At 41.9% G+C, this 288358-nt stretch overlaps 1 protein-coding gene across 2 annotated transcripts; it reads left to right on the top strand.

The window, feature by feature from the left end:
• Positions 1-57356: 57356 nt before the first annotated feature.
• MYO10 (myosin X) lies at positions 57357-271833 on the top strand. 2 transcript variants are annotated; one of them, XM_004422691.3, is made up of 41 exons: positions 57357-57827; positions 103330-103428; positions 149667-149825; positions 166493-166680; positions 177736-177870; positions 179322-179446; positions 180186-180199; positions 180319-180403; positions 181460-181563; positions 189588-189717; positions 191088-191206; positions 192153-192299; positions 192504-192604; positions 192716-192782; positions 193320-193412; positions 194071-194139; positions 194568-194650; positions 197147-197255; positions 199547-199627; positions 235617-235741; positions 235837-235951; positions 241605-241711; positions 242563-242799; positions 243390-243435; positions 244170-245036; positions 245927-246050; positions 249462-249705; positions 252789-252884; positions 255967-256060; positions 256914-256969; positions 258813-258955; positions 259217-259411; positions 260456-260613; positions 262647-262770; positions 263334-263631; positions 264242-264449; positions 265481-265617; positions 266421-266541; positions 266960-267412; positions 268401-268592; positions 270367-271833. In XM_004422691.3, exons 1-41 carry the CDS (start codon positions 57807-57809, stop codon positions 270466-270468), a joined length of 6171 nt encoding a protein of 2056 aa, XP_004422748.1. In that variant the 5' UTR covers positions 57357-57806; the 3' UTR covers positions 270469-271833. The 2 variants fall into 2 exon arrangements, with proteins under 2 accessions (XP_004422748.1, XP_087299283.1); XM_087443157.1 differs by lacking the exons at positions 57357-57827; positions 103330-103428 and adding an exon at positions 143254-143331.
• The last annotated feature ends 16525 nt before the right edge of the window (positions 271834-288358 follow it).

Here is a 288358-nt window from a genome sequence, read left to right as displayed (position 1 = left end):
GAATGCTGGTCTTTCACCCCATCATCATTATCCACATCTATCCTTCCAATCATAAATGCTGAGCTTACAGCTTATCCCAATGGCTATTTTACTAAATGTTAAGGACATAAGTATAAGAATGAGATACTCAAAACCGTGAACCACAGGTCTTTAAAAAGGAAAGAGAGTTGTGATATATAAGCAGGATGAAACAGTATTGGAGAAATGCCTCTATTCCCTTTCACCACCTCTCTCTTTCTGCAACACAGCGGGGGAGTGTTTTTTCCAGATGATCACAAGTTGAGAGTTCTTTCTTGACTCCCGTTCCCATGTGGGAAAGACATTTGACTCAGAGTCACAGGCCTGCTCTCTTTCTGGAAATAGACCTGGAGGCCCATGCCTATAGCTCACTCTCTCCAGTGCTCAACATGGTGTGGAGCAGCTATTGCCCTCTATGGAATCAGCTTACTTCAAATGGGTCTGAGGTCTAGACTCATGGGACGGTGTTTATGCAGGTTTGGGGTAGAGGTAGTAGAGTTTAGTGAATAATTTTCTGAGTCAAGGTGGATCTCACCTGCGCGCCCCAACAAAGCGTACCAGAAGTCTTGTAAGTGGAGGTGGAAAGGATACACCAGTCTCTGATTCTCATCTGAGTCCCTGTTTGATCAGGACCCCAAGAACAAAGAAGGACAAAGTACAAAACAGAGACCCTGACCTGAATATGTAGCTTCTGAGGAGACACAGCTGTGAATCAACGGTTATGTTAGCACATGTGTATGTGTGTGTGTGTGTTAGATATGATAATAGCAAATGTATTAATTGCTACGTAAACAAAGAAAAAGAGAACAGATGAGGAGATAAAACTCCCTTTGCTCAGAGGTGAGTGGAAAATAGGAAAGAAGAAAAGATCAAGAATGTTTTCCAAGATATACAACGCCTGTGCTGAATCTGCGGGACACGAAAAAGTTAGCAGGCAGAACAGTGATGAGGACTTAATCAGACAAAGGATCAGCATGTGCAAAGTATGGAGTCAAGGGAAATCACAGCACTTCCAAGAATTTTAAGTAGTTTGAATACAACAAGGGTGTTTAATAGGGAGTGGTACAAAAAAAAATCCAAACGGAGAAACAGTTAGAGGCCAACTCACAGAGGCCTTTGTTTCCTTTCTTTTCCTCGTTTTTTTTTTGTGAGGAAGATCAGCCCTGAGCTAACATCTGATGCCAATCCTCCTCTTTTTTTGCTGAGGAAGGTTGGCCCTGAGGTAACATCCGTGCCCATCTTCTACTTTATATGGGACACCACCACAGCGTGGCTTTGACAAGCGGTCTGTCAGTGCGCGCCCAGGATCCAAATCTGCGAACCACGGGCCACCAAAGCAGAGCACGCACGCTTAATTGCTTGCGCCATGGGGCCAGCCCCTCACAGAGGCCTTTAGGGGTAAACTTTTTCAAGTTTTGGTCTTGAATCATTACTGGATTGTGGAATCTATTTAGTGAGTCAAGACTATGGAAATGAAAAATTTTTAAATGGAAAATATCAGAGTATTTTGCACTTAGTAAACTTAAATATTGTTTCTTGAAACTTGGGTAGAGAGGTTGGTACTCGTGTGTGTTTACTGGCTCATTACGTAAAATGTAGTTGTTACTGTAAAGTGGGTGTTCTCCTCTGGGGCACCCCATGAAAATGCTGGCTCTCCACCTTGAAGACGCCTACCAGTCAACAAGTCCTGCTCCAAGACACACAGCTGCCCATCAGCTTGTTTGGTGCCTCACTCTGTTTCTAGCTAGCTATTTATTGCGTAAAAGTAGTAATCACTATAATCTCCAGGGTGTTTTGTATTTTAAAAATAAGTCTCTGTCTCTAATGCTGACATAACTCAGGGGGTATCACAAATAGCTGAACATCTCATCAATAATAATATCCTTTGTTTCTCTTCATAATTACAACTCATCAGTCAGTAGGTTAGCACAGGAAATTATTTAGATAGTGTTTTATTTAGGCACTATAATTTCTAAATTATTGTGCCTCACAATTGGACATATTTAAATAACCAACATCATCAGATATTTGAAGAAAGCCTCCAAGACAAAGGCCAATACTGTACTAACAAAAAAAAAAAACTGAAGGAGAAACAGAGACAATCCTGAGAACAGAATGAATTTTGTAGACTGTGGTTAATATCCTAAGGAAGAGAAGAGAAGCTGTCAATCCATAAAAAAATGGAACCATTAGAGAAAGAAAAAGATGTTGGAAATTAAAAAGGCGATTGGAAAAAAAACTCAGGAGATGGGTTGGAAGATAAAATTGAAAAATATCGCCACATCAGAGTAATAATTCTGAAACCATTAGGCATGTATAACTGGAATTGAACAATTAAATAAATGGATGGCAGATGGTGGGAGCCAGGTTTCTTTCTGTTGGAGGGGGAGGTTACAGACAAACATGGGAAAGAGGCTAGAACAATCCATGTGATACTGAATTAGAGTTGGAGACATCAGTAAGAACTCATGATTAGCTTAATATAAAAATGGATACACATAGAAATAATTATAGATGTGTATATATACAATGATTGGTAAATACACATATATTTCCTTGCTCTGTTGGCTGAGAGGACCACTTGAAGCAATGACAGCCCAGTAGGAACAAGCACACCTCACACCCAGATCTTGGTTTCTACTACCATTCTTCAATAAAAGAAATCAGGGCCCTTAGAGAAATGGCTGATGGACTGGTGCAGGGAACTACAAGAAGAAAGTGGAGCATCTTATAGCATCAGAAAGTAGTAAGTGCTTAAAAAACAACATGATAGGGGCTGGCCCCATGGTCTAGTGGTTGGGTTTGCACACTCCGCTTCGGCAGCACTGGTTTGTGAGTTCAGATCCCAGGCATGGACCTACACCACTCATCAGCCATACTGTGGTGGTGACCCACATACAAAATAGAGGAAGATGGGCACAGATGTTAGCTCAGGGCAAATCTTCCTCAAGCAAAAAGAGGAAGATCGGTAACAGACATTAGCTCAGGGTGAATCTTCCTCAGCAAAAAAAAAAAAAAGAAGAAGAAGAACACGATACAGGTTTGTCAAAAGGACACAGTAGCCAGCTGAAAGAGGTCTTAATGGCCAATGCTGAAACAATTTAAAGAACAAAATTAAGTAATACTGGATTATAATCCAAAGTATAAAACAAATATCCACGAGAACATACTGTTATAGATAGATGATGATGATGAAGATAGATAGATAGATAGATAGATAGACAGATAGATAGATAGATAGATAGATAGATAGATAGATATAGAGAGATGATAGCAGACAAATCTCTGGTGCAGAATTCCAAATAATTTATGTACATATTCCACCCTTAAGAAGGTGGAGGGGCATAACCATCCCTTAAGTTTAGGTAGCACATAATGACTTTCTTCCAGGTTAAAATATGGAAGGCAGTAACTTTTCTATGTAGAAATCACACATGAAAACCCCTCTGTCCTCCCTGTCTTGTCACCTATGGGTTTCCAGAACATTCTGCTGTACTCTTAATCTGGCAAACACTACCTCAGCCAGATGATTAAGGTTAATCCCAACAGTGATAAGTCATATTGACAGTATCTACCCTTGACGCAGTGTGATAAGAATGGCACGACCTTGTGGTCTCCCTCCCAAGAACCCCTAGCTCCAGTCTAATCATGAGAAAAACATCAAATGGCCCCAACTGAGGGACCTTCTACAAAATACTTGACCATACTCCTTGAAACTGCCAAGGACATCAAAACAAAATAAGGAAAGTCTGAGAAACTGTCATAGCCGAGAGGAGCTTAAGGAGACATGACTAAATGTAATGTGGTGTCCTGGATGGGATCCTGGTACAAAAAGGGGCATTAGGTAAAAGCTAGGGAAATGTGTATGACCTTTAGTTAATAATACGGTATCAACATTGGTTAATTAATGTAGACAAAGGTACCATACTAACTAATGTAAGACGTTATTGACACGGCAAACTGAGGATGGAGTATATGTAAACTCACAGTAATACCTTCAAGATTTTGTGTAAATCTAAAACCTCTTTAAAACTAAAAGTTTATTTTTAAAAAATTCTAGAATGTAGCACAAAAAGGGGGAAAAAAATCAAAGAAAAATATTTCATGTTGTTTTAAAAATTAACACACTGAATAAAACAAAAGGGAAGATCTGTCATTGGGTGTCTTACCCAATGCCAAGATATAATTTAATATTTCCAATATAGTAAAAGATGGGGTCTTTATTTCAGAACTCATATAAAATCCTGCAATATATACAGACTTAGAAGATTATGGGGAAATGACATACAAAATTCATGAGGTTTTGAAAAACCAGACCTTTAATGCCATTCTGCAGAGAAAGCACTGTAATCAAAAGCCCGGGGAAATATGAGCCAACACCAAACCCTCTGAGCTAAATCAGGTGAAGTGCACTAGACAAAGCTCAGGGTGTGGATTCTGGTTCATGTGATCATCGCTAAAGCACTAGACAACTCCAGGCCTTAAGCTTCTCCATCTAAATAATGAGTAAGATTATCCTAAATAATCCCTAATGTCCCTTGACGTTCTGATTGCCCACCATTCCTTCAAGTGTAATGTGGAGAACAAAGAAATACCTTGATCTAGTGTGTGAAGTATTTAGGTTAGAAAGTGGAAGAATAATCTACCAACAGTAAGAGTTGATTGGTTTGAATATGGCAATTTTTAAGTATCTTCAGCAATAATCTAGACATTTTATGACTTTTCATCTGAATGTTTTTTCAGAAACAGAGAGGACTGGCTGATTGCATACATTGTTTTGCCCCTAAAAACTCAAAGAGGAAATACATAGCAGAATTTTAGAAGCTTTCCAAAGAATACCAAAAAAACCTTCACTTCTCAAGCAGCATTTGGTATTAGTCCAAAAATATTTACCATTTTTCAGAGTGCCTTTGGTCTTCAATAACAAGAGAGCTGTAATATGGAGTCTGACCCCATTTTGATGATTGGCCGCTGACAGCATTCCAGCCCCACCACTGCCCCTTTCCCTTCTGCCCCACATCTCAGCAAGCTGATAAGAAAGCCGCCATGACACCAGTGGGAAGATCAAACCACACAAGCTCTGGGACATGTGGAAATCCTTATCTCTGACTACCTCCTAGTCATAGTACAAGCCAATCTGGCCTCCTTTCCCTGCTCCCTCAAGCCAATTTCGGACCTGTTTGAGCCTGTCCTGCTCTCCCCAGGAAGCTTCACTGTGTGAGTGATAAAACTTTTCATGCCCTCTTGGTGCTTGTGTGGTGTCATCAACAGTCTTGACATCAAAACTAAATTTTGGGTGGAATTCCATCATTATGCCTCCACAGGATGACCACAAGAGAGGGAGACTTTTCTCTCTCTTTTTTTTTTTTTTAAGATTTTATTTATTTATTCCCCCCACCCCGCAAAGCCCCAGTAGATAGTTGTATGTCATAGCAGCACATCCTTCTAGTTGTTGTACGTGGGACGCAGCCTCAGCATGATCGGAGAAGCGGTGCGTGCCCAGGATCCGAACCCGGGCTGCCAGCAGCGGAGCGCGCACACTTAACCGCTAAGCCACGGGGCCGGCCCTTTTGTTTTTGTGAAATGAACAAGAAAAACTCATTTGCCAGGTGACTCCCACTTATAAGGACTCTGCCAACTCACAATTGTGCCTAAAGATAAAATAGATAAAGTCATGTCCTTTAGAAAGAAGAGACCCATCTGCTTTAAACGCCCATTTGGGTTTTGGCACAGGTTTACTTAGTTAGGACAAGAGGAAGATGACAAGTCCATTTCTGTCTGTTAGTAAACAAACACTAGAAGGTTTAGAGGCTTATGGACAGCCTGTTAATAACATAGGCTACATTCAAGACAACCCATCAGTCCTGAACGAAAACATGTCCAAGGATCTGATCATTTGACAGAAATTCTGACAAAGAAAGGATTAGATCAGCTTTAACCCTCAGGATTTTTAAAATAGAAAAGAGCACAGCTGCATTTCAAATCATCAGCGAGTGTACATTATTTAGCAACTCCTTTTATAACTGTTTGCACTATAGGTACAATAAGAGAATGTTAACTTTATCTGCCAGGCATTTCCATTTTGTATATGTGTGTGTCATATGATTCTTTCTTGAAAGCCTCAGGTAAGATGTTTCTGTTGAGGTAAAACTGGGGCAAAATACTTGTATTCTAGTCCATCATGAGGGGGGTACTCTGCTACGGAAAGCAGAGAATTTTCTCATTAATATTTCTAAGCTCTGTAATGCTTCCATTTTCAACTGGATTAAAAATAAAAGACATCATAGCAGCCCCCACAAAGTATTTTTATCAAGGTGGGAGTAATAAGTGACTGGGGTGGCTCCACAGGGATGATCGTATTACCATGGAAAACCACCAAGGCAACCCAGGCAACATTCAAGTTTGCCGTCAAAAGTAATATATAGTCGCCTTGTGCTGAGGTCAGACTAATCTGGATAAGAAAGATAAATGCTCTAAAAAAATAAAAGAAAGAATGAAAAGAAAGACAATATTCCCCTTGTTGGCTTGTTCCTCAAACTGGGGCCTGTCCAATCCGCACACCCGGCGGCTTCCTGCTCGCGTATTCCTGCTCGCGTATTCCGAGGGTGGGAATCAATCCGCTCTTTGTAGATATTAAGAAATTGTGGAGGCATTAGAAAGGGAAACACTGAATAGATCTAATGTAGTTGGAGACAAAGGATTTAAGTGATCTGGAGGGAGAGGGCAAGAGGATAATGGGTCAGGATCTGGGGCAACCGGTCTCCCATCAGAGGGAGTGGGGGACTTGAGGTCACCCAGGGGTTCACCTAGCAGCTCAGAGGTCACTCCTGTTCCCACTCCTGTTAATGTTTTATGTCACCAACCAAAGGCAAACAGCTGATTTCACTTGGGCCTACATTTACAAGGCAATTTTACAAAATAGCTAAAATGCAATGGTTCTTAAATGTTCTATTTTTAATTAGCCTGTGTGTGTGTGTGTGTGTGTGTGTGTGTATAGCTTATTCATCCTGCAGACAGTGGTGGGAATACATTTTTCCTTCACCTTTTAGGAAACATAAGCTCTGGTTACATGGATGCTAACTTGCACATCTCTGTTAGGTCTGAAGTACAAAACTGTTTTAATGATGCCTTAACCTCGAGCCAATTTTGACTGTGAAAGCTTTCATTCCATACCAGAGAATAAAACAGAGGGTTTTTTTTTCTTTTTAAGTGAATGATCAAGGCATTATTTTGCTAAAACAATAAACCTCAACTGTAAATCATGCCACCAAGTAAGTAGGTCACTGAAAACTAAAATGATATCAGATGTAGTCTAGGATTTCAGTTCAGTAAGATTATCTTTTTCGTAATCGCTGTAAAAAAAAAAAACAAAACTATTTTTACTAAAAGCTTGAGGGAAAGTGTTTTCAAAACTATGTTACAAGCAGAAAATTCTTCTTCCCATGCCAAGTATTTATGAAAACCCCCACCTTCCTGCTTTACTTACAGTTGTATGCTGAACAGACTTATACTGACTTGAAAATTTGAGGATCCTGTGGTGCCATGGGGCCACCATTAATATTGATTTTTCAATCAGGAACTCATCTTTCCTTTCCTAGACCAACTATACCACTGAGAAAGCAAATAATAAAGGAGGGGAAATTACTCTTTATAGAATTCTAGCTAAAGAAGGAATGAATGAGAAAGTTATAATAGGACAACTTTACAACCCCTGTGCATGAATGGAAATTACCATTGAGCATCAGCAGCTGGGAACATCTCAAAAAGAAGAAAACAAGACAGTATGTGCCTCCTGATGGAAATGCACCACACTGTGAGGTAGTCTTGGCCTATCCCTCCCACAAAAAATTGAACCTGAATCTGAACAAGCCTTTAAATCTAACTAGATATTTATAGGAAATATAAGGAATAGAGGAAACTGTTATACGACACCCTGGAGATGCAATCAGCAAAATCCATCTATGGAAAACTCTACAAGATAAAAAACCCAGTTTCCTCAGCAAAAAAATTACAAGGACTGGAAAAAAAGAGAGAGAGAGAGAGATGAGGGGAACCTAACATAGATTAAGGGACAGAGACATATGCCTATTACAAGGTATGCCCTTATTTACATCCTGATTCATACAGACCAACTAAAAAATAATACAACATATATGAGACTATTGATAATTGACCAGATACTTTATTATAGTTAAGCAACCATTGTTATTTCTTTAAGGGGTAATAATAGTATTTTGATCATGAGAGAGAGAGAACCCTTACCTTGTAGAGACACGGAAACATATACAGATTTTCTTAAAAATCAATTTTTATTTGACAAAGTGGGTATTTTCTGAGATTACTTCCTTCAGGAATTTTCTGACTATTCCTCCCCATCTTTTCCCCAACTCCTCCACTATATCTCAGTGACAGCTCATACATATCTCTATCTTTGCACCTACATATTGCATAATAATCTCTTTCTGTGAGTGTCTCTCCCACTAGACTGAGCACAATAAATCATGCCATAATTGACTTGGTATCCCCAGTGTCTGGCACATGGTGAGTGAATAAATGAGTGAATGCAGGAAGGATTCATTAAAACCGGTATTGTATTTTCAGCTATCCATGTGTACAGCAGCCATGGAGGGTTTTATCCTTTTTTTCCCCAGCTTCATTGAGGTGTAATTGACAAATAAAATCATAATATATTTAAAGTGCACAAAGTGATGACTTGATGTAGCCCTTGAGTTGTGAACTCTCCAATGCAAATGCTAACGCATCTCTGATTCATAAGCTACAGAACCAGCACGCCATCCTTCTCCCTCACTATTTTAGTCAGGTCTTCCTCCAAAGAGGCAATGATAAATGGTAATAATAGCTAACTTTTACAGCCCAATTCCTACTCCCCGGGCAATGTTCTGAGCACTTTATATGGTTTAAATCATATTCTCACAACAACCTATGATGTAAGACCTATTGCAATCATCCTCCTTTTAGAGATGAGAAATGTGGGCAAATGCCCAAGGTCTCATATTGTAAGGGGCAGACCCGGGATTCATGCCCAGGAAGTCTGGCTCCAGAATATCCTTGCTTGACCACGTTCAACAGCATCCCTAAGATGACCCGATTCCTGCTAACCTAGTACTATGGACTTCACAGAAAATAGCAACTCTAGGCCGTGGCAGTTCCAAGCACTGGATTCATAAATGATCACTTTATCACAGCCAGAAAACACTTAGAAATAAACGCAACCTCAGGAAGATATGTAATCAATACACCATATCAGAATACTTTAAGACTTTCTTCAGGTGCTTTGTTGAGTCAATCAGGTTGCTTCACACTTAAGTCCAGACATTTTGCCATGCTGGATAAAGAGTTCCTTTGCTCATGATGCTTGGAAGTGGCCTTGAACCCATCCGTAAGACATCTGTCATCTGGGAACAAAAACAGATTCCTGATTTAGCTCTTTCCTTCCCACCTCTTGTCCCCATATCGGGACTCCTTCTCGTCTGGAATAATATCAGAGTTAATCAAGGTTGTAAAAACACTGAGCATTCCTCCCTCACTTGAGGAATTGGGCTTTGGTCAAAATCGTTGAACAAAATATCCAAGATAGAGTGGGATAGAATTTACTTGACCCTTCCTTTTACTTTTTCCAAGGAAGAAAGAGTCTAACTGACTCCAGGATTCTTGGCTTGACTATTACTCAAGCCACAAATACTTCAGTTATCCAATGAGTCAGCGGCCTTCAACCACACTTTAAATAAAGGCCTTCTATCATGATGTTTTTCACATGTGTTTTACTCCAATAGTGTTATAAATGCTAAGCTGTTGAGATTTCTTTCCTCATTTCTTTCTATAGAGATAGACCCCAACGGTAATTTCAGGAAGATTATGGCCTTTTCTCTAAGAAGGCTCAAACAACAAACGTTCTAGTTAATTCAACTGGTGACTTCTTGTAGCCAATCTTAGCATTACTCGTTTTTTTTCTTTCTTTTTTCGCACTTATTTATTGTGGTAAAATATACGTACATAAAATGTGCCATTTTAGCCTTTTTTTTTTTTTGTGAGGAAGGTTAGCCCTGAGCTAACATCCGTTGCCAATCCTCCTCTTTTTGCTGAGGAAGATTGGCCCTGGGCTAACATCCATGCCCATCTTCCTCTACTTTATATGTGGGACGCCTGCCACAGAATGGCTTGATAAGCAGTGCATAGGTCTGTGCCCAGGATCCAAACCTGCAAACTCTGGGCCGCCAAAGGGTGGACTTAACCACTGTGCCACCAGGCCAGCCTCCCTTTTTAGCCATTTTTAACTTTACAGTGCAGTGGCATTAAGTACTTTCACATTGTTGTGCAACCATCACTACTATCCATCTTTAGAACGTCTTTCATCTTCCCAAACTGAAACTCTGTCCCCATTAAACACTAACTCCTCATCCCCCTACCTAATCCCTAGCAATCATCATTCTACTTCCTGTCTCTAATAAATTTGTCCTTTGTTTTTTTGATGGTTTCAATAAATGTGATAATCATTAAAAGGGCAATGGGTTACCAAAACAAGGAAGTCCGTATCTCTTTATACTTAATTTTCAATTTTTCAACGTTTGATTATTAAATCTGTAAATGACCGTTGGTTCTGATTCTCTATTTCCGTCCGTGTGCCCACCAGACTGCCTTAGGCGCATTTTTGTGGTTCTTAATATAATCAAATATTGGACAGGAAAAGGAAAAGGGCTTTGCTTAAAAATTAAAGTATGCTAGAGAAATAAGTTGTACAAGCGGTTTACTAAAGGTTTTTAATTATATGTATTTCAGTGTCATCTCTCTCCATGGACACTGTTAACCGTGGATAATTAAGAATGTTCTAAGTTTGAGGCAGTTGATTGATTTCTCATAAAAAGCTTTTATCCACTTATTTATCAAGTTCTTAAATAAAGAACTTTTTCCCTTTCTCAGATGTCTCTGAGCCGACACATCAGAAAACAGGCAAAATGGTGAACCTCAGAAGAAAATAATCAGGGAGAACTAAATACGTCAAGAATGAAGAACCAGTAAAGCAACTTCTCAGCACCTGAGGGCAAATAGTGAGCCAGAAAAAGACTGTTCTGCTGGAAAAGCCAAGTGGGCATAATGTAAAGTACAGCAGGATAATGCCTAACTACTAAGGACGCATCAGCACCGGTCCGGGAGTCCCAGCAGGTGGGTGAAGAGAGAGCCGAGTTTAACATGCGTGACTTTGGGCTAGATGATCAAATTGCATAATAAAGAGTCATTTTTTGTTCTCATACAATTAGGGAAAAAATAGTTTGGATAGTAAAATCTTTCCCTATCCCCAGGCCCTCAAATCTCTAAGGAAGTAGAAATTTAAAAAAAAAAAGGGGGGGGGTGGTTAATAATGAAAGGGAATGTGGCTCTTTAATGGGTTTTCAAGAGTCTAAGTTAATAAAATACCTTTTGTTATCATTAGTGTCTTGTTTGAGAAAACTCCTCTCACCCCCAAATCTCATTGGAGTGATACTACACATGCTTTTAAGATCTTTAAACAACATTTCTATGCATTTTGTTTTATTAAACATATATAGTACATTGGGTATAATTTATACATGGTGTGTGTGGGTGTAAGCATAGAGAAAGACAGACCTAAAAAGTGGATTAACAAATGAACCACTGCTTTTTGGATATTACTGTCTTGATTGGGAATATTTCAAGAAAGAGGACTTTTGCCTTGGTGAAATTCTTAGGATAAAAAGCCACACATTGATCATTCATTGGTCCTACAACCCCTTTAATAATGTCCTGAGAACATTCCTGGTGGAGTAATTACAAGGGACTTTCTATGGGAACAATCTCTGCTCACCATTCTACACACTAATTATCCTTCTAGGGAGTGGGGTTTTGCCTGGAGGTCCCTCCGTCTAGACCCCCAATCACATCCCTCGGGAAAGCATTCATCTTTTCCTTCCAGCCCAGGCTTAAACTATTTTGAATTGTATTGCTAGAGGCTCTTGACGAGTCTAGAAAAATCGCCTTTGTGGTGAGACTTTTTATTCCTTGAAGGCAGAGAGTAGAAGAGATTTTATGGAGCTTTCAAACTTCTTCCCCGTGACTACGCAAAAAAGCCATTGGTCTTGAAAAGTGATCAAAATCCAAAACGGTTTTATAATAAATCTATCATCCAGAACCATCAACACTTGCTGAAATAAAACAGAATCTGGAGAAAAAACTCACCAACCAAACCCAAAGTGTAAAAGGATGTGATGATGAGGTAGACGAAGCCTAGAGCCCTTCATCTTTTTAGACAAAACAACCTTAAAGCTCACTTCAAACATTTCCATTTTTCTTACGTGGACTGGACACAGCTAAGCTGTTTCTGTCTTCTGGAAGTGTTTTTTCCCATCTTATCCTAACATCTAAATGCAACCTCAAAGAGAAGACAACATCTCAAATCCCAAATGTTGTTTCTCTGTTAGATCCAGTTCTCTCTCCAGCTGAGAAATTCATCATATCCCAATTTAGTAGCTATTCTTTTTCAAGTTGCAGTAAACATCGTGTTAGACACAAACACACAGTGCAGGTAGTGAGAACATCACTGCCAAAAATATCACAAGCACCCTACGGGCAAACTTCCTTTCTCTGACTTCCTTCAATACTTCAAGGACGTGTGCACATTTGCCGTCCACACGACAAAGCACACTGCAGCCTTTTATGGAGTAACGTCCCTCTCGCTTTCCTGCTCAAACTACTGTGTGTGTTGCTGGAGGCTGCGAGCCCGCGACCTGGGCCAACAACAAGCTCTTGTGGTTCAGGGATGACTGTCCATGAAGAGAAGAGAAGAGGCCGTTTGTAAAGGAATTCTGCTTGGTTAAGTGTCTTGTTCAGCAAGATGTAATAAGTATCCGATTCACCACACAGAGATCAATTGTTAGAATAGTTTAGTGAAGAACAGAACATTAACAGCTTTGAAAGGGAGGAGAAAATATGTCCTTTCTCCCTCCCTGCTCTTTGGCAGCAAATGTTCTGACTTCTGGTTGGAGAGGATGGGGCACAGCCCAGTGATGGTCCCCCCCGCCCTGATGTCCACAAAGCCCCCAGCCTGGGCTGCAAGACAGGAAAGGGATTTACAAGCAACAAAGTAAAAATTTTAAAGCTTTTAGATTTTAAATTATTCCATGCACTTGAAGCTCTTTAATAGAGAAGTGAAGTATGTTAACTAATTTTAAAAACTCTCTTCATATATATCTCAGGAAACAATCACAGCCAGAAAAATATGTCTTCCCATATTTTTAAAGCTGATTTCTGCTCTTAATTGAAAAATCTTGAAGGATAGAGACTAATTGATCTGCATGGTCCCCAGCGTCCTGGCAGAATCATCTGCACATAGTTGGTTCTGAATTAATCTTTCTTTTGTTCTTTAAAAAAAAAGACTTATTTAAGCCTTTTCCCTTTCTTTCTCATTTTGTTCTCATTTCCTTTTCCTTCAATTCCATAGCTCTCTCCTATCTCTGTTTTCTATGTTTCTTTCTTCCTCTTTGCTCACATCAACCCATTTCTCCTCTTTTCTTCGAATTTTTATTTCACAAAGTTCCTGCCTTCTAGAATCTACTCAGGTTTCCAGAATAGGTCTTGCTAGTTATGACAGAATTAGCAGGTGCTTATTGAAGAAATTGATTAATGAATGAATTGCCATTCATTCAGATAATCTGGGCCTGCTCTGGAGACTCAGCACAGAAGAGTGAGAGCGAAAGGTAGCGAAAAAGTGAAAGAGAAATGGAATTCTGTTGGAGGAGAAATGGAATGCAGTTGGGAGAGAAGACTGGCCACTTCCCCCCTATCTTGTTCTTCTTGACTAATGGGAAAAAGAGGAGACTGGCTTGTGAAATAATTAACAAATCACGCCCGGCTGCAGGAAATGAGCAAGCACATAAGAAAAGTCCCTAAAGGAATAATGACAGAAAAAAGTAGTCATATGCCAAACAAAAGTTATCAGCTCTCCAGGAAAAACTCATTCATAAATTGGAACAAATGGGTGTTCATCTACTTAACAGAAGAGAAACAGCCTTCAGTGTGTAGCCTGTGCTACAAAGACCACAAGCACTGCTGTCAGACAAAAGACAAGGGAGGGAACATCTGTGAAATACGACAGCTGAGAATAAAATCACTTCACACAGCCAAAATGCCACCACCATACAGTTGCCTCCCGTACACATCCAACTATCAGGACAGATATCACAATAGTCTATAATAAGAAATGTGAAAGGGTCACCAAGGCAACAGCATCATATGCTGTCCAAGGAAGAACATCTATTTCCCTTTTCTTTAGTTATCTCATTTTAACACAACTAATTTAATTTCGTCATCATGTCTTCACATCCTGGGCAATTCCGCATGTGGGTGTCATTCAAAGTATCAAGGTATCAAGGGTTATTTCTGCCAGTCTTCCTGTGTGTTTCAGCACCACACCCCACATTAGTCAGAAAGCTCAACAGAACACCAGTCTATGCAGAAGCTGACGGGCAAAATTCATTCCGGGAGGCATCGTCTTCCCTCTCACCAGTGGTTGGAGTCATTGTGGTTCAACTGGCAGTAAGATCATTCCCTTCATCCACATTTAAAACAAGGCCCATGTAGGATACAGTGGGGTTGAGGTTAAGGCAAGAGATGGAAAAAGGAAGAGGGAAGAGAAATAAACATCATGTATCTACATGTCTTCTTTTTTTAAAGACGAAACAAATGAGAAAACAAAATAACATAGGGTCCTTTTTTGAAATTCATTAATATACATTTTTTTTTGGTAAAATAAAAATTAAAAATCAGTAACCATATGGCATTATCCCTCAACTTTTTTTCTTTTTACAACTTACTCTTCCGTCATATCCAAAAGACTTTGGACCAGGAGCTCCATGCAATTCCTCAAATGTTTTTCTTGCAGGTGGAACATGAAATTGATTGCTGCCTTTTTTTTTTTTTTTTTTTAAATTTCTTAACCTAACTCAAATCATGTCAGCTTCACAGGTTTTCAAATGATGACAATAATTGCCAAGAAACAAACTTTCAGCGAAGGAATATACTTTTTATCCATTACATTTGTACGCCAGATAGCCGTTTTACTGCTCTTCTGTTTCCTAAAGAGTTTACTTTAAAATAAATCTTAAGAGAAAGTTAAATATTCTCCAGGGTGAACCCTACTCTGTAGTTGGCGGTGAACTTATACTTTCTAAAAAGCAGGTCTCCAAAGAGAAACAAAAAGTATTAACTCTAAACTACTGTGGCTTTCTTTTAAATAATTTCATTTTTGGCCAGAGTAAGCCCGCTCATTGATGATTTTCCCTTCACAAAATATCAAAGCACTTTATAGAGAGGTACTAATTAAGTCTCATAAATCTTCTTTTTGAAGGTGAAAAAGAAATCACAATTGTTTACAGAAGGACAAAATTTTAGTTTTCTCTTGTTTTTCTTTTTTTGCTTTCTAGTGGTAAAAGCAGAGGTGACAGATAGCCCCGGAACTGTGCGATGTGGTGGAAAGAGGGGGTAGATAAGACCACTCTGTTCTTTTGCTAAGAAAAAAGCCACGCTAGACCACACCTTCTCTACGTGAAGAAGAATGATCCAGGAGGTTTCCCATGAAAACCATTCTGGTGGGCAGTGGGAGTCCCAAAGACGCTGGATTCCCAGACTAGAGCTCAGTCCATTGAGTTCCCGCAGGACTTTCTTCTTTAATTGCCCCAACCTCAGTCTGCATTTGGCAGATCCTATATTTCCTTGTAATCGCTAAGTTCAAAGGCTTCCTATGTCCTCCAGTTAAATGTAACGTATCTGTGACAGGGAGAGAGTGAATCTTTTAGAAAATAGATCAATTCTCCTCTTATACTTTCTCTCTCTTTCCTCTACCCCCATCCAAAATAACCCCATTTATTCTCTCAATGTTTTAGTGTCATTAAATAAAACTGCCTTAATGAGGGGAGGGGGAAATGGGGAGTTACTGTTCAACAGGTACAAAGCTTCAGTTTGCAGGATGAAGAAGTTCTGCAGATCTGCTGTACAACATTGTGCTTACAGTTAATAATTTTGTACTGTGCACTTAAAAATTTGTTAAGAGGGTAGATCTCATGCTATCTGTTCTTACCACAATTTAAAAAAAGAAAAAAGAGAGAAATTAACATGAAACGACAAAAAAAGTTTTGAACCAAAAAAAAATCCTCTAAGAAGACTTGATATGGTTAAACACTTAAACATGTAAGATGCTTAAACCTTGGATAAAGGATCTAAGAGAAACAAAAAAAGAGGAAACATAAGCACATCCCATAAATTGTTTCAACATCCATGCTGAGAGATTATGAGCAGGCAGAAAACAAAAGGTCCCTATGAAGGATGTAAGAGAGAAATTGTATTTGGATCTACAGCTGTAGTGTTGTTACAAAGGGCTCTTTAAACATGTCTGATGGGAATGAAATGAATTATGGCTGACAAGAGAGGGAAGGAGGACCTGAAAGGGCAGGATGTCAGGTAAATGAAAATGGTGAATTTCCCAGTCAACCATGCATACCTGCCTCCCTTCATCGAGTTCTTTTTTCCTTTTTATTTAAGACTTGGAAGTTAATTACCCTTTGCATAATTTGTTTCTTACCTCAATATGATCTAACTCAGAATCATTCTGTTTTGATCACCCCCAAATTCCATGCATTGTATTTTTAAATATATGAAAATCAGATTCTGAATGAATTATAATTCATTAAACAACATTTCTATCTCCTGAAATTTATAAAAAGCTCTCACCACTTATCATTCATTGATCCAATCATTAGACAAGCTTTTATTCAGAACCAAATACGTGCCAGGCGCTGTGCTGTGGCCTGGATTTCCTGAACATCACTGAATTGTGTTGGAAACGGAGTCCTTTTTTCTTTTTTTCTGCAGGGAAGGATTTGCCCTGAGCTAACACCTGTTGCATGTAATCTTTCCTCCTTTTTTTTCCTTCTCTCCAAAGCTCCAAGCATGGTTGTATATCTAGTCATAAGTTCTTCTAGTTCTTCTATGTGAGCCCCCACCACAGCATGGCTACTGACAGACAAGTGGCGTGGTTCTGTGACCAGGAACCGAACCTGGCCCACCAAAGTGGAGAGCGTGGAACATTAACCACTAGGTCATCAGGGCTGGCTCAATGGAGTCCTTTTTATGGAGATGTAGGCCACATAATATCCATGCTAGGAATAAAAGGTATTAGACACCAGCGTTCATGACTTCTTTCAGACATCAGTATTGCTGGTAATTAATATTTCGTGAGAACTGTCTGCCAAGCCTGCATTATATCATTTAATCTGCACAAAAACACTGGGAAAAATGAGCATCTGTCATACCACGCTACAAAAAGAGAAGCTGAGGCACTGAACAGCTAAATAATTTACACAGGGTCACAGAGGAGGCTCGCCTGCTGTGCTTTCCTGCACTGTCACCTCCTTTTTCATGGAAAATAGTGGAGAAAGCCTGGATCCTAGATACTTAGTCTTCCAATCCAACTTGCAGCAACCCATTTAAAATATTCAAATACTTTTATATTTCTAGCTTTGAAAATTTTAGCTGATCATGCCACTGTTCAACGCTAGACTTTTCTGGGTTCTATTGGTTTGTTTTATTCTTAATTTATTTATTTTCCTGGAAAGGAAAAAGCAGTTTAAAATGTATAAAATCCTTGGGCTCGCCCAGTGGTGTAGCAGTTAATTGTGTGCACTACGCTACGGTGGCCCAGGGTTTGCGGGTTTGGATCCCAGGTGCACACTGACGCACTGCTTGTCAAGCCATGCTGTGGTGGCGTCCCATATAAAGTGGAGGAAGATGGGCACAGATGTTAGCCCAGAGCCAATTTCCTCAGCAAAAAGAGGAGGATTGGCATCGGATGTTAGTTCAGGGTTGATCTTCCTGACCAAAAAAAAAAAAAAATGTATAAAATCCTTTTTTTAAGAAAGATACCAACAGGAGAATACATATGTAGAAAACCCACTGGACCCAAATATGTGAGGAGCCTCCTCCCTGGTCATCCTCCTACACGTTCATCCAGGAATCAGCAAGCGTTATCTATAAAGAGCCAGTTTGGATCATTTTGGGCTTTCCAGGCTATAAGGTCTCTGCCACAACTATTCAACTATGTCTTCATAGCTCCAAAGCAGCCACAGACAAAACGTAAATGAATGGGCATGTTTGTGTTCCAATAACTTTATTTTAAAAATAGCCCATGGGCCTGATTTAATCCATCCTCTTCTGCCAATGGTTCCTCTTCCTACAGGATCTCCTTTAATGTCAAAGTTCTTAACCTGGGGTCCTTAGTCTTCAGGCTTCTAAAGTCCCTGAAATCCTTTGCAAAATTTTGTTTATATGTCTTTTGGCTTGTATGGGGGTTTTGGGGGGGGGGGTCCATAGCTCTCATCAGACTCTCAAAGGTTCCATGACTCAAAGATTAAACCTGAGATCCTCAGTTTCCATACCCTCAGCTGCCTGCAGATCCAGCTCTGTGGACCATAAAGGGCTCTCAGGCCCAGCTGTATTTTTACAGTCACTTTTCCCTGTGACTTATGAGCACTAATCACACTAAACTATTACTCCAGAAAGCATCTCGCACAACTTTCAAATCTCTGAGCCTTTGCAAATGCTTTTCAATCTGTTTGATGTGAACCTCCAATTTAATTATATTCAATTCATGAACATCTATTTATGAAGCAACTCCTCACAGCCAGGCTGTGTGTCCTGGGAATAGAGACACAGATCATATGGTTGTGAGTTAGTCAGACAAGCAAACATGCAATTACCAATTCTGTGTGGCAGGGAGAATAAGGGTTCTGTCAGAACACTCAGGAGGGTTGCTTAGCCCAGATTTGGGGGCATCAGGTGATCTTTCCTGAAAGAAATGCTGGTTAAGCTGGGACCTAAAGAATGCATAGGATCCTAAATCAGGAACCAGAAGTTTGTTGAACAAAAAGAAAGATGGTGGGTAGAAGAGAAGATATGTACAAATGTCTGTACACAAAACACAGTTGAGTTTGTCAGAATAGAATTCAGGATGGGAAGACCAAAAGATTAGACTGGAGGGGTGAAAGAGTTTGGGTCACAAAGGATTCTGTATGCTGGTTGTTTGTACTTTATTATAAAGACAATGAAAAGTCCTCTGTGGTTGGCTGACTAGCAGCTTTGGCATAACGGGGAGCTGGTTGGAAATGGAATCATGGGTCAACCAAAAACATTCTATCCAGCAAAGTTACCTTTCAAATATGAAGGAGAAATAAAGGCTTTCCCACACAAACAAAAGCTGAGGGAGTTCATCGCCACTAGACCTGTCTTATAAGAAATCTTGAAAAGAGCTTTCCTACTTGAAACAAAAAGGTAAAGGTATACAAAGCTTTATACAAGGTGATAAATAGACAGAATAAAAAAATTGCAGCTCTATACCAGAATAGGTTAGTAAACACTATTATAACATAAAGGCTAAAGGAAAAGAAAGTGTTAAAGATAACTATAGGGGCCTGTCCAGTGGCATAGTGGTTAAGTTCATGCACTCCACTTCTGGTGGCCCAGGGTTCATGGGTTCGGATCCCAGGTGCAGACCTACACACTCATTAAGCCACACTGTGGCAGGCATCCTACATAAAGTAGAGGAAGATAGGCACAGATGTTAGCCCAGGGCCAATCTTCCTCAGCAACAAAGAGGAGGATTGGCAACAGGTGTTAGCTCAGGGCGAGTCTTCCTCACAAAAAAATAAAAAATAAAAAAATAAAAAGATAACTATAACCACTTCAATTTGATAACAAACTCAATACAAAAAGGGATAATTTGTGACAACAAATACATAGAAGGGGAGGAGGAAAAGGATGGAACCTGCATAGGCTAATGGAGATAAGATGCTATCAGTAGAAAAAAAGACTATCTCATCTATGAGATCTTTTACACAAACCTCAAGGTAATCACAAGACAAAAATTCAGAGCAGAGTCACAAGACATAAAAATAGAGGAAACTGAGAAACACATCACAGAAAACTTAAATGACTAAACTTAAATGACAGACAGAAACACAAGGAAAAAGAAACAGTAGAAATATAGAACAACCAGAAAACAAAAGATAAAATGGCAGTAATAAGCTCTCATATATCAATAATCACTCTAAATGTAAATGGATTGAATTCACAAATCAAAAGACACAGAGTAGCTGCTTGGATTAAAAAATAAGACCCAATAATATGCTGCCTCCAGGAGACCCATCTCAGCTCTAAAAAAAAAAACTCATAGGCTCAAAATGAAGGGATGGAAGATAATACTCCAAACAAATGGCAATCAAAAGAAAGTGGGGTAGTCATACCAAATAGACTTCAAGCCACAAAAAGATAACAAAAGATAAAGATGGACATTACATAATGATAAAGAGGACAATCTACCAAGAAGACACATTATTTATTGATATATATGCACCTAACATAGGACCACCAAAGTATATAAAACAACTATTAACAGACTTAAAGGGAGAAATTGACAGCAACACAATAATAGTAGGGGAATTTAACACCCCACTTACATCAATAGATAGATCATCTAGACATAGAGTAAACAAGGAAACATTGGCCTTAAATGAAACAATAGGCCAGATGGACTTAACAGATGTATATAGAATATTCCATCCAAAAGCAGCAGAATATACACTCTTCTCAAGTACGCATGGAACATTCTCAAAGATAGACTATATATTGGGAAACAAAACAAACTTCAATAAATTTAAGAAGATTGAAATCATATCAAGCATCTTTTCTGATCACAGTGGTATAAAGCTGGAATCAATTACAAGAAGAAAGCTGGAATAGTCACAAATATGTGGAGACTAAAAAATGGAGACTAAAAAATGTGCTACTGAACAACTATTGGATCAATTAAGAAATCAAAGGAGAAATCAAAAAATATCTGGAGACAAATGAAAATGAAAACACAACGTACCAAAATCTATGAGATGCAGCAAAAGCAGTACTAAGAGGGAATTTTGTAGCAATACAGGTCTACTCCAAAAAACAAGAAGAATCTCAGATAAAGAATCTAACATTACACCTAAAGGAGCTAGGAAAAGAGGAACAAACAAAGCCCAAAACTCAGAGGAAATAAATGAAATAAAGACTAAAAAGACAATAGAAAAGATCAGTGAAACTAAGAGATGAATCTTTGAGAATAAAAACAAAATTGACAAACTTTAGTTAGACTCACTAAGAAAAAAAGAGAGAAGCATCAAATAAACAAATTAGACATGAAAGAGGAGAAATTACAATAGATATCACAGAAACACAAAAGATTATAAGAGAATACTATGAAAAGCTATATACCAACAAATTGGATAACCTAGAATAAATGGATAAATTCTTAGAATCATATACTTAGAACCTCCCAAAACTGAATCAAGAAGAAATAGAGAATCTGAATAGACCAATCACTAGTAAAGAGATTGAAACAGTAGTCAAAAACCTCCCAAAAAAACAAAAGTCCAGGATCAGATGGCTTCTCTGGTGAATTCTACCAAATATTCAAAGAAGATTTAGTACCTATCCCTCTCAAATTCTTCCAAAATAGTGAAGAAGATGAGATGCTTCCTAACTCATTCAATGAGGCCAACATTACCCTGATACCAAAACCAGACAAGGACAACACAAAAAAGGAAAATTACAGGCTAATATTGCTGATGAACAAAGATGCAAAAATCCAAAATATTGGCAAATTGAATACAATACATTAAAAGTATCATACACCATGAATAAGTGGGATTTATTCCAGGAATGCAGGAATGGTTCAACACTGGCAAATCAATCATGTGATACGCCACATTAACAAAATGAAGAATAAAAATCACATGATCATCTCAGTAGATGCAGAGAAAGCATTTGACAGGATCCAACATCCATTTATGATAAAAACTCTCAATAAAATGGGTATAGAAGGAAAGGACCTCAACATAATAAAGGCTATATACAACAAACCCACAGCCAACATCATACTCAACAGCGAAAACCTGAAAGCTATCCCTCTAAAAACAGGAACAAGACAAGGATGCCCACTTTCACCACTCATGTTCAACACAGTATTGGAAGTCTTGGCCAGAGCAATTAGGCCAGAAAAAGAAATAAAAAGATCCAAACTGGAAAGGAAGAAGTAAAACTGTTACTATTTGTAGATGACATGATTTTATATATAGAAAACCCAAAAGAATCCACCAAAAAACTATTAGAAATCATTAACGAATACACTAAAGTTGCAGGGTACAAAACCATCATACAAAAATCAGTCGTGTTTCTATACACTAACAATGAACTAGTGGAAACAGAAATCAAGACTACAATCCCTTTTACAGTGGTAACAAAAAGAATGAAATACCTAGGAATAAATTTAACCAAGGAGTGAAAGACCTGTACACTGAAAACTAGAAGAAATTGAAGAAGACATAAAGAAGTGGAAAGATATTCCATGCTCGTGGATTGGAAGAATTAACCTAGTTAAAATATCCATATTACTTAAGGCAATCTACAGATTCAATGCAATCCCAATTAGAATCCCAACATTTTTCACATAGAACAAAGAATCCTAAAGAAATCCAAAGAAATAGAACAAAGAATCCTAAAACCTATGTGGAACAACATAAGACCCAAATAGCTAAAGCAATCCTGAGAAAAAAGAACAAAGCTAGAGGTATCACACTCTCTGATTTCAAAATATACTACAAAGCTATAGTAATTAAAACAGCATGGTACAGGCAGAAAAACAGACACACAGATCAATGGAACAGAATCGAGATCCCAGAAATAAACCTACACATCTATGGACAGCTAATTTTTGACAAGGGAGCCAAGAACATGCAATGGAAAAAGGAAAGTCTCTTCAGTAAATGGTGCTGGGAAAACTGGACAGCCACATGGAAAAGAATGAAAGTAGACCATTATCTTACACCATAGACAAAAATTAACTCAAAATGGATTAAAGACTTGAATGTAAGACCAAAACCATAAAACTCCTAGAAGAACATATAGGCAGTACACTCTTTGACATTGGTCTTAGTGGTATGTTTTTGAATACCATGTCTACTCAGGCAAGGGAAACAAAAGAAAAATTAAACAAATGGGACTACATCAAATTAAGAAGCTTTTGCACAGCAAAGGAAACCTCAACAAAACAAAAAGACAACCTATCAATTGGGAAAAAATATTTGCAAATCATATATCTGATAAGGGGTTAATATCCAAAATATATAAAGAACTCATACAACTCAACAAAAACAAAAAAAACAACTGGATTAAAAAATGGGCAGAGGATCTGAACAGACATTTTTCCAAAGAAGATCTACACAGATGGTCAACAGGCACATGAAAAGATGTTCAGCAACACTAATTATTAGAGAAATGCAAATCAAAACTACAATGAGATGTCAGCTCGCACCCATCAGAATGGACATTATTAAAAAGAGAAGAAATAACAAGTGTTGGAGAGGATGCAGAGAAAAGGAAGAACTGCTGGTGGAAAGACACTGACGGTGGAAGTGTAAATTGGTGCAGCCACTGTGGAAAACAATATGGAGATTCCTCAAAAATTAAAAATAGAAATACCACATGATCCAGCTTTTCCACTTCTGGGTATTTATCCAAAGAACACAAAAACACTAATTTGAAAAGATCTATGCACCCCTGCGTTCATTGCAGCATTACTTACAATAGCCCAGATTTGGAAACAACCTAAGCATCCATAAACAGATGAATGGATAAAGAAGATGTGGTATATATATATACAACATAATACTATTCGGCCATAAACAAAGATGAAATCTTGACATTCAACAACACAGATGGACCTTGAGGATATTACGCTAAGTGAAATAAGTCAGAGAAAGACAATTACCGTATGATTTCACTCATGTATAGAAGATAAACGAACAAACACATAGATAGGGAGAACAGATAGGTGGTTATCAGGGGGAAAAGGGGTCCGGGGAGGGTGAAAAGGCTAAAGAGACACGTATATATGGTGACTGATAGCAACTAGACTTTTGGTGGTGAATATGATGTAGGCTATAGAGAAGTCGAAATATAATGATGTACATCTGAAATTTATATAATACTATAAACCAATATCACCTCAATAAAAAAAAAAGAAAGAAAACAAAATTCAGGTGGAAATGTGAGAAGCTGAGCTGACTACAAACTTTTCAAGCTGGGTATCAGAGCGTCACTGTAGATATTCAATAAGCAATTTGTTGTTTTCCTGTTTAACTTAAGGGGTGACTCAGGGGTCTCAAGGATCTGTGAGCTTGTTTTGCAGAAGAAAGAGAATGCCCTCCTGTTGATATCCAGAAGTCAGATTGCCCAGGGGTTTATCGGGAGTGACCCCTTTGTTTCTCTGAAGCTCCTCCTGCCAAGCCCCTTAGCTATGTAAAACACCCTGTCTTCTGCTCCTGTGAAAGGATTTGAGGGGATTTGAGTGAACTCATGTTCCCACCTTCTAGTCTTGGCCAACTCGAATGGAGCCTTTCTCCATCTCCAAGCCCCGATGTCTCAGTATTTGGCTTGCTGCACATCGGGCACACGAATTTGAGATTAAGAGGTTCAGTATTACTTTCATTAAAGTAATGAAAGTTTATCAAAAAAACACTCCCACACAAACACGAAACTGTTGAAGGAAGCACAATCTTTGCATAACATATAAAATATTTGAAAGAGAGAAAAAAAAAAGAAATGGAATCAAGGGCCCAACCCAAACCTACTGAATCAAAATCTGCATTTTAACACAGCCCTGGGCGATTCATTTGCACACAGAAGTACTTTATCCTGGGTAAATCCTATTTCCCATTTCTCCTGACAAGCTCCTACCCACCCAGGTTTCCCGAAGGGCCCTCAGGTAACAATCCCCCAGGGCACTTCTTAATCAAACAGAGTCCCAGCCTCTCCCTTAGACCTTCTCATTCAGTAAGTCTGGGTTGCAGTCAAGAAATCTGTCTTTCCAACAAATGTTCAAGGATGATTCTTACTTTAGGAAAGTTTAGGAAAACACGTGTCCTGATCCCCAACTCAGCAAAATTAATTCCCTCTAGGTCCCCATGGCACTTTGTCCTCACTTGTATCTCAGTGTTAATGGGTTGTTTTATAATTATTTTTTTACATATCTGTTTTTCTTGCTGAACTCTGAGCCCTTCTCTTCTGATTTGCTTTTGTGTTGCCAAGGCCTTCAACTCAGTCAATACCCACGTGCATCCACGAATAACGGGCACCACGCGGCCCAGTAACAGGAGTCCACTGCGCAGACAAAAGGTCAAAGGTGGCATTAAAACAAAAGCAGCTTCAGGGGTTTTTTTTGTGAGGAAGATCGGCCCTGAGCTAACATCTGCCAATCCTCTTCTTTTTGTTGAGGAAGACCGGCCCTGGGCTAACATCCACGCCCATCTTCCTCCACTTTATATGGGATGCCGCCAGAGCATAGTTTGACAAGCGATGCATCGGTGCTCGCCAGGGACCTGAACCGGTAAACCCTGGGCCGCGGGGAGTGTGCACTTAACCGCTTGCGCCACAGGGCCGGCCCCAAGCAGCTTCAGTTTTAATGAGCAATTTGGCAGTTGGATCTTGTTCTGAATTTTCAAATCAGGGTCAGGAGAATGCTCCTGTTAGCAGTTGAAGCTGAAACTCTTCTTCACCCTAAAACTGGACATCTCATTTCCTCTTACCAGCTGATGATTAGGGCAGGCCCCTCCTGCCTTCCTCCAGATCCCTTCCCTTCCTCCAGCCATGGCACCCTGAAAACGCCTTCGTTTCGCTGACCTGTAAACTGCATGTGACCATTTGACCTTCTGTGAGAGCACATTCCTCTAGCTGACCACAAGCTGCATGAAGAAGTTATTTCCTTTTATTTGTTCTAAATTTCCTTATTAATCAGTTGGCTTCATTTAAGGAATAACTTTTAAAGGAGAAATTAAATTTGATTGTCATTTTGTTATGTGTGTAGGGGAAAGGTCAGGGGATACAAATATTTTTAAAAATCCCCTTTAGAAACTCTTATTTAGTTTCAAATTATATATTTTTTTTCTGGATATATAAATAATATGCATCCATATTGCAAATTTGGGAGAAAAAAGAAAAATGTAAAGATATAAATCTGTCAATGCAAATAATCCATAATCAATCTATAAATCAAAAATGGGGGTGAGTTTATTATGAGCCAAATTTGAGGACTATATCGCCCGGGGCCTTCCTTCCCCAAGGAAGGAAGGACACCAAAGAAGTGGGGTGTACAGAGTGGTTATATACCATCAAAGAGCATGTATCACATATGATTGCAATGTCCCTTTTACAATAGTCACAAGATTGCCCTGCCAGCACAGAGATTGATGGACACGGCAGGTATCAGCTCTGCTATCTCCATGGGCACAGCCAGTAGCAGGTCTGTTGTCTCAAGTTGGGTGGTCACAGAATAAGCACAGCAATCAAATCCTAGCCCAGGGAGAAATGCTTATCCTTAAGGAAATGCCAATGTGGGGGAAGTTGCATCCTCATCTTAAGGGCATTTGTTGTTGTCTTTGGGACATGTTAATTGCTTAAAGCAGATATCCAATGCATGTTCAAAGGCCACAGGCCCTTTTGGAAAAACAAGCTCAGGCCAAATTAGTTTTACACCAAATGGCTTCCTCATATGCTCCAATATATCCTATTGCTTGCTATTTATTTTTCAAATCCTACCAGCCAGAATGTTATAGCTATATTATCTATTAATAGGATTTAGGTTTTTTTGTTTTTTGTTTTTTTGGTGAGGAGATCAGCCCTGTGCTAACATCTGCCATTCCTCCTCTTTTTTTGCTGAGGAAGACTGGCCCTGGGCAAACATCTGTGCCCATCTTCCTCCACTTTTTATGGGATGCCGCCACAGCATGGCTTGCCAAGCAGTTCTTTGGTGTGCGCCCAGGATCCAAACCAGTGAACCCCTGGCGGCTGCAGCAGAGCGTGAGCACTTAACCACTTGTGCCACCGGGCTGGCCCCTAGGATTTAGTTTTAAATAGTCACATTAGCATTTTCTCATATGTAATTGATTTTGTCATTGAAGCCTCCTGTAGCTAGAATCAAACACAGGCCTGTGCAATGCTTTTGACGCCTGAAATATTACTGCCTCCCAGGCAGAAAAGTGATTTGAGAGATGCATGGAGCCAAGACTACCTGAGGCTCCGAGGGAAGGGAAAAAATGGAGGCTAAACTCCCATGAGGAATTCTGACTTTCGCAATGAAACTGGTAGGGGTATTTGTCACTCCAGCTTTGTCTGGGGTTAAGGAAGAAGGGGAAACACCACTAGGACAGGACAAGATGAAAACTCGAGCTCCCTTCCCAAATGTCCTTGTCCTTAAACAAATTTGTGTAAGTACTTCACTGGAGCCTTTCCAACCATTTCCCTCATTAACCAATTCTAACAACTCCCAACTTCTCAGGTCTCTGAAAGGTACTGGGTTAGTTAGACAAGTGATGGCATACTCGCTGTTTTTGACAGGAAAGAAAGCTCACAAAGTGATGAGTCACTTTAATTAGTCCATGGAGAGTTGGCTTTTGATTGACAAGCTAGGATTCTTTCCCTAAGGGATCCTAGGGAAAAACTAAAAAGGGCTTTCTCGAGATTGGGTTTTTTATGGGCCTCTTTCTTTTTCATAAACGAGTGTGACTTTATTGTTCTGTTTTTCAAAGGCATACACTCATTAAAAAACATTTAAGTGATGAAGAATACAAAGATGAAAACATAAAATCATCTAACACCCAACACCTGGGCTCTGCTCTCCTGTCTGAGTTTAAGGTAAAGGTTTACTCCGAGGTTCACTCCACCTGGTTGGGGATGTAGCCTATGTTCATGGAGGTCCCTGCAGGACCTAGCTTGGCTCCACAGGTCAGTGATGAGCCCTAGACAATGGGAAAGCTTGACATATCTTTTGCTGGCTGCAAAGTTCTGGAGTGGTAAGGTAGGGCCTTGGCCTCTGCTCCATCTCCTTTGTCTTTTCCCTGGACCTACCCCCTCAGACCCCTTCTCTCCAAATTGGGGAATCTTGATGAGCATTCTTAAGAGACTGAACAGAACCACACCAGAATCTTCTGTTCCTCTTCTTGGTATACACCCCATTTTGAAGGTAATGGCATGATAATGGCATGAGGCTGTACCTCCTTCCTTGTTTGGGTCCTGAAAGTAAATTTTTTTCCTGGTTTTTGTTATGTTTTATCCATTTCTTGAGGAAATCGATAAGAGAGTGATTCTGTGCTTTGAATTCCTACTCTGTCTTTCCCAAGACCAGATTTTTAAGTTGCCACTGGACTGAAGGCAGTATTCTGTAACTCCAAGCAGAAGGGTCTCTTTCTTTGATTCCTGTCATCAACAGTCATGATCTCCCAATGGGCACAGAGATAGTTATGAAGGAATGGAGTGAAAATTTTAGGAAAGGTCTTTCGGAATAGGGAGGAAGTTCAGGCAGTTGCGACCCCCATGGAAAATTGGCAGTCTCAATTCATATTCAATTTAGTCATGTTTAACTGTTAACTGTGCTCAATAAGCACTTTCATCAACCATTGTCATAATTCATAGCTTGGCCTGCTGTTGCTATATACTAAACTCTAAGGATAAGATTTGATTTAAAAATTTTTCTTATAGCTTGGAGCAATAATCAGATATAGAAAGTTCTATGAAAGGCTGTCTTCAAATAAGATTAAAAAAAAAGTTATCCAATAATTTTCATCTATCCCGAGTATGGAAAGAGAAATGGAATAAATTTATGATTCCAGAGACCTGGTGGGAATATCCAAAGGCAGCATTATTTGACACTTGGTGCTGGGCAGTCTCCATAATGCTTTCCAAAATAGAACCATTCTAGGCGTTTCCTTGAAATCGGCTCCGATATTGATTGGTTAATTCTGTAGAAAAAACTTTATTTATTTATTTATTATTTTTTCTCCTGAGGAAGATTCACCCTGAGCTAACATCTGCTGCCCATCCTCCTCTTTTGGTGTGTGAGCCACCACCACAGCATGACCACTGACTGACGAGTGGTATAAGTCTGCGCCTGGGAACTGAACCTAGGTTGTCAAAGTGGAGCATGCCGAACTTAACCACTAGGCCACTGGGGCTGGCCTAACAAACATTTATTTAGCAACTACTATGTAACAGGCTCTATGCCAGACACTGGAAATGCAAAGATGAAAAAGACATGCCTCTTTTTCTAGAATATCATAGCCTATTGGGGTTGGAAGCAGTTACATAACTAATGTCTATTCACTGCAATACTATGATATAATAGAGGCATGAACAGATGCTGAAGGGCACAAAAAGCTATGGATAAGTATGCATATCCTCACTTAAAAACTTATTCAGGGGAGATGTTGTTTGAACTGGTCTTAAAGTGTCAGAGAAGGAGATGGGCAATCAAGACAAAGGACCCATTGTGTTAAAGGCATGCGGGTGTCAAGAGTCTGGCTCAGTCCAGAACCATGAGATGCTCAATGTGACTGGGCCATAAGATGCATGGACGATTGGAGGAGGAGGGGAGACAGAATTCAATAGCCTGGAAAGAGATGGTGAAGGTGTTGCTCACCATCCTAGAGAACCTGGAAGTCATCCTATCAAAAAGGAGATGGAGCTGATGGGATCAGATGTGCTTTTAGGCCACTAAACCTTGTGACAGTGATGAAAATGGCTGGGGTGGGAAGGATTAATCATGAGGCTTTTGCAGTTTTCCTAGCAACAAAAGATACAAATTTGCACTAAGTTAATTGCAGTGGGGACTGAAGGATAAGGGACAGAATCAGGAGATATTGCAATAACAGGATCTGGATTGACAAATACCCCACCAGGAATGGAGTTGAGTAAAGGAAGATTTCAAACTGTATTCCTTGAAACACAGGGTCAGTGGTGACCATGCTAACAAAGGGAAAACTGAAGAAGAAATGCATTTGCAAGGGAGAAGGGGATTACAGAAAGAAAATATGAAAGATTATAGAGAAAGGCTCAGTTCTGCAAAATGTTGTTAGGTTTGGGGTACTTGTTGACAGTTGGGAGTTTGATCTAGGACTCAGGAGAGATGTGGCCTGGCGATCTGATTTCAGGAGTCCTCATCAACACGCAAGCAGTGGTTGAAGCTGTGGCTTTGGATGATATTATTCATTAATTTCACGAATATTTTCTCTATCTACTACATGCCAGATGATGAGCTGGCAAGAGCATAAAAGAAGGAGGAAGAGATTATAGAATTTCAGAGAGTGTTAATATTTAAGGCATTGGATATTAAACTTTAAGGAGCAAAAGAATCAACTAGGGAGCTGGCTAAGAACTGAGATTTTCAGGCCCCACCTCCATGACCCTGGCTTTATTAACCAACACTGCAGGTGATTATGATGCAATTGGTGCTCAAAGAAATATGATCTCAAAGAGTGGGTGGAAGAGGTGGAGCCAGTAAAAGAGATTGAGAAGGGATAGAGGGAAAAGGAAAGCCAGATTACGGGGCCCCTTTAAGACCTAGCCCTGACCCTTAAGCTACACAGTTGACCATGGGATTTAAAAATATATGGGAGTGGGGCTGGCCCTGTGGCCTAGTGGTTAAATTTGGTGTGCTCTGCTTCAGTGGCTCAGATTTGGTTCCCAAGCATGGACCTATACCACTTGTCGGCGGCTGTGCTATGGCAGTGACCCACATACAAAATAGAGGAATATTGGCACAGGTGTTAGCTCAGGGCAAATCTTCCTCACAAAAAAACATATATGTGTATACATATATACGTATATATGTATACACATACATATATGTGTATATATATATACGTATATATGTATACACATACATATATGTGTATATATATATGGGAGTATTCACAGAGTTCATTCTAGAACTCACCTTTCTCTTCTTTTGACCCATTTGAACCTCAGTTTACCTGTGGGCAAAGCCTTATTCATGCTAACCATTCTCTATGTCTTCTGCCTAGCCACTCCTTCTAGGTGCTCTGACTGGGCACCTTCCTGCCTCCAGACATTTGGATTCACTTCTTATCTGAACTACACATGTTGCCTCTGACCAGCACCTTTACCAACCAGGGGACCAATAATAAGCTTCCTTTTAGCGTAGCCCCAGGACCTCCCACACCTGTGAACCACCCTATGGGTTGCTCATCCAGCTAACTATCAGGATATGAGATTCAGGAGAAAAAAAAAATCATGGAAGGAACTGGAGAGGTTATTTATCCAAATCTCCTACCCAATGCAGGATTCTCTCTGGCAGTATCCTTGCCCAGTAGTCATCCAGCATCTTTGTGCCTACATCCAGTGGCACCAAGATAGTGCGTTCTAATGTTGAACAAGCTGCATTCTTGTTATGAGCCAAACCCTATAACAACGCCACTCACCGATCAGGTGCTGGCTTCTAGGTCCACACAGAGCAGCCTCACCCACGTCTACAAGAGACAGCCCTCACATGTGAAAGCCTCCAAGGGGCCAACCCCTTGAGCCTCTTTATTAGGCTGATTGTGGGCTGGCCCCGCAGCTTAGCGGTTAAGTGCACGCGCTCCGCTACTGGTGGCCCGGGTTTGGATCCTGGGCTCACACTGATGTACCGCTTCTCCACTGTGCTGAGGCCGCGTCCCACATACAGCAACTAGAAGGATGTGCAACTATGACATACAACTATCTACTGGGGCTTTGGGGGAAAAAAAGGAGGAGGATTGGCAATGGATGTTAGCTCAGGGCCGGTCTTCCTCAGCAAAAAGAGGAGGATTAGCATGGATGTTAGCTCAGGGCTGATCGTCCTCACAAAAATAAATAAATAAATAAAAATTACTCTGATTGTTCATCTGGAGACAAAAGAAATTTGCTTTAGATACTGTATTAGTTTCCTTTGCTGCTGTAACAAGTTACCACAAATTTAGTGGCTTAAAACAACAGAAATTTATTATATTACATTTCTGGAGGTTAGAAATGTAAAATGAATCTTATACAACCAAAATCAAGGGCATCGACAGGGCTAGTTCCTTCCTTCATCTGCACAGTTCATTGTTCCAGTCTCCCTCTTATGTAACGACACTTGTGATTACATTTAAAGCCCACCCAGATAATCCAGGATAATCTCCCCATCTCAAAATCCTTAGTGTAATCACAGGTGCAAAGTCCCTTGTGCCATAAAGGTAAAAGTCACAGGTTCTGGGGATTAGGACTTGGATGTCTTTGGGGGTGATTATTCAGCCTACCACAGATCCCTGAGGCAATGCACTCTAGGACTGCATTAACTTTTTCATCAACCAAGCTTTGCAATCAGCTAAAACCCTCACACTGCTTTTCACATCAACAGCTGTTGTGCTGGGTCTAACCTGTGATGGTAGTTAGGACTTTTCTCTTTCCTTCTGGGCACACAGTAGGAGTGTACCTCCTTCCCCGTCTAGAGTGAGGTGTGCTCATGTGACTTCGTTGGCCAAGGTTGTGTGAACTGACGTGTGTTACTTTGCTGGGAGCATTAGAGCTAATTAGAGATTTTTCTCTGTCCCTGTGACCCGCGATGTTCAGATGATAGATAACTTCTCCACCAGCCTGGATCCCAGAATGAGGAAAATGTAGAGTAAAGCTCCCAGATGACCCACTGTGGATGAGTAAGGTGAATGAGAAATAAAACCTTGTTGCTAAATCACTGGAATTTTGGTGGATAATTTGTTACTACTGCATAATCTAGCCTATCCTGACTGACTCAAACTCTTTCTATTGATGAGTCTATTTTTAAAATCCAAACAGAGAATTTCTTATTTGTTACCATTCAATTTCATCTTTTCCGTAGTGACTAAGTCCTCAAGGCTTTCACAATGTCTGGGAATCTTGATCTAATCATGCGATACAATGGGAACTTGATCATTTTAAAATGTGATAAACAATTTCTTCTGTATTTTTATCAAAATTACTGATCTGAGAAAAGTTTATTAGGACAAACTCAAGTGCATCAACCTATGGCATGCTATTTGAAAATTCTCCCCAGATTGACGCTGATCCAACAATAAAATTGTGACAATATAGTACATGTAGATGCATTACTATTCAGCCATTGTGTCTTCATCTTAGCCATAAGCCATAGGATTTTCAAAGTACTTAGTCAAGGCTGGCAGAATATTTCCATTATACAACTTTGCACTTAGAAAATCCAAACCAACTCATAGTGAGCAATACTTTGTTTACTAAGTACTCCTGGATCATCTGGTTAAATAAAGATTCTAAAATTATATAGGGGTCCATGTAAATATTACTAATTCATATTTTCTGAGGCTACCTAAAACATCAGGTATTAGACCGTTTCTTGATACTTGGAACAGCAAAGGGAAATTATATTCCATTCTAGTTCTTTCCAATGGTTTTAGCTTGAATACAAAATTCCTGAGCAGAGACAAATGACATTGGGCTTGTTATGTCTTACAATATCTCCCTTCTGCTATATTGCCTTTCAAAATTCAAGTGTAGCGGGTACCCGTGTATCTAGTCATCTCTGTGAGGAGCAGGAGGAGAGATTCATGCAGAAGCCTCTTTTCCTAATCTTAATCTCTATATATTAGCTAAGCTAATTGTGGTACCTTAGGAGACTCCTGGAGGAGCAAGGGTGGCATAGTTCAATGGGCTCTAGAATCAAAGGTCCAGGGTTTGAAGTCTGTCTTTATCACTTACAAGTTTTGTGAGTTTGGACAAATTGCTCAATCTCTAATCCTTGATTTCCTCATCTGTAAAATGGGATAATCATAGGTGCCACCTCATAGTGTTATTGGAAGGTTTAATTAGATAATCCAGGTAAATTGCACAGAATAAAGTAAGGGCTTAATAAATATTTTTAATACTGTGTAAGATTTCCCCTTGTACTGCAGGGCATAGAGATAAATAATCAATAAATTAATTTTCTGGTCAATAGTACATAAAAAAGGAGTACCTATTTCTTGCTAAACTGTTATGTGAGATAAGAGAAATCATGAGGAGTTAAGTATAGTTCAGATGTTGCCTAGTTCTTGGGGAATTTGGCTGCAGCTTCCGTTAAAATGTGAGGTTGCATGCCTTTGCAATTCTTTCTCCCTGACAGGCGGCTCTGACTCAACTTAACTTAGGTTGCAAAGCCTAGACACATTTTGATTACTTCCTGTAGTGTCACTTGTCTACTTTAATTGATAGGAGATTAAAAGCAGCAGATCATCAAAGAAACCCAGGAAATATCACCATTTCTTTTGGTTTTCTCTCTCATGAGAACACAACTTTTCCATATAAGGACATATTCAGGATCTCCAAAAGAAGAAAAGGAAAAAAATCTTCAGAGTCACTAATCCAAAATATTTGATGTTATTTTTAGAGTACCTTTTATGGAAAATAAACTTTTAAAATATGCCAAAGAGCAGGAATATTATTTCTGATACTGGTATAATTTCTGATCCTTGTCGGCTTACTTGAATTTCCAGAAAATACTTATGTTAAAAAAATCTAGGGGCTGGCCCCATGGCGTAGTGGTTAAGTTAGGCACGCTCCACCTTGGTGGCCTAGGTTTGTGGGTTCAGATCCCCGGTGCAGACCTACACCACTCATCAGCCACGCTGAGGTGGCAACCCACATATAAAGTGGAGGAAGATTGGCACAGACATTAGCTCAGGGCTAATCTTCCTCAAGCAAAAAAAAAGAAATCTAAAAGGATGAGGCATAATAATTGAGTTTATTTTTATTTTATTGATCAATTAATCAAAATAAAGGCTTCTTAAATATCCATCAGACCATCAGACTGAAGTTTATACTGATATTTGGACGAAAATATATTTATTATCTTTCATATACGTTTCATAATAATATCAACGATATAGAGCCTACTCTTATTATTATTTTCATTTATAATTCTTTATTTGTATGATGTGTTGTATTTACTGAAAAAGGAACCTCATCTGACTCGGCCCTCCTGTGTGTGTGCGTGTCTCTCTCTCTTTCTTTAAAATAGGGTATCTGTCATTTGAGTATGAGAATGCTGAGACAGAATATAATGAGAGCCTGAGTCTCCAAGATCTTTCATCTGTGTACTTAGTTTCCGAAGTGCATTCCTTCACGAAATCATGGTCAGCTCCACCCTTCCTAAAATAACAGCATGGCACTTCAAGATCTACCTCAACCCTCCCCCACTACCCTAATTGCACATAAAACTACGTTGTCGTATCTGAGAATAGCGGTTGTCAGAGCTGGCTGCATAATTTACAAGGCCCAGTGCAAAATGAAAATGCATGACCTTTTGTTCAAAAAGCAAGAAAAAAGTGCCACTAAAAGCTCAAAAATAAAAAGCTTTTTCCTTTCTTCTGTATTCTCTCTCCTGACTTGTCATGGTGTCTCTTATTTGCTATTTAATGTCATTTAAGAAAAGAAAAACTTAAATCGTTAGCAAGAATTTTACTGTCTATCTTTATATTGTGCAATGCCAATTTTAAATGAAAATATTAGAGCATTTGACTCATAGGCGGAATCACTGAAATTACACAATTCATATTTCATGGCTGTACATCCATCAGATGTGTTTTATTCTTACAAGAACCTTGGAAATGTTGCATAAAGCTCACTGAACCACTTCATTTTCACTTCTTGCTGCATGTGCATTTTACCATCACTCTGTACCTTTGAATTAATGATGAGTGTGGAAGGATTGAAAGGGAAAGTCACTATGCACAGCATTATCTTTCCCTTTCCTTCTAAATCATCACTTTCAGTGTAAGTTGTTGGTGAATACAGGGAAGTGACATAAATAGGAAAGGACGTGATAGGATTTCTTGGTGGTTTGTGCTTCTTAAAACACCATTGCTTGCTTTCTGAGTTCAAAGCAAGTTTTGATTTGAACAGAAGCGAGGCCACTTGGGGCTATCAGCACCCCCCTCAACCATTTTACTCAGTCATAGACATAACACACTTACCTTGTACTCACTTTGAGTCTCAATGAACTCCCATGCATCCTGGGTCAGGCAGAATTCTGCACTCAGGGGGCCTTATGAACACTATATCCAAATGGGGCAGCAAGGAACAGCTGAGAATACACATGTTGTGGCATTTCTTCTCTGCTCACAGGCTCCATTGTCCTGCTGGACTTCACTTGCAAACACAAGTTCAAAGATAAGATTATTAAGAACTTTAAGATGGTGGCAGTAGAGAATTAAACCAAGCACAGGGCCTTTCTGAGCACGAGGCCCTTCTGAACATGGGCTCTTCTGAGCCTGAGGCCCTGCACAGTGGCCCAGGTCACATGCCCTAGAAGCTGGCCCTAGTGCTGTTATGTCAGAGCTCAGTGGCTGTTCATGTCTAACAGGTAGGCTGTAAACACTGAGCAGGGAGTTTGGCAGATCTTCAAAAACCTAAACATAGAATTACCATATGATCCAGCAATTCCACTTCTAGGTATATATCCAAAAGAATTAAAAGCATCAACTCAAACAGATAGTTGTACTCCAATGTTCATTGCAGCATAATTCACGTTAGCCAAAAGGTAGAAACAACCCAAGGTCCACTGACAAATGAATGGATAAACAAATGTGGTGTATCCAGACAATGGAATATTCTTCAGCCATAAAAAGGAATGAAGTTCTGATATATATTATGACATGGATGAAACCTTGAAAACATTATCCTAAGTGAAATAAGCCAGTCACAAAAGGACAAATAACATATGATTCCATTTATATGAAATATCTATAATAGGCAAATTCATAGAGACAGAAAGTAGAATAGAGTTACCCGAGTCTGGGGGGAGGAGGAATAGGAGTTATTGCTTAATAGTTATGGAGTTTCTGTTTGGAGAGATGAAAATATTTTGGAAATAGACAATGGTGATGGTTGCATAACATCGTGAGTGTACTTAATGCCACTGAATTATACACTTAAAAATGGTTAAAATGGCAAATGTTATGTTATATATATTTTACCACAATAAAAAAAGTTTTTTTAATGAGTAGGAGCAAAAAAACAAACAATCTGATTAAAAAATGGGCAGAGGAACTGAATAGACATTTTTTCAAAGCAGACATCCAAGTGGCAAACTAGTATATGAAAAGGTGCTAACATCACTAATCATCAGGGGAATACAAATCAAAACCACAGTGAGATATCACCTCACCCTTTTTAGAACGGCTATTATCAAAAAGACAAGGGGCCGGCCCCGCGGCCTAGTGGTTAAGGGCTGAACCTTCCCAGCAGGTTCAGCACGCTTCTCTTCAGCTGCCCAGGTTTTGATTCCAGGTGCGGACCTACACCACTCATTAGTGGTCATGCTGTGGCGGCAACCCACATACAAAAAATAGAGAAAGATTGGTACAGATGTTAGCTCAGGGCGAATTTTCCTCAGCAAAAAAAAAAAAAAAAAAAAAGACAAGTGATAAATGTTGGTGAGGATGTGGAGAAAAGCAAATCGTCATGCACTGTTGGTGGGAATGTAAATTGGTTCAGCCACTATGGAAAATAGTATGGAGGTTCCTCAAAAAATTAAAAAGAGAACTACGGCATGGTCCAGCAATTCTCCTTCTGGATATTTGTCAGAAGCAAATGAAAACACTACTGTGAAGAGACATCAGCACCCCTATGTTCACTGTGGTGTTATTTATAATAGCCAAGACATAGAAACAACCTAAGTGTCCATTAAAGGATGAATGGATAAAGAAGATGTGGTATATATGTATAAGAATATTATTCAGCGACGAGAAAGAAGAAAATCCTGCCATTTGCAACAACATGGATGAATCTGGAGGGCATTATGCTGAGTGAAATAAGCCAGACAGAGAAAGACAGATACTGCATGGTATCACTTATATGTGGAACCTTTTAAAAAAAAAAAAAAAGGTCCAATTCTTAGAAACAGAGAGTAGAAAAGTGGTTGCCAGGGTCTGGGAGGTGGGGGAAATAGGGAGAGGATAAATATGCGAGGTGATGGATGTGTTAATTAACTAGATGGTCTGAATCCTTTCACAATGTGTATATATATATCAGATCACCACAATGTGTACTTTCAATATCTCAAAATTTTATTTGTCAGTTATACCTCAATAAAGTTGAAAAAAAATTTTAAGAACAAAAAGAAAATAAATAAAAATGAGTAGAAATGGGAGAAGGGGGTCAAAAGGTACAAACTCCCAGCAAAAAAAAAGAATGAGTAGGAAATGAGGCCCCCAACATCTAAGCCGTCTGGTCAATGCCTTTTGGTCACAAACGCTTTACTTCAGAGCCTAACCTGCAACTCTATTACTACCACCTCACTCGCTTGGCAGGCAAAAGGATTCGTGAGTTATGCATTTCATCATCTCAATTATAAAGTGTATGAGACAAATTTGCAGACATGGATTGGAAATAAGTTTGGAGAGATCGACTTTGATGGTTCACAGGATTCTTTCTGAACAGTGGCATCAGTGCCTAAAATAATACTTTCTTAAGTCTAGAGCAAGTTCACCTACTTCAAGGTACATACGAGTCACCCGAGTAACCTGCTTAAACATATTGTTAAGATGCTACCCAGGTAGTGTTGCTAGATAAGACACCAATTTTGCATGGGACATTATTCATGCTAAAACATTATTCATTGTCTGAAATTCATATTTAACAGGACGTTCTATATTTTTATTTGCTAAATCTGGCAACTCTATCCCTCGGCGATTCTGAGGCAGATGGGACATTTACAAATGCCCAAGTTTTCCTATGATGTAGCAGTTTTTAATCCCTGAATTGATGAGCAGGAGTGAGATTTTTGACAGTCCCAGAACATTCTGTACAGCCAGACACTCCCTCCTCGAAATGGTCCTCTCTCTCGCTTCCATGAGTCTTCCTGGTTACTTTCCTTCCTCAATGGCTCCTTCTCCTCAGCCCTACCCAGGAGTGGATCCCCGTTTTCTTGGGCCCAGAGCTTATGCAATTTGGGGGCCTCTCTTTATAAAAAATAATACACAGTATAAGTACAACATTAGGTCAAAAGTATTATGTAGAACGAATAAAGAAATCACCACAAATTGCAAATTTTAGAAAGCTTATTATTAATGAACACTCATCTCTAGTAATGTTCTCCTACATTTTTTTGGCTGTGTATTCCTTAATCGCTTCTTTTGTAATAACATTTTCTATAGAGAGGATAAGAATGATAATTCAGTCTTTCTCTAGCATGATGAATAGAAGTTGCCTTTTATTATTGATAGTGTAGAAGAGTTTCCTTCCACTTTGCAAAGAATAAATGGCAACGTCATGTACATTTCTAGGATTGTCGGCAAGTTTGGACAGACTTCATTCAAATTTCTTTTATATATGAGCTGTCAGATTTGGAAGAACTTTCAGCAGACTTGCTTTGTTTATTTCAAACCCAGTTTTTCCTCTGCTTCTAGTGCTAGGCAGCACGTTTCACGTCCCCTGGTTTCCATCCCAGTGGAGTCAGCAGTGTACAAGGCAGGAATATTCACTGAAGCAATTCCTACCCTTGGAAAGCTAGCATTCACTTAATTACAAACAGAAAACATTCCCAAACACAGAGAAATATAACCCACTTATGACAGTCAATTTTATGTGTCAACTCAGCTGGGCCATGGAACCCAGATATTTGGTCAAACAGTGTTCTGGATGTTTCTGTGAAGGTGGATTTTTTTGTGTGTGTGTGAGGAGGATCGGCCCTGAGCTAACATCTGCCAATCCTCCTCTTTTTTTGCTGAGGAAGACTGGCCCTGGGCTAACATCCACGCCCATCTTCCTCTACTTTACATAGGATGCCGCCACAGCATGGCTTGACAAGTGGTGCATCGGTGCACACCCAGGATCTGAACCGGTGAACCCCAGGCCACTGCAGCGGAGCACATGCACTCAACCGCTTGCGCCACCAGGCCGGCCCCTGTGAAGGTGTTTTTTGGGTCAGATTAACATCTGAATTGATAGACTTTGAGTAAAGTAGTTTACCCTCCATAATGTGGGTGGGCCACATGCAATCAGTTGAAGGGCTTACTAGAATAAACACTGACCTCTCCCGAGCATGAAGGAATTCTGCCAGTAGACTGCCTTGCACTCAAACTGCAACTCTTCCCTGAGTCTCCAGCCTGCTAGCCCAGCCTGCAGATTTGGGACTTGCCAAGCCTCCACAACTGTGTGAGCAAATTCCTTAAAATAAATCTCTCCATATACATATATATGTGTGTGTGTGTGTGTGTGTGTGTGTGTGTGTGGTTGGTTCTGTTTCCCCAGGGAATACTGACTAATACACCACTAAACTCCCGCTTACACAAATCCCCAAAATGCTTCCACCCACACCAACGCCCCAGAATGTACAGAAGTGTGACAGGGTAGACTCAGAGTGGAAAGATACAGCAGTCCTGAGATGAATCGATTACAATGAAAACATCTCATAAAAGATTTACAAAACCATGGGACCATAGGAAGACATCGCCAAGGTCTCTCCCAGGCCCTGGAAGATGCTGTACCAGGGAGAGGCCCTCAAACTTAAGTTATGTCAGCTCCTTGTTCAATTCCCACCTGGTCCCACCTCCCAAGCTGAAGCCCTCCTTCCTAGTCAGCTCACTCACTCTACAGTCTGGGTACTAAATCTCCTCCCCTCTCACCAATTCAAAAACATCTCTCCAGCAATGCTCCCCTCTCCATTATTTCTCTCCTTTTCCCTTCCAACCTGGCTATTCCCACCAACATCCAAACATGGATGGTTTCTCCTTTATTTTGTCTCCCCAAAGCCCCAGTGCATGGCTTTGTGTATCCTAGTTGTAAGTCTAGGACTGACTTACACTAGAACTTCTAGTAAGAACTAGAAGTTCTTCTATGTGAGCCACCGCCATCGCATGGCAACTGGCAGATGGGCGATGTGGTTCCACGACTGGGAAAATAACCTGGGCCACCGAAGCGGTGAGAGCACCAAACTTTAGCCACTAGACCATCAGGCTTGGTTTCTCCATTTTAAAATAAAACTTCTCTTGTATTTACTCTACTCTCTAGGTACCTCTCCATTTCTCTGCTTCTCCTTATCACAAAACTCTCAGCAAGTCTATACTCAACACCATCCCATCTTCTTTCACCATCTCTTATACCCATTCCAATCAGCTTGATGGAAAATAAAGGACCTAAAGAGCACTTAAGGGCCTTGGAGCCCCTGCACCAGCCCCAGACAGCTTACCTCCTTAGTTTGATGAGAGAAAAAATAAGGATCTGTCTTATCGAAGCCCCAATTATTTGGATTTTCTGTTTTCTTGTGTGTTCATGTATGGCTCCTCTTCATCAGCAAGAATTCTTCCCTGGAGGATTTGCCTAAAAGAGCTCTACCTACTATATGGGCTTAAAATTAATTTTTTGCCTGGGTTTTGCTGGGCCTATTGGGTAATCTAGTAGTTTGCTAGGGCTGGCATAACAAAGTACCACAGACTGGGGGCTTAAACAAGAGCATTTATTGTCTCAGCATTCTGGAGGATTCAAGTCCAAGATCAAGATGTCAGCAGGGTTGGCTTCTCCTGAGGCCTCTCTCCTTGGCTTGCAGATGGCTGCCTTCTTGGCATGTCTTCACATGGTCTTTCCTCTGTCTGCACCCGTGCTATTGGTGTCTCTCTATATGTCTAAATTTTCTCTTCTTATAAGAACACCAGTCATATCGAATTAGGCCAACTCTAATGCCTCATTCTAACCCAATCACCTCTTTAGAGCCTTATCTCTAAATACAGTCACATTCCAAGGTACTGGGGGTTAGGACTTCAACACATGAATTTTGAGAGGACATAATTCTGCCCATAACAGGTAGTACAAATTGAAACTCTAAACCAGAATAAGGGCTTCTTGTGTTTACGAGTTCTCAGGGGAGATCCTATTTTTCACCCCACATGGAGACCCCAATTGACAAGTTTTCTTGTCAGTACTTTTGACAAGAGTTTGGAATTTTCAATGTTGTGTGTTTCTGAGGGGGAAGCCCTTTGAGGGTCCCTGCTTTATGCAGAATCTCAGCTGTGACTCGTGGGGGCTTCGTCTCCCATTCCTCTTTGCCACGGGGAATCACTTGCTATCGTGGTTTTTGCCTTGTCTTCCTTCGGGCATTTGTAGATTCCCTTTACCTTCTTGTGGGCAGATTTATGAACTTTTTTAAAAACGCACTTTCGGGGGGAATAATTTTAGGTTTACAAAATGTTGCAAAGAGAGTACAGAGAGCTCCTTTTATTGTGTTGACATCCCACCTTGGTACGTTTGTCAAAAAGAAGAAACCAATATTGGTACAAAACTATTAACTAAACTTCAGACTTTATTCAAATTTCACTAGTTTTTCCACGAATGTCCCTTTTCTGCTCAGGATCCCACATTACATTTAGTTGCCATGTCTCCTTGGTCTGTGACAGTTTCTCAGTCTTTCCTTGTTTTCTATGCCTTTGACAGCTTGAAGAGTACTAGTCAGGTATTTTTGTAGAATGTCCCTCAGTTTGGATATACGTGAATTTTAAAGGCTGCCTATTGTATCACACCCTGCACATCCAGGTGTTTGTGGTCCGAGGTGCTACCTACTCAACATTGTGCTGGGCAAGGAGGCCTCTGCTCTCTGATGCCACCCTCTGATTCTACAAGCTCCCCAGTATACTGCAAATGAATTCATTTCTCCTGAAATTTGCCAGAGTTGGTTTTCTTGCTTAATTCGAAGAGCCCCATGACTAATTCACAACCCATAATGTATCTCCCTGTCATTCTTCCTGCCACTCTTCAAAATGCTCTTTTCTGGCAACACCAAATTTATTCTCTTCTTAGCAGATCGAGATTGCTGCAGAACTCATTGTGACTTCCCCCGCTTGCCTCGTCCTGCACTCATTCGGATGCCAGTGCTGCAACCACAGGTAATTGTGTTTCTCTCTGGGTGCTGCTTTCTGTTTCAGCGTCTCTGTTTGTTCTGGGGCCGTGATCAGAACAAGGGCTTGATATGAGACGGCGGAGGCAGAAGGAGTGTAAACAGAACTTCATGTCCCAGAGGGAAAGCAATTGAAGAGGCGATGGGGTTGTTTCCAATCAAGGTGAATGGCCAAGGTCAAGGAGAAAGCAGTGAGGGAAAAGGGCTCTCAAATGTTCCAGCCCAGGTGGGTGCCGTTCCACCTGTGAGAACACAGGCACAACTAATTCAACACACTCTGCCCCACCGCCAGCTGTAAGACAAACGATGGACTGAAAGAAACTCGTCCCACTCATTGTCTTAAAGAGAGCAAGGGGGCCGGCCTGGTGGAGTAGTGGTTAAGTTTATGTGCTCCACTTTGGCGGCCTGGTGCTCCGGGTTTGGATCCCTGGCATGAACCTACCCACCGCTCATCAAGCCATGCTCTGGCGGCGTCCCACGTACAAAAAAGAGGAAGATGGGCACAGATGTTAGCTCAGGGCCAATCTTCCTCACCAAAAAAAAAAAGAGAGAGAGAGAGAAGGGAACTCACATTTTTGAACACCCACTAAATGTCAGGCTCTGCGTTAAGTGCTTTCCTTATCTTATTCAATCCTTACAACACTGAGAAATAGGTGGTAATTTCCCAGCCTCACACTGAACACATTGCCAAGGACAACTTTGTAGAACAGTGGAGTCCAATTTTGAACCCGGTCCTGTCTTTCTCTCAAGTCCATGGCCTTTCTAGGGGAGGACAGAAGAAAGAGCATAAGCTCGAGAGACCTCACGCAGCTGTGCGCCACTGACCAACAGGGGGAAGAGGGGTAATTGTTTGAATTCTGAGTGTCGGTTTCCACCTGTATAAAATGAGTGGCGGGAAACCCCCTTGCTGAGTTGATAATGCAAACAAAGCATGGGGAGCAGCGCCCAGCACAACGCCAGCTCTTGTTAACACACCTTCGCCCTAGTTAATAGCAGTAGTGCAAGCAGTGTGGTGGTTATTATCAGGCTGGGCCGGTGTTAACACGCAAGTATTTTAGTTAAGACTCTCGCTCCTTCATTATCACCCCTTCATTGTCACTGTCTCGTCTACGCAACGGTGACAGACATTCTTCCAGGTGCTGGGACGCAGCAGGAAATAAAACAGACAAAGCCTCCTGCTCTCAAGGAGCTGGCCTTCTGCTAGAAGAAGGCAGACAATAAACACATAAGCACAGTAAACAAGTAAACCAGAGATTAGCAAATCCTCTCTAAAAGGGACAGAGAGTAAGTATTTTAGACTCTGTGGGCCATAAGGTCTCTTGCAGCTACTAACTCTGCAGTGCAAAAGCAGCCCTGGACACTCTGTAAATGAGCTGACGGGGCTGGTCCAGTAAAAGTGCATTTCAAAAACAGGCTTTGGGCCACATTTGGCCCATGGAGCACAGGGTGCTGACCCCTGAGGAAAATGAAGAGTGTGTAAGATCATTTCAAAGAGTGATAAACTCTATGAGGAAAATCAGTGGAGCAATGCGCTACAATATGACAGGCGTGTCAGAGCAGAGTTAGCTGGGCTGATCAGAGGACATCTGAGCTGAGCCCTGAGCAAGGAGACAAGGCAGCCAGGCAGAATGAATGGAGGTGAGCTTAAGGCGAGGAAACGTTACAGGTAAAGGAAACACGTGTGCAAAGGCCCTGGGGCAGGATTAAGCTCTGTGGTTAGTGTGCTCCAGAAAAAGTGTGGTCTCAGGGCAGGGGGTTAGAAGCAGGAGGCAAGTCCTGCAGGCCTTTAGCAGCCTGAAAGGAGCTGATGTTTGATGCTAAGTGGAAAGGAGTCCTTCGTGGAGTTAAAATTCAGGTAAAGTGTTGCTGATTTACATTTTAGGATATCACTCTAGCTGCTGTGGAGCAGAGAAATCATTGGTGGCGTTGACAGTGGAGAGGAAAGATAGTTGAGGAAGGAGCAATAAGGCATTGGAGACGCCCAGAAAAGGAAATGCTTTTCATATGTTTTGTCGTGAACCCCATGGGGTGGTAGCTGGAGGATGGTGCGCCCTCATTGAGAGATTTAAAGATGGGGCTGCTAGAGCATGTTGTCTGATGATCAGAAAGATCTGGTAGGGAAGAAGATGATGCTGGAGTGAGAAAGGACGAGGGTAGGGAGAGATGGGACTCAGGCAGAACGAGGAGGAGGTGATGCCGTCTGGCGGGAGCAGGACGTAAAGCTGCAGGGAGGATAGTGGTTTTGAGAAAGAAGATGGAGGAGCCCCATCTGGTTGTGTCTTTGATCTCAGCGAGTGTGGGGTCCCCAGTCTAGTGTTTCTGCGTCTTCTTCTCTTGATGCCTTCCCACTGGTACCTGACCTGGTCCGGATCCTGCATCACTGTGGATACACTGCCTTTCCTCTCCCCAACCCTCTCAGGCGATGGTTTGTACTTGCCAGAATCTCTTCATCTCTTAAGGCCGCAATACTCTGGCTTTCAAGAGAATAATGAGTTAACGTAATATATTTATCAGAGCAAATGTGCAAATCACCTGATCTCCTGGTTTACTAAGGAGCTGAGCCCGCGGAGGGCATCCGATTTGAAAACTCCCTCATCCATCCTCCTCTCCATCTCACGATCTCCTCTTTCCCCGCCATCTTTCTTTATCTTCCTCCTTCATTCCAAAAATCACCATTACCCCACTTCCTGATGGCTCCTGTTAATTCCACTTCCTCTGTGATGGTTTAACTACTACTACAGCCATGGAGATTCCTCCTCCTTCCTGCCACAATCCTCTACCTTCCCTCAAGTTCCCTCAAGTTCCTTTTGAACGCATGTGTGTGCCATCTCCTCAAACAGATGATAAAATTTGCTATGTATTACTTTATTTTTTGAGTCCTAGCCCATCGAGGGCAAGCATGATAATTTACGACATAGTTGATCTAAACAGGAGTGTACTCACACTGACTTATGGGAAGAGATTGTTAAATTTTCAGGAATTTTGTGAGCCATTGTTAAAGACAGCCATTATTCAAACTTAAGTTACATAAACTTACAATTAAATAAAACCAAAAATAGTAAAAACTCAACACTCACTCTTTACAGATTATTCTAGTACATTTTTACTATTATCCATGCACTCGAGGTTAGTTATGTCAATTGTATCTATATGGTGGAAATACTAAATAATGATATGCTTCTATGCGTCTCTTATCAACTGCATGTTCAGTGAATCATGGTGATAGCTTGAAATCAGCCCTGGTGAGAGCATTGACACCACAGAGACTGGCAAATGCTGTGATGTAATTCACGGCTATCCTCCCCCGAGAGTCAGTTGTCAAACATTTACCAGTAAACTAACTTAATGGAAGCTTAAAACAAACTTTCTGAGTTTGTCTCCTATATCACCACACACACACACACACACACACACACACACACAATCTACCCTAACCATTCTTGGTAACTTTTCTGAAAATGCTTTCCATACCTCTGGGTCTTTCCATCTGACCTTTATCTAGAATGTGCTTTCTTTCCTCTCTCCTCTACCTGGTGGACTCCTACTCATCCATTAAACCCTGGTTCAAGTGTAGATCTTGGGGGAATTTCTTCCTTACTCCCTGTATTCGTTTGCTACAGCTGCCATGACAAAATACCACAGACTGGGTGACTTAACAGAAATCGATTTTCTCACAATTCTGGAGGCTAGAAATCCAAGATCAAGGTGTCAGCAGGTTTGGTTTCTCCTGAGGCCTCTGTCCTTGGCTTGCAGATGGCTGCCTTCTTGCTGTGTCCTCACATGGCCTTTCCTCTGTGCCTGCATCCCTGGTGTCTCTTTGTGTGTCTGAATTTCCTCTTCTTTCTGTTTATTCGTATCATAATAGTTGATAACATTGTGAAATTTCAATTGTACATTATTATTTGTCAGTCACCATATATATGTGCCCCTTTAACCCTTATGCTCACTCCCCAACCCCCTTCCCCTCTGGTAACCACTAATCTGTTCTTTTTGTACATATATTTATCTTCCATATATGAGTGAAATCATACGGTGTTTGTCTTTCTCTGTCTGGCTTACCTCACTTAACATCATACCCTCAAGTGCCATCCATGTTGTTGCAAATGGGACAATTTCGTGTTTTTTTATGGCTGAGTAGTATTCCATTGTGTCTATATATATATATATATATATGTGAATATATATGTACACACACCACATCTTCTTTATCCATTCATCAGTCAATGGGACTGGGGTTGCTTCCACGTCTTGGCTACTGTGAATAATGCTGCAATGAACTTAGGGGTGCATAAGTCTCTCTGAATTGTTGATTTCAAGTTCTTTGGATAAATACCCTGTAGTCAAATTTCCTCTCCTTATAAGGACACCATTCACATTGGATTAAGGCCCATCCTAACGGCCTCATTTTAAATTAATCACGTTTTTAAAGGCCCTGTCTCCAAATACAGTCATATTCTAGGGTACAGGGAGTTAGGACTGCAACATATGAATTTTGGGGAACACTGTTAAACCCATAACACTCCCCCAGACTTCACTTTTTATTTTAATGTTTCCCTTAAAACTTTGTGTATGCTTCTACTACAGAAATTTCCATAGTCATTTTAAAAATATCTTTTAGGTCTCTCTCTCTGCAACGGGTCTATTGATTTCCTTAGAGACCTTGTCTTACTCATCTTTATATCTCCTAATATCTGACATCATAGATACACAATAAACATTTTTTTAAATCATCAAAAGAGAGGAAGACTAAATAAGTTCTGCTCTTTCAGAGGAAATATGTATTTTATTATTCAAAATAAGAATAACTTTATGATTTCATAAGTATCACAAAAAATTCAGAAAATATAGAAAAGGGTCCAGAATAATTTTTTAATTGTCCTTGGTACCTAGAGATAACATCTGTTAAACACTTTTTCTTTCAAAGCTCTCTACACAATTAATTTTATCAGATGGGAAGAGACAGGCAGCTGTTCCCTGGTATCTATCCTTTTCTTCTTTCAAGTAATAGTTTTTAGCTGGGTAAATATATATGACATTTCTCAGCATTCCTCGTAGCTGATGACTAAGTTCTGGTCAATAGAATACAAGTAGGTGTGCTCTGTGACAACTCCCGGGAATCTGCCTTAAGAGTCAGTGGTGTCCTCTTCGTCCCCTCCACTGGTCATCATCCCTCACTGCCTTCTCGAACTGTGAGGCCGAGAGCCACAGTGGCACAGATTTGGAGAGAGAGCAGGAAGGAGTCCATGTCCCTGAAGACTTCATGGAACATCCCAGCCCACCAGGCTTCATTTATGAGAGAAAAATAAACATGTCTGCTTTAAGCCACTACTTGTTTGTTTTTCATTTCTCTAACATACAGATGAAACATATCATTTTGTAACTTTTACTTATTCATATCTCCACATCAATAAATATGGATAGTATGGTGGATTAAAAATGGGCACCCTGGGGCCAGCCCAGCGGCATAGCGGTTAAGTTTGCATGCTCCGCTTCTGCGGCCCGGGGTGTTCGCAGGGTCGGATCCCGGACGCAGACCTACACACTGCTCAGCAAGCCACACTGTGGCAATATCCCATATACAAAATTGAGGAAGATGGGCACAGATGTTAGCTCAGGGCTAATCTTCCTCAGCGAAAAGAGGAAGATTGGCAGTGGATGTTAGCTCAGGGCCGATCTTCCTCACCAAAAAAAAAAAAAAAAATGGCCACAAAGCAGTACAGTTTGGCAGTTCCCCAAAAAGATAAACATAGAATAACCATATGACCCAGCAATTCTACTCTAAGGTATATATCCGAGAATTAAAAAGAGGTACACAGTGTTCATAGAAACACTGTTCACAATAGACAAAACTTGGAAACAATCCAAATGTGCATCAACTGACAAATGAATAAACAAAATATGGTCTATCCATACAATGGAATATTATCCAGCCATAAAAAGGAATGAAGTACTAATACAGGCTACGGTATAGATGAACATTGTAAACATCATTCTGAGTGAAAGAAGCCAGTCACAAAATGTATGTATGATACCATTTATATGAAATATCCATAATGGACAAATTCATAGAGACAGAGAACAAATTAGTGGTTGCTAAAGGCAGGGGGTAGGCAGGAATCTGAGTGACTGCTTAACGGGTATGAGGGTTCCTTTTGGGGTGATGAAAATATTCTGGAACTGGATAGATGGTTGCACAACATTGCATATATACTAAATGCCATTGTACACTTTAATGGTGAGTTTGGTGTCATGTGAATGTAACATATACACACACGCACCCTCCAAAAAAACAATGGTCACAGATTCTTGGCAGCTCTTTCCATCAAGAGAGTCTGGAATCCGGGCTGGACTTACGGCAGGCTTTGACCAATAAAATGTGGCTGACGCAGCATCCTGTAACGTCTGCGCAAGTTCTCAAAAGGTCTTACAGCTTCTGCTCTCTCTCTAATGGAATCCTGAGACCTCCACAGTGTGCAGAAGGACCACGTGGAGAGGGCTGCCCAGCTGTCCCACTGCCCCAGCGAGGCTCTTGCCGCTCGAGGAAGGGTGTGTTTGATCACCAGCCACAGCTGAGATCCCATCTGCCCGCAGCTTCCTGAGAGCCCTGTTGACATCAGCAGCAGTTAAGCCCAAAATCAAGCCACAGAATTCTGGAAATAATAAGTCATTGTTGTCTGAAGCCACTTAGTTTTAGGTGGCTTGTTACACAGAAAGATAACACAGAGAGGACACTGCTAGGCACATTTACCATAATTTACTCCACCAATCTCCTGCTGAGGCATCTAGGTTGTGTCCAGGTTTCTAAACAGCTCTGCCCTGGACATTCTTCTATAAACAACTCTGCACTTATCTGATTTTTTCCTAATACTCTCAGCAGCAACACACTTGCATTTCATGGAAACTTTAGGGAAAAAACATTCCAAACATATTCTTAACTCATTAAAGAAGCAAAAGCAATAGTGGTGATTTCAGGCAATTTCAGGTGGAGAAAACAAGGCCTTGCTAGGTTGCTAAAGAGAGTTTGGATAGAACTGGCCCTGTGCTGTCTCTCATGAATCAGAACCCCCAAGTTTCTCACTCGAATGTCAGCCTCAGGCTATGTTTTGTACTGTTCTTCAGGGCTTCCCTTAGGGTGTGTGGGGCCCCTCTCTACATAAATAATTTAATTAAAAAATATATTACAGGGGCTGGCCCTGTGGTGTAATGGTTAAGTCTGGTGCCTTCCGCTTTGGTGGCCCGGGTTCACGGATTCGGATCCTGGGGGTGCACATACACCACTCATCAGTCACGCTGTGGTGGTAACCCACATGTAAAGTAGAGGAAGACTGGCACAGATGTTAGCTCAGGGCTAAACTTCCTCAAGCAAAAAGAAACGAGGAGGATTGGCAACAGATGTTAGCTCAGGGCTGATCTTCCTAAGCAAAAAAAAAAATATATATATATATATATATATGTATATATATGAAATATTACAAAATTCATGGGCCCCTGTGAGGTATAGTGATTTCTCCATGAAGAGTTGGAATCATGAGTCCTTTAATATTTGTTTCTTCCAGTGAGTGTACATAAAGATTCTTCTTAAGGTCCGGGCACCAGCTCTTTCTGTTCATGTCCAGAAAACATCTCTTCACGTTCTTGTTGTCAAATGCACCATTTGTGGCTAATTTCTTATCTCTCACCATGAAAAGAGGGTAGAGAAACTGTTATTATTTACAATGTCATGGCTCTTTAGAAACTGTTCGTATTAAAACAATATAGAAATTCTTACCTCTGCAGTTTCTTAAGGCCATTTATTTAATGCTGGTTGCATCATTGTTTACGACACTGCATCGTACATCGCGTGCCAGCGATACCCTCAAAGGTTATCACAGTGCTTTGTTAATGATGGCCACCAATGCAAGCCCAACCCAGAGTATGCAGGAAAATGTGAACGATAATTCATTTTTGGGTCATGTTAAATTGACCATTGAGGATTTTATAGCATAGCCATTGAACAACACATCTTCCAATTATATCTCCTCTTGAAGTCATCAGGCTGCCATCAAGACTTTCTGAGCTTATGATCAATTCCAACGTTGACTGCACTTTGCTTTCCACACACCACCACCAATGGGGAGGCCCAGGGAGCGGGGCATGAGTGTAGTGGGAAGAGCAGTCCCATTCGTGCAAGAAATGTTCATCTCTTGTCTGGCCCAGCTGAAGATCCACCCACAAGAACATAACACCACCACATTGTTAGGAGGCAAGAGAGGACCTTGATCAGAAGGGCTGATTGACAATGCAGGGCAACTGTCTGGAAAACCAAGGAGGATGGGTGCAGCTAACCCGGGAAGACTGCAAGACATGAGGTGCAGAGCCAGTGGAGGGAAGATGACCATCCTGTGTGCCAGAGTTGGGGGGCACACAGGGCAAAGACACCTGTCACCTTCCTACTGCCCAAGCGTGCTGTAGGCCCAGGCAGTACCACTGTCAGTTGGAACACATAGGTGAGACCTGATACGGGAGTCTACATACATGGCTAAGCCCAAGCTCACTGGGGGACTGTTGGTGGCAAAGAGTACCACAGTCTTCCTGTGTCTGAGGTGAGTGAAAGTCACTCAGAGTCAGCTTGTCAGCATCATTCGGTGGCCCAAACTCTCACAATCCTATGAAAAACACACTGCATTGGCCAGCAGGAAAATCTAGGTGGCCCACCTCCTGGGACTGAGGTCCAGCCATAAGCTCCACGAGGACCCTGAAAAATGCCAGCTCTGGATTTCTGGATGACACCATGTGTGTGGTAGAGGGCTAATGAGCGCCCCAAAGGGGAAAGACAGAGCCTGAGGCCCACGTGGGACCTGATCTGAGTCCAGGGTGGCCTCTTTAGATGGCACTACTGGCCCCTGCCAGTCTCAGGCACCAAATGGGACTTAGACCATTTTGAGGAGAGCCCCCTCAAGCACAGGGCCCCACTTTCCTGGCTCTAAGTGTGTCAGTGCTCCTAAGGTATTGGCATGTTGCGAGCAACAAAATCCGCTTCAGTGAATTTAAGCAAGAGGAGATTTACCAAAGAGTATTACAGAGTTTACCATATCATGGAAGGGCTGGAGGAATGGGCTTTAGGCTAAACTTCCTGAGACAATTCTTAGAACCATAACACAGAGAAGGCTTGGTTAATCATTGGTTGCTTCAACTACCAACCTAAGAAACCTACTGCTCCCACGGCTGACCTCTAAAACATACTGCCTCTGCCACCACCTGTGCCACCAACGTTGACGCTCTCAGCCTCCCCTGTTTACTCATGTACTTTGTCCACCAGATTAAACCTTGAGTGGATGCATTCGATGAGTAGAACTGAAGTCACGTGTTTGGAGCAAAGGAAGCTTGAAGATTCTCTGTTGGGTGGGAGAGATTCACAGTGTGAGGACTCTCTCAGCATGTGGATAGGATCATCAGAAGATATGGGCAGCTCTGAATGCCAGATACCCCCTCATCAAGGTGACTGAATTATGATTATTCCATTAATAAATATAGAGAAGTTGATGAGGAGAGTGAAGAAAGTTTAGTTTGGGAGTGGGAAGGATAAGATGAATCTCACTAGGAAAAATCCAACAGATGGTTGGAAATATGCAGCTGAGACTTCCTAAAGCTCGAGTTCTGGATTTGAGAATCACTGATGAAGAGACGGCAGCTGAAGCACTGAGAATTAACGGTGAGAAGGTAAGAGTAGGGAAGAGAAGGCATGCTTAGGATCGAACATATTTTGGAGCAGGGAGAGGAGGAGCCTATAAAAGTGACAGAGAAATAGGTCAAAGAGATGGGAAAGCCAGACAAATGCTGTGTGATGAAAACTAGCCAGGACTGGCTACATAATTTTCAGGGCCCAGTGCAAAATGGAAAAGCAAGGCCCCTTGTTCAGAAATCATTAGGAATTTTAAGACAACACAACAGAGTACTCACCATGGGGACCCTTCTGAGCTTGGGGCCCTGTGCCACTAACTCTATGGGCTGCATACCCATGAAGGTGGCCCAGAAGCTAAGAAGTTGGAAAGTTTCAAAGAGGGGCAATGTCAAGGAGGATGAAGTTTGAGAACAGGCTTTGAATTTGATTATTTCGATGTCATGGTGATCTTCAAGAGAGCGGGGTGAGGGGCAAAAGTCCGATCAGAAGAGGTTGAAGAGTTGATTCCTTGGGGATGAAGTGCAGACAGTGAAAACTTAGGGGTTTGAAGAGAGATGGCTGGCCCAGTGGTTCAGGGAGCAATTGGGTTAAGAAATAGCCACTTCCAAGTAGAATAGACACAATCACATCTATTGGCTTAGACTACGTGAGCAGGAAAGATTGAAGATGGAAGAAGGGGGGAATGAGTGAGGGCATAAAGGTTGGAAGTGGTGAACATGTTGGGATTAACAACAGAGGTGGAGAGACGGTAAACTGGAAAGTCAGCCTCGGAGCCAATCCGCAGTAATAGAAGAGAGGGAGCATGAAGATACAAAGAAATCAAGTCAAACGTTCTCTAAGTGGGCAGAATGTATCATCACAGAGGGTTTCAAGGATTTTTATACCATTTATTTATCACAGTCAACAGGACCAGTACCAAGCCCTTTAAATGGAAATAGATTAATTTATGAAAACAGCTCTCCGTGTTTGTGGGGGACATCAACTTAGAAAGCATTCTTGCTTGTAGTTTGAAATGATGGAGATTTAGTTAGAATCGACTGCCCTCTGATGAGGTCAGTTTCATCCTAGTCCTAAATCATCTTGTTTAGAAAAATGCTAGCAAATTAAGTTTTTGAGTGTCTTATTTCTCCGTTTATTCTTTTGTATTTGTTTAATCCTATTACAGTGTGAAGAATTTCAGGTATCCCCCCTCCCCCAAATTTTATTCTTTCTATAGAAATCTTTCACTATCCTTATCAGTTTCATATGAAAAAAATTCCCTTCAGGATTTTTGAATTGCAAGTTATGAGAAGTAAAAGGAACACAACAATTTAAAGAACATTAAAAAATCCCCTTAATTTTTGTTTGTTCAAAAAGGCAAAAACATTTGAATTTTTAAACATCCAAGACTATAAGTGAACCGAAAGGATGAACTGTTGTTCAGTTAAGCATGAAAAACAGGATTTTAGAGTTGTGTCGGTTATTAACTTCTAATTTGTGTGAAACAACCTTCCTGAACTTTCCCTTTCCGTAACTAGTAATTAAACCATTACTCTGACTGGAGCAATTAGAGGTGAGTATTTTATAAACACAAAGGTAATGGAAAAGACTCTAGACATTAAATCACATCCAGATTAGGAAATGCCAGCAACAACAGAACAACAACAACAAAGAAACTCAATTGGAAATCACAAAGGAAGACAACCCATTTCAACTAAAAACCAACCCTGGTGGAAAACAAAAACAGAGGGAGATTGTATTACTTCACTCACGTATACATAATTCTCCCTTAAAACAGAGAAATGGTCGCACCTGTATAAAAATAAATTTTTGTCAATTGTGGATTAATTTTTGCAACTAAATAAGAGAACGTAGCTTGAGCTTTTTTGGTGTTTTCTTTTGAAAATGTAACACTTCCTTAGCATGGTGTCTTTGAAAAATAAGTAACATAATGGAGAAGGAAATTTGCTTCAGAGAAATGTGCCCATTCCGGCATTAACATTCTGGAGCCTCTAACGGTCACTTCTTAGAGGGCAGGGTTTAACCATTTTAGACCAAACTGCTTTGACCAATGGGAACACAGCTCCTTGAAAGGAAGCACTTAACTTTTTAAAAATGGTAACAAGACTGGATATTCTTAGAAATCTATTGATTTAAAATGCTTTCTCTTCTCTGTCCAATTTTGTCAAAGCCCTTGTAAATTTAACACAGTCCTTTTAAATGAGTGATTCAACCCCAAATACTTGAAAGTTAGAGACCCTATCTAGAATGCTTAAAATACATGCACTTGGCTGTTTGTGCAGCAAAGAGTCTTACTGCTACAGTTTATCTTGACACTTTTTTGAGAATGTGCATTTATAAGGAAAATCTGATGAATTCTGACAACCTCAGGCAATGTTTCTCAAACTCAGAATTGCCTACTTGGCTGCTCACTAAAATGCAGATTCTTAGGCACCCAGCCCACCTCTGAGATTCAGTTATGTTTTGTTTCTTTTTGCTCCTTTACTCTTTAACAACTGTTCCAGGGGATTTTGATAAGATGGGATAAACTTTTTAAGTAAATATAATAATTCTATAAAATTCAACCCTGATGTATTGGATCTGGCTCACAGTTCTTCATATGAGTGAAGCTGGGGGTAATTAGTAACCATATCTTCTTAATCAACAGGGAAGTGACTTTTAAAAAATTAATAGACAATTTTTGGGGGCAGTTTTAGGTTTACAGAAAAATTGAAGGGAAAGTGTTCACTCACCCCCACACTGCCGCCCTCTCCCGTTTCCTCTATTATTAACATGTTGTATTAGTGTGGTACATTTGTTACACCTGATGAGCCAATATTGCAAAGTGACTTTGAAATGACATGGCCAAGGCTGCCCAATACCTCAGTGGCTGGGCTGCTGCTGGGAACCAAGCCACACCCACACACTCATTTGAACAGGCAGCCTGGTAATTTCTCTTGAGAGATGTTCTGTACAGATTAACATCATAATGACTGTAATTGTTCTACCCCAGTATGTGAACACAGGCGGCAGCAGGACTCATTTGACTGAATACTTTGGCTGGTGCCTGGGATTGTTGGTACTTATCCTGGCGCCATCTTAACTTTCCTTGCAACCTGGGACACAGTCTTTAATGGCTTAAATGTGTCAACTTGTCAGACAGGGCAATAGCATAGCAAGTATCACTAATTAACTTATACCTTGACTCCAAAGGGAAGTGGGGTGGGTACAACGATATTAATGCTGAAGAACTGCTCCGAGATGGATTACAAATATGCTTAAACTTTCACACAAGGATTACAGAAATATGCTTCATTCAGTCATTCATTCTCTGAGACAGGCTGGGGATACAAATTTTAAAGCAGTTAAATTTTGTTTTCATAAATTAATCCATTTCCATTTAAAGGGCTTGGTCCTGGTCCTGTTGACTGAGATAAATAAATGGTATAAAAACACTTGATGATATCTTCTGCCCACTTGGAGTACGATTGACTTGATTTCTTTGTATCTTCATGCACCCTCTCGTCTCAGTTCCCTCTCTTCAGGAGCTTTGATTCTCCTAACTGAAGATGGATAGGACATCAATAAAAGACCCTTACAACATGTTTCCTCAACAGTCTTAGGAATAAGCCACACCCTGTGGGTGGGTGGAGCGGGAAGCAGGATGAGTGCCTTGGCATCTCTGGGGAGGATTCCCCTGGAAGACGTGACTTTCTGACTTGAGTTTTAAAGGATGAGTAGCGCTTGGCAAATCCCCTAGAGAGAGCTTCTCATACCATTTGCGGTGAAGAATCAGTCGTTTTTGTTTCCAATCTGCCAGGTACCAATGCGAGAACCCTGCTGTGCCAGGTCTGACTCACCACCGAGTCTGACGACACCCATACTGGTTTACTACACCCTGTTCAGAGAGTCCACCGATCACGTGCTTGGATTCGTGGCATTTTTAAATTGCTACAAAAGTTTGTAAACTTTTGCTCTCAACTTCTCTACCTGTTACAGCCAGCCTGCAAACAGTTTGCAGACCAGCCTAGGGCCAGGTGCCAACCCTCTGAGGGCACCTGACGCTTGTTATACATGCAGAGTGTCAGCGCTCACGACACTGAATTCCAACCCGCATTTTAACAAGATTCCCTGGTGATTCCTGTACACGCTAAGGTTTGACGACCCGCCCTGGAGGAAACCAGGACTCAACGCCAGGTAGGTTTTATCCACCGTCCATCTCACTTCCATTTGCCTATCTCTGTTTCCTTTAGGTCCAGGAGAAGGGTCACATTTTTTAAGCTGCAATTGGCCACGTCCTCTTCCAGTTTACAGAACCACATTTCCCCCCTTTCTTGAACACGTCTTTTAACCTGACTGCAGGAAACGCACTCAACACGGAAGACAGCTTCCAGAAATTCTGATCAGCCTCCGTTCTCCGCTTTGATCTGGCCCAACAGCCGCGTAGCTCGGCGGACCGCGCTTCCTTCCCCGGGGTCGCTCATCTGCCGAGCTGCATTAACGAGAGCCGCGCTGAGGCCTTCCTGGGTCGGCGAAAGATCAAAGGCACAGAAGAATCCCTCCACCCCGCCTCCCCAGGGACTACTATTTGGTCTCTATCACCGGAGGGAAGAGGCACCTCCCCGGCCCGCGCCTAGGTGGGGAGGCGGGGACAGGAGCGGTGCCGCACCCGCCGGGACCTCCCCGCCCGCCGCCGAGCGTGCGGCCGCCCGGGGCGCAGAGTGGGCGGGGCCTGGGTGGTAGGTGGGGGAGGGGCGGGCTGAGGGCAGGGCCCCCAGTGGGCGGGGCGAGGCGGGTGAGTGGGCGGGGCGAGAGGGCGGGGCGGGGCGTGTGCTCCTGTCTGCGAGTCTGTGCGGCGGGGAGCCGGCTGAGCCGTGGCGCCCGGGTGCTCACCGCCGCGGCTCTCGGACGCGGGGCTCGCTTTGTGGTCGCAGTCCCCCTGCCCGCGCCGAGCGCCTCCGGCCCAAGCGCACAGGGAGGGGGCGCGCCCCCAGCCCCCCGCCGCCCTCCCCCAGCCGGGGGGAAGAATGTGCCACCAGCTGTTCTCCGCTCGCGAGCGCGGCGCCCAGAAGTGAGCAACTTGGAGGAAGAGGAGACAAAGGCTGCGTTTGGGACGGATGAGTTAGAGACCTGGGTTTGGGCAAACAAAAGGTGCGAAAGACGAAGAGGGGATCGGGAGATGGCAGCGGGAGAGCCCCGTGGGCTCGAGTTCCTGGGAGTCGCGCCGTGACACGCATGGTTTCCCCGGATCTTCTGCTGGGCTGACTTCCGCAGCTGGAAGCCGGGCTCGGGCAAGTTGGGGAGCGCACTGGAACAATGGACAACTTCTTCCCCGAGGTGAGTGCGCTCGCGGCCGGGAGGGGCGGGCGCCGGGTCCCTGCCGGCTCGGGCTGCCTTCTTGCCCGGACCCGGCCTCCGATGCCCGGGACGGAGGATCTGCCCACCGCGCGGCGCGCGCACTGGGTACCTTTCCCTAAGCCCGAGAGGGCGAAACTTTCTGGGAGTCGCCTGAAATCACCCCCCGGGGCTCTCCGCATGAGTAAGCCGAGGCAGGTTTTGTTTTGTCCCGCGCTCCCACTTTGCTCCGGGATGCAGCGAAGGTGAGCTTCCTTTTGCGTGGGTGGCTGGCTCCCCGGGTGTCCCCGCGGCGCCCCGCGCGAGGTGGGGCGGCGGGCGGCTGGCCCGGGCCGGGAGATCTGCATGCCCGACTGCCGGGGTGCAGGAAGTCCAATAAAATGTTCACCGGGGACCTGCCTTTCTCCAAGAAAGGTCTGGTCTGGTATTTCCTTTGCAAAACGTGCCGGCTTCCTGTGAGAGGGGTGCAAACACTTCCAGTGGAGACGGCTTAATGAAGTGTGAGAAGGGGGAGGCGAGGGTTTAACCGTTCCCTGTGTTCTCTGCCTGCCGGACGTTTGGAGTCTAGGTTCTAGTTCTCACCCAGCAGTGCACTTTTAGGGTTTGGGATCATTCCAGAGGGCGAGATCAAAAGATCATGTATTTGTACTGGCTGTCCTTGGCAGATTTTGAATTCGAATTTCAAGAAAATCGTTTAGGGCAAACAATGGTTATTTTTAAAGATTAAACTGATGCCCCTTTTAGGGTCATTGAGGGCGGGACACTACAGTGACTTGAAACCCTTGACTTGAGAACCCTTTTTTTTTTCTGGGATCGAGAGTTACTGTAGTTTCTTGGCTCCCTTTCCTTTCTTGGTTGTGTTTATTTAATAGATTTTGTTTAAGTTTGAGGTTTGAAGTGGCTCAAAGTAAACTTAGTTGACTTAAGGGAGTCTGATGTGACTTTCATTGAAAGCCAGGGCAAGTTTTGTGAATCCAGGACAGTTTTGGAATCTTCCAGCAAATTAGATTAGTGAGGGTTTGCCTTCTGTGTTGGCTAACTTGCTTTATCAGACTTAATTGGATATAATATTTCAAGTCATTGTGCTTTCTAGACGTCCACTTACTGTCTTCTCAGACAACTAGTTATATGGCCAAGGTGATAAATATATTCTTGTGTAATAGTAATATCCAGTTTTTTCCAAGTGGTGTCTCAGATGTCGTACCCACATGCACTATGAGAAGTGGACTGGAAAGGAATTAATCATCCACTAATACATATTTTTACTTAAAAGAAACGCAATATATAATTGTGAGACCGTAGCATTTTCTGATCCATACATCTTTGTTTTGATGCCTGTAAGAAGGTACCAGAACTTTTTTTGCACGAGTTGCAGGTTAACCAATGATGAAAGAATGGTGGGGTGGGGCGTGGGGGGGGGGTGGAGTGGGGCTCGTGTTCAATTGCTTTCATCTGTAAAAAATCTAGGCTCTGCCTGCAAGACACTAATTCTTAACTTTTTTTTGTGGCTTTATTTTGTTTTTGTTTTCTCGGTCCTTTAGGAAATCTGATGAGAACATAGAATTTGTATTCAGTTTGTTGGGGTCTCAGTCCCCATGAAGCATGTCTGCACCGCGGGGGGTCCGTGGCCTCCCCTTGGGATGAACTCTGCCCCCTAGTGCAAGTTGGGGGAACTGCAGGATAACGTGGGATGGCAACAACCTCCTGCCCTCACATTCTCTGGTTGAAGTATGCTAAGTACTTTCTCCTTGCGCTGTATATCTTAGTGTAAGGAGACCTGGTTGTTGGATTTTATTTCCATGATTAATGTGCTATAGAAGTTGGCCTTTAGGAGTTATCTACTCCATCCTCTTCATTTTCTAGGTGAAGAATCTTAACCCAAAGATGTTGTCATTTGCCCAAGGTTGAAGAGTTCATTCCTTTTCCTCTGTTGGAAAAGCCTTTCCCTCTGTTGTGGTGACTTGAGCATTTTGGGGAAACTTTTATGTATTTAAAGTTATGCTTTTAATCTTGTGATGTATTTGTATTACAACATGAATTTCTAATCAGCCTTCAAAGTTCTGCCCCTGAATGTAATCACTTGAGTGGGAAGCCAGCAGGGCCCATCAGAGAGGCCACACAGTGTTGTGTTAATTGGAGACAAACTCCTAACATAGCTCCTGTCTCTCTCTGTTTGGTGTTGTATACCAGAGCATCCTTTTTGTTAAATTGTCCGGTGAAGAAAATCTTATAATGTCCCATTAGAGTAGAAACAGTAATGTGAAAGTGATCTATTTCCAAGGACAGCAGAATTGTGGGCCCTCCGTATCACTAAGTGGTGTCCTGTTCTTTGGTAACTTTTGCCATTATGATTTGTGGATAATGACTTGTTGCTTGTGGAACAATTTGAAGCTAATGCTAATGATGGAAAAAAATTAAATGAGATGTTGCACGTATTAGCTTAATTAGTGGCCAAATAATAAGGAAATGAGAGCTACTTGTGACTAGCAGCTGCTCTTTAGAGCTAGACCAGGGTGTCTCAGACTGGGTACCATTGACATTCTGGGCTGGTTAATTGTTGTGGAGGGACTGTCCTATGCACTGTAGGATGTTGGGCAGCATCCCTGGCCTCTACTCACTAGATGCTAATAGCGCCCCCAAGTTGTGACATCTACAATGTCTGCAGACGTTGCCAAATGAGCCACAGGGAGCAGAATCACTTCCAGTTGAGAACTACTGAGCTAGACCCATGGGTGCCTCTTGGAATTAATTCCTGTGCGTGTTTGCAGGCACTGCTCTCTTGCCTGCTTTAAATAGCATCAGGCACCTTACTGCCCGCCAGCAGGAAGCCTGTGAGGCTTGTGCTCCTCAGCTGATGGCTACTGATGTCACAGTGTACCCCAGGAATGGAGAACTGAGCGCCCCACACTCCCCAATGGAGTTTCAGTTTCTTCATGGCCTTCCTTAGATTTTTATGGCTTCTCTAGAATAAATTGTGTGTGCACTTCTGGGAAACTTGTTTTTTCAGCATTTGGAGGTAAATCGTTAAAAAGTTTACTTCAGGCAAAAACTAAGTTTAGGTATGTCCGTAACCAGAAGCAATTAAAAAAAAAAAACCAAACAGACAGAAAAGGCTCAACCAGTAAAGTGGTGAGACTGCTATGTAAAAGTGTTGTTGATCTTTGAAGTGGACTGTGTTTCCATGTCCCCAGGGCCGAGTACAGTGCCTCCAGTACTGGAGGGGCCGGTCACGACCAGTTGAACACATAAATGACTTTTCTGTTTTAGGAATGGCTGTTCAAGCAAAAGATCTTTTGAGGATTATTAATGGGACAACTATGAATGCTTTGATTTTCAGAATAAATATGTAAAATATACACAAGTATGATACTCAAATACAAATATAGAGAGCAGGTGTTGTTTGAGGGATAAATTGTTAGTGGAAAACATTCCAGCTGTGCCTGTTTCTGACAGCCTGGTTCACGCTGGGTTGGAACATACCCAACTTACAACATGTTAAGTGGAAACACCTTCCTTGTTCCCACTTAATTTGGGAAGGTGTCTTGGTTTTGGCTGTTGCCTGGAGTTGTTCGAATAGCTTTTAAGCTGGAAATAGAGTTCTTGAGACTATTTTTCTCCCTTTTTCGTAGTATATATATTTTTTCGTTTGGGATCTTATTGATATTTCTTTTCTTGTTAAAAAAATTAAGATTGTGGGGGCCGGCCCCGTGGCTTAGCGGTTAAGTGCATGTGCTCCACTACTGGCGGCCCAGGTTCGGATCCCGGGCGCGCACCGACGCACCGCTTGTCTGACCATGCTGAGGCCACGTCCCACATACAGCAACTAGAAGGATGTGCAACTATGACATACAACTATCTACTGGGGCTTTGGGGGGAAAAAAAAAGGAGGAGGATTGGCAGTAGATGTTAGCTCAGGGCCGGTCTTCCTCAGCAAAAAGAGGAGGATTGGCATGGATGTTAGCTCAGGGCTGATCTTCCTCACAAAAAAAAAAAAATTAAGATTGTTACTTTAGGCAGCTCCTTCCCTCTCCCCAATCCCCAAATCATTTCTCGAGGACAAGAGGGAAGAGCTGAGGGCTTCCTTGTCCCATCAGATCCTAAAGGTGACCCCTTTGATGACTATAAAATAGAATCAGGACATTCACTGCTGGCCCCTTTCCTCACGATGGAGTTATTATTGTGCCTCGCCCCTTCTGCGCACTGCGAGGATTTGTATGTCAAGTACTCTTTTTTTGGCCCCTGCCGCGTTGGGGACAGCAAAGCCCAGGGAGCAGCTGTGAGCGGGACAGTTGCTAGCAGGGGGCCCCGGTCTCCCTGGCCAGGGTGGGGAGGGAAGGGCCGCTCCCACCATATCATGTGGCCTGCTGTTCTCTCTCTCTCCCCAAATCAGGCACAAACCAGCGTGGGCAGGGCCTTCGCTATTTAACCAGAGTGGTGGAGGGAGAGAACAGTGTTTGCTTTTTCAGCTCCTCTGGCTTTAAGTGGGGTCACCTTTAAGGACACGAGCCTTGAATATGCTCTTCTGTTGAGATTGGAAGAACATAGGGTACCTTATTATTAATAGGTTTCAAAAGTTTGCATTCAGAGTAACTACTGTGTAACATTTTCATGTCATTAATTTGCTGAGAACATTCAAGAATGAGCAACCAGTGAAGTCTACCTTAAGCTTGGCAATACTTCCCCTTGCCTAAATGCCCCTAGGTGGAGGGAAAGCACCCCTTCCTTAAAAGTAGAAAAGCTGGAGCCTTTAGGAGCCCAGCGGCACCCCTCCCCACCTGTAGGATCTCAGCCCAGTTATCTGCCCTTCCTGGGCTTTATTTCTCTGGTCCGTAAGTGGACATAATAGTGTCAGCCTTGCATGGTTACTGGGGAATTTGAGATAAGATTTACAGAGCCCTTGGCATATGGTAGGGGAGTACTAATAAAAGGTTAGTGATAGTAACTTAGAAATTAAGAACCAGTGGCCCTTAATGGTGACTGACGTCCCGGTACTCAACGATGTGGGGAACCTCAGCCTTAGAGCTGTTCCCCAGGATCATTTCTTGTGCTAAATTTCATGTATTAATTTTCTCCTGTTCAACCTGTACATTTCTGGCAGATTTTGTATTTCCAGAATTCTGTCTAAAGCACGTCCATACTGCTTATAGAAGCAAGTTCACATTCCTTGGTCTGGTTTTCGAGGCCTTCTGATCTTGCAACTCTCTAGTCTCTTCCCCCACGTGCATTCTCCTCCTTCGGAGGATCCGTTTGCCATCCTGCTCCAGCCACACCTTTGAGCCTGCCTTCCTCTGTGCTGGTGATGTCCTGCCTGTCGGCTCCTTTTTGAAACCATCCCTGACAGGTCTAGTTCACAGTGAGCCCTCCCACCCCTTTCCTCTGAATGTGGCTCTGCCTCCTCCTGTCCTGGTCGTGTTAGGAATTTACCCCCGTTAGCTGGAGGCTTTACATATCTTTTTCTTTTTCCCTTCTCAAATGAGTCAACAGAGCCTTGTGAGGTTAAATATCCCATTTATAAGTTTTATCACTTCGTTTGCACTGAAAGGTCCTTAAAGATGGGATTCTATCTTTGTATAGCCGTTATGGTTCCCTCAAGTACAGATTTTTTTTATAGTGGAAGAGGGGAGATGCTTATAACTTTTTTCCTCGATGATGAAGCATTTTACCATTCTTTGAATAATAAATGTGGCTGATGTTTATTGAGTGCAAACTAAGTGCCAGGCATGTTTCTGAGCACTTGACATTCAGTAATTCATTTAATCCATTTAACAGCCCTATGAGTAAGGCTCTATAGATGAAGTAAGGCACAGAGAGGTTAAGTAAGTGGCCCAAGGTCACACAGCTAGAAAGTGATAGTCAGGCTTTAAACTAGACAAGCTCTCTCCAGAGCCTCAGTGCTCTTCACTGCCATCCTTTTCTCTCCTCTTGGTGTCATTTGCCTTATGCTATGCTTGCATCATCATTTCTAGGCTCTTTGATGAAGTGCCATATACAGTAGGCAGTTAGTAAATGATTTTTTGAGTTGAAAACTGCATGGGAGTTTGGGGAAGCAAGTGGTCCACATCCCAGAAACGTTGCAAACCCAGCAGGAAAATGTTAATCCGCTTTTGAACATGCCACTAATTTTTATTTGGTTTGCTTTTTACTTAGACAAGTACCTTCTGTTTCCTTGTAAAATGTGGTTTCTAAAGCTGCCGGCCCCAACTTCATGAGGATGGTAAGAAGATTTATAGAATAAGGCACTCAGAAAACTAGATTTTTGAGACGTGTTTATTCTATTAAAAGAAAGGGTAGGACTCATTTGCCTCCCCAAATCTCACTGTCAATTATGGCAGTATGCCTCTTTGAGGTTTGCTGACGACATCTTCTCTTTCGATGAAAGATTCTGGCTACTTTCCCAGAGTTTCTCCATATCAGTTGTTTTACTGGTTAGCTTATTAATGCCCGTGGAGTGATCATCGACAGCAGAGCGGAACAGTTCTCCAAGAGCATTCCTTGAATAAAACATTTTCTGCCTTGCTAAGAGCTTTTCAGAAAATGTGTCCGCCAGGCCTGAATTAAGAAACTTGAGTCCCCAGTGTAAATCCAGCGTCTCTTGTCACATGACGTCACATCATCTGACTCTGCCACTTACAGGAAAAGGTGTTAGAGTTCTTGTGGCAAAGCCATGACACATCTGTTGAAATACAGCCAGAGCAAGGGAGACCATGTGGGAGTTGTACACTTAATAGTAATGCCTTCACTCAAGCTTCAGTGTCTGCTGTTCAGGGTTCAAATTACCTTCGTATAAAAATTCGTAAAGGTTTTACATTGTGGTAATTGAAAAAAATGAGATATTTATATTAGAAAAGAAAAGATGGGCAAGGATGGATTTTTACACTTTGCAGTCAAGATGCTTATCTTTACTTCCTGTTGGTGATTCAAAGGCCAGGAGAAAAGGAGATTTGAGGATGTTGGAAAAAATGTAGCTTTTTTACATGGTCTCCTACCCAACCTTGGATCACCAAAAACTCCCAAAATTCTTTTAAATGTCATTTTGTTTTTTCCGGTCAGTTAATAGCATGCCAGTAGTACCTACTGACGATGGTATACGTTGTGGGGAGAGGTGGACTTGTCTCTTTGAAGAGCCTGTGCTCCTGAGATCGACTTTGTCAAAATTCTGTTTAAAAGAAATTTATCCATAGACTGCATGCTCATGTGTGCAGCTGCCATTAATAAATTTTGGGGTTTTATTAGCTTCGTAGGTACTTAAATTATGTTTATAGGAATGTATTTAGAATTAGGACTGTTCTTGCTAAAAAATGCTTTCGATCAACATAGATTTGCTATATTACTTTTCCATGTCATTCTTAAATTCATTTTTTCTTTCCTTAATCCTGCAAAGAATATGTACTAAGTGTAGAAAATGTCTTAAGTAAAAGGCAAAAACTCCCTGGGTCCTACTCTTAATGTTTTGTGGTGTATGCTTTCTATGCCTCTGTGTATTTCTCTAAAAGCACACTTGTGTTGTTCTTCACTTAAGAGTTGATTGAGAAAAGCTTTAAGTGTCAAGAAATTTGAATGTGCACGGGCAGCCCTGTTATGCCAGGGCCAGGGGCAAGAGTACAAAAGCAGGCCCCATATCACATATCTGAATATTTAAAAGTTATAAATCAAGCTTATACTGGTAAGTAAAATGTCTTCTATTCTCCCACCTTGACAAATATACGTTTATTAGGACACAATTGAAAAATGTGTTTCAAGCTATGGTTTTTATTGCTGAAAGTCAGCAGACTATCAAAGATGAAGGGAGATAATTATAGTTGCACACATCTGGGTGTTCTGTTGATGGACCAGTGATGTTTGCATGAGTAATAGATGTATGCGCCATCATATTTTCCATATATCTATTTTTATTGTCCATGTTTCAGCAAAATCACTAATTATGTGGTTATAGTCAAGATTTTCACAATAATTTGTATTTTATTGACAGTAAGGCCAAAGTAGAAAACCTTTCTTGAGTCATTTTGGTTCTTAGATTGTTTTTTAATTAATTTCAGCTTGGAGAAGGCCTGCTTTGCTAAGGAAGGACAGTAGTTATTGGCATTGTCAGTAAAATTCGTATAGTAATATTTATTTATTTATTTTTTAATTTATTTATTTGCTGAGGAACATTTCACCCTGAGCTAACATCTGTCGCTACTCTTCCTCTCTTTTATATGTGGGTCGCCACCACAGCATGGGCACCGACGAGTGGTGTAGGACCCCGCCTGGGCCACCAAAAAAAAAGAAAGTTTAGTGTGCTTCAGAGGAACACACTGAACTTAACTGCTAGGCCACCAGGCCGGCCCCAATATAGTAATACTTAGATTTAAAAAAGGAATAGGATATGTGATAGATTACTAATATTGCAGGATGTCCAAAATATTTTAATTTCATTATATGTCATAGCATTAATTTTGTGAATTTTCACTGTTTCTTAAATTGTTCCTCAAACTTTTCAATGCTGTGTATATTATAAAGAAAACTGAAAACAGAAGTTAATTCATTAAAAATCTATTTTCAGCTGAGACTATACCTTAATGTATATTGTCCAGAAAACAGTCTATGTAAAAATACATTTGGGGATTATGTGTATGTGAATCTTTTCCTTCCTGCAAATGTTCTTTTTGAATCTGATTTTTTAGTATTTTCTTGAAATATGACTTTTGTTGCATGGTTCACAATGTCCTTTTTGATTGAGGAAATTTTTCTCTAAAAATTTTATTTATTTATTTTTTAAGTTTTTGTTTTTTTTTTTAATCCAGAAGTTTTTTTTTTTTTGGTGAGGAAGAGCAGCCCTAAGCTAACATCCATGCTAATCCTCCTCTTTTTGCTGAGGAAGACCAGCTCTGAGCTAACATCTATTGCCAATCCTCCTCCTTTTTTTCCCCAAAGCCCCAGTAGATAGTTGTATGTCATAGTTGCACATCCTTCTAGTTGCTGTATGTGGGATGTGGCCTCAGCATGGCCAGACAAGCGGGGCGTTGGTGCGCGCCTGGGATCCAAACCTGGGCTGCCAGTAGCGGAGCGCACGCCCTTAACCACTAAGCCACGGGGCCGGCCCCTATTTTTTAAGTTTTAATTAATTAATTTATTAATGCAGTAACATTGGCTTATAACATTGTATGAATTTCATGCATACATCATTATACTTCTGTTTCTGCATTGATTACATCATGTTCACCACTCAAATACTAATTACAACCCATCACCACACACATGTGCCTAATCATCCCTTTTGCCCTCCTCCCTAAAAATTTTAAAAACACATTTTTTTAAAGTGAAGTGGCCAAATTAGTTCTCTTTCAGGTTTTTGGAAGCTTTTGCTAATATTAATAATAGTAAGCAATAGTTTGTATCAGAGAACTGCCACTTCTGCAGGTTCAAAATAAGTATTTTCCACCGGAGACCATGGTTTGCTCTTTATTTGAGGAACTTCTGTTTATTTACTTTTTTTTTTTGTCTTGTGATGTACAGGGTACTCTGAAGCCTGCAGCCCAGGGCAGTGGTCCTGGGTCCCCTTGGGTCAGGTCTGGGTCTAAGAGGGGCCTTGCCCATTCTTCCTGGGCATGTATCATCATTGATATGACTCTTTCAGGTTGTTTCTAGTTGTTTGCTCTTATGGAAAACAACACAGGACCGAGGTCGTTGCACGCTTGTCAGATTATTTCTTGAGGATAAAATTTTCCGGGAATGGAGGTGTTTGATCAAAGGGTTTGCACACTTTTACTTGGATTATTTGGCAGCAGAGTTTTATGAGAGGTGTCAGTGCAGCTTACAGCAGGCACAGCTGAGACCCCCTGTCATGATATATTTAAGATAGCAGGGATTTTGTTAACTTCTTGTTAGAATCTTAATGACGTGGATTGTTTCATAGAAAGGTAGGACATAATACTAGATTTCTGCGTCCACTGTTAGGTTCTTTGAGCCAGAGCAGAGGAGAAAGCAGAACTCCCCTGTGTTCTTCTCAGTTCATTACAGCAGGCTTGTTGATTCCAACCCCCCTCCACCCCGCCTCCTCCCCCGAAAATCCTAGTGTGGTTGCTGATGTTCATCTAAGGCCAAAGCCCACGCATGGGACCCGGCTTTACACTACATGGGGAGCCATTGGCCATTTGGGGAATCATTTGTATGGATTTTTCTTTTAATTTTCATTCTTTTGCATTTGTTAAGTATCCGTGTGAGTTAACCCTGGGCCACAATAGTTGTTACGTCGTGGTTGTGGTTCTAACTGGAGGGATTTAGGTAACATACGATACTGTTGGAGGGTGTGTGTGTGTGTGTGTGTGTGTGTGTGTGTGTGTGTTATGTGTTTGACTTTAAGCCTTCTTATTCTTATTAATTACTCCCAGGAAATCTTTCCATGGACTTTGAAATGGAAGTGTTGAGTGCCAGGTGAAAATAACACTACGCCTTTTACAGTGTATACTGTTGTCATTTAATACGGGTTTACTTCTGTTAATTTCCGCCCACATGATGTGGACTAAGGGCCAAGTTGTACAGCCCTCCAGCAGGCAGATGTGGGCAAGTGTGCCCTATTTCTAGATCTCAATCTCAACACCCTTGACACTCTCTGCCGAATCAGTATTGGTAGTGGAGGGCGCATTGTAGGATGTTGAACAGCATCCCTGGCCTCTAGTCACTAGAGCCAGTAGCACTCGCCTCCCTCAGTTGGGACAACCAAAAATGTCTCCAGACATTGCAGATATCCCCTGGGGAGAAGAGGGTGCAGATTGCTCCAGTTGAGAATCACTGTGCTGTGTCCACACTTTTATGGCCGCACCTTAAATTTGGGTCTCGCTGGTACTTTTTTCATCCTTCCTCATTTATACTAATTCCTAATTGCTTTTCACCTCTTTGGGGCTGGGGAGCACACATTCGTCAGTGTGGAAATTTTATTCTTTCTAGGATCCAAACTCGCCCGTGAGATCTGGGCACTAATAATCAGTCAATCATGAAAGTCATGTGTTAAGTTGTTGGGTCTGGTTAAAACACTCACGTCCAGCTGTACCCTCTGCCCTAAGGCTTCCGTCGGGCCCCCTTGGTGTTTTACCTCTCATTCCCAAAATGCTCTAGATTCAGAGCATTAGAGAAATATTTATCATATTGAGTAATTAAACTGACAGTTGTTCTCCACTAGGAAAAAGAAGGTCATATTCTCTTGAAGTTTTAAGAGCATGTTGTAGTAAGTTCTATCTACTGCCCTCTCCCCATATGTTTTGTATGGTTTATTCTGGGATGCTTTTTTTTTTTTCCTGAAATACAGACTCAGAAGTTGCCAAAATAGTAGAGAGAGGGCCTGTGTCCCCGTCACCCAGGTTCCGCAGTCACTGCCATCTTATAGATCCATAGTGTAATATAAAAACCAGGAAATTGACATTGGTACAGTCTACAGACCTCCTTCAGATTATACCACTTTTTACATACACTCACCTGTATGCACGTGTGTGTAGTTCTAAGCAGTGTTGTCACACATATAGATTAGTGTAACCACCAGCACGATCATAATGCAGAACTTTTCCATACTTCATGCTACCCTACAAGAAATAGTCCCAGCCTTCCCCTAGTTGCAACTACCACATAATCTGTTCTCCTCTATAATTTTGTCATTTGTGAGTGTTATATAAATGAAATCACTATGTAACCTTCTGAGATTGGCTTTTTTTACTCAGTGCCCTTGAGACCCAGCTCTGTTGTGTGTATCAGTAGTTCCATTTTATTGCTGAGTAGTATTCATTATTCTGGTACTAATTTTTTGTGTGTATGTGAGGAAGATCGGCCCTGAGCTAACATCTGCCAATCCTCCTCTTTTTTTGCTGAGGAAGACTGGCTGTGGGCTAACATCCATGCCCATCTTCCTCCACTTTATATGGGACGCTGCCACAGCATGGCTTGTCAAGTGGTGCGTCGGTGCGCTCCCGGGATCCGAACCGGCGAACCCTGGGCCACCGCAGTGGAGCCCGTGCACTTAACTGCTTGCACCACCAGGCCGCAATACCTGTCACTGACATCCATTACCACTCTGAGACTAGCAGTTATTTGCATAATAAGTTACTCTGTTTTTGTCCCATAGCTATTAAGAGCTCAGATTCTCATGGCCCTCCTTGTTTACTCCTTGTAGTCAATTTAGTAAATTTAAGTGCTGTTTTCAAAGACTTTTTGATTTGTGACTCTCTGCCTCAAGTAGTTTGAGGTAGATTTGCTCAGATCTGGTGCTTTCTACCTCTTGGTCATCATCATACCAATTAGCAAATTCCGATTCCTGGTCTCCTTCCCTGAGACAGAAACTTCATGCAAGTTTTGCATGGCTAAGCTTTTGGGATCGAGCTCATTTAACGCTGTCGGTGTCATAACACTACATGTCACAGCCCCACGTGCACTAGTCAAGTGAGCAAGTGGATGTTGGAGTTTACTAGAGCCAAGACTTCTTGGGACGCTGAACAAAAACGCAATGAGATATTCCTGTCATCCGTCAGTGTATCAGCAGGACCAAATGGAATGGGGATTTCTTTGATGTAAGCCAAGACTTCTAAGGCCATCAAAAGTGTCCTGACTCGAGTCAGCCATACAGTGGTGGTGGCAGTGAGGGACTCATCCAGGTGGAAGGTGACAAGAGACGCTGGAGTAGGCAACGGACAGCCTCCACCCAAAGGCTTGTCACTCTGCAAGGAGCAGTGTGGCTCAGGTCCTGAGAACATGCGCTCCGCTGGGAACCAGAGCACAGAGATGGGAAGGCATCCCTGGGATTCTTGCCCTCCCACTGGCCCTGGGTCTTGCCTGTTGGGAGGAATGCCCAGTGAAGATGAGCCCAGTATAGAAATGAGGGAGTATTTCCCACAGTTATGCTTTCCTGGGCAGGGGCTCTTTCTTACTGCCTACATCTTACTGCTTTTGGTCCCATGCTTTGAAAAAAGTTTATTAGGCACAGGGAGAAAGAAAACGTGGAGACAAATCCCATGAAAAGAAACTCGCTTTAACTTTTTGAATCCCCCGGGTGAGGGGCCACTTGATCAGCCAGGGATTGGGTTGCCTCCTGCCCTGCAGTCGTAGGACCGGTCTGAGCTGCCCTCACACTGACTGCCAGTTTCTGTGCCCTCCACTGTGCCCTATCTGTCTCCACCCTGGATCCTTGATCTTGCTGCCTCTTTCCTTTTGTAATTAAGATCTGAGCTGAGAGTGAGTCCTGAGTCCTGGGGAGACGCCCTGTATTCTGCTTCTCATTACCTAGGTTGTGTGTCAGAGAGTTTCTCCACATAGGAGTTGTCTTTTTTTATAACTCCTGTTTTATAGGAAAAATGTCCACTTGCTCTTGTTTTCTGCACCAAGTATGTAGATAAAGCGTGTATAGTGTTTCAGCAAAAGTAGGTGAGCTGTCGCTTTTCGAGTGTAAAAGAAATAAGGATTTTTTTGTTTAAACTAGTTTATATATATATATATATATATATGAGATAACTCCAACGTATATCATTTATGTGTGTACATATTTGTGTGTATATGTAGATATGTTAGATTTAGCATCATGGTTCCTGACTGAGGCTGTCCCGGCTGTTGGTATGGGAAATGAAGTATCTTACCCAAGGCCATGTTACTGAAGGGTCTTTGTCCACATCTAGTAGATGTATTGTTTGCTGTATAGAAGTAGAGTCTTCAGTAGGCAGTATTTCTGAACTGCTTAGTTTTCTAAGAAGATAAAAGTTAGAAGCAGCCTTCCCTTCCTTTCACACATTACTTGCCTTGTTAGGATGGGGTCATCAGAAACCTGCCTTGTTAATCATAGGTACTGCATTTCCAAAAGATTTTCCTTCTTCAGGGATTCTCTCTAAGGTAGGTGCCAAGTTCAACTTCCAGGATATGGAGTTCAAGTACAGACTATAAATTCTGGCATTAATTTTTTCAGACCTTGAGAACAACTGAAATTCTTGGATGTTTCTCATGGTGAGGTAGCTTTTTCAGCTGTACCAATTTCTTTCTTGGCTTTGGGCAGATCTGGTAGGTTAGCTTCCTGTGTTTTAGGTTCTAAAACCATAGTCACTTAAGGTTCCTTTCGAAAAGGCCAGTGTGTCTTTTCTGTAAATATTTAAAAGATGGACTCTCTTGCTGTTTTTCAAAGTATATATCAGAAGAAAAATGTCTGATAAAATGGGCTGTTGGTTGTGAAATTAGAAGGACTGGATTCTGCCATACAACATTTTGGAGAGTAAGCAAGTCAAGGGCTCTTTCCCTATGTGAAGGGTAATTTGTGCATCTGTCTTTTCACCAGAGTTATTCTTTTCCAATATTTTACCATAAAAAATTAAACATGAGTCATCAGTTCTAAGAGTAAAAATGGGGAGCAAAAATCATTCCAGCTTGGCTGCCGTGGGCCTTGTTCTTTTGTGGATTGTATGCAGTGTTAGAAAATGTGCCTCTGAAATTGAAAAATCTCTTTCAAGGAATTCAGAGGCTCTTCAAGGGAATGTAACTTTATCTTTACTCGCCTGTAATCTTGGAGATATCAAGTACAAGGATTCCTTTTATCCTGAGGCACAGAGATGAGGTTACTTTATCCAAGATCTACCACCAAATCATAGGGTCAGAAATGTAACTTGGGTTGTGTCCTTTGAGTCTCTTAAAATCCCCGTGGGCTCTTAAACCTCCACCAGATCCCTAAATGTGAATCTTGAGAGTTGGCATGTGCGTGTGAACCAGAAAATAGGATATTCTCACAAGAATTAAAGGCCACCCTTTGAGGATTTTTTTTATGTGTTATTATAAAATGTTTGATGAAGTTAAATAGCTCTTCCCTAAGGAAAGCAGAATTTTGGAATCATATTTTTAAAGATGGTATATCCTGTCTTTACTATAATCTAGCTTAGGACAAAATTACCTTTTAAAAAAAATTTTTTTTTTTTAATATTCTAGCAGTGTTGTCTAACTCAAGTCAATGTTTTGTCAAAGGAGCAAATACAATGTTTACCTAGGATTTGCTATAATGTGGGATTTTGGTAACAATTTGCATAAATGAAATTCTGTGTTGTGGTTTAGCCATCACATTATCCTTTCCGTCTCCATGCCATCTGCATTTTCTTTTATCCAATTTTTTAACTTTGGAAAGATTATCAATCACTTACCATGGGCTGGGACTGTACTAAATTCTTTACGTGGATTAATTCATTTAATATGCCCAATAGTCTTATATGATTGGTACCATTCTCATCTCCATTTTACATATGAGAATACAGAGTCTTAGAGCAGTAATTTGCCCAAGTTCACACAGCTGGGAACTGGTAGAACCAGGATTTGGACCCAAAGATGTCTAGCTGTATGGGACTTGAATTCACTTGGAGGTGATGGTAGTGGTTCGTGTGGAAGGAGGTGAAGGTGGAATCTGTGTGGAAATCTTAGGGAAGGTGTATTTGCTTCTCCATAAAGTCATGTAACACAGCCCAAGAATTACCTAATTTGCCAGCAACTGCAACAAGGAATAGAAATTTTCCTATAATCAAACAAAGCAGAAACACAGTCCTTCTGATCATTTTTGTGACGGCAGCCACTGACCGTTCATCCTGAGTGGTAGGCATCGGAGGAGTTCTGTGTGGAGAAGCTTCAAAGAAGAGTTTCAGTGATGTTTTTGTAGGTTTCTGGGGAGCGTCTCTACTGAAGGTGAAGGTGACACTGAATTTCCTAAATCATTTTTCTTGGCTTTTGTCAGTTTCTGATAAACTCCAGATTCCCATGAAGTGATGTTGCAAGAGGGCATGTTTGCTTTGGGATCTGCGTGCAGTTTGTGAATCTTGCCTGTTATCTGTGAATGGGGAGGAAGACTATCCTCTACCCACTCTCGGTCCTTTCTGGCTAGGCTACAAATTAAATGGACATGAGACTGAATAGCAGGAGAAAAATCAAACAAAGTTTAATAACCTGTATATATGGGAGAAACTCAGAAAATAGAAACTGAGCAAAAGTTGTCGTTTTGACTAAGCTGCTCACTTAAGTATTTTCAGCTAAAGGTGAGGAGGGTGCTAGGGGGTAGTGGTTTGGGATTTCAGAGGGGAAGAAGACAATTCATATGGAGATGGAAATGCAAATATTTGTCAGACAACTCTTTACAGGGCCACCTGTGGAGAATATGGCTGGAGAGACAGAGTTTTGGATAAGATGGGATTGTTGGTGCCTTTCTTATCGCGTCTATTTTACATTATCCTATAGGCATCATATGGTAGTGGCTCATTCCTGTAACAGGCCTTCTATGTTAAATTCTTTAGGCAGTTAGTGGGGGAGGTCAAATGTCTGTCAGAGAAAATAATCAAGGTAAAGAAACATATTTTAAGGTGGATAATTTTGATCTCCCACATCTGCAAGCTGATGGCTTCTGTCTGCCTTGTAGATGTAAGTGGCACTCAGCTGTCTAGTCACAGTTTTGGGCATGTGGACTGTTCAGGTCTTCCACAGTGGAGATGATAAAAGTGCTCTTTCGTTCAAGTTTAGGAGTACTTTTTTTTTTTTTTTTTTTAGTAAAGACTTTATTGTTTTAGGTTCACAGCAAGTGATAAAAAATTTTAAGAAACCTTTTTGGAAGTTGACTTTCCTCCAACTGATGTGAGATTTTTAAAAGATAATTAATGGTTTACATTTAAATCAACTTCTCAAAGTTGTAATTCAGTTAAGGGGGTGATTCGGTAGCCGCTAATGATTTTCATTCAAAAGAAGTACGGATTTTGCAGTTTAAAGAGAAATGTGTTAGCATGGTTATGTCAGTAGATATATTCTTTGTCATAGAGTGCAGTCTGGATGTTGCTAAGGGCTGAGTACGTCATTGGAGATGGGATTAGATGATGGGATGTTTTATATAGAATAGTGATTTTCAACAAGGGACAACTTTGGCTCCCTGGGGACATTTGGCAATGTCTGGAGACATTTTTGATTGTCACCACCATGTGGGGAGGGTACCACTGGCATCTAGCGAGTAGAAACACCCTAGAATGCACAGGACAGCCTCCACAGCACAGATTGATTGAGTCCAAATGTCAGTAGTGCCGAGATTGTGAAACCCTGATATAAAAGATTGCCTTCATTCTATAAACCTTTTGCATTTTATTTTAATTTTCTGTGTTTTCTAAGTAAAATTATTACTGCTAAAGCAATTTCCTGTAGGGCATTTTTTGTGTGTGTGTGTGAGGAAGATCAGCCCTGAGCTAACATCTGCCAATCCTTCTCTTTTTGCTGAGGAAGACTGGCCCTGGGCTAACATCCATGCCCATCTTCCTCTACTTTATATGGGATGCCGCCACAGCATGGCTTGCCAAGCGGTGCATCAGTGTGTGCCCAGGATCTGAACCGGCGAACCCTGGGCTGCCGCAGCGGAGCGGGCACACTTAACCGCTTGGGCCACCAGGCTGGCCCTGTAGGGCATTTTTTAGGGGGGTGTGTGTGTGTGTGTGTGTATTCATTTATCTGGTTTTTGTTAATTTTAATATTCAAATTATATTTATTATAGCTTAGTTATATTACATATCTAGATCTGTAGTTGTGTCTTAGTTATATGTATTCCAAGATTGATTTCTGTGGCATTAGTGAAAAATAAATAAAATATTATATGTAAATCTGTATATTTATATAGTGGAATATGAAGTTATTCTTTTCTAGGTCTTCTTAACTATTAGCTTCCACTTATCCTAAAAAGCAAAGGTATAGACAGTAGAACGCAGTCACAAAACACCAGGAAAATGATATGTATATTTCGGAGCCAGAAGAAAGCTGGAAGGGGCCTGCATTAGAGATCTGTGCTCTGTTCTCTGGGCCTCTCTTGTCATTCGATTAGTTAATTATCACGCACTCTCAAGTTACCAACCCTGATAATGCAAGAGGCTGCCTCTTTGAACTGGATAAATGAACCTTTACCAGCAAACTCCACACTTTTCTCTTTTCCTTTCCTGCTTCTCCCAATTTTGATGAGTAAGTGTGTGATTTTTCTTTGTGCTTAATTTTCACCTAAAGTTTTGTTTTTTGCAGGCCACAGAATGAATCACTGAAAGCTTGGTAAAGGCAGTTGAATCAGAAGACAGAATTCTTATTTGCTGAAAATAAATGGAAGAATACTTATAAGTTCCCCCCTTTATTCTCACCAAACCTTCAGGCAGGAGGGAAATTAAGTTGAGTTCATTTTAAAGTTCCTGGATTTAAACTGTGGTTTAGGAGTTTTTTTGTTTTTTTAAAATTTCAGCTTTATTGAGGTATAATTGACATAAAATTGTAAGACATTTAAAGTGTATATTGTGGTAAGAATGAGTTCTTTCCATGTTCTCCTCACCATGTTTTCCCCTTCTAGCAGGAAGACAAAGAAAAGGAAATAATTTAATCTGATCTTCTATTGACTTTGTTGCTTTTTGATGTGGAAAACACTGTAAATGAGACCTCTTTCTAGATGAGCTTTAATGTCATGCATGCTTTGTTTGTTGATTGGGAACCGTTTAAAGAAAAAGACTCCTCAGGACGCCAAACGGGATATTTAATTTGTTAGAACAAGAGTCTGCACCACTATCTGTTGATGCAAAATTAATTTATTAAGTGGATAATTTGTTGGGCATTAGCTGACCCTGACATGGAATTAAGGTCTCTGGAGATGATTCATAATGGAAATCTGGGCTTGATAATGAGGCTTTATCAATGACATTGTCACCAAGGCTTGGACTTAACACTCAGGGGACCAAGGCCATTCAGCTGGGGAGGGACATGCACCAAGTCCCTATTCCCCAGCTCGGTTAATTTAGATTAATAAGAAATTTGAGTATGGTGAGTGATTTCTTTGCTTCAGATATCACTGCTCATTAAAGACCAGTGTGATGGGATTCAACGTGATTCAGTTGTGTCAAGGGACCTCTGGTGGTCCTGGCATGCTGTGAGACTAGAGCTGTACTAAAGCTGGGACTCCCACCTCTGCCTTTCTGAGACCAGGATGTTATGGAGGGCGCGCTGGAGGACACCAAGGAAGTTAATTAACTGATGACCTTGAAAGGTCCTTCAGATTTATCTAGAAGCTATAAACCTCTAAAACTAACAACAGCAATAATAGAGGACATTAGTAAGATACGTATTTGGTGCCCTTTGCTGTGCTAAGCCCTTTATATACATTATCTCATTGACTCCTCTGTGTTAGGAACTATTGTTAATCCCATATAGAATTGAACCACCTGTGGCTTAGAGAGGTTAAGTAACTAGTCATATCACATAGCTAGTAGATGGGATTCCAAGTCTCTTATCTGACTCCAGAACCTGTGGTTCATTTCTTCTCTTTCAAGTTACTATCTCAAGGCTTATCACAGCCCTCCCAGCCAGGTGGATTGCCAGTCTGGAAGACTGACTTTGGATTTATCAAACGTTTGGACTTTTTCCCAGTGCTGTGTGATCCCAGACTAGGCAACAATTATATTTCAAGGTTATTTTCGTGGCTTGTGTAGCCAGTTGAGGGTGTGTTTTGTCTAGGACTCTCTCAAATATAGGACACATTTGGGGTTAGAAGCTCAGTATTTGCAAATAGGCAAAACAAAAGGAGTGGACTGGGCAGAAATAACAGGTCTACAGGATTAACAATGACATAGACAGGCCACGTAGGCTTCCTTGGACATCGCTTGTCCCAATAAGGAGATGGTCTTAGGACGTATTGATTTGCTCTTTTGCTGGCCACTCTCTGATTGCATAGACTGACCGATGATGGATATTAGGTTCTCTTGTGAATGGGCCCTGCGGGCTTCTTAGGGTATTCCAGCAGAAGCTCATTGGGAAGGTTGTCACGGGTTGGAATCATGTAGAGTGGCAGCGAAAGGCTGCGTGGCCGGCAAGTGGGATCGGCAGAGGAACTCTGGTGGCGAGCTCTCTCTGTCCAGCTGCCCTGACGCTGGAACGTTAGGATCTCGATTGTTTTGTCAGTATCGGATGTTACTCGTGTGCCTTTCCTGACCTTCCTTATTGCCCAAGTCCATGTTCCCAGGTGCCTCCTTCCGGTGAGGAGCCCAGGCCAGCTGAGTGTTATAATGTTTCTTGCCATAACTGAAATGATATAAAAGGTTTCAACATGGAGGTGCAGAGAGTACCCCACCTGATGGAGGTTATTTCTTCAGCTGGTGCCTTTTGGCCCTCCTCCTCATCTTTTGTGCCTCTTCAGCAACTGAGTCCTCACCCCGCCCCCCATAAGTCTAGGCTCGACTTTGCCTCTTGTATTTGGAGCCCCGATATTTGCCAGCCTCATTTCTGAACTTTAAAATATACACATGTATCGTGGTTCTAACTTGATGCTCTTGTTCTGACTCCGGATCCTGTGGTCGCCTGAACACGTCCAAGCCCCGCATCACATACCTGCCCTTGCTTCAGCCACTGGCCACTGCCCAGGGTTGGTCTTGCTTCTGTGCAGAACTGTCCTGTCCTGGCCTCCTCCCTAGTCTCTGACTTGCTGCTGTCCTGGCGTCTCAGTTATGACAGATCTCATCCTCCTCCTTCAGCTGGAGTACTCACCTTACAGATGCAGTTTCTCAAAAGATAGACCTGTGAAGGCGGAGATTCTCCAGTACCTGAAATTAATCATTCAGTCTTGAATTTCAGGTGGCCGTGCAAGGGGAAGCAGAAAATGGCAGTTTGAAATGTTCACAGGCAATTCATAGCATAAAAACCTGGATTCCTTCCAAAATTGCCAATTATACAGCTCCCTGCTTTATTGCTCGTCAAAGAAGAGTTGATGATTACTCAAGGTTTGGATTTTTAGAGTTAATTCGCCAGAGCTTTGAGAGAATATTGATAGCTGCCTGTACTTTTTTTTTGTTTGATGAGTTTTTAGCACCTTGCAATGCTGAGTATGAAAAGGGTTTGTTTTATAACTGGGGAGAAAGCAACGATTTTTGATATTTGTGTTAGGATATCACAAAAGAATGGAAGCGCTGAGAAATGTAGGCTGCTTTTTGGTGAACTTGATGAAAACCAAAGGGAAGGTAGAATTAGGTCTGATTTTTTTGAGGAATGAACAGAAATCCCTTGCATTCTGGTGTTCAATTTGGCAGGTGGCCAGGCAGCATGCCTGTAGCTCAGGAATCATCCCAAACCAAACTGATGGAAAAAGTCTAACTTGCTGGAAGCTGAAATTCAATATTGAGGAGGTGACATGGTGGGTGTGTGTGTGTTAGTGGTGGGGCAGGGTGGTGGGCGAAAGGTGTCTGGAAGCCTGAACCCCTGGCAGCTATAAATAGAATACTCACTCATTTGGGTGGCTAACATTCATGCTTTTAAAAAGGGCTTTATTCTGCCACTTGGTCAGAATTAAGCTATGATCCAATATATTATGTCCAAGACTGGCCTAAAAACGCACTCATTTTTCTTTTGAGCCAAGTTTAATTAAGAGAAATGTGTGACAAGCCCATTAAATAATTGAAACACTTTCCTTCAAAAGTTTACTCTGAATGGAGGCATTATGTACAAAATAATGCATTTTTTAAAGCCTATATTGAGACCCACACTACCTGAGGCACTGTGTAAAAGATTGCAAATATTGGCCCATAGGGGCCAGCAGGTGAGGAAAATGAGTGAAATGAGCCAGGTTGTGTGTGATAGGGAATGGTGGGGACTGCGGTTAACTGGAGCTCACAGACCTGGGAGAATCGGGGCTTGGTCTGCCAGACCTTCTAGTTTTTAAAGAGAGGCCCGATATGTAGATTTCTGTGAATTTTTCCAATTTGTAAAACATTGACAAGAAATGCGGAACATTTTGGTTTTTACTGAGTGGTTCAAACAAAACTTAACTACGGCTATACTCTCTAAACAGCGAAGAAGTGATGCTTTTTAACTTTGGAGCAAAGGAAGAGAATGCAATGGCTTATATTTGCCTTTGGGTTAGTTTTAGCTTGCTTCCAAAAAATATTTACTATATTTTGGGAACGTTTTGAGAGGGTGGTATCTCGGTTAAATTTCTGCATTTTCAGAATGGGTCCCCATGTTATTCAGTCTTTTTGGCCAATTCTTTCCATTTTACTCTGCTAATCCAAGGATAGAAGCTGGATAATCTTGTCTTTTGAAGGGGGAAAAGGTTTTATGTTCTAATTTTAAAAGTTTATTTATTTTTTGGCAGAGATGTGAGGTTTGGAGGGTTGGATGTCATACTAAGACTCCGTCCCACCCCTCTTTATCACCACATTCATTCAGCAATGACCGAGTGCCTCCCCATAGAGTGTGGTTTAGAGGGGAAGGTTGTGGAAGCCCACTGCCTGGGTTTGGATGCTGTCCTGATGCTTGCTGGGTGTCTGACTTGGAGCGAGCTACATCACCATTCGGTGCCCGGTGCTCCCGTTTGTAAAATCAATTTGATCACAACTCTGTTGTCTTAGTCTGCTCAGGCCGCAATAACAAAATGCTGCAGACTGGGTGGCTTACCCAACAGACATTTATTTCCTCAGAGTTCTGGAGGCTAGACGTCCAAGATTAAGATGCTAGCTGATTTCTGGTAAGGGTTTTCTTCCTGGCTTAGAGGGGGCTGCCTTCTGGTTGTGTCCTCTCATGGAGGAGAGAGGGAGAGTGTGCGCGCATGCATGAGCTCACTGGTGTCTCTTCTTAGAAGGATGCTAATTCTACTGGATCAGAGCTCCATTCTTATGACCTAATTTAAACCCAAAGTGCAACCCCGAACCCATTAAACAGTCATTCCGCATTCACCCGTCCCCCAGCCCCTGGCAACCACCAATTTGCTTTCTGTCTCTGTGGGATTTACCTGTTCTGGATATTTCATATAGATGGAACTGTACAATATATGACCTTTTGTGTCTGACTTCTTTCAGCATCTTTTCAAGTTTCATCCGCTGTCTAGTATGTATCAGTATTTCATTCCTTTTTATGGCTGAATAATCTTCCAGTGTTGGCACTGATTTTATATAAATGTTAGTGAAACACATTGTATAAAAAAGTCTATATATTTATTGATATATTTTATATGCGTAAGGTGCATATTTCTATATTTATGTTGATTTCTATCTGGCAAGAGGCCCACATTTAGAGAGACTAGAATGGATGTATCTTCATTTGTGTTCTTGGAGTAGTGTCATGGTAGCTTTTCCACAGATCCCACTTTGTACCTCTATTTTCAATTGGTTTAACAAATAAAGATATTTAAAATGGTTTATCCACACCCTCCACCTAAATACACCAGAGGTAAAAGGATCTTCAGAAAAACCTAATCATAATTTCATTCACAGGAGCCTGAGGCTCATCTTTCAACAGTTTCGTTTGCTCGTATGTGTGATGTGACACGTATGATCACACAGTTTTATGTTGATTTCATCATTCACCTTAAGTATATGCCAGCTGATGTGAATGTACAGATTTTCTGCTTGCAGCTGCTTAAGAAAACATTCAGAGGTGATTTTTTTGCTTTAGTTTTAAGTGATTGGTCAGGGTTTTGCTCTTTTCATAATGGTAAGGATAAGTTTTTATATTACATTTTTAAGTGAAATTTAAAGCTCAGAGAAGGGAAGTTACCTGGATGTATGCTTTATGCATCCTTATTTCCTTCTTAGCAGCTAAGATCTGGAAATGCCGAAGCATGGCTTTCCCATATTTTTCCCATAATAGCTACATTAAAAAACCAAACCATAAATATACTTTGCTTGCTTTTTTCCACACTGAAGTTGTCTGCTGTGAGTAGTTTTTTTAAAGAGGGAGTATATATCTCCTTATGTAAATGTTGTAACTAAAAGGTCTTTTAATATTGTCTGCATAATCCTTTTGGATATGGTGACAGTGCTTGGACCTTATTTAGGGATGGATGAAATTGTCCTTTGTTTTTTCTTTTTCCAATAAATCAACTCTCAGGGAAAACGCTGCCACCAATGATGTGTCAATCAGAGTGAGTGATCAGTGGTCATTTCTTTGGTCCTCCAAGCGTTTATACTTTCTCCTTTGATTTTTCCAGCCTTCGTTGTCCTTCCTGTGACCACGCCACCCTTCTTCTGTTTCCTTCGTTGTCTCCTTCTCTGTCTCCCATTTGAAAGTCAGTGTCGTATAATTACAAGAGCACATGCCCTGGAATGACTTCTGTTATGAATCCTGGCTCCACCATTTAATAAATAAAGTTAGAGAGAGGCAAGCAAAGAACAGAAACAGAGGTTTTTCCAGTGGCTATCAGAAATCCTGATGTTCTTCAGCGTTCTCTAATGTAGATAGTTTTCTCTTCTTCACATTATCCAGAGGGATTGAGAGGAGAGGTGGTGGATCAGGAGACATCACCGGGGAAGGACTGGCAGGATCTTCAGCCTTCTGGCACATTGTGGATGTGGAGAATAGAATTGTTGAGAAAGTCAGCTTTCCACCTAGTCGTGGCAGAGACCTTGAAGATGGGGATGGAGGAGGAGGAAATTGGAGAGCTGATGATAAAGTGGTTTTGGCCGTGCTGGCTTCTGATGTCCAGTCCTTGGTAGTTAATGATTTAAAACTCCTTCCAGATAGGATGTCAGTGGGCCTGAAACAGCCTTCTTCCCTTTAGACCAGTGGTTCTCAGTGGGGGCGATTTTGCCTCCCTGGGAACATTTGGCAATATTGGTAGAAATTTTTGCTCGTCACAACTAGGAGTGACAAGTGAGTTATCTAGTAAGTAGAGGCCAGGGATGCTGCTCAACTTCCTACAACGCACAGGACAGCCTCCTACCCACAACAAAGAATTATCCGGCCCCAAATGTCAGTGGTGCTGATGTTGAGAAACCTTCTTTAGAACCTTCCTGAAGTAAAAGATTCGAGTTCCTTTAGTCCCAGGAGCAATCCGCTGGGTCCCCGTTCTGGTCTGTAGTGGTGGGGGTTGAGGGGGGGGACCATTCTGGATCCTACCCCTAGTACCCACCAGGGACCCCCGAGAAGCCTGCTGGTGGCCTGGGGACTGAGGCAGCAGCTGTTCTGTCAGGGCCTGTTAACGCATATGAGCGGTATGTGTGAGAGACACTTATCACTTTTGTGAAAAGGCCAAGTATAAGAAATCTCTGTTGCTTCTGACAGGGACTGTGTGGAGGATGTGTCCATCCTAATCTATGGGTGATTTTCTTCCTTTTTTTTTTTTTTTTTATTTGCCATGGAAGATATGGAACAGGAAATTGGACTCACCAATTGCTGGATTGTTCTCCCTCCTCAGATGTCACTTTGTTAACAAGCTACTCTTAACTCCCCACAGACCCGTACGTTGTCTGCGAGTGGGTCATTGCTTGGGATGATTTGTGTGTGAAGGCTCTGCTCGGCCAGTTAGTATCTTTGAAATCAGGAGTTAAATTTCTCAGTTCCACAGGTAGCAGGGAGTTTATTCTTTAAAGCAAACAAAAGAAGTTCAGTTGGTGTCATAGGTTTCCTGAGAGCCATAAAATACATTTGAAAGTTAGTTGCATCTAAGGTAATACTGTCCTTTCTGAGCAGAACTTTCTCGATAACATTCCTTTGCTGCCTCTTCACCCCCCTGCCCTCTCTCCTGTTGAGAGCAGTGGGACTTCGGCTCCAAGGGCAGTACCCATTTGAGAGAGGAGAGTTTCAGGGTCATTAAGGGAGATGATGATCCTCAGAAGACAACAGTAAGCTTTGCAGAATGAGACCAGACAAATGGATGAGATCGAGGACACTAAATTCAGTCTTGGAAGTGCTTCCTTTGGAGGCTGTGTGTGTTGGTTCCCTTAGAGGCTATCACGCTCGTTTCTAGCAAAAGGGATTTAGACCACTCTCTGCAGCAACCCTGATTCATTGCCTCATGATACATGTGTCAAATATGCAAGGCTCATTTTGTTAATAGAGGCTCTGGACCGTTCTCATGAAGTTTGTGTTTTAAATGATCTAGGCCCATATTAAACCCAGCATTCTCAGCCCAGTTTCTCTGTTGCAAATACTTCAGCTCAAGGAACACAGATCCTCACTCTCATTTAAATACACAATTCCCCTTTGTATTTTTATCTGCACTTCTTGTGTCGTTTCTCTCTCTCTGCATTTTATTATGGCTATTTTCTGTATTGACTAGTTTTGTCTCTGATTAGATTAAACCTTTGAGAGCAGACTATCTTTTATTCGTTTTCAGGCTGGTGAGCAGTTCTCTGGGCCAGGCGCTGGGCTGGGCTGCTTTACCAATAGTCATCCCCTCACTTAACCCCTGAACTGCTCTGTGGATTAGAGCTTATCGTTTGCATTTTGCAAATAGGAAACTGTGGCTCAGGAAAGCTAAGGGACAGGAGAGGCAGAATTGTGTGGAATTGGGAGGATGGACTTGCCTGGGCGCAGATAATTTTATGGCATATAAATTACACATTAATAAAGCTGTTTTTTTTTTTTTAAAAGAGAAAACAAACCTGTTCCACCACCTGTTAGTTCTGGGACCTTGGGCAAGTTCTTTACTGCTCTGTGCCTCGTTTCTCACATCTGTTAAATGGGGGCATTGTTAGTTGTTTGCTCACAGGGTGTTAGAAGTAAACAAGTTGGTGGTGTGAAGTGTTTAGAACAGCAGCTGGCACGCGGTCGATGTGTCTGCTGTTACTGTTATTCTCCCAAGGTTATGTGGCCATTTGGGAGACGGGAGTCTGGTCCGCTGGATTCTGAAGCCCGTGTCCTTGCCATTGACTTCTGTGTCCTTCCTGGCCCTGGCACAGTGCCTCGTCAGCCAACAAGGGCGCTATCAATACTTGTAGAATGATGCATTTGGAATTTGAGTGGTAGTTCTTCTCCAGGTAAAATGAATTTGCTAGAAGGTGAGACCCTACCTTGGGATTCATGAAAGGAGTAGACCACCAGATCAGAGTTGTGGAAAATCCTTTTGCGTACCTTAGCCTGGGCTGAAAAGGCAAACAGCTTATCAGATCAATCGTTTTAAATGTGGAAAATATGGCTTCATGATGGTCTGGTTCTAGAAGCTGCCAGGGAACCAAGGTGCTGAGCGGTGGGGTGGTGATGGGAATTCCTAGTGTCCTTCCTACAGTCTAGAAAATGAGTCTGGCCAGCATTGGGGGTGGCACGGTAGGGTCGGGCAGGGAGTGGATCAGTTGCCTGGGTTCCAAAATGATTAGCCCCTAACTGCTCATTGTAGGGACTCGGGAAGATGGCAGGTGTTGGTAGATAGTCCAGGATGTGATGTGTTTTTAGGGTGTAGCTATCGCTGTTATTAGTTTTTTATTTTACCCCAGAATCTGTAAAGAGTCTTCTCCCCTATTTAAATGCTGTAGAGGTAAGCTTAGGGACGCGAGTTGGACACAGAAGGTCAAGGTCATTGTTAATAGAGCAGGGCTGGTAAAAACAAATATATTCTCCTGGTGAAGTGTCAAGATGGGTGGAGTTTATACTAAAGTCCGCCGTGTTCTTGGATCTTCGTTAGAAGTTAGTCCTTCCATGGGGCCGGCCCCGTGGCTTAGCGGTTAAGTGCGCGCGCTCTGCTGCTGGTGGCCCGGGTTCGGATCCCGGGATCGCACCGACGCGCCGCTTCTCCGGCCATGCTGAGGCCGCGTCCCACATACAGCAACTAGAAGGATGTGCAGCTATGACATACGACTATCTACTGGGGCGTTGGGGGAAAAATAAATAAATAAAATCTTAAAAAAAAAAAAAAAAAAAAAAAAAAAGTTAGTCCTTCCATCCTTCCTAGCAGAGGTGGTCCTGGCCTGCCCATCTAGCAGGGAGGGCTGGCATCCCACGAGTTATTTATTTTTGTACTGATTTCACCATGAGCGGACTAAGGTGCAGCGAGCAGAGGTGACTGAGTTGGGAAGGTGGGCCAGGGCCTCCCAGAGGGGGTGATGTTGATGCCCAAGTGAAAGGGTATTGGTATTGTTGGCAGAGCAGTGGGGAGAGGCTCAGCGAAGGCTGGGTGCAAATGAGCTCAGCCTAGCTAAGGCCTGAGAAAAGTCTAGATGTGTCTGGAGGGGGAGGCAGGGGCCAGAGTCTCCATGGTCCATAGTCTTCGGGAGGGATTTTGTCTGCAAGAAAAAGGCTCTAAGCAAGGCAGGAATGTGGGTCCGCAAGGATCATGCTGGCTTCAAGGTGGTGCATAGACTGAAGAGGGCCAGGAGTGGGTGTGGGGGAACTAGGGTGGAAGGATTAGACGTGGGAAAGTGGTGAGAACAGGTGGCCTGGCTGGCCTTTGTCACCTGATGGAGCAGCCCCCTGTGTTTTGAATATCTAATTTGCCTCTCTCCGAGCTGCTCACTCACCTCTCTGCTCACCTTCCTGTCTGCTGGGTACTTGGGGGAATTTTCCAAGTTTTTCTGCAGTCAGTCAGTCTTCAGATCCCTACACTCTAGCCTCCAGCATAGTTTTTACTGTTGCTCAAGTACATACACTTTCTAACCTATAGCTCTTGGAAACCCCAATTAAAAACACGTTTGCCTTAGATAATTCTTGTTCTGTCTGCAAGACTCTTTCCTCTTTCTGTTATCACATTAAAAATATTTGGTCATGATGGGGAGGAGGAGAGGCCACTTTTTGGGGTGAGAGCACATACTTTCTGCTGCTTGATGCATAATTCATTGTCTAGTTTTATTTGTCTTAACTCTAAGCCACCAGTAACTCAGATAATGAGCCGACATGTGCAATTAAGAGTTCAAGAATTTAGAAAACGTTACCATCGAAATTTCTGTGAGTTTTGTATCGCAGTAAATAGACTTTTCTTCCTTCCTCTGGTAAAAATATCACAGGGCAATTTATGTACTGAGTTCCCAAAACTGTTTTAATCATCTTTGACACTGGGCGTGTAGAATTTACATTGTTAGAGCAATTCTAATTTATCACATTCTTTTATTATTTCAGAGGTAGAGAAAAAGATTGTTCTCTTATCTCCCCAGGTGAATGTTGAACTAAGGTGGGTTAGGGCGGAGCAGGTAATGATGAGTAATTCATACATACCTCTGCCGGTTGTCCCTGGGGAATTTTGTAGGTATGTTTCCTAAAATGGGAAAAAGCAGACAAAAAGAAGACTTTGCGTTCATATCTTTGTACACACACCACCACCTTAGCTCGTAAAGGTGCTCTAGATTTTAGAATCTAGAACTGCACTGTCTGGTACTTTAGCCACTAGCCCCACGTAGCTACTGGCACTTGAAATATGGCCGTTCCGAATTGAGACGTGCAGTGAGTGTAAAATACCCCTCAGACTTTGAGAATTAGTATGGAAAAAAAATGTAAAATATCTCATTAATACATTTTTTATTATATGTTGACATGATAATATTTTTGCATCTATTGGGTTAAATAACAGATATTATTAAAATTAATCTTACCTGTTTCTTTATACTTTTTTAAAAAAATGTGGCTGTTAGAAAATTTAAAATTCCGTATGTGGCTTGCATCAATTCTGTTGGGGAGCACTGGTCTAAAGATGCTCTTACCCAGGAGGCAAGAGTTTATAGGCACCTGCTGAGCATGGAGCAGGGAGCTCCTGAAAATTTTATCTCTGGAGTCCTGTGAGCTGCTTGTGATAATTCCTGCAGCTCCTACCCAAGGAGAGCCACACACTTTCCTTCATTGCTTTGCGCAGCTGCTCCAGGCCTCCCCTGCCTGCGAGCCGTGTTTCTTAGAAGAATTCTGCTTATCTCCCAGTCTGTGACTGATGACAGCAAGAGGGCACACAAACTTGTAGGTCAACTCTTTCTTAGAACAAAGAGTTCAAGGAGTTCTTGAGGTTACAAGGGTCTGCAGAGTTTTAATGACACTCTTCAGATGTTTGACAGCATTGGGTGGGTTGCCCATGAGCGCTCTGAATTCTGTGTCAGCCACCCAGGCAGGTTTTGTCCTTGCTAGTTTGCTGTGATCTACTTGCATTGTAAGCAAACCTCTTTGGGGGGCTTTTGCTCTGTTTTTGTCAATTGACTGGGTTCGAATCCTTTTGGCTCCATGCTTCTAAATGATGCTAGATCTTGTAGCCCAGACAGGATGTCCCCAGGGAGAGCTGTCACTGTAGCCCGTAAATTGAAGCAATGGAGATGAGCGATGGTTTCTCTAGATTTCCAGTGTCTGTTGACAAACCACTGTGGCGTTTGTACAGAGGACAAAGAAGCTTGGATTGTATGACATAAGAAGCCTTCCAATTTGCCTGGTGTTAGCAAGACAGAGCAGCACACGGGCTTTTTGTGTAAGTCTGTGAGGAAGATTTAGTTCCATTTGAAAAGCAGAGTTGTGGGCTTCAGCACGGAGTGAGGTGGGTTTCTCTAGGGATGCTGGTTTCACACACCAGTAGGGCACTCTACATGTCTTGGAGTAGGACATTATGGTATTTTATTGGCGTATCTGTGGTCGTATTGCAGAGTCCCTAAATAATGATAATAAAGGACATTTTCTTACAAAGCGTAAATTTATAGGTGATGTTTAAGCCAGCTTTGTCTGTCATAGGTGCAGTTTTGTTGGAACTTCCAAAATAATTTTTAAATGACATGTTTTAAAATGATTTTCAACCAAATTTCAAAACAAATACTTGGTTGGCAATGAGCATTAATTATTGGAATAAATAATCACTGTAGAGATGTATGCCAGCATTGTGTAGTAAATGACTCAGGAGCAGTGCATTCCATTTTGTGGGCAGAATATTTGCGTTGTTAACTAACTACCTTCCTTTCTTTCTCTTCCCTCCCTCCTGTCCTTCCTGGTTTTGCTTGGACCTAATGCATTCTCTTCTAGGGGCAGCTGTTTGGATGAGTGGTTTTAAACCCAGTGCTCCATCTTTCAGCTGATGCTTGCTTTATGTGGGGTTCCAAAGAGAGCACCAAGTGTTTCCTAGGAGTCAGACCAGGTTTGAGAATCACTGAATTGGTGCATTTGCAGACAGGGGCAGGGGAAGGAGCCCTGGTCTATTTGCAAAGCCACCTGGAATGGCTGGCACAGTAGAGGAGCGCTTCATCCTGACTGGGCCTGGAGTCATGGTGGGGCCACTGAAGACCCAGCCCAGCCATCCAGCTGTGCACGTCTGGAGTTGGTCCCAGGGTGCTCCCGAGGTTTAAGAGCTCCGAGGGTGTTTGATTCTGCTGTAAAGTCATGGATGAGAGCTTCCCTTCTGTATTGTTTCTATCCTGTGATAGTTTATTGGAAGTTTGCTTGGCCTGGCATCAGAGTCATGAGCTTTCTCTGCCTGTAGCGGTTGCTTTCCTTCCGTGAGCCTGTGAAGTGTGGAGAAGGGCTCCCTTTTGCAGGGAGAAGAAGTGAGGCCAGGAGTATTGAGGAAGGAGAGTCTGGGAGCTGGGACTGTCACCTGCATTGGGTTTAGGAGCAGAATCCTGCCCCCTCCATGGAGCCCTCGGTCCTGTCCCATCCTGTTCTATAGGCGGAACCCCTCTGCATTAAGGGGTCACCATTGTGGGTTTTTATTGCACTCATGCCCTTGCTTCCACCCACGAGTTGGGCTTTTTCCTGAGTGGGGTAGTTAGTATGTGTGTGGTGAGGGAGCTTAAATTGTGGCTGGAGTGGTTTGGCAAGATTGGAGTGGGGTGGGATGAAAGGGAGGGCTGGGTTGCTGGATTCCACTCCTAGGAGATTTCCTTTGGGTTCCCTAGCTTCTTGCTGGGAAGCGGCTCCTTTGCTGGGTTGAGCCTGTTCTCACCACTGGCCCTCAGGTAGTGAGAGGCTTCCTGGGAATGAGAGAGGGGAAGCAAAGGGCCTTCATTTTGGAGCCCTTTGATCTAGATGGGGCCTGGCATCCAGGAGTGAGGAAGAAGCTGACAAGGAGCCAGGAGGAACCAGGAGGATCTTTCCCTGGCTGCAGGACTCAGAGCTTCGTGTTACCTGCCTCGGGATGGGACTGGCCAGATTTGTTTGGTAGGCTCTAGACTTCAGCCAGCCTGTGTGTGGCCTATTCTTGTCCACCCAGTGGGGTCTTAATTGCAGCCCCTGGCCCCTGCTTCTGCCCACCCATCGATTCTACTCAAGAAGATCTTGAGAATTTCCAAGTTTTGAGTGACCGAGGGTCTTTTGAACTGAGATGGAATTAAAAGTTGATAACTCAAAATGGCCTGGCTGCTGTGTTATTTTGTTTCTTGTTTTTGTAAAAACATAGTTGGAAAAAAAGTCTATTGCATTGTAAAACAATATAATTGGGCCCACATTTTATTGGTAAGGGGGGAGGCAATTTTAGTCTTTAGTGGTTTCTAGGGCTTGGTCGGTTCAAGTCTGAGACTTTTTTTTTTCCCTTGGAGTGGACAAAGGTGAATGCCTTCATTGTTCACTTGTGTGGAGCTGTTAATAGTTTACGGGTGGTGATTAAGTGGAGTGGGTAAGCCAATTTACAGTGTGTCTCCTTGGCACCTGGCTCATTTGCATAAAACTGGACCTTTCTACTTGAGCCTTCCACCTGCCCCTTGGGGGTCTGTCCTGTTCATCCTTCAGAACTCTTCTTTTGGGGGCCTGTTTCCTTTCTCAACATCCCCAGGCGCAGGTACTCTGTGTGTATCCCCAAATTAGTCCTTGTGGCATCAAGTTGAAAGGATCTCTTTAAACTTTGTCCCCATTGGATGGCAAGCTTCTGGAAGTAGGATTTGTCTGTTAGTCTTTGGACTGAATCTCTGGCACAGCATTTTCATTGCTCGATCAGTCAGTGGCCACTTCTGCTCTCCATGGAGAATTTCTGATGATCTCCTCACTTTCATTCTCAGTCAGCCCGGCTAATCCCCACAGTAACCTGGGAGGTGAGTAGTATTTATTTCTCCTCTTCTGTAGATGAGGAAACTCAGGCCTAGGGAGGTTCATTTGTCCCAGGCCATGTGGCTAAAATGCGGTAAAGCCAGGATTCCCAGTCAGGCAGTTTGACTTCCTGGATTGAGCCATCATTGAAAACCACTCCACTCCAGTCTAACCTTGAGAAAAACCTCAGACAGTCCCCAACTGAGGAACATTCTACAGAATACCTGACCTGTACTCCTCAAAACTGTCAAGGTCATTAAACAAGGAAAGTCTGAGGAACTGTCACAGACCAGAGAAGACCTAAGGAGGCAATGATGACTAGATGTAATGTGCTGGATGGGATCCTGGGATAGAAAAAGGACATTAGGGGAACACTGATGAAATCCAGATGAAGTGTGGAAGTGTGGAGTTGCCTTCATAGTCATGTACCAACGCTGGTTCCTCAGTTGTGACAAATGTGCCATAGCAATGTAAGGTATTAACAGTTGGGGGAACTTGCATGAGGGATGTGTGGGGCCTCTCTGTATATCTTTTCAGCTTCTAAATAAAATCCGAAACCATTCTAAAATAAAAAGTTTACTTAACAACAATGGTGACACCACTCCAAACCCCATTGCACTCTTCGGCATCTCTGGTTGTCACCCTCCAGGTGTTTGTGTGTCTTCTTTCCTCGCTGTCTTGTATTCAACCCTCTGCTGCAGAGGCCCGTGTCCTTGGAGAAGCATTTCCTCTGATTTCAGGCCGAGACATCATCAGCTGTTGCCATTGGGCCTTTGGACATGCTGCCTTTCTTAAAAAGTGCTATTCTGTTCCCAGATCTCTGTGGAACCCAAGAGGAGATGGAATGTGGAGAGAAATGGAAATGGTTTTGGTGTAGGGGAGAAATAATTCTGCTTAGATAAAATCTTGGTAGATACCAAGCGGGACAAACACAGACACTTATGTCATTTTAAATGTTTCCGTCCTCTCCAGCCCCCCATCACCTTCCTGACGGGTGTAGCTTGTATTTGTAAGTTATTTTTAACCGCTTCATGACTGGAAAACAACTGAAGTTGTAGTTTTGGTGGCTTGGAGGAAAGGTTGGTTCATGTGGTTAAACAAGGCCTGTGTATTCTTAGGTTCTCTAGCAAGGCATTCAGAGGAAAGTTAAATTAAAGTAATATGATGGCTGGAAGCCTACCTGGGTGTGACCCTGGGAGGTGCAGGCACCAAGACCCCAAATATAGACACTGCCATGTTGTGTCAAGCGCCCTGCGGCTTTGAAGCACTTTGGTAAGCCATCTCCTGTGATCTTCTCGTGGTTGTCCAACAAGATGATGCCTCATCTTGTACAGAGGGGTCTCAAGTAATTAATAACTGTCCTGAGCTACAGGTAGTGGAGCTGCCGTTTGAGTCCACACCTGCTGGGGGAGCATCCAGTGCAGTTTCTGCGACGTCGTACTGAAATCTCGAGTGGCCGTGCATCTCTCTGTGAGGAGCACAGTGTAGATGCCACTGTGGGTTTACTGGGCATTGAGCAGAGCACTGAGGTAGATTTGAGATTGAGCGTGAATTAATTCGTACTCAACCCTCATCTAGTGTGTCCAGCCCTGTTCTAGGTGCTGGGAATTCAATGGGAAATAAAACCTCCTATAATACAAGTGATGTAAATCCTAGTATAACATACATCGAATAGTCAAAGCACTGAAATAACTATTGTTTTGGTGTTCTAGGGAAAGCAAATAAAAACTGGTGGTGGTCATTGGCATAGGTCTCTTGATGAGTGAATTGCTTTCTAGATGTCTTCTGAAAGTCATGACATTCACGTGTTATGAAAATAATAGCTGATATTCCTTCACTTGTAAATAATGGAAGCTCATAAAAAAAAACCCATGTAAACTGGAAAGAGGCCTTTCTTGGCATATGTAAGGAGGGAGGTCAGGAATGAAGTTGACCTTTGGGATAACTGGATGCTGGGAGGGAATGAAGTCAGATATGAGTCTGCCTGTTTTTCTCTGTAGTTGTTTGGCTGTCTCTCCCTCTCCTTGTTTTTATCTGCAATATAATCCACATATCATAAAATTCACCCTTTTAAAGTATATAATTCAGTGGTTTTTAGTATAGTCACTAAATACTAGTTCTAGTATATTAGTATATACTAATAGTTGTGCAACCATCGCCACTATCTTAATTCCAGAACATTTTCATCACTCCAGAAAGAGAGCCCATACCTATTAGTAGTCGCTCCCTAGTCCCAGGCATTGCCTACACCCACCTCTAGGCAACCAGCAAGCTGCTTTCTGTCTCTATGGATTTATCTTCTGGACGTTTCATATAAATGGAATCATACAGTATATGGTCCTTTGTGACTGGCTTCTTCCACTTAGCATAATGTTTTCAAGGCTCATCTATGTTGTAACATGTGTCAGTTCTTCATACTTTTTGTCACTGAATAATATTCCATTGTATGAATATATCACATTTAAAAAATCTGTTCATCAGTTGATGGATATTAGGGTTATTTCCACTTTTGGACTATTGTGAATAATACTTATATATATTCATGCACAAGTTTTTGCATGGAGATATGTTTTCATTTCTCTTGGGTGTATACCTAGGAGTGGAATTCCTGGGTCATATGGTATCTCTGTTTAACTTTTTGAGGAACTGCCAGACCGTTTTCCACAGCAGCTGCACCATTTTACATTCTCACCAGCAGTGTCTGAGGGTTCTCGTTTCTCCACTTCTCACCAACACATTATCTGTCTTTTTAATTGGACTAGGTTATTTTGTAAGCACCTTTGAATTCAGGGAGTATGATTTTATGAAAAACATTAACTATTTTTGAAATTTAATAAGATTCTGCAAGGGAATTAATTAGTATGTATGGACCAGAAATGAGAAATAGCCATTTCAAGTTTATTTATTTCCTACTGTGTTTTGGGGTCATTCATTTTTATGAACTAACGACAAACTCCTGTTCTGAGTAAGTTTGTATATTTTTTCTAAAAACAGATGGTAGCCAGAACACAGCCAGGATTTCATTAAGATAATACTATCAGTTTTTGTTTATTTGTGGGTCTGGTTTTTTTTTTTTTTTTTTTGGAAATAATTATTCTTGTCAAGAATAGGAAAAACAATAAACTCTAGGAATTAAGAGGTAAAGGACTTATGGTATTACATTCCATGCGGAGCGCAAACATCTTGTGATGGTCTTTTATTGGCCCTCTGTTCTATATCTCCTGCTGTTTCCACTAAAAGGAAGAAAGGAATGTAGTTCTAAAACCGGCTATTTTGTGTGTGTCCCTTTGAGAGGATTTCTCACTAGTTTTTGAGAGTTCTTGGAATCGGAACAATTTTATTCAGTTTATAAAATCTGCGTGTGCTTTCGCCACTTAACTATTTCTCTTTCATGTTCTAGTCCTTGCGTTACATAATTATTCCCTTCAGAAGAAAGAGACTAAATGAGGAAGGTATGAGGAGAGACATAGTTTACCTCTAATATATTGTAAATTCTTTAGAGCAAGAACAATTTTATGTGTTGAATCTTTTGTAGTGCCTGGTATATAATGGGGGCTCAAAAGATATTTGTGGGAAGGATGGGCTTGTGGCAGAGTGGCCTGGTGGGTGGGTGGGTGGATGGATGGATGGATGAATGGATGGATGGATGGATTTATGGGTGAAGTGACTTACAGATGACTGAATGAATTTTAAGTATGTTGGCTGATTCTTTAGGTCCATTTTCTGTTTTCTTTTAAACACATATGTGTTGGCCGTGTGATGACTGGTTAACTAATAGATGGAATAATTTAATTTTTGTTCCTTGCATTGTCACATTCCTATGGTGTTTGAGATTGTCTCAGCAACTTGGAGATGTCTCATTTCTTTCAGTGTTAAATTGTTTCTGGAATTATTTCTAGTCACTAACCTTTAAAAGAGTAACTGAAAAGTTGATTTAAGTAATTGTGAGGAATGTAGGGAAAATCAGAATATAAAATTAGGACTAAATCAGTTGGCAAGTTGGAACCCCATAAGCATGGAGTAAACTCTTTACAGAATCACCCGTTCATAATGTAGGCATCTTGCCATTTAGCATAGTTTGTTTTGGTTTTGATTGAGAGTGGGGGATGCCAATGAGTCTTTGTATCTTTACGTGGGGAACATTGAGCAAAAGTTAGTTTATTGTTGGTGATACCTTTTACCATTTTCTTTCCTTTTTCCTCCCTTTCCACCTCCTACTATTCATGTACTTTTCATGGTGTCCTCTGCATGGAAGCTGCCCCTCCTAGTAGTTCATAGCGGTGAAGAGTTGGACCTTATAGGCAGGACAACGGGAAAGAACATGTGAATGTCATGTGATCCTTCTCTTTGGGTGGGTGCACTAGAGACTGGAACTGTCCAAAGACATGGGACAAATTGTCTGAACTTTATAGTAATGAATGCTGACAGCCTCAGTTTACAACCATACTGTTTTTTAGGTGTGTTTATGAGTTAGTTGTTTGGAACACTACACGTCTTCTTGTGGAAATAGTGCTATAAATGATCCTCAGGCTTATAGGCAAGCCCAATAAATGATGTTAATGATGATGATGATATAGCTGAAAGCTACAAATGTATTGTAGCTACAAATAGCTGGAGTACATTTCTTATAAAATCAATGCCATTAAAGACTTCTATAGGCCAGTTTGGGGAGTTACCCAACACTTTGGGCATAGCCTTGGGTTGGGGAATTATTTCTGTGAGTTCTGAAGCAGAATGCCAAGAACACATTTTCCTCTAGAATTTAATGGTGGCGTCAGCTCTGATGGGCATAGGACAGTTGTTCGTGGTTGTTGCCTGTATAGAAAACAAATGCTATCACTGTTCCACAAACAACAGTAAAATGGTACAGACCTGGGGTCCTCACACCACACATTTCCAACATTACGGGATGTATGCCCACAGTTTCTCTCCTGATCCTCCCTTTATCACTTTTCCCTTCTCAGCTGTTGGTGCAGGGTGGTGCTCTCTCTGGCCTTGGCACCTAGTTGAGTTCTGCTTCCTCGGAAGCCTGAGCCTAAAACTGCCCATGTTCCATTCAAAGCCTAAGTAGCCGTGGGCCAAGTTAAAGCGTTCCTCTTTGGAATCTGATACAGTTGTTCAGAAATGATTGCCAGCCTCAGATCTAAAACCCAGCAGTCAAAAGGCGAGGAAATGAGTCAGGAGATCACTCAGCCGGTGTGGGCCCCACACTGTTTGCATGCTGTGTGGCGAGGGGCTGTAGACCACCCACTGCCGTGGGGATGCTTGGAGAGAGCAGCCGCCCTTGCCTCTTCACTTTGTTTCCAGGTTCCCTCCTGAGGGGTGGCCCTCTCTGCAGGGGAGAAGTCTTAGATTCCACCTTCCCTTTCATTTCTAAGTCTCCTGGGTCTGTCCCCAGCCAATAGTCCTCCCTTGTCCCCACTGCTTTTGTCTGCACTGCATTTTTCAAACTCATTTTGTACATGTAACTGTGTTCCTCTCTCCGTTCTGGTCTGCGTCGTTTCCAAACTTTCTGACTAGTTTTTGCAAGCACTTGGGTTGAAATACTCCTGAAGTGAAAGAGCGTAGTGGACAGGTTTTGTCTGTACAGTTTCAGTCATTTGCATAAAAAACATTAAAAGTCAGTTTTAATCGACAGTAAAGTGCATTTTTTTAAAAAAAGAGCACAGTGGGCAGAGGAGGAAACGGCGCGAGTCCTCTGGCACCACCATCTGCGACCTTTTTCCTTGTGTTTGTCAAGTATTTTGAATCATATTGCAGAGGCCACTCCCTCCCTTCTGTACGCACCTAGTTTAATGTCACCGGAAATTAGATCTGCCCCAGGTATACTGTATCTGGGCTGATCCTACTTAGGAAGGTCGTGGAAATTCCTAGAATTGAGCCAACAGAGTCTGCTTTCAGATAATTAGGGTGCCAACAGTGAATGGTTTTGAAAACTCCTTTAATTTGGCTGTGGCTCTAGAACTTTGTATGTTATCTAGATCAGGGGTTCTCAACTAGTACAGTCCCCGCATCCCCAACAAAGAATCACCTCGTCCCAAATGTCAATAGTGCCGAGGTTGAGAAACCTGCATTAGAACTTTGAATGTTATAACAGCCATGTGTCCTTTGAGATGGATTTTAGTAATAAGGATTAAAAAAAAATAACATCTGTTAAGTTGAAAAGGTATTCCTACTATCAACAGAAAAAAAATGACAGTAAAAGAGGACAGATCTCACTTATATGTGGAATCTGGGAAAAAAAAAAAACTTATAGCTACAGAGAACAGATTGTTAGTTGCCAGAGGCAGGGGGTTGGGGGGTGAGTGAAATGGATGAAGGGGGTCAAAAGGTACAAACTTTCAGGTATAAGATAAATAAGTCCTCAGGATGTAATGTACAGCATGGTGACCATAGTTAATAATATTGTATTGTATATTCGAAAGTTGCTAAGAGGGTGGGAAAGTTGCTAAGAGAGTGGATCTTAAAAGTTCTCATCACAAGAAAAAAAATCTGTAACTATGTAAGGTGACAGATGTTAACTAGACTTATTGTGGTGTTCATTTTGCAATATATACAAATATCCAATCATATTGTACACCTGAAACTAATATTATCTCAATTATATCTCAAAAAAAACAACAACAGGAGAAAAAGTTCTTTTTAAATCCTTGGTACCATGTATGGTATCCATATCCAGTTACTGGAATTTAGTATTGTCAAGAACAAGGACCCCCCTTCCCTACTCCCTTCTAAACCAGGTTGCTTCTTTACTAAGTCACTGCGAGCCAAAAGAGGAGAACTTTCTTTTGGCTACTAAATTTACTGCAGATTTAAATAGCCATTTTAATTTATCTATTACAAAATGATTTGACCTCTTTGTCTTTAAAAAAAAAAAAAAAAGAAAGATATTTCAGGAACAAATTGTGACTTTGTCATGTAGGTTGTTAAAGAATCCTGAACCATGGTATTTAGCATAGGCCAAGTAAGCAGTTAAGGGAGCAAAGTAGGTGTGGTGGCCTGTTCTGGATCCGAGACCGAGTTGTGTGTTTTGCTGAAGAATGTTCCCTTTTCCATAAATCTGTAATTAGAACATGCCACACAGCATGGTATTTAAAGCCCATCATCATTATCTCTTTTGAGGGTTGTTTCCCTACCTTATTTTTAAACTTAAGTTTTTCAAAGTTCACGAAAATCATTTTTTTTTTTTTTTTTTTGTGAGGAGATCAGCCCTGTGCTAACATCCGCCAATCCTCCTCTTTTTTTTTTTTTGCTGAGGAAGACGGCCCTGGGCTAACATCTGTGCCCATCTTCCTCCACTTTATATGGGACGCCGCCACAGCATGGCTTGCCAAGCAGTGCGTCGGTGCGCGCCCGGGATCCGAACCAGCGAACCCCGGGCCGGCGCAGCGGAGCGCGCGCACTTAACCGCTTGCGCCACCGGGCCGGCCCCACGAAAATCATTTTTAAAAATCAGAAGAGAAATATAATAGTTTTTAAAAGGGCAGCAGTTGGTTGAAATCTATGATGAGTGATTTTATCTTCTTTTAAAGTAGGTATCAGTAATCTTTCTGTGTAAAGGGCTAGAGGTAAATATTTTAGGTTTCGTCCAGCTACTTCCTGTTGCCCTGGTAGCAGAAAGGAGCCAGGCAAAATTCCTTGCCCAGGGAGGTACTGCAAGTAACCGGCACTTGGCCTGGGATTCATGATTATCTTCCAGGGAAGGGGGGCTAATAATTGAGCACCGTGACACAAGGATGCAGGCTACCACACCTCATCTTTAGATTAGCTTGGACAGGTCTCCTGTGTGGTCTCTTAGCGCCCTGGTCCACACTGATGGAGAGCAGGGACTTAATGAATTCAACCCAGACCTTCAGAGTTTTAACACAGCCCTTACACTTAGTCATTATGGGTTTTTGGGGTATTTTGGTATGTTTCTTGATATCTCCATCGCTCAATTATAGAAACCTGATTGGGTTTTTCTCATTATGGTATGGTTAAGAATGTTCATGTGCAATTGAGAAGTATATAGGCTGAGAAATTAATTTTTTAAAAACGTTGAAGTTACCAAGGTTTAATTACATTCAATCAAGTGCATCCATTGAGGCCCACAGTTGAATGAATGTTAGTACATTTATGCAGTTGCGCAGCTGTCAGCAGTCCTGTTTTAGAACAGTTCCATCACCCTCCAAAGTTCCTTCTTCCACATTCTCAGTCAGTGTCCCCCTCACACCCAGCATGCAGCAGCTGTTCATCTGCTTTCTGTGTCTATGGATTTGCCTTTTCCAGAAATTTTCTTATAAATGGAACCCTACAATATGGACTCTTGTGTGTGGCTTCTTTCACTTAGCATAATGCCTTTGAGATTCATCCTTTTTGGTGAGTCTATCGGTGATTTGCTTTTTACTGCTAAAGGGTTCCATTGTATGGATTTATCACATTTTGTTTGTCCCTATACCAGTTGATAGACATTTGAATGGTTTCTAGTATTTGGCTATTATGAATAATGCTGCTATGAATACTTGCATACAAGACTTTTTTAAAAAATTTCTTTTTGAGTAGGCAGATATCTAGGAGTTGAATTGTTGGGACATGTGGTAGGATTATGTTTTGCTTTTTAAGAAACTGCCAAACTGTTTTCCAAAGTGGATGTACCATTTCGCATCCCCACATCCTCACCAATGCTTGGTATAGTCCATGCTTTTTATTACCCAGGAAATCATTTGTTGGCAATGGAGAATGGAACCCCTAGGAACCTCGCTTTTGAATAAGGGATGGTATTATTTGCCTCCCTATCTTATAGGATTGCTCTGAAGATCAAAAGGAGATGGGAATTTATGTGCAAGTGCTTTGAATTGTAGAAATGTTACTGGTGATTATGTGCAGGAAAGTTTTTAGCTGTTAAATTTAACACATATCCATCTCAGAGATAAAGATGAAAACTTGCCCAAGTTTTAATAAAATGTGTATGTTATGATCAAACTTGTTTCACCTGCTTTTAAAGGCATTTTTTACTCAAATTATGAGCTTTCTCCATATGCTGCGTTATGCATTAAATTATCAGCCTTATTTAACAATGACAGAGTATAATGGTTTGCATATGGTGGGCAAATTTTTCTTCCCCACTCAACTTGGATGGTCTGGTAAATGTCTGCTTGTGACTTCATTTTCAAATCCCTGTGGGTGGCCCTTTTCTGGACCTGGGCATATGTGTTCTATTTGAATAGAATGGAAGTAGAAAGTCTGGGGGCTCAGAGAACTGACCGAGAAGAATCTATGTAAAAATAACCATTTCAGCAGTTTTATTTTGCAATTCCGACTCTATTAAAATTGTCGGTTTAAACTTTTTCAGAGAACAAAGGGAATATTTTGAATGCATTTCCCTTCCTACCTGTGGAAGACAGCTGCTATAGGTCTAGGGGAACTGGCCAACGGACTCTGGATTTGCAATCTAGGCTGGATTTCATAAAACTTGCTTATCAGCAGCTCTTCACGCCTGTTGAAAAAGACCTTTGGACTGAGGAAGTCGAACTGTGTGTTTGATCCTGGAGGACTGTGTCAACAAAGGGCTTTACAGTACTTTCAAATGAGAAGGGAGAAAGAACCACAGCAAAACTCAAGTAAAAGAAACGGCATGCTGTGTAACCTCTGGGAGTCGAGAGATTTATATCAAATTAATCCTGGTGACAATTTATATTAATTCAGTAGTGTTTCATAATAAATTTTTGATTTGACTCTTACTAAAGAGACAGTTTTAGTACATGGGAAACAGGTACATGAAATCCTTTTTGCTGTGGAAGATGAGCCCTGAGCTAACATCTGTTGCCAATCTTCCTCTTTTTTTTGCTTGAAGAAGATTAACCCTAAGCTAACATTGTGCCAGTCTTCCTCTATTTTATATGTGGGTCGCCACCACAGCATGGCTGACAAGTGGTGTACGTCCATGCCTGGGATCCAGACCCGCGAACCCAGGCCCCCGAAGCGGAGTGCACCGAACTTAACCACTAGGCTATGGGGCCGGCCCCCATGAAATACTTTTTGATGAGAATGATGCAGGTGATGGTCATAGCAAACAGAATGCTTCGGACTCAGGATTTGGGGATGGAGGCTCCACTGTGAATTATTATTTCATGATTTTATCTAATGGGTAAATGCTTTCACCTGATATGACTTTGAAAATTTCTATTTGAGTGTGTGTATGTGTGCAGGTATTTCAAAGCTTTCAAATGTTGTAGTCTTTGCCATGTGTGAATTAAAAAGAGGATGAAAACGTTGTTCAGGCACTTGGAAGCCTTTTTCTAGTGCGAATATATATACAAATAACGTGGTTTTGGTACGGAATGATATTTGAGAGCACAGTCTTAGAAGATGCCTGAAGTAATGCTCTTTTTGGGAGCAGTTGTTTGCCAATAAAGAAATCAGGACCGGCAGACAGTTGTGTCCTTCTTTCTGGGGGTTACCTGTGTCTCAGCCTGAAGTGCACATCAGAGGTGTGTAACCCACTCGTGTGGAAATGGGGACTCACTGCTGTTGGTGTTATGTGTGTTCTTTAAATAAGATAGGCTTTGGGATTTATAGAGAAACTTCCTATTCATTTTTGATGCTGTTTTCCACCTTGATCATGGAGGATTTCAACCTGTCTTTGGAGGGAGGATTGAAGAAGTACGGAGTTAACAATTTAAAATCCCTATGATAGGGAGAAAGGGAACGTCCCTGGGTAGGCCCTTGTGTAGGGTTGTAATAGGGAATGCTAGGAGAGTCGCAGAACTCAAAAGGGGAATTATGTGAGCCCGTCACAGGGGAACAGGAGCTGGTGCCATTTCAGCCTTGGGCTCAGTCACCTTGATCTTCTCAGAAATGCTTATAGGACCTCATGGGCATATGGCCTCTGCCTTCCAGAGCCCCACCTGTCTAGCTAGCTGGCCCCAAATGCCTTCATGAACTCAGGGTTGGCTCACTGGGGATCCTGAGTCAGAGCAGTGGCAGCAAATGTTTTAGGTCTTGGCTGGTGTATTTTAAACAGGGTCGTCATTGGCACTGAGGGAGTAATTGTTAAGTTGGATTTTTATGTCTTATTAAATTTTCCCTCCTAGAAGAATGAGAGAGAACAAATAGTTATGTGTGCTATTTAAATAGCACACATATATGTGGCCACTTAAAGTGACCTCTGTGTTGTTGTATTTTGATTGTTGGCTGATCTATTAATGCATTTGATTTATTTATGAATTATTTTAAGGAGACAAACAGAGTCAGTGTGATGTGTGGAAAGAGCATGAGATTAGAAATTGGAGAGATTTGAGACCTGGCTCGATCACCAGCTGTGTGACATTAGGCAAGGACTTATGCTCTGAGCTTCAATTTCCTCCTGGAGTGGGGATGGGGAGGGAGAGGAAATTCCTATCTTACCGAGGGTTAGTGTTAGATATAATGTCACTGAGGCTCTTAGCACATGACCGTGATGCATCATGGATATTCCATTACTGGAAGCTACTATTTTTGCTATTGATAAATAATTTAAAGTAGCATAAAGCGACGAGTTTACTTCTATATTATTTATTTCCTGCCAACTCTCTGTGTTAAGAGAGTAGTGATAGTCCCTTAAATTAGAAGTTGAACATACTATAACCAATATATTTAAAATTTTTCACTTAACATTTCAAATCAAAACAGAAATTAAACAGACCAATGAAATGAGGTTGAAATTTCTTGAAAAAGTTTTCTGATTTCAGTGCTGTTTCAAGGTATAACTTTGGTATATTTCCACATTAATACACTGTCATAAGGTTGTGCTCAATTAGTGTCATTTTTGTGGAGATTAATGAAATTGTTGAGCAGGATTGAACTAACTTAATGAGACACTGAAGCTCAATGTTACATTCCATCATGTGAGTTTTACATCATACATCATAAAGATAATTCTTTATAATCTGAATGACCAGTGAACACCCAGTAACAACTTCAAATTTTTATCATGTGTCCTTGGAAACAAATGGTTTTTATGTTGTGAGATCAAAGGAAGAAGAAATTCAGCATTGAAAAGCTAAATATTGTGTTTGTTTCATTTGTCCAGTGGGGAAATAAAAAATGAAATCAACGCTAAGAAAATGTGCCTCAGGTTAAAACAATAGGATCTGGAAGTTGCATCTTTTGGGCTACAGTCTCCAAATAGTGCATTAGGTACCTGGTGGAATCCTAGAAAAATCCATACCAGTGGATTGGGTTCTGATATTTACTAAAACTTTAGTTGGATTGGGTTCTGCTATTTACTAAAACTTTAGTCTCTCACTTTGAGAGTCCCGTTGACACATGGATTTGGTGCAAGGAGGAAGTCAGTGGAATGTTCTCATGTTCTCCAAGTGGACAAGTGCATGGGGCTTGGACCCAGGAAGATGGGATCCTGCAGGTCCCAAACAGTTCTCAAATTGGGGTGAAGCAGTGCAGTGACCTGGTTAAACTTGTGATTTCTGGAACCCAACTGCCTGGGGTCAAGTGATGCTGGGCAAGTTTCTTTACCTCTAGGCCTCCACTTCTCCATCTGTAAAATGGGGATGGTAATAGGGCTCGTCTCCAAGGGTGTTTGTGAGTGAAATGGGATAATCCACATACACCAGTTGCATCTTAGTAACACACAGGGGCTACTATTTTCTTAGTCTCTTATTTGCTTTCTCTGTCCGGTGGGACTCTCTCTGTCACACTTGTATATATAGTAAAGGCTGTGGATGATACTTTCTGAAGATTCATACTTGCTTGTTTGAGAAAGACACTTGGTTTTAAAAAGTTTTTTTTAAGAAATGTAGTAGTCGTAAATTTGAGGATGGTGTTTTGCCACAAAATGCAACAAAACTCAGTTCAATCCTGTTTGTTTTGTTTACAGGGAACACGGGTCTGGCTGAGAGAAAACGGCCAGCATTTTCCAAGTACTGTAAATTCCTGTGCAGAGGGCGTTGTGGTCTTCCGGACAGACTATGGTCAGGTGAGCGCAAGTCCCTGCGGCTTTGTGACATCTGTATTCTGCTTCCTTAGGTAGTCTTCCATAAGGACATGTGTGTTCGCTCCCCCAGCACCCCCCCATACCTTAAACATTTTTTCTAAGTGGTGAGACAAAATCCCAAAAGAAATGCATGTACACGAGGTGTACCTCGTGTGTGTGAGAGATGCAATAAAATTCTCCCAAATGGAACCAGTATTCCAACCAGTACAGGACAGAAGAGCACGGCGCTTGGCTGGTTTCCTCCCTGGGGATCTTGTCCAAGAATCAGAAATGCAAGCAATTTGAGAAAAAGTTCAAATATGTTGATGGTTGCCGATTGGTTTCATGACCACTTTCCCTTAAAATTCTTAAACTTGCATAGAGGGTTGGAAATACTGGCCTGCCAGTGAGAATGTAGTGCGGCGATGTCCTGATCCCTGTAAAGACAAGATCCACTAAACTGCCTTACCTGAGAGCTTCCTTAGCATCTTGTTAAGCAGCTGAAGAGGTTCCTTCTGTTTGTGGGAATTCCACTGCTCCTGGTTCCCGTTCATTAGTGTAAAACAAATGAAAAGCCGTATCACTGAAAACACATCTGTGAACCCAGAAACTGGCTCACTGATTATATTTGGACAGCTGTGAAAGGCGCCTGGCTTCTCCATTTTATTAAGGAAACTGATTTTAATGTTACAGATGAATCCCTCCCTCAGAGGCACATATCAAAATTTTAAGACATAAAGAAATAAAAGGATGTCCTCTGCCAGTATTTACAAGTCATAGTTTCTGAATTTCGTTTGCAAGTTGTGTTGAGAACAAAAGCTTCAAGGTCAGTGTTGTGCAGGTTGAGGCAGACGGGCTGCTTGGTGATCAAAACCTCTTAGCAGAGATGGTCCCCGTGGTGGTACCGTTCTCCTTTCTTGGATTAATAAGCAGTGATGTTACTGGGCCATTTTGCAATTCCTCAGTCCTTTTTCATCTGAGAGTCTTGAATGGCTCTTCAGTATTTATCTGGTGGTGAAGACATAGCTATGTTTGTAGATGTAGATTTCGGGGGCTAGGGGTGGAGGGCCAAAGAGATCGTATGTCAGTCGTTGCCAGTGTGGACGCTACCCGCTGCCAGTCTGGTTTCCTTCCCGTCAGGCTCCCAGATAGCGTAGTAGGATCTATAAACTAAGGACTGACTCAGTGACTTTTGCTGAAATTTAAGGTCAGCCACTGCTTCAATGTTCAGATTCCCATATGCAGAGTTGGTCAGCGTTTTTCTGTCTCGCCATTGCTCTGCCTGTCTTCCTTTCTCACTTTCCCCAGATGTGAATTCACTTCCTTTCAGGCCCTGTACCTACTTCTCAAGAAGATATAAAGTGACATAAAAAAGGAAAAGAGCATTTACACAGTGTACCTGACTTGACGTAACTGTGTTCCTGAAAGTATTATAAAACAGATTTTTAGTAGAATTCTTTTCTTTTTTTTGTTGACTTTTTTTTTTTTGTGAGGAAGATCGGCCCTGAGCTAACATCTGCCAATCGTCCTCTTTTTTTGCTGAGGAAGACTGGCCCTGGGCTAACATCCATGCCCATCTTCCTCCACTTTATATGGGACGCCACCACAGCATGGCTTGCCAAGCAGTGCGTCGGTGCGTGCCGGGGATCCGAACCGGCGAACCCTAGGCCGCCGCAGCAGAGCGCACGCACTTAACCGTTTGCGCCACCACGCCGGCCCCTGTTGACTTATTTTTTAATCCCACAGAGACTTTCTTTTTTATTTGTAACCCTTTTTCTTTTTTTTGGGTTTTTCCTCTTTTTTAAAAAAAAATTGAGGTAAAAACACAACATTTAATTTACCACCTTAACCTTTTTTTTTTTTCCTGAGGAAGATTAACCCTGAGCTAACATCCGTTGCCAATCCTCCTCTTTTTGCTGAGGAAGATTGGCCCTGGGCTAACATCTGTGCCCATCTTCCTCTATAGGGGACGCTGCCACAGCATGACTTGACAAGCGGTGCGCCCGTCCATGCCCGGGATCCGAACCTGCGAACCCTGGGCCACTGAAGTGGAGCACGGGAACCCAACTGCTATGCCACCGGGCCGGCCCCACCATCTTAACCATTTTTAAGTGTACAGTTCAGTAGTGCTAAGTATGTTCACACTGTGTAACAGATCTCATAGAACTTTTCCATCTTGCAGTACTGAACTCCATAGCCACCAAACACTAATTCCTCATCTCTCTTCCCCTCGGCCTTGGTAACCACCTTTCTGCTTTCTGTCTCTATGATTTTTGACTACTTTAGATACTTCGTATGAGTGGAACCATACAGTGCTTGCCGTTTTTTAAGACTGGCTTATTTCATTTAACATGGTGTCCTTGAGCTTCTAAGATGCTTTCTATTCCTTCTAACTGTGCTTTGCTTGGCAGAGGCTACCACAGCAGCTCCCAGCTGCCTTTTAGTGCTACTGCCTATGACACGTGATCAGCAGTCTGTGCTGTGAAGCCCCTGCGGGCCCCAGTCGATGGGCAGCTCCCAGTGAGGAGGGAGTGGAGTGGGATGGTCAGCTCAGTGGTTCTGTCCACTCCCGACAGTATTTATGGATTGTGGGTTTAGAAAGAACTAAATCAGAAAAGTATGTACTTAAACATGAAAACAGCTCTCAACTTTGACTTCTTGTCTTCAATCAGTCATAAAATACTTGGTCTTATATTGTCCCCTCTGTCATTCCCAAGTTGAACAAATATAATTAGCTTGGCAATTCATGTAGGAATTGCAGGGTTTAAAATATGAGAAAAGGAGACAAGATTCAGACTTGGATCAAGACCTGGCAGTGGCCCGAAGACTCAAGTTTCTTTCTCTCGTGACCTGCCTCTCCCTCTCCCCCTCTCCTTATATCACAAGTTCAGTGTGGAACGTGCGGGCGTGGTCACCAAGGATTAGGAGAAGTTTATTAACTGGTCCTCCACCCAGGACAGGAACACCTGCTCTTTCACTGGGCAGGGATAGATTCTTGAAGGAATCAGGGTCAAAGATGCAGAGCATGGCCTTCTTCTGGTCAAGCCTATCTGTGGTAACTTTTCAAGGTATTGACTAATTTCAACCCAATTTGATATGTTATTAAAAGGTGTCAAGTTATCGGTGTTGCTGGGGGAAGAGGAGAATGGGGAGTTATTATTTAATGGTACAGGGTTTCAGAGTTCTGAAGATGGGTGGTGGTGATGGTTGCACAACAATGTGAATGTATTTAATGCCACTGCTCTGTACAGTTAAAAACAGTTAAAATGGTAAATTTTATGTTAGTATGTGTATCTAACCGCAATAAAAAAAAAGGATATCAATAATTGAGGTCAAATGGTAATTGGTAAAAACTGTCAAATGGGTATTTTTCTATATCTTTAAAAACATTTCAGGTGAAATTTTTATGTTACGAAAATGTGACCTCTCAGAAAAGCAAACAGCTTACAAAACTATTAGTTAAATTACCTTTTGTTTTAGAGCAGGGCATCTCAAACTTTACTGGATGTGACTCACCTGGGGCTGGGGTCCTGTTCAGATGCAGATTATGATTGGCAGGTCTGGGGCGGGGCCTGAGAGTCTGTGTTTCTTACAAGCCCTCCCATGCTATTGATGTTGCCAGTTCATGAACTACATCTGAGTAGTGAGGATTTCAAGACATTCCTGAAAACCGCCTTAGGGTCATAGTTACCTACCACTAAGGGCAGGAAGTACTCACAACGCCCCTGTGTAAACCACCCGCACTACTGTTTTAGAGGAAGGAAAGATAAAGATAAGGTGCAGGGCTTTAGATAAAGCGAGAACATTTTTCTTTGGTGTTTCGAAGCTTTTCCTTTCTCCTCCGTGCCCTCCCTTCCAGCAGCAATTTCACCTGGAGCGTGGCCAGGGGTTGTGCTGACTGCAGCATAATAATCCTCAAGTGGATTAAAAAGCAGCTTTAAAAACTCCTGTTTAGTGTTAGAAACCAAGCAGAGCCATGTGTAACTAAAGTCCTAAAATGGAACCTCCGGGACACTGGAGAGGTAGGAGATGATAGGGTATTGTTTTTTTGTGAGAGCACTAAAGGACACGTTTTCTTATTTCATGCAATCTCAGAATTTTGCACATTCATTCAGCTGTTCTTTCTTTGCCAGGGAGATAGTTTTAAAGTTAATTTAAAATTCCATTCCACACTAAAATTTAAACTACTGTAGGTTGTTGCTAAGAATACAGAGGACCAAAATGTTCCCATTTGACTCATAACTTATGTTATACTCACCGTGAAGTATTTGCAGATGGAAAAAGAAATGTGCAAGTGATGTGCTAACACACTTTGTTGAAAAATATGCATAGTTGTGGCCTCTGGAGGACACAGCACATGGGCAGGTCAGCACGTGCCCTGAAAGTTAGAAACTACTTATTGGACAACAAGCTTTGGAGAGAGTTTTAGAAGAGCAGATTTTAAAAAGCACCAGGGTTTTGCATACTTTAGATATATCTAAAATATCAACTCTTGTGAAAGTAACACGGAAGACAGCATGGAGCATTTGTCTTTTCTACAATATTCATGAGGTGCATGGGTAATCACTATAGCACCCTTTAGGAACATTATAGAATTGAGTAATCAGATCTAAATTACATATTGCACTTTGAGAGAGAACTATTATCTTTTCTGAAAAGAGCCTAATTTGATGATTGCTCTGAAATAGCTTAGAGTGATATCAATTTACCTAATTGTATTTTAAGGGATAGTTATTTAACTTACCCAGAAAACCCAATCAAGATGATGAGTTTCTGCAGTGATTCTGTTGGGTTTCTGTTTGCATTGTCTCTCTATGGGGTCTTCCGAAAACTTTTACTGAGGGGGGTTTAATCACCCCAAGAGACAAGTAAATGCCCTTCTCATTCCCTCCTTTTTAATTTGCAACAAGTATAATTAGACTTGATTTTAAAAGTTATTCTCATTATTAATCCACAGAAAGGCCTTTAGATTGCCAGGTACTTTCAAGTCGTCCCTGCCCCCCGAAAAAGTCAGACTTTCTCAGGAATGATTTATAATCACGTCTCCCGTTTAAAGCCGTCTCTAACCTTTTCAGTTTGACCTTCTGGTTTTGACTTGTTGGGATTAACGCTATGGGCCCAATTTTGTGAAACTTGATCGGTGGGTTAGTGCAGTGATTTTTCATTGTATTTCTTGTCATTTTCACATACTTTCTGCCCTGTCCAGATGCCTTTCTTTGGTTTTCCCCCCACCTGGCCCCCATTGGTGCCTTTTTGTGTCCCTTGAATGTCATGTGGAGGCAGGCAGCCTTTTGACCTGTGCATGCCCTCCCTCTCCATACACCATATGTGTCCACTCCTTTGTCCTGGAGAAATCTCCCCCAAGCCTGTTGATTGCTGGAAAGTTGACAGTGGGATAGCTCAGCACGTCTCCCAGTTCAGAGCTCCGAATAACACCCTGACCCACAGATTGTCAGGGACTGGACAACTGGGACTCGGTGATTTCAACTTTAGGCGACAACAAGTTGGATCTGAGTGCTGAAAGGCAGTGGTGGATCCTGGATATTTTAACCAAGTTAAAAATCTCAGCTGCACACGCTGACCCCTGAGAGCCCAGGAATGCCCGCGCTCACTTTTCAGCAGCCGCGGAAGCTGTATTCCAGGCTTCACACGCAAAGCCAGCTGTGGGCTGGGGCAGCTGCCTGGGTAAAGTCTCACCGGCCAACTTCTTCTACATGAGCGCAGGGGAAGTGAGTGAGCGGCAGCTGGTGCAGCCTCTGAGTGGGGCAGCCAGCAGGAGGGGACCACGTGGGGTCCCCAGGACCCTCACAGCCCCGAAAAGTGTCTCCAGGCTGTGAATGGTGGGGATAGGGGGATACCAGCAGGGAGACACCTAAACTTATGAAGATGGAGGAAAAGGAGTTTGAAAGACAATATTAATGATGCAGAAGTAGTGTCATTAGAATACATAACTCTTTTATTTATTTATTTATTTTTTGTAAGGAAGATTAACCCTGAGCTAACATCCATGCCAATCCTCCTCTTTTTGCTGGGGAAGACCAGCTCTGAGCTAACATCTATTGCCAATCCTCCTCCTTTTTTTCCCCAAAGCCCCAGCAGATAGTTGTATGTCATAGTTGCACATCCTTCTAGTTGCTGTATGTGGGACGTGGCCTCAGCATGGCCGGAGAAGCGGTGCGTCGGTTCACGCCCGGTATCCCAACCGGGGCCGCCAGTAGCGGAGCCTGCGCACTTAACCGCTAAGCCATGGGGCTGGCCCCAAGAATACGTAACTCTTAAAGCCAAGCTCTTGCAATAACAGGACGAATTCTTTCTAGTCATCTGGCCTGGAAATAATTCCCTTCCTTTTATGTTAAAAAAAAAAACTATATTCTATCCCCTTCTCAATCTCGTTTATCTGCTTTTTTGTGTGTGAAGGAAAACATTTTCGTTTTAATGCACATATTTGGGGGAAGTCTTACCCGTTTTTTCTGAAAAGGAAAGAAACCCAAGATTATTTGTATTTTGGTTCCCTAGCGCCTCTCGAGTCTCAGGTGTCCTTTGTATCTCAATTGCTGCTTCCAGCCCAATTAACCTGCGTCCGATTGAACCACGTGGAATTGCCATCTCTTCAGGAGAAGAGAGTTGAATATGGGCAATTGCGTGTGGCTCAGCCTAAGATCATGTTAATGGCCCTCTATTTTAATTTTGTGTTTTAGCTTATCATCGGTGTCTTTATGACTTATAGAATTTTTTGATGGTGTACAGTAAAGTTTAACAAAATGATTTTCTTGCAGTCCAGTTGAGAGGCAAAGCATATCACTAAAACAGTCCACAGCCCTGGGTTTTGGAGTTCCACTGCCATCTTGAATTCTGTTCTTGTTTATGTGTGTTGTTAACAGCTGTGACATTTGTATTTCTTTTGGGGTTTTCAGGTTTTCCGATGGGTGTCTAAAAGGTTTGCTGTGATTGGTCTCTGCTGCAAATGTCCAAATTTGCATTGAAAGAAAAATCAATGAATAAATATACCATTTATTTTTTTGAACTAGAGCTTGGGTTTCCTCTGTTGTCATGCGTGTGTGTGTGTGTATTATGGTAACTATAAATTACGTGAAATCGACCATTTTAACCATTTTAAGTGTATAATTCAGTGACATTAATTATATTCGTAATGTTTGCAACCACATCACCATTATCTATTTCTAAAACTTTTTCATCAGCCCAGAAACTCTGTAACCATCAAGCACTAACTCTCTATGCAATTCACTTTTAAGCTACTTTCCTCTTGGGTACCTTTTCTTGTGCTGCTTTTAGAAATAAAAGCACATTAGAAATTCTGGTTTGTGTCCTTTCTTAAGGAATAGACAACGTCAAGAAAGAATTGCTTTAGACCTAGCTCCACCTTCCTGGGGTGGAGAATTGGATGGTGACAGGTCTGCTGACCCCTGCTAAGTGTTTGGCACTGGCCGTGTGATGTGCGCGTGGAGGTGGGTAGTGCTGCCCTGTGGGTGGGTGAAGGGCCCTTCCTAAGAGGAAGGTAGCTACACAGCCATCTAAAAAGTAAGAGGAAAGATAGAAACGCTGGTGACAAGTGGCAGATAATTTTTAAAAATCAGATATATTTGGCTTTTTTTGTTGAAACTTCAGGATGGGTCCATCTGTTATTTTTGGAAGTCACTTCAATCAAAACAGTGCAGCTGTATTGAAAAGATTGTATTGAGCCGGGAAACTTAAGTTCTCTGCGCTTTTCCCACGTTTTGCTATTTCATCCTGGAAATACCCGTCTCTGAGAAGGATATTAACGCATGGAGTTTCTTAGAATCAGAAGTCTATACGCCAGAGACTGAACACGCCTGGGGCTTTCAGTCTTGCTTTGAAGACCAAGTGAACTGCAATTTGTCCAACTTACTTGGTTTTGAGTGAAAAATATTTTTATGCTCTGAAAGCCATGTGATTCTGACTCTCTAGATCTCATCCAAGAATTTGGTTTGGCATCTTGTGGCTCAAACATAAAAAGTCCAATGTTTCCATTAATTTTCACTCCGGGACTATAGAAAAAAAAGTCTGCTTGTTTATTAGGAAAACGTGTGTATTTGCAAATCTACATGGCTCTGCGCGGAACACTTACTGTAACCTGGGCAGGCTGAGTGCTTGTCTTTGGCCTTTCGGGAACCTGGTTCCTGCAGAGATGTGCAGAACTCTCCCTGCCTTCATTCAGAGATGAACGCCCTGATGAAGACCTTCTCAGAGAGGCCTTCTTGATCTCTCCATCCAGTCAAAAGGGCCGCCACCTTGGCATTGTATCACGTGCTTTTGTTTTTTTTCCCCTGTGTCTCCTCACCTAGCTCTCTTGAATTGTCATTGCTGTGTCCTTAGCTCCTAGGAGCTGAGCCTGATCGGTGGAGACACTCAAATACTGAGTGGCTGAATGAAGCTCCGTTTGTAATCAGCACAAAGCCAAACAAGTCATTATAATGCTGTGTGCTCTGTTGAGACTGTTATCATATAACATTTTAATTAAAAAAAAAGATAAGTCTTAAAGGACCTCAAGTGACAGAAGATAGAGCCTCATGTCACAAGAGTCATGGTGGGAGTTTCACTATGTTATTTTTATCCTGGCAGTGTGTAAACCACCCTTACACTGTAGGACCAGAGTGAAATAAAGAGCATTGAAGATAAAGAGAGGCTTTTTCAAAAGAATTATTAAACTCCATTGCATTTTCATCTTTCAAGGGGGAGTGAGTAGATGTTGAATTTGGTTCAGGATATTTTCCCAAAGTTTGGCATTTTGAAACCCAAGATTGTTATCCCATATACTTCAACATCTGCATTGAAACAGGAAGCGATTGACAGTGACAAGCACTATCAGATATGTTGGTGTTCTAAGGAATGTGTGCTCTGTCCAGTGTTGGAGACCTTAGCTTGCTGAGGGCGTACACCATTTCTGTTCTCTCACCTGCCATATTCCCCACACCTCTGAAAAATCCACTGGTAAGACCTTAGGAGACTCTTATCCCTGGTCTCTGGGGCCTGTCTCCCTCCTCCTTTAAGTGAAGCCAGCTTAAGTGGATTAGGAGTCTAGTTTATTTCTGACCCTTTCTTTCAGAACACATCTTTCGCCTTCCAGCTCCAGCCTCTTTGGTCTGAACATCCGGCCCCTCCCTGCCTGGCCCACCCACTGGGTGGGTAGGGAGGGGATTGGATCACTATTAGCAGTATTTACTGGCCCCAGCAAGGCTCTAGCCGAACACACACACACTTTAAATGTTTTTTGCATGAGAGAGCACGTGCCCTTTGCCCTGGGTCTTGACCTTCTTTGGCTTCCTGGCCACTCCTTTGGGCCAACTTGTTGACTTCCTCCTTTGTGGATATCTCTCAACTTTAGCCTCTTCTTTCCTCCCTGGATCCATTGAATGAGCCTCTTCTTCCCAACCTTTTAGTCTTGGTCTGTTTATTTGGACTCAAGCCTGCCTCTGACCTGCCTGTACTTCTCATCTGTCTTCAGTTGCCTCTGGATTCCAGGCTGTACTTCTGGGTAGCTCAGGCCACTTTGCCTGTGTAAGCCTGTGGTATATCCAGACTCTTCCTGCAACCAGTGAGAATCCTGGTCCTGCAATGCTAATGTCCAGGCACAAAGAGAAGGGCTGATGTTTTGTGCCATTGACCTTATTGTTGCTTTCAATTTTGTGGTTAGCTTAGCAGATTAAATTGCTCGTATTTGAGAGTAAGCAGGATACTAGCTTGCATTCTTGAAATAGTCACTTGAAATGAGTCAGCTAATTAATGCTGGATGCTAAACTCAGATTAAATCAAAACTCAACTTTTTAAATTTTAGTACTATACCTTTATTATAAGTATCACTTGTGAACAATGTATGTGCAGACCTTGTTTGGAAACAAAACAATTTAGAAATTATCTACAGCATTCAGACATGGCACCATTTAATGCTGGATGTAATTTCAGTAGAAAAAGCAGAGGCAATTTGTTAATACAAATTCAGGCAGTTGTTGGTTTGTGACTGAGTTGCATTCCATTTCAAAAATTAATTTGTAGGCCTGTTACTTGGAATTAGTTTTTCCCAAAGATTCGGCGATATATGTGGGGAATCCAGTCCATCTAGAAAGACCTGTGTGGGTACCTTCAATGCGAGAATCGGGGTGTTGCAAAAGCCCTCTATTCCCTGATTCCAACTTTAAACCTGTGTTCAGAGTTCCAATGCAGGATGCCACAGTGGTGAGATTAGGGAATCACATTTTCCCCATAATCGCCTCCCTGGTGAGCTGTGGGAAAAGGGAGCACCCCATTTCCAAGCCAAGCTCCCCTCATCAGGGTTGGTATTTAGGATAGGTACAGGGAAGAGGATGCGTTCCAACTGTTTGTCCTCTTTAATCTTTATAACTACCCTATGAGGAAGGCATGATTACCATATTTTAATGATATGGAAATTGAGCTTCGGTCAAATAACATGTCCGCGAGTCCACACGTGATCAGTGATGACTGATAGAGTTGAAGTTTGGATCCAGAGTTGATCATCTTTCCACTTTATCACAGTGCTTCTTAAGGAGGATGTGAAGTAGGACGGGGTGAGACTGGTGATGGGGATTGTTGACCGTTTAACTTCTTGGGCGTTGTTACTTCCCGTCCTGGCTGTTTCCTTGTGTTCATTTGTTTTCTCTCTGTGCCCAAGGATTGTGTACTTGTCATCTTCTTGTCGTGACACTTGTGCTTTCTTTGAAATTACTCTTCTAGATTGGCAGGTTCTCATGCCACCTTCCCACCTTCTTCCTCCTTTGTGGTGGCTTTTTGTCTTCATTTTGTTTTATTGCTCTAGGGAAATAGACGAGTCGGCAAAGATCACATTTTGTATTTTAATGTTTCATCGTCTTATGTTCACAGTCTTGCTTCCATGCTGCTGCTTCTGACGGAGTAGTTCTCAACCCTGCTGCAATTATACTTCACTGGGAAGCTTTTACCAAGAGCCTTGGCCCTGCCCCAAAACAATGAAATCAGAATCTCAGTTGAGGCTTAGGCCATGGTATGTTTTTAAAAAGCTTCCTGGGTGCCTTTTAAGGAGCAGCCAACTTCAGAACTATTTCATAGACTGAATGAGCCTCATATCAAAATATTACCTTAAAAGTTGTTGAAAAAGCATAGCTTTCACATGCTGGGCTTCAAAAGTGCTGATGTTACCCGTGATTTCTAGGCCTTGCGTTTTCCCGTACCCTCCTTTTCTGGACATCTTTTCTTAGATGGTTCTGTGAAATGTCTCCTGTGCCCACATTATCTTTGTGGCTATGGCTCCCTCAATCCGTCCGTCTGTCCATCCCGCTTTCTCTTCAGGGAATTGCATCTGTTCTTGAGCTTCGCATCTCCATCTCGCTACTCTCACTCTCTCGAGTTGGATGCTCTGTTAGAGTGGGACATTGGGGTTCAAATGTCCCAGACACTCGTGCAGTGTTTCTCCATGTGTGGTTCTCTGACTGACTGCTTCATAATCAATCATCAGGGCCCTTGTTAAAAATGTGAGTTTCTTGGTCCTGCTGCAGATCTGCTGAGTCCACTTCTCTGTGAATATGGTCCTAGCATCTATATTTTAACAAGGTTTCCAGATGATTCTATTCACACTGAAATGGAGAACCACAGACCCAGTGGGTATTTTGATCTGAGATAACTTGAGAGTCTTCCTCCTTCCTCTTCTCCCTGCTTTTCATTTGCCATTTACTTCAAACTGGGCTGCTCCCCACCGCCCTGTGAGGCTGGGGGCTCTGGGGAGGGCTGGCCTTCCTGATGGGTGACTCTCCAGACAGGGTTGATTTTTTCATTTTCCCCATCTTCCTCTCACACGATCCTGCCTCCTTTTCTTTCTGTGTCTGGAACAGAATCCAGTGTTTGGACACTTCTCCTTCCAGCTTTGAGATACTGTGAAGGTTTTTCTGATTTGTATTTAGAGAAATCCCAATGGTAAAGCAGCTTTCTGAAATCCCTGATCTGAGCTTCACGCAGGAAGGCCGTCAATGGTGGTCTTTGAGTTCAAATAACTCAAGTTATATTGATGTTTCTGAGGAAAAGCTTACCTGTTTATATCTCAAGGAGAGAGGGAGAAGATTGGGGTCTGAAGGAAGGGCAAGGCCCTGGCGTGAAGAGCAAGGCCTTGAGTGGACGAAGGCCAAGGCGGTGTCCCCTGGAAGGAGCTTGTTCCCTCCATTCCTCCAGTGATGCACTTGCCCTCGTGGCTTGAAAGACGCCACCTGGGCTGGATGAGAGGCAGGGTAAAGAAAGGGTGGGGTAAATCCCCAGCAGTTGCCCCACACTGGAGAGGAAAGGGGACTTATGCCCAGTGGTTACCTATTCTGGTAACTTCCGATTGAGGAGTGTCTGTTACTTAGAACTGCAGTGAAAGCGTGAACCTGCAGCTTTTATTTCAAACTAACTGCACTGCCATTTTAAAGGTAAAAATTCAAGCTACATGGTTACTTTTAGGAAGGGAGCACCAATGAACTTGCTAAGGTAATGGAAATGTTTATTGTATTCTGTGTGATTCATCAAGCTGTATATTTTACTGTATGCAAATTAAACCTCGGTTTTAAAAAAAGTAACATCTTGCTTTTTGTAAGGCAGTTGTTTGTATTGAAGTTACGTATGTCCTGAATGCAGCATCGCTGACCTCAATGAAGTTTATGTAATTACCCCAGTGTTTAACTGAAGCAGCAGCAGCAAAGCACGGTCCCCACCCATTGCCTGTTTTTGTACCACCTACGAGCTAAGAATGATTTTTATACTTTTAAAAGTTTGGGGGAAAAAAATGAAAAGAAGAATATTGCATGACTCATGAAAATGATATGAAGTTAAATTTAGTGGCGTTGTGTTGGAACACAGCCATGCCCATTCATTGACTTACCTAAGACTCTGTCTGAGCTACCGTGGCACAGTTGAGTATTTACCATTTGGGCCTTTTTGGGAAAAGTTTGACCCTGATCTAAAGGATCCTTTTCCCCAGTTATTTCTGATAAGATATTTAGTGCTGCAGGAGGCCTTCTAGTGGTCCTCAGTCACAGCTACACATCAGAATCACTTGAGGAGCTACTAATTGAGGTTCTTGGACTCCTGTGCCACTGTGCCCAGTGGGACAGCCTCTCTTGGAGGTGGGCCCAGGAATCTGGATTTGCAGCCAGCCAGCAGGCATCTGTGCTGTGAACTCCTGGCTAGTATACCAATTATTTGTTAAGCCCCATCACTTTGTTTTCCCTGTGAGGGGAAATGCCTTGCCCAAGAGGATGAAGGTCGTCAGTGGCAAACCCCATGTTTCCTGCTTCTTGGAGGGCAGTGGCTCTCAGAATTGAGGCGTCAGAATCCCCTGGAGGACTCGTTAAACCACTGAATCCTGGGTCTCACCCCAGAGTTTCTGATTCAGCAAATCTCAGGTGGGGCCTGAAAATTTGCATTTCTAACAAGCTTCCAGGTGCTGCTGGTCTGGAAGGCGCACTTCGAGAACCAGTTTGTAGGGCTTGGCAGGCTGTGTGTATGTGTGTGTGTGGAGGGGAGTTAATCCATGTTCTAAACAAAAGCATCTGATACCCAGCCTTCCCTCCAAAAGCATGTTCTTTAAAAACACAGATGGTCACTCACACAGTCCAAGAACCTTTTCTGACTGCCACAGCCATAAAGGAATCATTCTTGAACAGTCTTGTGTTGGAAAGGTGACATAGTCTGGCGATCTTAGTATTAAATACTAACACCTGTCAATGGTTTAGTCTGTAACTGGGTATTTTTTTCTGGGTTACTGGAGAGCCACTCCCAGGCACAGCAAAAATAAGAAAAGCCTGTGTGTTATGTGTTAATTACATCCCAACACATTTCCAAGGGAAGTCTCCTCCTGGAAGTGTTTCAAAAAATGAGTCGATTGTACTTATACACTTTCAGAAGTTGCTGTATAAATTTTGACACCTAATGCTTATTTTTAATATTGAAGAGCAGTTGTTAACATGCCGTTTGCCGTGCTAGGCAAATGCACATCCCTCATTTCTAAGTGAGGTGCCAAAGCTGGAGAAGGAAGGAGAGAGATTCTGTATTTAGAAGCTGCTGTTAGAACTCCCAAGCTTTGGATAGTTGGCCTTATGTTTAATATGCTACTTTATTCCATAGTCCATAACCAGAAAGGGGGCTAGGACAAGGGTAAGACGAGTGGGGTGCATAGGGTGCAAAATTTAAAGAAGCACTCAGGTATGGAGTGCTGAAGCCATCTGCACAGCCTCCAGGTTTGGCTCAGCCTTAAACTGTGCTCCCCGGGCACCAGGCTCTCCCTAGTCCTGGCTCAGAACCTAAGACAAGGGGCCCCACCTGTAGAATTAAACTCCCCTCTTCCTCCTCGCTTTGCTTGGATGATTCATTGATACTTTTAAAACTATTCTGAGAAGCGACTCATTTTGAACTGTTCTCTCTTTGGTATTTGTTTTGAAATATCTGTGTCAATACGCTTTAGTGAACTTGTTTAAATTACTATAATACATCCTGCAGCATGTCGTATGTCGGTTTCGATTATTCACATGAAATTTTGGGGGAAACAACGTCCCCAAAGGGTTTCTTAGATAAAGACTGTATATAGCAGCCTTGTGTAATCTCCCATGAAACTATAACGTTTTTAAGTTCAGCACATGGACTGTATTAGAAGTTCCAAATGGAGTGGCTTCATTTCAGAAGTTCAAGTCAGTCTGTAATCTAGCTGCTATTTGGGTGTTCCAAATGGTTCTTGTAATACTTTTGAAATAATTAATAGTATTTTTAAGTCTTCCAGTGAGAGTAACTGAGTAGCTAACCCTTGAGGATTCAAGTATTTTTCTCTGCTGGAATGATCCTCTGTTCTGATATGTATCCATCTTCCTGCCATGTCAGAGTTCACAGTGGCTTGCTCCAAGCGTCTGCTTTCCTTCTTGCAAAGGGAGCTAATGACAGATGTTTGCTGGGTGATGCTGAGAGCCACTTACTCCGGTGACAATGGGCTGGAGCATATGCTGTCCCCAGCTTCAGGAAGCTTTTGTAACAAAGGACTCAAAAGAGATCAGGCCACCAGGGAAGGTTGCCAGCATGTCTTTGTAAAGGGCAGATCCTGTCTGATTAACCTAATTTCCTTCCCTGAGCAGTGATAAGCCAGAGGGCTTAAAATTGCAGGTATTTAAACGTGAGCATTTATTTTTTTCTGATTTAAAAAATGTTCATAATTAAAATTTGAAGATTGTTCATTTAAAAAGTTATAATGCTTTATTTTTCCCCCCTTCACTAATAGGACTTAACTTGCCTTAGAAAATAGTACCTGGGCCTTATAAACATTTGCTAGAGGTAGCACCAGTGAGAGTAGGTGTCAGCATTCAAAATCCCACTCTTAGTTGGATGTTCCCTGTTTGAGACACTCTCTGCAATGGTATGAAGATGTAAATACCATAGAGAAAATGATTCCTGCCTTTTGAGGAAAGTCATAATCAGAAAGATCCATTATTGGCTCATTGCTCTCTTTGATGGCGATTTAAAAATAGTTTGTAGATGTTACTTTTAGCTAAAAGAGCAAAAGAATCTGTGGCCACATTTTAGCACCTAGGATTTGATTCGTTAATAACTTTCATAAGTTTGTGCTATGGTCTGAAATGAAAAGGAATAGTTTTTTTTCTTTTAATAGCTTAATTGTGATATAATTCACATCCCATACAGTTCACCCATTTAAAGGGTACAAGTCAGTGGCTTTTATTATAGTCACAGAGTTGTACAACCATCAGCACAATCAATTTTGGAATATTTTTATTACCCAAAAAAGGAACTCTGCACCCCTTAGCCTCCCACCTAAACCCTTAAACTCTCACCCTCTCATTCCCCTAGCCCTGGGCAGCAACTTTGTCACTATAGATCCGCCTTCTCTGGACATGTCCTATAAATGGAATCATATACTAATGTGATCTTTAGTGACTGGCTTCTTACACTTAGAATGTTTTCAAGGTTCATTCATGTTGTAGCATGTACTAGCACTTCATTTCTTTTCATTGCTGAATAATATTCCATCATATGAATGTGCCACATTTTATTTAAAAGGAATAGTCTTTTAAAGCTAAGTAGAAAAGAAAAATATAAAAGAAAAAGCATGGCTAGCCATATACAACCACTTTTTATAGGGTTTATAATAGGTCACACATCTAAGATTTCTAAAAAGTAAGGGTGGTATTTTGTTTAAGTTTGAGATCAGAATTCTAGTTAAGAGCAGTGAGATAATTCTTACATGTGGAAAAAAAATCAGTTTAGACTTTCTCTTAGGCACTATTTCTAGTTATGGCCTCATATCTGAAAATGGGCACGACTTTTTTTTCATAATTCTGAGAAAACTGCAAGATCTTTAAGGCTTAGAGAATGGGCTCCACAGAAGCAGCCGCGGAAGTGGGTTATTTAGCCAGAGGAGGTAGGAGGTTAATTTAAGCAGAGGTCTGATGAAGGATGCTTACATAGATAGTGCAAGAACGGACGTCAGCCTCGATAGGAGAGCTGGTGGCTCAGGGAGGGACATCCTGACATTGAGGACCTCAAGGATAGGCTGGTAGGACAACAGAGGGACTGGTTTAGTTAGCCTTTGAGAATAAATAATCAGCCTCTCGTCTGTCTGGGAAAATAGTCATGCCATAGATCTTAGCCCTGAGGCTTGCCAGGATCATTTTCCTCCTGCCTCTTCTATCCAAACATGTGAGAGATCATCATGAATATTTCCTTGTACAGGTGAGGCTGTGTGTTATCACCCTGACCTCAAGGGGATAAACAACATTCACTGCAGGTTGCCTCGACATTTATTTGACAACGCTGTAGAAGTGTAGCAGTTTTTAAAGAGAGAAGTTGTAACTTTAAGAGGCGAGATGACCTATGATAATGAATTTTTTTTTAATAATAAAATTTTAAGATTTTCTTTATGTGATGTCTCGAATCATCCCCATTTCATTTCTAATTCTCCCCTCTCTGGTCCCCATGGCTACAGTTTACTGCTGTTATTCCCTATCAACTCTATGGCTGCCTGGCAAAGTCTTTTGAGGAATTCATGGAAGAAATTCCCAGGAGGTTTACACAGGTCATTTTAGTTCAAGCATTTATTGGGTATTTGCTAAACTCAGAATCTGGAGATTCATCTCATTTTGCTGTGTCATTTTTATGTGTGAGCAGACTTGGCCAGGAGTGCTTTTATCAAGGTCATCTGAGAGAGAAAATAAAAGACTTGGGAGAAAGAGGGCTTCTCATTTGTGGATCCGGCCTCATTTGGCTCTGTAGGTCATCTCCTGCTTGAGGGTAGTGAGGGCCAGCAAGCCCCGGCCTGGAGAGTAACACCAGGGACCCGAGAGATGGGTTGCTAACCGCCAGCTGGTGAGGGAGTCACCACGGGAATTCACAAACGGGTTGGGAAATTTGATTAATGTCTGAAAGCCAGAGGCAAAGAAGGGAGTTAATTTTTTGGTACCTGCTGCTTGGTAAACCCTTGTGAATGAATGCATTTAGGATAAAACTGAAAATAAGATGCTGACTAATAAATGAGTTAATTTACATATGCATGAGAGGAGGGCTGTTTCTATACATCCACGGTGAAGCCAGTGTACAGAATCATTCATGGGTGTTGTTCAATAAACATCATGTGTGACCTAGAATGTCTACTTTTTGTGACTTTTCTAACAGTACCCTCAACTGTGTTGCCCTTTCGGTGTGCCTAAAGTTATATGCACACTTTTTTTTTTTTATAAGGCTTGTTGTTTGCATCTATATCTATGTCTCTGTCTGTCTATGTATCTCTTATCCATCCTAACCAATGATTAGCAAATCTTTCCTGATTTCCTCAACTAAATTAACCGGTAATGTCATATGTTTGTATATTAATTGATACTTCTGTTTTTTCCTAAGTTTACATTATTTAGTTTGATCTTCCCTGAGGACCCAATTCAGCAAATATAGGAGAAATCATGGTCACGATTTTGCAAATCTAAACAGTCTCAAAGGTCACTACCTAACATTATTCTTGTGAGCACTAAAATGAGACAATATGTATGGAAGTGTGCATAAGCCTGACATTTATATAATTCTCTACAGTTGGTAAAGTATTTTCATTTGATCTCATTTTGATCCTTATAACAACCATGTGACCCAAATTGCTGATTTTTAAAATGTCATTTATAAAGATCTGTTTATTACCACTTCTTCTCTGTTGTACAGACAGAAGCAATTTCGGGGTCTGTCAGTACTTGGGACCTGACGTCCTAGTATAAAACAAAACTAGGTAGCTAGAGATGAGATTGCTGAGGCCACCTCTTTGGGGAAAACAACCCAAAACACCACAACGTAATGGCAACTTTTTCATTCTCTCCCCAAAAGACTTCAGGTTCAGAAATGTAAAATTGACCCCAGGGTAGAAATAAAGTTATTATGTTGTCTACGGTTTTAATTAAAAGCCATTTTACATGGCAGGAAAAACCCAGGGTGAACCATTTATCCTCCCCTGCACCCCATCTCCCGCCAACATTTTTGAGCGCTCACTTTAAGGTGTCAGAATTGCCATTAGTCGAGCTTACCTACATATGGCCTTTCCTTCACCTCGTTCTCCCTGCCAATGTCCATTCCCATTCTTAGGCTCTTTAACTGAGAATTTATTTCATTTTGCTTTCTAAAAGTCTTTTTTAAAAAATGTGTAAGCAGGTGGAGGTTGGATTGTCGGATGTAATGTGTCAAGCCAGTATAAATAAGAAATAGCTGAATGAATGGATGGTGCTTTTTGATGAAAACATCTTTCCTACAATTGCTGGGCTAGGCAGAATGGACTAATACGCTAAGGATATCATTGTTGACCAATTAATTTTTTACTCACCTAAAAGCATTCCTCTTTGTCTCATAGAAATTCTGGGTCTAAAATTGCCATTAGGATCAGACTTGCTGAATAAATAGTTTAGATGTCAGTCTTCTCAGTTACTTTGTGTAAAGAAAGTCTAAGCCATCTGGGCTTTTTCTGTTTTTATTATGCTGGTTTTAAAGACAGAGCAAAATGGCTTTTGTTTTTAGGGTAAGGCAGAAGCACCCAGCCTGCCATCTTAATTTCTTTTGTATGGGTTGGTATATATTTTAGCTGCTTTGAAATGTCGTAAAGATTTCAAACCAAGCTGAGGAAGAAAAAAATAAATTGGTTTTTTTCACGATTAAATTTACTAGTTCAAATATTTTGTGAACAAGCGTCCTCTGAAATAAGTACATTTATTTAACACCATTTGGATGTTTCTTTAAATTGCTGTTAATCTGTTTTTTTGGCCAGATGTTCAACTTATGTCTGACTCGTGCAACTATGATTTGGTTTCAGTATATACAAGAAAAGAATGTCAGATCCTGAAATATTTCGGTATTGGATTGATGTATTGTGGGATGATGGTTCCCCTCCCAACCACACACTCTGCAACAATCTCTAAATGTACCCTCCTAATCCGGCCTTACCTTTTTTCTTTGCTAACTTGTGCTTTTATAGGTGTGTACTTTATTCTGGTAGCATAGATAGACTGTATCATTAATACAGATTTAGTCATAACTGACTTTTAAGTGAATCTGTTCTCTTAAGATTATGCCTAGAAACTGTCTGTGGAATTTATTTTTAGTTACCTGTGGAAAAAGCCATTATGTTTAAAAAATAGATGGGGCAGGGGATTAAATCTCCATTGTTGTCCAGCAGTAGATCAGGTTGTAGCAATCAGTAAATGCATGTAATGTGCAGATTATGGACTGAAGCTATTTTTCAGTTATCAAAATGGAAAGAGAAAAACGCTTTAAAAATAATTCAGATAATAAAGGCGGCCTTTCTAGTTGATTATTTTAATCTTCCTGAATATTCATATTTCCAAATGTAGTTGAAAAAATTCATATGCGCGCAAGGTATGCTGATGCCCTAGACACAACTGAAGAAGAGCCACAATCTACCGTCTAGGGTTTGTACGTAAGCAGCATAACCAACTATGGCAAGTGAGACCAGTAATGTGGTGATGTCACACAGACACCAGTCGCTTGAGTTGTCTGGTAGAGAGACTGGTCCTTTTGTACACAGCTGGTAGGTATCAACTCCAGATGATTCACTAATGACAATATAGCTACTAGTGTTTCCCAAAGACTTAACTAGGGAGCACCAGTCCTAAATGATGTTGGGAGAAGCAGGCAGGGGATGGGCTATATTATTTTGCAGAAATTAAGAGCAACACATTTAATCCTAATTTGTGCAGTAAAGAAATGTGTTTCATTCTTTGCTTAAGAATGCTTCCCAGGCAGCAAGAGAAGCTGTTCATAAAATTAGTGCCCATTAGGGGGCCGGCCTGGTTGCCTAGTGGTTAAGTTCACACGTTCCAGTTCAGTGGCCCGGGGTTCCCTGGTTCGGATCCTGGGCGAGGACCTACTCACCACTCATCAAGCCATGCTGAGGCGGCGTCCTATATAGAAGAACTACAACTCCACAATTATGATACACAACTATGTGCTGGGGCTTTGGGGAGAAAAGCAGAAAATTGGCAACAGATGTTAGCACAGGGCCAATTTTCCTCAAAAAAAAAAAATTAATGCCCATTAACACACATTCACTTTGGGAAATGCTGAGCCAGATGATTCTTTCTTTTTTGTGGTTGCTGTTTTCGCTTGGGTTCTTATTATCAATGTTAATCAGCTAAAACCAACATTGATGAGTTGTATACCAGCACTGATCGGATGTTTTACTATTTTTAAATAAATTTAAAAAGTGCATTTGATTATTCTGTGTCTCCCTTCCTGGACTCTGAGCTCCTTGGAGGTGGGCACCGTGTTTGTTCTGTTCCTCTGCATCACCCCAGTGCCTCCCAAAATATTGCCACATAAAAGGTGTTCAGTAAATATTGAAGGATGAAGGAATGAAGATGAATTTTGTGTTCTGGACTATTACACTTCAAATGATATCATACTAAAATGGATTTAGTTACATCTGTGTCGAGGGCACGGGGAAATGATTTTATTTTAAATGGTCTGAAGGGGTGTCTCTTAGAGATTAAATATGACTTTGGTGACAGAGCAGGGTTTCAGCTATGACTCTGCTACCGACTGAATGACTGGACAATTATGTAACATTAATCATCTGTTTTCTAAACCGTGACATGGTTATGGTAGTACTTGCTTTTCAGGGTTGGTTTCAGGAGTGAGGAGGGAGTGCATGATGTCATATATACTTAGCACCTGTCATGTATTAATGCATACATTCCAGAGGCAGGCCCTACACAATGAAGATGGTCTTCCGCACCTTTTAATACCAACTGGCTAATTATGAGTCAGTCTGTGGCCACCAGCCTCTCTTCATCCTGTTTTAGGAACTTTTGACAACAAAGAACCAAGATAATATAGATGTTGGAAGATGATCAGTGAAACCTGTGCTCTTTCATGATGACCAAAATCCAGGAGACTTTCTTTTTATGATGATGACTCTTTGGAGCCAGGTGTCATCCTTTATGATTGGGTGTGGGAGGGAGGGAAGAAAAGGGACTTGGCAGGTCCATTCTAGAACACTTTGTCTCACACCCAATGACTGTCACCCTTCAATGACTTCAAGGTGGTTTTCAGTGTTGCAAAAAGCTTGGTGTGAAGGAAACTTCATCCAAATCCTGTTTCGTCTTATGACTCTTAAAGACAGTAATGTTGTAACTAGTCCTCCGATCGCTTGTTTTTCTGTTTGGCCTCATTTTACTTTGAAAACAAAATCAATGATATAACCCCGTGAAAGCAGTTTGCCAGAATCAATCTGCATTTTGTTCCAAAATGCCTGGATGTAGCTCACTGGTTCCCAGGCCTTTGTATTCCTGCATCCAGAAATTGTAGGAGACCAACATTGAGTTATTCCATCTTTTATTTTGTCAGGTAAAGGCGTTTGATAACTCTTGCCATCATTTTAATTTTAAAAGACAATTTTAACACACCAAAAGCGAGAAGGACATAATCTCAGAAAAAAGGACAACCTTTTAAACTGAAGAAATTAAGCTTTATGAAAAACTCATTCCGTTGTCTTATATTTCTCATTTGGCTACTGAAAATTAGCAGCCCCCATTAAGCGTTTGCAAGTCCCTGCTACAGTTAATTCAACAATAGGGATCTTTTACCTAATGGGAGAAAATGTGCTCCCAGCTCCAGGCTTATAATTCCTGGATTCTGTGTCAGCCAGAGGTTTAGATCTGTAACGGGCACTTGAAATTACTCTCGTTTCTTGTGCTTGAAGATAAGGTTTGGATCATTTTAATATATCTAGTTTAGTCTTCAGTTACAGGTTTTGGTAGGAAAATTAAGATAGTCATGTTCAAAAAAAAGAACATATCTGGAATTCCTCTGTTTCGGACAAAATCTTATGGAAGAGTTTACACACTTTACGGACTATGTAAGGAGGGATCTTAATTGTGGTTCCTGTGAATCTTTCGGAGTTTGCAGACCTTGATTTAAGAATCATTGATTGAGGGGCCAGCCGGGTGGCGCAAGTGGTTAAGTGCGCGCGCTCCGCTGCGGAGGCCCGGGCTTTGCCGTTTCAGATCCTGGGCACGCACCAACGCACCGCTTGGCAAGCCATGCTGTGGCGGCATCTAAAGTGGAGGAAGATGGGCACGGATGTTAGCCCAGGGCCAGTCTTCCTCAGCAAAAAGAGGAGGATTGGCAGATGTTAGCACGGGGCTGATCTCACACCCACACAAAAAACGAACCATTGATTGAGAATAATCTAGTCAGTGTAGCACGTGTTCTTAATGTTGCTGTAACTTTCACCTAATTCACAGTTGGGTCGACATAGTTTGAAGGACAAAAATTAGTACACAATGTGGAATTTAGAATTAATGGTTGAGTGTAGATTAGGTTCTAGAATCCTGTTTATGCCAGTTTTGTCTTCTAATACCCTGTAACACCACTCATCCTTTGCTTTTACAAAAAACAACCAGACATTCAGTTCTGGTTGATTAATTTAACCAGAAAAACGATAAACTAAGTATGTTTTCTTGCTTCATTTTTTAATATTCCTCTTTTCTTACCATAATTACTTTCATAACAACGTATTTGCCCTTTTTGATTGTGACTATTAAAAGAAGAGCCAATTACAAGGGAAAGAAAGGAAAAAAATAAACAAAGAGGACTTCATCAAACTAAAGAGCTTCTGCAAGGCAAAGGAAACCAGGAACAAAATGAAAAGACAACCCACCAACTGGGAGAAAATATTTGCAAATCATATATCCAACAAGGAGTTAATCTCCAAAATATATAAAGAACTCACACAACTCCACAACAAAAAAGCAAATAACCCAATCAAAAAATGGGCAGAGGATATGAACAGACATTTTTCCAAAGAAGATATACTGATGGCCAACAGGACCATGAAAAGATGTTCAACATCACTAATCATCAGGGAAATGCAAATCAAAGCTACAATGAGATTATCTCCTTACACCCAGGAGAATGGCTATAATCACGAAGACAAACAATAACAAATGTTGGAGAGGATGTGGAGAAAAGGGAACCCTCATACACTGCTGGTGGGAATGCAGACTGGTGCAGCCGCTATGTAAAACCATATGGAGATTTCTCAAAAAATTAAAAATAGAAATACCATATGACCCAGCTATCCCACTACTGGGTATTTATCCAACAAACTTGAAATCAACAATTCAAAGAGACTTATGCACCCCTATGTTCATTGCAGTATTATTCATGGTAGCCAAGATGTGGAAGCAACCCAAGTGCCCATTGACTGATGATTGGATAAAGAAAATGTGGTGTGTGTATGTGTGTGTATATATATATGTATACACATACACACACAATGGAATACTACTCAGCCATAAAGAAGACAAAATTGTCCCATTTGCGACAACATGGGTGGACCTTGAGGTATGATGTTAAGCAAAATAAGCCAAACAGAGAAAGACAAACACTGCGTGATGTCACTCATATGTGGAAGATAAACTAACACATGGACAAAGAGAACAGATTAGTGGTTACCAGAGGGGAAGGGGGTTGGGGGATGAGCATAAGGGGTAAAGGGGCACATATATATGGTGAGTGACAAATAATAATGTACAACTGAAATTTCACAATGTTATAAACTATTATGACCTCAAAAAAATAATAATTAAAAAAAGAGCTAATTAGACAAATTGTTGGAGAAAGTGTAGTGGATAAATCTTGGAGTCGTTGGATATAGTCTTTATTTTCAGGAATCATTGTTCTCTGTTCCACTTATCCCACTGAGGTGCTCTGAAAAGGAACGCTGTGAAACTGAAGGGTCTGATGTGGACCTATAGTAGGAAGACTTATTTTTCGTCTGTGATTTATGTAAAATACTCAGAGCCCAATTGATCAACCCTGAGTTGCAGAAGGAGTTATTCAAAGGAAAAGAAAAAGTGGATGACAGTTGTTTGGAAGAAAATTATTTTCTAGTAATATGATTTTTTCAGAATCATTTTAAGGGTACACGGGGAGAACTAGATGGAAAAATGGACCAGAGCTCTCCAGGTTTACTGAGGGGAGGAGGGAACTGGAAGAAGACGTGAGTTGACTGTGGTTTGTGACTCACTCAGCAACTGATTCACAGAGTGACTTAGGACAACCCACTTTTCTTGCTGGGCCCGCTTTTTCTCACTTGGGTATCAGTCTTTTTGTTTGTTGGGGTAAATTATAGTGAAGTCATACGGACTAAGTATTTAAAGTTCTTACGTAACCACGTAATTATTATTTATTGGTGCCCTCACTTAACCTTCCTGGCTTAACTTGTGCAAACTAGTTTTGGTGCTATTAATGAACTTCTGAAGACTTAGAAGCTTTTTGGTTAAGTGTTAACTTTCCATTTCCCATGACTGTTTCACTCCTTTAAAAAAAGAAAATCTGTCTGTAATTTTACCCATCACTCTGTATTTCATGTTTTTGCTTCACTAGCATCGAAGCACTTAGCATAGATGAGGTTTAAAATACTGTTTCATTTTAACTTGATTTTTAGCAATGGGTCGATGAAAGTGACTGTTTTAATGTTATTTAGAAGGTTAGCTAAGGGAGTTATGGAAACAAACAAATGAAACAACGTATTTTGAAAATACCGCATACACTGATGGTATACAGCCGGCACTTACTACAATAGCCTGGCGTGCTCTGATGGGTGGCCTTTTGGCTCACAGCTTTACCTGCCACATTCTAACTGTGTGACCTTGGGCAAGTTATTCAAGTTCTCTGGGCCTTAGTTTTCTCATTTATGAAATTAGGATTAGATCAGCACCTTCCCAGAGGGCTGATTGCCAGATAGAACGTAGGCATTTGCCAAGTTATACAGATAAGAATTGCCGTAATTATATGTGTGTGTGTGTATATGTATATTTACGCATACATGTGTACATAGACATGCATGCACACAGAAGTTAGAAATATTGGGAATAGGTCATTGCCATAGAAATGGAAAAGGTAAGAGTGGGGTAGGGAGCATGCTTTAAGCTGGAGCATGTGGGAGGTTTTATGACGTGGGGAGGTCAGTGCTGAACTGGGCTGGCTAGGTGTGGTTTCTGCTGGCTGCTAGGACGGGCAGGAATGGCTTCATGAATGGGTGGCCATGGGGTCAGAGTACAAGGGAAACAGGATGAAGCAGAGCAAGTAGAACGAGAATCCATAGCAGGATTTCCAAGGAAACAAGCCTTTGACAGTTTCACAATTGAGCCAATGGGCCAGCTGCCAAATCGGAGCGGGTGGGCATCTTACCTTGGCAGCAGCAATGCCTGCACTTCCAGGTCCCTTAAACCTGTGCATTGGAACCACCTGTGTGACGCTCACAGCAGCCTTGTAGCTGGGGAGGGAGGTATTTTTTTTTTTAACCTCCTTTGGACAGAGTAGGAAGTTTCCGAGTAGTGGACTGACTCATGTCAGGTCACATCACCAGAGGACGGGACTGTGTGAGGAGGTGATTTCCCTGGCAGAGTTGGTCTCCCTCTGCCTGGAGCCCCTGCACCTTTATTGCAGCACCTTTTCAAGGCACTTTCAAGATCAGTTTCCCCATCAGCCCCTTCCCTTGCCTGGCTCCCAGCACCCGTTCTCATCCATCTTCATTTACTCAGCATCTTGCACAGTGGCGGGCATGGAATCAATACATTTTGAACAAAAGAGCTTTTGGCAAAAGACAGGTGAGCAGACTTAAACCCCCATCTCAGTCAATACCCCATCAGAAATTACACTTACTTAAACTTGGACAGGTGTGGGGACACATTTTCTAAAGTGTGCATATACATACATGTAAAGGATTTTCTATAAGATGCTGTTTTCTTTTTTCTTTTGCTGAGGAAGATTCGCCCTGAGCTAACATCCGTTGCCAATCTTCCTCTTTTTGTCTGTGAGCTGCCGCCGCAGCATGGCACTGATAGATGAGTGGTGTAGGTCTCAGTCCAGGAACCAAACCTGGGCAACTGAAGCAGAGCACGCGAAACTTAGCCACTAGGCCACTGGGGCTGGCCCGTATCAGATGCTGTTTTCTACTTTATACTGTGAACCAAATACTTGCCACCTGATTTTGTTTGTTATGTAATATTCCTCCTCCTAACAATCCTCCCAAAAGATTGGTCTCATGGCGTCTATGATTGAGCCCTCTTTGTGTAGTTATCTGATACTGTGCTCATCTCAGTGGGAAATGTTATGGCTGTGCCTGGTGTGGGCTAATATGTACTGGACCAGTTAAAAAAGACTCCAAGCCCCAGAGCCCACCAGAGTCTGAATAACAAAGCCAGGACAAAGAGATCGTGGGCTTTATTATTAGACATTCTCACAAAAAAAGTTTATTAATGAAAAAGAGTTTGCGAGGAGAGTTGGCATAGAAGTCAGCTTCCATTGTTAAAAGTTCAAATAGAACTTGGCTTTGTGGAAGGAGAGCCTGAATTAGTTATTAGTGTCTCGGACCCACAAAGGCTACTCCGTTTTGATGGTCTACAGAGCTCATGAAACATACCTGTCCTATCTCAGAAATTGGAAAAATTAAAAATTTTCACATGAAAATTAGCCTCTATTCTGCTGTTTCATGATTGCTCGTGCATAATTTAAAGGGTATTAAATTCGCAGAGGCAATTTTTGGTGTCAGTACGAAGTAAACACATTTTAAGCCTTTTTTCTAAAAGCCGGAAAATCCTTCTGACTGTTGAGTTTTAGCCTGCTTAACAGAATTGTTCGGGTTGTTAATAATTTGTTCTGACCTTTTGTACAGAAATATTGCCTTCATTTTAATAGGCTTAGCTCAACCCACAAAATAATTACCCATAATATCCTAGTTCTTCAAATACACAGTGAATAGACCTTAACAACTTTGAAACAGAATTCCTTTGAAAATGTGCATTGTTTCTGAATGTTTTTTACTGAATCTGTCTTCAGGCTTATGTAAGCAGCTTCTAAACATTTTAAATCACTTCTTTTTTATTTTTTAAACAAAGATAGCTCTCCCTATGTTGAATCTTTTTTCCCCATACATTGGTTTTAACTTTATTTATAGCAACCAGAAATTTTAAATAAAAGCTTACAGTTTATTTTTTGTTGTACCATATTGGCAAGTAAAACATCTCCTCTGAGGACCTGCGAACATTTTGTATATTTGATTTAGTTTACAGTGTGGGTGTACCCGCTCTGTTCCTGGAGTAGTGAGTAGACCATAGTCTTTTCCACAAGGGCTTCCAAGAACAGAAGGATCAAATGTTGCCAGTGAAATGTGAAGCGGTGTCTTGGGGCAGGTAGGCTTAAGCTTCTCTGTTTTATTTTTTCTTTTTAGTTACTGTTTTACAGGCAGAAACCTGACCAAAGATTATCAGAACTTGCTAGATTGTGTCCATCCCAGTTCCTTCTCATCTCCTTGCATCCACAGGTCTGCCCATCTTTTACCTGGCCGCCCAGATTCCTACTTTTTCTTCCTTCCTTTTCCACTAAACTTGGAATTAAAGCACACTGATAGCCTCTTACAACTGTAACAAAGTGATTTGCCAAAGTATAGGTCATAGGAAAACTGGGACTTGAACCCTGTTCTTATAGGTAATGTTGAATGTGAGGGTTTTGTTGTTGTTTATATTTTTACTACTTAGGCACTGAATTGCTATTAAAATCTCTGAAATCTTCCTCCTCCTAGCTTTTTTATTTCCTTGGAATGTATCGTTAAGTCACCCAAGCATATAAATCTTCAAAGCCTTCTTCTTCCCTGATATTCGGTTGGTTAACATCCTATAGATTCTGTCCTTGTGTGCTGACAGCACCCTGCATTCAGATGCACATCTGTTCATGCTGACTGTTTTACAGACCTGTCTCCTGGATTCTCTTTCCCCATCGAGTCACGCCAGGCTACATAAGTATCGCGTTAGTAATAATACTGATAGTTAGCATTTGTTGAACATGGCTGGGTACAGCGCCAAGCTCTTTATAACTGTTTCATTGTCCCGTGAGCCCTCTGCTCAAATTCTGTCCACTGTCATCTCAGGCACGTAGCAGGGGCTTTCAAATTGTGCTCCAGGGTCAAGGGGAGACCGTGGTCTTGGATGCTGTTCACTGGTTTGCAGTTGCCACCTGCTTCGCTGTCTTCCCAGCTGACTGCAAAAACCGAGTTTTTTGGCTCCACTCCAAACCTCTACCTGGTCACAACCTCTGGGGGAGGGGCCCAGGTGGCCGCATTGTCCACCAATTCTGCTCATCATTCTTGGGCACACTGAAGCTGGAGGATGACCCCCACCACGTCTAGCCTCAGCCTGTCCTCCCTTCTGAGTCTTACACTCTGACCCCAGGACTCTTCGTCTGGTACTGCACACTCCTCCCCGATTTAACCAGGTGTTCATTGAAATTACGGAAATCAATTCAAAAAGCAAAGTAACAATGCTGATTTTGTTTATAAGTCATAATTAGCATCATGCTAAAGCGCGTTATGGGGTGTCTCATGCTCAGACACGGTGTGAGAATTAAATAGATGCCACTTCTCTGAGCTTTCCTGGGATACACTGCTGCCCACCCACCCAAGTAGTCACAGTGTGCCTGTAGGAAAGTGACTATGTGACTCTCAGTCGAGTGTGCTTACCAGTGTGTCATGTTTTGGGGGAGAATTTTTTTTTTTTTTTTTGACATAAAACCTTTTATTATTACACTATCATGCTTGTAATAGTCTTATTTTTTTTTTCATTGCTACATTACATTTCTTTCTTTTTTTTTATAATTGATGTTTTAATAGTTTTTAACATTGTGAAATTTTGGGTTGTACATTTTTGTTTGTCCATCACCATATATAGGTCTCCCTTCACCCCTTGTGCCCACCCCCATTGCCCCTAGTAACCACAATACAATTTTCTCTGTCCATGTGTTGGTTTATATTCCACATATGAGTGAGATCATACAGTGTTTGTCTTTCTCCTTCTGGCTTACTTCACTTAACATAATACCCTCCAGGCCCATCCATGTTGTTGCAAATGGGACGATTTTGTCTTTTTTTATGACTGAGTAGTATTCCATTGTATATATATACCACATTTTCTTAATCCAATCGTCAGTCGAGGGACACTTAGGTTGCTTCCACTTCTTGGCTACAGTGAATAATGCTGCAATGAACATAGGGGTGCATAAGCCTCTTTGGATTGTTATTTCAGGTTCGTTGGATAGATTCCCAGTAGTGGGATGGCTGGGTCGTAGGGCATCTCTATTTTTAATTCTTTGAGGAATCTCCATACCATTTTCCATAGAGGCTGCACCAGTTTGCATTCCCACCAGCTGTGTATGAGGGTTCCTGTTTCTCCACATCCTCTCCAACACTTGTTGGTTTTTTGTCATGGTGATTATAGCCAGAGAATATTTTTTATAAACCCACTCACATTGTTGAAGCTGTTTGATGCTCTCACAATTATTCATTTTGCAATAGCATTTCTTCTTAAAGAGGTGTGAGTCTCAAATAGGATTCTTAGCCTGGGATTTAATTCAGGATTCTATAGTCCGTTGCAGAGTTAGCAAAAACAGTATAAAAGTTTCTGGAAGTTTTGGTTTTACCTCATTTCTGCAAGAATAAATACTACACTTGAGAGATTAGTAAGTGGAACAAAGCACTACACTGTTCGATTCATGTAACATTCACAACCATCATAGAAAATATCTTGCAGTAGAAAGTCATGGAGAAAGACTTGTTGGCACATATTTCTGAAATAAAATTCTCAGTTAACTCCCGTAACGATTTTTGAAGGCTTATCAAATATTTATTAGTAGTGTCTCTACTAACAGAGTAAAAAAAGATCTTTTTCCATATTAAAGAAAATATTTACCACAGATTAAATGAAATATTGATCCTATTCTCAGATACCTTGCAAGCAAAGAAGTTGGATTTCTTTGCATTGACCTTTTTGCCCATCTTCACGTGATACCGTTGTGGAAAGTAGTGGTACCAGTGGTCCAGTCTGGAAATTACCCAGACTGTTGGGGAGATTTGAAAGGAGGCCCATAGCAGTGGGCATTCACCTTTCATTATGAATACCCACCATTCTCTGCCGCCTGTCACTTGGTGTCAGGGGACCTTGCATTTAGAACAGAAAGTGGTAGGTGATCGCCGTGGCTTCGTGCCCGGGCAGCATCAGGGCAGCAGTAACCTGCACTCATTCGCCCTTGTGTGAAATGCCGGCCTGAATTATTATGAAACCTGAGGTTCCTAACAATTTTGCCCTACTACGACGATTATTTTATTATTTGGTTCTTGTTAATGAAATAGAATGTGTTTTGAGATACTCTAATCACCTGAAGTAATGGTTAATGAAGTGATTTCAAGCAGAGGCCGCCTGTGTCAGCTTTTTAATATCTAACGTGCACTTTCAGTGGAAGGAGCTCCTGCAGACTGCTTTTGCGTGAGCCGAATGACCTTGACGTCAAGAATAGCAAGTGTTTTTACTCTGATGCAGGTGCTGAGTACTTTACATGACAGCAACCACGGGAGGCAGGCCTCTCATTTTCCAGTTTCTAGTTGCGGAAACTGAGACACAAAGTGGGGAGGCATCAATCCTAAGGCCGCACAGCCTTGATCAGAGGTGGCAAGGATGTGAGCTGGGGTTTGAACTGGGGTTGGTGGGATGCCAGAGACCATGATCCTAGCATTGTGGCTCCTCACAATTACTGCATATACTATAGATTAAGCAATTGATTGCTAGTGACTTCTCAAGACTTAAGTTTCCTACTCAAACTCCAAGTGTAGCTTGGCGTACCTGTATCCCCCCAATTCGGCCTCACTGAAGACACCTGTGCTTTATGCAGCTCAGTGCTTCCCTGCCAGGGCTTTTATGCCATTTGGAAATGTGTAGGGTTCTGTCCTGTTGCCACTAAAACTGAGGCCTGAGGCATTTAGGGTCTGGGGTCTGGGCACTAAATACCTGCTTGTGAACAGTGAAGAATTCTCCTGTCCGAATGCAGGAAGAGCACTGTGCCTTGGACCAGGCACTCATGGTGAGGCCCCTTGTTAGTGTTGCATTTCTTTAGCATATAAGTAGGAGTAAAGCCAGAAAGGGCTGGGTTTGGGGGCAAGATGGTGGAGACATCCATGGAGGAGAGCAGTGGGGATCTAGAGGGAGGGGCAGGGTACACTCAGAGTAAAGGGGACACAGGGGCAGTGACCAGGCTGGTCAGATATGAGGGGCACTTGGGCGTCTTCAGCCTGTTTCTTCTCCACTCCATCTGTTCCAGCCTCTCCCTAGACTTGTCCTCTCCAGACTGCCTTGGGCTCAGCTTTGCTTCTCTATGCTCAGCCCTGGGCTTCTGATCTTTACAGAGGTCCACTTGTTGTGCTCAGGCTGACCTTCCTTGTTCTGGGAGTGTGGGTTTTAACTGATTTCTGCTCTTGGTTCCCTCATGCCCCTTAGGCGTCTGCCTTTTAATCATTGGCACAGTGGTCAGCCTGACGTCTGTGAGGGGAACTCCAAGTGGTGAGTTTCAGTATTTGAGGTGGGCTTGGCATACTAGCAAGGGAAAGGCACAGTGTATATGGAGTGTCTGCATGTGTCACCTTCTGGGACAAGTGCCTAACTCATGTATTTTTTAAAAAACAACAGCTTTATTGAGATATAATTCACACCGCATAGAATTCACCCGTTTAGAGTGTCGAGTTCAGTTGTTTTGTAGTACATTCACAGAGTTGTGCAATCATCACCACAGTCAATTTTAGAACATTTTCATCACTCCAAAAGGAAACCTCAGACCCATTAGCAATCACTCCGTTTCCCCCTCCCATCCCCTCTAGCCCCTGGCAACCACTAATCTACATTCTGTCTCTAGATGTGCTTATTCTGAACATTTCCTGTAACTGGAATTGTATAATATGTGGCTTTTTATGTGTGACCTCTTTCACTTGGCATAATGCTTTCAGAGTTCGTCCATGTGGTAGCATGTCTCAGTACTTCGTTCCTTTTTATTGCTGAATAATAGTCCATTGCATAGGTACACCATTTGATGTTTATCCATTCATCTATTGATGAACATTTGGATTTTTTCCACTTTTTGGCTGATAGGAATAATGCTGCTGTGAACATTGCTGTACAGCTTTTTGTGTGCACACGTGTGTTCATTTCCCTTGGGTATACACCTAGGAGTCGAATTGCTGGGTCATATGGTAACTCTACCTTTACCCTTTTAAGGAACTGCCAGACTGTTTTCCAGGGCAGCAGCACCACTTTACATTCCCTCCAGCAGTGTATTAACTCGCATACACTTAACAGGAGCATATATAGCTATCAAGAGATTAAGAGGGCCCAGCCCGGTGGCCTAGTGGTTAAGTTCACACACTCTGCTTTGGCAGGCCGGGGGTTCGCCGGTTTGGATCCTGGGCACAGACCTAGGCACCACTCATCAAGCCATGCTGAGGCAGTGTCCCACATAGAACAACTGAAAAGATGTACAACTATAACATACAACTATCTACTGGTGCTTTGGGGAGAAAAAAAGGAAAAAAGGAGAAAGTGGTAATAGATGTTAGCTCAGGGCCAATCTTCCTCAAAAAAAAAAAAAGAGATTAAGAGAGCAGAGAATTTAAAAATTTTTTAAAGATATATATAAGTAGTGATAAAATAATGTGGATTTATTTGTTCATTTCTAATGCAAATCCTAAGATCTCTGAGGAAATTGACTGCTCTGAGTTTGATGCTTCCTTTCCCAGTTTTCACATGTCCATGAGGTGGGAGGCTGTCACTTGGTGCATTTTCATCATCATGTTCTTGATCAGTTTCCCTCTGCCCATCTCCTGTGTGTGAGAGTCATTAAGTTTCTGGTTTTGGCCTTCTCCATTATCTTTGCCCCCGGAAAGTAGATGAAAGTGAAGCGGCATTGATGGATGGAGATTGAAAGCATTGTAGGCATAAGTGTTATAATGCAAGTCGTTGTGAGGAGTTGAGCTTACAGCGTTGGTCGTCTGCATCCATGGAGGAGGAGCTGCCGTCTGATGGGACTATTGACCAATTGGTAGTGAGTGAGAGAGTGCAGGGGCCCCTTTGTCTTTATACTGTGTTTTGACTCTTTATCCTTCTAAAATGGGAATTTGAAGAGACGCAAGCTTATAAGGCTATCGCTAGAAAGGAAGTTCCCAAACTCCCTTTCTGGGAAAGCTCAGTGGGGGATGGGAAACTATGCAAAGAATTACAATATTGACAAAAAGCATGGCCGTGTTTATCCCACATAACCTTTGCTCTTAAGAAGTCCTCAACCGGATTCCCATCCAGTTCTCTAACCCTCAGGCACTCTGGCTTTTAGACATTCGGAACAGATTTCCGGCAGAAGCTGTGCAGGGCTTTTTATATCCTTTGCATTCATAGACATTTACAGAGAAACAACAATTCCTTGTTGACACCTTTGGGGGGAAAACAAACAAGCAGTCTTCTTTTTAGCCGCCTTATTTTCTCATGGTCCATATACTAGGGAAAATATCTCAGCGCATAGTATTAATTATTCTTACTTATTAAATATACTTTTTTTTTTTTTGCTGAGGAATATTCGCCCTGAGCTAACATCTGTTGCCAATCTTCCTCTCTTTTTGCTTGAGGAAGGTTAGACCTGAGCTAACATCTGTGTCAATCTTCCTCCATTTTGTATGTGGGTTGCTGCCACAGTGTGGCTGACAAGTGGTAAAGGTCCACGCCTGGGATCCGAACCCGCGGACCCAGGCCACTGAAGCAGAATGCAACGAACTCAACCACTACGCCATGAGGCCAGCCCTAAATATACTTTTTTCAAGAGATCTTTGCTGTCTTTGCTTAGTGACCTATATTTTTTTCAGCCTTTTCTCTTTCCAGCCTTCTGCCTCTTCCTAATCCTTCCAGTAATTCAAGCAGCATTTTCCTGACATTTCTGTGGATTTCTTTGGCAGTGGGGGCGGGATTGGCATACAGGGAAAGTGTGGGAGGTCATGACCCTCATGTTCCAAGCCTTTCCTGTCATCTTCTGGGTGGTGTGTTATCTCCTCGTTTTTTTACCAGAAGTTTGAGCCAAGCTGACCTCTTGCCCTCTTTGTAGATATTTTACCAAACTAAAAGCCAAAAATGACTTTTGGATTCAATCTGGAATCTGGAGTCATTCCGATTCTATTTTTGTTCACTAGATTAATAAAATGCCTTGTGTGGTATCCTCTTAATTCTTACTTGACACTTGGAAGTGAGGGGCATGCAAAAAACATAATGCTTAAAGTCAGGATTCATAAAATTGATTTGGACTCTGTTTTAAGACTCCAAGATGTGTGCATATTTGGCTCAGATATGCTTTTTTCATTTCACTTAAGAGCAGCCATGGAATTACTGTCACATTATTCAGTTTCAGGCAGTTTTAAGGCAGGCAGTAAATGAAAAAGGTTGATTTACAACTCAGCCTTGCAACTTTGGAGTTTGGTTTTAGTTGACAAAGGCGAGGTGCTCAGTATACGATCTCTGCACCGTGGAAGCACAGCTGGTGCTCATCCCTTCAGCAGACAGTGAGTATGCAGCCACTGGTGCCAGACATTCGACCAGGCAATGAGGATCCAGAGGTTTTCGCAAGACACGATCCAGGTCCTCGCGAGTTGGTCCAGTACGCAGGTGGCAGCACACCCCAACTGTTGTAGACATCACAATTCCGTCTGGCCCTCCTTCCCACCAGCCCATCTACAGCCCCAGATCCTCACTGATCTGATCACAATGCCCCAGGAAATCAGCCACTTCCACACAGGAGCTGCAAGTTTGCCCCCCTGGTTCCTAGGCAGAGATAAGAGAGACAAGATTACAACGGTGTGAGTGACAGGAGAGGTTCTGTCCAGGGTGCTGTGAGAGAGAAGGGTGCTCTGCTTGGGCTGCACGTGGTGGCTGAGGCTTAGAAGAGGGGTGACCTGGAGGAATGAAGGACGGACCCCAGGAGAGTTCACCACAGTGTGGAACACAGGGTGGGATGGGAGAGAGGGCGAGAGACTCTGTCAGTCTGATATGGCTGGAGTCAGCTTGGTGGGAGAAGCAAGAGGGGCCCCTCAGGAAAGGCACTGTAGAGAAACTACGTGAAGAAGGTGATTCTTTATCCTGGAAGTGATTGGGAACAAACTGAGAGAATTTTAATTAGGCATGATCACATTACATCACTGATAACGGGACTAACAATGGAAATATTTGAGGTGCTTTGCGTGTGTTATCTTACTCTGATCTCACTGCACTCTATGAGGTGTAGGTGTCATCATCCTTATTTTATAGATGATGAAACTGAGGGTTCAAGAGCAGAGCAATTAGAGCCAGTTAAGATGGCTCAGCCAGTGGGAAGCATAGGAGGGTTCAAATCCATCAGAGTCTGTGCTGTTCAGACTTGAGCAGTGTCCCCTTAAAGATCCTAGTCAATCCCAGTTTGGGAAACACCAGCCAAAGAAACCAAAGTTTTATCTCTGAAATTTTCTTTCCATTCTAAGTGATCAGTGTACCCCACCCCACCCCAATTTTCAAATCATTAAAATTAAAACTAAAAAATGCTTCTTGGACTCCAATTTGAGAACCATTGGATTCATGCCATGGACACTGAGGCAGAGAAACTAATTAGGAAGCAGTTGTAGGAGTCCTGATGAGAACTGTGCATAACAAGCAACAGCAGGAGGAGGAGGGGGAGAGAAGATGAACTTTAGGCCTTGTCGGTCATCTAATCACCAGGACCTGGAGAGTGGACGTGGTGGCCAGCAAAGAGGAGGGATTTTAGGTTGACTCCAGTTTCTAGCTTGGGGAGCTGGTAAGGAAGGTGTCATTCCTAAGAAAGGGATAAGGAAGTAGACACGGGGTGAGGAGGAGATGTGGAGGTCTGTTTTTGTTGTGTTGGGTTTTTTTGTTTTTAATTTTTTTTTATTGAGGTCATAATAGTTTATAACATTTGAAATTTCAGTTGTACATTATTATTTGTCAGTCACCGTACAAATGTGCCCCTTCACCCCTTGTGCCCACCCCCCTCAACCCCCTTCCCCTCTGGTAACCACTAATCTGTTCTCTTTGACCGTGTGTTAGTTTATCTTCCACATATGAGTGAAATCATATGGTGTTTGTCTTTCTCTGTCTGGCTTATTTTGCTTAACATCATACCCTCAAGGTCCATCCATGTTATTGGGAATGGGACGATTTTGTCTTTTTTATGGCTGAGTAGTATTCCATTGTATATCTATACCACATCTTCTTTATCCAATCATCAGTGGATGGACACTTGGGTTGCTTCCACTTCTTGGCTATAGTGAATAATGCTGCAATGAACATAGGGATGCATAAGTCTCTTTGAATTGTTGATTTCAAGTTCTTTGAATAAATACCCAGTAGTGGGATAGCTGGGTCATATGGTATTTCTATTTTTAATTTTTTGAGAAACCTCCATACTGTTTTCCGTAGTGGCTGCACCAGTTTGCATTCCTACCAGCAGTGCGTGAGGGTTCCCTTTTCTCCACATCCTCTCCATGTGTTGGGGTTTTTTTCTGAGATGCTTTTGAAACATCAAGGTGGTTTGGAATTATAGGAATGGAGATTCTATACCAAGTTCAAGTTCATACTATAGGGGTCTGGGGCTTGTGACTGCGAAGAGAGAGATCAGAAAGGGGCACTTAAATTTAGAACAAGGACCAGGACGTTAGGACAGGAGTAAAGGACTCTCAGAAATGAGAGCTCATTGACCAGTAGTCTCAGGAGTATGGGACCACGAATTGAGGTTCCTGGACTTGCGCCCCACCCCTGCTTGTTGTGTCGTAGAGTTTCTCTGGGCTGAAATTTACTATGCTTAAAACAAGTGGATTGGAGGAGAACCCCTTTCTCTTTCTAATAGCTGGTGTGTCTTGGGAGAGGTTTATTATTTCATTTTGTTTTGTTTTTGTTATTTTTTGAAAGCAGTTCTACAATGTTCATTTTTTTAAAAATTAATTGAGTCAGTTGTACTTACCCAGATGTGTTCATTGGCAGTGATATTGATGGGACTGATTTCTCTTTGTAAGCCTAGAAGTGTTTAAAAATTTTAGAAAATAGGGAAGGAGTCATAGAAAAGTACAGAAAGTGAAATTAAAAACAGCTATAAACTTGCAACCCATTACTGGAGTTCTGATATATTTTCTTCCAGTCTTTTTGCCTGTATTTTCAAACTTTTTTTGCTTTGAGATTATTATAGATTCACATGCATTTGTAAGCAATAATACAGAAAGATCCTATGTACCCTTGACCCAGTTTCCCTTAATGATAATATCTCGAAAAACTTGAGCACAATATCACAGCCAGGGTATAGACACAGATGAAGTCAAGATGCGGCAGCTTTCCATCAGCACAAGCTCCCGCATGTTGCCCCGTCATAGCCACACCCATTGCCCTCCCGCCCCCACTCCTCAGCCTCTGACAGCCACCAATCTGTCTTCCATTCTCTATAATTGGTCATTTCAAGAACATTATATAAATGGAATCTTACAGCATACAACCTTCTGCGACTGGCTTTTTCAGCTTTTGCCTATTACAAATAAAGCCGCTATGAACATTCATGTGCAAGTTTTTGTGCAAACGTGTTTTCACTTACCTAGAATGAATGCCCAAGAGTACAATTGCTGATATGTGTGCACATGTGCGTATATTTTTAAAAATACACCTAGGATTATACTATGTGTGTGCATAGTGTAATTTTATCATAAATTTATTTTAGTGTAACTCGATAATGAAAAAAATTTGTACATCATGATCTTTTCCTTCACTAAATTCTTTAGTGTGGAAAGACTGGCTTAAGGGGCATGAACATCATCCTTTTCTTGGCTCACATGGTGGTGTAAGCAACAAGAACGCTCTATGAGACCTGTCCTAGCACAGGACAGGTGGAGCATCAAGGTGACCTTCTTTGTGCAGGAGATTGTCCTAAAAAATTTTCTTTTGTGAATAAAAATGTGATGTAGTTTAGCGTTTAAGAGAAATCTGTATGTAATTCTTCTATAAAATCACAACTCCTAATGTCGCATATAAATTTCTATTTGAGATCTTATTTATGTGATTATATGCAAATACTCTAGTATGTTCCTGTGTGTGTGTGTGTGTGTGTGTGTGTGTGTGTGTGTGTGTATTAGCCATTCCTTCCAACTATGCCAGCTCGCTATAGCAGTTAACTTGTGTCCCTGAAGTTCACCAGGAGACGTCGGGGCCAGTGTATCATCTAGGCCCTCCTGGTTGGTGGGCAATGGCCCGTGCACGCAAGTTAGTTTCATGTAGCACTGCTTGCTGTGTGGCATGGCTCTGCGTCTCTGTCAGCAGATGTGCTATCCACAGATTAGCTTCCTGGGTGTTTCAGGCTTCTTGACCTCTTAATCCTATTGGTCTGCCTGTGAATTCCGCGGTGTTAACAGAAAGATGTGTGCTCAGCGGTTAAGGCCTGCTGTTCAGTGACTGACCTTTGGAGCCTCCTGTCCCTGTTGGGTTGTGCACATTGTGTGTATCATGGCTGATGCTTTTGATGATGTGTTATTTGTGCACATGACAATGGAAAGAAACTCTCCATTTTGGGGACAACAGTGTGTGTAGTGATCACTCTTAGAAATGATTCAGACAGTGCTTTCCTGTGGGGTTTCTAGAAAGTTGGTCTCACTGAATTGCATTTCGTAGTGAGTTTTCTTCTTTGTATCTTCTCTAGAAAAACAGTCTCGGTGTCATGTTTGGTATTAGAGCTGTCCATGATGATGAGTAGGTAGAGAAGTGTCCGCCCCCCCTTAGCTGCTTACATGGTGCTCACTTCCTTCAGGTCAGAGCCCACGTGCCACTGCAGGGGACAGGGCCTCCACACCCTGCTCCAGCCACACTCCACTATGTGGATGCCCTGTGCCATCTCGCCTCTGTATCTGCTCTTCCCTGGACGTGGTCAGTCCCATGTGGCTAGTTCCTACATACCCTGGAAATTTCCTCGTTACAGCCCCACCACGTGGTTAGGATCACCTCTTCGTTTTTCTGATCCCTCAGTGGTCAGTAAGCTCTTTGAGGGAGGGGCCATTTAATTCATCGTTGTATTCCCAGGGTCCACCTCACAGCCTGGCATGAATGACTGAGGAACTAGAGAGTAAATACAAAAAACAGTGGAATACATGGGAGATAACACCCAGCACACTGGAAGGCAATGCACAGTGTGTTTGTCCTGGCCCCCTCTCCATTCCTGTTCTCTCCTTCAAAGGGCCGGGGAGTTCTCTCCCATTTACACCATTGAACATGCCGGGGAGTCACAGCCAGTAAGTGGTGAAGCTGGAATTCAAAAGGCCATCTTTGCCTTATCTCCCTCCTGACTCTAACGTGCGTGCTTTGCCACGATCCTGAGGAATTGAATGCTACTGTGCTGTGTGCTGTTGGGCAGATTTCCTAACTTCTTTGATCCTTTGTGAATTCATCTTTTAAAAAATGAACAACGGTGTTTCTTCCCCTGCCTGATGTATGCAGCCAGCACTCAGTAAGTACCAGTTCTCTCTGCCCAGCTGTCTTCCTTATTTTTGGTTTTGTACCCAAATGCCATGCATCGTGCTACACTGGGCATTGAAAACCTGATGACAACTTAAAGGACTTAATCTCACAAACTAGTTTGAGTCTGTGAAAAAGAAAATACCAATGTTTGTTTTATCTATATTTAGTAGTTGGCTGTCTAACAACTCACCCAAGGGAGGTTAAAGTAACAGAATATTTATTTTTAAAGATAATTTAGCCCCGTGTGCCATGTAATTAAGATGCTAAATCTCTGACAAATTTGAGCTAAAAGCAAGGCACTGTTGCCGTTTTTTCCCTGAACCCTAGGAGATTAGACATGTACAAATGTGCTTTTGATTAGATTCCTGTGGAACTTTCTAGAGGACTTGACATTTTCGTGCCCCAGATAGTTTCTCCAGTCTCCTGAGGCAGCAGCAAAAACAAGAGGCCAAGGAGATTTTCAGCGCATGGACCACTTCCTTCTTAGGTCTGTCCTAGGGGCATAGCCATTGAGAGACAGGGTCAGAGAAGCTTAACACGAGGAGGTTCATTTTTGGTCTACACGATTGCTCATTTTAGCCACATGTCAGGAGGCAAAAGTCTTAACCTTTGTCATCGATCATACTTTAATTCGTGAATTAAGGAGCCAATATAGAAAGCAGCAAAGTAAATTAAGAGAGGCATCCCCAGAAACAATGTAGAATTCCAGGGAAAATCTAAACAAGGCGAGCCAGATTTGTGCAAAAGGATTAAAATAGAAGAAGAAAGTGTTATGTCAAAGAGTTTTTCGTCAGCGTACAGGTCAAGATTGTTGTAAAAAAATAACGTAGAACTAAATGTGCACCCCTCCCTTTTGCTCATTCCCTTTTCCCACACAGCTGGTGTTCAGGCCCTTGTCTAAGGAGTCTGGGCTCCTCCGTCTATGCTAAGACCCTTTATTATTTCATTAAAGAAATTTCTACGTCATTCCTTGCATTATATTCCCCTCGTAGGAATAGATACATTTTATTGAGCCCTCATTGGTGCCAATTGCTGTGACTTTTACCTCCATTATTTTCTTAGTTTCCACAATAATTCTATGAGTTAGGTATTATTATTATTTTACAGAAGGGGGAAATTGTGGGCCAGAGAAGTTAAGTATCTTGCTAATTGTCCCTGAGCTATAGAAAGCGTGGATCCTAGGAAAAATGGGTCCAGCCAGATCTGACTCCAATCACTCCAAGGCCATATTTTGGTCGTTACCCCACTTTGCCTCTCCTTATGTATTATACCCATTTTGAAGTCCAGGACCGTTGATTCAGTATTTACTGAGTCTGTGTGGTGGGCCAAGGCTGGGCACTGAGAAACAAGATAGGCAATCTTTCTGCCCTTGGAGAGTTTTCAAACTGTGGTTTGCAACCCGTAATAGTGAGGCATGAAATCAGTTTAGAAGGTCACAGCTGGCATTTAAAAGAAATAGAAAATATTGGGATGCTTTGAACATTGTGATGATAAGTATTTTATAAAGCTGTTATGAAACTCTGTGTACAGTAGTTTACAATATAGAACATTTCTTACTGTAGGTTGTGGTCAAAAGAGTTAAAAGTTACTGACCAGAGATTCCAGAGTGGGGGTGAGATGGTTTTTAAACAGGTGAGATAATAGATTAGATAAGTGATGACAGACTGTCCTAAGGAGCTGTGAAGACAGCACACAGGACAGAAGGGGGAGGAGGGTGTCAGGGTGTCCTTTGGACAAGACTGCTGGTGTCTTCTGAGAGGGTAACATTGGGCCGAGACCCCAAGGAGCAAAGTAGCAGGGTGTCCATCGCCCAGACACGGAAACAGCAGATAGAGCAGCCCTGGGCCGGTAGGACAAAAGTAGAAATAGTATAGACCACATTTTCTGAGCATCACACAGTACAATTAGAAAATAAAAACAAAAATATAAGCAAACCCCAATGCCTAGAAGTCGTCGTCATCATCATCACCATCATCATCATCACCATCACCATCATCATCACCATCACCATCACCATCACCCTTCTTAACTTGGGTAAATAAGGAAGAATCAGAAACGAAGTTACATAATGTCATGCTGACCTCTGATTTACCTCTATTCAATGTTTTTATTTTTCTTTGTTTCTAAAAAATTTGTTTTTATGTTTTATGAAAGGTTTGCTTATAGGTATTGGCTCACTCATCACCTTTTGTAGCATCTACATAGACATTTGGTTGGTTGCCATGTCAGGGCGTCTCTAGACCAAGCAGGATATCTCAACCTTGGCACTCTTGACATTTTGGGCTGGATGATTCTTTGATGTGTGGCAGCATTCCTAGCCTTTACTTGATGCCAGCAGCACCCTCCCCTTCTCCCCTCAGTTGTGACAACCAAAAGTGTTTACAGACATTGCCAGATGTCCCCTGGGGGGCAAAATTGAGATCTGCTCTAGAAGAAATTCCAGGCTAATGTGAGATGAAGTTCCTAGATTGATAACGTCCTCTATACCGTCTATCCGTCAGGAGAAGACATGATAGGATTTTTTTTTTGTTTTTCTTTCTCTTCAATTGGAAAAGGTAGGTTTTATGCCTGGGGGTACCTAATGACTTGTAATAAGAGAAATCCATATATATAACTCGGTTCTATAGAAACTATCCCATAAGCATGATGGGAGTTTGCTTGCAATGTGCGTACTATTCTAGGGTTAAAAATAAAGGGAGATTAATAATGGCTCAGCTGTTTTTTATCTAATTGACTCTGTGCCTTTCATTTTTCGTACAGAAGTGGATCCAGCGTTCAGCAAGCCTTCACTGAGTTGTTTTTCCAATAATGTTGATTGGTTTCCTTTTTCAACTCCCACACTTAATCCAGTCCGTCTTATGACCAGTGGCTTGTGTTTCTATAACAGGAGCTATTTGTTCTGAGGCCATGTTTTCTCTAAGTTAATTTCCTGCCTATTAACCTTCCAGATTTTGCTCCATTTCTTAACTTTACCACCTTTCTCCTAATATGTGAAGTAGCAGTCTCATTGAAGTAACTCAGCTTATTCTGAGTTAGGTTTTTAGGAATACATCTTGTTATTGTATTTTGGCCTTGTTGGTTTCCAAAAAATTACTGTGAAAAGAATTCCCTTCTTTAAACCCAGAATTTTCTTTTCTGCTGTTTGAGAATAATCTTGTACAACAAATACCCTGTTAACTCTTGCACTTAGAAATAACTTTTGATAGTTCAAGGGGCTCTCCTTGAAATTCTTGAATAAGATTATGGGTCTTATTAATCCTTTGAAATCTTTCTAAATTAAATCAGGTGTTTATTCAACCAATATGCATGAGCACACTTAATGCAGGGGCTGGTTCCATTCCTTACTTTGTTAAGGGTTCTACTTGATGTTGCCCTATGGTATATCCCCTCAAATACCTAACATAAAGTAACCCCTCTTGGAACTTAGTCCCTATATGTAGCCTTATTTACATCTTCATAGACATTCATCATCATTTGCAATACTATATATTTACTTGTATATTTGGTTTATTTTTCCTTCCCCGTGTTGGAATGTAAGCTATCTTCCCAGTGCTTAGAACACACCAGTAAATATTTGCTTGAATGAATAGATTTTCTTAATTAATTTATCAGACTTGTTTAGTGCCTTCCATGTGCCGGGCACCATTCTAAAATCTTTACAGATATCAACCCATCTCTGAATGGATGGTTATCCTTGCCTTTCCTTCACAAATACATTTTCTCTACTAGTCCACTTTTCTTTGAAATAATCATTGTTTTGAGCAGCTGCAGTCCTCTCTCGACATAATATGTGTATCTTTTTTTCCATTCATTGCCTCTGGTTTTGTTGATATAAGTATTATCTTCCACCATGATTCTGTCTCCTCAAGGTCATGAGAAGGAAGAGTTCTAGTTTTCTTGATTTTCCCACTCCTAGAAAGGGCATGGGCCCACATTTTATGCGCAGTGTGCTCCTCAACATGTATGAGAAAGTCAGATGTATGAAGGTTTGGAACTCTGCTTACAGGTTAGCCATTTTTTCGGTGACCACGTGGCCCGCTCTGAGCTTTTACTCGAGCTCACACAGTCTTGCTGTTCCCAGACATTTAATAAAAAGGACAATGAAATGTTTATACATGACATAAATAGTCGTTATATATTTATATTTCTTTAGTGTCTTAAGTGTTGTAGGGTTTGTATGATTTCCAAAAAGCAGAGTCAATATAAATAGAACCATTTTAATATTCTAAATTATTTCTATCCTCAATTTCTGGAATTCTCGGTATATTCAGAGAGACAACTAGAAAAAGTTGTTTTCACGTTGGGACAGACTTGCTGATGGTGAGTTTGCAGGGGTTGAGCAGGCGATAGTTATGCTGGCTTTGGTTTCCTGTCTTCTTTCCTACAAGAAAATTTTCTTGGGGTACTTGAGAACCAGCCTGCCTGTTGTGTTGGCAGGAGCTTTGAGCAGAGTGAGGAGAGACCTGCCCCCACCCTTTGGTGTGCTGGGAGTGGGGAGGTGATGCAGGGCGCTTCTTTGCCCTCCTCAGCTGGCCAGAAGTTCAAGTTCTACCTCTGACCCCACCCTCACAATCACTTTAGATGGCAGACCAAGTTCCCTGCCCAATTGTAGTGTTTCTGGAAAAGCTGCCTGGATTGGCATCAGAAGCAAGTAGCAAGTTAAGGGCAGAGAGTTTCAGCAGTTCACTTCTGAGATTGACCAGGTTGCCCCAAGGCTACTTCTATTAGCCTCAGTGTCTCTGTTTCTTTAACTTTCTTCCATGGTGTTTATGAGTTAAAACGAAAGATTGAGTGTCTTAAGTGTTTCTACACTCTTGAATGTTCCTGTGCATTTTTCTTTAATACCTTGTTATCCTGGCCGTGGCACACCCAACTCCTCACTCCCTCAACAGGCCGCAGGCCTGCCCTACCCTGCGGGTGCTCACGTGCGCTCACGTGGCGGGGTTGGCCACGCCACTATGAGGTGGGGCTGCTGGGGCTGGCACATCTCCTGGTGGATGTCTGAGCCCAGGAAGCAACTGGGGAGAGTGGCTGGTCCTCAGAAGAGATGGCTGAGTGTCTGCCCTGACCTCGCACAGTTTCTCAGGACTGTGGTTCATGTGGCAGAAATGCCACTGTTTTAATTTTTCTCTAGAAAAATAGAACATGCCATTCTTCATGGCTTAGGCAAACCATTGGATTGATACTTTTGCTTTTCTTAGTGTGTCATTCTCGTTTGCAATCACATACCATTTGTTGCCATGTAGGCAACTGGTCCGTATTTAAAAAGAGAATTTCCCAATCATGAAGTCTACAAATACTGTTCCAAAAAGTTGTTTTGTGTGTGTGTGTGCATACGTGAGTGTGAGTGCACATGAAGACTGCATATTTTTCATGTTATTTAGGTTCTTGCTTTTTACATCTTGGTGTGTTTGTTTTATTTTAAGGATGAATATAATAAAAGTGTAAAATGAATATCAAGTAGACTCCGTAATTGAATGATTTTTGTTACTACATGAGTTTGTATGTAAAGCTGGTCACACTTTGGTTGACAGATGGAGCTGACTTGATCATGGATAATCTTAAACCAAATCAGTTGTGATAAGTGCACTGAGTAGATTTTAGAAATAATCAGTGTTACAATATCAGAGTTGTCTCATGTACATGCTACAGCATGTATGCAGCCCTCATAGCTGGTGTTTGGAATTTTAAGGAAGACAGACTGTCAAGCAAACAAAGAAACTGATTTTATTTTAAATCTGAAAGGGGATTTGTTTTGCCTGAAGATCGCATGAACGCTGTATATCCCAATCGCGTGGGGATAGTGTCCAAGGATATTTTTCAAACATTCCTGTGAAGATGTGATCTAATCTTTGGACAAATATATAGACATATGGTGAATTTCTATAACACTTAAATGGAAGAGCTTTATTATGAAACTTTGACATATATGATCCCGTGTGAAACATTGTGTGGTGAAACCAAATTACTTTCTAAAAGCTTGGTTAGCCTGTTTCTTAACTGTTATTGATTTGTATCAATTGGAGAAATGTGCAGAGAGGGGAACTGTCAATTTACAGTTGCTGGGATTCCCAAAGGATGGTGAGCGCTTGAACTAATGTCTTTTAGGAACAGCCAATAGCAATTGTGAAAATAATTCCTTCCTTTAAAAATAGATAGGTGACACAAAGAAAATGAAAAAGTTCTCTGCAGTGGATTTTTTATTGGCCGATTCTGGATCTTGTGGCTGAAATTGTACTGAGCTTGTATTACAAGTTGGAGAAACGACTGCGGAAACTCTTCGTTGCTGATAACTAAACGATTGAATTAATTCTCCCCCATCAGGTGTTCACTTACAAGCAGAGGACAATTACACACGAGAAGGTGACTGCTATGCACCCCATGAATGAGGAGGGCGTGGATGACATGGCCACCTTGACGGAGCTCCACGGGGGCTCCATCATGCACAACTTATACCAGCGATATAAGAGAAACCAAATATATGTAAGTTCTGCTTTAATTCCCTTTAAAAATTCCTCAAATTTGAGGGAATGTTTATTTTTGTTTTCAAAGAGTATTTCCCGCCTTTTGAGAACCTGTAGTTAATCTATGTAAAACTGTGTTTTCAGGTGATTTGCCAAATTGGAAACGTGATTCAATAAATCATGTTTTTGTGTTTATTGCCTTGATTTTATTAGAGGGGATTACTTCAATTCAAGGGTAATTTGACGCCTTTCTTCTTGTGAGTGATTCTGTGTCTGAGTGTTCTGTTACATATAAGTCACGCGGAGTGGTTTGACTTCCTCAATTCAGGGCTGGGGGAAAATGTGGATTTGCAAACAAGTTTTCTTCTTTTTTCTCCTTTTATGGATCTTCACTTTTTTTCTGGCTCTGGAGCCCATCCGGGGGGATGTTTGGATTCAAGGGAACTCATCTTTCTTATTCGTAAGATGCCTGTTGGCTATTTCGAATGGAGACATGTCCATAAAAAACAGTCCTGCATATTTTCCTCTCAACTTTGATGCAACGTGACTATATCTATATTATAAGAGTAATATTTAAAAATCACTTCTATAATAATCACTTTTGACATTAAAGTACGTATATTACTTCATCTGCTTCATTACTTTATCTGTGTGAGTCTTTATAGTAAACTGAGGCAACTTCTCATACATGTTTATTTTTCTTGTCAAGTTCAAATTCATAGTTTTTAAAACCCCACATTTTAATATTGTAAAAACCATTGATCTTTTGTTCTTTAGGAGTTATATTTAATTTTGCCAATATGTTTGTGATTATGGTGAATAGTAATAGTATCAGCCTTCACAGTGGCTCTAACTGAAACTCAAGGCACACTTTGTATTCAGGTTCCTCCAACTGATCTACTCTTAGACCGGGAGACGAGAGCTGGGAAAGGGGAGGAATATTTGTGGATTTTTAATGCTTAATTTTCCTCAGCTTAAAAAAAAAGTATGTTTATTTGCCTTCTTTTTATATTGTGAAAGTGTCATTTTTGCCAGATTGACCTAATGTTTCCCAAATGTTTTCAAACAGCCCTGTCTAGAGAAATTCAATCGTGTTGTAGTCCTCTGACTTGTTGAGCTTGCTTACACTAAGTGTTTAGATTAAAATGTTTTCCATATGTTCTTCAGGAAAGGTAACGTTTCATGCGTGTTGATATAAAAGTGGCTATATACAGTCAGGCGCCACATAACGACATTCCCGCCCACGAGGGACTGCGTATACAACGGTGGTCCCAAAAGATTAGTACCAGACAACCTAGGTGTGTAGTTGGCTATCCCTTCTAGGTGTGTGTAAGTGCACCCTATGATGTTCGCACAACAATGAAATCACCTAACAATTAATTTCTCAGAACGTGTCCCTGTCGTTAAGTGATGCTTGACTGTATTCTGTGTTGTGCATGGTTGGGCAGACTGTGCATTTACTCCTGTTCCTATCCCAAAAATCTTCTCGAAGGTGACCAGTGAACTCCCTCCTTCCCATGGAATACCCACTCCACAGGTGTCCAGGTTACCATGTACCGTGCCTGTGTTTTTAGTATTACGTATTGGACACTGCCATGTAACTATTTGTTTACATAGCAGTTTCTTCCTTGGTTTGTCAAGGACTTTTATATTGTCTTTTTGAGCCAAGGACATTGCCAGGCGCCTGGTAGTCGTGCAATAAATGTTTGTAAAATAAATGCCACGCATATTAGAAATAACCTAGTCTAGTTGATAATGAAACGTGAAGCTAGATTGAAAATGTTTTAATTGGTGTATGTCTCTAGTAGGTATTTCAGAGTTCATAGTCTTCTGTTTTTAGACCCAAGTTCTTATGACACATTTAATAATCCAGGGAAAGTAAATCAATTAGGAGGAAAAAAAGACTACCCAAGGGGTTTAAAAGACAGAGCCTTTTAAATGTTTTTTTCCTTCCTCTTTTCATGATGATAAACCTGATAGCTAAATTGCCCAGTAAACCCTGTGAATAGGATCTGGTCTTTTTTTTCCTAGAATGAAGATCTTTTTCCTCCCCTTTGAAGGAAAAACACAGGATTTTTGTACATCCAATTTGCAGTTCAATTCAGTTAATTATGCCTTTATATGCCTTCCTTTTGAGACTTGGATAATTGTATTATTATCCGTAAAGCAGCCACCATGATTTTCTTATCGCTGAAGCTGTTTGCAGTGATGCTGTACCTATCAGACTCATGCCCCCTGTCAGAAAAGCACAGCTTTCCCCCTTTCATCCCAACTCCAAATGGTGCCTGTCTGTCTTTAAAAGAGAAAAAAATGACTTGTAACACAGGTGCTGTATTAGTTTTCCATTGCTCCCATAACAAATTAGCATAACTATACCAACTTAAAACCACAGAAATTAATTCTCTTGCAGTTCTGTGAGCCAGCAGTCTGACAGGGGTCCCACCCGTCTAAATTCCAGGTGTGGGCAGGGCGGCGTCCTTTTTGGAGGTTCTGGGGAGGATCCATTTCCTGCTTATTCTGGTTGTTGACAGTTACTTGCAGTTGTAGGATTGAGGTCCCCATTTTCTTGCTGGCTCTCAGCTGAGGGCTGTTCCCAGCTTCTAGAGGCCCCCTTCCTTCACCTTCAGAGCCAGCGGTGGTGGATCGAGCCCCTCTCATGCTTCAAATCTCTCCTCCTCGTCCCTTATCTCTCTGACTGCAGCCTGGAAGGTTCTCAGCTTTTAAGGATTCATGTGCTTCCATTGGGCCCACCTGGATAATCTCCCAGTCTCAAAATTGAATCACATCTTCCAAGTCCCTTTGTTGTGCAGCATCACAGCCACAGGTTCTGGGAATTGGGCGTGGACATCACGGGAGGGGGCTACATTCTTCTGCCTCCCCTAGGTGCCCTCCTTTGAGTCACGCTATGCAGAAGGAACTGCTGTGGGTCTTCCCCACTGCTCTGGATCTTGCATTGTTTGCTGGCTTTCTGGTCCGAATTGGCTGGTTACACAGGTCGCTGGTAAGCAGACCCGTCTCCAGGTAGAGGGTTCTGCTGGCTTGTGCTGAGAAGGACTGTTAGCTTTTTTCTCCTTGAGGACCACCATTACTGCCTGAGAACTTGAATAGACCCCAGGAAAATTATTTTTTCCAGCCCTTAGCATCCTCCGTTTAAAATGGAGGTCTCCTAGACAAGACAGAGCTGAGCTCCCTTTTCTCCACGCACTTCCTCTTGGGTCTGTGTTAATAGTTTACTCTTTCCGGGTGTGAGTTTTTTAATTTACGTTTTTTGAAAGATCGGACGTCGTAACTCCCATATCTGACAGGGCTGTTTTAAAATTAAAATGACAAGTGAACGCTTTAGGAACATTGTTAACCTTTGTACCTTTCTCCCCATCTTATTCGTCTCATACCACCAAGTCTTTATTTAGAAAGCTCCTGCCTGGAACTTGGCACCGTGTCCTGCAGGGCACAAGGCTGCACTGACTTTTGTCAGCGTGTGGAGGTCTGTGTGACTCCAGCCTCGCCGCTGGTCCTGGTGGAGCTGACACCCTGGTTAGAGCAGCTCTACTCTTTCCATAATTGCATTGTGTAAGCCCCTGCCTTATGCCCTGGTGCTGCATTCCATTCCTGGAATTTCAGGTTCTTCATGCCTAAGGCTTCACCTTGTCAGTCTTTCCCATTCTCTAGTGACTTCTCAGATGAGACCCCTGCTCAGCACTTCAGCTCCCAACCTGGGAGCCCATCAAAAACTTCCACTTTGAACCCCTGTCTATGGGCTTCCTGCCATGGGGGCTCTCCCCCTGATTGCCTTGCCCCTTGGAGAGGGTCTGATGAGGGTCCCATCCTCCTCTGTCTCTTCGCACCACTGATGAGACCTGATGAGAACAAGTACCCAAATCTATAAGTTCCTAAAGACTCGGGGAGAGGAGGGGCAGGATATGTGTTTATGGTACAAAGAGATAAGAGGTGGAGAGAGGTGGGTCAGCCTGAGTTGGCCGTGAAAAGCCCTATGGAGGGGATAGCAATAATGACAGTACAAAGGGGAGAGAGAAGAGTTGGTTAGAAGGAAAGGCTAGTGAAACACATACATGAAGATGGAGAGATGAGAGTGAATTTGGTGTGATGGCCTCACTAAATTGGGAGAAGGTTCCTTTGCTTATGGAATCTGGTGTTCATTGGGGAACATTGAGCAATTAGAAGAGATAGGCAGGCTGGGTCAGGACACCCTTAAAACAGTGGTTCTCAACCAGGTGATTCTGCCCCCAGGGGACATTTGGCAATATCTGGAGGATTTTTGGTTGTCATAGCGAGGGCAGAGGATGCTAATGGTATCTAGTTGGTGGAAGCCAGGGATGCTGCTAAACATCCCACAGTGCCCAGGACAGCTCCACAACAAAGAGCTCTCTGGCCCAAGATGTCAGTAGAGCCGAGGCTGAGAATCCCTTCCTTAGTTAAAGCTAGTCAGCAACGTCTGAGCTTGGTGGTATAGAGACTACACCATCTTTGTTAAAAGTTTTAGAAGAGAGAACTTCCCTAAGAAAAAATTTACAAAAGTTGATGGGAAGCGATGTGATATGGACCATAGAGAGTGGATTGGCTGAGAGAATGTTGCAGTAATTCAAGGATGAAGAGATGAGGGTTTTAGACTAGGGTAGTGATGGGTATGAGCTAGAGAAGAATAGATCTGAGAATTGTCGGGGAGGAGGTGAAGGAGGAAAGATTAGCTTTAATGACTCCCAGCCTTGTCAAGCCCCAATGGCCATGAGAACATGGCGCTGACAGTCCTGGCAGCAACTCGAGGAGAGGAGAGTGGGAGAGACGGGTTGGGTTTTGGATGTCTGTCGTACTGTATTCTCTGGAGCCTGGATCATTTCAAATTGTTATGTACCCAGCATCTAAACACGGTGTTGACGAGAGCAGATGGGGTTTCTGTTGTATTAAACGTAAGCTCCATGTCCGGTGGAGGGACTGCCAAGCAAGCCCCGTGAGGTGGCAGTTTTGTTTTCCGCCGGATGGAAGAGAAGCACATTCTCCCCATTATAGGGTTGGTCGTGCTCTGGGTCAATTGTATGGAGGAGACTCTTCTCCCAGCCTGTTAGGAATGGCTCAAAACCACATCACGGGGAAAGCTGCAGGGAACTTCAGAGCTTGTCTGCAATTATGGTGTTGGGGATGGCTCCAGAGGAAGCCGTTCTGTGTTCCACCCAGCTCCTTGGTTAGTTTGTTGGTCTTGCCGAACAAACAGTGCAGAGATGAGAATCAAACGAGCCCATTTTAAGAAATGGGGCTGTGTCTAAAGATAAATGCTATGCAAGCACAAAAGATTCTTCACAGCTAATGTATTTTTAGGTGTTTCAAAAATATCCTCCTTTGGTTAGGTGGCATTTCAGACTGAAGCTGTAAATGTATTTGATGTTGTTCCTGAATTAACTTGGAAGCCTGCTCCTGTCAAGCAAAAGGTGTTAGCAGGCAACAGCCAGTGAAAGACCTATTGATTGCAGCAGGCAGGTGAACTGGGTTCACCTGTGGGGAATTATGGGCTGCGTGTGGTGTTAAGACTGGGCTACCATGCCATGGAGTCTACTGTTTTGGACATGCAAACCTAAATCTGCGATTCATTTCCTTGAGTTGAGTTTTCCCAAAGTAGACTGTTTTTTGGTTGGTTTCCGTCCCTTCCCAAAGCCAGTGTCAAGTAACAGTGTGCCTCTCACGGATTCAGGGATGGCCTGAAGACCGGATGGTTAGCAGTCTTGGCATGTATCTCATACCGGGAACAGCTGAATACAGTGTGGTTTGTCAGGGGGTTTTTTCCACATGAAATCAAGACTGGTGTTGCCAAAAGATGATTGTAACCATCTGTCTGACTATATGTATTTTTAAACTTTACTGAACGTTTATGCTTTTGAGTGGCCACTTCCACATCAGCACATGATGGTGGCAATTAGGAACTTTGTTTTTGTGATTTTTTTTTTTTTCCCCTTTCCTGCCTCTCTTTTGGGTCAGATCCCTTTCAATAATTAGGGAATTTTAGTTAGAAATTCACTCAAATTAAATGGAACATCACTTCTAAATTTAAGAGTTTGACTTCAGTAACAACTTGAGTTATCTGTTGTAATCTAGTTTTCTCTTCAACACACTTGAATGCTTAAGAGTTTTTTTAATTGTTAAAAAATGTTTTTAATTGTTTAGTTGGATAACAGTGGCCAACAATTTTGTTGTGTAGAAGATAGTGGGCATGGAGTACTAGAACACGGTTAAAACATGAAATTATTTGGTGGATTGGTGGTCAAATCGTGTGCCTACAATATATCTACAGAGATGAGCACTGCATATGTGCCAGGCTGAGTGCTAGCTCCAAGGATGCAGAATTACTCTTATTTACAGTAATTGTTTCTTGGAAGATTGGATTATTGAAAGGCGCTGCTCCTCCAAGACCTCCCAGTTTATTGGTGAAGATGGACACAAGCAAACCATTGACAGTAGCTCAGGGTGACAATGAGTGTGATAAAAGTAGTTACTGGAAACACAAAGAATGAGCATCCGAAGGAGGAGGTGAGAAGTTCAGAAAATGATTCCCAGCTGAGCTGCGCTGAGTTTTGAAGCATTCGTAGGGGAATTTGGCCAAGAAAGAGGGTGGTGCATTCCCAGCAGATCAGCATGTGCAAGGCGTGAAAGAGTGTGATGCATTTGTCCAACTGCAGGACGGTCAAGACGCTGGAAGGCAGGTTGCGTGCAGCTGGCTGGCAAGGTGGTCAGGAGCGGGTGAGGGAGGGCTCTGTGTAAGTTACTGAGCTCCAGTTTATTCGTGAGGGCTCTAGGGGATGACTTGAAACGTGCATTCTGGAAAAACTCAATCTGGCAGTGGGGTGATGGATGGGTGCAACAGGTATCCAGTCCAGTCTAGGAGGAAGGGTGAGCAGCAAACCAGATGGAAAGTGATGGGATTCCGAACCAGTCCTGGGGGAGTTGAAGTGTGAAGGATACTGAGGCAGAATTTAAGTGTTTGGGTTTTGGGGGCAAGTGGGCTGAATTTCACAGGGTGACTCCAAGATTTCTGGATTAACCATTTGTGTAGACCATGGTGCTGTTTGTCAAGATGTGACTATGTGAGAAGAAACAGGTGTTTTGGAGGAGATCCGCCTTGTCCATGTTGAGTTTGAGCTAAGAAATATCCAAATGAAGATGTCCAGTGGGCCATTGAGTATACGGATCTGTAATTTAAAAGTGAAGCTGCATTCAAGATCAAGATTTGGGAAGTAAGTCATAGCCATATTTAGCTGAGATGAGAGAGGTGGGTGGGGAGAGGGACAGGAAGAGGGGGAGAGAGAAGGAAAGAGGAGAATGATGAGTAGGAGATAAATCTGGCTGATGAATCCCACTTCTAAACAAGTTCTTCCCTTTAGGAAAGTATGCCATGGCACTGACTTTAACCACTTTCCCTAATGCTTTTCAGAGTACTTGGTCTACATCCAGTTTTTCAGGACCACATGGTGAGAAGCAGTTGTGGTTTTCTTTTCATTAACAAAAACAATAATAAATACCTCTGATTCACATAGCACTTTCACATAGCAATCATGTGGGGTAACAGAGGATGTGTTGTTATCGCTGATGAGAATCTTAGGCCCAGAGGGGTTACACCAGTATACCAGGGAAGGAAGGCTGAAGACTTCTGGGTCTCTGATTTGACCAACCCTTGCTGTCTAGATCATTTGCTCCTATGTTGGAGTAATGACTTCCCTGTGGTAGCACGGATCCCTCCATATCTACAAGCAGAGGGCATCTGAGGCCACTTTCAGTTTTCTTACTTATGTTTGATTTTTTTTGGTAGGGAGGTTAGGTGCTAGGTATTACACCCTTATGCCTTTTGAAAACCTTGAATTGGTAGATTTCAGATTGAAGAAATGCAGTGAGTTTCTCCCAACATTTTTAAGCAATATGCACTGCAGCTGTTCCAGATTATTAAAATGGGCAGGGAAATGTATTTTTTGGTGAGTTCTGTGGAACTTTTCTGACTAGGAAATTTTTTTTTATGTGCTTCAAAATAGAATGTACTTTCTATTTCTGAAAAGCTGTTAAAATGACCAAGCTATTTATTCTTGTGGAATTTGGAATCCAATATGAGGAAACCAGTACCTGGCCCCCCCCTCATGTTTGAGACGTGCATGTGTCCAGAGTCTTAAACGGCATGGCGTTATCATGGCCATTTTTAGAGCCATAATAATACCTTTTTATAGAGTGATAAATGGTGCAAGCATGCAACAGATGTTGTCTCACAGCTCTTAGGATTTCCTCCTTCATTTTATCTTTGCTTCACTTGGCACCTACTTTACAACTAGGCTCTTCTCCTACCCCCTCCACTCTGCAGTCGCCATTTTTACTTATTACATGTTGAACTTGCCTTATTATTCAATGAACCTCTTATCCATGCAGCCTTTCAGTGACAAAATAACCCATGTGAAGTGGTATGTTGAAGGTAGTGGGAGAAAAGATAAGATGTCCTTGGCCGTAATCATTTTTGCTGATGGATCTCTAAGATGTCACCTAGTTTGTCTTTCTTTGAATAAACTATGAGGAATTATTACTGTTGTTGCCATGTTGTCTATACCTCTGTTTTAGGTGGGTTCAAAAGTGCTATTTGGCCTGAACATGGGCACAAACAGTGAAATCTCAATGAGTAAGTAACTGAAGGCCTCCCTTGTGAAACTGTTCTGAGAAGAATTCGTTAAGACTTGGGCTGTTCTGTCACTGTTTTGGAGCCGCTCAAACGCTCTTCTCGAGTATTCCTATGGGTTGACCCAGAAGGTCATGGGAGCTGTTGAAGAGTATTTTTGTTTTTTGTTTTAATGAGGTTATTGAAGAGTTTTAAGCAGGAGTTTTGATCTTGAGAAGTTCATGTGTCAAGTGTGAGCTTGGATTGAGCATGCAAGACGGTGTGGGAAATCAGTGAGGAAGGAGGCTTTTGTGGGAATCTAAGCAAGTCAGGCCAGGGTGGCAGAGACGGAGGGAAGGAGATAGATTCTAGAGTTAACTGAAAGCAGAGTGTACAGGACATGGAGACACTGGCTGCTGGCAAGGAGGCTGGACAGAGTCTGGGACGATTCCTGTTCTGTCCATGGGAGAGTGGTGAAGGGGGTCCCCGAAGACCCACCGTGTGGCATGCTGGGAACCCGGGTTCCTGTCCTCACTCACACTCACTGGGTCCGTGACTGTAGGGGCAGCACTTACCATTCCTTCATCTGTCAGAGGAGACAGAACACTGGCCTCTGCCCTGCCCACATCTCAAGGTTACGTCAGGGCAAATGAGGGCGTGTGATGATGTGTCTGCACAGGTAGGATTGTCCTCTGTGCCCCAGGATTATGAAATGTCAGGTAAAGTTGTTTTGGAAACATGAAGACTTAATTGTCATTTCAAGTCTGGTGACAAGCCTTTTAAGAAATGACTTAGGTCATTAGTGAGAAAGTGAAATAGTAAAACTTGTGCCTTTGTGTTTTTAAGAGCCTAGTTTACCCTTGGTACTAAATGGAGGTACTAGGGCTGGCCCCGTGGCTTAGCGGTTAAGTGCGCGAGCTCTGCTGCTGGCGACCCGGGTTCGGATCCCAGGCGCGCACCGACGCACCGCTTCCCCGGCCGTGCTGAGGCCTAGTCCCACATACAGCAACTAGAAGGATGTGCAGCTATGACATACAACTATCTACTGGGGCTTTGGGGAAAAAAAAAGGAGGAGGATTGGCAATAGATGTTAGCTCAGAGCCGGTCTTCCTCAGGAACAAGAGGAGGATTAGCATGGATGTTAGCTCAGGGCTGATCTTCCTCACAAAAAATAAATAAATAAATAAATGAACTCTAATGAGATTATTTCATCCCTGAAAATCTAAATGCCTTTTATTCTCTCCCTTGCTGAATAGCCGGTAATTTGTCATGAAAGCATTTTTGTTTCTCAATTTGGGTTAAATTTGAAGGTGTGTATCTTAAAACTTTTTTATTAAAGTTGAGGAGCGTGATGCTTCTTGTTACTTACCCTTAATTCTGCACTTGTTTTCAGATCTCTCTTTGAACTTATAAAACAGAGACTAAGGTATTCTATCAGTGCCAGAATTCTCAATATTACTTAATAGTGTAACACCCCCATCTGAGGTTTTGCTTTCCGAGGTTTCAGTTACCTGCAGTCAACCTTGGTCCAAAAATATTAAATGGAAAATTCCAGAAATAAACAATTCATAAGTTTTAAATTGTGTGCCATTCTCAGTAGTGTGATAAAATCTCACTCGGTCCCACCTGGGGCGTGAATCATCCCTTTGTCCAGTGGATCCGAGCTGTATCCTGTACCCACCCGTTAGTCACTTAGTAGCTGTCTGGGTTATCAAATCGACTGTTGCGGTATCGCGCTGCTTGCATTCAAGTAACTTACTTTTTACTTAATAATGGCCCCAAAGCACAAGAGTAGTGATGCTGGCAATGCGGACGTGCCAAAGAGAAGCCATCAAGTATTTCCTTTAAGTGAAAAGGTGAAAGTTCTTGACTCAATAAGGAAAGAAAAAAAATCCTATGCTGAGGTTGCTAAGATCTACAGTAACTTTTATTATGATATATTGTTATAATTGTTCTATTTTATTATTAGTTATTGTTGTTATTCTCTAACTGTGCCTAATTTATAAATTAAACTTTATCATAGGAATGTATGTATAGGAAAAAATGTAATATATAGTATATACATAGGGTTTGGTGCTATCCGTGGTTTCAGGCCTCCACAAGGGGTCTTGGAACATATCCCCAGCAGACAAGGGGGGACTACTAAAAACATTAAATATTTTTTTAATTTTTAAAAATGTTTAATTGTGGTAAGATACACATAACAAAATTTATCTTAACCATTTTTAAGTGGATAATTCAGTAGTGTTAAGTATATTCACGTTGTTGTGACTCTTTTAGAACTCTTTTTATCTTGCAAAACTGGAACTCCATACCCATTAAACAACTCCTCATTGCCCATTCAAGCCAGCCCATGGCAACCACCTTTCTACTTTCTGTCTCTATGAGTTTGAGTACCCAAGGTACTTCATTTGAATGGAATCATATAATATTTATCTTTTTGTGACTGGCTTATTTCAGTTAGTGTAATGTCTTCAAGTTTCATCCATGTTGTAGCATGTGTCAGAATTTCCTTCCTTTTTAGGGCCAAATAATATTCCACTGTATGAATATACCACATTTTGCTTATCTATTCATCCATTGATGGATACTTGAGTTGCTTACACCTTTGGCTATTGTGTACTTAATATTTTTTTATACACCCTGTAGAAAGTAAAGTTTGAAAAACCATTCATGGCTCAGTAGGAATATACAAAAGAGAACAAGAATGTGCTTGGAGAACGTGGATTTAAGGAAAACCTTGAGAACAACAGATCCAGGACATGTTATAAGTGTATGTAGGTTAGGTCTCTCTTTGCTTAGAGTATTTAATATGGTCTAAACTTAATTTTTTTAGAATATACATTTTGTATGTTGGAAGCCCCAAGCACAAAATAGAAAGGATCCCAACAGTGACTCCTACATTCTTAGAAAGAGTCACATTGGAATATAGCCATAGACCACTAAATGCTTGATCTTTTAAAATCTAGTGCAGCTGTTTATTTTATACTTAAGTGATCTCTGTACACCCAGTGAGGAGAAGGGTCCTGAACATTTTTGGGACAGGGGAATTCAACTCACAGTCTGGTTTAAAGATACAAAGTGCTCATGGGGCGTGAAGAATTGTCGCGTGGTTAAGGACAGGCAACTTTGTAAGTTACCTTAATGGTGAACGTTTTAAGCAGTTGAAATGCAGTATCATTTTGAAATTTTTTATTTGATGCATTATATGGTGTGTGGAATGAAAAGTAGAATAAAAGCCTGGTTTGGTATCTTCTGTTATCTATACAGCAAAGCTATCTTTTATCTGCAAACTCTTTCAGTACCTTCCGCCTTTCCTCCAACATAGCAGGACCCAGGAGGAAAAGCCTTCAGCCTTTTATCACAGGAGATTTAGAGCCACCCTCAAATGGTACCCCTGGGGCACGTGGCAAAGTTGAGAAGCGGGGGATGGAGGCTCGGTGGGAGCTCGGGAGCCTGGGGTGATGTTAGTGGAGATTAGAAGATGCCTTCAGGGCGGGCATCATTTTATGGGCTGAGAGCCTGAGTGACCAAAAATCCTCAAGAGAAGATTAAATGAGGTACACTACCCTGGGTTTTAGAACATGAAGGCATGTGCTGCATGCTTCCAGAACTTTTCCATCAAAATGCAAAAAATTTAGGCTTTCTTGCATAAAGCGATGAAAGTTATTAGCAATATTTATATGGAATTTATAATTTCTCGACAATGTGTAATAATAAAGGACCATGTTTTCTTCGTCGTAACTCGCTAATCTGATGGAAAGATGAGAAATGCATCTTCAGTATTTTGTTGTGAAAGTCGGACCGGAAGATGAAGTTTTAGGAAAAGCTTACGACCACCAGAGCCATGGCAGTCATTTCGCGCGAGTAAGTTCTTCTTAGAACTAAACCAACTTTGGATTTTGTCTTTCACCCCCAAATTATGTGCCTTTTGAGGCCATTTGTGAACGTGCTCTGTTTTCATGGCGTGCCCTGTTCTCTTCCCTCCTGAAAGATGGCAGCTCAACAATGGAGCAGTCTTTAGGCGTGTTGGAATGATTTTTCTGAGCCGGAGGTACTAGTGGGGCCTCAGCTCACAGGCCAGCTCTGACTGTGTGACGGTGACTGAGCTCCGTGGGGAGAGGTATCGTGATGTGTTAGTGGGTCCACCACGTGTGACCACCAGTGACATATCTGCCAGTTCTGCGGGCTGCCTTTTTGCTGAATGTCTGCTGTTCAGAGTGCCGGCTTCCCTTCTCCAGAATCACTGTGGATTTGGGTGGGAGGACACATGTGTTGTCTGTAACGGCCGCAGCCACTGACCCCGTTGTCGTCCTGAAACACTTTAAAACGATTTCACTGAATGAAGTGCTATGTGAATTACTTAAAAACTAAACTAGGCGTCAGACCATTTTGGATGTTCTGTCTTCATCTTTGCTAACAAGCTTAATGCCCAGGGGTCTTCTCCCACGTACAAAACCTGTGTCATCCACACTGTCAGGATGAGCAGTATCTTAAGGGAGGCTGTACGACTAGTGAGTTCCCCGACTAGGAGGGGGTGGCATGCCTGTGAGGTTTTGACCAAAATTAATCACTTTCAAAGGAAAGCTTTTGTGAAAAGGTTATGATGTTTTTAGTGAGTAAAGCAACACTTTAAAAAAAAAAAAAACTCATCTCAGAATTTTACAACTATACAAACATGTTATGAACAGGCCGTGCAAAATTTTCAAGATATGGGCATATCATTTTTTTTAAAGGGTCTGTTAATGATGGGTTAATATCCTAATATTAAGTTAATTAAATTTAATAATCAACTTGATGCCCTGACTGTGGCTTTTACGTTTTACTTGTAACTGAAAAAGAGGATCGCAGGGTACCTACCTAGCTATATGAAGAGAGACGACATTGATGACTTCTCCCAAAGTAGGAAAAAAGTAAGAACATATTTCACAGAAAAATGAACATTTTTGATATTTTACAGAATAAAAAAAATAATAATCATACAACTACCAAAAGGGTAGAAATAGGCTTGACATTTTAGATGAAGTAGAGGAAGGGGCCAGACACCCAGAGCCTCACACACTGCCTCCCTCCCTCCCTCCCTCACCTCTGCAAATCGTTGACATAAAAGAAGGCACTGGAATGCCTGTGGTCAAGGTGTTGATGGAGGATGTATGGCATCCTCCAGGGAAGCAGGTGGTTCTCTTCTCCTTTAGAAGTAGGATACTTTCCTTCCCCAGAGGAAAAAGCAGCTTCCATCTTTCCGTCTCTGCCAAGTCTTCCCCACAGTGCTCTGACAGGGAAAAATGGGCTTTCTAGAGAGTCGAAGTTTCCGGGAACCCAAACATTTACCCATGAAAGCATCACATCTTTTTTTTTAATTGAGGTGAAATTCACATAACATAAAATCAACCACTTTCAAGTATCCAGTTCAGTAGCATTTAGTACCTTCACAATGTTGTACAACCAGTACCTCTATTTACTTCCAAAATATTGTCATCACCCCAAATGGAAACCCTGTACCCACTAAGCCATCGCTCCCCGTTCCTGCCTCCTCACCCCTGCCATATTATAACTACCAGCAATCGTTCTGTTTCTGTGGATTTACCTATTCTGGATGTGTGAACTTTTGTGTCTGGCCTCTTAAACTTAATGTAATGTTTTCATGGTTAATCTACATTGTAGCAAGTATCAGTGCTTCATTCCTTTTTGTAGCCAAGTAATATTCCATTGTATGGATATACCACATCTTGTTTACCCATCTATCTGATGATTGACATTTGGGCTGTTTCCACCTTTAGGCTATTGTGAATAATGCTGCTATATATTTGTTGGAGTCCCCGTTTTTTTTTCTTTGGGGTATATACCTAGGAGTGGAATCATTGGGTCATATGGTAATATCTCTTTTATGTTTTAATATTTTTTTGGTTCAGAATGTTTCCAAAACATCTTATAGACCTCCCTACATTTGAAAACAGTTACACGGTACATGCAATACTTTGCTTGATGTTCCTGGCAGCAGTCACGATGAATATAAATGATTACAAATTGCTATAATATGGTACAGATGCTCTCAGGATGTTTGGACTTTCTGTCTAGTGTTTCTTGCTTTTCTTTTTCTCTGCTGCGTGGCCATGCCTTGCCAATGAATGGGAGAAGAGAAGACTCTGGAATTAGGTTACCTGGGCTCAAATCTCATCTCTACCATTTACTGGCTGTGTGACTGTACACAATTTTTTTCTTTTTTTTTTTGTGAGGAAGGTCAGCCCTGAGCTAACATCTGCCAATCCTCCTCTTTTTGCTGAGGAAGACTGGCCCTGGGCTAACATCCGTGCCTGTCTTCCTCCACTTTATATGGGACACCGTCACAGCATGGCTTGACAAGTGGTGCATCGGTGTGCACCCAGGATCTGAACCGGGGAACCCCAGGCCGCCGCAGCGGAGCACGTGCACCCAACTGCTTGCGCCACCGGGCCGGCCCTCGTACACAAAATTTTACCTCTATGGCTCAGTTTCCTCATCTGAAGGATAGGTGTAGTAATTCTGTGAACCTCCTGGGGTTATTGTGAGTGTTAAAGGGTCAGGTCTTGTGAATTTGTCTGCTGCCATAACACCATATCATTGGGTGGCTTAAACAACAGAAATTAATTTTCTCATAGTTCTGGAGGCCAGAAGTCCAAGATCAAAATATCCAGCAGGGTTGGTTACTGTTGAGGCCTCTCTCCCTGGCTTGCAGATGGCTGCCTTCTTGCTGTGTCCTCACATCATCTTTATCTGTGCACACGCGTCTCTGGTATTTCTTTGTGTATCCAAATTTCTTCTTATAAAGGACACCAGTCAGATTGGATTAGGACCCACCCTTATGGTTAACTTAAACATCTCTTTAAAGGCTCTATCTCCATGTATAGTCTCATTCCGAGGTAGTTTCAACATGTGAATTTGGGGGGGACACAGTTGAGCCCATAACACTCTGTAAAGCCCTTGGCACCGTGCACGTGCTCTGTAGAAGTGGACTGGTGGGTGGTGGTGGTTGTAGCTTTCCACTTCCACCTCCTCTGACTTGCTTCTTCAGTTGTGTCTGAGCCTGGAAACCACATAACCAAACCTCATTAGTGTTGCTTGCAGAAGTACAAGTGAATAGTTATGTCCATATGGAGGAGGCATAAGGCTCTACCCTTTAATAACTCTGTAGCCTCTGTTCTGCTGCTCTGAAGATTTTGCTTAATTTCTGGCCTGGATTTTGTCCCAGAAAGGTAAGATTGTCACTCAGCTAAGTTCCAGATAAGTTATATGGCACTTCATGAGATGTTTGAGATTACTGAAAGAACACCTAGTATTTTCAAAATGGTCTTGTTAATTTTTAAAATTTGTGGCTCAACAGACATAACATAAAATTTACCATTTTCACTGTTTTTAAGTGTACCTTTTAGTTCATTAAATACATTTGCAATGTTGTGCAGCCATAACCACTAGCTACCTCCAGAACTTTCTCCCCATCCCAAACGGAAACTCTGTGCTCATTAAACAATGACTCTCCATTCCCCTTCTCCCAGCCCCTCTGTCTCTCTTGTCATTTCTTGAATCCTGCCATTTCCTAATGGCCACCTGATGAGGAAGGAGGCTGGAACTGGACAGTGCTTTGTGCTCGGGACAGGATTAGGAGGTCACCGGGATTAGGAGGTCACCGGAGAGCAGGGATTTGGGCCTGGGCTTCACCATCTTCTTTCTCTTGTTTACCTCTCACTGCAAGCCTTCCTTGAAATGGCTTCAATCATTTGTTAAGAATGACAACATTTTTACCAAAAGATATAGGAAAAATGCATGTAGTGGGGAAAAGTCATCTTTCCCCTTAATTCACACTCAGGTGGATTCTGTTAGAGCTCAGACAGGTGGCTTTGGGGAGATGTGGCAGCTCCTCCTTTCCCAGTGTGGACCAGCATGGAGCTGCATCCAGACTCTTCCGTCTCTGTCCCAGCGTGGGTGGAGGCGAGAGGGCTTTGTCCAGCTACCACTCCCCCACCCAGTGCCGTGTGTAACCCGGTGTCGCTCTGTCTCCCCACCCCGTGTGCTTGCAGACCTACATCGGCTCCATCATCGCCTCCGTGAACCCCTACAAGACCATTGCCGGCCTGTATGAGCGTGCCACCATGGAGCGGTACAGCAAGTGCCACCTGGGGGAGCTGCCCCCCCACGTCTTCGCCGTCGCCAACGAGTGCTACCGCTGCCTGTGGAAGCGCCACGACAACCAGTGCATCCTCATCAGGTAACCAGCCAACCAGGAGGCTAGCAAAGGGCTGGAGAGGGGACCGTTTGGAGAGCTGGTGTTAGAACCAAACCCGGTGGTGTGTCTACCAGCAACTCTTTCTCAACGAGCTCCCAAAACACAAAACCTGCTTAGAACATTCATGAAAAAAATTTCAATAAGTACCTGAATTTCTCAGATATAGTTTTCTATTTTGAATAGCTTGATAACTACAGCCTTCAGAAGACTCGAGGAGCTGACTTAGGTAAGCAAGATGGACCACATTTGTCGGCTCTTGGCCTCAGAATAATTACTCTGGTTTCATTTCTTTTTTTTTGTTTGCCTTAATTATTCTTCGGTTTATTCCATTGAGACATGGTCCTTCTATCGATTTAAGGAAATGTTGCATAGTTCTTTCAAATTTAAAATGCTTTATATATTCCAGAGTGCTAGTCAGAATCCTTATATATTTGAGCAAGATTCCTTTTTTCCCTAATATAAAATTACTCTAGATAGAATCTCCCAAATTTAAGAATTTTTATTGATTTTAATTTTATATTCCTAAAGTTTACCTTTGAATTAGCTACCAAAAAGGGACTTACTTTGTATATGTTAAGGAAATGATAGAAGGTTATACTTATTTCAATTAATTTTTTTGGCGAGGGAGAAGGGTCTTGGCTTATCTATTTCAGTCAAGTCTTATTTATTAAACTACTAGAAGCCCCACTATCAAAACTATTACTAGGAACTGTCTAAAAAAGGAATAGAATGTATTTCTTTAAAAATATTTCTCAATTTTTATTAACTAATTCAAATTGGCCTCATCACCTATATTGCTGTAACATCCTATTGGATCTTCTCATGAATTCTTTATATTGGAATCGTGTTCTAGTGACAATCAAAACACTGCTGGCTGATATCCAGAGCAGACATGCAGAATGTCACTTTCCGTGAGGTTTCCATGGAATATCCAAGCACTTCATTCATTTGTCCTTCCAGGCGTTGATTCATGGAGCACGGCTGTTACTGAGAACCGGTAGTATACTAAAACTGCTGCTGTGGAAGAAGATTTTGACATCTGGTTTAGGTTGCTTTCTAGTCCCAACTTGTGGCAAAACAATTATTATATTATTTCAAGAGGAAAGGGAAAGGAAAAGGGTGTTTGGATTTGGGAGGACAGCAAATAAGACCCTCGTCTCCCCCTCTGGATTTCCAATTCAATGGAAATAAGGCACGGGAGACAGATGGAGAGCCATATGTCAGCTTCAGACTTCCAGCCAATCGGGCTTGCTAACCATGGCAGCCCCAAATTAGGCAGGCAGACTCACCTGGTCATGGATCCGGGCAGGTAACTGGTGGCCACAAACACGGTGGGAAACCAATTTCCAGATGGTGAGGAGCAGACCAGCCCTTCCCCCTAGTTCACCTGTCGGAGAAGCCATTCCTGCTCCTGTGGGGAGGGAGGGCACGTGGGACATGCAGACGTGCCAGAGGAGGCCCCTCTTGGCAACCCCAGGAAAGGGAAATGGAGGACCCCCCAACCGAGGACATTTGTGAGGTGCTCACACTGTCCCGTGTGGTATCTGAAGATGGGTAAGAAATATGGCTGACAGTTTTTGAAGGGTTACTGTGTATTGGACACTGTGACAAGAACGTTTCCGGCATCAACTCATTGAACCTTCCAACAGCTCATTGACGTGGGTGCTCTGTGATGCTATCTACAGGTGCTGCACACGGAAAACTGCTTTCAGGGACTGTGTTCTTCTGACTGGCAGTTTTTACCCATTACTCTTGTGTTTTTGTAACAAATCAGAATTATATGAATGTGGCAGAAGAGTGCCTTCTTGTCATTCATTTTCTCGCGCTCTCTCTGCCTGCCTCTGTCTGCCTCTTTCTCTAAGAGGAGGGGAAGCATCGGGGTGGATATACTCTCTTCTCTTCTTCACCTTAATGGTACTAATGTCTGGGCTGCGGAGACAACTTGGATAGAGGGACTGTTGGTTTATTCAGTTAAGTAAATATGAATCGTTATAATTTGCAACTAATTGAAATGAAGCTACTTGCTTAATATATTTAAAAAAACCCCAAAAAAGCAGAGCTTTTAAGAGTCACGTTCCCAATAAAGTAACTTGCCTTATGACTAGTGGCCTTTTTCAGATGACTTCACTGAAGTTCAGAAGTTAGAATTTAAGATCACTGTTTCAGCACACAGAATATAATTTAATAAGATTAACAGAAAGAAAGAAGAACAACTTAATCTATTTTAAGAAGATGGAATTGTTTTCCAGACTTAGGTCCCTAAATATTTGCCATTGATAATTGCTTGTATTTGTGACTTTCAGTGGGCAAAATGAGAGCATGACTAATATATCACTTGCTAGACAGAGCAGCTTAGGGAGCAAGTGCAAAATCAAATGAGATCATTGTGCATGTATATGTGTGTGTGTGTGTGTGTGTAATAAAACGGAAATGGATTGGCATTTTCATGCCGAAGACTGTGGTATTTAGAAATAAGGTGGGGGGTGTGGGGCTGGGTGAAGGGGGAGGGAAGTGGATCCCAGATAGAAAGCTCCCATTGTGTAATACTGATGTGAAAAGAGTAGCTGTGTTTATCTAAATTAACTCAGGGAATGGAGTCTTGAAGAATAGATTTCTCATTAAAATGTGTTTTGGTTTTTAATAGATCTCTCCAGCACTTTTTTTTTTTTCAGTGGAGGTTGGGGCTGTGGGAATTAAGAGAAAATTGAGTATAAAAATAAAAATTGGTGTGTACAGAAGCCCTGCTTAGATTTCCTCAGGCTTGATCCGCCCCCTGGTGGATATAACATGTTTTACTACTTTTAAAACATTCTCATGCGAATACCTTTAAAACCAGACAATAAGCCTATTTGGAACTAGACATGACGTCATAGATCAATTTTTCTCTCACTTTGTGAGCCTGTGTCCCTTGGCCGAGGTCCCCAGTTAGTTGGTAGCAATGCCACGTCTCTAGGCTTCTAGTCCAAGCCTCTTTTCTTGGTCTCGCTTTCAAGGTTGTTACCTCTCAAGCTCTTGTTTTGTCTTTTTGTGGACGTTTAAATGAATGTTTATGCTATTATAGTTTTTAAAATATAAATATATAAGTTTAAAACTGGCTTGAATTTTTTTCATCTAACTGACAAGGTCAGCGTTTGATCTTGGTTGGTCTAGCACATTTTACAGTGACTTCAGTTTTTCACACATTGTATTGGGCAGGCAGAGTTTAGTTTATTACGGTCTTTTCAGTATATATGACCTTTTAAGATATTTAGTGTAGGCAAGGCCTGTGGCTAATTCATCTATGAAGCTCACTGCTCAGGACAAGGTGTGGTAGGGGCCAACGTTCAACAGATGTCAATCAAAGGAAGGATTTCCAGGGTGACTGTGAGTTTAGGACTTTCGCTTGCTTTGCATATTTTGGTTTTCCAAAACTGGAGTGATTTTGTCTTAACCATGTCTTTTATATTCTGAAATGATAATTGAGTGTTTGGTCTTTTTCTATTTCTAGTGATATATTTAGAAGTGATTGAATTGGAACAGTGAACAAAACTTGTGGCCTGGAGCCAGCCCTGATGGCCTAGTGGTTAAAGTTCAGAGCACTCTGCCTCGGCAGCCTGGGTTCGGTTCCCAGTTGCAGAATCATACCACTCATCTGTCAGTAGCCATGGTGTAGCAGTGGCTCACATAGAAGAACTAGAAGGACTTACAACTAGAATATACAGCTGTGTACTGGGGCTTTAGGGAGGGAAAAAAAAATGAGGAAGATTGGCAACAGATGTTAGCTCAGGGTGAATCTTTCCCAGCAAAAAAAAAAAAAAGTACTCTATTAAAACAACCACAAACAAAACAAAACAAAACAAAACTTGTGTCCTGGGTGAGAAAGGCACCCAGCAGAATAAGGCGTGGATCAAGCTTGCTCATGTGATATGGCAGGTTACGTGCTAGGCTTTGGGGATTAAAGAATAAGACCCAGTCACTGCCTTTCAGGAACGTCTACTCTGAAGGGAAGAAACTGATGTAAATAAGTAATTTGAAGACAGCCTGCCAAATGCTATAATAGAAACGTGTACATGGTTGCTCAGAGAAGGTGGTAATAGATGCTCAAAAGGAATAAAGGAAATATTTCATAGAGAAAGTGACATATGATCATGAGTCAAACAGTATGTAGGAATATGGCCAGCACAGAGGGGAGGAAGGGCACGGAAGCATTTGCAAAAACGTAGATATTTGGAAAACAAGGATAATAGGAAATGGAAAGTATGCCTATAAAGCTATGGGATATGCTAAGGGACATGAGGGAGCTGGGATTGGAAAGGCAAAGAAAGGGAACTGACATTCATCTAGAAAGACTAATTTGTGTGTAATCCTCAAGGAAGCCCAAGGGACAATTTCTGTGGGAAGCTGAGGCCTGGAGCTGTCAAGTGACGTGCCAAAGAGGTTTCGCTATAAGCAGCAGACACAGGATTTGAAATTCAGTCTCCCTGTGTACGTTTCAGAAGAGAATCCTATTTGTTGGTGCAGGGTTGCACCTTAAGGGCTTTGTCCTACTTGCTAAGACCTTTGGACTAAATCCTCTGGGCAGTAGAGCAGCTTCCTAAGTCTTCTAGCAAGCGAGGGAGGGAGTGATCCATGTATATTTTGAGAAAAGTCATGTGAACCAGGGGAATTTGATTCATACGATGGAGAATGTTTGTCGGGTGTCAGCAAGGTATTCTGTGAAGGGCCAGGGAGTATATATTTTAGGCTTTGTGGGTGAGACCGTCTCTGTTACAACTACTCAACTCTGCCCTTGGAGTGCAAAAGCGCTCGTAGACAGTAAGCAAATGAAGGGCCGGGCTGTGTGGCAATGAAACTTTATTTGCAAAAGCAGGCAGCAGGGCAGATTTGGGGGCCATAGTTTGCTGACACCTGCACTGGACTGGAGCCTGTGGGGTGGATAAAGGGCCCTGTTCACCTCAGAGGTCCTTTTCTTCATGTATGCTCCAGATCCTTCCTTCCTGCTTTCCTGGGGACTTTGCTCTGTCTTTAGCCTCCCTGCGCCTGATTCTCTGAACTCTCCCTTTCTACTGGATCATTGGCATTATCATTCAGAAATTTCTAAAATGTTTCATCTTTAAAAAAGAAAGATACACCTTTGATTCCACAGCCCCCTTACACCACACATTACCCCCTCTCCTCCATGGGGCCCCATCAGTCTGGGTTTCTTCCTTGTTCTCTGGTCACTCCTCAGCTCCTCAGTCACTTTCCACCTCCTCATCTTCTAACCAACCTGCCTTTCCTTCTCTGGGTCTGCATGACTCCCCAGACTTAAACGCCTACCCGCTCCAGTTTCTTCTCTAAGTTCCAGATATATGTCCCAGTGCCCCTAAGGTGTCATCACAGAACTGTCTCATGGACATCTCAGGGTGGTGTGTCCTAAATTCATCCTGTTTTCTCCCAGAAATGTGTTCCTCCTCTCATGCTTCTCATCCTTAGCAAGTAGATTCTCCATCATACCAGGTCCCTAGCCTGAGATCAAGAAGTCATTCTTGGATCTAGAAGTCATTCTCCCCCAGACCTCCCATATTAAGGTAAAATCGCATACAGTAAAGTGTACCGATCTTCCATAGACAGTTCGATGTGTTACCAGCACCTAGATCATCATCCTGGGCTCTCAGGCGTCATTCCTCATGCCTCCTGTCACGTACCACCCACCCTGCTGACCAGGGCCATCAGCGTCCCTTCCTGTCTCCCTCCATAGTCCCTCCTGGGGCCTTTCCCTTCTCATCTCTGCTGTCCCCTCTCTCATTACCCTTCTGCACTCACATCTCGTCTCCCTGTGCCCTCTCTCGCCTCCCTCTATCCGTTCTCCACACTCCATGCTCCACACAGACTGATCTTTAAAACCTTGAACTGATCATGACACTCTCCTGCTTAACAACTGTCTTATGACTTTCCATCCTCCCTACGAAAAATTCTCAAAACTTTTAATATGGCCTCTGAGGCCCCATATCAGTGCTTTGAGTTCTTTTTCTTTTTCTTTTTCTTTTTCACTATTATCTTCATAAAGTTTTTTAACAGGATAAGCTCCTTCGAGTTCATCTGGGTGAACACGTTTTCTCTGAAGCCCATGTTTGTGTTTTCAGTCATGTTGGCGCCGAGGGTTAGGACGATAATTGCCATGGACTAATGAGAAAAATGTAGGACTGGCTATGTAAGTGATGTGTTTGCCGTAAGGGAAGGTGGAATAACATCGTAATTGCTGTACACGTTACTGTTTTACAGTGGCTGAAATAGAGGAATAGCTGGAACATGAGTCACCACACAGTCTGTGGTAGAACAGGCGCCCCAGGCTCAAAGAGGAGCAATGAGGCTGTCACGGTGCAAAGCGCTCTTCAGTCTGAGCCAAACGACGTTAACCAGAGGGTTAAACTAGTCTTGTTAATTTGGATTTCATGGGTGTTATGTTTTGTTTGTATTTAATTCTTAAATTTATTTTGGCTTAATAGTTCTGTGATTACGATAAGCAAAGTATATACCTAATTATATATCTTATTCTACTGCTACAATATATATGCTATGTATTATACAGCATATATCATATTATACAGTCCACCAAACTGTTAACTCAGTTCTACCACCATCTATCTGGAGATAGTGTCAGATCCCACAGGTTAATGGCTCAGTTTTACAAGGTGCCAGCCCCCTCCTTCAGTTGCAATTCCCGAGCAAGTTGTCACCTGTGCTTCTGATCCACCAGCTATAGATCAGATGTATCAATGACCCCTTCTTTGGGTGTGATGAACTTGCTAGAGAGGCTCACAGAACTCAAACATTTTACTTATGAGATCACCAGTTTGTTACAAAAGGATAAAACTCAGGAACAGCCAGATGGGAGAGAGGCATAGGGCAAGGTATGGGGAAAGGGTGCAGAGCTCCCATGAATCTCCCCCGAATTTCCATGTGTTCACCAACCCAGAAGCTCTCCAAACTGTCCTTTTGGGGTTTTATGGAGGCTTCGTTACATAGGCATGATTGATTAAATCATAGGCCATTGGTGATAGAACTCAACCTCCAGCCCCTCTCCCCTCCCCTTAGGTAAGGGGAGGGCAGGAACTGAAAGTTCCATCCCTCTAATCATGTAGTTGGTTCCCCTGGCAACCAGACCCCCAACTTTTGGTTACCTAGGGGCTTTCTAAAAGTCATCTCATTAACATAACAAAAGACTTAAAAACAATTGCTCTCCTCACTTAGGGAAATTCCAAGTGTTTTAGGAGCTCTGTGCCAGGAAAGGGACAAAGATCAAGTATGTATTTCTTATTATAAGTCACAATATAACACGTGTATAACTTGTAATATATAATGTATTGTGTGTATATTGTGTCTGTTATATATATCATTATAATGATGGTTAATTTGAAAGTGTTGGGGGGCTGTGATTCATGATCTTCCCCACCACCCTACTCCCCTGGGTAAAAGAACCAGTTCCGTACTTGACTGGGAAACAGTGGCCTCTCAATAGGATCACAGAACTGTCCCTTCAATTCCCCCGATTCTGGCTGTGCAGGCTGCTTTCCCTTCCGCCAGGGCACCCAACAGTTTCCTCTTGCTGGGTCTTCCTCCTCTCCCTTCCCCTCCCCGTCCTTCACTGTTCACCCACTTAACTCCTGTGCATACCTTCACATTTCCATCCAAATATCATTTCCCAGAAAGGTCTTCACTGAACCTTTATCCTCCATCTAAATCATGAATCCTCCTGTCTCCTGAGATTTATACTTGACAGCATTAACCATACTTTGTGATTCTGATCTCTCCCTGCTGTTGGATCATAGACGAATACTGGGCGAGCCCTTAGTGCAGCCTGACAGTAGCAGGTGAATATTTAAGGAGCGAAGGAATACCTGTGGAGATGCTCTCTCTCCAGTGCTTCAAAGATCACCTTGGTTTGACCCTCAATGAGTGGTTTTCATGGGGATGTTGAAGTTGCATCCCCTTGAAAAGTCACGTGGAGGGAGGCATGAGAGGAGAGGATAAAAGTGAACTACCTGCAGAGAATCCTGTTACCTTGACATGAGTGACATCTAGCATATTGCTGGGTTTTAACAATTTGTTAGTAATTTAAGTATTTTTATTCTTTGCCTTATTCATGTAACACTATGGCCCCACTTCTTGTCTGCTGGTGCAGTCCTGTCTGAATTATGTAGAACTACCTCCAGGAGCAGTAGTTCCCAAATCTGGCTTCATAGTAGAATCATCTGGAAAATTTTTTAAACTACTGATGACTGAGTTCTACCCTTATAGGTTCAGATTAGGGCTACATTAGGTGATGCTAATGTGCAGCCAAATTTGCGAACTCCTGTTGCAGAGCACTGTACAAATCTGAGTTTCATTTTTGTTTCAAGTTTTACTTATATATCAAAAAAGGTATACTTAAAGATGCTTGAAGAAAATGTGCTACAGTGAGAAAAAATATGGCTGAAAATATGCTACAATGAGAAACAGTATGGCTGAAGATCTTGTTTATATCATGTTAACCATGACTAACCATGACTGGTTAACAACAGCGAGAGTCCTGTGTTTTCTTCTCCTTGACCAAGTCTTTGCTGTCAAGTTTCAACAGTATCTTCTCCATGATTGTATTTTTGCCGTGTTATGTTGGTCAAGGTAGACTAATTGCTGTAACAAACGGCCCCCAAATCTCAGGAGCATAACACAGGAATGGTTTATTTTTTGCTCATTTTGCAGCCGCATGTGGGCAGGTGAGAGTCTTGACTTGACTCCACATGTTACTTTGTTTAGGAGATGTGTCATCCCCGAGGGCCCCAGATGGCAGGCGTGGAAGATAGAGAGCCCAGAGGACCAGGAAGGGGATTTTAGCCATCAGACATGGAGAGGGCATATATCCCTCTTACTCAGTTGTTCAATCTCCCTCTTGTTTAATTGGCCACATGCAGTCCCTGTTACTGATTACTGTCCTGACTGCACAGGAGGTTGAAATGTCATCTACTTCTGTGTGCTGCAGGATAAAGAGGTGGGTTTGGGGAACGCTTAACATTATTTCTGCCTCACACGTTTTAACTAGAGAACTTATCCCTTTAAGTTTTGTTTTAAAACAATTTCATCATTAACAACTGCTAGGTAGATGTACATTTTTTAAAACTCTGGAGAATTATTTATATCTCTTCTTGCCACTTTCCCTTAGTTTCTGTTACTCATTCGCTGCATCCTTGCCAAATGCCTCCTGTGTGCCAGCCACTGGGCAAGTCAGGTGCCAGTGATGCAAAGATGAATGCTAAGCCCTGTACTAGGAAAATTCTGGTTGCCGATAACGGAAAACCCAACCAAAGTTGGCCAAAGTTGGCCTGATTTGCATGGGCCTTTATTATCTCAGACAACACCAGGCAGGGCAGTTTCGGGGTTGTGGATTCAGCCACTCCCGCTGGGCACTTCTCTGATTTTCTTGGCTTTCGCTTTATGATCTCGAGATAGGTGTGGATTCCCAGGTATTTGTTGTCTGCAGCAAGGGAGGCGTTTCTGCCTGGCCTCTTTTGTGTGTGTGCAAACCTTCCCAGGAGCCCTCAGCACACTTTGACAGTAAGTCTCTCTGGCTGAAATCCTGACATCTGCCCACAGCCAACCCTGTCACTTGCAAAGGGAATGGAATTACTGCATTTGGCTTAGACCGTTGGAGATTCCCCGGGGGCCTGCTGCACCCAGCCGGGCCAGGTGGTATCATCTCTGAGTCATTTCCTCTCCTTTTCTACATGTGCTTAATCATTTACCACATTTCCAGCAAAATTGCCCTTTCATAACTTCCCAGATCTTGGCACTCAACGAGGGCTTCTTCTTGAGAACTTAGGTGGAGCTCATCTGTTTCTCTTGCTCATTTGGCAGTTGTTCACCTGCTACCTTATGATATTGTTGGTATTGCTCTACTGTCACTTATGCCTTTAATTTACTTCTCTTGTAAGTTCTCTGCCTTTTTACTACTTCTATTCTCCCCATGGTACCGAGCATAGTGTCTTACACAAAAGTGATTAAGTTTCTCCTTCCTAATCTCTCTCATCTCCATACCTTCCTTTCCATATCTGGGACCTGACCACCACACACCTAGATGATAAGAGCAGCCAATCTCCCTGAAGGACCCCTCGCTCCTTCTAGAGCACTCTCTCCGGAGCTGTGTTCTTTATGGGCGACCTTGCTGAGCCCAGTCTTCACCTTTCGTCTCCTGGGGTTGCCTCTGAACCATCAAACTCAAGCCTTTCACCCTTCTTTCTCCCCTGCCTCTAATCTCCATCCAGCTGACCTAACCAGAATCCCACTCCCATATAGATCTTTCTAGGCTCTTCTGGTTTCTGTGCTTTTCACTCACATTGTTGTCCTACTCCATATCCTTTCACTTTTGTTTTTGCCCATCCTTTAAGTCACAACTCATACCTTACTTACTTCTCTCATTGGACTCCCCTCTGCATTGCGTTGCTCACTTTTCCTTAACTACCCCTAAAGCATGATCTCTGCTGGACTCAGACAGACCTGGTATTAAATTCTGACTCAGATGCTTAGCCACTGCCTCCTTCCTAGGATTATTTTGGGAATAAAATGATTTAGTTGGCTCCCCTCAATAATATTTATGAATGATTGTATTTGATGCACATGTACCTGCTTTAAGTTTCCCAGAAAGATACTGTTAATGTGCCCATTCATTTAACACATATTTACCGAGTACCTGCCACCAGCCAGGCGTCACTGAGGGGTCCAGGATAGTCTTGTGAACAAAACAAAGACCTTGCTCTTGCAAAGCTTGCATTCCATGAGAGGCACCGTCCCTCTTATTACCTTCACTTAGTAAAGGTAGTTCTGTTTACCTCATAGGCCAACAGAGGCATGTGTGACACAGACACAGGTGGCCAGCCAGAGAAAGGACTTTACTTCCTTGAACTCAGCTCTTGAGACGGGCGTTTTGATCTGCTCTTTCCCACTTTTCAACAGTTTTGTGGACGAATTGTAGTGACATTGGCCAAGCTGGTTTTTTAAACAGATTATCCTTTGAAGCAGAAACTTCTTCATTTTGTCTTTCAGTGGTGAAAGTGGGGCCGGTAAAACCGAAAGCACTAAATTGATCCTCAAGTTTCTATCAGTCATCAGTCAACAATCTTTGGAATTGTCCTCAAAGGAGAAGACATCCTGTGTGGAACAAGCTATTCTTGAAAGCAGGTATTTCTTTATCAGGTTTCTTGGTTCCAACTAATAGGGTTCTCTTTCCCCGCAGTATGGCTTGTTGAAGGCAGAGTTAAAATTAGTGGGTCTATTTTCTCTTTTTCTTCACTTCTCTATTGTAGTTTCTCAAGGAAAAGTCTTAACATACACGTAGCGATTTCTAATAACCTGAGCAACAACTTCTGACCTCCCATCGTTGGGCCTGGTTTGAGTTGGTGGGTGAGGGCTTCTGAGGAACGTTCCGCAGCCTCCTCCTACCAGAGAGCTCTTGACTAGCTTTTTGGAGGCCTTTGTTGTCAGCAGAAATTTCAGCCTCCAACCTCTGTGTAACAGGGGGCTTAGCACAGAGATGAGCAAGCCATTCCCGATTCAGTCCTTGGGAGGTGCCTTCTGAGCAGAATGGCATTTTAGTAGCCTCTCACGTGGCAGAAGATCAATGATACGTTCCATGGTAGTGAGCCTCAGAACTTTGAAGGAGGGCTGTGTGGTGAAGTATCATATGAATTTTTATTTAAAATATATAGTTGCTCAGTGTCTGATTTGTGCCTTATAAGATTTTAGAACCAATAGGGACTTGACAGATGCTATTATTTAGCAATTAGTCCAGGAGTCAGCAAACTACAGCTCACGCCCATATTTAGCAGGCTGTTTTCTTTTTTCTTAAGCATTCAAACTTTATTTTTTTTAATTGTAGTAAAATACACATAACATAAAATTTATAACTTGAAACATTTTTCACTCTATAGCTTAGTGGCCTTAAATACATTCACATTGTTGTGCAACCATCACCACCATCCGTCTCTAGAATGTTTTCATCTTCCTCCTGTGGCCTGTTTTTATAGATAAGGTTTTATTGGAACACAGACCCATTCATTGGTTTATGTATTGTTTATAGCTGCTTTCAAGCTATAGCGACAAAACTGAGTATTTGCTGCAGAGACCACGTGGCCTGCAAAGTCAAAAATATTTATTATCTGATGCTTTACAGAAAAAAATGTGCTGACCTCTGATCTAGTCTGACCACATTTTACAGCTGGAGAAGACCCAAAGAAGTTAAATGAGTTGCCCTCAGGACATACAACAAATGAAATTTCCAGGACTGAAACTTTTTTCAGTTCTTAGAATTGCGTGGGGGCTTTTTCTGTGCAGTCCCTGGCTTGTGCATATAAAGCCCAAGGACGAGCCATTGTGGTCTGCTTAACCCTGGGTAACCTCCTGTGCCTGCACAACCAGCTGTAAGATCTCTCCTTCAGAATGGATATACATTATAAACCCACTTCAGCAAGTGCTTTGAAAATCTGGCTCTGCTGTAAATAGACATCATCACCATAGGTCCTTTCGATTTCAAATTTTTCTTGCAATTGTATGTTTTGACCTTCGTGAGGAGTGTTCTCACTGTTTTCAGATCCACCCTCATTAACACGCTCCTGTCCTCCCTCCCTTCACAGCCCCATCATGGAAGCTTTCGGCAACGCGAAGACCGTGTACAACAACAACTCTAGTCGCTTTGGGAAGTTTGTCCAGCTGAACATCTGCCAGAAGGGAAATATTCAGGGCGGGAAAATTGTAGATTGTATCCTGTTTCATTTAGCTGTTGTCTGTAGTATTTGACTCTCTAAGTAGAAACTGTTCTTGCTTATCATAAGGACGGGTCAAGAATGTGGAATATTTCTTTCTAGTTCTACCTGGTTATTGCTCTATATGACTAGGCTTGACCTATTAATTATTCGAGGAGATAAAGAACCATTTTTTTTTCTTTTGGAAATCTCTGATAGTATTTCCATAATCTGAAAAATTGGATTCATGATCAAACCTCAGATATTTGTTTTTGAAATCAATTCTGTCACATAGTTTGGTACCTCCTAGGGCACCGTGTGTCACCCTTGAAATTGGATTTAGATGAAACAGTCGATGCTATGTTGGCTTGTCTTTTGGCACCGGAAGTCTCAATGTCAAAGGAACAGGGAATTGTAATGATTTGGGTAATAACAAAGAATAGAAAATTAAAGAGTAGGGCCGGCCCCGTGGCTTGGTGGTTGAGTGCGTGCGCTCCACTGCTGGCGACCCGGGTTCGGATCCCAGGCTCGCGCCGACGCGCTGCTTCTCCGGCCATGCTGAGGCCGCGTCCCCCATACAGCAACTAGAAGGATGTGCAGCTGTGACACACAACTATCTACTGGGGCTTTGGGGAAAAAATAAATAAATAAAATCTTTAAAAAAAAAAAAAAAAAAAAAAAAAGAAAATTAAAGAGTAATTTAGCGTGTCATATTTTTGTTTTGTTCCTTGACTTGCCATTGCTTTTCACATGAAGATTTATTAGAAAAAGTAAGTAAACATGATTTAATTCACATTTTCTTCCACAATAACAATTTGCAGAAATTATTGTCTTGTGTTAGTGAAGCAGAGGAAACATCTCTGAATAGAAATCTGATTTCTCTCCCCAGAACCGAGTAGTAAGGCAGAATCCTGGGGAAAGGAATTATCACATATTCTATGCACTGCTGGCAGGGCTGGAACACGAAGAGAGAGGTGAGTGAACTGGATGACAGCAGAGAAATGCAGATTCGCAACTCATTTTTCCTTTAAAAGTTATCACTAAATGAGAAGACGTCTGTCTGGACTTGGCGGATATTTCACCAATTGAAATGAAATGTATGAGAGTAGCAAAAGATGGTGAGTTCATTTTAGAGCCAAATAATGTACATGGGAAATCATCAGTAGAGAAATTTTGAATTTTTTGTTAGTTTTTAGAATCTTGATTCTTTTCTGATTTAAAGGATATTTATGAAAAATGTATAATGTATTACAACTGGTTTTACTTTTGTGTGTGTGTGTGAGGAAAATCAGCCCTGAGCTAACATCTGATGCCAATCCTCCTCATTTTGCTGAGGAAGACTGGCCCTGGGCTGACATCCGTGCCCATCTTCCTCCACTTTATATGGGATGTGCCATAGCAGGCCTTCACAACCGGTGCGTCAGTGCACGCCTGGGATCCGAATCTGCAAACCCTGGGCTGCAAAAGGGGAGTGCACGCACTTAACCGCTACGCCACCGGGCCGGCCCCGAGACTGGTTTTACTTTTAAACCACGCCCAAATAAAGCTAATTTCTAAACATAGGATTTTTAAGAGAAAATAATCAAAACAGGATCCTCATCAGTTATTTTTTTCAGTAACATTTTCTACCATCCCATCTAGTTTAATTAAATTCTATTTTCCCTAGATGATGATGAAGAAAGAATTTTTATCTTAATAGGGAACTATTAGGAGCATAGAATTATTTATGTACTTTATCATTTTTTTTTTTTTGCTTGAAGAAGATTCACCGTGAGCTAACGTCTGTGTCAGTCTTCCTCTAGTTTGTACGCGGGTCACCGCCACAGCGTGACCACCAGTGAGTGGTGTAGGTCTGCACCCAGGAACTGAAACTGGGCTTCGGAAGTGGAGTGTGCTAAACTTGACCACTAAGCCATGGGGCCGGCTCTTGTACTTTGTTTTTTAAAGTCACAAAGTGAAAACTCTTTTGGATTCGGTCTTTTCCTGGCTGGTCAAGTATTGATGTTACATTTTTATTTTTCTTTCTGTAGAAGAATTTTATTTATCTGTGCCAGAAAACTACCACTACTTGAGTCAGTCTGGATGTGTAGAAGACAAGACAATCAGCGACCAGGAAGCCTTTAGGGAAGTGATTGTAAGTTACTTCCTTATTTTCCCTTGTTAAGAGTGACAAGTTTCATTTTCTGTTTCAAAAAAAATTTTTTTTTTTTTTGATAAAAACAGAAGTAATTACATTTGCACCACTGTATGAGAATAGGTGCTTTCTTCTTGTTCCAAGTCGTGATAAAGACTATTCCTGACTGGAGGGGAATCCTCTCCTTAGAAGATGGGTGAATGTCTGTGACGTTCAGGACCGATGAGTGGTTGACTTGAAACAGCATATTGAAAAAAAGAACAAAAAAAATCACGGGCTTGGTACCGGAGCAAGCAGATCCCCTGTTTTTGAGCTTACAAGTAAAATTTTTTTCAATAACTGGTTCTATGGCTAAAAACAAATCTGTCAGCAATTAGACCAAGTACCTGTTAGGGTCTCATCTTGTTCTCACAGCCTAATTCTGGTAGCCGATTCTGATTGCACAAAGTAGCCCTCTTAAGACACTAGGTGTAGACGTGCAGTCTCTTGCAGTTCTCCAGTGTCACAGGGACTTTGGTATAAGGTGACTGCATTTAGGAAGCCTGGTCATCGAGCATTATTAACAGCCCTACCTGCTTGAGTGTGGCCAGTAGCTTTCGTCATTGTGGTCCTAATTCCTTTGCCAGTCGTTACTAGAACGGTTGGCTACAACAGATCTAGAGTTGGTTCATCATCATAAATGCAGCTAACATTGAGCACTTTATGTCGGCCATCTCTCTGGTTGCTCCTAGCAACCCTGTGAGGGTAGGAACTGTGGTTGTCTACACTCCATGACGCAGAGAGCTTGGTGACCAGCCAGACCACACACAGTACCTGATTGAGCCACTATCTAAACAGTCTAACTCTAAACCACGAGGGTGGGTCGTACCTGCTTTCAGTGCATCCCAGATTATCTTTCTAGTTCTTGTCAACAAGTCTCTATTCCATATCCACATTACTCTTGTAGATTGTTCGTTAGAGTGCCTTGTGGAATGAAATCAGTGTATTTTTTTTTAATTTTAAAGATAATATTTTTATTTATTCAACGTATTTTTTAAATAGATGTATATCACATATCATTTCTCCACGTCTAATGTATGTATCCTTAAATTGAAAATGAAATTAAAAACAGACTAAGCTATAATATCATGATCATCTTTCCCTCTGCCTTCCTTTTAAAGATATCACGTTCTACTATTTATAACACAGAGGGATACATCCCTTGCCATCTCTCCCTTCTTTACCCTGTTAACCAAAAGCCCCGTGCTGACAGCACCTTTGCTGTGTACCGTAGGCAGCCTGGGGTGTGACCCTGCAAATTGGATTTATGACATGTTTAAGTATTTTAATTTTCTTTCCCAGTTTTATTTTGGCCCCCTAGATTTCTCTCACTATTCAAACTTTCTTTATTCACAAGTCATTTATTACTATCTTTGCTGAAAAGATGGTGTTAGAATAAACATGAAAACTCATTCTTATTTTTGATGACTTGCAAAAAAAGACTTGTCTCAGGATTTTTGTTTTTTCTGTTTTGTTTTGTTTTTGCTTCTTTCTTGAAGCTGGAGAGGAATGCCTTGTGATAGAAGGGCATTGTGCCTGGTGACGGACGGACTCCTAATTATCTGAGTCCTAGTTTCACTGCAGGTCCCATACTGCCTAGCTCCCTGGCCACTAGGGTGCACTGGGCACTGAGGCCGTCCCTCGTCCCGGGAGTGCCTGCAGAAGGTACTCTGATGCTTCCCTCTTGGGGCATCCTTTTCTGATTCAGGATTGTTTGTTCTTTTTGATAGCTACAAGTAAACTTTTGGAGCTTGGCCTCGTTTCAGTGATTGCTAGCTTTTATTTTTAAATTGAAATGATAGGTTTTGGCATTTGAAATCTGGTCTTATGATGAAAGGATATATCATCTAGAAAGGAAGAGAAGTTTATACATGAAATTGACATAATGAATGTACACAACAAACTAATAAGAATTTTATTTATAGATCCTTAAATATTTACTTTGCAATTACTTTTTAGTGTTGGCTCATCAGAAATGTGAGCGAAAATCAGCAACATGTAATTTTTGCTATTATTTAACCTTCTTCTGGAAGTTCTAAGCAATGCAGTCAGAAAAGAAACAAAAATAAATGTGCGACTTCTCAGAAAGGAGGAAAAATATTCTTTCCTACAAAAAATGAGATTCTCTTCCCCTAAACCTCTAAGAATCATGAATTGGGGAATGGCTTAAATAATTTGTTATATCTATAAAATAAGATCCATCGCAGCAAGCAGAACACATGCTCGAGTATGTTTAAAACTTAGTTATCACATAAGTAAGGCATGATGCAGCACTATGTAATCCTTTTATTTAAAAAATAAGCGTTTTATATATATCAAGTATATAGTAATTATATGTGCAGAAAAAATATTGGAACAAAATATACCAAAAATGTTATAAGGAAGAATTCTAGGCTTTTATTCTTTATCATTCCCTCTATTATAATATTTTTACAATGAGTGTCAACTTTAATGATTACATTATTATATGATTATATGAATTTGATTATATAATGAATAATGTATATACATTATATTACATGATTACCTTCCTAAAATTATAATTTCTATAATATGGGAATCGTTGAGTAGCGTTATCAGTACCAGCTAGCTCATTTTTCTGCTTCGCACAGTACTCTAACCAGGAGCAACACAGAAATGGTTAAAAAGAGACACTAAACTCTTCTGGCTGAAGTTGATTTTATATATTCAACATGTTTGAGCATCTGCTGGGTGCCAGGCTCTGTTCTAGGCACCAAGGAGACAACATTTCCATCCAAAATCAAATACCATTTAAATTTGTATCTTCATGCTTTAGTTCCATAAAGCTCCTTTTCCTAGAGGTTTTGAGATTGCTGGAAGGGAAGGGACCACATTCTGTTGGGGCTCAAGGACATTTGTTTGCAGAATGTCTTAGAATGTGAATGGAGAGAAATTATTTCAATGAATTAGTATGACACTGTCACGTCTGGTGTTCAGTTTTAACTACTAAAAAGATCACTCTTTTTATCAACTTTAATGTCAGTATACATTTAATGTCAGGATATGCAATAGGACCTTTTAAGACTTTTGCTTATTCTGTTGAGAATTTATGTATTTTTAGAAGTCATCATTGGCACCAACTGTCATTAATACAAATAAGTACCTGTGAGGTGTCTTGAGCAGTTTGTAGGGGGTCTGGTTTTTTCTGGGGGCAGAGATAGTGAACATATGCTAAATTTCACAGCTGTTTTTTAATCAGCCTTCCAAGTTGCAGTATAAATTGTTCAGTCAGGATGAAAAGCTATTTCAAGTCACTAGTAACAACGGGTTTATTTTATTGCCTGCATTTGACCCGCCAGGATGGTGGCTGATGAAATGTGTGTGAGGTGACAAGAGTCTTTGATGAGCAATAACCTCTTTATTCTTTTACTCCACAACTATTGAATGTTTCCAGCATGCCTGGCCTGGACCAGGACTGGGATTTCCTGACCGTATAGGCCTTACTGGGAATATTCATGGGTTTTTAATGGTGTGAGCACATGTATATATGTATATGCATAAATTCACTCCTCGTGAGTCAGATCTTACTAGGATTTAAAGGGCTGACTTTATACCTCCATTTTGCCAAGCCTGAGAACATCAGTCTCTTTCAGTGTTGGAAAACTTGGGAGTATAAGCAAATTTTGTATTATAAAATAATATAACATTGCCTAATATAGCATAACATTACACAATAAATTATGGTCAAATTACTTGTAATTTATAAGTAGCCTCCCCTTATGTCATTGCAGTCATTCCATTTGGTCAAGATTTGTCTGAGGTCCCTTTGCTTTCTTGAGTGGGGCCTCCCCACCCCACAGCTGACTGCCTGAGACCCCGAGTGGATGTACCTTTTGGCAAAAGCACTTTACATTCGCCCAGCTGCTCTGTTTCTAGTGCAATGAGCCTAGCTTCCTTTGGTCCTTAATTGTTGAGACTATATCACGTATTTGTCCCGCCCCCACACGCACACACACATACTTTCACAAACACCTATTTTTTATGTGCGTAATAAAGACTTTATTAAAAATATTTTGTATAACCTTGTGCTTCTGCCAGTTTTATAACTACATTGCTGTTTAGCGCTTCTGAACTATACCAAGAATTTCCCCGAGTTTTTTTTAAGTCTTGAGCCATATTGTTGAGAAAATAAGATAATTATAATAAGCCGTAAAGTGGTTACTCTTGCCAAAGGGATGGAGATTTTCACTAAAAAGATTGTAAATGGAACAATAAGAGACAGTAAGTGGAGGGTCTTGCTAGCGGTTTTAGCACACATGCCCACACTAGTGATAATTGGTCGCAGGCGTTAAATTACCACATGGCATGATTAATGCAATTACCACTTAGTACCACACTCCTGACTAATTAACTAATTTGCTTAGAGTTAGACTTGAAAGTGAAGACGTCACAAATTTATTAATATAGTAAGCACACTTTATTCGTTTGCTTTCATATCTCCATATATAATCTTTGTCTCTGTTCTCAGAGCTTAACCAGGAATGTTTTCATGGGGCATCTTTTGAGATTTTTCATTTGACAGTTTGAAATTTTCTGCTGCTGTAGACTTGGTTTTTTTAAAAATCTTATTTCTTTTTAGTGTTGTATAAGGTCCAGGTAGGTGACTTAAACAGTGAAGGTTTTCATTTCTGTGGTCATTCTAAGATGAGCTTAGAAATGTTTTATACATTAGCGTTGAATATGTCTTGTAACATATGAGGGAAACTTTAATCATAGAGAAAATAACTTTTGCACAACGTAGGTGTTTTGTCTTTATTTTGCTGATGTCTGATTTGATCCTTACGAAATTTAAAAGTTTTAAAAGTCTTGAGTGTAATACATTATTCTGTATTTCTTAGCCATATTTCTTTGCTTAAGTAAATTTGAATAATTATTTTCCCATAGGCTTTTTTTAATTGATAAGCACTTGACTAATAGTTGTTATTCTTTGCATCAATTTCTGTTTGTACCCATGAAATGATAATCTTCACCCTTGATTAAATAATTCATGGTCTTTTTGTTTTTTCTTTTTTTTTTTTTTGGTAAAGAATTCTTGTTTGTTTTTTTTTTTTTTTTGTGAGGAAGATCAGCCCTGAGCTAACATCCGTGCTAAACCTCCTCTCTTTGCTGAGGAAGACCACTCTGAGCTAACATCTATTGCCAATCCTCCTCCTTTTTTTTTTTTCCCCAAAGCCCCAGTAGATAGTTGTACATCATAGTTGCACACCTTCTAGTTGCTGTATGTGGGACGCGGCCTCAGCATGGCCGGAGAAGTGGTGCGTCAGTGCGCACCCGGGATCCGAACCCGGGCCGCCAGTAGCAGAGCGGGCGCACTTAACTGCTAAGCCACGGGCCGGCCCTTTTTGTTTTCTCTAATCAACTTTATTGAGATATAATATAAATATAATAAATTGCTCCCTTTTATAGTATGTTTCCATGAATTTTGAATTTACGCACCCAGGTACCCACAACCACAATCACAATCAAAATAAAGGACAATTCTGTACAAGGAACAGAAAGTTTCTTGTACCCCTTCCCAGACAATCCCAGCCACCTCACTCTTAGCCCGAGGAAACCACTGATCTGCTTTCAGTCACTATAGTATATGTCTTTTCTAGAGTTTCATGTAAATGAAATCATACAGAATGTAATTGGTCCTGTGTTTAGTTTCTTTCACTCATCCACATCCACATAACACAATTCTTTCTTTTTTATGGTGAGTCGTAGTCCCTTGAATAGACAGCAATTTGTTCATCCATTCACCCATTAATAGTTTGTCTATTATTGTAAAAATATGTCAACAACAATAAAACACGTGATAGAACATAATGTTCGTGAGACTATAGACATCGAAACTATTTTCAATTTTGTAAATTTTCTTCCCAGCTTCATTTTCTTGAATAGTTTTACTTTTGATGTAAAGTGATCATAAATATAATTGTGTTTCTATATAATGTTCATAATTTCCTTTAAAAGCTATACACTATTCTAACAAGTTTATTTACTATAATTGACTCATCTAATTGTAGGATAGTTAGAATTTTTTTCCCTGAAAGTGTTAACACTGTAGTGAATATTTGACAAGACTTTTTTTCTATTGTTGAGATTTTCCTTGGAACAAATTTCCAACATTGAAGTTATGGGCAATTACACAGGAGATTTTTATTTTCTTTTTATGTCCTTAGAAATTAATAGAATTGGATGGATAATAAGTTCCTAGACTTTGGGTCCACTGGGACTGACTTTGAATCTTAGTTGTGCAACCCTGAGAAAGCTATTTAACCTCTCTGAACATTACAAGATTATGTACATATGTGGCCCAGCACAATGCTGCCACATAATCTTGTTTTCCAAAAAAATTATGCTAATTTATAGTACCAATGACCAGTGCATAATATCTCAGTTTCTCCAATTTTAGGTTTATCATTCAGAAATGTTTTGCTAATTTAATAGAGGAGATCTCAGATTTTCTTTAATTTGTGCACGTTTGATTTCTGGGAGGAAAACATTTCTCTGTGGATTTGCATTTCCTCTTATAAGAAGTGCCTATTTTATTTTTGTTGCTTATGTATCTCTTAGTATAGCTATTGCTCCTTTCTTATAGTTTTTTTCTTTTAATTCTGTTTCCCTGTCTATTGTTTTTGCCCTTTGCTTCTGGCTTTATTGTTTTTTCCTTGGAAAGAAATTCAACTTTTCACATTTTAAAATCTCCAGTTGTTTTCCTTTGCAATTTCTATTCCAGCAGAGTGGTGCATGGTTTCCTTTATATCCCAATCTCCTGTGGTCATTGTAGTGATTATGGTCCAAGTTTTCTTTGCAGGTCATTTTCATCAGTATTGCCAACAATTCTGTCCTCAGTTGTATGTGTGTGTTTGTTGAGGGGGGGTTGGGTGTTTAGCTTTTTTCCTGACAAGAATCTGGTTCCTAAATCATAGTTTATGGGCAAATCTTGAACATGATTTAGAAGACGCCTGGCTTCAGTTGTTTTGATGCTTGTTGTTGGGAAGAAAGCTCCTGTAGGTGCCTGTTTATTTTTATTTTTCCCAAAATAGTGTTATGTTAACTTCCATTTGCTATCTAGAGGCCAAGATAAGATCTTAACGTTCTTCGGAGGGGCTGGCCTGGTGGTGTAGTGGTTAAGTTCGTGTGCTCCGCTTCCGTGGCCCGGGGTTCTCGGGTTTGGATCCAGCCCGCAGACCTACACACTGCTCATCAAGCCATGCTGTGGCGGCATCCCACATGCAAAATAGAGGAAGATGGGCATAAATGTTAGCTCAGGGACAATCTTCCTCAAGCAAAAAGAGGAAGATTGGCAACAGATGTTAACACAGGGCCAATCTTCCTCACCAAAAAAAAAAAAAAAAATTCTTTGGACAAGTGAAAAATAGAGGTGTAATAAATATCTCAGGAAGACAGATCTAAATCCATTTAGATTTTCCATCAGAGTTTATTATAGAAGGAGCAAAAAACTCCTATCCATAGAGCTCCTGAGAGAGCATTTCATTACATCTGCTTGGGTCCCTGCTACATTTAACCATTAAGACAGGGCCCCAAAGTTTACACTGGAGGACTCTCATGAAGTCTTACCCCTCCCCCCAATTTTTTGTATGTCGGAAAATAATAAATGTTCCATTATGCTTTGATATCTGTAGGAAAAAGTGTTTCTTTATCACCATCATTACTATGACTCCGAGGTCATTCTTTTGTGGCATAAATAAGAGGCTTGTACGTAAAGCAGATATTTATTTTTATTTCATTGATTGGGTTATCTCTCAGCACTCTACAATTCTTTCTTAATATCACGCTTCTCTTTTATACGTACCTGTGTAAAGTCTTTATCATTTAAAAGTGAATGGTCATGCATCTATTTCTTGTTTTCTTGCCTTGAGAATAATACTTAATAATTTTCTTGAGTAATGAGCATTTTTCATTTTCTTTAGTATGAAAAAAAACAACATAAATTAAATATGTTTATTTTCTTCTAGATGGCGATGGATGTAATGCAGTTTAGCAAGGAGGAAGTTCGGGAAGTGTTGAGGTTGCTTGCTGGTATATTACATCTTGGGAACATAGAATTCATCACTGCTGGTGGGGCGCAGGTTTCCTTCAAATCAGGTAAGATTGCTCGCTCCTCCCTCACTCCCTCACCCTTTTCTTCCTTGACTTTTTCCTCATAGGAAACTTAGATGTAAAATAGTTATTATCTGGCCTTTACAGAAAAAGTTTCTGACCTCTGGAATAGAGAGCTACAGAACTTTGTGTCTGGTGTGAGTTGACAGCTAATAAAAGATCAAAGTGGATAAGTGATTACAGACAGGATGGTGGCCGTGTTCTTGTTCCTACTGAAAAAGAAGGAAAATGGGCCAGATAAGAGGAAATATGAGCAACGAGGATTAGATGTAGGAAAAATGTTATGAGTCAGGGACATAGTGTTGCCGTAGTTTTTCATAGTTATTGAGGGGTGGCATGGAACAGTGACGACCGTTGGTTGTCAAGCTGGAATGCTTAGTTCATGGCCTGACTCTGTCACAAGCTGTTTCCTATTTATCCCCTCAGCACCAGCGACTTCTCGTCTGTAAAATGCCTCAGAGATGTGTTGTCAAGATTAAATGAGTTAATACACACATAGCTATGTCATTTGTCATTTTCTGGGAGTGATTTATGTATTTATTTCTTCAGCTTTTCTGATTGAGGGCATGGAGGCTGGGAATCGGTTGAGTTCAAGTTCACGGTGCCTCCAGAGGAGCCCAGGGCTGTGGGTCAGCAGTTCTCAAACGTTTGGTCCCAGCACCTCTTAGGAATCTTAATGTCAGAGAGAACCCCAAAGAGCTTTTGTTTAAGTGGGTCACATCTGTTGATGTTTACTGCGGTAGAAATTAAAACTGAGGCATTTTTTAAAAATTAGTTCATTTCAAAATAATAAACCCACTGCATATTAAAATAAATAGCATTTTTATTTAAAAGACTATTTTGCAAAACAAAAAAAATCAGTGAGAAGAGTGACATTGTCTTACATTTTTGCAAATTTCTTTAATGTCTAATGTAATGGAGGACAGCTGGACTCTCATATCTGCTTCTGCATTCAGTTTTTTGAGATACCTCATGTCATGTAGCCACTAGAAAAATCTTCCATATACTGGTGAAGAAATGGGAATAAAAAGCAAATAACATCTTAATATTATTATTGAAGATAGTTATGACCTTGCAAACCTTTGACAGGGTCTTGGGGACCTCCCCCCCCCAATTGGGGTCTCCAGACCACACTTGGTTCAAGTACCAGGTTTTGCTACTAACCTAAGGCTCCTTAAGGAAGTGAAGAACTTACCAATAAAATGTGTGTTCCATACATTTTGCCTGAGGTCATTCAGGAATGTTCTCTGCTTTAATGTGTTATTGTGTGTAATTGGCTTTGAACCTATTCAGGGTCCCATGGTTGTTCCTTCTCAGGTCTGTGCATCTACTTTTGCCTTGTTCTTCATTTCCAGCCTTGGGCAGGTCTGCAGAGTTACTTGGGCTGGACCCAACGCAGCTCACGGATGCTCTGACCCAGAGATCAATGTTCCTCAGGGGAGAAGAGATCCTCACGCCTCTCAATGTTCAACAGGTATGCACGCTTTGCCATCAAGGCTTAAGAGACACCCCTGGGTTTTCAGATCCATGGCTTTGATTCGAATAAGTAAGTACAACAAACCACTCAGATGAGCTTGGTTCATGATTAAAATAAGGATGATATCCACGTTGAGGCGCATAGACAAAGTTATTGAATTGTTTGCTAAGAGACAGTGTAGCATAGTGTTTATGAGGATTGGGTTTGATGTAGATGGCCTGTGGTTGAGTCCTGACTCTTCCTCTTGTTACTATCTGTTCTTGGGAAATTTATCCACTGTGCCTCAGTTTCCTCCTCTGTAAGACAAGGATAATTATCATACCTAATTCACATGATTTTTTTAAGGGTGATAATAAAAATTATATGCTAAATACTTAATGTCTGGCACAGTGTAAGCACTAAATAAACATTAGCTATAATAATGTATAATTATTATTATGAAACGTGAAAACAATGCAACAGTATGTTGTATTACTTATGTTTGCTTCTTACACTACCTTCAGCCAATTTATATATACTAGCCCATCTCATACCTATTTATTGATCGATTAGTAAAAATACCAACCATATCATGAAGAAAAACTTTTATGTGTACGAAGTAGAATATGAGAAGAAGATAAGGAGAAAACTTAGGTCTTAATTATTGTTTCAAACCTGGTAACATTTGTCTCTCTCTACTGGTTCCAATTCTTTCCTATAACTCAATGTATAAAATGGAGTTTGAAAGCCTGATATTTAAAGGAATTCTGGGAGAATCCTACTGTAAAGTAAATAAGTGAGCTCCAGTTTATCCTTTCTTTAGAATCCATGTTTTCCTAGGTGGTATTGATTTACTTAATATTGGATGCACAGGTGCCAGCCCTGATCAGCGTGTGTCCCGAGTGAGGGAGGGGTGGTGTTTGTGGTCAGCTGGAAACGGTGACCACGTCTCCTCTCCCCATAGGCAGTAGACAGCAGAGACTCCTTGGCCATGGCACTTTATGCACGCTGCTTCGAGTGGGTGATTAAGAAGATCAATAGCAGGATCAAAGGCAAAGATGACTTTAAATCTATTGGCATTCTCGACATCTTTGGATTTGAAAACTTTGAGGTATGCTTCTGACGAGTGGGACATATGAATTCTTTTCTGTCCACTTATTGGCTGATGTTAAACAAATCTCTTGAAACAAACATTGATATTTTTCTCTGCAGATTTTTTTTTGCCTTTTCTTCCCCTTTATAATAATATTATTATTATATGTATGTATTATATATGTAATAGTGAGAGATACTTATTGAATGGTTTCCCCATTAGGTTAATCACTTCGAGCAGTTCAATATAAACTATGCAAATGAGAAACTTCAGGAATATTTCAACAAGCATATTTTTTCTTTAGAACAGCTAGAATATAGCAGGTAAGCACTCAAAGAATTACATTTCGAAATTAAAAAAAAAAATCAGTCACTAAATTAGATCATTTTAAAGCTATATTTTATTATAACTTGGTCTTTTTAATCCAACTACAGGGAAGGATTAGTGTGGGAAGATATTGACTGGATAGACAATGGAGAATGCCTAGACTTGATTGAGAAGGTAATACATTGTTGAAGAATTGTTATATTCCCAAGGGTGTCCAGCTGGGCTGATTCATATTTATAGGAACAAAATAGCTTGTGTGAACACGTAGGTCAAAGCTGTGAGTGTTTTAGAACACAATGGACCATTTGGAAACATACATGTAAATGTGCAAGGTTGAATTTAAATACTTGGCTGCTTCAAACCTATTGTCTCACTGAACTCAGTATTTTAGAATCTATGGTGTGCGAATCGGCTTTACTTAGATTTTAAGTGAACATCAAAAGCCTTGCCAGTACCCATAGTAGATTGGCCAATTGTAAAAGTTTTGTCCACAAAATGGTGGTGGGTTTGATTTTTTTTTTTAAAAACATTGATATGGAATTTAAATTAATTGGATTTCTTCATAGTGTATCATTCTGAATTTTTCAGTCTGAGAAATTGCTATGCCTTTTCTTTTAACCACTGACTTGATAGAGAGAGGAAAGGACCTGTAAAATAGTTTAGAGGCATACATTCAACTCTTAGTTAATTTAACCTTTTTTCCTCTTCTAGAAACTTGGCCTCCTAGCCCTTATCAATGAAGAAAGTCATTTTCCTCAAGCCACAGACAGCACCTTACTGGAGAAGTTACACAATCAACATGCAGTATGTCAAAATTCGCCAGTTCTTAATTATGTGTGAATAACAAATCTGTGGATTAAGCTTACATCTGAGGGGCCGGCCTGGTGGTATAGCGGTTAAATTCACATTTAACCACTTCGGAGGCTTGGGGTTCAGATGCTGGGCACGGACCTACTCACCGCTCATCAAGCCATGCTGAGGCGGCGTCCCACATAGAAGAGCTACAACTCTACAACCATGATACACAGCTATGTACTAGGGCTTTGGGTAGAAAAAAAGAAACAAAACAAAACGTGTTCTTTCCATCTGACAAAAAAAGATTACATCTGAGATATTTCATGCTGTTGGTCCCACCATGCCTCCCACATTTAATTTTTTTCTCAAACCAAAGCACTTCTCTGATTGTTAGAGCTAAATTGAAATAAGCCAAAGGGATAGATTTGGGGCTACTTGTCAGAATATGCCCACGTTTAGTTTATGAGTATAGAATTAACATTTTTAACCTATGTGATGATACAGGCGAGTTACATGGTTTTGATGAAGGACATCTCATGATGTCTCTTAATCTTCTGATACGTGGCAGGTTTTGAAATTGTTTTCACTGTCTATTGTATTTAGTTCTCTCTGGAAGTCGATGGAAATCAGTAAATGAAATTAGGCATTTGTATTTGTTTTTTATTAGAATAACCACTTTTACGTGAAGCCCAGAGTTGCAGTCAACAATTTTGGAGTGAAACACTATGCTGGAGAGGTAACTTCTTAATTAAGATCCTTATTGATATTTGCCAGTTTGGCTTCTGAAATTACTATTTCTGTAAATACCAATCTATTAAATATATTGAAATAACTTCTTTTCACGGGTCTAGCTTTTAAAGGAGATGCTTGTGACCTGAAACTATTCTTCTGATCAAGTCTACCTTCTCTGTCTTTTTTTTTTTGGTGTCATAATAGTTTATAACGTTGTGAGGTTCCAGTTGTACATTATTGTTTGTCAGTCACCATAAAAATGCACCCCTTCACCCCTTGTGCCCACCCCCCAACTCCCTTCCCCCTGGTGACCACCCAACTGTACTCTCTGTCCATGTGTTAGTTTATATTCCACATATGAGAGAGGTCTTACAGTGTTTGTCTTTCTCTGTCTGGCTTATTTCACTTATCTCTTGTTTTTTTTTAAACCAGGTGCAGTATGATGTCCGGGGCATCTTGGAGAAGAACAGAGATACTTTCAGAGATGATCTTCTCAACTTACTAAGAGAAAGCCGGTATGTCAGTCTCCTCCCTGAGATGTCAAACTAATATTTGTGCAAATGCTTTCAATTCACAAATATAGAAAAAATTAATATGGAAGCAACTTGATTTATCTTCTTCCCTGGGCAATATTTTATCAATAACATGACCCGAGAGACATAAAATGATACTAGCAGTAGTGACTACCATTTAATGAGGTACCATAAGAACAGCCAATGTGTGAGTTAGATACTATTATTAATCCTGTTTTGCAGATGGGGAAATTAAGACTTGGAGCAGTTAAGTGACTTGCCCAAGATCCCACAGCTGGTTTTGATCTGATCTGCTTGGCTCAAGAACCTAAGAGCTTAACCAGTGTAACACGTATTTTCTACAGCAAGTTTAGAGCTCTTCAGCCTCGGGTTTATAGGACCCGTATGTCTGTAGTTAGTGTAAGGATGTCAAGAAATATAAGTAGTCAGCTAAAATTATAAATTAATTACACATTCATTTATTCATTCATGAATAAATATAATTAATTATACTCATTTATTCATTCATGAATTGTAAATCACACCATTTAATCAATAATTAAGGAAAACATGCAGAAACTTTTAATGATTAGTTTAGCTATTTGTGTATATTAAGCCAGGAGGCTTCCTATTTTTAGGAGGCTTTGTGAGAGAGAAGGGGGAAATAGCCCTTGCCTTAAAGTTTTCAATACCTGTGTCAGATCCAGTGTGAATCTATAACAGAAACAAATTTTTAATATCTAAGGAAGGAAAGTAGCACAATTATTAAAAAGCTGTAATACTTTTAGAAATGTAAATACAAAGTGGCCACCTTGTCACTTAGATAGCTGTGAATTGGGGTGAAGGGAGCCCGTCTAAAGCATCAGCTTAGAAGCTCAGAATTCGTAGTATTCAGTCTTTCAACTTGTTTTGACTCTTCTATCAAGATTTCCTATTTTACAGCATTGTCAGCTATTTTTATTTTCAGATGGGTTTTCAGACTTGTAAAAATGGCGATGTTCTAAAAATACGTGTGTTATCTCTCAGAGCAGTTTCTTAGTTATTAGACTTAAAGTGAGACATTTAAATAAAAGCAGTGTCTTGATGTTAAAAGGCAGCCTTTTATTGTGGTGAAAAGATCACAGGTATGGAGATGAGCAAGATGGCGGCTCGCTGGTGCCTCTGTCGTAATGTAAAGTGGTTTTGTGACTGGGGTAAAGAACTTTCTCTTTCAGCCACATGTTTCTTTCTGCAAACTGAGGGGCTCGGGCTGTTTGCTCACTCTGCTCTCTTTCACCTTTGACATTTTATTTTATTTATTTGTTTATTTTTTGAGGAAGATTGGCCCTGTGCTAATATCTGTTGCCAAGTTTCCTCCTTTTTTCTCCCCGAAGCCCAGTACATAGTTGTATGTCCTAGTTGTATGTCCTAGTTTTTCTATGTGGGCTGCCACCTCAGCGTGGCTTGAGTGGTGAGTATGTCCATGCCCAGGATCCAAACTGGCTAACCCTGGGCCGCTGAAGCAGAGCGCGCGAACTTAACCGCTACGCCACCTGGCCGGCCCCTCTGTGACATTTTAATGGAACCCAGGCTTTTTCTCCAAGGCGCTCAAAGCACAGTTAGAGAACTTCAAAGAATGAGCATTAACTAGCACCCTAGAACAACAACGAAAAAGGATCGGGGCAAAGTGAGAAGTGACTGGGGAAGCCCTGACATTGCTGCCTTGGGGGTGAGGATGCCCACATATTCCTTCTTCCTGCCTTTCCCGATCTCAGTGAAGCCACCAAACCCCCTGCTTACAGCCCATAATATCATCCATGCAAGAAAGATACAAAGAAGTTATTGGGAAGCCTTTTACTTTACTTGTAGTGGCAATAGATTTTATAGAACTTTTTAATAATAACAACAACTAACATCAGCACTTGGGATGTGCCAGGCACCATGCCCCTTTTGTGCATAATTATTCATTTCATTCTCATCCCAGTGTTATGGGATAAATTCTAAAATTTACTCCCATTTTCCAGATGAAAAAACCGAGGCCTATAAAGAGTCAAGCCTCTAGCACAGTCACGCAGCTAGGAAGTGGTGGAGGCGGGATTTGAACCTTAGTCTGCCTCACTCCAGAGTTAGCACCTTTCCATCTGTGAACTGGTTGGATCTTCGCAACACTGTGAGGGGCCCAAAACAAGTATCTCCCTTCCACGTGGGAGGAAATCAAGACGCTCAGGTGGTGCTCTGGAAAGCACAGCGCTTCCTAAGTGGCATGTCACCTTGGGTCACTTTCATCACAATCCACTTCTCTTTTGCAAGACTCTAGTGCTCCAAATGCTGCCACGTTTTTTTTCAATGCCTAAAGCTCTTTGGCAATGGTTGGTTTGAGATCTTTGGAAGCTGTCTTAGCTCTTCCAGGCCTTGGTGTGTTACTTCCAGTGGGAAAATGCGTTATAATTATAGTGATCCAGCACCTGATAATTGGGTGTGTGCCCCTCATGGTCCTCTGCTCTTTCTTTGCTCACACAGATTTGACTTCATCTATGATCTATTTGAGCACGTTTCCAGCCGCAATAACCAGGATACCTTGAAATGTGGAAGCAAACATCGGCGGCCCACGGTTAGCTCACAGTTCAAGGTTAGTCTATGCCGCTGGCTTCAATGAATCAATCATTAGTGTGATTTAGGAACTGAAAATAGGGATTAGATATACACAGGTCTATGAGAATATTTATTTTTTTCTTTTATATTATTGTTTTAGACCAGACTGCTATAGAAATAAAATATCCGTTCTTTTCTGAGTCAGATAAAAGTATTTAGATCTTTTTTGCTGTTGTTAAAAATAGTTCCTTATTCTAAGCTTATGAAATAGCAATTCTTCTTAAAAAGGACTGTTTGGTCATTTAGGATCACTGATTTGTATTTAGGTGATCATGTGAAAATAGAGGATTTTTTTTAATGTCTGAATTTTTGTGTTTTTCCCAGGTATGTTTAAGTATTATAACTAGAAATAATAACCCAGTGCATATTTAAATAAGATCAATGTCAGTTACCTTGTCCGGATGTCTAGAATTCAGGGAAAAGAAGGAACGTTCTTATTTGCATTTGAAATACATAAGCATTTTATGTAGTTTAGAGGTAGAACATATGAAGACCACGTCCCTACCTTGTTCGTTTTCACCCCCAAGGGACAAATCCCAATATGAGGGGAAATGGAGGCACGGCAGTCAACAGACATTTATTAAATCTGCCCTCCACGAAGTTATCTTTCCTTTACTCACAGTTGGATGCATCAGGCAGGGTTCTCTGTGAGGTCTATTGTACGTTGTATTTGGTGATGAGTGTGACAGTCCTGGGTAATGGGACATCAAGGGCAGATTTGACCCAGATGGGACATAATAATAATAGCTACCATTTATTATATACTTATTACGTGCCAGTCATTGGGCTGGTCACTTTATAAACATTATCTTGTTCACTTCTCCCATAATCTTATAAGCACATACTATTGTCCGCATTTTATAGATGAGGAAACTGAGGTTTAGAGAAATGGAGACCTGCTCAGCCCCTCCGAGGACTGAATTAAACCTGGGTGTGTCTGACTGTAAAACCTCAGCTCTTAGTCTTCCGGTGGAGTTATTTTCTTTTTCTACAGCAGTATTGCCTGGAGTCGTCTTGAAAGGCTGTGGGGATATTTGGAACTTAAATTGGACTAGGAATCAAGGAAATGGAAAACAGTGGGCAGGCCTTCCAGGTAGAGACAAGGGCAAGAGAAGGAGTCCTGAGGCAGGAATGTGAGGACTGTCACTAGATGGGGGCCAGCTGACCGGACGCCTTGTATGAAGCTAATTTGGTACCAGAATATGAAGGGCCGTGAATGCCAGGACATTTGTCATCTGTGAAAAACCCTGAAGCTTTCTAAGCGGAAAAGTAACTAATCAGTGTAGTGGTGTAGACAACCCAGTTTCTGCAACAACAAAATTGTAAGAAGGAAAAAGAGATGGAGGGAAAACCAGTGGATTAAAACACGTATCAACCAACTACAATACATAACCTTATTTGCATTGTGATTTCAAAGAATAAACCATTTAAAAATTATGAAATTTGGGACAGTTGAGTATTTTAATATGAACCTGAGGTAGTTGGATGTTTTAATATTGATATTAAGGAATTCATGTTGAATCTTTTTAGGATGATGACATGGTGGTTATGCGTATATGTTTTAAAGTGTTTAGCCTTTAACAATACATACTGAAATATCGAAGGATGAAATAATACGGTGTCTGGGATTTGCTTCTCTGCAAAGGGTGGGTGTAGTCTGTACAGAGACAGGGATCAGGTGAAATGAGATTAACCATGAGCTGAAGCTGATGATGCATACTCATTACATGCTCTGTCTGTTTTAGTATATGTTAAAAATGCTTCACAATAAAAAAACTTGGGGAAAAAAAAAAAGCAGTTTTACAGAGGATTGATTTGCCTAGTGATTTGAAGGTAAGGGTGAGAGATTGTGGCTCACAAACCAGTGAAGTGCTGGTATAGGCTATTGTTTTGATGGAAATAATGAGATAGGAGGAATATCTCTAATGGGAGAGTGGATGCTTCTCAGGTTTTCTGTACTAAACGTTGAAATATCCTAGCCTTTTGTTTGTTTGTTAACAGAATGGTTTTCTTTAAATGGTACTATTTCAAGGAAGTGACAAATGAGTTTTGTATATTGTGAAATAATTTCAGTGACAATGAATTGTAATATCTTCGCTTTATTTCGTATTAGGATTATATTTAAAAACATAAATTTTAGGAATAACAATAGAATTTTTATTGTTTTTTTCTTTATTCTTGTTTCTGGTAAGTGCCTAGGGTGCTGAGAAGTTTAAGGAATGACATAATAAGAGACTAAATCAACATATACTTTTTCCTTTCTAATAGGACTCACTGCATTCCTTAATGGCGACACTAAGCTCCTCTAATCCTTTCTTTGTTCGCTGTGTCAAGCCAAACATGCAGAAGGTAAGATGGGCGACAGTTCTAGACGGAGACTGTGTCTTCTAAGGACGCTGCCTCCTGGGCTGGTTACTCACAGATTTGATTTCTCCAAAGTCCTTTCATTCTAGATGGTTGGAAATGTATATGACGTTATTATAGCATAACATTAAATGGAAAATTCCCTTTATCTCATCTGCTTTTGAACGATGCCATTAAGCTTTAGAGAACTCTGCTTTAAAAGGAAGCAGTGCAAAGCCTTCACATTTTTTTCTTAACATTTGGTTTGAAATTCTTGGGCAAGCTCCAGGGTGGGATATACCTTTTTAGAAGAAATAGTTGGTGTGGTTTTTGTTGTGGTTGATTTTTTTCATTTTAGTTTCTTTTACTTTATTGTTAAACATGACAGAGAATCTGAATTCTAAGTAGTAATAATGAATTTTAAGGACTTGAGTTGGTTGTAACTAATTAGAAGACTCCTGAAATGTTGTCATCATAAGTTTTCATGGCTAGGCTCTGTGATTTTAGCTTTTTAATTCCATGGCTGATCAGAAACAATGTGAGTTTTAAAAGGAGAAGCTATCTAAACAAAGGAAATTTAGTATCAGATGTATACAGTTGCTGAGTCCAGGGCTAAATGGGCAACTTGCCTTAAAGTGTTGTTAAAAAGTTGAAATTATCTTGGTTTGGCAAACATCAGCTCTCAGTAACCCCTCTGAAGAGAGGAAAACCTCCACAAGACAGTCATGTCAGGGGCCCCTTATGTTGAAGAACTAGGTGTCATCCTCATAAGGATTAAGATAAGAAATCTGACCTCATCTGTTTCCCATGAGATCTGTGTTTATATAACTTTGCTGATGCTAAATCTTACTTTTTATATTGTTTATCAATTGCTTTAACTTAATACTACAGTGATTCCTTATTTATAGTTTAAAGATTCTTATTTATAAGAACCACGATATTGAATTCTCTGTCTTTTAGGAAGGAAAAACTGGGTATTCTCTTTAGTAAAGAATAACGTGTTCAGTTTGTTACCTTACTGTAAGGTGTGATGGTGAGAATGTGGCATTTGTATGACATGAAGTGGCCGAGACTGGTCTTATATAGAAGATCTGTGATGACTTAATTTAATGTATATCTGTTCAAGTAGTTTAAAAAGTAACTCATCTTTCCGTTTTTCAAATTTATATTAAAATGTTTTAGGTTATCATAAAAAATGACAACATAATATGTTGCTTTTTTGTCATAATATGGGAATTAATAGTTAAAACAGAACCATGTACTATGTCAGCTGGTTTACATTCCACTTGCGGTGCTCTGTAACCCCATGGGCAGTATCTACAAGACAATATAAATGGGCTTTGCGTTTTCCGTCTACACTCACAGGAGCTCTTTAACTTCTGTCAGTGTTTCTTTCCTCTTCTTATAACAGAGATGATAATACCATATTTCATCCTTCAAACACACATGTTTTTTCCGAATATAAAGTCTTGGGTGTTGGGATGCATCTTACAGCTTACAGGGAGCCATAGTTTAATTGGAGCTCTTTTCCTTTCTTAGCGGTGTGTAACCTAATCATGCGGTTTTACAGCCATTGGGATCTTAGACTCAGTGAACAGGGGGACCTACCATGCCATTGCTATTATAAGGATAGAAATTTTAATTTGAAAAACTCAGTCCCCCCCCGTGTTTTGGTTTTCTTTCTTGGTTGGCATGGAGTTAGTTTTTCCTTTAAATTGTAATAGCTTTTGAAATTAGGCCTGCTTGAAAACACTTCAGCAGCCAGAATATTGAAGAAATTACCTCTTTTGGATGTTTATTTTTCCTTGCTGGAATTTGATTGTGCCTAATTGCTTTGGTTTTTGCATTTTAAAAAATGAACCAAGCCAACCTCATGGTTCCATTGGTACTGGCTCCCAGCCCTTTTCATCTTCTGATCTGCGGTAGACACTGAATACACACCAAGAGATGGGCTGTAGAAGACTTTGAAAAACATCTTGGTACCATTTTAGAGGCACCCAGAAAGCAAAGGCACAGACCCATGAAATGACTTGTCTGAGGCCTAAGATGTAAGTGTGATTTTAAGTGTGAAGATGCTATTTAGAACATGGAAATATTAAACTATGACTCGCTTAGCATCCATTTGGTTCCATTGAAAATATTAGAGTGTTACTGGTGATTGTGTTAGATGAAACGTACGTAAACAACCCTCATTTGGAGTTTCTTATGAATTTTCTTTGGTCCAAAGATAGATGCTTCTAGAAATTTCACAGGGAAAATCTTGCCTTCCCTCGCCCCAGCGATGGGGAATGTGTATTTCCTGCAGAGAGAGATGAGGCTGTCTCCCCTCACCTCGTACTCTTCTCAAGTCATTGTTATCAGGGTGCTTGGGAGGTTGTGTTCAAATACACGTGGAGCCTGGGGCCCCAGAGGGAGGGAGAGGCGAGGAGGACTGGTTTGTCTGGGACAAGGGCGTGGGGGAATCATGGGATAGGAACAGAGGTTGGGGTATGAAAAGAAACAGGATGGAGGTGGGGTAGTGCAGTCCCCAGGGATAGTGGAGCCCTCAGGAGTGGTGGGCCGCACCTCATAATGCTCCTCCCTCTACCCAGCTTCTAGGGCTCAGCTCGAGGAGGTGAGTGCTGGATGCGGGGAAACAATCAGATTTCAGGAAGTGGTGAAAATAAGTTTTTGAAAATAAAGAGTGAATCTTTCTTCAAAAAAAAAACAGGGGGCTGGCCCCATGGACTAGTGGTTAAGTTCGGCGTGCTCCGCTTTGGCAGCCTGGGTTCGGTTCCTGGGCACGGACCTACACCACTCGTCAGTGGCCATTCCCACATACAAAATAGAGGAGGACTGGCACAGATGTTAGCTCAGGGCGAATCTTCCTCAGTGAAAAAAAAAAATATATATATATATATGTGTGTGTGTGTGTATGTAGGCATTTTGAGCGTCATTCAGGAATGTGGATCCGGGGTTTTGGCAGATTCTAGAGATTGTTTTGGACTGGCTCCTTGACCAGAAAGGGATAAGAACGGCAGCTGTAAAGTCTATGGCCTTGAGAACGATGGCCTTAGAAAAAGCCAAGTATCTGCTTTTGTGCTTTTAGAAGCACATCCATGACTCTCATGGTGACCCAGTGAGTGTGAGCACACAGCCCTGTGGGCCCCAGGCTGGTAGCCTAGGCTGCCTCTCCTCCTTGGCAATGTCTGAACCTCAGAACAGGCACCTGGGCCTAAAGAATCTAGAAATCCTTTGTGGGAATACTGTGGGGTTTCTGTCTTTTGGGATTTTTGTGTTTTGCTTTGAAAAGCAGGTGCGAGCAAGGAGAATATAACTGAAATGCTGGAACAGTTGTGTCAATTCAACTGTAATAACATGTGGACTGTTCTCTTTTTTATAAACAACTCGTAGCTAATTTAGGTGTTGTACAAAAGGCACTTGACTAGTCTCATTGAGAAATCCTCCTGGTGCTAAGTTATGAAGGGAATAAAAAAAGCGTACCTCTTCATAGGGGCTAGTCTGCAGCCTGCCTTTGGCCTTAGATGGCACTGAAGGATGTGATCCTCCACTAAGTTGAGAATTTTCGGAGTTGACGAAGGGCAGATTTCTCCATCAGACGATTTTTAGTTGGCGATGTGGCCTGTTAGCTTTTTTCTGTTGTGATTTGCTTAGGCAGTAGAGTTTCTGGCCCAAAGTGTCCACACCAACCCTAGGAGATCTCTGTATCAACGGGAACCTGCTTTGCCTCCTCAGAATTTCTCCCCAAGGGTGCCCCACGGCCTGTGATCTCACCTGCTCTCCTCGCCTGGTATTTTAGCCAATAAGTTCTAGTCAGAAAAGTCTGTCATTAACATTCCTCAGAAAAACCCTGAGGGAGGTGCAGGGCAAAATTAAAGAAGGGAACGGACAGATAAATATCAGGAGAACTTGCCAGGGTGTGAGAACAGGTTGTGTGCAGTTCCCAGCCCCGAATGTGAGGTGGGGCCCACGTCCTGAGGAGCAGTCAGGGCTGTCACTGGAGCATGCCCGGCTGGCTCTGCTCACTGTTCCTCCTGTGGGTTGGATGTGAAGAGCACTGGAGTTCTAGGGGGGAAACGTCCTTGATTCCTGCAGCATCGTCTTTAAGCTTTAACCCGACATAACAATATCCTTAAAGAGTCTGTCGAATCTTCTCCAAAAAGGCAGGACTTGGGTTGCCTGAATGGCCCCGGGCTGGGAGCTGGTGGAGGAAGTCTTCTAGGAGAAGCAGTTTATCCCAGGGAAGAGTGAGGAGAGGGAGGTCCATGCTGAGGGGAGGCTGGAGACCAGGCCCCAGAGGAAGGAAAACTGTGGGGTCTGTGAGGTGGACTGCAGTCATATTTGCTAGAAAATGGAATATCAAGCAGGAGAACGAAGCTGGAGACATAGGACTGGCCTGATTGTAGTGGCCTTGTCTCGAAGCACTGTCTCCATGCCTTGAGACATGAGGACATGCAAACCATCTCACAGAGAAGTCCTCTTTGAGAGACTTCAGAGGATGCCAGTGCTTTGCACTAAAATGAATCCTGATGACCTGTCTCTCTCTCTTCCATGATGCCACTGTTGTTTTTTTTAAAGACCAAACATTTCTTTTAAAACTCCTGATGATAATGTGACACATTTCCTACCTAGAATTGTTTTTTCCTATTTTATCCTTCCTGTATCTTTTTCTCTCTCATTTTATTCATCTTATTTCTCGTTAGCGTTACTGAATTTTATTCCAGCAACTTTTCACATTTCTTTTTAGGCTTTGATCTCTCTACCTTAATCCTATTTTCTGAATCAAGTATTCCATAAATACAGAAGACCTTGACCAAGTACGACTTTGCAGGACCTGCCTCATCCATCTTTGCACCCTGTGCATGGCTCAGTGTCCAGGCTGTCGTATGTGCTCGGTAGATGTTCAATCAAATTGCTCATAAAAGGACATTGTAGAGATGCTCATGGTATGAGTGCTTAACTTTGCCAAAGATAAAGATTTACGTGCTATCTTTAATCCTTATCGCCACAGATTCCATTCTAGTTAATTTTTTTTTATTTTTCACTTCTGGATCATCTTTGATTTATGTAGATGGAGTCACCCTAGGGATGTACCCACAAGTCAGTATTAGGGAGACATCCTTAATATGATTCCGTCTTGCTATGTTAATGTGTTACTTCTTCCTGTCTACCTCTCACAGCTGGACCCTTCTCACACGTGGCCCTCCTAGGGTTCAGAGCCCTTTTGGAAAAGGCAAGCACAGGCCAGGGGCTCATTCACAAACACTCCTTCAAGTTGGGCCTGGTTCTTCATACTCAAATACTCAGATCTCTAAATGGGGCGTTCCCCCAGGGCCTTTGTCACCTACCATGATTGAGCAGGAAGGTCTGGATGTGTGAATCTGCCACATAACAAGGGTTTAATCTGAAAGGTTGAACATTGGGTTTTAGCATTTTGATGGAACTTTCTGGAATTATACATCATTCAGTTCAAACATTATCTATAACCGTATTTTATTGAATCTAAGACTCCCATAATTGTAAAACGCACGATTATTTATATATCACCACGGAAGCAAAAGGTCTGCCTATTAAACTAGAGCACAGGGCTGTCTTATCGCCCGCCCTTGGTTGTTGCTTTGCAAAAAGTGTGAAATGGAGGTCATACGTCCACTACAAATATTTGCTTCACTAATACCACAGTTACACCTCACCACTCTGTTTCCAGGCTTTTCTGCGGATAAAATAAGTTTCCGTTTTCACTGATGAATCTGTAGTGTAATATTTTGATTACGTTTAAAGGACAGCTGGACTCAGTGCGAGTGGTTCCAATAGTGTCATGATTTCCAAAGACAATGAAAAGCTATGATTTTCTTGAATGAAATTCTTCATGCCCTGGTGTTGAATTCCGTCACCGTGGCTGTTTGGATGTCAGCGAGTCATGGACACATCCCAATTTCAGGCGTGTCGAAAGGGGGACATGTTTGCATGAAGAATTTATGAAATATGGTCTATTTATCCCCTTTAAATGTGACATAAAAGGATCATCCTTCCTCTTTGTAAATAACCCTCGAGGACAGAGAATTTACTCTTTCCTTATACCTAAAGGCAGCCTGTTGTGTTTTCTTTGTTTTTTTTTTTAAGCCCTTACTATTTACGGAAAAGGTCTTTCTTGTACTGAATGAGAAATCTGCATTTCTTCGTCTCCCTTTGCTGTTCTTTCTCTGGTCATTTGAGAGTAAATGAAATGTCAGATAGATGTTCACTCTTATGAGTATGTCAAATATATTTAAGCTCTTAATAAATATATTAAGCTCAGTAAGCACACATTTCCCTGCTCTAGTAAACAGTCTCCTGAGCAAAATTTTACCTCAGAATTTTCATTCAAACATCAGCACATTATGCTACATCTTAATCTTAAGCCTCTTGTGGGCAACTGGTTTGGTAGAGCTTTGCTTCCTACTGACTATGCTTGTCTCATTCGTGTTTATTTTTTCTGTTCCTTCCCCTGGGACTATTTTCCCACTGCTGCTTTAACCAGGCCACCTGCCACCGCCCCCACCCCCAGCTGCTCCCCCTCTGTGCTGCGCTGTCGAGGGGTTACCTGCAGAATCTGGGTAACTAGGTCATTCATTCGTGCTCCGCATCAAGGGCTCCACTTCCGCTGGGACTCGGGGCGTGAGGAGGTGCCCTTGGCCCAGGCCCAGCACATCCTGTGAGTGTGGCTGTTGCAGAGCCGCACAGGTGCAGGGGCCAGTAGGGCAGTGGGATGAGATAGAAACAGATCAAAGGTGTGTGCCTAGGTTTCTGTCCAGCCTCTTGTCACAAAGCAGTCATGTGGCCTTAGAATTGCTTCCTCCTCTCTAAAGTGTGTATGATGACAGTGCCTGCTTAAGGGAACGATTGTAGTATTAAATAACGCAGACGTGAAGCGGCTACACTCGACTGTATGAAATAATTCATATTCGGCTTTTATGTTCGGGATGGAGAATATGCTGGACGTTTTTAAGCTCACCTCATCCTTCCAAGTTTAACCCCAAATTTAATCTGAATCACAGGAAAATCTATGACTATCACCAGACCTTTTCCTTTTGGGTTTAGTTGTAAATCACATACCTTTGGCAGATCGTCCTAACTAGCTTCTTCTTTTTTTTTTTTTAAATTTCCTTTAGTCCTTGACATTGTTATGGAATGAACATTTTTATTTCAGTCTTTTTTAACTTCATAGACTATTTTTAGAACATTTTTAAATTTACAGAAAGATTGAAGATATAATACAGAGAGTTCCCATATTACTCCCCTCAACACACACACACACACACAGTTTCCCCCGTTATTAACATCTTTCATTAGTGTGGTACATTTGTTATAATAATGAGCCAATATTGATACATCATTATTCAAGTCCAAAGTTAACATTAAGGTTCACTGTGTCTTAGGTTCTTTGAGTTTTGACAAATGCATGCCATCATGATGTTTCAAAATGCCAGATGTTCATAATCTGTTCACAATGCAATGAACATTTTTTTCAAGTAATATTTTATAAGAATAGGTTAGTTTTCAATTGCCTGGCCAAAGGTGAAGCATTGAGAATGAATTTTTTATTGCACATGATAAAATGTGAATGATATTGTTTTATGTAGAGGAGACTAAAATAGAGCGAAAGTGTGTCGGAGAACCAGGGAGTTAGAACTTTCTAGAACTATCTGGATTATCAGCCCCTTTGACTCCTCTCTACAGTCTTACAGCCTTTTGAGGTGGTTCCATTGCCCCTGCATACTCACTGGAAAATGCCCAGGGCATTCAGTAACCTTCCATAATTCTTCCTGTCTGATTGCCACTCATGTCACCTGTCTCTAGCTGTAGCACCCATGGCCAGCATCTTTGACTTTTGAGAACATCACGTGCAAACAACCTGTAAAAAGGCAGCTCTACCTTTTCAGGAAATTTTAGTAAAGGAAGCATTAAAGCAGCCATTCTTCTCCCTAAACAAAACAATCCCGGTAAACCCCTCAGTGGTCACTTGAATCCTGTTTACCGAGTTGTCATGGCAACTATTCAGTAGCGCTATGTAAAGACCAGGATAAATAGCCATAAATGAAGCTAGGCTCAAGTGAAGACTGTTGTTCTCAGGATAGTCTTTCCAAGGTCACAACTAAATGGCTTGATTTTGTCCCAAGGCTTTTTTTTTTTTTTCAATAATAGGTTATCTTTTAAAATCGAGAGTCTTTGCGCCTTCAAATGTATTTGCACATTTATTGGTGCATATGAGGTGGTTAGTTAGCTCCGGCAGTCAAAAGTGTCTTCAGCAATTCCTCTCCCGCCAGCCTCCCCAGGCTGGACTTCCTTTCAGTAGAATCAGGGATGAATTAAGCAAGCAGAGCCCGAGATACCACATAAAAGACTGGGAACACCAGCCAGCAGAAGAAAGCCGGTTTTTGTGTCTGTCGACTCAGATGCTCGTAGCCTGGACTGCTAAAGATGCAGCCATTTACAGTGGACAAAAACTGAAGGGGGGAAAAGAAACCCAAGGTAGGGTTTTTTTCTTATTTGCGCCGCTTAAAAGTTTCATGTACCTTGTGATGATCGTGGTAGTGTAAAATTTTGCAGAGGAATTTTTTAAACTGAGAGGAGCAGGTTTTACTGTCCTGCTGAGCGCCAGAGTTGTTTAGTTTCTAAACAAGTGGGTGAGTGCTGATTTTGATTGCCTGGACAAGTTTGAACTACTAATGCTTTGTAAAAATCAAGGATGTAACCCACCTATCAGATAAGGCATTGATAATGCAAGATATTTTTGATATGGAATTCACCTTTCCTAGGAAAAAAAATCGTCTTTAATATTAGGTGGCAGGAGGAAATTTTTAGTGGTGGTTTCTTTTGTTTGAATTTATTTCAACGAATTTCTCTTTAAAAATTATACACTACAGTCTTACAGCTTTTCCTTGCCTTGCACTTTATTTGAGCCTTGAAAGAAATCTGCACGAAAAAATCATCTCTTTTTAAATCGTATTATAAAAACGGGAGAAGTTACAGGGTTGAATGGTCATCTGTTGAATATTATGTGCTGTTGCACACAAGCACACATGCCGGGATTTTGCAATCTGCCTGGAGAAACCTGATGAGGCACATTTTGTTACGATTCTCGTATTCCCCCCAAGTAGATGTTCCCAAAGAAAAGACATAATGAAGAGCGACTGAAATGCTAATTTCTGCCTCCCCCGGACAGATGATTGTGTCCTGTTGATTTCTCTTCAGTTGCTAAAAGTGCCCTTTAAGGGAGTAAAGGTTTTAAATGTGAAGGTAGTCTTTCATATTAAATTGAGTTCAATTTAAAAGAAATGAATAATAATGTGGCCGACTGCTACTTAGCTAAATCTGCTTTCATTAAGATAAATTTCTAGTGCTCAGTGAAAACCAAATGTTAGAGTGTTTCGTGTTTTTACCTTCAGTTTTTAAAAGCTTAAGAGTAATTAATCTGACATAAAATTAATTACCGTGCTAAGAGAAAGGTTGAGCAGAAGTCATCTACGGAAAGGGACCACGTATTTCTGCCTCTCGCATCGTGTTGAACTTCTGTGTTGTCTCACCTGCTTTTCTGTGTAGTTTAAGTATGTGGATCCCCAGTTCCAGAATCTCATTGTTACTCGCAAGAGGGCTTGAATGACAGAATACGGAAATAATTCACTCTTTCTGAGTACCATGGCATGTTAAAGAACACATTCAGGAAGATATTTGATTAGAGAGATCACCCCAGTCTGGCCTGTGTGTTTCCCACCTGGGAGGTGCCGTTTGCCAAGATGGGGTGAACATTTTCCCCTGTGCCTACCGTGAATGGCAGCCAGGGCCTCCCCACTGCAGCCCACCAGCTGTGCATTTCTACTTGGGCTGAGCCCAGTGAACTTAGTGAGCAGCGCCCAGTCAGAATAGCAGTGCCCCTCCAACGTGTGAGCCAATCCCTGACCCAGACCATCTGTCCGTCATAGACAGGCTGCAGATTTTTTTTTGGTCCTCTAGCATAAGTGGCCCTGCATTCAAATTTTTACAGGCAGCTCCCTTAATGCTCCATTTGTTCTAAACTTAATGCCACTTTGTTCTAAAACTCACTCACCAAAGCTGTGGCTCCCTTCCATGACTCTGGAGCAAAGGGCCCGAGTTTGAGACTGGAGACTAGAGGTCAGAACTGGGGGTAGATTGCGGCAGGGTGTTCAGGCTCAGAGTGTCAATTTCCCTGGGTTTTTGAACATTCATGGAGAAGGTCCTCTGTGGCTCCTCCCTCTCCTCAGCGTTTCATTGTGATCACCTTTGACCCTGGGGGTGTCCCCTTTTTCTCCCTCAGGCCAGCTCTTTTCCTGATACTCAAAAATACTACTACAAAAAATAGTAACAGTAATAAAAACACCACCACAATGCTTACTGGGTTTTGCCTTCACCCCTCCCCAATATAAAGGCAGTACTTACTGATTATAGAATATTTGGAAAATATGCAAAATTCAAAAAACCCTTTAATTTACAGTTACCTATAATTTTACCACCCAGAGACAATCCTGCTTACACTGTATTATGTATACTTTTCTTTTCCTTAAATTGGGATTATAGTCTACCTTAATTTTGTAACTTACTTTTTTTTAACTTAACTGTATCTTAAAACATTCCTATGCTTTTTTCATGACTGTATAGAATTCTGTCAGTGTGCTTTAAGTCAAATTTCTATTATTGGATTATTTCCTTTATTTGTTGTAAACAAAGCTGCTATATTATTCATTGTATAAATACTTGTGCACATTCAAGCCATTTCCTTCAGATAAATTCTGGGAAGTTCATTTGCTAAATCAGGGTATGCACATTGTTATGACTTTGATATATACATACACACATGGCCAACTTGCTCTTCATTAAGGCCAACAACAAACAGAGAAGAGTTTTTGCAATATATAAGAATGCTTTTAGAACCTTAATATATAAAGAACCCTTACAAATCATTAAGAAAATAACAAATGTTTTAGTAGAAAAATGAGTAAAACACATGAACAAGAAATTTGCGGAAGGTGAAATACAAATGGAAAGTTACCCAATAACCTCAATAGTATAATCAAAGAAAAAAAACTTAAAATAGTGAAATAATTTTGCCAGTGTAAAGATTGAATGAGTTTTTTTGTTTTGTGTTGCTTTTTAATAACACTTCCCAGAATCTGTGAATATTTGAAGAAACTACCATTAATGTACTCTGCTACTGGGAGTTTAAATTGTTGCACACTTTCTGAAGGACAATCTCATCCTGTCCTCTTGATTTGACTTTTTCTGGCCTCCCCTGGGACCACATTCCATCAGTTATTCTCTCTTGTGTGTCAAGAGTTCCTTCTCCCTGGAATCTGTCTCCCTACTCACACTTTCTTTGTGTTAAAAAAAAATTATATGTATATATTTATACATATAAAGGGGAGGGGAGGTGAGAGTGAGTAGGAACTTGACTGGGTCCCCCCCTTGAGCAATCTCTTTTCACTGCTAAGCGTCTCTAAAAAGAGTCCGCACCCATTTTCTTATTTCTAATCTATGCCATCCAATCTGCCCTTGCCTCCCTTCTGCTGAACACTTCCAGGTACAGTTCCGTCTGCCCTGCCCTCCTAGTCCCCACCCCCACCCCCAGGCCTGTGACTTCCGCAGCCGCCGCCTCCTTCCTGGCACCTCTCTGACCCTCTCGCTCTTGACTGGCTCCCTAGATATAGGTATGGCCGCAGGTTCTGCCCTCACCTCCTCCCCTGCCTCGTTCCTAAAGAAATGCTCTCTTCTCTGACTCAGCTCTCAGCCTAGGTGAGTACCATTCCACTCTTTTCTCCCAGCCTGAAACCACCTCTGACCTTTAGCCTCCTAGCCTAATTTTGTACCCTACTTTTTTTCTAGTCCTCTAAAGTTTCTGGTTCTGTGCTGGTCTTCATCACCTGGCCAGGAGTTCAAATGGAAATGTGTCCATAATTAGCCCTCACAGGCTTTACCTTCCACCTCAGTTCTCGGGCTTTTCCTATTTATCAGGTTAGGGAGAGTGTCTCCAGCTTGGCACTGCTGACCTTTTGGATGGGACGGTTCTCGGCTGCGGGGCACTGTCCTGTACATTGTAAGATGTGTAACAGCAGCCCGGCCTCCTACCCACCAGATGCCAGTAACAGCCCCCTCCCCGAGATGTCTCCAGACATTTCCAGACGTCCCCCAGGGGGCAAAACTGCCCCTGGTGGAAAGCCACTGGATTATGGTGCCAATGCTGATTATTTCTTGGTTTTTATCCTTATTTTTCCTTTGTTCTTGGTAAAAATGGCATCTATGTACAATTTATTTTTATTAGTACTCGTTACGGCTTTGAGCCTTGTGTTTAACTATTGAATATATGGTGAAGATAGAAAATTGCATATCATTTGATGTGTTCCAGATGTATTGAGTCATTAAGTTAAACATATTATTGTTTCCTTTCCTAGTAAGTAGTATTAGAAAATGTTAAATGGGAGAGGGCTCCCTTAATATCAGTGTGCCTTGCACGATTATGTAATTGGTCTGTGCTATCCACTTTCTCAGATGAATGGCTGTCCTAGTTTCAGCCACTCTGAAAGGATAAAACAGCTCATTAAAGCGTGCCAAATGCTTCATTTGTCAGTATTTCACTTAAAAGGGAATACTGTTCAGCTTTGGAATTGCACTGTGATGTACTCAAAGTTTGCCTTTATGAAATGAAGGAAAAGTATCTCTGCTAAAAACATTGTAGCACCCCCCCCACTCCGCTCCTCTGCACGTTTATAATAGTGAAAATTTCACGAGCAAACATGTTTCAGATAGTATTTAGAGAAGTTTTTTTAAAGTCTCTTTAGATTGACAAGAAAATAAAGTTTGAATATGCCTGATAAGGTTGGATAGCAGATTTCAGCTTTGGAGCTGATAGACAAAGGGACAAGGGTTTAAATATGAAATCTTTCAGGCATACCTTGATATTGTTTTCAATGGAACAGTTTAAGATTATTACAATACACAAGGAGAGTACTAGGACACATTTTGCTGAGCCAAATAAATAGATAAATAAATCCCACAAGATTATTGGAGCCAAATCTAAAGCATCTTTCATATGTTAATTGTGGCTTGAGAAATTGCAGAAGGAGAATGAGCCTGATTTCTTCTTTTCTTTTCCTTCTCTTTCTCTCTCTTTTTTTTTTTTTTTGGTTTGTTTGTTTTGGTGTTAACTCTGAAACATTGGCCTATGTATTTGATTATTCACTGACTTCATTACATCAATTCCAGTACAGCTTGGACTATTCAATTTATGTTGGACCACAGTTACAGCTCTTAGAGCCTTTAATTGGAGGTACCTTGCAAATTAGGGAAATGAGGTCCTTTGTGGAGGCAGAAGGGCAGGTTGGACCTGGTTGTGATGTCATTTGATTGGGATTTCCAGGATTCTAGCACACCTGTTAAGTACTCACGGCCAGGTATCAAAGGAGCACAAAGGTACAACAAAACTGCAAAGCTCCGTGTAACTGACCATCTCTTGGAGCAGCCATTGTTTATTGCCTGTTGCATCAGCACACGGGCCCCTTCTCTGCAGGAGCCCCTGCTGTCTGGAGCTGTGCTGGAAGCATTTCCTGGTTTGCATAAACTTGGGGCTCTGCCAGTGTCCACAGAGTTAAAGCCTTTCCCTTCTCCTGCTCGATTAAAAAGAATTAACTACAATACAATTGCCGCTTGTTCTGCATTACTCACCTTGCCCGCTCAGAGCACGTTCACTCTCCTTGTTACAGCATGTTGATAGAAAGTGTTTAAATGATTGAGAAGGTGGTTTGGGAATATTCGAAGGGCCTTTAGCCACTGGCCTGGGTGCACAGGTCTTTTTTGTTCTCTGTTCTGGTCATTTTGGTAAACATGCCTAAAACACAGATTGCTCTCTATTGGGTGCTGTGGGGACCATAAACTGCCAAGGATGCAGAGCTGGAGGGAGCACTGATGTGTGGGTATCAATGAATAGACACTCTTCAGTTAAATATTAACTACATTGAGGGGTTGGGTATAGAAATAAAGGAAGGAGTAGAGATGAACAGATCATGTCTGAATCGTTTCTGTTTCTGTTCATACTGACTGGCCTCAGATCATGGTTCACAGTGCCAAAACACTGATGGGGGAAAATGTGGAGACAGACCCAGCAGGATTTTTTTAGAGTGTTCACCAGTGTATGATGTATCATAGTGGTGTTTCTAAACAACACTGGTCCCACATGGCCTGGTCCCCTGGTTTTATTGCCTAAATCACAGAATTTAAACTCTAATTCAACTCTTATCCCAACCAGCCCAGTGACTGTAGCACTCAGTTAACTGGGCCTGTTTTTACATATTCTGGGACTAATGGCATAAGGCTTTCCTAATTCTCAGAGAACCAGTTGATTTTGTTGCTGTTGGCTAGTGAAATAAGGCAGTCTGTCTTTCAGACAATATATGGTTAACAGGATGATAAAACACATTACTCTTTAAACATTTCTGGTTTGAAATGATTAACGAAGCTGTATCAGGAGGCCTTGTATCCTGGTGGACTGAGCGAAGTTTTACAGGAAATGCTGTGGTCACTGCCCTTCACCAGCCAAGTCTCATTGGTCTGTCATTAGGCCTCAAATTTCTCATGGATGGAGTGAGGACAGAAGTCACCCATTTTTAGGGTGGTTACAGGATTAATTGTGATCATGTCTGTAAAACTCTAGCTCACACTCTGGCACACACTGACCACGGATGGTCATGGTGGCTAATAAATAATAATTATCATGTTTGTCACTATGGAAAGAGGCAACATACGTGTCTTGGTAGAGACCACTGATACCAATTGTGTGGCTATCCCAGCATATAGAGGTGTTCACCCCCTCCTGACTTGTCGTTTGATCTTACTCACCACTTACTGAACTCAGCACCACGTCTTCAAATAGAGTTTGTGAAGGACATACATTCATTTTGGGGTAGATGTAGGGAAAGACAAATTCATGGGAAAAGTATTATCAGAACCCCTGAAAACTTTTTTTTTTTTTTTTTTTTTTTGCTGAGGAAGATTCACCCTGAGCTAACATCTGTCGCCAAGCTTCCTATTTTTTGTATGTGAGCTGCCACCGCAGCATGGCCACTGACGGGCCAGTGGTGTAGGTCTGTGCCCAAGAACCAAACCTGGGCCACTGAAGCAGTGAGAGTGCCGAACTCAACCACTGGGCCACCAGGGCTGGCCCTGAAAGCTATTCTTTAAACCCAAGAATGGGAAGCATGGTGAGTGTTCAGTGAATTGGATCACGAAAGGAAGTGAATGAAATATGTTATTCCAAGGATGGGGGAGGAGAAAGAGTGTTTCATTGTCATATATAGATTTTCTGTTTCCTGTGTCAGTCTTGGATTTAGGGGCATGTTCTCTCTTTCCCTCTTTTTAAATCTCTTTTATTTTTTACCATTTTGCTTAGTCAGTGGAACAGTCTTCAACTTAAAACTCTTTCTTTCATACTAATTCTTGGGCACCAGTGTCTTGAAGAAAAGTGCCAAGTTGCAGATGAGCCAATGTGGCATCTCACAGGTTGGACACTTTCCTGAAGTAGGGGGCATCCAGATTTAAGCATCTTGAGTCACACAACCCAGAAGCCTGGCCTCAGGGTCTGCCACGATGCTGGGAGTCTTGCGAGGCCCCGGGGGTGGGAATAACGTGGCCTTTGAGCGTTGGTGACCTCCCGTTTCCTAGCAACTGCCAACTGCTCCGAGGAATATTTTGTGGCGTTCCTAATTTATACTTAACCGATATTGGCTGTGTCCAAGGCTGGCTAATTTCCCATTATGACTTGCAGACAACCACTTTAATACATGAATAAGCAAGAGAAAGGACTCCTAGGAAGCTGCTCTCACCAACACCCTGTTCCCACCAGGCCTTCATTTTCCCTCTGGACCGTAGAATTTACCAAGGACTTGCTAGTATGTTACCGTTTCTCTCAGGGCAGACTGCACTGAACAGTTTTCAAGGAAAGTTCTCCCTTTGATTTTTTCTGATATGCCAGCCTATATTCGTGAATATTTGTAAATCAGCTATGTCTATTATCAAAGAGGTGATTCTTTCCTTAGCTATATTCTTTCGAGCAGATGTAGAGTGGTCACTTCAGCTCAGTTTCTTCCCGTATAAATGGGATCATGGGATAGGGTGATTTCTCAAGCCCTTCCAGCTCTCAACTAGCACGAATCTGATAAAATGATACTCTTCCTAATACTTGACGTCTCTGGTTTTTGGCTCAGATTTTTCCAAGTTGCTCTATTTATTTTCACACTTTTTATGGCAGTTCAAACTTCTCGTTCCTAATTTCACTTTTTATTTATTTGTCTCTGAGAACCATTATTTTCTTCTGGATCCTAACTTTAAAGAAAACATTTTTTTTTTGAAACTGGGTATAGTGAATGATCTCCGTCTCCCAGCAGATCAGAAGTTTTTTTGTCTCTGAAGTTCAAACACCTTAAAGGAAGAAACCACGCAGTATATTGTCCTGATTATTGTCTGTATACTAACATATTATCATGGTGGCATGTCTTGGTACCTATTGATGTAACATTATAAAAATAATAACTCTGGCCAGGTATTAGAGATCTCAGTTTGACAAATTTTCTGGGCTGTGGACGTTGAAGAACGTGTGGCTGCTGGGCACATATCCCTCTTAGTTTTCCTCCTCATCCACCATCTTCCCTTTTCTAGCTCAGCATCCTTATTGCTTTCACATAACCTTGGTGATTGTATAAGTGAGTTGGTAAGTTCCACAGCTATTTTAGCATTTTAATGACTGACTCGAGCCTCCTCGCCAACATCTACAAAGAGACACAGCTGCCCTCCTAATTTGTATTTCTCAGCATGATTTTTCAGAGCGAGTCTGAATAAAGGGCCTATGACCAGTTCAATATGGCGGACAGAGAAGGAGAAATAGAAGAGTGATGAACACAGTGAGATTGAAGTTTAGTTTTGCAAGATAAAAAGCGTTTAATGACATTCATTAGATAAAATGGCAACAGATCATACCCAAGAGGGAGGCTGCTCTGTGAGGCTTTCCAGCTGGGATTTATGCTAAGGGGTGGACCTTCTGTTGTCTGTACCAGGGCTTGTGGTCTGATTTAGAACAAATCTTTTGTCCCTCCCTCCCTCCTCCCCTTTTTCTCTGTGTCTTTTTAAGAGTCTCTTTCAACACATATTAATTGACTCTCAGGATAGATTTTTATTTTTTTGAGGAAGCTTAGCTTCTGAGCTAACATCTGTTGCCAATCCTCCTCTTTTTTGCTGAGGAAGATTGGCCCGTGCCCATCTTCTCCCACTTTATATGGGACGCCGCCACAGCATGGCTTAATAAATGGTGCGTAGGTCTGCGCCCGGGATCCGAACCTGCGAACCCTGGGCTGCCGCAGCGGAGCACCTGAACTTAACCACTATACCACTGGGCCGGCCCCTAGATTTTTCTTTTTTATATCTTAAATTACTCAACCCCTAATTTTAAGTTTAAACTCAAAATTTAAATTTGCCCCTCCAACCCGACCTCTCATCCTTCCATTGTTTTTACTCCCTCACTTGAATACAGTGTTCCTTTCCATTGCACTGACCCTCCGTCCCTTCGTTTCTCTGGATCTCTCCGTGAATCCCCTTTGGAATTTCATTAATGCTTTGCCTCAGTTGGATTCATTGGTCAGCCTTTCAAAAATTTTTTTAAAGAGCATAGCATACATATTTTAAAAAGCGCTCAAATCATAAGTGTCCGTCTTTGAATGATCAAAATGTGAGCCCAGGTGTAAAACAATGTCCCAGGTGAGGGAGGAGGTGGTGAGCCATTTAGTCATCAGCTTGTGGCTTCTGTGAGATCCCTGACCCTTCCTCTCTCCAGATGGCCAGGCTTGTCTCAGCTAATGCCCGTGGTTTCCTCCCTGTCTCAGATTCCACGGTGTTGCTGGACAATATGGAGAAACGTGCTTTGGTGGGTTCTCGTTCACATTTGTGCTGGCCTCATAGGAGGAGACCTCCCTGCTCTCCCTCCGTCCCTCCGTTGGTGCCTTCCCACACTCCTGAACCTGATGTCAGTCTTCCCACCCCAGCATGTGACCTCACCTTGTAGTCCACCGAAGGACTGGGAGCATCTGTCATTAGCCAACTCGCTCGCCCTCCTCCGCAGCGTCCAATTTCTCTGTCTTCCTCCCTTAGTCAGGTCCTCACTGTGTTTTGAGTGCTACGTTCCTAAAACTACCCTGTCGCAGGCCATCTGGCTGTTTGGCTGCTTCAGATGAGGCCACCACCGAGTAGTTCTCCCTGTGGCCACAAAACCTGGGTCCGTACATTCTGTCTTGGATTCTGATCTAGATTTGAACTTGAACCCTGTGATGTCCATCTTGCTTTGGCGTAATATACCAGCTTGTGTTGCCACTGCCAACCTCTGCTCCATTATTGACTTGCCTTCTGGATATGCGAGGCTTACAGTGTTAACCACTATAGAGTTTTAAGCTGTGCACTCACTTTGCATTATCACCATGGATCTGATCTTTCTGGAGTCTAAGCCCATTCCCTACTGGCGTCCCCTCCTTCCCAGGGGTATTCCTTCTCCCTCCACAGGACCTTGTCCATCATATGTCACACACACTTGCTACCCCCTCAGTCTCTCTCCAGGCAGACTCTGACTCTTCAGTGACAAGACACACAATAACTCGGACAACAGCGACCTATACAGTTTAACATATAAGTGTCACATTTGGTACGAAGCACTTGTTTAGAGGCTCCACAATATTGGGGCTTCGCATCTGTGAGTCTGAGATTCTCTTGGTCCTTCCGCAAGGTTGCAAAATGGCTGCCGTGGTGGTAACCATCACATCATTACAGAACATCCTTATTCAGTTCTTTCAACAGATAGTTTTCAAGCGCCTGTTGTGCTCTTTGGATGCATCTCTGAATAAAGCAAATAAAGACCTTGTCCTCTTAAAGTAAACATTAACCCCTGAAAGGAATTGGAGCTGGGCCAAAAGGGGCTGCTCTCCTTTTATTAGGAAGAAAAACTCTTACTCAGGAGTCCCTTAGTAGATTTGCCTCTCATCTCCCTGGTCTTGGCTTCTCTGCTTGGTTCTAGGGCCAGACGGGAGCCTGTGGCTGAGCCTCGCTCCACCGGAAGCTAGGAGAGTGAATATCTGGCAAAGGTGAATGGTTTGCAGAGTTGGCTTGGAATGATCTCACTCCCAGGACAGCTGCCCTGGGTACAGTGGGAGTTCCATTAACAAGAGAGGCTTGATGGGCACCCTCTGGAGAATAAAACTTCAGATGAGGAGTGGAGTAGATGAAGATAGAAAGATAGAAATACAAAAATGTTTGGATTTTATCTTGTGTATGGTTTGGAGAACTTTTAACAGAGATGTGATATCAGATTTTCTGAACAGGCGTTTTACACTTGTAACAGTTTTGAGGAAGGATTTAGATAAATACACTTTCCTTATCCATTGAGCCTGATCTGACATTAAACAATAGAAAGGGAAAATAAGTCTAGTACTTTATGCAAAATTAATGAATAATATTGTAATAACAGATTTGTGTACACAAGAATATGAAGAAGTTTGTTATAAGCATTACTCAAAATTCCCATTAGTACTTTCTAGAACAGCACTTCTCAAACTATACATTGAAAGAGCAGTTCTTTTTTATTATTGCCCATTTGTCGTGGACTGGTACTTTTGAAAAATACAGTAAGAAGGATGTGGCCATGTCATATTGCTGTCAAGTTCCTAAGAGCTTACTCTCACTTTCGAGATCCATCTCCTCATGGACCGGCAGCAGTCACAGGCAAGCCTGGAGTCTCGCCCTCTGGTTTTCCTATGAGGATGAAGAGCACGGAATCTAGACACAGGTCCTAGTCTTACCAGTCACGTGACCTTGGGCAAGTCACTCAGGTTGCATCCACTTCACTTCCTCCGTGTGTATAATGGAATTATATTCCTGGCTTGCCCACTCGCCCTAGTAGGGTTCTTTGAGATTTAATTAAGGTAACGAAAATCCTTGGTACGGAGTAACCCATATTTAAACAGTAGGTACCATTATTTGCGGTTTCATTTTAATTCAGGAGGGAAACCATAGCTTGCTTTCAGTAGAGAGGGTTAAATGCCAGCTCCACCTTCGGCGATCTAGGGGTCTCCTTTTTGCAAGAACACACTGCTCTCTGTCTTCCCCACACGGGTGGCCCAGGATGTCCACAGGAAAGCCCTAGGCACCTCATACGCAAGACGAGGAGTGAAGACCAGGAACTTCCTGCGGGGTTTGCTGGGAATTCATGGCCCAGAGGGAGGCAGAGCAGGGGTGTCTGCATCCAGTGTGTGCAGGAGAGGAGGTAAGGAAACCCACCAGTGTGCGGTATTCTACAGTCATGGGCAGCGAGAGGAAGGGAAGTCAGAGCAGCAGGTGCAAGGGCCGTTGTTCAGAGCAGGAAACCGGAAAGGGATAAGAATGGAAGAAAGAAGCTGTGGACGAGGGCGGGCTGGTGTTCTTGTAACTCAAGGAAGCATTCCACCAAACATTAAATACGTGTGGTTTTCAGGCATTTGCGGATTTTGGAAACAAGTGTGCGAATGGGGCACAGTGGTAGCTAAGATTCAAATGAGTAAATATCCCACGGACACAATTAAAGAGAAAATGCTCATACTGAACGTTGGGGATCTGTCAGGCATAGCCTTTCCAAGCATTTCCTTGTCAGATTTGGGGAAAAGGAGGATTGGAGTGTATGTGCCCTTATTTTGGCCTGTTCAATCTGGCTTTATTACAAATTCCCCCCTGGGGCTGCTCTTCATCATTACCGGAGGTGCTGAAGATGCTAGGCTCAATGATTCATTTAAAAAAACAAACAAAACTTAATGTCCTAGGAATATTTTGGAACGACGTTGAAAACGAAATAGAAATTTGTTAGGAAAAATAAAGTTAGTGTGTTTTGTTTGAGAATCATTGTCTTGATGTTCAGACTTTATTTGAAGTTAATGGAAATTCTTCCTGTCTAATTTGTTTAGAGTCATTAGCCTCCTGAAAACTGTTCATGGGGTCTCTTCTGTTTTATATTATTTGAGTGAGTGCTGTTTTTCATCTTTGAAAAATCATGTTTTTAGTAAGAAGTAATGTATTTTCTTTTAGTCTCTATATAAGCCTTGTATTAAAATAGTCTGACAGTTCATTTGTATAAAACATGCTCCAAGTATTAAACAAATGCAAATAGAATTATAATGTTAAGCTTTGTTCTTCCAGTGTCCAAGTAGACCAGAGGCTCAGCCCAGTTATAACAGCACTGTCCAGTAGAAATATAATAAGTCATGCATGTAATTTAAATTTTTCCAGTAGCCACATTTAAAAGTGTAAAAAGAAGTTAGTTTTTGTGAAATTAGTTTTAACAATGTATTTTAGCCCAATACATCCAAAATGTTAGCATTTCAATATGTTATGAATTTCAAAATTATTAATGAAACTTTACATTATTTTTTTCATATTGATTTTTTGAAATCTGTTGTATAATTAGCTTTAGAGTACAATTTAGTTTGCACTATTTGAGTGCACTATTTGCCTGGCTTTCGTTTCTCTAACTCGGGGGTCAGCAAAGTTTTCCCGTAACTGGCTAGATAGTAAATAATTAAGGCTTTGCCATTGTCCTATGAAAGCAATCACAGACAATGCATGGCTTTGTTCCAATAAAACTTTATTTACAAAAACAGGTGGCAGGCCAGTGTGGCTCACAGGATATAGTTTGCCAACCCCTGCTCTAACTAAATATATTGTCTCATTTTAGTTTTAATACTCAAAAGTTGAATTCTGTTTTGGCTTAAAGTGTGCTACCAAGATAGCTATTGTGATGAATTTCATTCAGAAATATTCCGGAAAAATGTACCAGGAAACAAACTCCATTGTTAAATAATGAATACTTTGGACCTGCAGGAACCCCCCACCCCCTCCTGGACTTGCACCTTGCACGACAAGCAGTGTAGCCAGTGGTTCAGAGTGCTGGCGTGGCCGTCACTCTGCCGGGCTCTGTCTGGAGGAGCTTTGTGACCCTGGATAAGTTAATTAACCTCTCTGTGCTTCAGGTTATGTGTCTGTAAAATGGAGGTGATGATAATCTGTATCTCATAGAATTGTTGAAATTAAATAAGAGCTAGCATTATAAAGCTAGCTTAGTGCCTGGCACAGAGTAAATCCTTGGTCCATGTTAGCCTTCATTATTACTGCTACCATGACTGCTGCTGCTGTTACTGTCACTGGTGCTGTTACTACAGGTAGTATGAGTATAGCTACTCCTTACTCCTTACTGGTGGGGTGGGCCTCCCCCACCACCACAGAGATTCATAAATACAAACCAGTCCATGCGTCAGGACAGAAGCGCTTCAATGGATCAACCATCCACAGATGATCATAGCGGCTACTCACACGGTGTCACTTTGGACTTGAACTTGTCCATGAGTAGAGGAGGCACTGCGCTCCAGGGATGCTGTGGCAGAATCCGCAGGGATTCTGACGTTAGAAGAAGTGGGTGCCTGTTGCTCCCCTGTCCTGGTGACTGCTGTGTGATGTGACTCAGATCACTCGCATTCTTTGGACCTGTTTAATGAAAATACTGATAGCTGCCCTGCCCACCTCACAGGGCGGTAGAGATGAGCCCATGAAATCCTGTATGTAAAGTGCTCTGGAAGCCGTGAAGTGCTCTGCAAATGTTAGCTAATAGCATTTCCTGAGTGGTTTCCTCTCTGCCTTATATCACACATGTAATTTGATCATCAGGGTCAATTTAATTCATAGGGTGGTTGTGAGGACGAATTGAGATCATACATGTAGAGTGCTTAATTCACTGGGGGAAACAGTCCTTGTTCAATGAGTAGGTAGCTGCTAGTTTTATTAAATGAGTTTAAGACACAGCCTTTTATCGTAACCCATCACCTTAGATTTCTATCCCTCATTTGGACTAGAAATATTAAATGACCTTGTCATATAACGTGACAGACAAACTCTCAAATTTCCATGATCTAACACACTAAAACATAATAAAAACTTGGCAGAATTAAATTGCTAGTTAGTCTTCTCATCAGTAATTACTTTCTGACTGATTGATTAAAATGTCATACTAATAGTGGCACTTTATAGAAACTGGGAGCCGAAGGAGTCCCTCAGCGTAATCTTTTTGTGAGACAGAAGCCTGTCTCGCACATAGGGCACCTCAGTAGTCGCATTTCCTTAGAGGCTGGACAGAGACAGAGGAGGTTATAAAGCTTCACCCTGGAGCGATCACCTTCCAGTTCTCTGTGCTCCTAACCATTGGCCCTCAAAGTATGGGACTGCATTCACCATGAAACAAAGAGGGTTCTTGGGGGCCAGGGATGGAAGTGTTACAGGAAACTCTGGGGTGAGGACTCCACGGTTCCACCATATTTCCGTTCATTCAGTAACAGCTGAATAGAAAGCAGCGAAGAGTAGGCACAACCTAAATGTTCGTTAGTAGGGATCTGATTAAATACATTCTGGTAATGCCATACTGTGCAGCTATGGGGGGCCTCTGTGCCCTAACAGGAAACTCTCTCTCTAAGATGCCGTTAGGTGAAAAGAGCAAAATGTGGAACATGTTTTAATTTGCTTTTTTTTTTTTTTTTAAACAAAGCGTGTATGTGTATGTGCACATGAGCATCTGTATACATGCACACACAATCATATGTTTATACATGCGTAGAATAAGCTGGAAGGAAATAAAGGAAACTGGCAAGAGTGGTTTTCTCTTGCCGGCCCAGTGGTGCAAGTGGTTAAGTGCGTGCACCCCGCTGTGGTGGCCCGGGGTTCGCAGGTTGGGATCCCTGGCGCGCACTGACGCATTGCTTGTGAAGCTGTGCTGTGGCGGCGTCCTGTATAAAGTGGAGGAAGATGGGCATAGATGTTAGCTCAGGGCCAACTTTCCTCAGCAAAAAAGAAAAAAAAGAGGAGGATTGGCATCCGATGTTAGCTCAGGGCTGGTCTTCCTCACAAAAAAAAAAAAAAAGTGGTTTTCTCCAGGAGAGCTGTGGGTTTTCATTGTATATATTCTCTGTATTTCTGACTTAAAAAAAACAAAAAACCAGGGCCGGCCCGGTGGCGCAAGCGGTTAAGTGCGCACGTTCCGCTGCGGCGGCCCGGGGGTTCGCCGGTTCGGATCCTGGGCGTGCACCGACACACTGCTTGTTAAGCCATGCTGTGGTGGCGTCCCATATAAAGTGGAGGAAGATGGGCACGGATGTTAGCCCAGGGCCAGTCTTCCTCAGCAAAAAAAGAGGAGGATTGGCATTGGATGTTAGCTCAGGGTTGGTCCTCCTCACAAAAACAAACAAAAAAAAACCCCTACGTGCATTATCCTTTCATTTAATAACAACTTAATGGAGAAAAGGAGACAACTTTACCTTTATCTCCCAATTTCTTTTACTTCCAACCTCATTAAACTCTGTACTGTAAAGTTCCTCTGTCACATCTTGCAGCTGAACTATTTCCCATGGAAAACACATTCTAGCTATGTCATATAAGTTGTTGAAAAAATAAATGGGTATCAAGCTGTGTTTTGGGCATGTTCTCTAGAAACACAGTTTGAGGACTGCTTAGCAGACTTTGTGACTGGCATTCGTTAGAGTCAAGATTAAGCCTGTGTCAGAATTGAGTTTTTCTGTTGCTGTTTTCATGAAAGTAAATCACATATAGTTGAATAGAATTAGTTTCATTAAGGTGTTTTTCCACCATCCATTTATTTAATTGTTCAGTTTTAGTATACATGTAGAGTAAGATCAGAATTGTTAATTTATACCCCCAAGGGAAACAACTTTTTCAACTATGGTACAGTGCTTATATGGGACTCCTTTGCCTTTCATCTTAGACTGAATAGACTCCATTTCTGAAGTTACTTTAGTTGGCATCTTTTTCCCCCAATCCTTCAGTGATGTTGTTTCATATATTTGTAATACATTTAGATTCTTTTGTGACAGTGTGCATTATTTCTTAGGATTGTCCAAGGTTCATTCTTGTGCTGTAAAGTTCTACGGATTTTGACAAATGTGTCATGTCATTCATCCATCATTAGAGTATCGTACAGAATAGTTTCACCAACCTAAAATTTCCCTGTGCTTTACTTAGTCATTTATCCTCCTGAACCCCTGACAACCACTCATCTTTGTACTGTCTCTGTAGCTTTGCCTTATCTGGAATGTCATGTAATCAGAATCAAATAGTATATGCCCATTTCAGACCAACTTCTTTCGCCTAGCACTGTGTATTTAAGGTTCCTCTGTGTCTTTTGGGAGCTTGATAGCTTTTTTTTTTTTTAACATCTGAATAATATCCCATTGAATGGATGTACCACAGTTTCTTTGTCCATTTGCCTATTGAAGGACATCACAATTACTTCCAGTTTTTGACGGTTATGAATAAAGCTGATATAAACATACATGTGTATGTTTTTGTGTGAACATGAGTGTTCAACTCAATTGGGTAAATACCTACCAGCATGGCTGCTGGATCGTATGTGAAGACTACGTTTAGCTTCATAAGAAACTGTCTTCTGTATTGGCTGTATCATTTTGCATTCAACCAGCTATGAATTAGAGTTCCTGTTGTTGTACATCCTTGCCAGCATTTGGTGCTTTCAGTTTTCTGGATTTTAATCACTCTCACAGGTGTGTAGTGGCATGTCATTGTTGTTCTGATTTGCAGTTTCCTAAGACAGTTGATGTTGAGGGTCTTTCCATATGCTTCTTAGCTATCCCTATATACTCTTTGGTGATGTGTCTGCTCAGAGCTTTTGCCTCTTTTTAAAATTGGGTTGTTTTTATATTGTTGAGTTTTAAATGCTCTTTGTGTATTTTGGATACAGTCTTTTCTCAGATATGTTATGTCAAATATTTTCCCAATGTGTTGCTTGTTTTTTCCTTGTCTTAACAGTGTCTTTTACAGAGAAGTTATTAATTTTAATGAAATCCAACTTATCAGTTTGGTTTTTCATGTACTGTGCTTTTGATACTGTTTCTAAGTCATGGCCAAAGAAGTACATTAGCTGTAAACAGAACCAGATTTATGCAGTACAGAAGTGTAAGTGTGTGCGTATCTGAGGTGTCAGGTCCAAAGGTAGGCTATTTAGTGAGAAATTCATAAAATTCAGCTCCTACCCTGAAGGAATTTATAATCTAATGGGGAGTTCACATGGATACATCTAATGGATATACAAAAATATGTGAGGTGAGGAAGAGCATGTCAAGGTCACAGAGGGCACCAGTCGGATGCATCAGGAACCATTTTATTGAGGAGGGCATATCTGAGAGACCGCTAAAAGATCCATGAAACTCAACAGTTGAAGACAACGGGAGAACATTTCAAGTGGAGAGACTAGCCTCAGCTGAGATAAGACAGGAAGTGAAGGTTGTGGTCAAGAAACAGCTAGAGTTACCTATAATTTGACTAAAATGTAGGGTATGTGTAGGGATATATTGACGAGGAAGGTAGAATGGAGCCATATTGCGGGGGCCTCGAATGTGAAATTGAAGCCTTTGTCTTAATGTGGCGTGGGCTGGAAGTTTGTGAATGGTTATGACATGGCTAAAGCGATGCCTTAGAAAGATTTCATCTATGTGCATGTGTATTATTTATGTTCAAATTTTTACTTTCCCATTAGGTAGTTGGGGTTTGTGTGGGTCTGAAGTGAGCACAACAGCTTCCAGCTGTAGCAGAATCAAGTTTTCCTTGCTTAGGGTGATAACTGTGGGCCCAGCAGGGTGTGGTGTGAAGGCTGTCCTTGGTGAGTGAGAAATTTCCACGCTCTATAATCTGACCTCCAGGACCGGCTCACAGCTTTTGTGAGTCGTGTAACCTGTTGCTTCCTGTTCCCCACCTGGGAAGGGGTTGCCTCTTCTCCAGGGGAAATTAGTTTCGGCCTCTTTTCTCAAAATGGGAAAATCAGCAAATGGCAACAACTGTGTAAAATGTTTAACAGCCAGGGAGAGAAACAATGGATATAAGTACAAAGAACCTTTGTCACTGGTTTAATTGGCTTTTGTTTACTGTCTGTTCAAGGTCAGGGAAATTATATTGCTGCTCTAGTAACCATGCTTTTGAAAACTATTCAAAGCATGATAAACTTCTATCCAATATTTATTAACTGCTTTTGAGAGTTTGATCTAGCAAAGACAGCAAATAAAGATCAAGAGGGCTTGCATCTTTTTTCTTGTTTTTTTTTGTTGTTAATTAGTAAGAGGTGGGGTCGAGAGTGGTGTCAAGACTTTCTCAGTCAATACAGGGCTGGAAAGATATTTCATTAGTGTAACATAATCCACTTTTGGTAAGCTCTTCTGTAATCTTAACATTGGTGAAGGGTTACCAAAAAGTAGGGTTTCGGGGCCAGCCCAGTGACGTAGTGGTTAAGTTCGCGTGCTCCGCTTTGGCGGCTCAGGCTTCACAGGTTCAGATCCCAGGCTTGGACCCACACACCGCTCATCAAGCCATGCTGTGGCAGCATCCCACATACAAAATAGAGGAAGATGGGCATGAACATTAGCTCAGGGACAGCCTTCCTCAAGCAAAAAGAGGAAGATTGGCAACAGACGTTAGCTCAGGGCCAGTCTTCCTCACCAAAAAAAAGTAAGGTTTGTTTGTGTTTCAAGTTGAATAAAGGAGAGGTATATCCCATAATGGTAATGCAAACACAAATACACCTCAAATCTTACATCCTCTCTGTACGGCTGCTGTGCCTGTGCCCCACTCCACAAGAGTTTCTTATCAACATAAAGAATTAGCTAATGGCTCTTTTTACTAAATAATCAACTTGTTTTATATTTCTTAGGATGCCAGGACTAATCCTCCATAATATGAACTGTGTATTAAGTCCCCCAGTTGCAGACCTAATATGTATGTAAATAAAGTTTACAGTATTTCACAGAGGAAGTAAGTCAGGATCCATTAAAATATAATGATAAAAAGTAGAACTCTTTAATTTTATTTTAGAATGTTATGCTACTTACTTTGAGAAACAATCTACCAATGGAAGGGTGAAGTCTTATAAGATATAACATTTAAAGAAATTTTTTTGAAGCTACTAAGTTAGGGCAAAGAGACAGGTGTTGGTATGATGCTCAGATGCCGTGTTAGGTTTCTCTGTGCTCTGAGGACCTGTATTGCCGGGCCCAGGGCCTGCTGCCATGCTGCATTCTAAGCAGATTGCAGCCAAAGAGAGCCTACGTTTGTCGGGTCAAAGCAGGGACTGGGTTTGCTCTGGTGCATCCCGTACATACCATTACCTGTCTGGTTGTTCAGTCTAGACGGTTCCTCAAACATACTTCAGATTGATTAAAGTAATAAGTAATGCCTACTTTTACCTGATCTCCAAGACACTGTGATCATTTCAAGTGTTTAGTTTTTAGACTGTGAATAAATTCTCTCCTCAAGAGAGAGGGAAGGACTCATTCTAGAAATAAATTATAGCCTGTGTTCAGAAGCACCCACATGAATTAATTCATCAAGCCGTATTTGGGATTTGTTACTAAAACAAAAGCAGTCCTTATTAAATATGTTGTCACACGCAGTCTCCTTCCATGGGATGCAGTTCAGTGCATTGCGAGTATATCCCTCTGTCCACTGTTGTGTATCGATTCTTCTCGAACGCCCACACTTGGCAGGTACCCAAGGAGAAGAGAAGAGATGCAAATGCAGTTGCAGCTGCAAGTAGGTCAGAGAACATTTGAATTCTCTGTCAGTTATCTGAGGCTGAGACGCAAAGTCAGGATGTTGTCAGCCTTTTGTTGTCTGTGTTAGTGGGACCACAGTGACCAGAGATGGATTTGTTCCGAGTTTGCTATTTGATTTTCCAAAAGGTTTTCTCTGTTCACCAGTTATTTCCACGTACAGATATTCACCTGAACTCCCGTGTAGTGAACCACGTTGCCGTGGCCCTTAGAATTGTGATTTTTATATCACTGTGTTTACACCAAGTCAGCAGCTGCTAGTTGGTCCCTAAGGCCCCTAGAGTGCTATAATCTCCAGAGAACGTCTCCGTGCGCCCAGAAGACGGGGTGCTGCTGGGAATGCTACCATAGAGGGCCACATTCTCTGCCTAGATTTCATTGTAATCTTTTCCCTAAAGAAGTTTCCAACTCATTCCTCTGAGAATTATATCCTATGGAACTATGCCACCAATTTTATAACGTATCAGTAGGAAAATATGGTTTGTGTGTACAAGTTTGATTCACACTAGTTTTCAGGAATGCAAAGCTCTTTGAGACTTAACTTTCCTAATTGTTTGATTTAAGCAAATATTAAAACTGGTTTGAACAAGTCATTTAGCCTTGCCCACTTCCAGTTTCCTCGTCTACAAAATGGAGTAATCATACCCGTCTAACCCACCCCATCGGGTTTCTGTGTTCAGCTGCTGTGTGAATGGAGGGATTGCTATCGGTACCTTACACACACAAACAAAAGAGTACTTGGTGCCTGCATGGCTGCTGAACAAGGATTTGAAATTCAGTGTGTATAATCCACAGCAGATCTTTGAGGGTAGAATAATAGAATTCTTTTTTAAAAAATTATTAATGTTTTTAACGTATTTTTGTGATTGTTACCTTGGACTTCAAAAATAATATATGCTTCTTAAAGAAATTGAGGCATCTATTGATTAACATCTATGAAGTGTCATTCAAAAATTAAGGCAAAATGAAATACGTGGTTAATGACTGTTATTATTGAGAAGTAAATTTAACTTTGAGCTTCCTGTCAGCCAAGGCAAAAGGGAGAATACAATACATTTTCTACTCTTTTTTCCTCTTTTAATCACCGCGTTTATTTCCTTTTTTTTAAATTTGTTTTTGTGAGGAAGATTAGCCCTCAGGTAACATCTGTTGCCAATCCTCCTCTTTTTTTTTTTTTTTTTTTTTTTTGCTGAGGAAGATTGGCCCTGGGCTAACATCTGTGCCCACCTTCCTCTGCTTTATATGGGATGCCGCCACAGCATGGCTTGACAAGTAGTGTGTCAGTCCGTACCCAGGATCCAAACCCGTGAACGCCTGGCCGCTGAAACGGAGCATGCGAACTTAACCACTACACCACCGGGCCGGCCCCAGTTTTCATTTATGTTTATCTTGCACAAGATGGGACATAAGTAAATTACAGTGAGTTGTATAGTTGTCAGTTTACGAATTATAGTCAAATAAAGCATGTCATTTCTTTTAGAGACACTCATTTTTTCCCCTCTTAAACCAAATTTTAAAAAATTTGGTCTCATAGATCCAAGTTAAGTGATATTAGGTAACGGTGGATGATGGCAGAGTGAAATAAGAATCAGTTATGTGCCTGCCCTACCACGCCGTCTGGCTTGTCGTCCCCTCTCAGTAGAGTGAGGAGTGTTATGTATGTGCTCGTCAGGAGCCTCCGAGGCAGGGGGTGGGTCTCCCCTCAGCAGCAGTGTGCTGGATTCGCCACCATCGCCTGACCTGCTGTCTTGCTGATGTAGCTTCACCAGGGCTGCTTCTGCCTTCAGAGTAGAGAGAAGTACCTTCTCCCTAAAGTCTTGGCCGGCCCCCACCTAAACCCCATGGGCCTGTGTGTGGCAGGCTGGATTCCCACCTCCACCCCCTCTTCCCGGGCTCTTCATTTGGTTTCTGTTAAGATCTCTCAAATGCTGAAAAGCATTGGAACTTCGAGGGTCCAAAGATAGTAAACTCACTAATTTCTCTAATTTAATAAGCACAGATTGAATGTCCCTGTAGTGTAGTCAGGTGGCTCTTTCCAAGTCCCCTGTCACCCTTCCTGCTGTCTTTATGCAATATTTATGAAATTATGGAAGGCCGGGTAACGTTCAGGGCAATCAGATTCATTAACGCATAAATGCATTCTTTCTGTCTTCGTCGTAAAGCCTCTCCCCCGCACTGTGTCCTTGTTTGCCGGGGCCCACTTCTCTTGCCCTTTATTTGGATTTTAAGCTGCAGGAGGTAGGGCTTGCCCATGGTTGATTTTTGTGGAGGGCTTAGCGTGCTCTGTTGTCAGTCATGTGTTTTGTCTAGGCATTCTGAAATCTTATTTTTTCAGATTGTAGGAAAGGTTTTCTTTTTTTTTTGTAGAATTCAATTACCTGAAACTAAATATAATTAACCCTGTCTCCAGGATGCAAACTGTCTTTTGTATCCCTTTCTTCTTGTCCATTGTAAATGGCTCTGTGTCTGTCTGACTTCTAAGATGCTCTTTTTTTTTTTAACAGCTTTATTGAGATATAATTCACATACCATACAATTGACTCACTTGAAGTGTACAATTCAGTGGGTTTTTGTATATTCATAGATATGTGCAACCATCATCATAGTCGATTTGAGAAGATTTTCATCATCTTAAAAAGAAACCTTTTGGCTCTCCACCCGTCTGGATCCCCATCTCTTCCACCAGCCCTAAGCAACCACTGCTCTTTCTTTTTTTATTTTTATTTTTATTTTTATTTTTTTCCCCCAAAGCCCCAGTTGTATGTCATAGCTGCACATCCTTTTAGTTGCTGTACGTGGGACGCGACCTCAGCATGACCAGAGAAGCGGTACGTCGGTGCACGCCCGGGATCCGAACCCGGGCGACCAGCAGCGGAGCGCACGCACTTAACCACCAAGCCACGGGGCCGGCCCCCACTGCTCTACTTTCTGTCTCTGCAGATTTCCCTGTCCTGGACATTTCATATGAATGGGATCAGATAGTATGTGGTCTTTTGTAACTGGCTTCTTTCACTTGGTATAATGTTCATGTTGTACCATGTATCAGTGCTTCATTCCTTTTTATGGCCAAATAATATTCCCTTGTGTGGATAGACCACATTTTGTTTATCCATTCATTAGTTGCTGGACATTTGGGTTGCTACTACTTTAAAGTACCCTGACAGCAGCTTCTCACCTGCTCACCCTGTGTCCCTTTTCCTCCCTCCCCCTGTTCCATGCAGGACTTTAGAATCCATTCTGTATCTGATTTTTTCACTTTGTAAAAAATAATTTCCCCCCCTTTTCTCTTAGCTCTCTCTTCTTCCCACCGCCCATAATAGTGCCCCTGACTCAGTAAGGACCTAGCATGTATCCTTCTATGCTTTTCTGCACGTGCGTATCTAGGCGTATATATTCATGCACATATGCATCCATAGAGCAGGGTTTTTTTTGGGTGGAGACATGGTTTGCTTTACAAAAATGAGATTGTTATTCGTGCTTTTCTGCATCTTTTCTCACTCACCTTGCAAAAGGCTTGAGTCAACTGGTGCATCTTTAATTTGGTCTTATTTTATTGGCTGCATAATATTTCATGATGTGCATGATATTAAAATACACCCAGCCGTGCCTCTGGTCTGGTTTCCAGTTTTGCCACTGCCAGCAAGAGAATTCTTCTACAGCACAGGCCTGAGCACGCTCATCTCCTGCTCGAGCCCCAGGTGGCTCCTTAGTCTACAAATGGCCATCAAACGTGAGCGCAGTGTCCACCCTCAGCCCGGGTCCCTCCCCACCTCCTCCATTCTGTCCCAGACTAGCTACTGAACATGCCAGGTTCTTTTTCTGCCTCTTAGCTTTTTCCCGCGCTGTGTTCTCTATGTGGAATGCCCTTCCCCTCCAGCAGTGAATAGAAGTTTAAGAGCCCAAACTCTGGTTCAGACCAGGGTTCAAATTCGTGCACCACCTGTACCACCTCAGTATTTTTCTTTCTCCTGTGTTCCCAGAGAACTTAATTTTAATCTTTAGTATGGACTTATATTGAGCTTTCTAATATATACATAGTGATGTTTGGCACACCTGTCACCTTCCTAAATTTCAGGGTCCTTGGAGACAGTCAGCCCCTGTGAGGCCCTGCATGTGTGGGGACAGAGGGGGTATAAGGGAAATCTCTGTACATTCCTCGCAATTTTGCTGTGAACCTAAAACTGCCCTAAAAAGTTGCTTAAAAAAAAACTATGGAGACAGTAAAAAGATCAGTGGTCGCCAGGGGTTGTGGGGAGGTAGAGATGAATAGGCGAAGCACAGAGGATTTTTAGGGCAATGAAACTACTCTGTATGATGCTCTGATGGTGGATACATGTCATTATACATTCGTCAAAACCCATAGAATGTACAACACCAAGAGTGAACCCTGGTGTCAGCTATGGACTTTGGGTGATTATGATGTGTCAGTGTAAGTTTATCAGTTGTAACAAATGTCCCATTCTGGTGACAGATGTTGATTAAAGACAAAAAAGAATCGAGCCCCCACCTTTTTTCTAATCCTCCCCAAGCATGAATCGTGAAACCTTGCACATAGGTGTTTAATAATTTCATATTCAGTAAATGGATATGTCCAGACTTCTGTGACTATAATTGCCCCAGTTTATGGCCGTTACTTCTAAACCCCACCCCATTTGTTGCCATCAAAACTTCACTGTTAGACCCTGCAGGCAGTCTTTGTCACAGGGAGCTCTGGTTCTGGAAAACTAGTTACCAGTGAAGACTGGAATGCATTCTCGAAGTTTTGAAAGGCAACATGCCTTTAAGTGGTGACTTGTCCAGCCTCCAGCTGTGTCATCTTTGAACATTAAATTCACCCGGGAAGGAAGTTGAAACTAAAAAGAGAACCACCAATGGAAATACAGGTTTACCCGCCTCGTGATTGCAGTGTGGTTGCCCATGGCGACAATCTGCCTATAGATCCCCCTTCCCTGGTTCAATTTCTGTGGAGGGGCAGAAACACAATCACGATGGGAGTCTGGAAAGAGCGGCCACTCCTGGGGGCTCTCTCCCTCCCCTCCCTGGGCCGTATGAAATCCTACAACCACACCACACTAATTAGCCCAAGAATGGGAGGGGTTGTCATGACGACCGAGCACTTTTTAAAGCACTGGAATGGTGTTCATTATTGTTCAGTGTCTTTAGCTGTGGCGAAAAGGTCAGTGTGGCAGTTGTTTTCCATATGAATTTTGGCCTGAGAGCCAAACGGAAGGTGGAATGCTCATCGGAGAGCCGGGAAGATGGTAAGTGCGGCTGAACTTTTTGGGATGGGGCATCCCTTTGGTGATATTTTTTAGAATGTTTTAATAACTCTAGTGCGAAACTAAGGAATTGTACAGACTGTTAAATAGAGATTGGAAGGAAAGAAGCAAGGAAACACAGTAGGGGTCAGGAATGCTGAAGGCTTGAAACATATTTAGAGATACTTTTTATTAAAAAAGTCTTTGAGCATCCAATGATTAAATATTAAATTAGAAGCTTCCTCCGATTATGAATTTAACAAAGTTGACCAAGTCTGATGATTTATGCGGGGCTTGTTTTACGTTAGTTCTGTCCTACTCTTTGTAGATTGCTGCTGGTCAGATTCTATTCCCAAATAAATAGAACGGAAGCAATTTAACCAAATACCTTCAGAATAGTTGCCTCTCTCGTTTTTTAATCCAAAGATAAGATATGAGTAACTAACGGTAATTTTGTTTTCATATTTTTGTCTTTCTTACTTTTCTAAGGGTATTTTAAATAATCATGGCTAAAAACCAGGCAGCCGCAATTCTTTGGAGGTTTGCCCTAGTTTATTGGCTATCCGTGGGTAGAGTACTGCTGAGTGAAGACAATTTGACCACAGCGTTTTTAGAAGACATTAAATTTAAAAGAAGTCAGCCTGTTGGAGATGATGGCAGCTGCACCATCAAAAGCTGTAAAGGAGATTTGCAGAGCATTCTTTCCATTTGTTTTCTGCTAGTTTGGAAAGCATACAGAATAACATGGCTTAAAGCCTAATTTTGTGTTAATGACTGACTGTGTTTTTAAGAGTCACAAATTTAAGCCACTTTCCAGTTTTTACGCTTTTTTTAACAATGCCCTTATGTCCTCTGGCGCTGTTTTTCAGTCGTTTTATGCACAGTTGCGTAGGATTAGAAAATACAAATTAATTAAAGGGAATGAGTGGTTGGATCAAAAAACAAACCACTGCCCCAAAAGCTGTAAATGGGAAATGGCCTACTTTTGGGCTTTGCTCTGAAGGACTATTGTCCTGTCAGCAGTGCCAGTTTGTTTGGCAACTGAGCAGATAAGAGAATGCATTTGAGAACATTAGGTCTTGGTTTGATCTCCTCTGGCTTTATTTGTATGTTCTGGGATTAATTTATTTAGTGATCATACTGTGGAGCTCTCAGTGAATGGGGTATTTGACTAGAAATTGAGAAAATTAAAATTCTTTATGCTTCTAGTCTTTTCTCCACTGGTGCGTGCTTTCTCTCTCTCCCCACTTCCCCTAGTCCCTCACTGGGTCACTGTATTCTTTAGCTAAAAAATGCATTGGAAATTGAAGTTTAAAGAGTAAATGAAGTGATATTTGTACAACACTTTAGATTCTTTGGAAAACAGTATTAAAAATGGTGATGCATTTATAATATTTGTAAAACTGTCAGAAATTTGAACATGGATATTACTATTAAGGAATTATTGGTTTTTTTTTTTTTTTTTCCTGTGTGTGTGAGGAAGATCAGCCCTGAGCTAACTTCTGCCAATCCTCCTCTTTTTGCTGAGGAAGATTGGCCCTGGGCTAACATCTGTGCCCATCTTCCTCTACTTTATATGGGACGCGGCCACAGCATGGCTTGATAAGCGGTGCTTTGGTCCGCGCCCAGGATCCGAACCTGTGAACCCCAGGCCGCCAAAGCAGAGCGTGCAAACATAACCGCTACGCCACCAGGCTGGCCCCAAATTATTGGTATTTTTTAAGATGATCATGGTGTTGTGGTTATATTAAAAAATGATACTGATATGTTTATGCATGAGATGGTGTGATGTCTGGGACTTGCTTCAAAAAATCCAAGAGGAGGGCAGTGCGTGGGCTCATGGGTGGGGCAGGATTGACATGGGGTGATGGTTTATGAAGCTGGGTGATGGGTACGTGGAGGTCGGGTTCATTTTCTAATGTGTATTTTTGTATAGGTTCAAAATGTGTGTGTATGTGTAAAACAATGATGGAGGTGGCAGGTGGCCCCGTTAACTTTATCCTCTTACCTTTTTGCGTGTTTTAGATGCCAGACCAGTTTGACCAGGCGGTTGTGCTAAACCAGCTGCGGTACTCCGGGATGCTGGAGACGGTGAGGATCCGCAAGGCGGGCTACGCGGTGCGGAGACCCTTTCAGGATTTTTACAAAAGGCAAGACAGAGCTGAATGGATCCTCTTTCTTTTCAAACGAATTGGGAAAAGAGGGAGTCGCAGCAAGAGGTGACGTGGGCATCTTTCTGTTGCAGGTATAAAGTGCTGATGAGGAACCTGGCTCTGCCCGAGGACGTCAGGGGGAAGTGCACAGCCCTGCTGCAGCTCTACGATGCCTCCAACAGCGAGTGGCAGCTGGGGAAGACGAAGGTAAAGTTACGGAGAAAGAACACCCGCCCCACCAAGCCCCTGAGAGATGTTAGGGCGATGCTGAGAGGTTCGGTGTTCTACGCTACTGCCAACCACTTGTTTTCTAACATTGGGGAGATACTAATGTTATCATGCCCACCATAATCTGTTGTCTTCCACACAGTTAATATTTTATTCGAAGCCCTTAACTTTTCAGGGGCTTCATTTTCACTGGAGGACACCTTGAAACATGGTACCCTATGTGTTTGTGTGTGTGCATTCATTCAGGCAGTCCACAAACGTTGGCAGGTGTATAACTCAGTGCCATAGAAGTGCTGGGCGGCCTCCTGCGTCTAAGAAGTGAGACTCCCCAACCCCTCTAACTTTTCATGGTTCAAGTGCTGGATATAACCCTGCACCACTGTAGCTGTTGTGCAGGAGACCAGCAGTCAGTCTGAAATCCCATAGGTTGCCAAAAGTCCAGTCCAGAAAGCCAAGTAAAATCCACTTTTGAACAGGCTGGTGTGAGAGCTGAGTGGCAGCAGTCTGGCCTGAACACCAACAATTAGCCATGAAGTTGGTTGTCTGACCTCTTCTCCCGTATCGGGGAACTGCCAGAAACCTCACTGGCCTCCCACTCTCATCCACCACCCCCTCCAGTGTCTTATCGCCCAGCAAAGACAGAAATATGACCCAGGACCCAGAAATGCAGCCACCGGGGGGGCTGGCCTTTGGGTTATGGATGTCCTCAAAGGTAAGAGGTGGGCTTCGTGCCTGATCCTCCCAACCCTCCAGGTAGCAGTGCAGCATCAGAGAAGTATTTTAAAATTTCCACTCAAATTACATTGTTTTTAACCGAGGAGTTCCTTTGTTTTAAAAAAAAGGAGAGAGAGTAAAAAGGAGAAAGGAGCGGAGGGAGAGAGGAAGAGAGAAAGAAAGACACATGTCTTGCAGTTTGACTGTATTAGTCAGCTCAAGTTGCTATAATAAAATGTCATGGACTGGCGGCTTCAGCAACAGGCATTTGTTTCTCACAGATCTGGAGGCTGGAAGTCTGAGATCAGGGTGCCAGCATGGTCTGGGGTGAGAACCCTCTCCCTGGTTTACAGACGGCTCCCTCCTTGCTGTGCCCTCATATGGCAGACAGCGTGAGCTCTGTCCTCTCTTCCTCTTCTTATAAAGGCACTGATGCCATCAGGGGGGCCCCACCCTCCTGACCTCATCTAAACCTAATTACCTCCCAAAGGCCCCACCTCCAAACACCATCGCATTGTGGGTTAGGGCTTCAATGTAAGAATTTGGGGGCGGGGACCCAAACATTCAGTCGGTAAGCTGACAAGTATTTAGGCATCATCTCGAGGCTATTCAGCGAGGGAAAGTGTATAATGAACATACTCCTCTGTTCTTAAGGAATTTTAACTGGCCAGAGATTAAGATAGAAACATCTAATAGGGTAGAGATGGCATGCAGAGTATTGTATTAATTTTCTATTGCTCTGTAATAAACCACAAACTTAGCGGCTTTAACGACACGTATTAATTATCTCATGGTATCTATGAGTCAGGGGTCCAGGCCCGGCTTAGCTGTGTCCTCTGCTCGGGGTCTCCCAAGGGTGCAATCAGTGTCGGCAGGGGCTGCAATCCTTCGGGAACTCCGGTCCTCTCCTCCACTCATGTGGTGCTAGAATCCAGTTCTTTGAAGTTGTAGGACTAAGGTTCCTGGTTTCTTGCTGCTGCCACCCTGGGCTGCTCTCAGCTCCTAGAGGCCCCTGGAGTTCCTGACCACATGACCCCCTCCCAAACCCTCCTGCAGCATGGCAGCTAACTTCTTCCAGACCAGCGGGAGAACCTCTTACTCCAGCCTCCTAAGACGGAGTCTTAGATAATGTAACGTATTCACAGAAGTGACATCCCACTGCATTTGCCATATTCTGTTGGCTAAAAGGAGGTCACAGGTCCCATCCACACTGGTAGGATTAAACAAGGTGTAACTCATTGGGGTCACCTTAGGGTGTGTCCTCACAGGTTTATAGTCTCTCCACCTGGAATTCTACTCCCTCCTCCTTATTTAGCCAACTCATCCTTCCGGTCTCACCTTAGATGTAGACTTTTTGACATTCTTCAGTGGACCCCATCCCAAAAGCTCACCCCTAAACTGGGTTAAGCCGCCTCCTCCTCTGTCGTCCCACATCATCCTATTTTTGGCCCCGTTGTGACACTTAATATGCTGTCATGCTGTCTTCTCGTTGCCTGTTGACTTCTCTACAGTTGCCCAATGGCGAATGTGGAGTCACTTGCCCATTCTTATACACAGTACACATAGTAGGAGCTCAGTTAGTGTCTGTTAAGTGCTGGAAACCCCTGAGGGATGGCACAGGATATGACACGTGTAGTCACTCAAGGCAGACTTCCTAGGGTAGGTGGCTCAGGTGAAGCTCCTGGCAGTACAGTACAGTCTGCTCTGATTTTTTTTTTGCATTTGCTATAAACTGGTATCCTCCTGTCTCATGCCTTATACAGTGGGGTAACATCAAAGATCGTTATGACTCACCCAGCCAATAACAGTGTCTTCTGAGCTCTGAAGAACCAATCCAACTTCACTTACAACTTACATTATAGAAATCAGGCCCAAGCAAGGCTCAGAACTGTAGCACAGGGACACAGAGACACAGAGACATGGGCATTGTCCTCCGTTCACAGTGTTGCTGGGAGATGAGAGAGACCACACAACCGATAAATTAAATCATACATTGTAGTCTCTTTAAGGAATGAGGACAGCTTCTCCAGGAGAGAGCATTATGGATTGAAATGATCAGGGAAGTATTCAAGAAGAGGAAATCTTTAAAGAGGAGATAAATTTTAATTGGTAAAAAGTTGGAAGTAGAAGTAGAATGGAAGCTTATCATGTCACATAAATATTAGAAAGTAAATATAAACATTAAAGCATTTGAATTGTGTCCGCTCAATGGCTTTGACCTCAACCAGAGTTTGACTTAATTATACACTAGCGTGTGTGTCTGTCGGTGTTGCTGCCAGAAGGTCTTGGCGTTTGAAGTTTTGAACCTCTAATGAACATCTGGATCTTCTGGTAAAGAAATTTCCATCATACTTACACAACAGGGAAGTGTGGGCAGTATGGTAGTCAACAAATTACACGTGGCGCCAGGTCTGAATTAGCCGGCATGAATAAAACATATTTAGTCCTTGGAAGGCGAGAATTCCTGTCTGCTGGGGAAGCATTCCTAATGAAGGTAGGAGGCCTGTCCAGACCTCCGTGGAACAACCTGGAAAGGAGATCCTGATGTCTTCCCCACTGAGAGGTTGAGTTGAGGGTGACCCAGGTGAGCAGCTGCTCCTCTCTCTTTTCCTGGTTTCCTGCCTCATGACTCCAGTACATTTCATTTTTCTGACCCCTGGTCTACATTGCCAGACTTTTTTTTCCGCTGTCCTATGGCAATAAAGCCTGCAAGAGGTATTTTTGTAAAGACATCTTACTAGAATAATCCATAGGCTCTTGAGCTAAGATAAGGATGAAAAAGGATGAAATTGTTCGTGTTGGGTATTGAGTCAAGATCAGCAGAGCAGCCCCTCGAGTGGGCACTGCCCTTCCCTAAGCTGCTCCACGGTGCCTGCAGAGGAAAGCCCCTCTGTTCACAGCTGGGTCATGCTGGCTCCATCTTGGCTGCATTCCGGGAACGTGGGGATGTGACAACGGCTCACCACAGGGCTAGGAGAACTGGCAGCACTTTCCGCGTGTCGTTGCATAAATTCAGGGTGGATGTTAGTGAAGCCAAGTCAGATGTCTGAGAGCATCTTGCTCCATTTGTTTCCCCTTCAGGTTAGTGAAAGAGAATCTAGATAAAGAAGACGTGGAAGTAAATTTAATAGAGCAGAGAGCTCTCTTTTTAATAATTCCAACCAAGACATTCTTTAGACTTCCAATCAGGTGTGAGACGTTTGTTGCTTCCTAAAGGTTTCCATTTGTTCATCTAATAAATGTATCGCTCGTTAGAATTGACACTTTTGTTTCCTTATGTCACAGCCACTACCAGTCTTTTCCAAGATTTGACTTACTGCTTTTTTCAAAATATTCACCAGAGCAAAAGCATTAGAGTAAGATCCTTAACATTGAAAAATAATCTTAAAGAGAATTTTTAGTACTTCTTTAAAGTCCAGTCTTGAAAACTGCTTCAGATTCACGGTGTTGATAGAGATTTGTATTTCTGAAAACTTTTTATCGTTATCGAACAGACGGAGCTTTGTACTTCCGTCCTCTACATTAAAATTTTTTTTCTTGTTTTTTGTGCTAAAGATGCAGTCTCTTCATGCGTCAACAGAGCATATTAATTGCAGGCATAAGAAGAGGATCGTACAAAAAGCTTTCCTAGAATTATTTGTAGTAGAGTTTTACAAACACTTGGGAACCCAGTGCAGGAGTAGGTAGGGCTTCTGTGAGTTACATGCTGGTAGGATTCTTTGTTTGCTCTTTTGCCCAAATGTCATGGAGGAGACAGAGCAGAGAGGCTGGAAAAATGTGACATGAAGAAAACATAATGTATCATTATAGGCCAGAATGACTCACAGGAGCATAAATCAAAAACTCAGGAATGAGGGAGTATGTCATGTAGCCTCCCCACCCCGTGGCCTCATGCTGACTCTTAATAGAAAAGCATGAAAATATTTGTCACTATTTTTTTTAGGGAATAATTCAAAACTTCTTATGCGTGCATTAAATCTGCAATTGCAAAAGTAAAAGCTACCTTGACTGAGGGAGAGTCTTAATATTTTCATATCTTCTCAAAAACTAGGAATTCTGATACAAAGTGCCAATTATCAGACACACTTATTTGACAAGCAGAGGATTGAGGTGCCCATGCCTGGAAACAGGCCAGCAAATAGCTACAATTTATTTAGCCCTAATTCTTGTGATGGCTGAACTGAGATGTAGTTTATCAAATGGTTCAATTCTAATTTCACACTCAGTTTTCAGAATAACATTCTTAATGTCATTTTTTTTAATGTGCATTAAAGTTGATGAAGCCAAGATGCTCTGATCATAAGCACTTGACAGGCTTGAAGAGAGGGATTCCACGGGATAGCGAAGGAACATTTTACAAACTTGCTAGATTTCTTTCCTGCTGTCCCTCCCTCCCTCTCTTCTTTCTTTCCTTTTTATAATATAGGGATTATCTCTGTATTTCTTGTTATTTACACTTATTTTGGGACTGATGCTGGTCTTAAACTCTCCCAGCCCTCAATGAGATAAGTGTTTACAAACTTCCATAGCAATTTCATAGTCACTTTGAATTAATAATAATAGTAACCCATTTCGTTTAATCTAATAATAATAACCCCAAAATGGGACTTCTGTTTTATATATTCTTTTTGGGTTTTTCTTTTTCTATATATATATATATATATATATATTTTTTTTTTTTTTTTCTGTATATTACAAATGTCTTAGTCCACGACAGAAAGTTTGAAGAAAAACAAGGGCCCTCCCGCACCTTCCCCACAGCGCGTTTGAGAAGCACTTACTGGAAAGCATGGCTGTGTGTGTGGAGCAAACTTAAGGAGAGAGAAAAGCCTTTCCCCCAAAGGATATCTCTGACTCAGTTGCCTTCATTCTACCAGCCACATTCTTTGGTTCTGACATGTCACTCCCTCCTGGGCAGGTCTTCCTTCGAGAATCCTTGGAGCAGAAACTGGAGAAACGGCGGGAGGAGGAAGTTACGCGGGCAGCCATGGTGATCCGGGCCCACGTCTTGGGCTACTTGGCACGGTAAGAAGCCTGCGGAGGGGAGAAGCTGTTAAGCTCGGTGAGGAGGCCTTGTCCACTATGTGTGACCAGGCAGGGTAGCCCCGGTCATTGGCTTTCATTCAAAATAGTCCTGAATGGAGGGATAGGACCAGGCTGAGGAGAGTCCCAGGTCAGTGCTCCTAACTTAGCAATGCCAGGTGCCTGTGTAACCTTGACCTGGGCAGAAAGTAGGAATGGGGGCTCCTGGTGACTCCGTTAGAGCAGTAACATCAGGGGACCATGCTGAGATATTTAAATTGTTCACCTAGTTCCTCTGCATCAGACAGCCCGGCTGTTGACATTGGTATTTTGGCCATTGACATTGGCGTTATCTCATTGGGTCCACAGAGGCCCACTCTCCAGTGTTTGCTGAATGAGGCTGCTGCTTTTCATGTGCCTTTGAGTTCTGTCCACCTGTGCTGACCAGCATGTCGCATGAAACTCCACACATTACATTTTCTGAAGTGCAAACCTGTCCTGCTCTGGCGAATCTTTTTTTTTCCCCTCCCAAGAACAGGAGAATATATCAAATCTCTTGGTTCTGTTTACAACCCAACTTCCTGCCAAGACTTTTCAAAGTCAGCACTAGGGGTTATGTGTTTATTTAGCCAAGATAATGATACAGTCCTTGCTTTAGTTTTGTTTATTAGTTTTTCTTCTGCTTTGTTTTGCCCAAAGGGGCCTCCTGTTCGCTCCCATGTCTATAATGAATATCATTCCAGACCTAGGTCCTGTTCTTTTGTGTTGTGGCATTAATGTGCACTCATCTGAAGAGGTTGAAGGCTCATTACCTCAACAGTTACTCTGTTGTGCTGTTTTTGTTTCATTTTCAGAAAGCAGTACAGAAAGGTCCTTTACTGTGTAGTGATCATACAGAAGAATTATAGAGCATTCCTTCTGAGGAGGAGATTTTTGCACCTGAAAAAAGCAGCCATAGTTTTCCAGAAGCAACTCAGAGGTCGGATTGCTCGGAGAATTTACAGACAGCTGCTGGTGGAGAAACGAGAGGCAGAAGAAAAGAGGAGACGGGAGGAGGAAGAGGAAAAGAGGAGACAGGAGGAAGAGGAGAGGTACAGTACCTTTCTTGCTTGGGCGAAACCGAAGGGCACCTTTTGAGTTTTATGCTACATGTCCATCTTTGCAGCAAGAATTCCCCATGGATGCTGCAGGACCTACCATTTCAAACAGGAGCTCTTGGTGGCTCGGAAATAAAATTCTCGGCAGCATTGAAATCCCAGTTCTGTGTATATTTTTATTCATTCACAGAATAAGTGTATTGCCAAAGGAAGCGGCTCTGTCCTTCATGCTTTTTACATTCTCTTTAGTAAAGCTTTAAAAAAAAAATGTTAAGAGCCAGCCCTGATGGCCTGGTAGTTCAAGTTCAGCGCACTCCGCTTGGGCGGCCCGGTTTCAGTTCCTGGGCGCAGAACCACACCACTCGTCCGTCAGTAGCCATGCTGTGGGGGCGGCTCACAAAGAACTAGAAGGACTTACAGCTAGAATATACAACTATGTACTGGGGCTTTGGGGAGGGAAAAAAAAAAGAGAGGAAGATTGGCAACAGATGTTAGCTTAAGTTAGCTCTCTCTGGAAAGTGGTTCTAGGATGTTTTTCATTGCTTTTGTTTATTTTCACTGTCTTTTTTCTTTACTATTTTTAGAGAAAGAGAGAGGGCACGAAGAGAAGCTGAGCTCCGCGCCCAACAGGTGAAGGATGCTGTGACGATGTGGCAGCTCGTCAGTCCGTTTCCTTCCCACTGCAAACACTTTGACTCGAGGATTCAAAACTAAAATAAAGTATAAAGATAGAGGAAGAAGGACTTCAGAGAAGATGTTTATGATGCAATTTCTAACCCATTACAATTTGGTAGAAATTTGTGAATGTCTAAGATTTTAGTGTGAATCATGACAGTATAATTTCTCTAAACCAGTACACCCACTGTATTACTTTGCTCAGGCTACCATAACAAAGTACCACAACCTGGGTGGAGTAAACAGAAGAAATTGATTTTCTCACAATTCTGGAGGTTAGAAGTCCAAGATCAAGGTGTCGGCAGATTTGGTTTCTCCTGAGGCTTCTGTCCTTAGGTTGCAGATGGCTGCCTTCTTGCTGTGTCACATGGTCTTGCATCTGTATGCATGTGTCCCTAATGTCTCTGTGTGTGTCCCAGTCTCTTCTTATAAGGACGCCAGTCAGATTGCATTAAGGCCCACCCTCGCAGCCTCAGTCTAACTTAATCAGCTGTTTAAAGGCTCTGTCTCCAAATACAGACACATTCTGAGGTGTAGTGGGGATTAGGGCTTCAATGTATCAATTTTGGAAGGACCCGGTTCAGCCCGTGACACGCACGTCGCATCTTGGTTCTTCACTGCAGAGGAAGAACAATGCTTATACTCTTTGTAGTGACGCTGTCTAACATCTTCCTTCCTCTTACGTCCAGGAGGAAGCAGCAAGGAAGCAGCAAGAACTGGAAGCCTTGCAGCAGAGTCAGAGGGAAGCTGAACTGAACCGTGAACTGGAGAAGCAGAAGGAAAACAAACAGGTAGAAGAGATCCTGCGTCTGGAAAAAGAGATCGAGGACCTGCAGCGCATGAAGGAGCGGCAGGAGCTGTCCTTGACCGAGGCCTCCCTGCAGAAGCTGCAGCAGCTGCGGGACGAGGAGCTCAAGAGGCTTGAGGACGAAGCCTGCCGAGCCGCCCAGGAGTTCCTGGAGTCTCTCAACTTCGACGAGATCGACGAGTGCGTCCGAAACATTGAGCGCTCCCTCTCGGTGGGCAGCGAGTTTTCGGGCGAGCTGGGTGAACTGGCTGAGAGCGCATGTGCGGAGAAGCCCAGTTTCAACTTCAGCCAGCCCTACCCGGAGGAGGAGGTCGACGAGGGTTTTGAGGCTGATGACGATGCCTTCAAGGACTCGCCCAACCCCAGCGAGCACGGCCACTCGGACCAGCGCACAAGTGGCATCCGGACAAGCGACGAGTCCTCGGAGGAGGACCCCTACATGAATGACACTGTGGTGCCCACCAGCCCCAGTGCCGACAGCACCGTGCTGCTCGCCCCGTCGGAGCACGGCTCCTCCAGCGGGGAGCCCACCTACTGCATGCCCCAGAACACCGGGGCCCTCCCCTCCCCGGATGGCGACTATGACTACGACCAGGATGACTACGAGGACGGCGCCATCACCTCTGGCAGCAGCGTGACCTTCTCCAACTCCTGCAGCAGCCAGTGGTCCCCGGACTACCGATGCTCCGTGGGGACCTACAACAGCTCTGGGGCATACCGGTTCAGCTCCGAAGGGGCACAGTCCTCGGTGAGTACCCACCGTCCCCTTGGGGCCCAGGCTCGCCCACATTGGGAGGAAAGTTGTCTGTGATCCACCCCCCTACTGCACCATCACTTGGATGAAGACATCTCCCATAGAACATGCCAAGATTCCAAAGTCAGGCTCTTAAAGGGGATCCTAAACCCCTTTCTCTTGCCAGAAGCAATGACGTTAGTACATGGAACTTTGATGTGTCTGTCATAGGTTGAACCCAAAGCCCAGAACTGCATTTTCCCCAAAGCCTAAGAAAACTGGCATTTGCAATGGAGACTTTGGCTGTGTCTGTCATAACTTTGCAGCAGGTTGGGAAGGGAAACACACCCTAAACTGGAACTAGCATTACCAAAGGTGTTTTAGAGAACTTTCTTAACGGTATCTTAACAGTCTACAACAGAAGATGTTGTATCTTGTTCTGGTTGTAAGGGAGAAATCTTTAGGGCTTTAAACATGCTCTTTCCAGCTTCTGGATTAATTTATAGTTTACTTTATTTTTTCCTGTAGGTCATGCGTTAAATACTCCTTTCACTTTCTAAGACTTGAAGATATTTTTAGCATAGTAATTTAAAAGGAATTAACTCATGCGAGGCGTGATTAAGTTACACCTTTAAACAGCAGTGTTGTTTTTTGAAGAGATAGCCTCTGGGTTAAAGTATGTCTGGCATTCTATGTATCAATTCAATGGACCATTTGACCTTAAAAGTCAGTATTTTGTAATTCTGAATTCTTGTGATGACCACGCTCTGTTGTGATTTTGTGAATCCGTGTGTTGCTTCTTTCATCAGTTGTTTTTATTTTCACAGTGTTGGGATATGCTGGGCATTTTTGTTGCTTGTTCTCTGCCCTTTTGCTCACCGTTGGCTCTGTCTCTCCTTGTCCAGTTTGAAGATAGTGAAGAGGACTTTGACTCGAGGTTCGATACGGACGATGAACTTTCTTACCGGCGGGACTCTGTGTATAGCTGTGTGACGCTGCCTTACTTCCACAGCTTTCTGTACATGAAAGGTACGGAGCTGCGGCCACCACAGCCCCTGGGTTGGGGGTAGAGTGATGGAAACCGAGGTTTTGTTTTCACTGAGGCTGATTGAGGGGGACTGGGAAAATCACCCCACATACCCCTTGCCTGTTGTTAGGTGAATGGAGGGCGCCATGATGGGGTGACATGGTCACACCAAGAAGAACCTTGCCTTGACTCTCCTCGGTGGGTACAGTGCTAGGACAGAGTTTGCGACCCAGTGTCACCATTTTTAGTCTCTCTCACGCGCGCGCACACACACACACACGTGTATGCTTCTGCTGGAGTTCATGTAGCCCGTTGTAATGATAAACTGCATTTTTCTCTCCCACGGGGTGTTAGAGAGCCTAGAAGGATATTCTGTACATGGAGAGAAGTAAAGATCTTAGGGAGGGCCACACCTTGCTTCAAACTGCTTACAACACCTGCTGTCTGTCCCACACTTGGATGAGAATTTTAGTTGTGTGTTTTGATTGCTATTAAACTTTGCATGCACTGTATTGCATCTTAGTATCTGGGGACCTTGAAGCATATTCCTTTACGGGAAAGTACTTAATTAGGACCTTGTACTCACGCCTTACTCACGTTCTCGACTCTGACTTCTCAGTCAGCGACAGGGACCGTGCGAAACCATAATCATCACCCATTTCTGGTAGGAGTTTTACACAGATCATTGCAAGAGGTGCCCATCTTGTTTCTCGTATGGCCGTAGACTGGATGAGGCAAAGGAGTCCAGACCTTGGGGACGGGGCAGGGACCATGAGAACCGTCGTCCCCAGATTGTGTCCTTTTTCTGCAGCCCTTTCTTTTCTCTCCTTTTCCTGTTGACCCCATCTTCAGGTTTTTTGTTTTCTCCGACCATGTTCCTCACTTTCTTTCTGCTGCCATCTTTCTTCATTCGCTTTTCCTTTTTTTCTTCTTCCCCATGGAAAACTTTGTATTCCATGTTCTCTTTTCCTGTTTCTTCTGTTCTTCACCTTTGTTTCTATTTTATATTGGCATATTTATCTTTTTTCATATCTCTTGTCCTCCTTAATATTTTTTTCTGTTCTTCACTTATGTTTTTCTTTTCATTGGATTTCTTTTTTTGCTACTTCTGTGCCCCCTTCTTGAACATCGGTCTAGCTACTAACATCAGTCATTTGCTTTTCCAAGTTCTGCCATTTTCAGCCCCAGGTCCCCAAGGTGCTCATGGAAACCCCACAGGGTTTGTTTTAAGGGAGATCTTCCTATTGCCTGAAGTCACTGGTTGGTGGAGATTTTTATAGGAGCATTGGCATGAAAAAGATTGAGAAATTCTAACCAAGTGACCTAGGTAGCATCAGAACACTAGATGAAGGAAAAATGGAATCACAAATCAGAACCTAACAGTCCAATAAGTATCTAATCACTGCATTTTAAGATTTTCTCATGCATTTCTCAGAATAAATATAAGCTTTTTATTATTAATGTGTTTTCATCTCTTTCCCTAGTTAATTTTAGTTCCCTAAGTTGGTTTTAAAATTCCCTATGATATCACTCTTGTTTATAATATATGGCATTGATTTATTACATAGTTGTATGATTAAAACAAATAAGTCCTAAAGATACATTCAAAGCATTAAAATCTCAAGATTAAAGCATTAAAAGCTCATGAAGGCAAGCAAGTGAATTTTTGGCAAACTTCTCTCTTAATAAAAAAAGTTATTGTGTAACTGCATCATCATTTAATCTTTAATAAAGTCTTAAAGTTGTGACAAAAAGTTTCAGAGAAACCAATGATGAAGAAAATCCAACCACCAGATTTTATTTTATGAGCATAAATGAGTTGTTACCAGCCTAGTACCCTACTAAAGGCATTTGCATTTAGGAAATTAATAGCATTGAACAAATTCTCTAAATGATGAAATATTGAGAGAGAACCTAGAATTGGAGAAGATGGGAAGGCTGGTAGAGTCTTATTACTACCATAAGAGCAACAGAGGAAATAAACTCGTGGTGATGGTGGTCGTGATGACTGTTGTCATCTGTGTCATTGAACAACCATGAATAACCTTTATCATTTAACGATAAGATAATAGAATAGCTTTGTACTACAATTTCCTCTGGGTTTGTTTTGAGAAACCCAGGGTCAAGTCACAAATCAAAAAGAAAACAAGTTTTGTTGTGGTAGTTCTTGGCAAGTTTGCTGTCTGTTAGTCAGCAGCTCCAGAGCCTGGCGTGGTCACAGACTTCTCAGCCAGGTGACCAGGAGATGCTTTAGCTATAAGAAAGGGTAACAGTCTGCATAATTCAATGAACCCAGTGCCCTTTGCACACTGGACACAAACCAGTGTCGTCATTGCTTCCTTTGTCCCAATGTGAGGTTTAGATCTATAATCATTGAAGCAATCGTTTAAGAAATTAATCTGAAAAGGTCTTTTATTTAAATTTATTTCTAATCTGTAAAAGAAAAGCATTTTTTTCTACTTACTTTCAATATCCATGTTTAAATGTCCCTCATTTTTATTACTCGCTGATCAGAAAAGCAAACAACTTGTGGACATTTTATAATAAATTATTGAAGTAGATTCTGTTCTTTGGTGGGGTCAATAAAACAGATTTTTGAATGATGATGGTAAGGTGTCACTCTGGAGCATCCTTGGAGAATCTAGAATTGTAAGATAAAATTATCCTGCTAGAAGAGTATTAGAAATGTTTTTTATCTTGTGAAAGATGACATCTGTATATCCTTGTCTGATTTCTCTCAACCAAAAAAAAATTCCCCACTAAATAAATTACAGCTAAATTCTCATTATTTTAGGTCTAATCACAATTCAGTTTGGCATCTTAATTTGTTTCATAATCTAAATCTTATACTTTATACATATAAACCATTTTCAGATCATGATACTTTTCTTGGAAAAGATGTGTTTATCTAAAAAAGTCATATTTTCCTCTGTAAGTTAGAGCTTATCACTAAACTCTGGGATCACTCACAAGTCTTATTTCCCACGTTGACCAAGTAAGGAAGGAACGTGTAAACTTTGACATCATTTTAAACTAATTTCCCTTCCCTAGGTGTTTGGAGATAAACATGACCCATACATACGGAAATGGTTCTTGCCGCCTGGCGCTTGATTTATTTCCGGGTTAGAGTGGCAGTTCATTACTCGTCTTTCTGTTGGCTCCTCGCGGAGATTTCTCAGGTAGTAGGAGCTGCTTTGGATATAAGGACAGGACAACATTTTATATAATCCAGCTAAGCTAGGGTAATAGCTGCCCAACGCCCCCGGAACACAGACCCGCGGTGCCATCATCCTTCGTTGAGGGGTCAACTGGGGCAAAGCTAAGGATAGGCTGAACTTTAACACCTACTGATATTGTCATCCCATGTGATTGACTTTTCTTAAACCCCTCCCTACCCAATCTTGGGGGAACAGGTGGCTTAATGAACTCCTGGAAACGCCGCTGGTGCGTCCTCAAGGACGAAACCTTCCTGTGGTTCCGCTCCAAGCAGGAGGCCCTCAAGCAAGGCTGGCTCCACAAGAAAGGCGGCGGCTCCTCCACGCTGTCCAGGAGAAACTGGAAGAAGCGCTGGTTCGTCCTCCGGCAGTCCAAGCTGATGTACTTTGAAAATGACAGCGAGGAGAAGCTCAAGGGCACCGTGGACGTCCGGACGGCTAAGTACGTGGCTGAACCCTGCGTGTGGCCCCGTTGGGTGGTGCTGGGGGGCTGCATGATGGTTTATGTCAATGCCTATAAGCCATCTGGTGCAAGGTTTTTGAAGCGGTAGACTAGTCGGTGTTCCGTGAGTCCTAATCATTCACTTCCGTGGGTTGAACTCTTAGGAAACTGGGGAAATAAGACTTCATCTGTGTACAATTCACTTTTTGTGTTTCAGATATTTGACTCTCTCTTGTAAGATGCCAGTCGGACATATAATTAGCCCACTAGAAATGTGATTGGCTGTATGCAGGAATCATGGTGTGAATATTGAGCAATTGATTGAGAACCATTTTATCATCCTTTTATCGGTCAACTTGTCACTCAGTTCCTCCTCACTCACGGCTGTTAGCCAACAGATTGCTGAATTGGGAGCAGACTGCCAATATGGAGGTGTTTTTTGAAATGAATCATTTGTCTTCTACCTATGTTGATATACTAACCATCTTCATTCCCACCAATGAGAGGAACTGAGCTGGTCTTTGAATCCAATGCAAGTCCTTTTTCTGCCACCTTTTAAAGAACCAAAGCATTGAACTATTGAAGGCCTATTATTTTTGTTAAAAACTAAGGTTTTTCAGAAAATGGTTGGAGTTCAGGGCATCTGGTTTTCCTGGGTAACTAGATACTAAGCATAAAACTTGTTTTGAAATAACCAGTAGCCATACTCCACCCAAAACTGAGTAGCCACACATATTTAGAAAACTGGTAAAATTAGCTTTGAGAGATCAAATTAACTCCTAAAGTCATGAAACTTGAAAATGACATATTGTTTCTAATGAGCCAGCATCAGAAACTTTAGAAAATTATTCCTTGAAAAGTGGAAAGTTAAATGAGGGGAGGGAAGTCTTGTATATGTTTAATTTTAAAGGCAAACAATGAAGTGCAGACAGCGGAGTATTGGACTTTTCGAGGTGGCCCCTTTGGGCTTCATCAGGAGCCCATGCTCCATAGCAAGAGTGAGTTTGTGGGAATTCGAATCTGAATCCTACAACAGTGTTCACAGCATGGCACAGCTGTGTGCATCCCACAGTCTCCCTGCAGCCCTAAACACCATGGTGTTCCTCTTTACTCACTCCATAGAAGGGGACCACAAATGCCAGGAGGCTGAGAGAGAAAGACAGTCATGGTGTTGAATTTCACCACTGTAAAGTGATGTATGTTCCTTTTGCAACTCACTCTGTGCTGTTCAGTAAAGCCCTATTCTCCAGGTGCTTTGTAAACATTATAGAAGTGAGGAAATGTTAGCTCTTCTTCAGCCATTTCTGTCACAATTTATAGAGGAAGGGCAAGGAGTTGTTAGGGTTTCACTACACTAAGATTTTTTATTATTAACTAAGATTAATAAAAGATTAAGATTAAGATTTTTTTATTTTATATTTTGAAATGTTTTATTATAAAAAATTTCAATCATATGCAAGCGTCAGTAGGAGAATATAATGAAATCCATATGCTCATTACCCAGCTTTAAGTGATAATCCATCCATGGCCAGTGGTGTTTCATCCACAACCCCACCCCACACTGCTTCCCCTACAAATGACATTCTTTAAACCAAGTCCTAACATCCTATAATTTCATCTGTAACTATTTTAGTATACACTTACAGATTGACTGTTTCTTATTATAATCACAATATCATTATCACATTTAAAAACTAACCTGAACTCCTTACATCATCCAAACTCGTCATTGTTCAGATTTCCCCAATTGTCTTATAGATGGAGGTGATAGTCTGCTTGGTGGTTTGGGTCAGTTTATTTCTTCAATATATATCTAAATAAGGCTTATAATTTTTAGTCCGTTGGCCAATCTCTCAAGTCTTTTTTAATTTCTACATTCCCCCTCCATCTTTTCTTTCACTTGCTGTCTGTTATTGAAGATGCTGCCTCATTGATCCTATAGTTTCCAGACTGTGTGTATCAAGGCCCTACAGTATCATCACTCCCCCATCTCCAGGGAAGCTTTTTACAAATTCGAGTCCCTGGGCCCCACCCCCAGAGATCCCCAACTTGTGTTTTCTGAATGTTTCCCAGGATTCTGATGGACCGTGGTGGTTCAGAACCACGGCCTTACAGCCAGGTCATAGTCTCACCTCCTCATATTGTATAAAAGGTAGCTGAGTTCCTGGGAGGCAAAGGGGCTGGTCCAGGATGACATGGTCTAGACAGTTTTCCCCCAGGCATTATCATCCTTCTCAAGAGGCTCCATCGCCAAACACTTGGCTGATGGCTCCCCATCAATCACCTCTCTCCTCCCACTCAGAGAAGGCATCACGGATCACTCTCTGAATTCTGATCTTGATTGTTTTTTTAATATTTTATCTCAGTGATTCTAGCTATAAGGTTATATGATATTTATTTTTTCAAACCAGTTAGACTGCTTAGTTTTGTAGATGTAAAATAAATGTTTTACTGTGAACAGTTGTACTACTTCAGTTGTCAAAGCAAGCTGGCTTAAGCCCAAGACCCTTCTTCATCAAGTATATTACCATCTCTGGTTTGATCCTAACATCTGCTTGTGTTTTTATTCTGATTTTGTTAACCTCGTCCACTACATTTAAACGTCTAGTGTTGTTTAGGGAGTGTTGAGATGACATCAAGATGGTATTGAGATCGAGAAACACCCAAATCCTGCTCTCCACCCCAAAACCTCTAATGGGAATAATGTGCCCGTATCAGGTTGAGTAAGTCAGAGGTGTCAGCAAGGCCTTAAACCTTAGCTAAGGGTTAAGTGCCTGAGAGGGGGCAGGCATTGGGTGGCCAGCGTGAGAAGAGAGAGGCCCCTCGCTGAAGTCAGGGAAACACCCTGCCCCTGGCCACACCAGCAGCTCCCTTCTTGGGAGCAGAGAGGAGCCTCACTCCCTCTAGAGGCCACGAGGGTCTTTATCATTTCTAAAAGCAAAAAAACACAAGGCTGAAGTAGGTCTCTGATTTTTCAGTGACAGTTTCCAACTTCATCATTAGTTTTGTGAAATTGCTTTTCTCGCCTATTATTCAGAATTCTGTGTTCCTGATTTGTCTTTGGTGCTTTTGTTCCTTCGCAGAGAGATCATTGATAACACCAGCAAAGAGAATGGGATTGATATCATCATGGCCGATAGGACCTTCCACCTGATCGCTGAGTCCCCAGAAGATGCCAGGTGAGGTCCTGGGCTGCCGCCTTCATCATAACTGCAGCCTCACTCCTGCGCGGGCCTGGACGCCACACAGAGCCGTTTACCTACTGGCTTTGGAAAGGGTCTCATTGATTTTCTAGTTGGGGTTTTCTGTTAGGATGGTTGATGAACTGTGAGTCATGAGAGATTGATGTTCTTTTCCTGTGGGGAATCTTCCACTGGGCTTATGTGTCGTAGCAGAGCACACGGTTCGGGATTTCCAGGCTCGAATGCCACTAGACAAGACCCCTTTTATCTCTGCTCAGGCGTTTATTGTCACTGACAGCATATGTAAACTGTGCGGCTTCACACGCTAAAAGCCCACCTTCTGGAAGCTTCAGAGCTTTGAAAGAGAACAGCTTGTGTTTGCTTAAGGATTGAAAAAGCAGGAGGATTAACCAGTAGCTGTTTAAATAAATGATAGTACTCTGGCATTTAGAGGGTTTTAAAGGTCTTAATATTGAAAGAATTCAATATGATAGAAGAGATACAGAACTTAGCTTTATTTCAGGCAGTATTCTAAAATGCTTCACGTATATTAACTCATTTAATTCTCATGATAACCCTGCAGGGTGGTGGTATTATTACCGTTATCCGCATTTACAAGAGTAGGAGACTGAGGTACAGAGAAAGGGTAGTATAATTTGCGGAATAATGCAAGCTCACTTCTATTGAATGGAGGAATTGAGCTTCTTACATCTCTTATGACTGAGCTCAGAGGACAGTGGTGTCCCTCACTGGCTGGGGCAAGTTGGCTAACTCTTCTGGACGTCAGGTTTCCATCTTGGAGTGCTGAGGAGATGTGGCACAAAATAAGGAGAACTGGTGTTTGCTCCTCCGTGTGATGAGTCACAAGGTCCCAAAGTGGATGGGATGCAGTGGAGCATCTGTCTTGTCTGTTCCTGCTGCTCTGTAGGGTTATGTTGGAGGTATCTGTCATCCACGTTGAGCAGCCCCAGAGAATATCTTCTAATTTATGAGGGACATCCTTTGGCCTATATTCTTTGCTTTTCAGCTTAGAAATCATTAGAATCTTCTAGTGAGTTCTCAGGGCCTTTCGCCACCCCTTGCCCTTTGAATGTTGCTGAGTTGATACAACACCATGGTAGCAGCACTAAGGGCAAAGAAAATAATTCTTCCCATGGGAACAAACTAAAACTCTGCCTGGGTCCATAAATTTTGACACAAACTGGAAAAACAAGCAGACCTGGAATTATAGCCCCATCATTCCGTCTGGGACTCCTAGAGACCACGTGTGGCTTTTTGTGGTCCCGGGAATGCCCACGGCTTTTCAGCTGAATTATAGGCGCTGCATTTGGCAGCTGTCCCGAGTCTGTTGGGTGCCATAATGAACCTGCTAAATTTAACCTTTGGAATATTTTAGCCAAGGTCTTTTTCCCCTGACCAGTTGAACACCTTTTAAAAAATTCCTTTTTGGATTCCAAGTTATACTTGAGTCAGGAGGAGAAATTTGTAAATTTAGGAATGTCACCTGTAAAGATTGAAAATGCAGTAAATTTTATCCCTTTGTGTCTGTGGGATCCCATGGGGCCTTCATTTTGAAGGCATGTGATTTTCAGTGTTTGATTCAGGGTATTTTGGGGCTGCACAAAGCAGTGGCTGAAGTCTTGCCTTTGGGTTAACCAGAATTGATGGAGAAAATTTGTATTAAGATGTTTCCCTTGGTCTGCCTAAGAGTCTGTATGTCATGAGTATTTTCAGGCTCTGGGTCACATTGTTCTTCAGTAATCACAGGAGGTAGATTTTAGTGCTATGCTATAAATAACTTTTACGTGACTGTTATATATAGGTTTTTTTTTTCTTTTTTGCTTAAATATCTCACTGAATACCAAGTACTTTCTCCTCTGCCTTATTTAGTGGGAGGGTGTATGTATGTCTTTCAAGCCCCCTAGAGGAGAAGGATGTTCTAGCATCTCTCTCATGTCTGGTACCTGTCACCTTTTGTAGTTGCTTAAAAAATGCTGACTGATGGATATTTATGGTCATTTTCCTCAAGCATGTATTGTGTTTCTAGTTACATCATGACTTTTGTTCTCTTTGACTTTTCTGTGGTCGACATGTTTTCCTTTATTATCTGATTCTGATGAGGCTGGAAGTGAGAAAACTCATTTTAAATGAAGATGGAGGAGTTCTTCAGTCAAAATAATTTTCCACTGCCCACCTCAAGCAGTTGCTTTATTTATTTATTTTTTTGTGAGGAAGATCAGCCCTGAGCTAACATCCATGCTAATCCTCCTCTTTTTGCTGAGGAAGACCAGCTCTGAGCTAACATCTATTACCAATCCTCCTCCTCCCCGCTGCCAAAGCCCTAGTAGATAGTTGTATGTCATAGCTGCACATCCTTCTAGTTGCTGTATGTGGGACGTGGCCTCAGCATGGCTGGAGAAGCGGTGCGTCAGCGCGCGCCCGGGATCCAAACCCGGGCCGCCAGTAGCGGAGTGCGTGCACTTAACCGCTAAGCCACGGGGCCGGCCCTCAAGCAGTTGCTTTAAATTTCCAGCTCTCTATGGTTTTATTCACTCACATAGAAATCCTGGGTGGTTGGAGACCCCATCCTGGGAATGAGTAGGAAAAATAGGCATCAAGTGGCCATTCTGAGATGGTACTTCTACACTATTGGCGTTCTTACTTTGAAGTTTATTTTTTAAAAAAGAAAAGGCACCTGGATGTCCCCTACGTTCTAAATAATATCTTCAGTACAGGTCCTTGATATAAGTGTTTTAGGTCAAACTGAGGGTTTTGCTGCCATTTTCTCTAGGAACTCATCATCATCATTAAATGTCTATAAAGGACTGTGGGACTTGGAGGGAAGGGTCTTCTGTTGACCTGAAATTGTGACGTACGGTACTTAAAGGTGCTTTGGCTGTTTCTTCTAATTTTGTTCCTTGGTAGTATGAAACCCACATTTACTGGGGAGAAGTAGGCAAATTAAAAGCAAAGTTGCTCAGAGATGTCCCTTTCCACAGAGCATGTGGAGAAAGGGCACCACTGTTTCACAAATTGAGAGGTTGGCCACCCTTTGACAGTCACTCTCTCCTTCCCACAGCCAGTGGTTCAGCGTGCTGAGTCAGGTCCACGCATCCACAGACCAGGAGATCCGGGAGATGCACGATGAGCAGGCCAACCCGCAAAATGCTGTGGTGCGTGAGCACAGAGGGGGTGGAGGCAGGACGTCCTGAGGGAGATGAAGGGACTGGGAATTTCTGGACAATCTTTTTTTTTTTTTCTTTTTTAAGTAAAAGTACAGTGATTAAAGAGAAAAAGAGGAACGTTTTGGTTAAAAATCATGCAGCTAAATAGAATAAATTATAGAAGATCATAAGTAGCAATAGATTCCAATTCTCCCACCTCAAACCATTAAAAGAACAAAAAAAAAAATCCCAATTTTTATGAAATCATGGAAGCACATTACACTTTTCTCGGAAGGACTTGGTGAATTCCAGATCATGTTCTTTCTGTCTTCACTCTATCCCAGACATGTAGACAGAGTCCTAAAATCATATTTAAGAAATAAAGTTTTATTTCTTCTTTTATTTTTTAAAAAAGAAAAGGCACCTGGATGTCCCCTACGTTCTAAATAATATCTTCAGAAATAAAGAAATAAAGTTTTATTTCTTCATAAGAAAAACTCAACATGAAACAAACTTTCTGAGCAGAATAAGTTTAAAATTTAATGACAGATCATAGTGTAAATCAGAAAATTTGTACCGTTAAGAGAAGTTTGTCAACACTCTTCACTGAAGATATTTTAAGAACGAGACAGATTAATTTGTAATTTTTTTTAATGAGTGAACTGTAGTTCTGCCTTGTCTAGAGGCTGTCTGTACTCACTAAATGAAGGGGGACCTTTCTTAGATAACTGTTATTTTGCAGTTAACCCAAAAAGAAGGAGCTTGCTTTGTTTGCCTGTTTAGAGAGTCAGTCTGGGGATATTACGATAATCTGCTCTCTATGGAATGGCTCTCACTCTCTCTCCATTTTGCTCATTTCCAGGGCACTTTGGACGTGGGGCTGATTGATTCTGTGTGCGCCTCCGATAGCCCCGATAGGTAAGCTCAAATGTGACTCTTAACAAAAGTGATCGGTTCCCTGCACGCGTCCACAGGTCCCTGTGCTTCTGGGCCACTTCCCTCTTGACTGGGCTCTGAATGATCCTAGGCTGTGTGTTCCCATGTGGTCAACCCCAGCAATCCAAAGTCTGCTTTCTTGGTACCCGGTTGTACATCCGCTGGAGGTCTTCCTCTCTGGCTGTCTTTGGAGTGCTGTGGAAGCCACTGGAAACCTAATTTAGACAGTCAGTTAAAAAGAAAAAACTTACAAGAGGAATATTTTTCATTTGGGTACAGGGACAAAGTCAGGATTCCTATGGGAAGAAAATGCCTGTTTAGGAAAACAGTATTCCAGCATAGGGGTGGGGGTAGTTCTGCTTTCTAACTTAATGATGAATTTGAAAAGGATTTTGATGACAATTTATATGTAGAGTGTTAATAAATTAAAGCACAAACGTTTATTTTCCTTGACATTTCTTCCTTAACTGTGCCCTCAAAATAGCATGGTTTTGGTTTTGTTTTTTGAAGGCAAATCATCTTGGGAGATTGTCTAGGAATCTCTGTATCCAGTAACCTTTGTCTTTATCATCTCTCTTTTTCTTTGCTGCTTGTGAATTCTGAGTAAGAATTAAAATTGGCTTCTGCCTTTGGTAACATGGCTTTAGAAAGTGAATAGAATGTGTTCCAACTGACAACAAAAATAGTGTCTTCTAGGCAGAATTCTGGAGTCTCCATCACCCCACTCTTCTACCCTTAACGAAGGCTCTTCGGAACCACAGAGCCTTTGTTTCTGGTAGTTACCCTGAGCCGTCTTATACACGACTCAGGAACATTTAACGCATGCGTTATGTCAGTAATCAAAGCCCAAGGTTTTTGTCAAAAACAAAGGTTTTTGTTCCGACAGTCAAGTTTCTACCTTATCTACATCTGTCTTCTAAACCCCTTCACTCCAGCAGGCTGAGTATATGATGATCAATGCCTAGAACTTTCCATCCCTGCTCAGGCTTTTTTCTCTTCCTCATGTGCCCACCTTTGTCCCTTCTCAACTATAGAAAAATCTCTTTTTCATTTTTAAGCATCACCTGTCTCTCCCTATCTACTACAGTCCTGTTAATCTTCCCTTTTTTTTTCCCCCCCTGAACTTTTGCAGCCCTTAACTGCAGTGAACATTTGAAAACTTGCAAGAAATTGTTCACAGGCACTACCTTAAACAGAAAGAGGAATTAGTATGAGCAAGGGCCTCTGAGAGGCTCAGGGCATTGCCAGCTAGAAAGAGATGAGAGAGAAAGTAAATTTCCATTATTATGTTATCCCTGACTGCAAATGTGCCCTTGTCAGATGGCTTTGAAAACATGGACCCAATTGGCTCTTTGTACCAGGCATAATCAAGTGTATAAGATGTCCCACTTACACCTATTTACTGATCTTCTTCTAATGAAATGTGCCTGACATTTCATTACCGACCCGCAGAAATATTATCCGAGGCAATAACCAGAAGCAGAAAGAAATTTACTTTGGAGAGGCATCAAAAAAAAATTTTCCCCTGCAGTCACCTTATTCAGCCTTCCCAGAACCGGGTTTCAACTGGAAAGTTTTGCATGAAGAAATGTTTTCCCTTCCAGGACCTTCAGAATGTGTTGCTCCAAGTTTAAAGGTTAATGATGCATAAAATAAATCCTGCAGGAATGAGCAAGGTTTGCCTTACCATAAAATACAAATAGCACCGCAGGTTTTATGCCCATGACCCATATGCCAGGAAAAAGGCATTTAGTCTCGGTTCAAACAGAGGTGATGCTGACAGTTGAGCTAAGAGGCTTTGCTTCCTTCTCGCCCTGTCGCTCAGACCCAATTCGTTTGTGATCATCACGGCCAACCGGGTGCTCCACTGCAACGCCGACACGCCGGAGGAGATGCACCACTGGATAACGCTGCTGCAGAGGTCCAAGGGTGACACCAGAGTGGAGGGCCAGGAGTTCATAGTGAGAGGTGAGTGGCCCCATGCTTTGCTTTTTCACAGGGTGCTGCTTTCATTTACATAGATATCTGCTGTCTTTCCATTTCGAGCAGGCTTTTCTGAGTAACTTTGACGACTGAAGTTGTTAAAAATAGTCAAATAACAAATGATCATGGCAGTTTCTAGCAAATATGTAGAAAAACAACCCATTTGTAAGCATTATGCAAATGATTACCTGGTATTTGGTGTTTCTCTTCACAGTTTTTAATTTACACTTGAATCTTTCTTTCCAGGATGGTTGCACAAAGAAGTAAAAAACAGTCCAAAGATGTCTTCACTGAAATTGAAAAAACGGTGGTTTGTGCTAACCCACAATTCCTTGGATTATTACAAGAGCTCAGAGAAGAATGCTCTGAAATTGGGCACCCTGGTTCTCAATAGCCTCTGCTCCGTTGTCCCTCCGGACGAGAAGATATTCAAAGAGACAGGTAACCAGTGCAGTGTGCTCGTGACCAGCTGGGCCTAAAACACCGCACGTCAGATCATAAGAGGTCTGCGTTTGCTTGGAGCAAAGGAATGAGATTCCTACCTAGAGAGTAGGAATAGTAGTTTTTTTTTTTCTCCGATAAGAAGCTCTTTTCTTGTTGATTTATCTTCTGAGGCTGTCTGTCGTTAGCTATATGAACATTTAGTATTTAAACCATAAATAAAAAGTAAAGAAGTCTTGATTTATTGAGTTGCAGAAAGATTCTTCTAAGGACAATGACATATAAACAAAGATTATCCAACAGGAAGCTTTATTTTTGTATGCTTGTGTTTTCGTCTTTTTCACCATTGTGCCTTAAGAGTCATAATGCAACCTAAAAAAGATAAATCCTGACTGTCAATGAACATAACCTAATAGAATAAGAAGCAGTCAGTAAGCTTAGTTTTCCTGCTTTTCGGTGTTATAAAGATGTTCTAGATTCTTTATTTTGATTTTTCTGGCTAGTTGTGATTTTGTGCTTTTTAAATATAATTATTCCATTCGAAAAAATATTCATATATTTTTTAATATAGTTACTGCATTCCAAATTATAGCTTGCTTCTGATCACATAGGCTGCTTGCTTCGCACAGTGTTTTCTTTTCAAGGGACAGTCTAAGAAAGGAAGAGAAGAAACAGAAAGGGAGGAGGAAGGAAAGTCAGGAATCGGAGGAAAGAGTTTTCACTCTTGTTCGGGAGCCTTGAAAGGGACGTTACTTTATGCTTTGCTTTCAGAGCAAATGTGATCATCTGTACATATAATTCTGGGTTTATTGTTTTATGTTTGTCTTCCTCTCTCAACTGTAAACTCCATGTCTTGGATGTGCAGGGCAAGGCACATGTAGGAATTCAGCAAGTATTTATTGAATTAAATAACTAATGACTTAAAGGGGCTCGGGTGGAGATGACACAGGCTTCTCATGGTGCTGGATTTCTGGGACTCGGTGCCAGAACGTCACCTTGGTTGCAGAGGTTGATGCTGATGTGTGTCTGCTGCTGCTGTTGCAGGCTATTGGAACGTCACCGTGTACGGACGCAAGCACTGCTATCGGCTCTACACCAAGCTGCTCAACGAGGCCACCAGGTGGTCCAGCGCCATTCAAAATGTGACCGACGCCAAGGCCCCGATTGACACCCCCACCCAGCAGCTGATTCAAGACATCAAGGTAAGGTGGATCCGAGCTCGTCAGGGTGCTTCATAGTAGCTCATAGATTCTCACCCTGGGAACATCAAGACGTCAACATCAGTCAAGCTCCATTGATAGTCTGTAACCAAAGCCAACTCTTGGTTAATTTTGTGTTCACATATCCCTGCTTTTAGGAATCTAAATTTGAGATTTTTAGGTGAAATTTTACGCTAAAAATATTTTGTCTCGAGGGAGGTATTAGGTGTTGCTGATGAGGCAAACTCAATTGTTGGGCCCTGTAGGCAGAGGGACGATGGTCTATGGTTTGGGGTGTGGGGCTCCCCCATCACAGGGACGTGGTGTGATCTGTGTTGTGGACGACCTGCTATCCCACAGGTTCCACTTGAACCCAGGTGGGGTACCTTCTAGGAGTAACACAATAATTCTACTCTTACTACGGTTTCTGGACCACACAATGGATTCACAAAGTACCCAGATGGGTCTAGAAAACTTGGAATCCGTATCAGGTGCTCCAGACTCCCAAGTCTCTAGACTAATATTGATGGTGTTCAATTGTAACTTCCTGTTTATAAAGATTGGTTGCTCTGTAAATATATGTTGAATGAATGAATGAATGATGTAATAGCAGCCATGAACCAGGATCACTGCACTCATTTTCCAGGAATGGAAACGGAGACATGGGATATTCTGGTTGTATTGCTCACGTAGCTGGTCAATCCCTGATGCAGAGCCAGGTCAAGGAAATTATTTGTACTGCTGTTCCTCCAAGTTCTCTGTGCAGGCTGATTCCCAACACAAAGGAAAGAGCTGGAGCTGTGACAGAAAAGGTGCTCGAATGATAGGGAGGCAGGTTTCTCCCGATAGACATCAAAGGAAATTAGCTAATCGGATCCGGGAGGCAGACTCCACCTTTGTGAAGGTGGGAGAGGGTCTACTATATCAGTAGTGTATTATTTCCCATCAAATCCACGTCAGCCTCTTGATTCCAAAGTGATATGTGCTTTCTGGGTATTTGAAGCCAAAATCCAGCAAGTCTGTTATCCTACAAGACTCTACAAAGTTTCCCATGGAACCCAGGGTGCTGGATACTAATAATTTCATTTCTAGTCTAAAAAAAAATAATTTTTTGAAGCGTTCTTTGGAGAAAGGAGTGAAGCACATATCAGCCGAGCTTTCTCTTCAAAGCTATATCTTATCTATTCCTATGTTCTTTAATTAATTTGAAATCAGACATTAAGAGTAAATAGAATTTTCCAAATATGAAACAATACTTTTTAAGAAATTAGACAAGTTGCCCTAATGAAGTCCATACAAAATTTAAGTAATTAAAAAAATTTTTTTTATGTCTGTCAGTTGGGTGTTACTGAAAAAGTTCTTATAGTGGAAATGAACTTACCATGACAGAATGATTCATTGCCTCTCCTTCAACTTTTCTGTTTATTTAAAGTTCCAAAAGTAACTTCGGCTTTTTCACATCCCAAATTAACATCTTAAGAGCATAAATACATGATGAAATTCTATGAGAGGATGTCTTAAATTTCAGGACTGAAAGGGAAGGCAGGCACGAGGGAGAACAGTCTTACTAATAACATATTAACATGTGTAGTTTTCAGCTATAGAAAGAATGTGAAGGCCAATTAAAGAACTAGCAAGAGTATTTTTAAAATGAATTATAGATAAAGATAACATGATTTGGCTAAATGATTGACGGCTAAATAATTAGTGAGAGACGTCTAAATTAATTTAAGTATAAGTAATCTCCAGGGGGAGAATTTTCTTTTCAATAACATGGGAAAATATATGCACAAGCAACAACAAATGGGCTATGTAAGAACAATGTGTTTGTGACTTGTCTTCAATCACACGTTCTGGATATCTTTGTGCTTACAATTATTAGTGCTTGATTTCCACCACCATCCCTAGGCTTAGGGATGTTTTATACTTTTGAAAAATATTCACGTGTAGGAGAATACAGATGATTTTATTCTTTTATGTATATGTTTTTTACGGTAAGCTTGTTTGCTTTCTTGAATGGCTCCCTTATTTTCAAGGAGAACTGCCTGAACTCGGATGTGGTGGAGCAGATTTACAAGCGGAACCCCATCCTCCGCCACACCCACCACCCCCTGCACTCCCCGCTCCTGCCCCTGCCCTACGGGGACATCAATCTCAACTGTAAGTCCCCACTGGCACCCAGACCCCAGACACTGGGGTTTTATGTTCCCTATTAATTCTTTAGCTCTATCATATTACCATTTGTTTTAATTCAAAGACTCTCTTTGTCATCATGAAGGAAAAAAAAAAAGGTAAAATATACTCAGATTCATTACGAAAGCGGGGATTTCAAAGTTTGGTTGTAGTGATGGGAGGACTGTTGTACTAAAAAGATTTAAAAGGGTGTCAGAAAATGCCAGCACTCCCCACGAACTCGGCCTTAAAATCCGAGAGGACCAGATCCTCAATAGTCTTGCATTCCACGTATGGAACCTGTTCGGCAGTAGACCTACTTTTAAGGAAGCATTTTGTACAATAAAACGGTTCAGTTACATAACAAAACAGTGTAACCTGCCCACCTCTGTGTTTTGACAGCTTTGGTAGCAGATTCAAATGTTGGGGAACGTGGTGGGCACTGCATCATGAATTAGATCTCTGTCCCCATCCCTTCCTCCTGTCTGCTGCTCAGATTATACCTTCTCCAGACGCCTCGTGTGACTTCTGTGTCTGTGTTGTTTTCCTAGTGCTGAAGGACAAAGGCTACACAACACTTCAGGATGAAGCCATCAAGATATTCAATTCCCTCCAGCAGCTGGAATCCGTGTCTGACCCCATTCCCATAATCCAAGGCATCCTACAGACAGGGCATGACCTCCGACCCCTGCGAGACGAGCTGTACTGCCAGCTCATCAAACAGACCAACAAGGTGCCCCATCCGGGCAGTGTGGGCAACCTGTACAGCTGGCAGATCCTGACGTGCTTGAGCTGCACCTTCCTGCCGAGTCGGGGGATCCTCAAGTACCTCAAGTTCCACCTGAAAAGGTGTGAGATGGTCTGGGCGGAGCAGGTGGTGCGGTAGATTGTAGTTCTGATAAGGAGGACCTGGAAGAGAAGACACCCGGTGTGGGTCGGGGGTCTCCAGTTCAGATCGTGGGTCCCGTGAACAAGCTTACAGACGGAACACAGGCATCCTTTCTCTAGGCCACATAAGGCTGTGTCAGGGACCACGGCAAGTTTGCTATAGTGTCCTGATGTGTAGGACATAGGACAAATTTAATTACCACTACCCTATATAAGTAGAAAAATAGCCAAAAAACTTTATTATTCTAGATCAAACAGGTAGAAACAATCTGGTTCAAATTCTGATTAACTATGGAAAAATAATTTTCAAACTTAAGTATGAGGCATGACTACTTCAAGTATACCAGTGCTACAGAGGTGAACTGGCAGCAAAAGTTGCTCCCGGTCAAACATTGGCTCTTTGGGGTTTTTTTAAAATTATTATTTAAACTAAATCTGCGCAGGATGAACTAGAGCCCTGCCAGGAAGTGGCTGGGGTTTGCTCCATTCACCACTGGGGGCCTGCTCACCGCATTAGTCTGGAGCCAGCCATCCTCCGTCCAGCAATTAACAGTTAGTGTTTGTCTCCTAGGATACGGGAACAGTTTCCAGGAACCGAGATGGAAAAATACGCCCTCTTCATTTACGAATCTCTTAAGAAAACCAAATGCAGAGAGTTCGTGCCTTCCCGAGATGAAATAGAAGCTCTGATCCATAGGCAAGAAATGACGTCCACGGTGTATTGTCACGGTGGAGGCTCCTGCAAGATCACCATCAACTCCCACACCACAGCCGGGGAGGTGAGGGAGAGGCCACTGCACTGCATTCCGTTTGATGCATCCCTGCCGATATGCTTCAGTCGGGAAAGTTGTGCACAGTTAGAAGGGCTGTTATGTATGGTTGTGGTTTGCATAGGATGGCTGCTCCAATAAACACATAAATAAATAACCTGCAACCAACCACATGTATAAAGAGATAAAAATATGTATTAAGGTTGAGTAGAAACAGCAAATTAAACTTGTGCCAAGGTATGAGACATAATCCTGCTAATGTGAGAAGCCGTTGAGTATCCACTAGAAGTTGCCGATCTGACTCAGGTGTGCCCACTATGACCAGTTTACCGTATCACTTCTGCCATAAGGTGTTCCTGTTTGCCACGTGAATATCTAGAATGTTGGGTCAGGGGAACATGTTTTCTTTTTTTTTTTTTTTTGGTTGAGGGAGATTAGCCCTGAGCTAACATCTGTTGCCAGTCTTCCTCTATTTTGTGTGTGGGTCGCCGCCACAGCATGGCCACCAATCAGTGGTTAGGTCCGCGCCCAGGATCCATACCTGGGCCACCGAAGTGGAGCGTGCCAAACTTAACCACTAGGCCACTGGGGCTGGCCCTTTTCTTTCTCTTTTTAATTTAACTTAGTATTATAAAACCAATTGGCTAAAAAGAGTAGTCAATAAAACCCAAAAAAGCTTATGTAGAAGAAACATCAGTAGCTGTCACTGTTGTTTTTGGAGTTCATGAATTTATCACATAAAACACAGGGCTTCAGTTTTCATGCACTTTTCATGCTAATATGGGTTTGCAGGAAATTAGCCCAACATCTGCCCCTACCAGTGGGCAAAATACCCTGTGTTCTTTTTGGCGAGGAAGAGGGAAAACTGATTTCAAGAGAACAAGGGAGGAACATCACCTTGAAATTCTGGGTGACCACACACGACAGTTTAGGAGGCTGCTTGGACCCTCACTTTTGCCGGCAGCTCCCTCTGGGTTCAGATGAAGGCACGTTCTAGAGCCACAGCTTCGGGCGCTGAGACCTTGCTCTGTGTCTTCCAGGTGGTGGAGAAACTGATCAGAGGCCTCGCCATGGAGGACAGCAGGAACATGTTTGCCTTGTTTGAGTACAACGGACATGTCGATAAAGCCATCGAAAGCCGGACCATCGTAGCTGATGTGTTAGCAAAGTTTGAAAAGTAAGTTCCTTCTCCCAGAATATTAAATAAAATAAATTAAGAGCAAGAGTTGAGGATTTGAACTTCTATTCTTCACCTTCAGTGTACCTTTGAGTTCATTTTATTTTACCTATGTTGGAGCGTATTTAATTTTTCATATCTGCTGGCTGTTTCTCTTGATTCCTAGATAAAGCCACTTTCTCAAATATGATATAATTTGTCATTGTTCCTTTACCCCATTCTTTCTCTGGTCCCCCGTTGTACTCATTATCTTGGAAATTCCTGATTCTTAGGTTCTCATTTGTCGTTAGCTTTGAAACTAGGCTAGTAGACACAAGCCAACTTATCAACTCTTCAAACTATATTTCCATCTCTTGGAATTCTAATATTTGAGCTATGACTCTCACATCCCCAGAGTAACACAAAAGATATTGCTGCTCAGTGTAAACACAGCCTCCAGAATATTCATGTCACTTTTTATAAATATTACGGTAGTTTATTTAGGGGTTGGTAAAGGGACTGAAGAAATGGCTTTTGTTTCTTTGTATGGATTCAGCATAAAGCTTAACTGCCTATTTGTTGTCTTAAAGTGAGACCGGCATGAAAGCATAGTTTTCACTTGTTAAATAAAATCAGGAACTCTGATCTTCCTCTTGTTCTGTTTTCTCTCTCCCTGCATCCCCATCTCCTACCACTCTGTTACCCGAGTATTGACAGAATGTCGGTATCCTTAGAGAGAAAAGTCATACAAAGTCAGCTCGCTGTGGGTCACCTAAGGCCCGTCTCTTGTTCGCTTTCTGAGTCTCTCTCGACTTCCATCCTAGGCTGGCTGCCACATCAGAGGTGGGGGACATGCCCTGGAAATTCTACTTCAAACTTTACTGCTTCCTGGACACAGACAATGTGCCAAAAGACAGTGTGGAATTTGCGTTCATGTTTGAACAGGTAAAAGGAACTTTTAGAAACAGATTCCTTTACTGGCGAGCAGGGGGTGAGACCTGTTAATACCCCTCCTAAGTTAACTGCTGGTCCTTAGAAATTATGCATGGCAGTAGATTTCCCAGCGCAGACGGGGTCAGCTGCTCTTTAGTTCATTTGTAGGGTGAAACTCCTACACATTTTATTTAAACTCCTCTACCAGGAACTGTTCTAGTTGGGGAGAGAGAAACAATAAAGAATAAAATATATGTGTTAGATGGTATCCATGTTAGGGAGAAATGTAAAGCAGCAAAGGGGGGTTAGTGTACAGTTTTTAGCAAAGGTGATCTTTGAGAGAAATCCTGATGGAGTAAGGGAGTGAGCCGGGTGGACATCCTATAACAGCGGTGTCTGGCTCGTAAAGCTGTTGCCCGCTTCCTTTCAGGCCCACGAAGCCGTCATCCACGGCCACTATCCAGCCCCTGAAGAAAACCTCCAGGTCCTCGCCGCCCTGCGGCTCCAGTACCTGCAGGGGGATTATACACTGCACGCCACCGTCCCCCCTCTCGAAGAGGTTTACTCCCTGCAGAGACTCAAGGCCCGCATCAGCCAGTCGACCAAAAGCTTCACCCCATGCGAGCGGCTGGAGAAGAGGCGGACGAGCTTCCTGGAGGGGACGCTGAGGAGGAGCTTCCGGACGGGGTCTGTCGTTCGGCAGAAGGTCGAGGAAGAGCAGATGTTGGACATGTGGATCAAGGAAGAAGTCTCCTCCGCTCGGGCCAATATCATTGACAAGTGGAAGAAGTTCCAGGGAATGAGCCAGGAGCAGGCCATGGCCAAGTACATGGCGGTGATCAAGGAGTGGCCTGGTTACGGGTCGACGCTCTTTGATGTGGAGGTGAGCTCTGGTTGCTGTGCTTCGTGGGCGGGCTGGCTGCTGCTTCATGGACCAGGTTGCAGCTGAGAACATAAATCAGTGCAACCATGGCCAAGTTCATAAGGAGGGAGGAGGGGATGGAATTCCTTGCTCTCCTACGCTCTTGTTAGAGCCCCCAGAATTTTACCCTTAACACACCCATCCATCCACCAAAAGGTTTCTTCCCTCTTTATAGTAAATCCTTTCATAATATTAGGAGTGAATGGAAAATTAAGATGTCCCCTATTCTTAACTTCTATTCTTATGGAAGCCATAGAGCCAATAAAAACGTGCTGGTAAAAATCTGCATTTAAAAAATTAAAAAATAATTTTTTAGTCCTGTGTACACAAAATTAGAAACTTTGGATCTATTTGGATTTTACATTTTTATTTTGTCCTGTGACTGTTTGCAGGGCAGAACTTCCGTTTTACAATTGGAATTGAGCCATTAGCATTAACCCAGTACTGATTCATATCATATCTTCATATCTTTTTTTTTAAGTAGACCATTTATTGAAAGGAAATCCTACTAGTGTCTAGATCAAGGCTTGGCAAACTGCAGCCCGAGGGCCAAATCCTGCCTGCCTCCTTTTTTGTGAATAAAGTTTTATTGGAACACAGCAGTGCTCATTCCTTTCTGTATTTTCTCTGGCTGCTTTCACACTAAAATGGCAAATGATTCAAACGACCAGTAGAGTGATGATGTTGAGAGGTGGAGAGTCAAAGCAAGATGTTGGGATTTACCATTAATTTTCCCCAAATGCGCAAGATTGATGGACCAGTCAGAAATCAATCCAGACAGCCAAAGAGATACCATTTCTCCTGTTTCACTTCCCCCAGGCATAAACATGCATTGAATGAGTTCAGTATTCTGTGCAGAGTGCTTGACTCAAAGCCTGTCTTGTGGTTTCTGCGCTTCGTGTTTCTAATGCTTTATGATCTAACTCTTACACTAACTCTTGCCCACCAGTGCAAAGAAGGCGGCTTCCCCCAGGAACTCTGGTTGGGCGTCAGCGCGGACGCCGTCTCCGTCTACAAGCGTGGGGAGGGAAGACCGTTAGAAGTCTTCCAGTATGAACACATCCTCTCTTTTGGGGCACCCCTGGCGAACACTTACAAGATCGTAGTTGATGAGAGGGAGCTGCTCTTTGAAACCAGTGAGGTAAGAGGCAAACTAAGGAAATCACTTCATTTGTGGTCTTGACAGAATGGAAAAACGACACCCCATTTCCTGATGACTTTGACCCAGTAATTTTATTTGACTATTTTGCTTTAAGACATATAGAAAGACAGTATGGTGGTTCCTCCTCAGCTGCAGGTCCTCGCAGGCCAAGATCTGATCATCCCAAATTTCTTCTCTGTACCTTTGCAACAGAGAAATTTGGTTCTTTTGTATCAGGGGGTCTTACCCATGGAGGAAAGGAAGAGAAGGAGAAATGATATAGATGTCCAAGAAAAAATATATAGTTTGGCAATAAAGCCTTGTGCAAATCAGTAGACAGTTATAGCAGAGAATCATAGCTGAGAGACTCGGCTCTGGCAGTGTTCAGGGAGCAGGAGGGAGTGGGGCGGGGCATGACCATCCTAGGCATAGCTAATTCTGGCTCACAAAATCACAAAAAACGCCTCTAAATATGTATGTTATCTGCTCCAAAGCTTAAAATGTAGTAATAGTAATATAAGAAGCCTACTGAGGTCTCCACATAGGGAGCTGCTAGCAAGCTAAGGTGGAAAATGGAAATGAATCTCATGCTGCCTGGTCGGCTGTTGGTGTAAAAGTCACGGAGAGGAGGTGCTGGGAGGCAGTGATCAGACCAAGGATGTGGTACGGGAGGTAGACTAGGCTGACGGGAGGTGTGCAGGGAGATGGAAAGAGATGGGGATTTGACTGGAGGGTTGCAGGCGCCAGGCTGCCGGGTTTGGTCAGCTCCAGGAGGCAACGGGGAACAGCTATGGGATCTTTGATTGTGCGTGACATAACAACAGTGCTTTTACAAACAGTGATGTGGGGTGGGATTGGAAGGGAAGAGAGAAACTGGAAATGGAAGCCAGATGTCTTAACAGAGATCCAGGCCAGCCAAGAGAAGGGATGGGCCAAAGCGGGTGGCAGTGCACGCATCATGGGAAGGAGCTAACGTGAGATCATAGCTGGCATGGAGCAAAACCGGGCATCCGCGTGCCCTGCCAGTCCCTTAGAGCCTCACTGCTATTTTTTCAGCTGCGTCACGAGGAGCTGACTAGAGCTCTAGGTTACAGTCTTTAAAAGCTGTGATTGTGGGCTCTGTCGTTTACCGTTATTTAAGGTGGGGATAATAATCCCAGCGCTAATGATACCAACACATTTGGTGTCATTGAGTAGGGTTTTTTTTGTTTGTTTGTTTGTTTTGTGAGGAAGATCAGCCCTGTGCTAACATCTGCCAATCCTCCTTTTTTTTTTTTGCTGAGGAAGACCGACCCTGGGCTAACATCTGTGCCCATCTTCCTCCACTTTATATGGGACGCCGCCACAGCGTGGCTTGCCAAGTGGTGCGTCAGTGTGCGTCTGGGATCCAAACCGGCGAACCCCGGGCCGCCACAGCAGAGCGCACGCACTTAACCACTTGCGCCACCTGACTGGTCCCTGGGTGGGTTTTTTAATGTGCAAAATCGGACAATTTTACATCAAGCAAAAATGTCATTTTTGTGTGAGAACCACCAGGTGGTGCACACTGTATGTGGAAAAGCCACAGTTCCTCTTCTCCCTGACTAGGACTGGGTAAAGCAGCCAAGCTTTCGGCTCTATACAGGACTGGAGCTGTGGATTCCCACAGCACGCCACTGGCTTCTGCTGGGAGGACAAGCCCTTGCCTACCCGTGCTGGGCGGAGGACGTGTGGTTGGTAGGCCGGGCCCCCGGCCTGGTGGAAACTGTGACCGTGTGCCGCTTCTGCTTGGCAGGTGGTGGATGTGGCCAAGCTCATGAAAGCCTACATCAGCATGATCGTGAAGAAGCGCTACAGCACCTCGCGCTCGGTGAGCAGCCAGGGCAGCTCCAGGTGAAAGCAGGAGCCAGTCGACGTGTCCTCAGGATCTGCACCGCCACCCTCTGGCCTCGGCCGGCTCCTTCGCTTGGAGCCCGAAGCAGAGCTGCCCAGACTTTCTGGAAGCCCCTCGTCGGGGGGAGGTGTCTCCGAGGGACCTTTCGCCCTGTCAGCTTCAGTGATCACGTATTAAGCTGTCAACCTTAACCCAGTTTCCAAAGCTTTACTACTCCTAGATGACACATGCCTTAAAAAAGAGAGAGGAAGAAAACCCACGCTGCCGCCAAAGCAGCCAGAAGTGCCTTAACTTGTGGAACCAACACTAATCGACCTTAACTGTGCTACTGAAGGGAAATGCTTCTCCCCCTTTTGGGGAGACTTACAAAGCTTGGAAGGGGGGGCATTTATCCATCAATTATGCACTAACCTCCCAGCCTGATTTCCTGACTTCGAGGGAAGGTGAGGGAGTGGGGAGGGGGGACAGAGGGAGCGCAGGGGGACAGTATATTTTAGCTGGAGTGCTGCTGGCAGCCTTCCTCCTGGACATATATTAACTTTTTTCTTTGTTTCATCTTTTAAGTATATGTGCCTGCCTGTGCATGCGTGTGTTCATAAACTCATCACTTTAATCATTGTTTCATGAGCATTAAAAGCAAAGGGAAAGAGGATGTGCAATGGTGTAAACAGTCTGTCTGTATATTTTAATAGTTCAGAGTTATAGTCTTCAATTGTTACTTTATAAGGTGGTTTTATTAACAAACCGGAATCCTGGATTTTGCTGTATTTCGAAAGCCACATTTCGACTCAATTTCGTTTTACATGTAGCAAAGACTGCATTCTGTCCCTGCTGTATTATAAACAGATATGCAGCCTGCAAATAACTGTATTTATAAACCACTCTTCCACAGCCGACTCCAATGCTGTTTTTAGAACAATATGAAGTCATTTTGGAGTCTTTCGTTTCTAAAAGATTTAAGTTAAAAAATATTTCTTTGAAGGTTAGTTTTTATCATTCTGGGTAGATTATGTTATAACCACGTTGAATATGGCGGAGAGATGCTGCATTCTGGAAAAGCTTAACACCTGAGTGAATCTCTAAAGGACCCTGACATTAAATGCTAAGGCTTTAATAAAATACACACATATTTTATCCCGAGTTTATAATGGTGGTCTGAACAAGGCACCTGTAAATAAATCATTTATGACCAGAAGAAAAATAATCTGGAATTGGACTTTTATTTTTATATGGAAAAGCTGTAAAGACTTAGGCCGACTAAGTCTACCCGCAAAGAAAAAAGAAATTTGCCTTATCCCTTATGGACAGCCATGCGAAGTCGCTGTTTGTTGGCTCAAAGAACGTCTGACAATAAAAGATATTAGCTAACCTGCAGTGTATTTTCTTTATCAGGGCGGCTCTATGTACCAGATGGGGTTGTCGTTTTGTTTTTGTTGGCTTTTGGTTTTAATGCTTTTGGCTTCAGAGTGTCTTAAGTTGTGTGTTTCATGCCCTTGATCACTGGGTCTAAAAACAGACATCGCAACTGCTCTTTTAGACACAGAGCATGACTGTAAGAAAGCTGAGAAGGTAAAAGACAGGGTTCGAGGAAATCAGAGATCTAAGGACTTGAAACGTGTGTTTATGTCAAAAGGCTCCTATTGCTTAGCCCCAGAATGTGCCTGATCATGAAATCATGATCCTGCAACCTGCTTGCAGCCCTGATGACTGTGAGGCAGGCGGTTTAGCCACTGATTTACGCCAAGAATCAGCTCAGGACATGGGGTCTCGCCAGCAGAGGCCTCTCAGCCAGACATGGGACGTGAGCAGCCCAGTTCCCCCGGATGTCCCAGTCGCTTCCTCTTAGTCCCCACGCATCCCCACCTCTGCTTGTGTCAGGAATGGCCTCCTCCCACTCCACGGGGATTGGGAAGTAACCCGAAGCCAGGGGCTGCCGGCACCTGTGGCCTCCAGTGACAGATGAGGTGAGCTAAGACTGGACGTTCTGTTATCTTTGTTTTCATTTCAGGCCCAGAGAGAAGTTGTCAGAAGTGCCTTTTCCACTGCTCACCACTTGGGATTCCCTCTGACTCCTTGTACCCCTGAAGGCTGCCCCTCACCCCCAATTATATTTGAGGAAATAGGCAAAGAAAGGCGAAGGGACTCAAGGAAGGCGTGGCAGCAGCACCAATGCTGGGACCCAGGTCTCTTCACACACAAGCCTTTGCACGTTGATAGCTTCATTTTGTTTCATTTTAATGTTTTCTTTAGAAACAAAGACTCAGAGAAAGACGCAATAGAATGGAGAGGGAGCCTGTACACCCTCCACTTGGTTTCCCCAGTGGTGACATCTTGCATCACCATCGAACAACATCACAACTGAGCAACTAACACTGAGCTCTCCCCATCCACCGAGTTGATTCCGATTTCACCAGATGCACACACAATCAATTGTGTGTGATCTCAACAGGTCTGAATATGGTCAGTGGAGTAATTTTGAACATCTCTGCTTATTACAGAGAAAGGCATCAATACAGGGAACATGACTTCACTGCAGACTGACTTGGGCAACCTAATTGTATTTTCATTTATTTTAATTTTTAGGTCTTTTGGAAGAGAATACACATAGGTGGGTTTTTAAAAAAATTCAAATGGTAGAAATAAAATTTCTTTTCCTCCCAGTCATGGCCCCCTGGTTACCCAGTTTCCTTCCCCAGAAACAGCTCTCTTTATCATTTTCTTGACTATCCTCCCAGAAATATTTCAAGCATATTACTCACATATATATCCCCTGTCCCCTCCCCTTTTTATTTTTTTTTTTGTGAGGAAGATCAGCCCTGAGCTAACATCCATGCCAATCCTCCTCTTTTTGCTGAGGAAAACTGGCCCTGGGCTAACATCCATGCCCATCTTCCTCCACTTTATATGGGACGCTGCCACAGCATGGCTTGATGAGCGGTGCATCGGTGGGCACCCGGGATCCGAACCTGGGCTGCCAGCAGCGGAGCGCACGCACTTAACCGCTAAGCCATGGGGCCGGCCCCGACCCTTTTAAAAAATAGATAAAAGCATAAATTATTTTGTATCTTGCTTTTTTCCCACAATAATATTTTTAGATATGATTCCACGTGGTACCTGTAGATTGCCTTATTCTTTTTGATGACTAGTGTCCTGGACAGCTTTGGAAAAAAAAGCAGTCCACCTAATCTCTCTCTAAAAATAGTTCAGAAATCTAAGTGAACACTTTATAAGATTTTTTACTCAACACATTAAATTGAGGTATATAGTGTCCTAGATAGCTTTGGAAACAAAAACCAGTCCACCTAATCTCTCAAAATAGTTCAGAAATCTAAGAAGCAAACACTTTATAAGATTTTTTACTCAGCACATTAAATTGAGGTCATATATATGCTATAGTAAAATTCTGTATTATCTAATACATTGGGATCTTTGATAAACTCCTAGAAATATTTGTGTCAACTGGGTATAAAAATAAGTGCTTTAAAAAATAGGAAAAATAATCCTCACCCAACAAAAGTTTATTATCTAATGGGGAACAAAACAAGTACACATAAAACTGAATTTAACTGGTACATTTATGCCTGTCTCATATAATTGATCAAAGAAGCATCATGATATTGGACCTGGATTCTAGGTTTGGCATTGCCACTTTCAAAGTATATAATTTTAATCTTTTAGGTCAGGGGTCAGCAAACTACAGCCCAGAGGCCAAGTCTAGGCCACCACCTGTTTTGTAAATAAAGCTTTATTGGAACAGATCTCTACCCACTGATTTGTGTGTTGTTTGTCCATGGCTGTGTTTGCCCTACAACAGCAGAGTTGACTAGTTGTGAAAGAGACCTCCCACAAAGCTGAAAATATTTCCTCTCTGGCCGTTTATAGAAAGAGTTTGCAGACCCGTTTTACGTCATTATAGAAGTATAATATTTCCTTTATAACCAATTGTCAGCTTTAGTAAGAATTTTGATTCCACATGTTATGCAAGGAATATAGTCTCCAGTTTTGAGATTATTGCTTTAAAGGTTTCTTTTTTTTTTTTTTAAAGATTTTATTTATTTTTATTTTTTCCCCCCAAAGCCCCATTAGATAGTTGTATGTCATAGCTGCACATCCTTCTAGTTGCTGTATGTGGGACTCGGCCTCAGGATGGACGGAGAAGTGGTGCCTCGATGCGCACCTGGGATCCGAACCCGGGCCACCAGTATTGCAGCGCGTGCACTTAACCACCAAGCCACAGGGCCGGCCAGCCTTAGAGGTTTCTTGTCCACTATTTCTAATGACCTGCCTGATTTCCCTCCCCGACTCTCTGCATTTCCTCATCAGCACAGACTGGCTCAGCCTTGGCTGGCTCTCATTTCCACTTGATCAATCAGCAGATGGACCAGAGCCTCTCCAGGACAGAAACTGTCTTCCCTCCACATGCCCCAAGAAATCCAGCACCGTGCCTGCCTGGGACTGAGCTTAGTCAGAAAGAGGGAACAGGTCAGAGCCCCAACTCTCAAATGGAAATCAGCCAGAAATAGGGAACAGGTCAGAGCCCCAACTCTCAAATGGAAATCAGCCAGAAAGAGGGAACAGGTCACAGCCCCAACTCTCAAATGGAAATCAACCAGAAATAGGGAACAGGTCAGAGCCCCAACTCTCAAATGGAGATCAGACAGATGCACAGGAAGGTGCTAGATGACCACACAGGGTGACACAGCAAGAGTCAGGTGAGTTTCAGGAAGTAGTATCCAGGTGCCAAAACAGTTAGGTTGATGTGACTGGAATGGCCAGGGGAGGACTCCAGGTGAAGGGAGTGGACCTTGAGCTGGTCTTGCAGTGTGGCAGAGACGAAGGAATTCCCCGGCGGAGGCCTAGGAGGGAGTTCAAGCACAGGTGTGGAGGCGGAGGCGGCCTGGAACAGGTGTCAGGGCAAAGGTCAGAAGCCACATTAGGGCTCCCTTGCCCTAGCCCCAAGTGGCATTTTTGGTCTCCGTGCTTCCACCTTTGGTGCCCCTCATCACCCTCCCCCCCAATATACACTAGTCTCCACAGACCCAATGCCTAGAGGGATCTTTATAAAACGTAAATCCAAATATATCCCTCTCCCACTCAAAACTCTCCTATGAGTTTGTCTCACCAAAATATAAATCTACTACAGCACCGTGTGTTTTCTGCCCCTGCCTGCCTCTAACCTCCACTCTCTACCTCACTCATGTTTCAGCCAGACTGGCTCTGCCTCAGCAGCACACATCTCGGTCACCCTTTCGTTTCATCCCCACTTTATCAGTCTCCCGACTTAGAGTATTCTGCCCAGCGGTGAGAAAGGTGACACGATTCCTGGTGAAACCCAGTGACTGCACTCAAGACGACGAGAGCTGTAATTCCCAGGCACCCGGAGCCCTGGCAGTGATGGGCTGGTGGATGTTTATCCATGGGCTCTCCAGGGAAAAACAGTTCTGCTCTGTAGTGTTTGCTGATTTTCATGGTGCCAGTATTCCCACCAGGGCTAATTTCAAGCTCCAAGGTGACATCACTGAATGCAGAGTTGGATCGAGATGCATGGTCGGCTCCCTAAAGCTGGCAGGAGCTTGGTCCTGCACACCACGGAAAGGACACATCAATAAATAATTTTTCAATAAAAAATTGGCATCTTCTTATTCAGAAGAAAACCTCTGAAGGAAGTAAAAAAAGAAGACACTTATAAAGCCTTAACCACTTTGAGTGGGGGAAAAATTATGTGAGAAAATTAAAGATGTTTTCAAAGTACAGTTTTCCCTGGGACTTTTATTTTCTCTTTCAAGTAATAACAGGATTACAGTTGATTAGCAGTTTGAGACATAAACAGGATCTACTACCCCTGAGGCATCCAGACAGTTGCTTGGTGGGAACCGGTTGCCAGATTAGAGTTCTCATTCCCTCGTGACGTGTCAGAAAAGAAAACGAATGATTCCTGTAACTCTGATCTCTTGGGCAATGGTTCGAAATGAGATCATTTAGTGACTTGACACTGAGGAAATTTAACAGGCCTCTTGATTAGAGATAACCCCAGGGATCAACACCAACCATAACATAATTTAATTGATTTTAATTTCCTAAGTATTTACTAAATTTTTGCTCTTTGGATAAAAAGACAAAACACTATCTTAGTGGGGTTTGCAAAGGACACATAAGAACTGTCCTAATTAAGTTCTTTAGAGCCCAGTTGGGGGTGAAAGATGTAAATATGTGATACAAGAAGTTGATTGTAACATAGTATATGGACCATGTGCATATGTGTGGAAGAGGTCCAGAAAGCAAGAGAGCAAGGAAGAGAGTTTTCAAAAATATTTTGCCAAAAAGTGCAGATTTGTGATGTGCAGTGTGAGCACATGGCGGTGGAACCAATGAATTAAGAAAATCCACGAGGCAAAAATGAGCAGAATGTGGATTTCTAAGTAATTCCTCCTTACACTCTCCTTTCATTGTGTTTCTTCCATGACGGTCTTCCTCTGATGTGATCAATGGCATTAGTTACCATTTGCTCAGCACATATTTTGTTTCAGGCTTGGTGCCAGGTGCATTTCCATCACTATCTCATTATGTCCTCACAGAAGCCATTATGTAGGTGCTAGCAAAGCTATTTTACATTGAGGATATTGATATTTGGAAAGCAATTTATTTAACTTGCTGTAACAGTTAGCTTTGCTGTGTAACAAATCACTCCAAAATTCAGTGGCTAAAACAATCATTTATTTAGGTCGTGATTTCATAGGTTTTCAGTTGGAGCTGGGCTCAGGTGGACAGTCTCTCCCTGCTAGTCTCACTCCTGACTCTTCAGTTCAACTGCAGCCAGGTCAACTTCGTGGATCATGCCTTGGCTTTCTCATATGTCAGGGGCCTCACATGAAACAGTGGAGCTCTGCTCCATGTGGTCTCTCATCCTCCAGTTAGCAAGCCTTGGCTGATTCACAGGGCATTTGGCAAGGTCTCAAGAAAGCTGGTGGAGACAGGCTAGGCCTCTTGAGGCTTAGGTTCAAAACTGGTACATTGTTCATTCTGCCATATTCTATTGGCCAAAGCAGGACCCAATGCCAGACCAGAGCCAAGAGGTGGGGAAACAGACTCCATATGTTGATGGAAGTTGTTCAAAGTCACTCAACAAGAGGTTGGAGAATTGTGGCCATTTTTGTAATCTATCACACTTGCTGAAAAATCACAAAACTACAATGAACAGAGAATTCAAATCCAGGTTTGTCTGACAGAAATCTTGCTCTTTTCAGAAAGCTATACTAAAATCCAAATACTTTCTCTACTTTTCTTTATATGGTCACACCCACTCTATATGGCGTAGTTTACCACTATCCCATCACCACCTTCCTCCAATAAGATGCACACTTTTAATGTAAACAGACACACGCAACCACATTATTCCCTTTTCCAAGTGTCTGCTCATGTTCTTCTCTTGCCTGAAATGACCTTTCTCTCTGCTCACGTTCTCTTCATCCATGACGACCTGGTCTAGATTTGAATTTCTCCACAAAGCTGCCTGTGGCAGAGACTGCTCACTGGCCCCCCCACCAATAATCTGTCCATTTTCTTTTACATTTTAGTAATAGAATTCCCCAAAGTTTTAGCTTGCAATGGATGCTAAGCTACAGAAGACATTTTCCAGCCTCCCTTGCAGCGTAGTGTCTGTGCTAGTTTTAAAACATGTTGCAACTTCTTGATACCCCTCCCCCAAAAGGGAAAGTCTAATTCCTGTGAATATGGGCCAGCCATAGCAACTCCACTTCTAAGAAATAGAATGTGGTGGATGTGATGGCTTACTGTATGGCTTACGAGGCCAGGTCGTTAAAGGTGACACATCTCTGCCTGCGCTTTCTTTTGAGACACACACCTTAGGAGCTCTGAGCTGACATGAAAGAAACTGCACTAACCTGAAGCTGCCATACTAAACAGACTATGTATGGAGACCACATAAAGACAGACAAGCCCTAAGTGTACCATCCCTACCTGTTTGTCTTAACCACAACCATAAGACATGTGTGTGAGTCTTCAGATTATTCTAGCCACTAGCTTTAAGCCACCCCTCACGCAAAATATACTCCCTCTTCCTCTCAAGGCATCAGGTTCAGGCTTGAGGCCTACGATCATATCATCTAAATCAAGTTCCATGTGAGTGAGGCTCCATGGATGTAGTTCATGAAGTATAGCTCATTGATTAACATTCTTCTTGACTGGAAGATCTGTGTACTAAAGAGACAAGTTTTCTGTTCTCCTCATACAGTAGTGGGCCTGGAATAAGATAACTGTTATGGATACTAATTCAAAAAAGGGGAAACTAGGAGGCACATAACAGTCACTAGTCTGTAGCATTTATGGAAAAACAAGGATGACTCAGGATATATCCAAGAAGCCATGGAGAATGATTCCCTGTTAATGGAACTGAGTCCTCATCATGGAATTGGTAACATGTGCTCAGCTAGATTGCAGAAATGCATGAAGGAGAAATGTGAATAATTTGGGCCAGAAGACAAATTGTGGTGGCTTTAAACATTTCCACAAATTTTTTGATAATCCTCCCATGAAAAGGTGGATTCTAATTCTCCTCTCCTTCTAACAAATAGAATGTGACAGAAGGGACACTATGTGACTCCCAAACTAAGTCATGAAAGGGGACACTACAGCTTTCGGTTGACTCTCTCTCGGGATACGTGTTTTTGGAGCTCTGTAGGCACTATGCTGGGGGGACATGTGGAGAAGCTACACAGAGAAAGACGTCTGAGGAATCCCAGCCATGCCAACTTCAGCTATTTAAGTCTCCCCAGAAGACAACCAGACATGCAAATGAATGAGACTTCAAATGATTCCAGCCCCCAGACTGCAAGGTGACTCAGCTGATGCCAAGGGGAACAGAGATGTGCTGTGCCCACTGAGGAGGTTCCAACCACTTCAGTAAGCCAAAAAGAGCAACAGAAGTATGAGAAATGGAAAAGATTTAAAACTGTCATTATCTACAGCTGATATGATGAAGCCCTTATTTTATCAGCTGATCATGTTGGATTTTCTATTAGAGTTAATGATGAGTGTAGCAAGACCACTAGATAAAAGGTCAATATTTTAAAAACGCAATTGCATTTCTATGTAGCAGCAACTCCAATTATAAAATTTTTTAAAGGATGTTTCACATCCTTTAAAATGTTATCAAAAACATTTACTATCTAAGATAAAATCTAAGGAAATATCGTATCCTCTGATGTCAAAGCCCATGACATCTCCTACAGCCTGAATCAAGATGTAAATTGGTCTCCAAAAGCATTTGAAATGAGGTGAAGCAGAAAGTACTGTGATAGAAATATCAGGGCCGGCCCCGTGGCTTAGCAGTCAAGTGCGCACGCTCCGCTGCTGGCGGCCCGGGTTCGGATCCCGGGCGCGTACCAACGTACCGCTTCTCCGGCCATGCTGAGGCCGCGTCCCGCATAAGCAACTAGAAGGATGTGCAGCTATGACATACAACTATCTACTGGGGCTTTGGGGATAAAAAGGAGGAGGATTGGCAGTGGGTGTTAGCTCAGAGCCGGTCTTCCTCAGCAAAAAGAGGAGGATTAGCATGGATGTTAGCTCAGGGCTGATCTTCCTCACAAAAAAAAAAAAAAGGAAAAAGAAATATCAGCTAATCGTAAAAACAAATATATGATGGAGATAGAAGGAAATGGGTTTATAACCTGATTTATTAGTTATACAGGTGAGGAAGCTAAAGACTGATAACTTCTAATTTCATGGTCCTTCCTCTTAAATGGTGCTGCGCGTAAAGCGTAGTAAAAGACTGTAACTTCTAAAATAAAACAAGATACATCCCTTCACAACAGAGAAAGTCCCATTTAGTAGAAAGCTTCTGCTTGAAATGTTTATTTTGTATTTTAAACCATCTGGGCTTCTGTTGCTTGGTAGAATCATGAATTTTTTCAAAGTAAATTTCTGTTGCTATTCAACCAGAACATGCTACCTAGAATCATCCATGTGAGAAGCACATTGATTGCAAATTGATACCTGCCATGAAGTGCACATCTCCTTTCCCTGATTCTGCACAAATGACTGTCATTCAGATCTCAGCTTAAATGTCACCTCTCCAGAAAAGTCTTTCCTCACCACCAAATATAAAATAACTAGTCTTTATTGTACTACAGTGTTTTCAACAGCACTTGCCACTAAGTGATATTTTCTTGTTTGTTTGTCTATTATGTCTTCCTCAGTTAGAATGTGAGCTCCATGAGAGCAGAAATGTTTTCATATTTATTACTGTCACTCTGTTAACTAGAACCATGTCTGAACATAGTGCGTAGTCAGTAAATATTTCTTAAATAAATGAAAGAATAAATCATGACTTTCAATTGGGGGGCCACCCCAGCTGAGATTCCCTAGAGAACAGAGCCCAAGGCAGAAATTAACTGCCGATGCTTTGGGAAGTGCAATCCCAGGGCGGCAAGGATAAGGGAGGGAGGCAGAAAAAGATGGAAAGCAACACAAAGTAACGTATTACCATGCCCGTCGCTGCTTCCCAATAAGCCACGAAGAGACACACCAGTTGCTCAGCAGGACCATCTCTGTGACCACATAGGATGTCTCTGCACAAGCTGTATAGGGAAGTCCTGCCTCAGAGCAGCCCTCCAGAGAGAGGAAAGACAAGAAATTTCTCTTCCTGGCGTGGTCCTGTCTCCTGTTTCCCATTGGTTGAATTTCACTATCTGGGGAGTTAGCTCCCTCACATTTCCATGTCATCTGGTACCTTTAAAAGCCACGTAGGAAGCCATATCCCACACTGTGGCAGACTGAATAATGGCCCCCAAAGATGTGCACATCCTAATCCCCAGGACCTGTGAATGTTACCTTGTATGGCAAAACAGCCTTTGCAGATGTGATTCAATTGAGGATTTTGAAATTATTCTGGATTATGCATATTGGTCCAATGTAATCATGTGTCCTTATAAGAGGGAGGTAGGAGATCAGAGTCAGTAGTAGGAGATGTGGTGATGGAAGCAAGGGGTTGGAGTGATGCAAAGAAGGGGCCACAAGCCAAGGAATGCCGCTGGCAACCTCTAGAAGCTGGGAGAGGCATGGAATGGATTCTCCCTTGGAGCCCTCAGAAGGAACCGGTCCTGCTGACACTTTGATTTTAGTCTCACCTTGATGTGAGACTCATTTCAGACTTCTGACCTCCAGAACTGTAAGAAAATAAACTTATGGTGTTTTAAACTATTGAGTTTGTGGTAACTTGTTACAGTAGCAATAGGAAATAAACACACATGCCCTGTAGGGGAGCATTTCCTTGAAATCTGTGGCAGGAGGATCCAGAGACCCCAGATGTACAGCCAGTCAGTCTCAAGGGGTGGGAAAGCTGCAGGGAGTCTGTCAGCCATCTTGGCACTGAGATGGAGCACGCTGCTGAGAGCCTGGGAGACAGGCAAGGCCAGAGAACCTGAGGAGGTCCTGAAGATGTGCACAGGGACCCATATTTAAAATGACTGCTTATATTAAGAAGTTGAAGACAGGGAAAATGTGTATGTGTTGATTGTATTAACACTGTCTTTCGTTATACATCTTCAGTTGTTGTGAAGCATAACTGGCTGGCTCTGTAAAATGTCCCTGGGCCTCTCAGAGGGAATTTTGTATATGTGACAAAATCTATACACCAGGTCAGACCATCACTAACATACCTTCGAATTTGGTAAAAATCTATTCAGACAGAAACAAATTTATTTTGTGTAGATTTGATATAGAATTTATAGAGAGCATGTATTAGGGTAACTCCAGCTGCTTTAGCAAACAAACTCTTACATTTCAACTATCTAACACTATTAAAGATGATTTCTTGCTTACATGACAGTCTAATATGGGCGTAATGTTGGAAGGGTGGTGGTTCTGCTCCTGTGGTTATTCAGGGGCCCAGGCTGACAGAGGCTCTGCCCTTCAACTTTTATCTTTTAATGTCACCCTGGGCATAATCAAACAGCTGGCAGAAAGGGAACAGCTGGTTGGATAAGGACATAGACCTTTTAACCTCCATGACCTGGAAGTGACATCACTTCTGCTTACAATCCACCAGCAAGATCTAGTCACATAGCTTTACTTATATGCAAGGATTGCTGGGAAATGTAGTCCAGGCTGGGAACCACCTTTTCAGTAAAGGTGGTTCAGTAAACTCTACATTATGTAAGGGGAGATTGAAGCTCTGGTGGACAGCTAGCTGTCGCTTGCCACAGTCTGCCCCTCTGGCCAAGAACTATTCATGAAGATCCTTTCCTTCAAATATGGAAAACTTCCCCCAGCCAAAAAAGAACACCCAAGGGAATTAACTCAAAATCCTATTAGTTACTGCATCCCTAGGGGTGAAACAGATGGGAAGCCAACAAGAGATTGCTCAAGCAGTATAATCAAAAGAAGTCAAAGATGGATGATCAGAAGACAGAGGGGCCACCATGCTAATAAAAAGTCACAATCCCTTGCCCAGTTTTCAGTCTGAGCCAGTTTTTGGACGGAAGCCCATTGATTGAAGAAAAGACTGTATCCCCAGGAGGCAGAACCCTGCAACACCACACAAGTGTATATGCTCCTGGATCCTCACCAAAAGGATCTACTTCTGTAACTGAACTCTGAGGAATACTCAAGCATTTTGATGACTGTTGGGTAAAGTCTTAGTAGACATTAATACCTAGAGACACTAATCATCATCATGGGCCTCTGCTAAGTACAGGAATTTGGGACCAGGTAATAAATGGAGACCCGGCCCGGATCCAACTTACAATGGGTCAGTGGCCCCACCTGGTGGTCATTTCCCTAGACCCCAAACGTATAATGGAAGTAGACACACTTGGTAGTTGCACAACCTCATGCTGGTACCTTGGCTTAGGGTAAGACCACCATAGTGCAGAGAACCAAGGAGAATACTCTGAAATGAATCCCCTCCATGACTAAGATAGTGAATCAAAACTGATACAGCGTCCTAGTGGGGATGGAGAAATTAGTGTCATTCCTAAAGAACTAGAGGATTCAGAGCGAGGCCCCCCATATTGCCTTTTAATGCACACGTCTGGACCCTGCAAAAATCAGATAAATCCAGTGTACCCCAGCAAAGTCAACCAAGTAGGAGTCTCAATTGCAACTGCTGTGCCAGATGTGGTAACATTGCTAGGTCAGCATAGCTGGGCCTCAGTGCAGGTTATATGTGATTTAACATTCATTCTTCCTTGGAATCCTGTTTTTTGAACTAATTTCAAGTGACCTTAAATCAGAATGTATCACTGTATGTCTAAAGATAGAAAGGACATGTAGGATAGGGTTTATTTTTTCAAAGAGAGTTATATAATTGAAGCTTAATAAATGACATTATCTACAATAATAAATTATTCATATGGTACTTATTTGACAAATTCAATAATTCAGAACATGGCCAAGGATCTGTGAGGAAGCAAAACTTGGCTTCATGTGAGTGATAATTGTTAAGTCCATGTGACCGTTGCTGATTCCACTTCTGCTAGAAGAGGGTCAGAAAAGCTTATCTTCCCTTTCCTCACACACAACAGGTGTCCTCCTCTCTCCTCTCTCCCCTGTGCCCTCTACAGCTCATGATCTGTCATCTGCAAACCGCCCAAGATCACCACCTCTTCTTATGTTCCCTCTACCCTCTAACTCAAACTGAAACCAGGCATGTTCCCGGCAACTTGCTCAGGAGAGGACTGTTTGGTTCCCAGCCCTGTGCCACTGGCCTGCTGCCTGCTGTGTGCCAATTGTCCCCTTGGTACTTCTAGACCATTTCTCTTCCTTCCTCGCTGAAAATCCTCAGGATCTTTAGAGCAATGCTATTGGACCACACCATCCTCTCTCCCTCCTCCTCCAAGTATCTGGCTCACTGTTTTTCTCTGCTCCATTATTCTGGAGACTTCCTTCTCATAAAGAATCCATCCAGTGCCCTGGCTTCTCTGTTCTTTGACCTCTTCACTTCCTCTTACCTCTCCAAACTCTAGCCTCCACTACTGCATTTCCACCTTTTCTCAGCATACTCTTGATAGTAGCACTTCAACAATGCTACCTCATCAGGACCTCCAAACCAAGAGGCTGCCATTTTCTTCAATGCCCATCACTTCACTCATGGCTTCATTTCCCTCTTCCTCCAGATAGGAATCTCTAGTCTGTCACTAGAATCAGTCAATAATATATACGCACAACTCTCTCCTCACTGCTTTCTCTTCTCCACCTGTCTTGAAAAACCCCATCCACAGATAAACCCAATTCTCCAAATCTGTATTTGAGCAACTGAATGTTTCCAGAGAAACACCCAAATGTGCTGACTCTCACTTTAAGTTTATGACCACAATCTTCAGAGGCCTGCCCTTCACATTCACCTTCCTACTCTTCCCTAGAGAAATCAGTCTCCTATGGTATCCTGTGCACCAAGGCCACTCTCAGAATTCCTCTCTTTTTAAATTTCATTATAGGTATTCCTCCCATCCCTCATTTCTTATTTCATTGTGAAAACCCAAGAAGAAGCAGAGAACACTTGCATCTTCTTTCTGTCACATCTTCCAACTTATCCCATATATTCCTGTGGCTTTAATGTCCTTTAGTTGCTGATTTTCTCTCCCCTGAGCTTAAGGTTTTTATATTCAATTTCCTACTTGGTGTCTCCACTTGGATGTGTATTAGGCATATGAAATATAGCATGTCCAAAAGAGAATGCCTGATTTTCTCTCCCAAATCTTCCCTATCTCTACAGTTAGGCATCATCCTTAATTCCTCTCTGTCCCTAATACTCCACATCTAATCCATTAGTGATTCCTGTTGGCTCAAATTCCCAAATGTATTCCAAATCCAACCATTTCTCATCATCTCCACCATTACTGATATCTCTTCCTGTGACTAGTGCAGTAACCCCTAACTGATCTCTTTGCTTCATGCTTTTCTTCTCTTCAGTGAACAGAACAATCTTTTAAAGGTGAAAATTGGATTGTCACGTCTTACACAAAATGCTTCATTGGTTTTTCATCATTTTTTAGAATAAAATCTAAACTCCGTGCCGTGGTCTGCAGAGCCCTCCACGATCTTCCACTCTGCCTCCCTCTCCCACCTGATCTGACATCATGTCTTTACCCCTAGCCATGGCTCACTCTGCTCTCCTTGTTTTACCTTCTTCTTGTTTCTGGAGCACTTCAAGCTAGTTCTAGCTTCAGGATCCTTGCACTTACTGTTCCCTCTGTCTGCCATGCCCCTGCCTCCAGAACTTCACGTGACTGACTGTCTTACTTCATTTAAGTCTCTGCTCAAAATCACTTCCCTGACCACGCTGTCTATTAAAGCCCCCTCTTCCAAAGGAATTCTCTTTTTACCCTGTTCTGATTTTCTTCATTGCACTCAATAATGGTTCCTAATGAATTCCATGCTTTCGTGTTGTCCCCTCCCACATCAATTCTGGGCTGGGCCATGTGATTTGCTTTTGGCCATTGTGATGTGACCCAAGCAGAGGCCTGATAAGTGCTTGCACATTAGGGCCTTGTCTTCATGGAACCCCAGCTGCCATGTGAGGAAGCCTAAGCTAGCCTGCTGGAGACGCCACACAGAGGACAACTGAGGCACATCAACCAACAGCCCCAGCCAATTGGCGTCCAGCATCTGCCAATTGGTGGCAAATGTGTAAGTGAACCCAGCGACACCATGTGGATCTGAGACATGCCATTCCATCTGATCTCCATTCAAGTGCCAATCCATAGAATCATGAGCAAATAAAAATTGTTTTAAGCTACCAAGTGTGGGGATGGTTGGTTATGCAACAGTAAATGATACCTATCACTGTCTGAAATTATATATCTATGTGAATATTTGCTCATTGCCTGCCAACCCTTCTAAAATTTATGCTCTATGAGGATAGGAACTTTACCTTGAGTACACTGTGGTCCTCCAGCCTAGAACACTGTCTGGCCCATAGAGGCACCTAGAAAAATTTCTTGTTGAATGAATGAACAGTGTCTCACGGAGCATCTTCATCTGGTCCTATCGCTTCCACTAAGATCTCTAAATTTGGCCCATTAGAAAGATCTGTCTCCTGAGTGTCTGTACCAATTGACCACTGGACATGACCAACTGAAATTCAACACCTGATAACTGATGTTATTTTTCTCCCCAATTTTGCCCACAACTTTTCTACTCTATTCCATATTTTAGCAATGGCATCAATCTTTTAAAAGGTTGTGATGATGGTTAATTCTGTATGTCAAGTTGGCCAGGCTATGGTGCCCAGATGTTTGGTCAAACACTAGGCTAGATGTTGCTGTGAAGTTATTTTTTTTTAGATGTGATTAACATTTAAATCAGTAGACTTTGAGTAAAGCAGATTACCCTCCATAGCATGAGTGGGCCTCATCCAATCTGTTGAAAGCCTGAAGAGAAAAGACTAAAGTCCCCTGAGGAGGAAGGAATTCTGTCTCCAGACTGCCTTCAGACTCAAGACTGCAACATCAACTCCTGCCAGAATTCCAGCCTCCCAGACTACCTGGGAGGTAAAAACCCTGCAGGTTTTCGGACTCACTCCTTCCCACAATTACATGAGCCAATTCCTTAAATCCCTCTCCTTTTCTCTCCCTTCCCATCCATACACACACACACACACACACACACACACACACACACACATCCTACTGGTTCTGTTTCTCTGGAGAACGCTAATACAAGGGTTATCTTTGATGATCTCCTCTGCCTCACTTCCCAACATTCATTCAGTCACCAGAACCTGTTGATGCAGTGTACAAAAGGTCTCCTGCGTCTACTCTTTCTCTGCTTCCACCTCCCCAGTCACGGCTTAGACTCTTAGCATCTCTCATCTGGACTGTTACAAAAGTCTGTTAACCAGTCTCTGCCTCATCTCCTTCCAATCCACCTGCCACTCCACCACTAGAGTTATCTTTCTAAGATAAAAATATAATCACATCATTTACCTCTCAAGTCTTCCCATCGCCTACAGGATGTAGTTCAAACTCCTCAGAATAACAGGAAAGCTCTTCATCAACTAGCCCAAGTTATATTCCCAACTCTATCTCGCTTACTCCTCAATAAATATCCGAAATTCTCACTATACTTAACTATTTGTGGATTCCCAAAGCCCGAGTTATATTCCCAACTCTATCTCACTTACTCCTCAATAAATATCCAAAATTCTCACTATATTTAACTATTTGTAGATCCCCAAACATGTCATGCTGTTTCATACCTTCATGCTTTTGCACATTTTGTTCCATTTGCTTGGAATGCCTACCAATTTGTCTTAAAAACATTCAGATCTACTCTTCAAGCCCTAGCCCAGAGGTACTCTTTGTTCTTAAGCTGTCCCCGGATACTTGGTCATAATTTTTAGACAATGATAAAGATCTTTTCATAAATCTTGTCTTATTGTATTGAAATTAATGTATGTGTCTCTATTTCTCAGATAAGATGCTCTTTGATGGCAGGGACTGTGTCTTATTCATAACTAGATCCCTAGTCCAGTTTTTCATTTACCTCGTAATAGCCACTCAAAAAATGTTTGCTGAATCCAATTTTGTGTGTTAGATTTTAAACCGTTTGAAGGCAAAAACCATATTGCTGTTCACCTTTGTTTCACTCATGGTGCCTCTCATAGGATCTTGTACACAGTTGATGCTCAATATAAGAAGATTGAATTGAAGAGATAAGCTTCAGTTCTCTGGAGAAAATAGAAATATTTCATTTCCTGATGTTATGATATGTCAGCCATCATTGGATTCCCATGCTTAGTGGTGTCACAACAATTTTAAGTCAAGCAAGAGTTCATGGGAAAGAGAAATCACTGAAGGTCACAGTCTTGGGGAAGAGGAAACTGTCTTTTAAAAGAAATTTATAAGAACTTTCTCTATTTCCTATTCTCTCA

The sequence above is a fragment of the Ceratotherium simum genome, chromosome 18, assembly GCF_057802395.1.
Source record: "Ceratotherium simum simum isolate JZ-2026a chromosome 18, ASM5780239v1, whole genome shotgun sequence".
NCBI lineage: Eukaryota > Metazoa > Chordata > Mammalia > Perissodactyla > Rhinocerotidae > Ceratotherium > Ceratotherium simum.
Note: the sequence above shows the minus strand (reverse complement) of the source record. Positions and strands in the feature narration are given on the sequence as shown.

Excerpts from the sequence above, each read along its gene's own strand:
- MYO10 (XM_004422691.3), top strand. The coding sequence starts at position 57,807 with ATGGACAACTTCTTCCCCGAG. Across the intron at positions 166,681-177,735 it reads AACCAGTGCATCCTCATCAG|TGGTGAAAGTGGGGCCGGTA; the intron begins GTAACCAGCCAA and ends TTTGTCTTTCAG. Across the intron at positions 192,605-192,715 it reads GAACAGCTAGAATATAGCAG|GGAAGGATTAGTGTGGGAAG; the intron begins GTAAGCACTCAA and ends ATCCAACTACAG.